Raw genomic sequence first — 253,053 nt, forward strand, 5'->3', positions numbered from 1 at the left:
CTAGGGATCTGATAAAACAAAAAAAGGTCACAATATCTAAGTGATGACAACATATATACTGTACGATAATATATTATAGATTTGGATTTTTACTATTATTCTGTAGTATACATACATGTGTTTATGATTAAGTTACTATAAATATTGATATATTGTATAAAATTTTATATATATATACAATGTATATGTGATAACTGATGGTAAGGTATACGTGACTGTCAATTGTGTGTTTCTATCAACAAAAAGATATAATACATTTTATCATACAATATAAAATCATGTATACAGTATAAAAACAAAAAAAATATTATATATATATATCTCAATAAAATCATATGATACAATGTGTTTTTCTTTTTATTTAATTTTATACAATGTTTTTTAATATTATACAATATATTATATTTAATATTATCTAAAATATTATTTGTTATAATAATCGATAGAAGTTATACATGAGATTCATTGTAAATACTGTATTATAGTGTATATTATTTGAAACATTTTATTTTAATTATTAAATTTTTTTATCATTTATTCAACATTTATTAGCATATTATTATTTGCTAACATCACGCAAAATATAACTCAATTTTCTGTCCGTAATATTGTATAAAATGACAAATATTTAATCATTTTTTATATGTATTAATACATTTAGCTCATCATTTTTGTTGTCATTAAAAACTACTATTTATAATATTGTAATTATTTTGTTAATATGATGAGCATTAGTATTACGTAACAAATAAGAGAGTATTTTTATTATATATATATATATTAAATATATGTTTGAATTTAGTTCATAATAATCACGTAATTTTAGTCACAAAAAACAACTCTTCAATAACTCATTTTATGATATGAATGTTGATTACTAAAAATAAAACTCAATAAACAAATAAATATTTTTATAGTAATATTAAATATATAATCAGTACGTATATACTGTATAATTATATATATAAATATATTATTCAGGAAATAATTTTCATATATTATTTTTGATAATTACAATGTGATGATTTAAAAGATTAGGTGACAAAAAATAAATATAAAATAATATTTTAGTATTAATAATAATAATTGCAATATTAAGCAATGTTGGAAAATTAATTATTGCATATTTTGAGAATAAATTTATTATATTTTTTGTAATAAAATATTTATTATTTACAATACAGTTTAGTCAATAATAAAATGCATCAATTTGTTATACTTAATAAATGAAATTATTTAAACATTTTACAATATTTCTCTTAATTTTATATTAAAACTGAAATAAATTATTTTTACATTATTTGCTCTATAACTAGTATATCATTGTCAAATTAACAAATGTCAATACATTTACTTTTTATATATCTATTATACAATACAGTAGTGTTTACATATGTCTATCTATCTCTCTTTTTTAACATTAAATTATACTGTTATATACAAACAAGCAAAAAATAAATTATAGATAACAGGAACATACATATGTTTTAATATAAAAATATATATATTGTATTGTATATTAAAACGAGAAAAAATGTTAAATCAATAAAATAAAGTTTATATTTTTTATATAGAAATATTCTTATATAATATTAATATAACAATAGTAATAATAGTAGTTATAAAAGTAATAATAATAATATAAATTTTTATCTAGAATTCAAATATTAGTTCAACATATATTAAATATTATACCCCAAAGCGATTAGAAATATTTGAAATTTATTTTTTAAATTTCAAAATTGTTTTATATATAAAATTTTTTGGTAAAATATGTTGAATAATCTATAGTAGAATATCTGATATTTTTTCTAAAAAAATATTTAATTTTTAATAAATTGTAAATGTCCCTGATGTTTATCAAAGTGTATTGTTTTTTAAATTGATCATGTATAATAATTATTTATGGTAATAACTAGATGGAAATAGAAATAAATAGATGGTTATAAAATAAAAATATATTGTTAAAAACTAAAGAAACTATATTGGTACTAAATCATAAATATAACTATTATTATTATTGATTAATTTATATATTATATATATATATTAAAAGTTTATGACTTACAGTATAAAATTTATAAAAATTAATATAAATATACCAACAAAAAAACATATTCATTATAACGGTTTATATATTGCTTTCGTAATAGCAAATATTTGAATTGTAAAAATGTTTATAAAAATAGTCAATATATTTTAATATCGGATATAAAAATAAAATATTTTGAATACTTTCAAATATGTTTTAGTATAAGTTATTTATAACAACAAAAATAATTTTTAATAAATTAATTTCAAAATATTTTTTTTAAAAAAATTATCAAACTATCTATGAATTTTAATAATATTTTATAACAAAAATTTCTTAATATTTAAAAATGTAATAAATTCTTATTTTCAAATTTATTACATGTTATTTGTATAAATATAATAATTTACATTTTTATTTTGTTTTTTTTTGTTTATAGTGTATCTTATATGTAAATACTGTATAACTTATATTATTTAAGACCATTAGTTTGTAGGCATTATTGTTATTATTATTATTATTGAGTTTGTTGTGCGGATTAGTGATAAGTTTGTGATATGAATACATGATATGAATGTCCAAACAAACAGTTTATTGTACACTAAAAAAAACTTTTGTTATTAAATACGTACAGTATATCTAAAACATTTCAGGCATAATAAAAATACTAATATTTAAATGATGAGTGATTTATATATGTCTAATCTTTATAGAGATATTTATTATAATAAAAAAAATCATGCAATATACAGGTATATACAGTATATATTATGATAGTTTTTATTAACAACATAAATAATATATAAATAATTTGTTTTAAAAATATGTTATTTCATATAATATGATTCATATTATAAAACGATAAACAGGTTTTTTTAGACAATTGTATTATTTGTCAATAGGTTTTTTATATGACAACTACAATAACAATATTAGCAATAATAAGACAGATATTAACACAAACAATACAACACTTTTCTCTTGACAGACAAACAAACCAACAAAAAAAACACATTTGCTTTATATTAGCCTTTATATAGTGAGTGACACATTAAATACTCATGACTTGGCATTCATTTATCGACTCATTCACTATATATACTGTATATAATATATATATATATTTATATAATATCTTACAATTTTTTTGTCGATATTTTTCTTTGCACATCAAAGACATTATTTTTCAGAAAATATTGTCTATTATATTGTACTGTATTTTTGTTAAAGAAAAATAACTAAAATATTCTATCTATTTATTAATACCTAAATCAAATCTATATATATATATGATATATACTAAAATTATTAAAACTATAATAGTAATGCAATATTATATAATTATCAATTTAGTTTATAAGAAATAATTTTTTTATAAAAATGCACAATTATTTATGTGAAAATTAGTATTTTTTATTAAAAAATTTAATAATTTTTGTACAATAATTTATCATGTACAAATATAATATAATAATTATAATAATATCAATAAAAATTAAACAGATTTACTTGAAATATACAATTTTATTAGTTTTTTTATTCGTATTAATGTTGTAATAATTTATATAAATGAAAAATGGATTTTATAGTTAATTATTTTGTTATTGTGTTAAAAACAATATATAATGTTTAGTCTCTCGACATCACATTTGTGTAATTTTGGAGACCAAGGATTTTTGGTTTATTTTATTGTAAAATTTTATTTTCCGGATTTTTAACTGTTATAATAACATAAAAATAGATATATAGATATACTGTATATACAATATTTATGATACATATATAAGAATATAACAGATATAATAAATTAAACACTTTATATATATATATATTTCAAGATTTATCTATAATAGACATTTTAGGTTTGAGATCATTTATATAACCGTTATATACCTTAATATATCTTTTATATCGTATATATAGATAGATATTTCAGTAACATATTATAGTAATCAAACGGTTATATATACAGCAATAACTTGCAATTAGTTTTACTCAACTAAATATATATTTTTTGTTTGCCGGTGACACTTATATTATAGTTTCGGGATATTTATCACTGTCTTTATCCAGAACTGTCATCTCTCTATTATTGTGTACTATTATATGTTTGTCAGACATACCGGTGCTACTACCACTGATACCACTGATATTTGTAGTGTTGTTGTTGTTGTTGTTGTTGCTATTGTTGTTGGTATTATAGTATAAGTTTTTATCGACCGGTGTTTTTGACACAACTGTACCCCTGACAAGACCATCATTGGATGAAAATGATGTAAACGACATAAGCCTATGAACTCGACTACTGTTTCCTCTAGTTTTTGATGACTTTCTTCTACGACTTCTATGGCGTCTATTTGTACGAAATCGGTGTGCATTTGATAATAATATAATTAATATGATTCCCGCATAAAATATGGCCACAATCTGTATTGACAATTATTTTTAAAAAATAAAATAATAATAACATATTAAAACTAAAATTATGTATATATATATATATATATACTGTAATGTATTAATAGATTTGTGCTAATATTGTTTATATTGATAAATGTATACAAGTACTGTATATACCGTATATACAGTATATAATTAAAAGTTAATAATTATATCAAAATTGTTTTTAAAAAGTTCAAATAAATTTTAACATCAAATATGTTATATTATATAAATGTTAAAAATAACATTTTTTAATATTTGACATTAATTATAGCTACTTGTCTATTTCATAACTTATATTTTCTTGTAATAATTTAACGTTTCAAATATAATATTATTATTATTTTCCAACATTTAACTCTAACAGTGTATTTATTATCACTTAAAATAGACATCTGAGTTAATGATATTATTTTGTTTACGTAATAATGTATATTTAAAATCAAGAATTTCAACATTTAGTTAATTATGGGTTTTAACTGCAAATTCTTAATATAATTCCTTTTTTCTTTCTTTCTTTCTCTCTCTCTCTCTCTCTCTCTCTCCTCTCTCTTTAACTCTATCTTTAAAAAACACACTCTTTCTTTGAATCACTTATTCATTCAGACTTTAGATAAACTAAAGTACAGTACATTTTACATATAAAATAATGACGTAAACTAAACAACAACAAAAATAACTAAACATTTTTGTTAGTGTTTAAAAAAATATTTTTTTCAATTAAAATAAATTTTTAATTTAACAATTTTAATTGATACAAAGCTACTGAATAAAATACTAAAAAATATATTTATAATAAAATAAATATTGTTTCCAAGCAACACATTTTTATTATAACTATCGATAGTTAATTTAAATATTGATTTTGTAAATTGATTTTTATTTTTACTAAACTTATCATTGTAACATTTACAGTAATATATTTACAATATAACAAACTAAAAAAATTATAAAACTATTAATACTAAAATTACATAACAATTAGTTGCGTAACAAACAATATTTCAAATGTGTTTATTAAAGTGTTATTGAAATACTTACAAATTGTTGGATACTTGTGTAAGATTACTAAATTTATTAGTTGTGTATCAGTATAATGTATTATACTTGTAAAGTACTTATAATATAACAATGTATATAAAAATGTATACTTATTCAATAGCAATGTTATTTAGTAATTATTTTTTTATTGTTAGTTTCTTATTTTTTCAATTAATGTTAAAATAATATTTTGTTCTACAAATAATTAATTATATATAATTATTTCCATAATTATTATATTTTATTAGATCTTAGCTAATTATATTGACTAAATTTTAGCATATAAAATGTTAAATGTACAATACATGATATTAGTATTAATCTAATCTAATGTTAAATGTGTTTATCTAATAACTTACAGTATTTTATTTTGTTGGACACAAGTTATTATTAGATTATCTATAGAAAAGACCACAAAATTACTAATGTTTTTACCGATATTATGCATAACTTAAGGCTATAAATCTCTAACTAAACTGCGTATAAATTAATTTTTTTTCTTTATTTTTATTATTATTTTTCTAAGCGTTTTGCTACGATTTAATGTGCAAAATGTCAACAACAAATTTTTTTTGTCGAACTTAAACAAAAATATTATATATCATAATATACATATAAAAAACTTTATCCTGTAATCTACTTAAAACCTGCTTTAAAAATATCAAATTACTAATTATACATATTTTACAACAAAAAAAATCTTATCTTAATTTACAAAATACAAGCATTTATTAGGCATAAAAAATAAATTTAAAATTAAACGAATAACAGAATCACAGAATATTCTTATTATATATAAAATAAAACAGTTATAATAATGACAACAATAATAATCCAAATAAATATTCAGTCATTAATGTTAAGTCTCTCTCTCTCTCTCTCTCTCTCTCTCTCTTTCTTTCTCTCTAACACACACTCACATTTTTTTGCTTATTTTCTTACTTACCCACTCACTCATTCCTCTAATAATATTATATCTAATAAAACATAACTTTTACCCTTAAAGTAGTTGTAATTTATATTACAGTTTATACTAGAGTTATAGCTACAATACTGTAGATCAACTTATATATAAATACAGTATATGTAAGGTATAGTGCTTTATAAATATATGTTTTCTATTCTTTAAAAAATCGTATTTTTTATATTTTATACATACATTTGTCTTTAATGTTTAGTATATTTATAAAAATACATTATAGAAATATCTATATATTCAATATATATATATCTATAGAAAGTATGTTTTATGTTAAATTCATAAATCAATATTAGATACGATGAATCCCATGTATAGTATAAATATGATAGAAATTTTAAAGTTATAAAATCTAACTAACTCTAGACTCTTAACACAATATTTTCAATCTTTTAGTTTTATATATATTTGGATATAAAATACTAAACAAAAATTTCCTAAAATGACTTTCCCATTGTATTATATTTTGCCGCTATTGTATTACCTCTCATCACTGGTTATAACTTATAACAAAATATTTATTGATTTTTTCATTTTTCATAATTGCTGTCAATATTGTATATAAACTTTTTTTGGATTTTATTTATTTTTTTTTTTGTTGAAAAGCCATGTTTTAAATATACAGTACTCCAATACATCAACTGTGAAATATTATTGATAGTTATTTTTGTCTTAAAATGTTTTGGTGAACAAAAAAAACATATACGAAATAGCTGTTGCTTTGTATTAAAAAAAAAGTATTGCAGTGTATTTTGATAATAAAAAAAACAACAAAACTAATGTCGATAGAGATAGTGTTTGCAGAGTTTTTTTTTGACAAAAATAATAGATTCAAAATAATAACATAAAAAATACTATTTTATAGTTTATGTCTATAATTTTTTCTTCTAGTTTTTATTTGATAATCAAAAAGTAAATTTATTTGAAACTTTCTCTCTCTCTCTCTCTCTCTCTCTCTCTCTCTCTCTCTAAATAATCAAAAATCAGAGCACAAACTTAATTTTTTATACAGTTTTTTTAAAAAATAATCTAAATTCAAATTCATTTTTTTAATATTTAATTTCTTATATAGAGTACAAATTACTGTTTTTATATATGAATATAAATTTATATATTATATGATATTATATTTATTAATATTACACTACAGAAAACTATATGTTATCAAATTCATATAAAATATATTGATACTTAATGTCAATATTTTTTTTAAATAAATAATGAAAAAACAAAAATCATTATTAAATTTTAGATAAAGTTTACTCTACTGTATTGTTTAATATAACGACATATTATCCATTAAACAATTTTTTTATTGCACTTAAGTTTCTAATGATATTTTCCAATATTTCAATATTATTATTAATTTTATATCAGCAAAATATAATGGTTTTTATATAGATATACATTATTGTTTACGAAACATTCATTCCATAATAAAATATTGTCTAATATTAAATATATAGTTTTATTATGGTGTAGTTATTTTCACTAAAATTTATTATCAAGTATGCCATTAAATAATGCATATTAAATTTCATATATATATATATATGTATGTATGTATACCTTATATAATTTATATATAATTTTAACCATCTTGTAATTATTTTTATTAAAATAATGCTAATATTTTTACAATAAATTTTATTATAATATTTTTAATTATTGAATCTATATTTTTTTGTTATTTATATAATTATTTCAATTATGAAATATAATATTTAATTTTTTATACATAACATAAAATAATTTTGATTCAAATATCGTTTGCACAAAATTATATTTAAACGACATTTAATAATAATAAAAAAAATTAAGTCATGGATACGAAAATTTTATCATTATTATTATTATTATCAATGAAAGTATAGTTAGTCTAAATGTGAACACAAATATGAGTTCATATATTTTTGATGAGAGAGAGAGAGAGAGACCAATGAAAATAACAATCATATGATGTAATGAATCGAGAAATGAGATTTTATTTGTTGGGATTTTATATACTCATACAATAAATATTATATATATATATATAAATTTCTTCACATACTTTATATAAATATATATCATATAAGGTGTATATAAAAATCTCATAAATATAATGTACGCTATACTGTGTTATTAGTGTACACATACTGTACTTATGATATGTGTGTGCATTGGCTTAAAGTATGTGTGCATTACGTGAGCCGTAAATTTAAGTGAACGGACAGTGGAGTCGTTTAATCCGTTTGTCTGATAAATACATTGTATTTCTCGTGCCTTCAATCTATATAATAGTATATATTATATAATATACTATAAATACGGTACTAAATATCTATATATATATATATATATATATATATATATATACAATATATTTGTCTATTTATAATATTTGTACATTACATTGACTTTTCATAGATTGAATATTACAATATTGTTATTCTAGTCATAATAGCATTATTATTATCATTTTATATTATTATATCAATATTATTGAACACTGGAATTGTCAATATTTAGCATATATAGTATATATAAAATATTTTGTTATTTCTTTAATATTAATCCAATTTGTTGTGTCACACCGTTAAAGTGACTGTTTGTCTATACTGTATATAATATATGGTATATAATAATATGTGGGTTTTTTTTTGTTGCATTAGATATTCAATACATGAGCTGTTAGTAAAGTAACTGTCAATACATACCATTGAATATATAACAGCATCCATACGCTGTCCGATCCCATTAACATTTACACCACTAGTGCTCACATTGTCGTGTTTGACATCATCGCCGACTAATGAGTTGCAGTAAATTAATGGTAATCTAGAAATACAAATAAGAAAATATTATATTTATATATATATATAATACAATATATTATGTATTAGAAATAGATAATATTGGTAATAATTTTAATTTAATAAATTTACTTTGCATGTGTTAATTTAATCATTATTTATCTTATATTATTAGTAAATGATAATTAGTAAAAATATAATTTAATATATTTGATATTATTTGTCGCTAATAAAACTGTGTTTATGTATGTATATATGTGTTTAAGGTGTAAAACTTAATTGTATTTACTTAATATAATTTACTCCTATTAGTACAGCATTAACTATATTAACTGTGTTTTTATCTATTTTATTATATATTCAAATACATTATAAGTAAGAAAAATATTGAATTAATAATTTGATAAACAATTTATATATAATTTTCTTAGCTATTGATCATTAATCCATTGATTCTATTATTAATGAGAACTAGTTTTTCATATACTCTATACATATTGAAGTCAGTTTAAGTCATATGGCTTTTTGTCATACAATATATGACACATTATTATTATATCAATACTATATTATATAATACAGTATAAATTTTTATTGTATTTGATGTATTGATAAGTATATATTTTTGCACACATTATCATTTAGTAATACCTAATTTATCACAACTCTATATATATATTATATGATTATAAATGCTGTATATATATTCTATATATATTGTACAACATTTATAAAATATATATACATATTGTTCACATTATATATAGATATATATAATATTTCATCGCATAGTTTGAGAGCCACACCTAATCAAAATAAATATTTCAAAAAGATTTTATTTAATAGATAGTTATGTTTTGCTAAATGTATTTTTTTCAAACATTATTTTTCTAACATTTACAGTAATATATTATTTAATACATTATATAATACAATGTATTTAATTTATAACATAATATATTAAATATATTGTACAGTATATGTCTTTTTTCTATTTATTGAAAAACCAGCACAAAAAACATGAGATAGCGTTCATTGAAATAAATGACAAATTATTTTATTATATATTCAATATTAATATTATTGTTATAATAGTTTAGTGTATTGTATAATTAAATAAATTATAAGATTGAATTTATCATATTATACAGTAATATAGTACTTATAAAGTTAGTTTAATAATTTATATTAATATTAATGACATTATAGTCAACTTATGAGTTGTTAATAATCTACTAGTATTTAAATTTATAATAAAAAAATAATTATATATATATATATATATATATATATATATATATACTGTATATATAATTAATTAAAACAAAAATATATTATTATATACAATATTTCAAACATATTAGACAAATGTTAGACAAACATATTGCATAACAATCATATATTTTTACTTTAATATATTTATATAAATATTGATAATTTGCATATTTTGTTTCTATCATACTTTAATTATAATTTTTGCAGACATAAAATAATAACAATATATTAACATTATGTTAATTAAAGACGATTAATAATTTTTTCACTCACACGACATATTGATAAAACAAAGTTAAATAAAAATTATTTTTAGTCTATAAAACAAACACATTTAGAGGCATCAGATAAATGCAAATATAAGCAAATGAACAAATAATAAGTAAATTACTAGACTTTAATTTTTTTGTTGTTGCAAACTATTAATTAGTTAGATAATGATGTTAATAATTTTAATTACAATATAACATTCAATAAAATACAATTATCATTTCATTTATTTTAGTTTTATGTCATAACTATTACTTATTATACAATATTTTTAAAATATTTTATATGTATATCTTTGTATTGATGATTTTAATCGATCAATAAATTACTGTTATTAATGATAAACATTTAGCAATTACCATCACTTAACTTATTATAATTATAAAATATTGCAGAAAACTTTTTAATTAAAATTAAATTATTGATGCGTTAACAAAGCTAAAGATAATAAAAATATTTTTAATATTTATACATAACATTAATATATATCATAATGTAATTTCATATACAGTATATATATGATATTAATAGAATATATATACTGTAAATTAACAATCTGTAATCATAAAAACTGCTACAATATAATGAAATTTACTTAAAATATTTAAGTAAAGATATTATGCAAAAATAATTATAATTAAAAATTGTAGTTGAATTATTTATCTAGATAAAATTTTTTAATTATTTTTTATGTTTTTGATTACATTTTGAATATTTAGAAAAGTTCAATATAAATGATACAGTAAATTAACAAAAAATAGCTATAAATTTTATCTATTTTTGTAAAATTTAATTAAAAAATTTATTGACAATTTCAAGTTTGACGTACTGTATCACTATATATATATATACCGGTATATATATTTGTATTATTACTGTATATAATAATAATAATAATAAATTGCACATTATAAAATTGATTTTCTTTTATTTATTATTAACTGTAAAGTAAATAGAAATTTATATTGATAACTGTTTAAAAAAAATTTATAACAACAATTATTTGTTATGAAAAAATAAATAAATATATATTTATAATAATAATAATTTGTTTGCATTATTATTATTATTATTATTATAGAATGTTATATTAATATCATTTATTATTAAAAATATTTTCTCACAGAAAGTGATAAAACTGTTTTAAGTGTCAGCAATAAAAAACTAAATATATATAAGAATATTCTGTATGTAAGGAATTTATTGCACCTCATATTGATTATAAATAATGCATTAATATTACTAGATGTATATATTATTTATATATAAAAAATATATTTTTATAATACTTTTTTTTGTTCGCTTATAGTATTTATATTATATTTTATTTTGTCAGCATTAATAAGATTAAAATTTTTCTTATAAGTGGATTCTATACAATATATAAAATAAATAGTTTTTATTGAAATTTTTTAATGTGAATGTGTGAGTGATATCTAATATTCAGACCAAGAAAAATCATTTATTTATTATTTGAATGGCTTAGTATGTGTTTTAATGCATAATATATATATATATATATATAGTATATACCATTAAATATTATCTGTATGTATATATCAACAATGAATGGTTTAATGCTATTTATAAAGTATAGTACTACAATATATGTATATAATTTATGTACGTATGTGTGTGTCAAATATTATTTAATATGAACACAAAAATGCTGGACATCATGCAATATCATAATTATTGATAAATATTTATAATACTATATAAAGTATGAGGTTATTTGTAAAAATATTTTCTAATTTTTTCTAATGTCTCTCTAATGTATTGTATTTTATGATGATTTACACTGAGGACAGTTATGTTGTCGTTTTGATAGTGTTTATTGTTTATGTTTTAGTTTTGCAAACAACTTATTAGACTAATATACTGTATAGTAGTTTCGATAAAACTTAAGTAATAAACATTTGAGACTTTTATTTGCCTGTATAATATTGACTGTTTTACAAAAATTCAGTACAATATTACAATATATAGTTAATGCATACATAATAAAAATGTCATGTATTTAATAATTTTTATCCTCAATAAAAATTATTTATTTTTATAAGCAAAATAATATTTTCTCATTGTTTTATATGAGTCTCTAAAGTCATTCACGTCCCACACATATAAACATTATACATATACATACTTATACTGTACATATACGGTACATATCTAAAATTATATAAAATTTATAGTATAAGTTGAGAAATTTTATTTTTCTAATACATACATTAATATTTAACGATTTATTGATAAAATAATTGTTATATAATTTTGGTATATTATAAAAATAAAAATTATAAAATGAGAAAATTGCTAAAAACAAACATAAAATCAAACTATTGAAAACTAATTCTATAATTTAAATTATAGTACAAAACTAAGTTAATTATAAAAATATTTGAATGTAATTGAATGTAATTGAAAATTTAAAAATATATAATTACAGTAATTATTATTATGTAATACACAAATAAATAAAAAAAATTAAATATCGTAAATTTGAATGCAATATTTTAATTATAATCATATGAATATACGGCATATTCATATATCATAGTTTGGTATAAATTATAATTAATATTTTATTTTATACAAAAGTATTTATATGATACTACAAAAACAATAAGTATTATTTTTTTATTTTTCAAATAATATCACTACTTTTTATATTATATATAATATTGTGTTATATAAAATGTGTAATATAAGGTAAAATTTTATAGTTTATTATTATTTATTAAACTTAAAAATTATTGTTATCATTATTTTTATTATCATTTTAAATCTGTTTTTAAGGTTTTCTATTACAACAATTTCACACAAGTTATGTGTCGTTGTCGTGGAGAAGGCATCCTTAATGACCTCTTATATTAATAATAATAATAATAACAATAATAACATCTATGGCTTTGAACATCACTGTCCTCTCAAAAACAGACAAACTCTTAATAATAATAATAATAATAATAATAATAATAATAATAATAATACAGTATATTAATGGACTGTCATTAATGGACAGTAGGTATCAAATATTTGTTAACGATATTTGTTTTACAATATTTGTTTTCTTGGATTTTATGGATTAATATTTTAGTTTCTATGGTTTATATATATATATATAATATGGTTAAACTTTATAGAGTAAGATGATATATATAAGTAAAAATATATTTAATATATATATATATATATACATAATATGAATGAATATAAAATTTTAAAAACAATAAAATTCTTGACACAATTTTATTGAAAAAACAAATTCATGTAATTATTTATATAAATACCATTACTTTGGATGTGTTGCGAAGCAACAGAAAAGCAATAATCTTTTGGTTTAAATTTTTTTCATTTTATGTCCACAACTTTGATTGAACGAACTCTCAAATATACAATAATATATATTGCTATATATATATATATATATAGTATATACATATATATAATTTTAAACACTATTTTTAATGTTATTTTATATTATATACATTACATACACAATATATATAATAACAAATTACAAGAGGTATGAAAATGTTGTGTTCGCTAATAACAATGTGTTTAACAGTTATATATATTTTTTGAAATATCAAAATTGCTTTCATGTTATTTTTTGTTGTTTTCTTAATCTTTTGGCAAAAATGTATTTTACGAGAAATAGTTTGCTATAAAATCAATTGTCACAAATGTGTTGCCCAATGTGTTTAATATAATAAATTTTGAAATGCACTAAAAAAATTTTTAGTAATAACCTTGGATATAAATTTTCCACAAGATTTTTCTAATTTGTGTATTTAAATGATTTATTTAAATACAAATTATTAATATATGCAACTAAATTTCATCAAAATTCATGATATAAAAATATAAACAAAAATAGTTTTTAATTATTTGTATTTATTAAAACAACAAAAGTTTATAATTTTTAATTATAAACTATTATATAATATTTTCATAATAAAGTAACTTTAGTCAAATATTTGTTGTTTATAAAAAAAATGTTTAAACTAAATATAATTATAAAATGCATTAAAATTTTTTAGATAATTTCAAAAGATTTTAATTAAATATTAAAATTAAATTCATTGAAATTATTATGCATTACACATACAGTGTATACAAGTAATAAACTATTGCTTAATTCAATTATAAGCCACTGTTGCGAAATAAAAAAACAATATTTATATAATCAGATAACATATTTAGTCATTAATTATTTGAATAAATATTTGTAAAAAGATTTTTTCCCCATATTTTATTAGTTATATTTATAATCTCCTCATTTAATAAATACAAGTGTCGAGGGTTTTTATAAAATAAATAATATTTTACATTTATTGTAACAAAATAACAATAATTTTGGCATTAGAAGTAAAAATAAAATTAATGCTATAAATTGTTTGATAACAACTTTTATTTTATTTTGTTTAAAATATTTTAAACATAAAGTGTAAAGTTTACATAGATTTAATGCAATAAAAATTTGTTTTAAATTTATAAATATAACAGTATATATATATATATATTATAAATTATATGCTTTTATAACAAAATTTAAAACACTTATATAAAATATAACTGAAAATATTTTTTTTTGAAACAAAAAACTTTATAAATATTTTTATTTAAATTTTTATTTGTATAATTTTTTTTATTCTGTATACATTGTTTTAGGTATACTATATTTTTGTGACAATACTATAAGTAGACCACTTTTACCAATTTTATATCGGTTACATTATTGTTATACATTTTTTATATTTATATAAACAGTTTATTGTATGAATAAATATATTGATACAATATTTTCATAAAAATTCACTTAAAAGAAAAAAATTCTTTTAAAAAAACTATAATTCAATACCTTTTTTAGTCGGCTGTCATCAAGTATTTTGTCTTTTAAAATACATAAATATATTAAATGTCTTTTATATATAAATGTATATATATTATATAGTTTTATGTATTTTACTGGATATTAGTTTTGAATGTCTGCCACTGAGATTTTTGTATAAAAAAATAATATTCAACATAAAAGTGACAGTATTTATAAATGTTTTTTTATTTAAAAAGAATTGTTGAGAAAAAAAATCATAAATAGATTTTAAGGCAATAATATTAATAAAAATAAAAAGCGTAAAATTCAATTTTGAGAAATAAAAAACATTTTTTTTTGTTTTATTTTTTCTTATATAAGTAGAGTCTCAAAAATTTGACTAAAATAACTACTTTAATTTATAGACACAAACTATAGATAAGTATAGTACATAACGTGTTATATATATATATATATATATATATATATATATATATATATATATATATATATATATATATAACATGTTATGTACAGTATATATACTGTATATATATACTGTATATATATATACAGTAATATATATTACATATAAATTGTATACAGTTTATTATAAACAGTATATTATAGAAAGTAATAATGATATTTTGCAGACACAACGATATGGAAAACAGGATAAAAATTCAAAACTTAAAAGTTTTTATTTTTTGTGTGCAAAATAAGAAAAAAACAAATATAATAAGAAAAAATTGTATTTGATATATTAAAAATATTATATATATATATTATTATGTGTGCGAGAAGATCATATATAGTATATAAAAATGTTATATCAAATGGAAAAATAGTTTCATTTTTTTCGTACAGTGTGTGTGTATTGAGTGACTTATTTTCTCACTATATTATTCATAATATATTTTTTTGTTGGATAACTAATACTAAATCTCTCTCTCTCTCTCTCTCTCTCTCTCTCTCTCTCTCTCTCTCTCTCTCTCTCATGTGTTTTGTGTATATATTTGTTTCAACAATCTATACATAAAATATACTGTATCTATATATGAGAAATATATATATATATATGAGATTTAATATAAAAATTGTCTATTTTTATTCAGTCAACTAAAAAACACAATAATATCATTACTTACTTTCCAGAATCGCAAAGTTTTTGTCGATTGAAATGCACATTAATATAAGGCATTGTCATTAAGTGTTGGTCGCTGTGTTACAGTTGAATACATTTTTTATAATATTAATATCATTTATTTGGTTAAAATTAATATTTATATAAATACATAAATATATTTTTTTAGCTTAGGACACGTAAACACAGGTATCAATTAATGTCATCAATTGAATATTACATTACAATAAAAGACAACAATTTTTTTTATCAATAATTGTGTTATAACTTAGTTATATTCAACATATTTAAAATTTAAAAATTATGAGATGCAATAATTTATAAAAAAATATCAACTTATTATTATTATTATTACAATTAATTGCAATATATCATATATAAATTATATGTGTGTATACTCGAAACATCAAAACATAATATGACTTATTTTTTTAATATTTACATCAAATATTTAATTTAATAGTATATACAATATGGTATTGTCAAATTAATAGGACAATTATTAATAAATTATTGTGCGATACAGTAGTAAATGTTTTAAATAAAACACATTATAATGAATTTTAATTAAATATTTTTTGAATGTTTTACAAATAAATTGTTATATACACAGGTATATCGTATACAATATATAATTTATTATATATATATCAATATAGTTTGATCTAATAGTGTAAACACAACAGTTTTACCCAACTTTTCTAGCGCTTAGATATCAAATGTGTGCTGTATTTTCCAGAACTCACAGTTTCGATAGCTTTTTCCAGGGGAACGGTATGTAAAAATAAGTCGACGCCGTTTTCTTATCGGAGTCGACGTACAGTACAAAACTATTATACGGTATACTGTATTGTATATTAAAAGAGTTAACTCTATCGCTGTTTTTTTTGTTAACATTCAACACTTTGTTCATTGAGTTAACTCTCTTTTCTACAGTATATCTAAACTCAATGATATAATTTTTTTATGAATAAAGTGAAACACAAATCTAATAAATAATTGTAAACCTACTTACCATTTATTGATAAATTTGCTATTATTTTGTGTAGAGTAAGCACAAAAAAATACAGTTGGTATCAATTCCTATGATATGGTGTGTGTGTGTGTGTATGTGTGTGTATGTGTGTTTTGTGTGAAATGTATTCAATACAACCAGCAAATTGTATGCCATATAAAAAACATACACACAAAAACTCAATCATACTATTGATAACTGTTTTTTATGTATCGATCAATGGATAACTTTATTTTTGTATTTTCGGGCACTTATTTATTTCTCTTTCTCTATCAATCTCTATGAATACAATTTTGACCGACAAATTTGCTTTGAATTTACACACACACACACACACACACACACACATAGAGAGAGAGAGAGAGAGAGAGAGAGAGAGAGAGATAATGAGAAAATTTTTGACGATATATAGATAAAGATCTATAAATTCAATTCATGTAACAATTTTTTGTGTTAGTTTTTTAATAAAAACTTTAGCAAATTATATAAGAGTTATAATCAATAAACTAAATAATATTATATTTATATACAATTTAAACAATTCTTGTAATATTATTATTTTAATTTTTGAAAAAAATCCATTATACAGTACAAATGTTAACTATTTATTTCAATGAATTTATAAGATAGTAAATAAAAATATCATAATAACTTAATTAATAATTTATTGCTATTATATAATTTATATTTTTAGTTATTAAAATATTTTTCAAAAGAATAAAAGTTAAATAGTTTTTTCCATTAAATTATTTAATATGCTTTTAGTTCTGATGAACATTAATCTAAAAAAACTAAAAGCAATTAATTATAAGATTATTTATCTGACAAAATATTAATTTATATGCACTTATTATATAAAAGTGTTACCATTTATTGAGTCAAAACACATGTATATAGTATACAAACGAAAGCCTTATCTAAAGTATTCATTAACACGAAAATCCCATTAAAATTTGTGATAAATTGGATTCAAATGGAGAGAATGAAAAAACTAAAATAAAATTCAAAAACATTTATTTACAGAATATTCTATTAGTGTTTCTGCTATTAATATTTTTTTGTATTAAATCAAATCAATATTGTTTTTTATGTACTGTATTACCAGTTCATTGATTGATTAATTTATAAAAAAATCTATAAACAGTATTGTACTATTTTTACATTAATAGCTATTTATAAATTATTAAGTAAAGTAAGTTTTTATATCTTAATATGCACTATAAAATAATTGTATTGTATTACACTACCGGTACAATACGATAAAATTTATATCAATGAATTAATTAATAGTGAAATACTTAAATTAAATTGAAATATTTAAATGAACTTTATTGGAAAAAACTAAATACAAGTAAAAATTAAAGTAAATCAAATATTTGTTTAAAAATTAACTAGTGTATATTTATAACCAATTTATTTTATATTAAAGATTACAATATAAGAGATTTTTTTGTATAATAATTACAAATATATTAATCAAATAATCGGTAATGATTGACATTCATGTATTATTTATTTATTAGTTAATTAGAAAAATATTAATTAACAAAATTTTTATTATATTCAAAAAAATATTAATCGATATTATTATATAATTTATGGTAACGAAAGCTATTATTAGTATTATACAATAGCTTATACTGTATTTAGACGATATATTTAAAATTAAGTAAATATTAATTCAAATGTCAAATAACTAGCAAATAATAAATGAAAAACAAACAAAAAATTGAATAATTCAATGGAAATGTTTACACATTACCTGTAATACAAATATTGAGTAATAATTAATAATAATTATAATAAACTTAACATTACATAGAAATCAAATTACAAAAAAAATACTGTTAGTTATCAACGAAAACAAAAATTATTTTTAGTTTAGATAACAATAAATCGATTTGAATTTTTTAAAAAAAGATTGTAAAAAATAATAATAATTAGCATTTTATATCTTCAATTGGATCAATCTTCAGACTTTTTTTAGACAGGAATCCGTTTTCTGAGCACATCATACATCTCTCCTCTGTCAACGAGATTCATCTCAATGATGGCGTCAATGTCCCGAATGGAGCACTTGTCCAGATTGATACACTCGCGGAACAGTTTGATATCCAAATCCGGTTTCAATTTATTCAGTTTTCTCAAACCCATAATTATCTCGTTGTTTGGCATCAGTTTCAATAGTTTGATCATCACTCCAATTGATTCGCTAATGAAGTTGTTTTCCTCTATTATTTGTCGGCCATTCATCTGAATATACTTATCGATGTCTCGTTCAAGTGTTTGCAGAGTATAGTCGAGACATAGTTTGCATATATTGATCACATTATCGTTGGTCAGTTTGGTGGTCAACTCGCGCTGCAATTGAGCTAACAGACGGTCCACTTTATATTCGACACTCAATTTGATTAGTTCGGTAATTACCGAAAAGTCGTTGTCTTTATCGCCAATTTGGAGTTCCAGGTTATCGGTGTAGAAAAATTTCAACAACAATTTGAAGGCTTCGTTGTTTACATTTTCTAATTCAATATTCGTTTTATGTAACCATTTACCATCGATTTCCATTTGGACATCACATTTAGCCTCCGAGTCTGTCTCCATTTGAACCGATTCTCCATTATTTTGTAAAACAGTTTCATCAGCTGTTTTCGTTTCTTCTCTATTGTTCACACAATTGTTGTCAACAATTACCTCACATTTGCTATCGTTTTCCATTTTGATTGCATCTCCACCCGTGGCGTCACACCATTCGACCGAATCAGTTGACTGTTCCTGTTTTGGAACCACAATATTATCATCCAATTTGGTATCGATTGATGACTTTTTTTCGCCGTACAAATACTCGCGAAAAACTTCCGATTTGACGCCTAACACAAACTTATGGGCAAACAATGGCTGACCATCGATGACAAACGTTATGTCGCTTAGCGATTGGTTTAAGTAATAGTTCGGCAATTCGGGAAACAACTCTTTTGACTCAATCTTACCATTAATATTATAATTATCGTCTTTTTTAATGGGCTGTTGTTGTTGTTGTTGTTGATGTTCATCCATCCAAATCGGTTCTTCATTCACCGACTTTGAAGACCGTGAATCTGATAGCAATGGCCACGGATCAGTAGACCACGAGTCGTTATTGTCATTATTCGGATATCGACTATTGTTTCGGGGCTGAAATCTATTGCCACCGTTTTCACGGCCACGAAATTGTTTGTTTGGCTTTTCGGGTAAATGACAGTCGCGCTTTGCGTGTCCAGTTTGGCCACAATTGTAACAAGTAATATGCCGGCTGTTAAATCGCTGCTGTTTCTGCTGCGGTCGCGGGTCTTGTATATACCACTCACTCTTAATGTTTTCCGTATAAAGTGGCCGATCGGTTGAACTAATGGAAGCAGTGGTAGTGGTCGGACTGGCCTGAATCGGTATCAATTCGTCATTGCCATTATTAGTGCTCATTTGTTGGCCGCCGCCGACAATAGCAGTAGTATCGGTACCCGATTGTTGGCCATTGTGGACGATATCCTCAAACACACTGTTTATTCCGAGTTTACCGTCTTTTATGCGGACGTCTATAATCTCGACCATCACTTCCGACTTTTTCTTGATTTTGTTGTTGTTGTCCGCCGTCGATGAATCGTCGCTAATCATCATCAGTGTGTCGGCCATTGAACTACCAAATCGTTGGTCAATCGGTAATCAATAATAATACTAATAATACTAAACCAATAAATTATATAACAATTCAATCAATCAATCAATGGATTCAATGAATAAAACCACTGTTTGTATGAATCGATTGGTTAATGGAATTCAATTCAATTGAAAAATTGTGTTTCGAGTCGAGTGTGCTATCAATACATGTGCCGGAAATATAGGACTAAAAAATATAATATAATAGAGATATTACTAGAGATCACACATATATGACGTAAACATTTATTTTTAGAAATTTTGACTATTAATCAAAAAAAAACATTAAAATTTAAAAAATATTATTTTTTTTAAATTACAGTTTTTATTATGAGTTTTAATTAACGTAAAATAATTTTTTTAAATAAATGCATACCTAATGTTATAATGAATTTTATTCAAAAATATTTTCGTTTGTTTTAATTTCCAAAAATAATTTTTAATTTAGTGTATTTCATTTAAATAATATAACTGCAATTACTGCAAATTAATTTTTTTTAACAAAAAAAATTAACTTTTAAATAATTATTTATTTATTTATTATTATTTATTTTATTTTTTTCTTAACATTTAATGATTAGAAATAATACAATATAATAAACTTATCATTTATTTGATAAACTTTTATAAACGGAAAAACTTTTATATCGTATCTATTACTAACTAATTTACAATACAATACAAACTCTCTCTCTCTCTCTCTCTCTCTCTCTCTCTCTCTCTCTTTCACACACATACTCTCCAATTACTTGAGATTAATATTTACAATATTTTATTAGCTCTTTACTCAAACTAAAACCAAAACTTAATCATTGATAAGAAGTTAGGTTTAGACTTATGATTGGTTGACAACTGGTTTTATCTTAAATTTCAAATTTTACTTTTATTTTCAAACAGACAAATGAGTTAATGTTTTTTTTAAAAGTCTCAGAAATACAAATACCTGTTAGTAGTCGATATACAGTCAATATATGATTCATATAGAGTTAGACTATGAGATAAATTCAAATTATTTTTGTAATTCAATTAATATTATCAGTGAATGTCATTTAGTTTAATTTTTTTTAAATAAATAGTGTTTTTCAATAAAGAAAACCTCAATCAGTGAACACATTTTTTGACTAACAATAAAAAACTTTTTTGAATTGATTAATGCCATCATTATGTCGGGTATGGACAGGAAGACAATACTAAGTGAAGATATTGACATATATGCCGGTTATCACATCCATTCACAGAAGTTGGGCGAAGGTATGGAAATATATAGTTTACTATAATTAAAATAAAATAAAACTATTATCTAATATTTATAATCTTCATTAATGGACAGGCGGTTTCGGAACGGTTAGATTGGGCACACATATAATTACCGGCCAGAAGGTTGCCATCAAACGTATGGATAAGCAAAAGTTAGGGGTCAGTTGTTTTGTTGGTTTTTTAAATTGGTGATGATTTTGTTGTTGTTGGTCAGTCTATTTTTGCTAATACACTTGAAATGGTATGTCTTTTTTTTGTTGTTGTTGTTTAGTCTGACTTACCCCGAGTTAAGACCGAAACACTGGCACTCAAACAATTGGATCACAAAAATATTGCAAAACTATTGCAAATCATTGAAACCAATAAGTATTACTATTTGATTCTTGAGGTAAATGCTAATGATTTTTGATATATATATGTTGTTATTGTTTACCATTTGATTATTTATTGATGATATCTTTGAATAGTATTGCAGCGGTGGTGAACTATTCGACTATTTAGTTTCAAAGACTCATTTGACAGAAAATGAAACCAAAGATATTATGAATGATATGTTTGATGTACTCGACTATATCCATAACACTGGTTTCGCGCACCGGGATATTAAACCGGAAAATATTATGTTTGACAAGAATCATAAAATCAAACTAATCGACTTTGGACTGGCCGCACACTGTCGGGTATCTACTTATTTTCTATTATAAACTTGTATAACAGTCCTAATGATAAATATTACTAAACATTATTATTATAATTAGGCTACAAATAATTCAATGGTTCCATTGATGACAGCCTGCGGTAGTCCAGCTTACGCGGCACCGGAACTATTGCATGGAAGGGGTTATTTGGGTTCGGCAGTGGATATCTGGAGTACTGGTGTCCTCTTATACACATTGCTTACCGGAACTCTGCCTTTTGATGACATCAGTCTACCTGTTCTTTATAGTAAAATACAGGTAAAAATATTTTTTAAATATTAACCATATATTGACATTAAATGGATCGTCGGTTCTGTGTTTTTTATGGACAGTCGGGTTTTTATCCAATTCCTCTAAGTATTTCCAAAGACGCTCAGCATCTGATCTCTCGTATGTTGGATGTGAATCCACAAACTAGAGCTACAATTTATGAACTGAAGACACATCCCTGGCTTTGCCATTACATGAGTCGAGAGTCTATTGTGAACATTGGTTATGAAGTGAGACCATCGCATATGAATGTCTTAAATATCTGTAGACTAAAGTTTCCACAAATCAATGACAACGAATTGGAGCGAAATTGTCTAACAAGTTATGGCTATACAACGGCCACCTATTATCTAATCAAAAGAAATATGGATCTCTTTCAGGTTTGTATTATAATTTGTATTAATAATATATTAAAATTAATTTTATGTGATTATAGAAACTGCAACAGGATTTGGCTCCTTCTTTACCTAAACTTGAAGCCAGAAATCGACGAAGAAGTCGAAGTGTCGATACGTGTTCGTCGTCTTCAGGTTTGTCTATTAGTTTTTTTATATTTATTTATAAATATAACTAACGATAATATAATGTTTTCATTTTATTAAAATTTTATAAAATTTATTTATCAGACGTCAGCCAAACTGACATTAAGAAACAAAAGATGGACTTTAATACTCTTAAGACTTATCGTTTGAGAGCCGATACAGCACTCTATAACAATGGCAGTCCATTCAGGACTCCGGGAAAATTGCCGTTCAATAGAGGCGTCAGTCCAGTGGCCAGAGATTCGCAGCAATTGATTAGAAATATGGCTAATAATACGGCAATTGGTGTGACTTCTCAACGCAAAAATCCGTTAACAATGGCCAACAACAACAATACACCGAACCGATCGACAAATAGTCCAACAAATGGCTATTCAAATACTTCAGGATTAGCTGAGAAGTCGTGCGAAAAGAAGACACTGCTTAAGAGATTTCTTGAATCGGCGACACCGACCAAGAGTCGTAAGCCACGTATACTGAAATTGTCGGACGACCAGCCAAATGTGACCCGAACCAAGTTCACTGACCCGAAACTATTGACCCGACAGATCAGTGAAATACTGAAGGTTCGCGGTGTCAGCTTTACACACAAATCGTTAGTTTTATTTTCATTTTTTTTATTATCGCTAATTATTTTTTTGCTTTATTTTTTAATTGTTATTTACTAATTATTTATTCTTATTTTTTTTTAATTATTAGCAATTTTGTACTAAAATGTCAAATCAAATCAATGAATACAAGTATATTGTCGTTCAATCTGGAGATCTGTCAAACAGATGATCATTGGCTTGTGATTCATAGAAAACGACTTAAAGGCAACTCTTGGGAGTACAAGAAGGTCTGCCAAGTGATCGACAAAATATCTGTAATAAATGAAGGATTGTCTACTTTTTTATAATTATTATCAAAAATACATGTTATATATATATATTCAATATATTATGTTTTTTACTAATACTTTTATTAGATTTTAAAAATGTTGTAAAATATTTCTATATATTTGATTATTTATTTAAAAAATAGTTTTATGTTTAATATCTTTAACACATTAATATTGAAGTTGTAATCAATATTGTATTGTATTTTTTAAATTTTTTTCTATTGAATTAATATAGATTGATAAATAATATCTGTAATATTTGTATTTTTAAATTTTTTTAATGTATAAAAGTTTACAATAAATCGTATTGATTTCTGAAAAATAATTGTTAAGTTTAATAATAATAGTGCGAACTCATGTGTTTGTAAATCAAAATATTTTTGTAAAATAAATCAATAATTTCACTGATATTATGATTGTTTAGTGTCACCACTCGTGCACTTTATTGTATGATAATGTATTAGATGATTGCATTTTTTTATAATTATATTTACTGATTAATTAGCACTATTAGTAATTGAATTATATTTGGAAAAAAAATTAAAACATTTGAATTATTTTCTGAGATATTACAAAAAATAATAATAATAAATTTTATTTAAATTTATAATAATTCTAATTTATATGACTAGTAAAACATGTTTTTATTTTTGATAAATTTTAGTTTTGACTAAATTTATTTTAATTAAAATTATTGAAGTACTATTGAAAGTTTAAAACAAATTAAAAATAACATTATTTTATAAAGTAAAATAAGATAATTAATCACATGATTCATGTGATACTACAATATTTATATATCATATGACTGATTAAAAAAAATAGATTTCAGATAATTTATCCCAATTGTAGACAACAATTTAAAAGATTACTTTTCACTAAAATAGGCTAAAATAGCTAATCACTTGGGAATTATGGGTATAAAACTAATAAAACAAATTAATGTTAAAGTATTGTAAACAAATTGAAAATTAATATTAAACGCTAAACTTAATCACACTTTTGTATTGAAAAAAACAAAATTATAAAAAATTATTCATTTGTTAAAACTTATTTAAATATATAATTAAAAAGACAGTTCAATTTTAAGATATTTTATGATATTCTGTAAATAATTTTATAATTAATACTTGAATTCAATTAGTTAAGTTTGAATTGAATGAAGATTTTATTTAAAAATATAATTTTATTTAGTTAATAGATTATATAATTAGATAAAAAATAAATTTACTAATTAATAAATAGCATTAAAATATAATTGTAATTTACTTAATAGGTCTTATATTGTAATTATAAAAAGTATTAATAGATTGGTTAATTTAATAAAAAAATGCTGAATAATAAGTATTTTAATTTAGTAAAAATATAAAAACAAAATTAATTTTAATGACATTTTTAAAATTAAAAAGCTTTTGTTAAAATTTGTCAAAAAGCTTATTGTTATTACAAGAAATTGAAAAAATTATAATTATTTTGTCTATTATATTATATTTTAAATATTAACTATAAAATATTTGAATGGAAAGCAATTTCAACATTTAATTTTACACAAAAGTTTTATTAAAATAGTTTATTAATATCAGTATTTTTTCAATTTTATGAATTTTGAATATACTTATGAATAGTGGCATTATTGTATAAAGTATGATATTATATAATATAAATACTATATTATATTGTATATACATTATATTCACGATTATTAAAAGATATATTTTCAAATACTATATTTATAGACACATAACTTTTAATCTAATTTTTATAAATAATTATCCATTATTTTAATTGGATTCAACTTTTTTTTGATATCTTAAGTTTAAGTTATATATATAGAGTTGGATAAAAAGGAAATTTTTAAAAACTTTTCTTTAAAATATCTATTTATTAAATTCCCCATGTTAATTAGTTTTTTTTTGTATTTAGTTAATCAGTAGCATAACATTATATGATAATTATTAATAATAACTAAATAAATATAATTATTAAATATATTTTTATTTATATTTAAAGTAACAAATTTATTTATTAGTTAGTTTTTATAATATTTAATCATCAAAAATTATTATGAAATAATTGAATTATGCAAAAAATTTTACAAATACTTTATTTATAATTATATAATTTTTTATATGTATGTATATTGTATGTATGTATGTATCCCATTTGTATATTGTTTCATTAATTCATAACTATAATAAATAAATAGCTACTTACGTTAAAAAGATCCAATAGTTTCAGAGTATTCAAACTTTTATAAATATTTATTACTCAGCAATTTTCTAGAAATATTCTGATAAATTTATTAGAAAGCTCTATTTGTTCATCTCTAATCATATTAGTTTGAAGATTTTGAATGTCAAAGTATTAAAACTACATTTATATTCAAATATAAGTAATTACTAATTAGTTGTCATATAATTTATTTTTTGTTTGTTAATAATAATGTTTTATTATTATATGTATAATAAATAAAAATAATATTATACTTTATAAGCAAAATCTATACTATCATAAATAATAACCTTTTAAAAATTTTAATATTAGATCTAAATTAGATTTGAACTAAAATATTTCAGTTTTTTTTATAAATGACACCACAAATCACTGTACAGTAAATAGCAATTTAAAGACATTGACAATGCAATCAAATTAATATCAATGATCATACACTATATATACAGTATGTACTATATGTATGTGTGTATATATATATGTGTATGTGTGTGTGTGTGTGTGTGTGTGTGTGTGTGTGTGTGTGTGTGTGTGTATGCGCCCGCGCGCGCCCTTAAAATTTCTGTTCAATAGTAATAGTGTGTATAACTTGAATGTGATACCTCTTTTTTTGGGCACTGTTATGTAGTGTACACTTAAAGTTAATAACAGTTATCGGTGCCGGAGTTAAGTCAAACGAAATAGTGAATAGAAAGTGAGATTATGTATAAAACTTATGCGTGAATAACACACTAAATAAGCTTTTAGTAAATCAATTATCAGTCGTGCATTGGATCTACAGAAGCTACCAATACATATGAATGTGAGTTTGATAACTACCTGTTATTTAAGTAGTCATTTGAATTGTAATTTTGAAGTTTTTTTTTCATTAAATATATGCTAAGTAAGTGACAGTTTGATACTATGGTCTGTCAATGCGTTTAAAGATTCTCAATTTTTTATATATAAATTTTGTTTATAAGCTATTCGTTTATAGAATATTCTGTGACTTATTTGTAAACTTAATGTCAATAAAGTTGGCGTTTATTTATTAAGAAATACAGAAAATGACTATAAATGTTGGCTTTTAACCTGATTTGTAACGACACCGTTGAGAATATACAGTTGATTCATATAAAAAAAATTATTTATAAGATTGAGGAATATTTTTGGTAAATCAATTTGTTTTATTTTGATTTTTCTACAAAAACATTATGAGTTTATAATCATTGAATTTTTGTTGTTGCTTTAAATTTATATTTTATTAATAGTTTGAAATTTTTAGCTAATCTTTCTCTCTCTCTCTCTCTCTCTCTCTCTCTCTCTCTCTCTCTTTATTTTTTCTCAAGTAATCATTTATTTAATTTTCCATTTTCTTAAAATTATAAACAGATTTATTTTATTAGCTCATTCGTTATAAGAAAAAATATTTAGAAAATTGATTTTTTATATATATTTCTGAACTAACAAAACATTATATTTATAAATGAAATTATTATTATTTTTCATTCGGTTAAAAGTATATTTTCTGTAATAACTAATAACTTATTGTTAGCTATCTATTGACATAATCGACAAGAACAATGAAATATGACTTTTTTTATATATAAAAAATGCTTTAAAAGCAATATATATATATAGTATGTGAATGAAAACTTGTCTTAAAAAAATAAAGTTAACGTTTAAATAATATATATATATATATATATTTTTAAACCAATATTTTGTGTATCAATCAATAGCCACTGAATCGTTGTGTGACTTGTTGTCGACAACTTGAGTCTGACAGAGATAACCACCATTAGTGAAGATATTTCAGAAAAAAAATAAATAAAAATAATTCATCGATAATAACAACAATAATAATAATTGAGTCAAAAAAAAACTTTGAGCAAAAAAAATATTATTGATTCAAATCTTGTTTGAAAACTCAACTCAAAAAAATAAAATCAGTCAAAGGAGTGAACGCTGGAAGTGATGCCAATCTTCGAGACATTGCCACCGACTGAGAAGATAGACTGCTCCGAGAGTTCGCACCGGTATGTTATAGGCTATTATTATTAAATTAAACGAAAAAATCTTATAAAATAATGCAATATTTCATATAAAGTACATTTTATTTAATATAAAAATCTGTTACAACAACTATCTTAAATTATTTTTATGGAAAAATTTATTTTTATAATCTATTATTAGACAATTGATGTTAACAATAACTACCTGTTTCTTTAACGTTAAAATTTAATTATATTTAAGGCTATTATAAGGTATTAAATTATATTCTATGCGAACTGACTTTTACTGATAATATATTTTTATTATAAAATTATAAATATATATACAGTATATACTATGTGTGTCATTGTTATACTAATATCTTATTTAATTTTAATTGATTTTTATTATCTAACTGAATAGAGATAAACTTTTACAGTATATAACATTAACAGAGTTGATATTTTATATTTGATTAGCCCATAAATATTTATACTCTAATATAAAAAGTTAACATGAAATTAGTTTAATTTCTTTAACATTATTGTTAAGATTAAAAAAAGAAATATTACATAAAAACTAGTGATATATTGCTTAGGATATAACAAAAACCGTATATACAGTATATATATATCATGTAATATAATTGATGAAAAAACATTATCTAATGATATTTAAAATACTATAGTTTTTAAATATACAGAATTTAGTTGCAAAAATAACAAATTACTAGTTATAAATAATATTTTTTTTGTAGAAATAAAACAAAATTTTTATCAAATATAAAATCAGTATCAAATAATAAATTTAAAAATTATTAGCTCAAACGTGGGCTGAATGATGATAATGTAAAAAAATATTATATAACAAATATAATGTTCAATTTGCTATCTTTTTATGATTACAATATTTGATTTGTTTTTCTACAAATAAAATAACCATACAATTTTATTACTAATAAAAATATTATATATAGATTTATTATTAACATAGGTATAATTTAGATTTTTATTATATAATATATTAGTGCACTCATTCTTTATATAATTCAATTTGTTATAATAAAATTGATTGAAATACAAATTGAAAAATAGTTTAGTGAAAAAAAATATTTTTTTATATAAATTATAACATAATTTTTGTCTTTTTATAATATATATGTTAGTCTATTATTATTGTATTATAATTTAAAATTAATTAAGAAAATTTAAATGCATATAACAAGTATTTACATAATCTGCCGTTAAAATAAACAAAATATATTGTAAATACTTTTATGCTATAAAACAATACTAACAAAAAATATTCAAATGTATTAATGTTAACCTATGTTGTGTTTCTTTTCTCTTAATAGTATTAACTAATTTTCTAAATATGTAAATATTTGTACATTAAATTGAGTAAATTACTAGATGTATCGTTATTTGCATTTATATCCAATATATAATGTATTTATATAAAGATATTGTTATATTTTGAGTTATTTATTGGTAACAATTTTGATAATCAATTTATGAGAAAAAACATACACACACTTTGAGAATATTCTGTGTAACAAATATTTTTTGAATTAAACCATTTGGGATCTAAAGCTATATAATACTGCAAATATAGTACAGTATATATTGTATATTAAAAATACAATAATGTTTAATGTATGATACAGTATCTATTATTTTTATTTAAAGACACTCAATTAATTTTGCTGTAAATATTGATATTATTTTTATTTAATAAATATCTGAAAACAACATTTGCTTAATTGCATATACAGTGCAAACTGGAAAACATTTATCTTCTCAAACATAATCTACACAAACATTGTAAATATCAAGAGGAAAGAGAGAGAGAGAGAGAGAAAAAAAATATTGATGTTTATATAGCTTATATAGGATACACATTATGAAATAATTATTGGCTTATATTTTAATGGCAACACCATTAGCCGTTAATGTATCGTACAATTAACAAATAAACATACAATGTCTGCTAATGTAAGCGAAAAAATATATTCAATATATTCAATATTAATAATTTTATTATTGTTAACATAATGTTGTATATACAATATTGGTCATTGTATTAGGAAAAGGGAGTCAATTCAATAATCCTATTATTTAATTGCATCACTATTATTATCTCTCTCTCTTTCTCTCTCTTTCTCTCTCTCTCTCTCTCTCTCTCTCTCTCTCTCTCTCTCTCTCTCTCTCTTTCTCTCTCTCTCTGAATAAATTTGATACAATTGTCAATCTAAATGTCTATCTTTGACTTTTACCAAAAACTCGTATATCAAACTCGTAAGTCATAACTCATTTTATGTCAAACAAAATTTATTTTATTTCCCATATAATCATCAAAAAGTGATGACAGATTCCAACACATTATGTGTATACACACACTATATATCGGTATATATACTGTATATACAAACAGTAATGTACGTGAAAATCATGCAATTATTAAAACATACACACTATGTATATAACATATATAGAAATTTTATGTTTTGTTATCTTCATAACAATTATTTTACTGTCTATTTGACACACGTATATGACTTTAACTAATGGATCGGTTTATTGTGTTACCAGTTTGGTGTCTGTGTGTGTTTGTGTGTGTATGTATATATGTATGTATGTATGTGTGTGTTTCTATGTATGTATGTATGTATGTATCTGTGTGTGTGTTTCTATGTATGTATGTATGTGTGTGTGTGTGTGAGTGTGTGTGTGTGTGTGTGTGTGTGTGTGTGTGTGTGTGTGTGTGTGTGATAGAGAAAATGATACAGAATTTTGAGGATATAGTGGGAAAGGGAGGGAAAGCGGGGAAGGAATTGTGGAAACTGAATGAATAGATATTATATACAGAAACTTATACATCAAAATTCATATACTTTATAGTAAAAGCAAATATTTATTTTATTTGATCGCATCGTTTGTGTGGAAACAAAGTAAAAGATGATCTCAAATGAATTGATAAAAACCTTTGTTTTGTATGATATTATGACTCTATTGTTGAAACACACAGAAAAAATTGATTACAAATACAATTTATTTTTCATCTCTCAACAAATATATATATCTGTTATAATTTATTATTGTTAGTATTACTTACAGTTTTATTTATCAATAACAATGCCTCCAATAGAGTTATAGATAGATTATATGACTAACAAAAAAGCGTTATTTAATTATTTATATATAGTTTTATTAGTATTTTCAAAATTATTTAGCATTTTCTATTATTTTTATTTTACGATTAGTATTTGATAGCTTTATATATATATATATATATATATTTATAGGTTTTTGAATTAACTCATAAAAAATAGACAAACCCTGTCTTTTAAATGCAATGCATTAAAACACAACAATAAAACGGATTAAACTATTATGTTATGTTTTGTAAACTTTTATATGACTTTTAAAGTATTTGTCGTAATTTTATAACAATATAATATAAAACAGTAGTCAAACATTGATTAGTAATTGATTTTTAAAACTTTAAAACCAAAAGCATTATAAAATGCATGTTTGTAATGAATCTTTATTATTATGTACAGTATATTATAGTAAAATTATTAATTTGCATAAATTATATTAAGTAATCTATATTAATTTACTTGATTGTTTATTTTCAAAATTTATTAATCTAACAATTTTTAATTATTATTATATTAAGTATAAAATTCTAATTATATTACATAACAATAGAATAAAAAAAACTAAATTAGTTATACAATTACTAGTTAATTAAGTTATATTGTATATAATTACTTTAAATTACAATAATGTGTAGTGAAAATAATAATAAACAGTAATACAACCGGAATATATATAACATACTGTATAATTAAGACCCAAACTTGAAATACTATTGATATATTAGACCATTACTGACAAAGTGGTAGAAAAAGTATTAATGATTCAAATTCTGTATAATAGCAACAAAAATAGATTTTCAAAGATAAATGAAAATTCATTGAAGTTGTATGTATTGGATAAGCAATTTATACTATATATATATAGACAACAAAAATAACAACAAAAATTGTGAGCAAACATAACATTACTCTTACAGTTGCCATAAAGTACACGAATATTCAGGAATCGTACGATTTTTCTGCCTGTGCTAAAAGCCTTAAGCTTTCTCTCTCTCTCTCTCTTTCTTTCTTTCTTTCTTTCTATCTCTCAATAACTAACTAAACAAGCAATCAATGACACGATTTTGAATGCTAGTGAATGAGCCATACGTTTGGGTCATTGAAATGAATGCTTTAATTAAGAGATCTCCTATTTTTCGTCAAAACATTACTCCACTCTATGTTTGTTATTACTGTTAAAACTAATGCCTCTGTTGTTGTCAATACATATACACTACAGACGTATATATGTTTTCTGCCTTTTTATTTGTCTTAGACTTCAAACTTTATAGCATTTTTTGGACACACATTTGTAGTGTCTATACAGTCATTAATATAAAAAACAATTTTTTTGTGATATTTTTGCTGATTATGTTTTCTTATATATATGAGATTATATAGATATAATAATTATTATTTATTTGAAATACAGTAATTATAGTGCAATAGAAATAATACTTATAGTATATTATTTTAATTAATAATAATTATTAATATGACAATTATACCATTGGATACAGTTATATAATTTATTGCGTAAAGCATTTGTAACCAAAACAACAATTATGATCAAATAAATTATAGTTTTATATTGCAATTATTATAATTTTTTATAATTAAATTTCATTTTTATAACAAACATATATTATTACAATAAATTACAAAATTTTCTTTATATCAAAAACCATCTTTTTCTAATTTTAATTGTAATATAATATTTAAATATATTATAATATATTATATGAAATAGATATTGTAATCAATTGCACGAATATTCTTGATTTATATAACATTTTTATGTACTTAAAGTAATAACATAATATTGCGTGACTATAACATATAAACACATATACTTACACCTTTAGTTATTAAAACTAATAAAAAAATTATAGTAAATATAATTATTTTTGATACAAAAAGCGAATTTGTGTTAATTAATGTGAACGCCATTTATATATTTTTTATAATTTCAATTTTATAAATTATTATCATAACTTTTAATAAAATATTCATTTTAGTAATATAAATGTTTTTTAATGAGTAAATTTTAAAGGTTATTACTGTATAGTATCTAATATAAAAATAATCTATAGATTTTAATTTAAAACTTATGTTAATTATAGATTAAAAAATATAGATATATTTATTTAAGTGCTTTTTATTGTAGAAAATTTTTTGTTGCTGTTAACAAAAATAATTATTTAATTAAAATTTTTAATTATTATTATTACTTTATTAGTACTAGTTTTAAAAGTTCAAAATATTTTTTATTTAGTTTATAAATAAAATATTATATTAAATATTCACAAAATTTCTGTAAAATTTAAAGATAAAAATCATATGAGTTTTTTAAATGAACTACAAAAAGGCAAAAACTTTAATTAAATAAAAATATTTAGATATGAAATATACAATTGTTATGAAAACATGTACAGTAAATGTAATTTCAAAAAATTTAAATTATAATAATATAAAGTATATATATATATATGAAAATACATTTATATATTATTCAAAAATAATGAGTTATAGAAATTTTATGCTTTTTATGACACTTAATATGAATAATATTTTTTTGTTAAAGTTTACAAAATAAACTATAATAATATAAAATATTTTAAATTTCTTTTCTAGAGTTTATTTAAATATTGGTTTCATTTTATTCAAATAGTTTTTAAAAAATATTTTACATAAATAGCAAATATACTAATAACAACTATAAGTATGTGATATTTTATTAAATAAAAAATATAATATAAATTACAGTAAAAATTGTTTAATTTATCGATTCATTCGTGAACAATAATTATGTATATAAATAATGTACAATAAAAATATTAGACAATAAAAAGGGGAAACAAAAAATATTTTTATAGAATTATAAAAAATTAATTTTGATAAAAATTTGATAAAAATATTAATAAAAATAACTATTGATATTTAATTTTCATTTGTTATAACAATTTGTTTTTTTCATGCGAAATAATATAACAGTGGTTAAGCCGTTAGCAATGAGATAACAAAAAAGTTTATTGTCTATATTTACACAGATATTTTGTATACTGGTATATACTAATCTATTTATACTGTATTATATAATATATACTATTATATATTATATCAATGCATAATAGTAAAGTTATATGATTGTATGTGTATGTGTATGTGTATGTGTATGTGTATGTGTATGTGTATGTGTATGTGTATGTGTATGTGTATGTGTATGTGTATGTGTATGTGTATGTGTATGTGTATGTGTATGTGTATGTGTATGTGTATGTGTATGTGTATGTGTATGTGTATGTGTATGTGTATGTGTATGTGTATGTGTATGTGTATGTGTATGTGTATGTGTATGTGTATGTGTATGTGTATGTGTATGTGTATGTGTATGTGTATGTGTATGTGTATGTGTATGTGTATGTGTATGTGTATGTGTATGTGTATGTGTATGTGTATGTGTATGTGTATGTGTATGTGTATGTGTATGTGTATGTGTATGTGTATGTGTATGTGTATGTGTATGTGTATGTGTATGTGTATGTGTATGTGTATGTGTATGTGTATGTGTATGTGTATGTGTATGTGTATGTGTATGTGTATGTGTATGTGTATGTGTATGTGTATGTGTATGTGTATGTGTATGTGTATGTGTATGTGTATGTGTATGTGTATGTGTATGTGTGTTTGTGTGTTTATTTTTTTAAATAACACAAAAAACGTTTGCAATGTTTTTTTTGTGTTCAAAAAGATTTGTTTTCCAGAAAAAAATAAAATAAATTTATAACTAAACAACAAAATACATTGAAATGATTTCTTGGTATTTGTTATGTGTTTGTTTGTAATGCAATATATCTCTCACACATTTATATAAATTTTTATATATATATATCTACTATAATAATAATATAACTGTACTTTTATTTTTGTTATTGTTGTTGAACTTATTGAGAGCTATTCAGGTATAATATAACTATAGTTTGTGATCAACATATCTAAGACATCTGTGTTTTGCTTTTAAGAGATGAAAAATATTTTTGAAAAAATTTTTTCAACATTTGGTCGTTTAGTTTCAAAAATTGCTGTAATTTTTAAAATAATAAATTTTGTTTTGTAATTTAATAAAAAATGAACTAACTTTCATATAATATTATGGTTACTTTTTTTAAAAAAAATAATAAACATAAAAATTAAATGCTATTATTTATTTAATTAAATATAATTTATTGTTTTTTAATATAATATTTTTTCTGTATTAATTGTTATATATTTTAGTTGTAATTACTTTTATATATGTTTTATAAAATAAATAAATAAAATTATTTATAATTTTTTTGTTGATCCTATAACATTGTATAAATATCAATACGTTATAAATAAAAAACTTAGATAATGAATATATGTATAATACATTGTATTTTTGTAAACCATATCAATTGAAATTTTCATGTATTTCTTACATATTTCATGTATTTTTTATAACAAACAAACCTATTCAGTAAAACTATACAATAGATTTTATTATTAATATATTATTTTTTATGTGTTATTATTTTTATTAAACATATTCAATGTTTCAATATAATGCAAATAAATTATAATTATATTTTATGGCTTCTATGAACTGATGATGAAAACGCACAAAAAATACATTTTTATATTAACGAAAGTTTAATTAAATGCAAGAAATAATTAATAAAAAAATCTTTATATGAAAAACAAATATGTATTATAGTTGTTATTATTAATAACGCATTTGCGATATGAGATTACTATTTTAATTTGTATTTTGAGTATAATGTATATAATTGTATGTTTCATATGCTTTATGATTCTTATAATTAATATACAATTATAAATGAAATGTAAACATTTTCTATCTATTGATACACACATATATATAAATACTAATTTTTATGTTTAATTTTATATAATTCTTAATTTATAAATAATTTAATATAATCGTATTTCTATAATCGTCAACAATATAAAAAAATCAATTATAATGATATGTAAGTATTAAATGTCCACATAAATATAGATTTTATAATAATAATATTAATAATAATAATAATAATAATAATAATAATTATTATTATTATTATTATATTATTATTATTATTATTATTATTATTATTATTATTATTATTATTATTATTATTATTATTATTATTATTATTATTATTATTATTATTATTATTATTATTATTATTATTATTATTATTATTACTACTACTACTACTACTACTACTACTACTACTACTACTAAAAATCAGTATATTTATATTTCATTAACATTGATTGATTTGTTAGTAGACTATATTGAATTGTAAAGTATAGAAAAATGCATTGACTGTAAATTTACAGTAAATACCTCACTTTGTACCGTAAATTTTGGGTTTATTTTAACTTTAAATTTAAAAATTCATAAAATGTCAAATTTCTATCCGAATGACTAATATATATATAAAAATAATAATTTAGTTTAATTATAATTTTCATTTAAATAGTCGAATATTTGTTAAGAATTTTTGCTATTTTTAATTTAATTATTAATAAATGAATTTTATTAGATATTCAAATTTCAGGTATTAATATAAATTTAATTAAATTTAATAATTATAATTAGAAGTGTTTTTAATTAGATTATTTAATTAATACAATAAATTAATTTGTTATTATGGTTATTATTTTTAACCGCTAACTTAATGTAGATATTTTTATAAAATAAATGTTTAAAATATTATCTTTATAATATAATTAAATAAAATGTAAATTAATATTTTTAAATATTTATAGCATTATAAAATATTATATACAAATGAGACAAATCAAATTTTTATTTAAAGTTTAAATATAAGTGAATAGATTTCAAAATTACAAATTTAAAAAATATATATTTTTATTTTAGGTATCTATTGATGCGTTAACTATAATAATGGCATCAAAACTGTTTGACTGGTTTTTTAATTACTCTATATATATATATATATATATTGAAATAGCAACGAAATTTGAGACAAACAAAATGATAAAATAAAAAGTAAATATACTTTAAAATAGAGTTATAATAAAATTTTGAATAAAAAAATACTATTTAAGTATTTATTTGATATTAAGTTTGATTTTTTTATCATATATTATATTTTATATAATAAAAAATTTCAAAAAAGAAAAATTAAAGTGTCAGCTATCAATCTGATTAAAAATTTATGAGATAATTTAGTTACTTTTTATTTACTTTATCTATAATATTTTTTTAACTTAACGATTCAATAAAGATCAATCAATTATCAATCAATTTTAACAAACTGTTTTGAAATAATAAGTTTATGTATTATTTATTTGTTAAGCATTTTATAAAAGCATAAATATATATTTAATAATTAATTATTATAAATATTTATTGAATCGGATATTAATTAATATTTTATACACTACACTAATTATAAAAGCTATTGTATGTCAATAATTATAAAAGTTAAAATATTTTTAAATAAAGTTATATTTTAATACAATATAACATTATGAAATATTATGAAAATTAACTTTATATATATAAATTTATATATTTATATTTTATAGTATGTACTCAATTAATTGTTTGTCATAAAATAATAATAATAATATAAATTGGTTTTAAAAAGTTAACAATCATATTATATAAAGCATTAAAAATTACTTTATATAATGAATTAATTTATAAATTGCATAATAACTAAACTATTATAGAAATTATTATAACTATATATACAATATACTGGGTATTATTTAAAATAAATATGATATATTAAACAATCTTTTATATAGAAAAATAATATGTAAATATAAATCATTACTTTATTGTTAATACTAAACAAAAAGAGTTTTTCTGAATAATTAATGTATTTTGTATTGAAGTTTAATATTTTGTGTCAAAATTTGTGTTTAATATTTTTTGAGTGTCATTGCATTTGCATATGTCTTATAATAAATTGCTATAAAGTTTGTCACATTAATAAAAGACTATATTTATTATAACTATTTATATAAAATGGTATAACATTTTAGTATATTTTGAGTAAATAAAAATTAAATTTTAATTAAAATAGATGCTTTAAGATTTTAGTAGAAAATAATTTTGTTATTTAATAATAACAACAAAACATTATATAATTATTGTTTAAAGTACCATTTTTTATTTAAATAAGTAACTTAAATAAATATGATATTATTTTATTATTTTTACTAATTAATAATTTATACAAAAAAAAAATCTGTTAAATATATCTTTATGTTTGTTATAAATATAGAGCTTTATTCACTATCAATACAATTATCACTGATAAAAATTATATATAAAATGATAAAATTTTAAAAATATATAGATAAATATTTTTATATACAATATATTGTTATATAATTTAACAGTATATTAAAGCATTTCATATCATGAATTAGTATTTATTTAACTCTTCTAATAAATACTGTATTACATTGTATACCAAATACTGTATATTTTATAGACATTATTATAAATTAGATTACTGACAAAATATATTGAGTTTTAAAATTAAAAAAATTTATATAATTTTCGATAGCAAATAAATCAAAATTATTTAAATTAAACTGATAATAATATTTTTATTTATTTTGTATAGAATTAAAACTAAAATAAAAAACATGAATATCTAATTATTAACGATATGAGTTAAAATTAATATTTATTTTTGTAATTATTTGTAATCAATAACTTAAAATATTCTAATGACATAAATAATTAAATTAAAATAAATATGCAAAATATATTATAAAATTATATAAAATATTATTAGTTTATGAATAATAGTTTAATTTACTTTCTGTTTACATTTTAATTTAATTAATATTATATATTGACAAATTTATGGTATAATACTGTATAGAAATTGGTAAATATAATATTTATTTTTGCCACTTATACTATATTAAATAACACCGATTATAATTTATTTTGACAACACATTTATTATTAAGATTAACTTATAGCATACATATAACTTATAAGTTATAACATACAGTATATTAATCATATATTGTATATCTATAGACCGTATAATATTTATATAAAATATAAGTTATAGTCTATCAAGTTATAGTAATATACAATACCTTTATAAATGTGTGTTCATCTAATCGATAATTCATGAGTCAATTAATTTACTTTATTGTGATATTTACTTATTATCACAAACATACAGGTAGTGTTAAACCAAAAAAAAAATTCTAAAAGTTGCTAAAAATATGTTTGAGAATAATAACTTTAATAATAAATTTACCAGAAAAATTAGTAAATTTATTTTTACACATAATAAAAATTTTATTATTATTATTCATAAATATTATAGCCAGTAAAAAATAATTATATATTATTAATATTAAGACTTTCAAGTATAATAAATTGTTTTCATAGAAATTTATGTTACAAATTAATTAATTTTATTTGTTTCAAAAACAATCTAGATTATTTTTTTTATAGTTTTACATTTTTACAATACTATATTTAAATTATGAGAAAACTCATTAGTTTTCTGTTTATTTAACATGTTTTAGTTATAATATTTAAATTAATAAACATTTATTTATTGTATTAATCTATATATGATTATACTGTATATTTTTGTATATATAATATTTATATTTACTAAAAATATTGCTTTAAGCATTATACTATAAATATACAATATTACTAAAAACATTTATAAAATTTAATTATATTTTTATAATTAATTAAAAATAAATATTGATAATAAAGTCATAAATTCTATCTATTTGAAAATGTTTTTAAAGTTATTTGTAAATAAAATAAAAACTAAATAGTTTTATAGACTAACTATTTTTATGAAATATTCTTAATTATTGTTATCTATATAAAAATTTAATTAAAACAGTAAATAAAAAATAGGTTTAAAATTTTATTACTATTTCTAATTGTACTATCATTACTAAGATTAAACAGATATAAATTTTTAAAAAATAAACTAAAAATGTATAAATAGATTAAAGTCAATAAAATTATATTTATTCTCAAAATGTTTGTTCGAAATCAATATTATAAAATATTTTTTTATATATACAGTACAGTACTTTTATAGTATTATATTTTGTTATATCATAAGCATTTTTAATAAAAAAAACAATTATGATTAAAAAATTTATATTATATTTTATTATACAGAATAAAATTTATTTATTTATATTAATAGTTATTTTGATATACTTTATTTTTTTTGTATACAATTTTACGTTTGCTTTAAATCATTGATGCAAAATTCAAATATTATTTTGAAATTTAATATTTTTAATATTATTGCAGTAAAAATATTCTAATAAGATTATTGTATTTATTTATTTTTATAAATATATTGAATAAAAATATTATTTATGCCATAATTGATATTTATCTTTATACATTTTAAATGTTACTAAATAAGATTTTTTTTAAATTGGATAATTATTTTTTAAAATATTAATTTATATATAAAATTTATTTAAAAAAAACTAATCAATAATTCTTAAGTTTACAAAATTTGCATGAAAATTGTTATCCAATCTAATAACAGTTAGGTATATACTTAAAAAAAATAATTTTGTGTTTGAACTGAACTTAACTTATCATATTATGACTTAACTATTAATAATATATACTGTATACAAAATTTATATTATAAATTATAGTAGAAAATATTTAACATAAAATATTTATTAAAAAAACAAAATTTAAATTAAATAAATTTAAAAGTACAGTATAACCCTATGTTTATATAAAGTATAGCACTCACACTCATTAAAACAGGAATTTATTAAAACGCGTTTTTTTGTTTAGTAAATTTTCATCAAATAATATGACACAAAAGTTACCGCCACTTAAAAAATTTGTACTCAATTTAATCTTTTGATAAAAACAAAAACATTATGCAAATGTCAAAAATCCTATTTATTTAATGGATGTTTTCATTGTTTGGTTTATTATATCTAATGATTGTTTAGGGCGTCACAGCTATTATGCCGACTATTGCCGTTGGGACTCAAGTATGACATATCACAGGTGGACACCAAAGATGGACACACCGTTAAAGTCTTATTTTCGGCGCAATCTTCGGACGCCATCGTCTATGTAACGGTCAGTTCAATGTTTATTTATCAAACAGTTATTTATTTATTTATTTTTATATCAAACGACAAAATGCAATATAATTTAATATACAATAGTATTGAATAATGTAATAAATACTGTATTTTAAATATACGTATAATTTAAAAACATTTATTCATAAAAATTCCTAACTTTTACTATTCTGTATATATATAGATAGATATACAGTATTTATATAAATTTATGTCAATTAATTTTTATACATCACTAAACATTTTTTGAAACATTATACCCAAGATAAAACTACAGTAAAATAGTCGTATATTTGTCTAGACATATAGGAAAGTCAATGACTACTACTACTGCCCACATATCCGTATAGTATTTACTGGACATCAATTGAAAATTATATAAAAGTGGATTCAAAAAATTTTATTGAATTTTTAAAATTTTTCCTTCAAAAATGTTAAGCATTGAAATTCATTCATTTTAGTTGTTTTTATATATAAAGTATTATCTAAATAATAATAATAATACTATAATTTTAAATGTGAGAGTATAATTTTACGATATACACAATAATTTTATTTCAAAAAAATATCTATGATTTTTATTTTTATTTTTTCGACAATATTTTGATTATTTCGACAATATTTAGATTATTTCTATTTGATTTTTTTATGGTTTATAGTATTTATATTATAATAATTTTATGAAAACTTATAGGTTAATATTTTTTTAACTATAAAGTTTATCGTAAATTTTATTTGAAATACAAGTACATTATTAAATTTTTTCTAAATTAATATTTTTATTTGGAAATGTTTTATTTGGTTTATATGTATTATATATTATTTACGAAATATTGAATTAATGATGACATATGGTGTTTAAGAAATGATTGACATTTAAATAATTTAATACATATATCATGACATAACAGCTTATAATATAATACTGTAAATATAATATACATGTATAATGCAATATATAAAATATTATTTAACATTAGCACCGGTAGACTAACTGAATATATTAATAGTACTATACTATAGACTATAGTATATTTTATATATAAATTTTGATGTAAATCAATGGCATTTAAATATATCTTAGGAAATAAAATGCATAAAAATTTTATCAAATATATCGCAAATGTATAAATATATTATGACAATATATTATATCTCGTATTATTATTATTTTATCTCAATCATATTACAGTGACTGAATGTATATATATATATATGTGAGTAAGTAAAACAATAAAATGATATATAAATTCATAAGATACACAAATATTATACATATTTATTTCATATATATAAGAAATTTAATATTAATAAAAAACAAGAAATTGTTTTTAGTTGTTGCAATGTGTATTATTATTTATAAATGTCATCTCATATAATAATATTATTAATAATAATAATCATATACAATGAAATACAAACACACAATTTTGAAACAAAGAGTAAGAAAGAAAGAGAGATATGATATGATATTATATGACATTTATTTTGTATTTTATGCATAAATCTGTTTTACATTTGTCTATTATATACAATAATTTTACGCTACAATAATGATAAAAGTTTTTTTACCAGTATATATAACATATACTTTACTAAATACAGTATATTTAAATAAAAATAATTTTTTAAGAAATAATTTTTATTTTACATTTTCAGAGGCATAATGTTTCACATAAATAGACATTTATAACACTTTATTTGTCATTTTCAATTTTTTTTTTGTTTGAACACGTTTTAGACTTTTGTTTTATATATTTATGATAGATATCAATATATTTTCATTATGATATAGATATTTATATTATAATTTTTTTTGTATGTATCATTATAATAAGAAAATATATGATATACATAAAATTTTAATTTGAATATATATTATATAACTTTATATTTTTAACGATATAGTGTATGACATTAACTTTTATGTTTATATTATGTTTTATTATGCAACTGGTATTACTGCTTACTGTAACAATAAAAGATTATGTTTTAATATTTATAAATTGCAACATATTTTTTACAAATAAGATACAGTATTTTACTATATCAATGTTAGTATAATGTAATAGTAGTACTTATTATTTATTATAGTGAAAACAATATTACATAATATTATGTGAATTACCTGCAATTAAATAAATTACTATCTAAGGGATAGTTTTATAAACTTAATGTATTATTGTGTAAATTATTAATATTTTTTTTATCAGAGTATACTTATAAATAAATGAATAAATAAAATAATTTACAAATTACTATTTTATTGATTTTTCTACAATTAGAAAAATATATAATTATTACTATTGTTATTATACTTTATATTAAAGATATATTATAATTTAATTTAATTTATCAACAAAATAAACTTGTCTTATAAAAAATGAAGTAATTATATTCACAAAAATAATTAAAATAATAATCACAATATCTATAAATAGATGATAAAATTCAATTTGAAAAACACAAAAGAGGTTTTTATAAAACTAAATTATTTTTTATTTTATTTTATTTTAGAGTCTGACTTAATTTACAAGAAATTCAATAAATTTATACTAAATATAAATCTTTATTATTTTATTATTCACTAACTTTTAGTCGATGTATTGATTTTATGTTTTAATAAAATTAGAGCCAAAATCACATTTCATTAGAAAAATTGAGTTTTATTTTATTAGCTCAAAAACAGCAATGAGTTGTATATGCTTTATATACAGTACAGTATAATATAAAGCAAATATAATAATACAGTACTGTATATAGTATTTACTGAATTTATAGACTCAGTTATAATTGCATTCAAACTCTTATATTTTGGGACAAAACAAATGAATTATATTGATTTGCATTTTTTGCGTTACTTTTACTTTATTTTGTGGATAAAAACCTAGTTATAGCTTAAGTAATGATATATAATATATATAATAAAAAAAGTTAGACATATAAAAAATACAACAAAAACAACAACAACAGCAAAAATATTTTCAGTGGTTATACTCTTTTTAATACATTATATATATGTATAGAAATGTCTGTAGTATTCAGTGGTAATGATTTGCTAATAGACGGACAATCGGAATCTGATTAAGTCATCGGAATATATATTACATAATCAGTGTATGAAAAGAACTTTTATATATTACTTATTTGGGGTAACAATACATTTCAATTGGCATATAAAGTGTATGAATTAGTGAATGTGTGTGTGTGTGTGTATGTATGTGAGTGAGTGAGTGTGTGTGTGTATATGTATGTATGTGTATGTGTATGTGTATGTGTATGTGTATGTGTATGTGTATGTGTATGTGTATGTGTATGTGTATGTGTATGTGTATGTGTATGTGTATGTGTATGTGTATGTGTATGTGTATGTGTATGTGTATGTGTATGTGTATGTGTATGTGTATGTGTATGTGTATGTGTATGTGTATGTGTATGTGTATGTGTATGTGTATGTGTATGTGTATGTGTATGTGTATGTGTATGTGTATGTGTATGTGTATGTGTGTGTATGTGTGTATATGAGTATGTGTGTGTGTGTTAGGAAATTTCTATCTAATACTTTTAAAACTCTTAGTTCAATCTCAACAATCAATATTACATATACTGTATAAGTATATCAACAAAATACTTCATTATACTGTATATACAGTGCAACTGATTATATCCATAAATAATAAGTAAACAGTTTTCATATTTATACTATAATATAAGTTCAGTAATTTTTTTATGGTTGAAATATCTAATTTAAAATTTGAAACACATTTATTTGTTACTGAAAAATGGTTATTAAGATTTTATTTTTACTTATTCACGTTTTTGAATCTAATATGAATTTTGGTTTTTTTAGATAAAATAAACTTATATTTTATATTTTTTTATAATTATCGCAATAAAAATGTCAGATAAATAGTGAATTTGAAATTCAATACAATGCTATAGTAATATATATAAGAAATTATTCGTGAATTGAATTTTTGATTTTACTCTTTAAATTTGATACAAAAGATTTCATATTATCATTTGACAACAAATATTTATAATATATATATATATATATGAAATCACAGTTTTACTTTATTTGCATATAAATAAATTATATTATAATTTAGATAAAATAAATTTAAGATTTCAATTGCAATTTCATACAATTGCAAATCAAAATTAAATTGATTTTTTTTTTTTAAATGATTTACTTTATAAGAAAATAATTTGATTTACTTTATAATTTTATAAAAGCATTCAAACAAACAAAAAATAAAATAATTTTAAAGGTTTTATATTTACTAAATTTAAAAACTATTTTATTATTAAATTCATTTTTTATATAAGTTTTATATATGTAAATTATATTATATTATATATATATATATATATATTAAATTTAAATAATATATGAATTATTAAAATTTAAAAAAATATATTTAATAATCTTTAATAATTTATATTTATTAATAGATGTATTTCATTAATATTTGAAACTATCAAAATTATGATTAATATTATAATGTTTTTAGTACTGTGTATAACATAAAGTATTTAATATTATAAATAAAAGTAAAGTGAGTAAATAAGGTATAAATTTATCAATATTGAAATATATTTTTATCTACCTAACATTAGATACTTGACATAAAAATTATTAACTCCTACTTAAGTATATTATTATTATTTTTGACATTTTTTTAAAAACAAATATTTTTTTATTTTAGTTTTCCCAGAATTCACTGCTTATAATTTTATTTTTTGTGGAAAATTTTCTTTATATTTAGAAATTAGTTTTTTAAACAATATATAATAGTAATAGTTTTTTTATCAATTTATACACAAAACACATTTTACACGATGTTATTGTTTAATAACATTTTATTATGTTTACTAAATTAAACTTAAAATATTTATCTAACAGCATATATAAATTACAATACACTAATTATAATATGCTAAATAAATTTTAACTTAAATATCATTATTTGCTTTACAAATTCAATCACTGGGAGAGCTATTAATATAAGTGCATTGCACTGTCATCTCATTGAGCACTGGCATCTCAGTGCTACCTTACGGTTAACAAATTAAACTAATGAGAGATTATATACGAGTTTTAATCTAAAAAATTATAATAAAATAGAGAATATTATTAATTTGATATCAATTATGAGCTATTGATTTGTTAGATTATAAAAAAAATTAGTATAAATCTCATAAAATTAACAATATATGACTAATAAGAAACTAATAAACATATTGAGAAATAATAAATGATAACAATTAAAGTATTTAATAAGTTTAAAGGTCTTCAATACAAATCGGTAATGATTTAATATTTCTTGATTTGTTTTGTGATATTTTATATTTTTGTTTATCATTTAATGATTTATTTTTAACATAATTAATGCGATTATTTTGTATTACCAATTGATACGATCTATTAAATACATATTTTATACAAACTGATGTCACATTTGATAGCATAACCATTGAAAAGCCAAACCATATGCCGACTAGACTTCCCAAAAACGATATGAATTCTCCGGAACTCATATTAGGCGAGTGTCGCATATAGATTGGCGGTAACATTGGCGGCACAATATTGATAATAAAATGGGCTCCGGGCTGATAATATTTCTGATAGGACAGTGTGTAAAACACTTGACGACATTTGACATCATTACTACACTGGTGTCGACAAACTAAACCGACAAATGTTTCCAATCTTGGATTAGCTTTGATCTCAGCAAACAAATCAACTAAATATTCGTCGGGATTATCATCGGGTGATATGAGATAATTTCCGGGCCATCGTTGAAATGAATCACGAAATTCACGGATCCGACAATTTTCAATACAGAAGGCTCGAGACACTGTTTGCGGACTGTTATTACATCCAGTTTCGTACGGTTTGGGTAATAGTTTGACTCTAGTTTCGGTATATTCAACATAATTTGTTAGGTTATGTCTGGGCCAGAGTTGAACGATATCTCGTTTGACAAGATTTTTGATTATATCATCTCTGGAGTGAATAGTCAGATAAATACGTGGTATTTGTTGTGAAATCTGAATTGTAAACAACGCTGGAATCGAGTCTTCAAGCAATAGGTCGCTGTCGACAATCAATTTGGATGAATCGTTAGCCGAATTGGCAAAGAAGGTAAAGCATACCTGACTCAGGTCTAGTGTGGTCTTTACCGGTGCTATACTATTGCATAAGACATACGATGATAATGTATTGAAATCAATTGGTCTCAATAGATGACAACTATTGTTGAATATATCATCAGCTTTCAACATATACTGCATTTGTTGACCAATTGTCAAGTTTGTCGAAAACTGATAATAGTCTTCATCTATCATATTATAGTTGATATTTCCATAATATTTATTCAAATACTCGCCAGTAATCAGAAACTCTTTGGCCACACATATAGTGATCGCCGGAACCGATATTTTAGTCTTATTTATAAAGCGTACAGAAGTTACAGTTTTGTATGAAAAATAATTTTGACAAATCTCTGACATGTGATAGAAAAACATTACAAAACATATTAAGTAGAAAACAATCTTGGTCATATTATGTACTAAATAATTTATTAACAAATTATAAATTGAATTTAGTTTTATTAACATTTTTGTCCTAATTTTTTGCTATTATTGTTTGCTAACATAATATTATATGTTTTTACTATTGAAAAATAACTTTTCAAACTAAATAAAGACTATAAGATATTGTTAACATTATATACTTATAGATTTATTTCGATCTAATTTGAATAATAAAATAATTATAGTTACCTAACAATTTAATCGATGATGAATTAAATTAAATATTATAAATATCCAAATTAATGGTAGTTTTTATAATAATAGTAATTCAATATTTCTCAATTTTAGTTTAAATATAAATTCAATTATTGAATCATAACTTTTTCCAAACTCATACATGAATACATTAAACTTATTTTCATCATAATTTTGCATTAATCACATAAAAATTTATTGATTTTTTTGTGGTTATATTTACTATTTTTAACTTAGTTTTATAAACATATATAATATTATTGAAATTGTTTCATTATTTATATTTATATATCGTAAAAATGTATAATATTTTACATATTATTTATAGAATGAATATAATTTTTAAATATTTGTCGATATATAATGTGTAATATAGTAACTGTATATACAGTATAAATAATGAAACAATTTCAACAATTTTATATTACATGCTATTTGAGAAACTATAGTAAATGATTGATTTTAGGTGTGAGCTTAATTGATACTGTAATTTACTTAAGCTCTGTTATGTAAGAAATCAATGTCTATACAAGTAAATATCATGTATAATATTTGTATCTGATTTAATTGTCAAACATGTGTTAAAATTAATACAAATGTTTACTGTTGGTAATGAAATGGCATTGACATACCTGACCAGTGTTACTACTGTTTTATTAGATAAATATTTATTATATAGTTAACTGATTGATACAAACACAAAATTAAACAACGAGTATAATAGACAATAATAGTTTATTAATTAAATAAAAAATTTTGAAAACATTTTAAATTGAGAATTATTTTTTAAAAATGATAATATTTAAAATTAATACAAATGACATAAGGAATTGTAAATATAGTATAATAATTAAATTAAACATTTGTTTTAAAAATAAATATGATACTAATCAAAATATTATCAATAATATATGGTTGAATAGTGCAATAAAATATTTATTTAGAAACTAATTATCAAAAAATATTTAACTAATTTAATTTTAAAATAAACAACATTAGTGTAATTAATTTGAATATAAAGTATTATTTATTTAATACATATACTTTTATTGATTTTTTATATTTAATATTACTTAATTTTAGTGATAAACTACTGTCAATATAGTAATTATAAACTTTTTTCATACAACTCGTTAAGAATGTCATCAATTTTGATGACTTGATAATAGAGAAGCCAAACCATAGACTGACCAAACTGGCCACATATGATACAAACTCTATGGGATTTATTTTAGGTGTGTGCCTAATTGTTAGATCAGGTATGCGGGGTATGTCAACCATTAAATAGCTTTCAATATTCATGTGACGATAATAATTTCTATCATATCTGTAATATTCAATATAGCATTCGCTATTATAACGACATTTATTGAGACAATTTTTAACCATTTGTCTCTCAAATGTCATTAAAGTTTTATTATCATTAACATCATCATAGATATCATTGAAATAGTTGTCAATGTGTGGATCATATACCAGATAACTACTCGGCCATTGACCAAAATATCCACGAAATTCATTGATTTTACATTTTTCTAAGCATTCGTATCGCGAGTTTGATCCGACACTCTTGTAATCAAAACAATCGGTTTCATAGGGCGTACGTATTGAATGGACAGTTATCTTATTATATGATATAACTGTCATCTGATCCATTATAGGTTGAAATTGTATTTTATTAGTTTTGTAACGATTTCTAACCATTTCGTGTCTATCGTGTAGTATAACATATATGTTATAGTTTCCAGTAATAGGTTTTACTGCTAACATAAAATCTTGTCCTTCATTTATCAGACTATCTTTACTGACAATATAGTGGTCATCGGATTTGTTGTCCAATTGTGAAAATAATGTAAAACAAAGATTTGAATTGTCTAATGACTGTCTAATTGGTGTCACTTTATTACAATTGATAAGTGATGTCGATTGATAATTATCATCAAAATGTAATGGTCTTAATATTTCACATGTTTGATTGAATATTTCAGTAAAATTTTGAAATGTTTGAAATTGTTTTTCAATTGTTAAGTTAGCGTTAATTGGTTTTATTTTATTAATTACATTATCAAAACTTTTGTTCAACAAATAGTTAAACTCTGGTTTAATGAAAAACAATTTATTCGTACAAATGGTTAGCGCCGGCAATGAAATAGTCGATGCGTTGACATATCTGACTGATGTTACCGTTTCGTAGGACAAGTATCTGATGCATATTTGCCATACTTGATATAGACAGGCTATCAAACATAATAAATAAAATGAAAAATAATATAATTTATTAATTTTAGCCATTATTATCTTTTTTTTAAAAAAAAAATTAATCTAAATTTAACAAAATATTTATCAGTAGATTTCAATTTTAATATCTTAGTAATAACTAACAAATATATTTTATTATTATTTATTAACTAAAAAATTTTAAATAATATTTATTTTATTTATTTATTCCTATTCTAATTAAATATCGATTATTGTATTTACTTAATAAAATTTGTAGCAAAAATATACAGAGAACATTTCGATTTGTGCAGTATAGGAAAGCACTGTTTATACTATGCTTACATGATATCCACTAAAAGTTAATTAAAATAAACAAATAATCAAGTATTAAATAAAATATTATTTTCAAATTAAATCTAAAATTATAATAAACTGAAGCTATAATAATATTAATTAAAAAGATTACTTACTGAAATAACACAAACTTTAAAAATAATAATAAATATAATTACTAATTAATTCATAAGGCTGTGTATGGTTATCAGGAAATAAAAACCCAACTAAATATAACTAACTAAATATAATTAATAATTAATTTATAAGGTTAGTGTATCGTTATCAGGAAATAAAAACAACTATATATAAATAACTAAATATAAATAATTACCAAATTGCTTGAATTCTATCAACTCAATTTTTTAACCGCCCCTTTATTAAAATTAAAATTAAAAAATAAAAAATAATTAGATAAATTATAGTTTAATATTATTTGTTATTAATATATAAAGTAATAATTTTATAGTTTATTAATATTAATAGTTTAGTTAAACTTTAAAAATTAAAAAATACTGTTATTTAAAACTACTCATAAATAATTTATTAACAAAATTGAACTAAAACTAATTAAAAATAAGTTTAAACTATACTAATCAAAACATTTAAATTAATTACAATAAAATTGAATTTATTAACTAAAGCCTTTATACATTACGTTATAAATAAAAATTAAAATGTTTTAAATAATTAGATCACATTTTTCAGTCAAATTTAAATTTAATATTTGTTAGAATTAAAAAATAACATTCAGAAATTTGATTTCTAAACAAATAACATAAAATTAATATTTCCTATATTTTATTTTTTAAATATTTAAATTGTGAATGTATTAAGTATTAATAATATGGCAGAATTATTATAAATTATCAATAATAAAGCTACTTTAAATTTCCTGATAACGTTACACCAACCGTAAATTTTTTGTTAAATTTTAATATAAAATTATTAGAAAATTATATTTTAAAGATACATTAATACTTAATTATTATATGGTATAATAATAACTTAAATTTTTAAAAGAATTAAGTTAATTAATTAATTTATATATTATTGTATTAGTAGTTAGGTTTTATTGTACTCATTCCTATACTGCATAAATCGAAAAGTTCTCTGTATTTAAAATGCAATAACATAATTATATTAATTTTATCAATATTGATATTATTATATCAATTATTTTAATTGTATTTATTTTTTAAGCAATACTTGATATACATGTCTCCTCTGACACAAACACAAAAACATACAAAAATTTAATTTATTAATTGAAAAATTTTAACAGAAAATAAACTTATACATAAAATATATATATATAATTTACATTTTATATTATATGGAAAAAATGAAAACAAAATATTATAATTTATAAACAAAATATTATAATTTATAAAAAAATATATATTAAGTATTTTTCAAATACATAAATTGCAGTCACAAAAAATTTTATAAATTTAATTCAAAAATAAAATAAACAAATAAATTTTTGTATCATTTATTATTTAACACATATATTCTTACTGATTGATTAGTATAATTTGAATTATTAAATTTCAATGTTAATCTATTATCAATATAATAATTGAAGACTTTTTTCATGCAACTCATAAAAATTTTAACTAATTTTGATGAATTAATAATAGAAAAGCCAAACCATAGACTTATCAAACTGGCCACATATAAAACTAATTCAATCGGATCTATTTTAGGTGTGTGCCTAATTGTTAGATCAGGTATACGGGGTATGTCAACCATCAAATAGCTACCTATATTTTTATGGTAATAGTAATTCCTATCATATCTATAATATTCAATATAACATTCGCTATTATAATGACATTCATTGAGACATTGTCTAACCAATTGACTGTCTAATGACATTAAAGTTATATTTACAGTTTTACCATTGATTGCATCAAAGATATTATAGAAATAGTTTTGAATGTGTGGGTCATATACCAGATAACTGCCCGGCCATTGATGTAAATATCTGTAAAATTGTTTTATTTTACATTTTGCTAAACACTCATTTCGCGAGTTTGATCCGACACTCTTGTAGTCAAAACAATTGGTTTCATATGGTTTAGCTATTGAATGGACAACTATTTTACTAAATGAGATAATAGCCATTTGATTTATTTCAGAATGAATTTGAATTTTATTATTTTTATATTGATTGTGTAGTATTTCGTGTCTATCATGTAGTGTCATATAAAAGTTAAAGTTACCCGCAATAGGTTTCATGATTAACAGATAAAAGTTATTTTCATTTAACAGAATATCTTTGCTGATAATGTAGTGGTCATCAGATTTGTTGTCCAATTGTGAAAATAATGTAAAACAAAGATTTAGTGAGTCTATTGACTGTCTAATTGGTGTCACTTTATTACAATTGATAAGTGGTGTCGATTGATAATTATCATCAAAATGTAATGGTCTTAATATACTACATGTTTGATTGAATATTTCAGTAAAGTTTAGAAATGTTTGAAATTGTTTTTCAATCGTCAAATTTATGTTGATTTGTCTCAAATATTCACCGATTTGACCATCACTTTGATTCAGCAAATACTTGAACTCTGGTTTAATAAACCAAAGTTTATTCATACAAATGGTTAGCGCCGGCAATGAAATGGTCGATGCGTTGACATATCTGACTGATGTTACCGTTTCGTAGGACAAGTATCTGATGCATATTTGCCATACTTGATATAGACAGGCTATCAAACATAATAAATAAAATGAAAAATAATATAATTTATTAATATTAGTTTGCATTTTATAGAATATTATAAAATAATTTTTATATTTTTATATTTTTAGTTTACTAACTAGAATATTCTAGATATTTATATTATTATTTTTTAATAAACAAATATATTATAATTAAATATCGATTATTAGATTTACTTTATACTATAATATTGTAGAAGCATTAGATTAGTAATAGCTATCTAAACAATATTAGTTATATCAATATTTATAATAGTATTTTAATTATTTTAATAACTTATATTTTTGTGTTAATATTACAATATATATAATTAATATAAATATTACATGTAATTATTTACTATACAGTAATTATCTAATCATAATATTTATAATAAAACATATCATATTAGTAACTGTTGCTATTTGACTACTATTTTTATACCTTAGACTTTACCTTTTAATTAAAATGACATATCTGTACTGTTATATTATAGATTATTTATATAAGTTATTAATATGTTTCATTGTTTTTGTTTGCTTGTTGACTCTTACAAAATAGATATTATTATTTTTATCAATTGAATTATGAATTTTAATTTGATTTGACATGAAATACATTGAATACTTGTTTGATACAAATTTTACGACTACTGAGACAACATTTGATAGCATGACTACTGAAAAGCCAAACCATAGACTAATTAGACTACCGATGAATGAAACAAATTCAACAAATGATAGTTTCGGTGAATGTCTGACTTCTAGTTCGGGAAATATAGGTTTTTCGACACCAATCCAAAAGTTGGTTACATCGGAAAACTCGTAGTGAAAGTCGATTAAATCAAAGTATTGTTCAGCACATGGATTGTTAGACCGACACGTTTTGTCACACAATTGTCCAATTAGTCGATCGCCTTTCCTAAAAGTTTCGTTGTCTATAGATTTTTGGACATCAAGTATAAGTTCATCGGTGGCCACGTATGCCAAATGACTTGATGGCCATAATTTAAATTTTTCTCGCATTTTCCTTAGTCTACATATTTCAAAACAATCGTTTCGCGACACATAACCATAGTGTGCATAATCCCAGCAATTTGTTTGATAAGGTGCCGGCAATTGATAAACAGTTATCTTCTGATAGTTTATAAATGATAACTTTCTTCTAATGTTATTAACTTCGATATCGTTTGACTTGTAATGGTTTAGAGGCATTAGATTTCTCGGATGAACCAATAGATTAACTCTTGCTATACTGTTATCCAGTTTAAGACTAACAATAGTCCAGTCCAGTACACCATATATTGATGTCAAGTCTATTAAATATTTATCGTCCGGTTCGCCATCGATTTGGGAGAACAGTGTCAGACATGTCTGATAATCGCTCTGTGATTGACGTACAGGTGCTATGAGATCACAACCGATGTACGCTTTGCTAGTATTGGTTGCAAAATATCGGGTTCTCATGACTTGACAGCCATGACTTAAAATATCAGCGCTTTTGTTGATTATATTGAACTGATCTTTTAATGTCATATTTTGGATCAATTCAGATAATTCCAAATTATTAGTTATATTATTGACAGCTTTGAACTGTTGTTTGAAATCAGGTTTCAAAACATCATATTTAAGCAAACATATAGTGATTGCCGGCAACGATACTATTGATTGATTCAAATAAGTTACTGAAGTTATTGTGGTATAAGAAAAATAAATACTACTTAACTCATAAATTTGATATAAAAATGTTAAACAACATAATGTAATAAATAAAATTTTTATACATTTATCTAATTTAAAATTGAACATTTTTTATGATATTATACTACTAATAATACTGTATTTTGACAAATACAGTATACAATATTTATTAATATACTGTATTAATCAACTTTATTGATATTCAATTTATTAAATATACTGTACTCTATTGTACAATATCTACTGTACAATATATAAAATTAATTTTGAAAATAGTTTATTTGCAATTCATTATTTACATAATATGTACATTTAGCACAATAGTTTAGATAATAAATTGTTGATATTTAATTTCAATAATAAATTTATTAATTACATAAATTTATTGTAAATATAAGATGTTTTTTATTAATATGTGTAGGCTATTAATCTAATATAATTATTGAAGTATTATATTTTTTTTATTAATTAAATTTCTACTTTATTGATAAATTCATTATCTATTTTGAGTAAAGTTATAATAAACTTTTTATATGATTTTTAAATGATTTATAATGACTTTATAATATAAATAATTATTTATTTTTTAATATATAAATTTTAAATAATTTAAATATAATAATTAATTAATTAAAACAATAAATAGTAAGAAATATCTACTAAAACTTTCAATAAATTATATTTTTCAAATTTACAATTACATTCATAATTAATAATAGATATATCAATTTCATCAATATTTTTAATTTATTTATTAACTGACCATTTATTAACATAAGTTGAGACATTAATTATATTAATTTTATTATTTTGTTTTACTAACAAATGTTTGACAAAATATAGCGAAAATTTATTACAAATAAAATTAATACCATTTGTAATAACATTTGATAACATGATTATCGAAAAACCAAACCATAGGCCTATGAGACTACCAATATATGAGACAAACTCTTCAAACGACAGTTTCTTTAAATGTTTTATTTGTAGATCAGGTATTACCGGTAATTTAAAAAACATCCTAAAATTGTCCAGGGGTAATTGTGAATATTTTACATCAAACAAATAATACTCATCATAACAGGGGATTAGATGTTGACATAATTGTCCACATTTTTGGCCAATTATTTTATCATTAAACGTTTCGTTGTAATTATTAGCAAATTTCTTATCAATTAAATCATAAGTTAATAATACTAAAGTATATTTGTTTGTCTTATTATCTAAATTATTTAGTCGACATTTATCAATGCAATCGCTCCGGGATATACTAGGATAGGTACCGTACTTTGTATAATCTAGACAATTGGTTTCATAGGGACTGGTCATTGACGAGACACTTATCTTTCTATAGTAGACAACAGATATCCAGTTGTCTTTGCAGTCAATTTCAATGTTATAGCTTTTGAAAAAGTTATGTATGACTTGTTTTCTCGGATGAATCAATAGCTGTATTTTAGAGATAGTTTTATTAAATTTAATTTTAGGTATACTATTATCATAGACACCGTATAATTTGTTTAGATCGACTAAAAATTTATTATCACTTTCACTGTAGTTTTGACCAAACAGTTTATAACATGCTTGAAAATAATCAACTGTTTTAAGTACCGGTGCAATACCATCACAATCATTACTATTATCATCGATAGCCACCAATGGTTTTTTGAGTTTACAGTTGAACAGTTGTGTCGATGGGTACAGACCATTGAGCTGCTGTCCAATAGTCATATGTTTGTTAATTACTTGTATCAGATCCTCATTGGTTATATTGTTGGCCATTACTGATCCATTAATAAATGTGTTAATAATTTCACGATTTACGGCTAAATTTTTATCCATACATATAGTAATGCCCGGAAGTGATAGTTTGTTAACTTTTTCAAATGTAACCGAAGTTATGTTTTGAAATGTAAAATACAAATAACATATTTGTATTATTTGATACAAACATGTTAGCAAACAAATTATACCAAACAATTTGTTTTTAATTTGATTAAACTTTTGTTTAATTAAGTTATACATAATTGGATAAATTTACAAAACAAATGAATAAATCAGAAAATTTAAAAATTTAGTGTATTTTAAAAAATTTACATATAAAACTACTACTGTATTTAGTGATGTATCGATTGCAAAATGCGCAATTGCATTGCTCGGCAATTGCGTGAAATTACCGCTATAGCAAAAAAAACTCGATTGTAACATAACTCTATCTATATTTTTTTTAAAATTAACAAGGTTTAAATGGTAAAACAATATGTATAAAAATATTAATTAATTTTAAAAATTTAATTATTTGAGCAATAAATGTTATCATCTGAAAACCGTGTTAAACATTTTAAAAAATGAGTAAAGAATCTAAATTTATAATCAACTAATTTTTAACGTTATCATAGTTAATTTTTATACAATCCCTCATGCGCGCAATTTCAAGCAATTTTCAGCAATTGCGGCACTCGAAAACTGAATTGCAAAAAATTCCCAACACTAACTGTATTACATAGTCATAATGTAAATTTTCAAACTACTAGAGTAGCAATTTAAATTAATAACATTTACAGTAAATTTATTATTTTGAAAAATAACTTTTTCATGTGTAATAAGATTGCCTTGTTTTTATTGATTACAAAATTAATTTACACATTTTATTATACAGTATTAACAGGTCTATGCATATAAATAGCATTTGTTTACTCATATTACAAGTATACTTCACTGTATTAAATATATGCATATTATATACGGTGTATATATATATATATAACTTGAGTCTTAAACTTATAGATCTTATATAATTTTTCCACAAAATATATATATATATAATGAATTCATTTGAGAAAATAAAAATTTTGAGTTTACACTCAAACAATGAAAAATCTCTGTTAGTAAACCTCTGAATACACACTAATATACTGTATAATAATAATATGTGAAGAAAATAAAATATTAAGTCTAAAATTTCAATAACAATACATAATAGTCTCTCTCTTTCAAGTAAATCATATATAAGAATATTCTTTAATATTCAGAAATTGTTTGGTTGTCAAAGAAAATATTTTCTCAATTTTGTATTTGTTGTGTTGTTATTGTATTGAAATACAGTAATATTTTTTAACAATATATTTTTTTGTATAAAATAACATATCTTAAAATACACTATTATTGTTATTATCATTTCTATTCCAATATTGTATTTGTTCAAGCATGTCATTATAATATTTATATATATTTATATCAATAATATATTGATATAATATAGTACACTGATAATAATAATGTAATGTTATTGACATGTCATCATCATTGATTTATGCGATGACAATAAGCTTGGTACTCAATTTTAATAATGATCAGTTTTATTTTTGTTATTTATTTTACTATTTCTATATAATTTTATATATATCATATATTTACTGTAAATTAAGCTAATTTATCACATAATATAAATATGTAATTAAATAATAAATCTTATGATGCTTTTATATAATATAATCATTATTTTTGCTATAGATTGTCGTATTGGTGTATATCGTATTGTTTGTGGCTTTGGTTATAACAAGCTATCGAAATAATGTCAACCGAGTCAATAACCGTCGGCGCCGTCGAAATCGACACAAACGACCGGCCAATTCAGTGGTCGAATGTGACGTCAATTCGGGTGCCGTCAAGTGTTTGGCCAATCAATCGCTATGTGCGGCAACACATGTGTGAAATCAATGGCATTTTTTATATAACAAATATCAGTCAATAATAACCCATTCAAATCAACCCAACATTTAAACTTTTGTTTAAAACAGTTTTTTTTAATTATAAACAGATAAAATATTGTACAATATTAGCAATTATAATAAATGCACAGTTAATTATAAATTGTTACAAAAAAACTATTTATTAATTTTAAAGAATTGTTATTAAAATAATTATAATATATTACTTAATAGTATTTTTGAATAATATTGTTAATATAATATGAGTTTTTATTATTTTCTATTTATCATATGCTTGTATTGGCAGTGATGAATAATCAAATACTTTAGTTGAATAAAAAAAAATAAAATATTCAATTATTATCATATCATAATTTTTATATATTAAGACACAGTAAACATTATTGTTTAGTCTGAAATCTTTAATATACAATAATTAATATTTTAAATAAAGCTTATTATCATATAGTTATCATTTGTTTGATTTTCTGACATTTATTTATTATTGCTAATTAAATTGTAATATAATAAATGAATGTAGTTTTCATTATGTTTTATTTATTATAAATTATATTAATTCCCATAAATATATAACATTAAACTACTGTATATACTGTTTTCATAAATTTTCACAATAAATATATAATTATATTTTGTTATCGATAATACAGTATAATAATTATTATTTTATTTTGTTAAATAATAAACAATTATTTTTATTTTATTATACATAATAGATAAATAAGCAATTACACTATTAATATAAAATTATTTTATTAAGCAATATGTTTAAATCAAGTAATAATTGTAATATTTTAAATTGTTTTTTGAATTTTAATTATATTTATGTTATTGATTTAATTAATATTTTTTTAATGCAATTCATAATAGTATATAATAAAATATACAGTACAATGTTTTATGTTAATTATAGTTTACAAATTATGTATACTTTAAACTTCAAAACTGATTTGTAAAATAAAAATTATAACACAAAATATCTAAATATTTTTATCAATTATAACTATAGTTAACTAATTTTATATACTATTAAGTTTTATATGTATATCGCGCGCAATTGTTTTTCAAAAAATTTAATTATTGTATAAATAATATAAAACTCAAATTATTTATAATATTGCTATCAAATATCATACAAATAATTGATATATATTTGACAAATAGTTGTGTGTATAGAAATTATGCCAAAATATAACAAGAGTTTTAAAAAAGGCAAACAAAGTGCCAAAAGGGTGCCATCGGATGCACCGACAGCTCTGATAGCACCGTCAGATTTTAAGCATATCTATGCAAAAAACAGTCCAAAACATACTAACAGTCCAAAGCAAACCAATAGTCAAAAACAGACCAATAGTCCAAAACAGACCAATAGTCCAAAGCAGACCACCATTAGTCCAAATGAGACCAAAGATGTGGCCAATATTGCAAAAAGGGGTTCATTGGCCACACCTACAGTCAATCCTTTAGCTTATGAACACTTGACAGACACACTATACAAAGGCAAAGGTGTCACAACCGGACATACAACTGCTAATACCTATTATGATAATATAAGTCCAACACAAAGCACTGTCAAAGGTATGGATACAAGGATTAATACCAGTGCTCAGGAACTGCCATTGAGTGCCAAATCTATGCCAACAAATCTGAGACTAGAGATTGAAGAGTGGATTGCAAGCAGACCTCAAAAATTTGATATCGACTGAAATCAAACAAACAATCCATTAGTTATTATACTATTTATATATATATATATAAATTTATATACTGTATATCATATATTTTTTCAATGTCCTACTGTTTATATAAATTATATATAAGTTATATATAAATTAATACAATTAATTTAGATATTATTTTTTTTTTAAATTTAATTATATCAAATATGTAATTTATCAAATAGACCTAATAATAAATATTTAAAATAATGAGTTTTCATAACCTCTATAAAATGTTACTTATTTTTCAACTTAATAAACATATAAATAATTTATTGATAAAAATTATGACGAAAACATCTTAAAAACCTAACAAAAAAATCAAATCTAATCTCATATAACAAAACTTTTATTAGTTTTCAATATATTATCTATAAATAAGTACAATAAATATGTATTTCTAATATTAATAGTAAACGTATTTTTATTTTTCTAAAGTTTATTGAACGTAATTATTTCAATGCAGCACTTATTTACAAAATATTAGTGCATAATATATACTGTATATATAAACACATGTTTTGCTAATTAAATGTTATTAAAATGTAATACATATTATTTGTGATAAAATTCAATAAATATGAATTTATTAGAAGATAAAGATTATAATATTACTATACTATTATTTTGTTAACAATGATTTTTTTAAAAAAATAATACTAATATAACCACATAAAACAAGTTGAAATTGTAAAAAAAAACTATGATATTGACTATCACACACACACACACACACCCACCCAACCACTTTCTAACCTCACCCGCACACACACACACCCACCCCAAACTAACCCAAATATATTAAATACTATTATATCATAGTAACTGTACCATTGATTTTTTGTTGTTGTTGTTGATATAACGGTGCCTTTTCCGTACAACAATTTATTTTTGTTTTAAAAATCAATATAAATTTATTACTAAAAAATATTACTAAAATTTTTCTAAATAATTGTTTTGAAACAAAAAAAAATATTAACTTTATTAAGTGGTCGTTAAATAGCTATAAATTATGGCCCATAATATACCGGTATATGATTTATACCGTAATGTTATTGAACTTAATGTTTTGACAGATGATATCAGAGGATATAATTATTATTAATTTTTTTCCTCTAATTTTTTATAATAATAATAATACACACAATATGTTTAGTTTAATAATATTGAAATGACATATCGTGTGAATCTTTCAAAACTACAAAACTATTAACAAATAGTAGACAATAATACTGTATTATAATATATCCAATATATATATAAAGCTCTCAATAAAGACATTGGTGTGAAAGTGTCCAAAACAGATAACTGTCCGCTTAAGACCTAGTGTTGTAAATTGATGTCAATTTGGAGGTAAAAACAAATAAAAAATAAATTTAATAATAATCTTATTGAAAAAAATGTATCCTAAAAATCTTGAATTAATTTAATAACACCCCATCTAATAATTAATTATTATTATTTAATTAATTATGATTTACTTTTAATTTATGATATCTGAGGTCAACTTTTATTATTATTATTGATATATAAAGTATTCAATTTTACAATTCAGACAAAATTAATTTTTTAAATAAATATATTTTTTAATTAAATTATGTCCAACGACTATAATTACTGATTATGTCTATTATTATTATTATTATTTAAAGTGACATTTCAATTGTAAATAAAATATAAGATTGAATTTTTCAACAACAAAAATTGATAATGAATTTTAAAATAATTGAGAGTTGCTTTCAAAACCAGTTTTTTGTAGTTTAGTTATCAAAACACTAATGAAAATCAAATATATTTTCCAATTTGCACAATGAATCATACAATAAATAAATTGATATTTTTGTTAATTATGTGTTAAAAGTTTCAAAAAATAATTTTAATTAGTCAATATTAAAAGTAATAACTATTACTGAATGTTAATGATTGTTAATATAAGTATAAGTATACAGAATTATACACTAAATATTTATAATAATAAGAAAATAGTAATAATGAAAATATAAATTTTATATCTAATTATTAATTTGTTGATTAAAAATGCCATTTTATAGTTTAATAAATTTTATGATACTATTTATTTCTATATTTATAAAAAAAACTTTATTGCAAATTATCATATTATAGTTTAATTAATTAATTATTTAATTAATTAATAAATAGAAATATATTTCATTTTTATATACTTATATTATAAGTTATATATGACATATTTAATAACAATTTTGAAAAATATTAGTATATTATTAGAAAATAGATTAAATTCATAAATTAGATTCTAGTTTAGTGTATATTTATATATACAGTAAATATATATATATATTGATATATATTATTAATTGATTAAAACATTTACTAATGTTTTCTGTTTTTATTATCTATATTAATACGGATCTAAAGTATTATCAAAAAGCAAATCCAAAGCCTATTATAACTAATATAACACTAATATTATTATAAAAACATTATTGAATTTATTGAGAGCGCGACTCAATAGCAAACTATTTAGTAGTTTTCATATTTGAATCGTGAGATCAACGAGTTATTGAATGAGAGTAACGACGAGAGAGAAACAGTTACTAACTTTTGGATACACTTATTATATACACGAAAAAGTAAAGTAAAATAAAAAGTTTGTGTCAGTGCTTAAAGCACAGTACGATTTTGCTGGTGGGGTCTCTTCCACACCAAATATTTGTCTTATAGTATAAGTGATCTCATTTAATAAACAGTTCCTGTAATAGTTTTTTTTAATTGAAAAAACTGTGCTAAAAGTGTGTGTTTTTTTTGTTTACCTCAGTCACCGATACTAATGGCACTAATATCCATATCAGACATGACCTCCCGATTGGTATACTACTTAACCGACGACTATTGGGACCAAATGGGTGATCCGCGTACACATGATCTGCCATTTGTTTCGGGCGGCATTTGGCAGATATTAACCGTAATGACTGGCTATCTATTGGTAACACGCAAACTGTTGCCCGTCTTTATGGCCAATCGGTCGGCGTATGACATGAGACGACCGATGTTTATCTACAACATAGTGATGGTTGCGGCCAATGCCTACCTGTTTGTTGAAGCAGTGGGCGCTTGTGAGCTCGGACGGGTATTTTTGAATTTCAAATATCCGGACCAAACGGACCGATCGGTTGGTACGATGCGATTCTTGAGCATTGAATGGCTCTTCTGGATGACCCGTTTTCTCGATCTATTGGATACCGTATTCTTTGTATTGCGCAAAAAGGACAGTCAGATAACATTTCTACATCTCTATCATCACACTGTTGTACCCATACTGTGCTGGCTGTGCCTCAAAGTCAACCCGAAGGCACCGATTGTACTGTTGTTCGGTATTTGCAATACACTGATCCACGTAATTATGTACACTTACTACGGATTGGCCAGCTTTGGACCGGCTATTCAGCGGTACTTGTGGTGGAAAAAGTACATAACCGTCGCACAGATCATCCAGTTTGCCATTTGTGGTACATATGGTGTCGTACTATACTTCATGCAAACGGGTTATCCGATGAGTTGGTTTGTGGTCGCCGTCGGCCAGAATCCGCTCTTCTTTTTCCTATTCTATGACTTCTATCGCCAAACATATCGTCAAAAGAAGCGACAAATTATTATTGAGAAAAAACAACATTCAAAAAGTCATACAAATTAATTAAGTAATGTATTTATTAGTATTTTTTGAAAGAAAAATATTATATTTTTTTCATAAAAAGTTAATTATTATTAATTATCACTTTTTTTCCATAAATTCTATTTAATTTTCTTTATACACTGTTTTTATTAAATTTAATTAATTTTATTTTATTGCCAAAAAAGTTTTTAATTACCAAAATGTATTTAATATTAAGTCATTGTTGTTTTAGTACATATACTCATTTAAATTAATATTTGTATATAAATATCTTTTCAATAAAAAAATTATAAATTGGTAATAAAAATCTAACTTAATATTTAAATATATTGATTTATTAAAACATTTGTAAAAGCATTAATAACAACTTTCTTATATTTTATTATTAATAAATTAAAAAAAAGTATTAAATATATTTATAAAAAGGGAATTAATATTTTTTTAAAAATTACATTTGAATCACAAAACTATGCGGACATGAAATGTAAATAACTAAAAGACATAAATTTATTTGTGAACAAAATTTTTCATAATTAGGTCATTAAATCAGTATATCTTTTAAAAACATATACACAAACACACACATCGATAGAGTAGTCAAAAACGTGTTTTAATATTTGTTTTGTGTCCTAAAAATACAGTATATATCAAAAATGATTTACTTGAATGCGTTTTTGTACAATTGAATTATAAATAATTTTTATTTAGTAATTATCTCATCTAATTAGCTGTTCATTCAAGTATACAATATATTATAATTAAATTATGAAATAGTTTATATAAATATTATTTAACATGTTTTTGACAAATAGTACTGTATATTAATTGTCAATGTATTAGTAAAGATTTATTATTAATTATTTATTATTAAAATTAATTAATATTTAATACACAAAAATTGTTATTATTATTATCATTGACATTCAACAATCATTATTAAGCACAAGTTCATAGTCTTCAAAAAAAATATATTCATTTATTATTAAAATTTTTATCTAATTATTTATATATTAAAAATAGTTTTTAATAAATCTAATTAAATTTAATAATATAATAACAATAAAAGTTATACATATATATACTGTATATATTAAGTTAGTAATGTTAACAATATATTATTTCATTCATATACAGTAAAGTACAGTACAATCAATCATTATATTGTCAATAAATTAACATAAATTCCTAATTAAATATATTGTTTACTCTAATACTTACCCCAAATACTTAGTTTTAATATTTATTTTAATATTTTTATTTCTCTATTTAAGTTAATAGATAATACTGTAGTTTAATATAACAATTAATATGAGTTTTAAGTGTATTTAAAATATTTTTATAATTATCTGCTCTGATATAGACTTTATAAAGTTTAAATAAAATGATAAAAAAAATAATTTTTTATACAAATCATAATACAAACAAATAGATGGCGCTATTGATTTGTATATTATTTTTTGTGTAAAATTTTATTGTTTTAAAATAAATTATTTTCATTTAATATTTTTTTAAATAAATTATAAATTTATCATTACTTGTAAAGTATGATTAAGAGTAAAGTAGCAGGGGCGGTTAAGAAAATTTTGGAAATTGATATTTTAATTGATATAATTTAATATATATTATAATTTTACACATATATATTAAATTTTAGATCAATCGGATCAATAATATTATAGTTATTAAATAAAATAAAAATTCATTATAATGGGAAGTATACAAAAAAAAAATCAAACTTTGACCCCCCAAAAAACACCCGTCCCTGGGATCGATTTACATGAAATTTTTTTGGTAATATTATAATTATCAATAGATGTTTTTAGGAAAGTGTGGATCTGCTCCTCAAACATAATCTAAAAATTATCAATAATTAAATTATATATATTGTGACGGTCGGGGAGCTTAGAATTTATAAAAATTATGTAACATCACGTGACAAATTAATTGACACAAAAATTAGTTTACATTATGTGACTTAACTGTACTCTATCGATAATAATTACAAAAATTTTTATTTTATTTAATAACTATAATATTATTGATCCGATTGATCTAAAATTTAATATATATGTGTAAAATTATAATATATATTAAATTATATCAATTAAAATATCAATTTCCAAAATTTTCTTAACCGCCCCTGCTACTTTTTTGTTATTTATTAAATATAAGCTTATATGTAAGGAATTATTATTTTTATTATTATTATGAATATTATGAAAAATATTTAACTGTATATTAAATTTTCCTGAAATGTTAAATAAAGGAAATTATAATAATTAAGACTATGATTATACAATAATAATGATAATAATAATAATAATAAACACATTTTTTAGAAAAATAATGATAACCATAGCAATCGACTCAATTTATAATTGTTTTCAATAGTTTGATAAATTCCCGGGGATTTAATCCATATAAAAATTAGTTATATTTTTTGTTGTTTTTCTAATATAACTTTAGCTAAACTGGGAATTCAAATTAACTGTAGATTTAAAGTGAAAATTTTTATATAAATAAATAATATAGTTTTTGTTTTTTAAGTAGAGATAAATGATTTTATCTATACTATGTTGAATATTGTTGAAAATGCCAGTTATTTTATCTAATATATAATATTATATATCGTATAATCTAAAGTGATATCATTTAAAATTTAGATATAAATATAAATATAAAATTTTGTATAGAATATAGTTTTTAGTAAATTGTTATTATGCACAATATTATTAATTATAAATATTACAAATTAAAATAAACTATCAATTATTTATTATTTCTTAATTAAATAAATAATATTGTAAATAACATTATTGATACATATTAATAATTTTATGCACTAATAAAATAATTACTATTATATAAAATATATATATATATACATATATATAATTTTTTTTTTAAATTTTCAGTTATAAATTTTAACAAAATAATTATGAAGTTAAACAGTATAATTATCATAAATTAATTTAATCATTAATTTGTATATATATATATATATTTAGACAAATTGTTTATGTATTACTGAAAATTTTATTAGACTAAAATAATAAATAATACATTAGATAATCTATTAACATAAATTATAATAAACACAACTAACTAACATACACACACACAGTGACAATAAAATTTACAATTTATATAAAAATTTAATTATAAAACTACAATGATTTAAATCAATATACTAAAAATTATTGTATTTTTTGAATAAAGACTAAAACTCTTAATTTCTTAATTAAATAATTTATATTAAAATACTAAAACTCTATTGTCTTTAATAAGTTTAGCAATCTTTCAATTGTAAGCCAAAAAAATCCTCTGTGAATTGGATTACTTTAAGAAAACGTCTAATTTTTGAACCGTAATAAAAATTTTAGTCGACTTTATTATAATATTACAAAATCATTACTGAATAAAAATTTTTATTTTATTATTTAAATATAGATTTTTTGACATTTACTTTAAGGCAAAAATTTAATTAGAAAAATCAACACAAGTATTCTTGTATATAAATTCTATACATTTTTAAAATTTATTTTAGTTTTTTATTTTCTCTCTCTCTCTCTCTCTCTCTCTCTCTCTCTCTTTCTCTGTAAGTTAGATAACAAAAAATTCCTTAAACTTTATTAAATAATAAGATAAATTTGTGTTTGTATTTATGCAAAGTACTGTTTAGTACATATATACAGTACATATTATTTTTTTAAATAGTGTAAATATTTTACATTTCTGATAAAGAAAAAAAAACTATAATATATTTATCTAAGTTTTAAAAAATTTAATAATACAGTTGAATTAATTTATTATTATTATTTAATTAATAAATGATTATTTTCACGCATTTACTGAAAATGTTGATAAATATTTCATTAATATTTACTATAAAAGTGATAGAAATTAATGAAAAGAGTTTAATTTGAAATACAAATATTAAGTTTATATCACATAAGATATTTATGTTGAATGATATGGGAATATATATATATAAATATAAATGACATAATAATAATCTCATCAAAAATTCTATTTATGACATAATATATGTAATTCTTAATATTATTTTTGTAGATAAAACCTATTCAAACCTATTGACTAAAAAACACAATTTTGTAATATATTTATAAAATGTATTATTCACATTTTTTACTGTTATAATTAAACTTTAAATTTGTATTATATTGTTTATATAGATATTTAAAAATATAGATATCAATAATAAATTAAATTAATATTCATGAATATTAGAAGATTATCAATTAAATATATATATATTTTTTTAGCTTAACATAAATGACAATTAATGAAATTATTTATATTATAATTTTATTATTAAATGTTATTAATATTTACTTTTTAAATGAAAATAAGATGCCGTTAAAAATATTACTTAATTATAACATACATGTGATATATAGTATAAACATTTATTTTATCACTGGATAACATACTGTATTTAAAAAAAATAATGTTTATTTAAGTCCATAAATATTCAGTATTTAATTGACCAAAACATATTTAATAACCTTTAAATATTAAATCTATAAAAATAACAAAATTATCGTACAAGTAAAGCAAATGATTATTTTAATTATTTTTTAAGATAAATTCTGTAATAACAATAGAAAAATATTTATTTTTCTAGAAAAAATAGCATTTTAATAATTAAATATTATTTTTTAAAAATGTTATTTTAAAATGTGAGTTTCGTAACAAAATATTATTGATAATAACTATAAAATTTCAATGTTGAATATATACTGTGTATATATATAATAAAAGCAACTATAAATTGTAGTGCAAAATACATTTTGATATCTGTTTTAATGTAAATATTAGAAAATGTTTTCATAAAACCAATGAAGTTTATATAAAAACAGAATATTCTGTATATTATATGACAAATAAAATCTTTCATAATATTTACATAACGTTAGAGTTTTATTTGATTGTAGAGAAAAAGCAATCTTTCAATATATGTAATAATAATAATAATAATAATAATACTTGAATAAAATAATATTTAGCTAAATTTAAAATATATAGAAATATGTTAGTCACAAGATATACATAAATATTTTATTTTATATAAAATATTTTGTTATATAAACTTCATTTATTTATTTTTAAATAACATTTTTCATAAAATCAAAATTTTATTTTAAATATTATTCAAAATTGATAGACCATAAAATAATATAATATAACAAAATATAACAAAACTATATTTATAACTTAAATTTTTTTTATTTATATACCTGTATATATTATACATTATATATAATTATATACGTATTAAAATTATTACATTATTAAAATATTATACTTATAAAACTATGTTTATTCAATTCATAAATTTTAATCAAAATTAAATTAACTTATTTGAAAATATTATATTTAAAAAATAACAAATTTAAGCTATTGTTACAAGTTAAATTAAATAATTATTTTAAAATAAGTTTATCAAAAATATTATTTTTGACAGATAAAATATTTTTGGTAAATATTAGTAGGTTTTTTTCATAAATAAGTTGACTAAATTAATTTAATTTAATATAGCATTTAATTAATACTATGTGTTAATTAAATCTTTTTATTAAATACTGTCATAAAATATATTTTTCTAATTATCTATGAAACTAAACTGACACAATAGTGATTTAAATATAGTATTATGTTAGAAAATTATTAGGAATTTTATAATTCAATTAATATATAATAATTTTTCAAATTTACAATATACTGTATACGGGTATATCATATTTGAGTAATAAATTATTTTACTGTAAAAATATGATTGACTGCTTATATATACTATATACTGTATTTAGATAAAGGTTACATACAAACAATCTGTCAAAAATTATTAAAAATAAAAATAGCAAATATTTAAATACTAATAAAGTATATTATAGTATATTACACTTTCATTCTCTCTCTCTCTCTCTCTCTTTCTCTATGATATGCTTTTAAAAATAACTACTTTTATAATATTTTTGATAAACTTTTGACATATTGAGTATATGATTACACAAAATGCTTTTATATATATAAATATATTAATATATACAACAAAACACTTGTCTGTCATTTTAATTATTTCCCAACGGATGCTTGAATTCTAGTATTTTATAGCATTGAATCAAAATTTTCGCAAAAATTTTATTTTATATTTGCATGTCTTATATTATGACAGTTTTGAAAATATTTTAGACCAACATTTTGTGTAGACATATTTGTTAGACAAATAATGTTTTTTAGCTGTCATTTATATATATATATATAATTTTTGTTATTTTGAAAGATGCCATATTTTTTATTTAATATTTTTTGTGTTCATTATTTATATATATTTGTTAAAAGGATTGTTATATTAAAACAGTAAACACATAAATTTATATAATTATTAAACTCTATATAAAAATATATAATTATTTTTTTTTATTAAAAACATAAATTTATTTCATAGTTGTTGTAAAATTTCATTGCTATTGGTCAGTCTAAATATAGCATAAAAATTGCATTTATTATATATATATATTATATACAGTATATACCGGTATTTTATATACAGTATATATGAAATATTGAGTGTGACATTTGAAAATTGTTTGCGCGTATATAAAATATACTAAACATAAAACACATGCAAATTAATTAAATCCTAAAACTATCGATAGTCTACTATAGCGTCAAACATTAGATAATTATTATTTTTTGTCTAATGTCATATACTATTTAAAAATTAATTAATTATCTTTTTGTATTATTATTAATAATAATAATTTATAAATAGTATACTATATTTCCTATTTATTGTATATATAAACTATAACAATAAAATATGAATAGCTAAGAATATTTTTCTTAATTATACTATTTTTGGTAATTGTTATTAATATTATAATTAATAATTTTTATAAAACAAAAGAGTATACCATTTAATCTTAAATATTTACACGAAATTCTGTATAAAACATATAACAAATAAATTAAGTGATTTACTAAACCTATTAGAATTATAAGCAACAATTAGTTTAAGTGTTTTTTGATAATTTATATATAAGTTTATATATTGAAGTATAAATTAAATTTCTCATTAAACTAATTAAAATTATTTTTGCTTTGTCTAAAAATATTATATATAAATTTATATATAATTAATTATGAGTATTTAATAATGTCTATCTATTGTCAAAATTAAACTCTCTAATGATATTAAAGAGAAAAGATATATAGATATAGATAAATAGTGAGTGAGTGAGAGAGAGAGAGAGAGAGAGAGAGAGAGAGAGAAAGAGAGAGAGAAAGAAAGAAAGAAAGAAAGAAAGAGAGAGAGAGAGAGAGAGTACAGGTGTATTGTATTTGAAAAACAATTGTACATTAAATTATTTTTACTGAATACGCCTGCGTTTGGTAACGCGATTGGAAGGTACGGTATTTGCTCAACACATACATACATACTCTCAAAACAGGCATCTCTTACCCGACCATAACGTGCTCTCAAACATATCAGCATTTGATAGAAAGTGAGAGAAAAGTTAGTTAAAGTTGATTACGTTGTGTGTGTCTGTGTGTGTGTGTAGACAAACTGTGCTCACATTTATCTATGGCTTTACAGGTATACTATTGAAAGCTAAGTGTGAAACTAATTTATAAAAGAAATATATTGTATATTATATATATATACTGTTGATATTTGAATTCAATTGAGAGTTGAAAACATAAAAGTTATCAAAAAAAAAAAATAAGTAAATCCAATCACATATCGACAAAAAAATATATTATATAAATAAATATATATATATATATATACAGAATAGCTTTACTTTCATTATTATTATACTATTTTGTATCCGAAAGTCATAAATATCTTTCTAACTTTTTTTGTGTGTATATTAATATAATAATAATAACAATACTTATAAATTATAATAAATCAAATACATCTTTCGTAAAAATAAAAATAAAACTTATTTTATATTATTATATATTTACTGGACTTTTGTACAATTGTTATTTAAATGTAATTAATACATTTTTAATAATTAAATAAATAAATAATAATGAAATACAGTGACAACATTGCGAGAGACTGTAGTACAAGTGTGGCCAGGTATGTTATTATAAATTTTTTATATAAAATTTATATATATAGTAAATATATTTAGTTAAATTTATTTATTTTGTTTGTATTTAATTTTTTAGATTCAGATTGTTTTGAAATTTGTAATTTATGTAATTCATAAAAAATAGTTAGCTAAAAAGTTTGATTTAAAATAAATTTTTCAATATTGATTGAAACCTTTTACCTATACTTTAAGTAAATATTTCAAATCAAACAACAACATGATATATCATAGAAAATAAATAAATAAAACAAGTCTACAAATCTATACATTTGTTTTAAACAATGAAATTGTTTTATTATTATTTTTGTTTTGTTTTTTATTTTATTTTGAATGATTGTTACAATTTTTTTTATCTCTCAATTTATTCCTTACAACGCTTTTAACATAACAAACATCACACAAAATATACGATACATTTGTTGATCACATATGAGATTTGATAAAATACATATAATCTTTTATATATGTATTTTCTTTATCATTATTTCGACACTATATTTGATACTTTATTTTTGCAAATGATGTCTATTCTCAATGCAAAAATGTTTATCATTTATATTGTGTTTTTATTTTACAAAATAGTTTTTACTATTTTTTGTGTATTTGTTTTTCATCTCTTTTTCATAATTGAATATAAATCTTTGTATATACATTACACACATATATATAACAAATTTATATCTTATATATAATTTTTTTTACAAAATTTTATATTAAAATGTATAAAAATAAAATTTAAATATCATAATTTGAATAAATGTTAAAAATTCTTATTTTATATCAATATTTTTTTTGATAATATAAGACACGAGAAAAATATATTTTATTATTTTAATCTAAAATATATTTTAAACAGTAATAATAATAATAATAACGCTTATAATAGTGAATTTAATCGACAAAAATAAATAATGTAGAAAATAGTCGATTTGCACGAATGTATGCTATAGTTAGTGCACATCTATAATATAAAATACAAATTTCTATATTTAGTTTAACAAAATTTAAGTTTACAATAAAGACATATTTATCATAAATTATAATATATATTTAATACATAATTATAAATTATAATTAGCAGTAAATAAAATGAGTAAGTTGATTATTAGGTAAGAGAGAGAGAGAGAGAGAGAGAGAGAGAGAGAGAGAGAGACTAATCAAAATAATAATCTGTGTATAAAAAAAATATTTTACTTTACATGCAAATTAAAACCAAACACACAAATTGTTTTTCAAATTAGATGCTTAAGTGGTGTACTTGTCGGATGAAAAGTTGATTTTAATTAAATCCTAAAACATCATAATATATGATAGTGTATTATACTGTATTATATACTATATTATACTGTACCGTATTATACTGTATTATAAGGAAATAGAGATTTTACATAAAAATTAATTAAGATGAAAATTTCTTTAAAAAACTTTTTAAATATTTTAGAGATTATAATTTTTTTGGATCAACTCTTACTATATTTTGTAAAATTTTAGTTTTTTTTAATAAGATATAAATTCTAAGAATAATTAGAAATAAATTTTACAATAGTCGCTAAAAATAATAATATAAAAAAATAAGATTTATATAAAATATTTATAGATTATCAATATGACATTTACACGAAAATTTTTTATGTTGTTTTTGCTTTTAAAATATTAGTATATTTCCGATAAAATATTGTACATATTTATTTATATTTTATAAACTATATATAGTTTTTTATAAGCTATTTTATAACTCAATAACTATTTATCAATAAAAATATTTTCTAAGAATTTTTTTTATTGTAAAACCATTTTATTTTATATATATTTTTTATAAATCTTGTTATTTTACTTATATTAATAATCTTGTTATTTGTAATTCAAATACTTTTGAATATTTTTTTGTTGTTGAAAATACCTATACATAAAAATTCTTCAAATATTACAAAAAAATAACTACTAAAACAATAAATTGATTGCAAAAAAAACAATGAGAGAGAACTTTGATATTTAGATTTAAAGTACAGTATTAGTAAAAACATTTGTAACTAAATTTTATTTTTTTTATATTTTTATTATTAAAACAATTTATTGTAATATAATACATCTACCGTATGATACAATAAAATACATTGTTATTTACAGTAATTTTATTTAGTTTTTTTTTGTTTATAGATCTCTAGATTTAAAGCAATTGTTATCTTAAATAGACACGATATGTGTATTGTATTATTATTGTTGTTTAATAAGAGTAAATAATAAGGAATTGTTTAGTAATATAATAAAACTAAATTTTTATATATTATATGGGATATTAAATTAGTTTATCTGGTTTTAATTTATTTTATTATTAATATAAATAGTTTTACAACTTTATTATAAACTATTTATTCTTATACTACTTTATTATTTGTCTTTATAAACTACATTATATTATTTTTAAGACATAGGTATAATTATAGTTATACACATTAATATTTTTATTGTTAAACATTTTTTCTATTTATATCAAAATTAAATTAAAATAAAGGTCACAAAAATTATTTATTATGTTTAAGCATCAATTATTTTTTTATAATATATTAATCAAAAATTTGTATATTTGAATTTTATTCATTTATAATTTAGCAATTTATTTATATTATTTATTTTAATGCATTTGATTAAATAAATTAAAACGTTTTGGTTTGTTAAATATAAAGTAAAGTTTTTAATATTAAAATATTAATTATTTAATCATATTTATTACAGCTATTAGACAAATAATATTTTTGAGACTTTTTTGTTATATAAATTGTTATTTATTACAAATGATTATAAGTCTCATACAAAACAATTAATATAAAAAATAGTTATATCAATTCTAGGCCTACCATTTATTTGATTATTTACGACATAGTCATAAATAAATGGTAAAACAGTTAATAACTTTTAAAAAAATAAATAAATAAAATAATTTTAATATTTGAAATGATGTTTCAATATATTAGTAATTGATATTAAGTACATATATAATGAAATGATATATTTATATATAGTATAACTTTATATCATATTTTTTTATAAATCTGATAAATAATATTCCTCTATTTATCTATAATGTTTGAATCAATATAAAAAACATAGATTAACTAGGATCATTTTTATATTGATAACAACTAATTGGTTTCTAACAAATGTGTAGTCCAGCTAAAACTTATAATTTGCTTTCAAATATCAGATATATATATATATATATATATATATATATATATGGATTATATGGAGTAAAATCAGCCAAACATGAAATAGCTATAAATCTTTTTAATAAATAATTGCGCATTTTTTTCGCATAGTTTTTACGGAAAATATTTTCTTAAGAAAAACATTTATATATAAATATATAATTTTCTGCTAAAATTATTTTTTTTTGTATTTTAATATCAAATATATTTATATTAAAAACTCATTTATTAAATTCCTAATGAATTAAATAATCCAATGGTTTTTTTTATATATTTTCTAGTTTAATATTATATAGTATTTAGTTATTATTTCAAATTTGCATGCTAGCATTTTTTTAGATTTATTAAATTTTTTGACATGTTAATTAACATACAACATTTTCCATAGTAAAACAAACATATAACTTACATAAATGTATTTTTAATAATGATTATTTTATATATATATATATATATATTAAAAAAATTACTGTATGTTATGCTCCATGTATTAAACTAATAAATTAAAACTATCGCAAAACATAGTAAAATTTATTATGTTGTCAAATAAAGTTTTATGATTTAATAAAAATGTAAATTTTATATTAAACTTTAAAATAAAATCATAAAAAATGCTTTAAACTATAAAATAATTATTTGTGAATTGAAAATAATAGATCCCAAATATATATTTATAAATTTGATAGGTATACAAATACAAGGTATATACCATATATATATTGTAATACAAATTTAATGGTCTGAATAATACAAATGTTTTTATAGTGTTTTTTGAGGCAATTGAGAAAATTATGATTAGTTTTATAACAGAATTTTATTTCTAGAGAGAAATATATATATCTTTTATTTTATTATTTATATTTTTTTGTACACACAATAAGTCACTTATCTTTGTAATTCACGTTTATATAATATATTTATTACAAATAAATATTACATATTTTATTCATCATTTATTGTTTACTATTATTTTATTGGATATTTTAAAGATAATTGTTATTATATTTTTTCTATTTCATCACATGTTTGTTGTAATAAATATACAGTATAATCTTTATACATTAAAATATATTATTATATTTTTTTGTGTTATAGTCAATAATAATAAATTTATTGTGGGTTACATAAATGCTTGTTTTCATATTTTATTATAATAAAAAATTTAAGTTGGTCATAATTAATAATAAATAAAATTAATAAATATTTATTGGATATAAATAATATAAAATAGTATCTAAATAACAGTATATTATTATTTTTTTAATGTTTATTAATATTTTATTAACGTTATATATAAATAAGTTGTACAGTAAATCTATTGTATATATAGCACATCATATAACATATACATGTAAAGTAAATATGAATACAGTTTATTAAAATTAATTATATTAATTTATTTATAGTATATTAATTTTGCTATTAGCTACTATTAATTTTCTTATAATTTTAGTGGCAATTTGTCGATAAAAATAGACAAATAATTAGTGTCTTAGTTATATATATATATTTATACTATTATATAAAGTATACAGTATTATTTCATACAATAATAACTTTTGGATTACTATAGTATTGGATAATTATTTTGTTTGATAGTAAACCCATTTATTTATTGTAAATGTCTATTTAATCTGTAATAGATATGACAATTAATTGTTTATTATTAAGACAAGTATATATAAAATAGGATTGTAAGTGTCTAAGCGATGAGTTCATAAAATCACTATTTAATTAATTTTATTATATATTAATTAAATATTAATTAAATTTTGTTTAGGTGTTAATGACCAGTATTTTAAATCACAAATAAATGTTTAGTGATTTTATTAGCCTAAATACAAACTAACTATAAATTTACTTTATATTTAACTTAATTTATTCAAAAAGGTTTAATTTTTATTATAACATAATAAGAAATATACAATTAAATTAAAAATATTTATGATATTTACTTCTAATAAATTTTTAATATACTGTAAATCTATAAAGAATATTACATTTATATCTATTATTATTAATATATGCTTTAATTTATATTTTTATTGATATTGATAATTTCAAAATACTTTATTTTATATTATCATTAATGTTTTGTATTATATTATTAAGCCCTATATTATTAGGTAATTTATCGCTAGTTTTGTATAAACACATAAAACTATATTATTATTATTATATATAAAATAAAATTATTTGATGAATATTTTTTGTGTGCTACGAAATATACTATTATTATTATATATTAATATTTAATAAACATGTAAAGCTATAAAAAACCTTTTTTCTAGTATTATATTACTTTCAATATTAATATTAACAAAAAAAACTGTAATAAGAAAATATATAATTTATTATTATATATTATATATTAATATATAAATTTATATTTGTCTAATTTATATTTTATGTTGGGTATATTTTATTATTAAACACTTGCATTTGATATTATATTTTTTTTTATCATATCGTTTATTGTTGATGTTGTTGTTGTTGTGGATAAATTTGATATTTTTCAATTAAAATCTACTTTAATTAAATTCAAATTTATAGTATAATATAGGTATAATATATAATATTTTCCAAATAAATGTATATTTTCAATTTATTTTATTTTTTACATTTATATTAATTAAATTTTGGGTAGTGCTAATAATTATATCGTAATTAAAATAATTGAAATAAAAGGAAAAAATTTATTATTCGAGACATTAAGTAAATGATATAATAATTGTCAGTAATATTTTATAAATGATATTTATATACATTTTGATAATAACTTTTTTATATTATTTTATTATTGTATTATTTAATTATAATTATACTGTACATTATAGTATGTACATTATCTATCTATTATATATATTATTTATGATTAAAAATGTATACATTAAAAAGTATTACCTAGCACAACTTATAATTGTCAAATTATTTTATTAAATATAAATAATATAATATTTTTTTAAACAAACATAGATTATAAGTATTAATGTATAAACTTTATAAAAAATAAAAATAAAATTTATTACATTGTAATCCATTGAAACATGAAATAAAAGTCAAAACAATTGTTTTCATTTTGTGTCAACAAAAGAAAGATTTAGAGTAGAAAGCGATTTGAGTTTTGAAAAATTAAATTTATAATATTTTTAAATATAAACACTATATTAAAATTAAAACTATATTATATAGTGTTCAATAATATTGTATAAATTATTTTTTAACTGCTTATATAATAAAATTATTAGATATGAAAATATCTAATAAATAAGTTATATATATATTAATAATTATCCACATCATCATTAGTTTACGTTTACATATAATCTCTAGAAAAATATTTTTTAAATCAATAATTACTTTATATCTATTAAGTAAATTTAAATGTAAATTTTGACATATATTAACTTTAATATATTCTTAAAATAAATATTTAAATAGATTACTATTGAATATATATTTATTTACACAAATTAATACTATAAAAGAGTAGTCGATAAAATTAAAATTTATTATATATACAGTATATATTACAATATGTTTAGATATATCTAAAATAAACAACATCGTTTATATAAATAAAATATAAATTATGTTACATTGTAAATTGTATAAAAATATAAATTATTTTGTTTATTTATTTAGTTAACTTGAAAATAATCTCTTAATTATAAATAATCTGTTTTTCATCTATAATATACTTTTATTATTAAGCCATTGTTAACATAATTATTAAATGTTAATAACTAACAGTGTAATCCATTAATATTAATGCCATATTGCTATTTCAAGTAAAAAAATATTATAATGAAAAATTATATTTTTTTACTTTAGTGTTAAAAGGTATTATATTGTAAAAACACATAATATTCTTATTTTTCTTAAAAATAACAATTCAAAACTTTATTATAAATATGTTTTTATAATAATAAAAATGACAACTTATTATTTTCATGGATTGTAAAGCAATGAATAATAAAGCTTTCATTTATTTTCAAAACATATCACAAACAATATATATATAGTTAAGTGATGACCAACGGGTCATCTAAATGAATGTTTTTATTTGCATTTAAACTATAACTTTAAAATACTATTATTAAAGATTTGTATATATAAACTAAAATTTAAATGTCGGTTATTAAATTATTTTTTAATTTAAATTGTAATCTATTAATATATAAATAGTTATATATATTTTTAAAAACTCATAATTCAATATTCACTAATAAATACCATGGTCGTATTTCAATAAAAAAAATTTGCAAATAAATTGTTATATTTTGTGATGTAAAGTTTTTAAGCTCTAAACATATTAAAATTTGCTTTAATATTATAAAGAATATTTTCTATGATTATACTTTTTTGATGTATATTTAAATATTTTTAAAATTCAGTAATAATAGATTTAAAAATATATATTTATATTCAAATTTTATGTGCACCTAATTTTCGACATCAAAATATAATATTAAATATTAAACTTTTTACGCTTTTTGTATTTCTATAATCTTGTGAGTGATGTTTAAAAAAAATAATTAAATTTATAAAATATGCTAAATGTTTGCATACGTTTTGTTTTTGTATTATTTATGTTATTCTAGTATATGACACATAATCAACACAATAAACTGTATAAAGTTTTATATTATATGAATTTTCAAACAAACTTTTGTTTTCTGAAATGCATGTCTGTGTCTGTCTGTCTGTCATTTCATTTTGCAAATTTTAAAATTCTAACTAAGATTCGGATAGAAAATTACTAATAATATATAGAAAATAAACGGAATTAGAATATAAAATTAAATCATGAACCGACAAATTTTAGAAATGAATATTTTTGGTATAATATGATGCATAATAACTAATAGTTATCATCAATATATTATAAAATATATTAAAATTTTATTAAAATTAGTCATTAGTATTAATGAATTATTTTGAATCATAATATTCATTACAGGTGTACTCTATTAGTCATACGGACTAATTCATGACATTAAAGTTTGTTTCTGGTAATGCTTTCTAGTATTCTCAACTGATTTTTATTATTTTCAATTTTAAAAATTGTCTAAAACAGTTGACTCAATAATTTAGTACATTTAACAAAATTAAAAAAAACATTATTCATAATCCTATCAAATCCTAAGTTTTTTAAACATGTTTTTACATTCAATTTAATGTATTTTTTAAAAATTGTTTAATTTATTGTACAGTATTAATAATACTGTAACGATTATATTTAAATTTTAATAATGTTTTATATATAGTATATTATTTTACTGTAGTATTAGTTATTGTTAATAATTGCTTTATAATTAACACACAATATTTAAATAAGAAAATTTAGTTAAATTTTAATTGTTTTCTAACAGTAATTAAATTTTAGACAATGATGTGCAGTAAAAATATATTATTGATTATACAGTAATTGTTAATTAAAGACAACAATTATGGAAACAAATCATAACTGTTTAAAACAGATAACATTTTGAATATAAATGTTTTAAATAGTGTCAAATATTTTATATAATATATTGATTATTATGTTTACATATTTAATGTTAAGATTATTTTCCTTTAAATATCAGCATATTTATTGATAAATAATATATGCTAATATTAAATATTTTTTAAATTATAAAAATTTTATTTTTATTTGATATTCATGTTTTTATAATAAATTATTTTCGATAGCAGAGTAATACTCAATTTTTACATTAAATTAAATACTTTATGCATAAATAAATAATATAAGATTAATTAATTTGTTTAGTTGTTTAATGATAAAATATTTAAAATTATAATATTATAATTATTGTAGACAAATGTATAATTATGTTGTATTATAACCAAAAAATTAATTCAAGTAGCATTTAATAATAATAATAATAGTTTATTCCAGTATTTATAGCCAATTAACGAGTAATTGAAAATAAAATACAGTCATAAAAATCGATATACAATTTTTACCTATAATTATGTTATAGTATTTATGAAACTAAATATTTAGATTTTTAATTATAAGATTATAGCATAAACAGAATACAAATCAATATTATCTATTATTTAGTTTTGAACTAAAATATAATTATTATTATTAGATTTATTATTTTTTTACATTTTTTATTTCTATAAATTTAATGATTTACGCAATTTTTGTTACAAAAATATATTTATCATACTTTATTGTAGAATATTCTATATAACAAATTTTGATTGAAAAATTGATAAATCAGAGATAATATTTTTAACAGTATATATTGTACTGATATTTATACTGTATACTGATTACTTATATATACTGATTATTATACATGTTATACACAATTTTTAATTCAATGATAACACAATTATTTTATTATATAATAGTTATAAATTATTCTGTTTTAACAATTCATAATTTTTTTATATAGATATAAAGTATATAATAATTATAATATTGAACATTAATGAATCTAAATATGGAAATCAGATATACTTTAATATATATTTATATTATAATAATTATATATATAAAAGATTCAGGTGTTGCCATAACAGCATTTTTATAATATATAAAATTCTCTCCAATAGTACTTTCAATCAATGTATGAGTGAGTGAGTGAGTGAGTGAGTAGTGAGACAGACAGAGAGAGAGAGAGAGAGAGAGAGAGAGAGAGAGAGAATAGACAACTAGTATCAGAAGTGTTAAAATGTTAATCAGTTTAGTTATCCGACCGAAAATTTAGGAGTAAGAGCTAAAACTGACTGTTCCCATGACATTAACATGTCATCAAAATAATATAATACAATATAAATAAATACACATATGATTGTCCGTTAACTGTACTGTATATACAATATGCCTATTATATGCCCATAAACTCTATCATATGATAAATCTCTCTCTCTCTCTCTCTCTCTCTCTCTCTCTCTCTCTTTCGCGTATCGACCGATAAATTCCATGTAATCCAAGCATTTGTTGACTTCTGAATCAAAATAGTAATAACAACAACAAAAACTACTTAAATGTATTATATATTAAATACTATTATAATAGTAGTGCATATTTGTCATATTATCACAAATGTTTCAACAATAAATATCTGTCAACAAATATGTTATAATTTTAAATCCATATAAATATTTATGTTTGTATGAAAAGTAAGTTATAATTATGTATTTAAACAACAAAAATAAAAAATATCACACATAATAATTATGCTGTACATTGTTAAAGTAATATTTTACATGAATACTAAATACTAAATAACAGTACAATGTTGTTATTGTTGTTGTTAACAGTTTTTGCAATTAATTATATTTATATATATTTCTATTTATTGCGCAAAACATATACAAAATATATAAACTATATATAAGTTTTATATTATAACATTATGTGTGCAATTATTAACAAATACCATAAAAATTTATATATAAGTACACAGAATATTCTGTGTGTGTGTTTGGCTGTGTGTTTATACAGTAATACTTTTGTTGTTGTCATAAGACTTATGTCACACACACACCACTGTATTATAACAATAGCACCAGTAGTTTATGGCACACACATACACACAATGTGTTGTTTGAACGAAATATAAAACAAATAATAAAAATAGTGGGGAAATCAATTAGTGTAACAGTAACTTATTGAGCTATTAGTTTTTATTTTTATTGAGCTATTATAATACTGGTACTGTATATAATTTAGTACCGCAAATAATATATATATATATATATATATAGTTATATATAAACTATACAATTATATGCCATAAGAAACTAATTTTTTCTGTATTACTCAATCACTATTTATCATTGTATAGTATATAATATACAATACAAAATACACTGTAGTATACAGTATATTATTGTATGTAATATCTATTATTAATAATATTAAGTCAATAGCATGGGAGACAACACTCAATATTTGTGTAATTGATTATTATATCATATTTGTTAGTCTATTATGTATTTAAAAATATAGTTAGAGATAATATCAGTATTAACAACCCACGTACTGTATATATATATATATATATATTTTATATTATATATATATATAATATAAAATAGGAAATAGAAATGTCATATCTAAAACTGATATCAATAATATTGTTAAATATATTAATATATAATTAAAATCTATATAACATAATAAACTAAATAAAAATTAGTCATTTCTTTTCATAGGGTTTTCAGTTATTTATGTTATAGTCAGAAATTTTTCCGTTTTTCTGAATTTTTTTGTGGATAAGGTTTTAGTATTATTATCGGATTCATATCAATCTAATATACTTATATTATATAAGTTATATACCAAATATAATTTATATATATATAGATGTTTAATGGGCTTACCCATACTATACAGTTAAGCTAACTGTGCATTATTGCAAACGACAGAAAGAGAGAGAGAGAGAGAGAGAGAGAGCTGACCTTTTTATGGCTATTTGTCACGCAATCAAAAAGTTAGAGATTTTTATATATTATATACCAGTATATAGTTAACGGGATTTTTTTTGAAGATAAAAATAGATATGTAGTCAACGCATACTTATTATTCATTTCCGTAGCACTGAGTAAATCATTATAGGTATCATTAGTTTTTGTTTTGTTTTATATATATACAGTATATTAAATATTTTAATTTTATGGTCACATATGCACACACATTACAATAATAATCAATTTTATTTACATTTAAATCAAATTAGATTATCTAATCATAGATGAAACAAACTATTTTTGTGTGTGTGTTATACAATGCGGTTGTATTAATGTTTGACTTACCTATTGTTGTCATCACTCAGGGCCTCATCAATCTTATGCCGAATCCTACCGATGGGACTCAGGTATGACGTATCGCCAGTGGATAAAAATGATGGCAAAACAGTTGAAGTGGTATTTTCATCACAATCTACCGATGCTATAGTCTATGTGACCGTATGTATAATAAAGTTTAATTTAAAAAATAAATAAATAGATATTAAAGTTTGATTCTATTGAAACGTATTTATTTAGGAATGAAAAACTATTTTAATTTGACATTTATTATATATCATATATAAAAAGCAAATTTAGTAAAAAAATAACCAAAATCTAATCAAATAAAATTATATCTATATTTAGCATTTAATATTTTTTATGTATATACTAAATAAATATAATATATTAATAATAAAATACTATAAGTGTATTAATTTTGATCGATCAGGTAGAATAATATGAACCAACATTATTATTGACTATTTTATATTCAACAATCACGGTTTCTTATATATATATATATATATATATATAGCTCAGGGATATTACTTTTAAAACTATTGTATTAATATATATATATATACAGTATATACCTATTTCTTAAACTATGGACTGTCGTAAAGCTATACCTCACGATTGCCATACAATTCCTTTAAGCGTTTTTCTCGTATATACTGTATATAGAAAAAGCAAAAAAAAGTCATAATAATATGAAATACCATTTTTATATATTATATATAAAGTTTTATATATATATATTTATGTAGACTAAAGGAAAGACATTTGCTTTTTATCAACAACAAAAAAAAGTTAGACAAACCTAATGTTTATGTGGCACTAAAAATAATAAATATATGGATATATCCGTATATTGATGCCAATGATCTGTTTAATATTCTCTTTGTCATCCAATCAAATATATTATATATATATATATATATATATATATATATATATATATATATTAATATAGATTTATATAAAATATATTATATACATATACAGTATATGTATATAATATATACTATATTTTATATAAATCTATATCCAGTACAGTATAACTTTATAAAAAAAAGTCAAAATTCAATCACTGATTGTGTGTCTCAAACATAAAAAGCAACAACAAAAATGAATTGTCAGTTTAGTATTGACTATTGAAGTGTAATATAAATGTAAAATAATATGAAGAAAATCTATATATATATATATATATTTTGTTAACATTTTTTATTTGAACTTATTTTTGTTAGGTTTAAATAGCTCCAAAATAAAATTTATTTTAATTTGAAAATCAATAATATAGTATAATATAGTGCAAAAAAGTTTTTAATACTACTTTTATACTTTCTATAATATAATTTAGTTATACTAAAGAAATGGAAAAAATTAAATCAGTTTTTATTATTATTATTATTATAAAGTTTACATCATTTTAAAATTTTATGGCAATTATTTATAATATGTTATTGATTTGAATCACAACACCATTATTGGCAAACTGTTCTCTCGTAATCAATGGGTTGAAAATGTTATATAAATTATATATGTTTGCGACAGTTTGCATGAAAGCACACAATTAATGAATTTAGTGGACATAGCAATGAGTTTGAGTCAATTTTGGCCACTTTTTTATTTTTTATTCTCTCTCTCTCTCTCTCTCTCTCTCTCTTCTATTCCAAACATTACTTTGTTTGCAAACACATAATCAAAAATACACACAAAAATAAAAAGCAGAGATTTTGTGAGCGCTAAGGAATGGCTGGAATGGCTATGAATTGAATTGAATAAAAAAAATCTATTGATTTGCCCAAAGAATAATAATATCATAATATACTGTACTGTAGTAATGAAATAATAGAAATATATGAGTTAGTGAGTGAGTGAGTGAGTGAGTGAGTGAGTGAGTGAGTGAGTGAGTGAGTGAGTGAATAACAACGAAAAAATAGATAGAAAGAAATGAGTAAATTAGTGAACAAACATATAGTATATAAACTGTATATATATATATTGTATATAATTCTTAGTAATTTTTGTGGTTATCTCTAATGCCTTTAGAAATATAATATTCAATATATGTTTGTGTTATCTATATTATTATCCATTGGTTTTATCGATTTGTTTAAATCAAAATACTGTATAATAATTTGATTAACATTAGTGCTAACATGTGTTATACAATTATAGGTAGTTTTGATCGTCTATATCGTCATATTTTTGATTTTGGTTATCACAAGCTATCGCAAGAGCGCTGCCCTACGAAACAGTCTTAACCGACATTTACGACTCCAGTCGGCCAACACTTATGGGGCAACACTTATCGTGGACTGCGATAGTAAGGGTCGGGTCCGGACCGATACCATAGAGGACAACATACAAGAGGCAACACAACTATGAAAAACACTTCATATCAATCATTTTATTTGGTTTGAAGACAAAAAAATTATCACTAATTGTTTTGTTTATACAATAGCTTCAAACAGAATTATTAAGTGTTTTTTAAAATATAAATTGAAAAATAATATATTTTTAATGAGAATAATCTCCAATTGAAAGAATTTTTTGTTTTTTATATATATAATCCTAGTGTTATTATATTTGTGTACTGTATATAAAATATTTATTTCACAAAAATATCAAACAAAAAAAACACTTCAAACTATATACAAATACACATAAACTCAAACTATTGTATAAATACTTTAAAGGTATGCTTATTGTAATAATATTTTTATTTTACAAAAAAAATATATAACTTATATAATAAATATCATAACATAAGAGTCTATATTTCTAGAAGTGTATATTTATAGTTGGGAGTTTATCTATATATATATTTGTAATAATAATACCATCATTATTTATTATTTGCCCAAAATATTATAGCTATGTTGTAATCTTTGAAAAAAATATTTTATTGAAAAAAATCTAATCAACTATTATTAGTACAATCTATTGTCTAGACTCAAGTTATTTTGAATCACAAGATATTATATATATATATATATTTAAAATAGAAAATATTTAGTCATAATCTGGACATAAATTGCCAGATATATACTGTTCAATGCAACTATGGATATATATAAATGATATGATATATAGTATATTGTTATATAAATTATAGTTTTGGTCACTTATACTGTATTTTTTATTATATGCCACACACTATATGTCATTTACATTTTATTTGTGTCTTTCAAGTCTCGTTTCTTTTGACAAAAAAAATTTATCGACGAAACGTATGGATAGGATCTGACAGACAGAAAGATAAATAGCAATTCAAGAGTGCTCTGAAAGACTAAGTATGTGTACTCCAAACATACACTCAGACACACACACACACACAACACACACACACACACACACACACACACACACATACATACATACATACATACATACATACATACATACATACATATATACATACATACATACATACATACACTTATACACGTTTCAACTTTATCTACTGTAAGCCATATTCTTAAACTGATCAGTTAGTTTGCAGCACTAGTAGTAGTAGTAGCAGTTGGATCACAACAATAAAGATTTATAGGAATGCATTTGTATTGATTGAGTTTATTAGAAAATCTATTTACAATATACTCCACATACAGACAGACAGACAGACATACTGTACGAAATAGATCTATAAAATATATAATATATATATATATATATATTTATTGTGGTTTTATTAACAGGAAATAAAAAATAAAAGTTATCTTATATTAGATGTAAACTCTTTGAACAGTTGTCACATATTTTTTGTTGTTGAGTAAAAATAATATTTTTTTAAACAAAAACAAATATATATAAAACTATAGGAAATGAATCGGTTGTGAAGTTTATATAGTCATTGAAGACATTTGGGAAACTCATTTTTCATGTTGATCTCAACTTTGCACAGGTAGTCGTACCGGTAGTACTGTACTGTATGTTTAGGATATCACCTAAAAAATAAAAATAAATTTTTACACATTTTTCAATAAGTATTTCTCTAATGCCATGGAATTTGTAAAGAATATTCTTTTGAAATGAAAAAAATATTCGCAAACATTTAATACAACAAAACACTTACACAAAAAAACTGTATTTGGATTTAATGTATTAGTAAACTAATCCTATTATACCCTATAAACATATAGAGTGTACTTCAAAATAATAATGACAAATACAGTAATTGGAAAAAAGATTTGATTTTTTTGTTTGATTATATGATAAACTTATGATTGTCACTAAAATCTTATGTTAGATATTATAGTTGTTTTTTAGATTAAATCTTTAAAAAAAATTCAGTTAAACAAAAACATTCATCTTTATATATATATTTTTTAGTTATTATTATTATTATATGAAAACACTCAACAATTCTATAAATAGAAACTTAAATTTGAATTAATATTTGATATCCTTTATGTATGTGGAGTGGATTTAAACGGAAATAATATTTATATATATATATATATATATATTAAAAAATAATCTATTTGTTTAGAGCACTAGAAACATATGTATTATTAATTTAATATTATTATTATTAAATAGAAAAAGCTTTGATATTATCAGTTGTAATATATAATATAAAATATTATAAAACATAGTTTATAGGAAAATATTATTATTATAATTATCTATAATATAATTGTTTGTTTAAAAATATTTTTAATCTGTTAATTGTCAAAAATTTATTATATTATTATATATAGCATTTACATATATTGACAAACAATATATGTGAAAAACAAGTTGGTAATTGGGAACTGAACAATGTAAATAGATGATTACAAATAAAAATATTTAATTATTTAAAATAATTGGTTTATTATTTTTGAAAAGTATATTTTGTTGTTATTATTTTACATACTGTATATTTAATATAGTTGTTTTTATAAACAAAATGTTTTTTAATATTTAATTGTTAGCCATTTCTCATATAAATTAATATCAAATAACAAATAATAATATTGTATAATTATATAACAATTTATTTTGAAAAAATGACTAATATCAAAATATACAGTATTTTATCTAATATCATATCATACCTTATTATTTGTGACTATAAAAAATTATATAATAAGAAACTTTTTTCAACAAAAAACACTTATACTGTTATCTACTTATATATTGATGTTAATCAAATAATGTTGCTTTATAATATAACTGATAAATATCTGAAACAACAAAACATAAATAATTTACGCAAACATTTATCTAAGACCTTAACTAAATTATATAAATACTTCTGTATTTAATTTATACGATTCTTACGATTTAAACTAACATATCATAAGACAAAAATATTCTGTAAAATTAATTTATTTAAAAGGAAAATAAAATTACTGTTAATTTAAAAACTAAATTTTGTTTATATTATTATTAGTAATATTATTATCATAATTATATTAAGAGTGGCTAAAAATATTATAAAAATTATGTTTAATATTTAGTTTTTAAAGTACAACATTTTATATATTTTATGAATTACAATTACATTATATTATAATTTTATTGATTTGTTTGTTTAATTTATTATTTAGATATATAAGGTATTTACAAAAATTTTATTTTTAGGGATTTTTATATTTATTGAAAGTATATATTTACATAATTTAACTAAACATAATATGTTTACTGTATATAAATTGATATATATGTATATATTTTAACAAATATAAACTATATATTATAAGTAATTCTATAATATCTATATATATCATTAAATACACAAAACATTCAAATATCTAAAGCCTATTTGTATTTGCACTTATATTTGTAGATTAACCTAATTAGGCGTTGTTCACATATTACGTTCGCATTTGAGGGGAGGGGGGTCGGCCAAAGCGAACTTTTGCGAACGAGGGGGGGGGGGGTAAAGTCTATAAGAACGTTGGCATTTAAATAATGAATGAATTTAAGGGATTAATTTTGAGTAAACTTAATCCTTTGATAAACGGTTTAATAACTAATTTTGAATAAATATATGACTTTTGAATAATATTAATTTATTTGATTATTTGATTATTTTAAAAGTGAAAATAATTTTATAAAATATTTATTTAAATGGTGGGGGGGGGGGTTAAGGACATGCGAACGTAATTTTTAAATATCATTACATGCGAACAATTGCGAACATAGGGGGAGGGGGTCTAGATTTTTTAAAAACTGCGAACGTAATATGTGAACAACGCCTTACTCAAATAAAATTAATTTTTATCATTACATATTTAGTAAAAAGTTTTTATTTTTTAAATATATTTGTCAATATAATCAAATAAAGTATTATTGAATCAAACAAAATTGCATATAAAAATAATTTATGAATAAATCACACAATTAATATTACAATATTACACAATTTAAATTAATTATTATATAATTTTAATAAATTATATAATAATTTATAGACTTAGGTTTAATTTTAATATAGTTATAATGAGATTGCTGACAATACTTAAGTATAATTGATGATATTTTATAAATATATTTAATAACTAATTAGATATTTATATAATTAATTATAATAAAAGTAAGTAACTTTATATTTATTAGATTAATAAATTAAAATTTCATACAGTATTATATAATATAATATATATATATATATATATCAAATGTTATAGTCTTTCATAAAAAATGTAATTTTATGTAAAAAATTTTGCCATTGAAAATCTAAATCTCTTTCATCATAAAATAAATAATAAATTGCTTTAATATTATTTAGACAGTATAAATAAATAACGATTTTATAATAATCTTGTAATTTTTATATAATTTTTATAATTATGGTTTTATATTATATATGAAATGTATATATCAATTAATGCTAATTATAAATAAATAAATTTAATATTTTAAAAAGTTAATAAATTAAAATTATTATGATATCTATTATGCTGTATAGGTATTTAATTAGAAAACATAATATTTAATACTATTAAATTAAATAATTAAATCTTATCTTTTTTTTAATCTAATCATTTTGTAATAATAATTTTTATTTTGAATGATTTATTAATAACTTACTAATAATTATAAATTTAATATAGTAATTACTAAATTACAAATTGTTTTTTCATCATATAAATTATGCAATTGTTACTCTAATGTAAGAATTTTATTTTTTATTTAACAAAAAAAAAACTATTTTAATTATTTTTATTTAACAAAAAAAACTATTTTAATTTATTAAATGATATGGCTTTTATTTTAATGATATTAAAATATGACATTTCTATATATAGTAAAAATTTTATTATATAATTTCTTTTTTTGTATAATTTCTTATATAGATTTTTATGCAACATTTTTATTGTTTATAAAAAATCATTTTTATATATAATTACTTTAAATATAAGATTGAAAATAAAAAATTATTAAAATAAATAGATATATATTTTTTGTTTAATAGCAGATATAATTATACAAATAAAGTATTATTTATCATACTAAATTGTAATTAAATAATTGTATATTTTTTTAAATAATTTTATCATAAAAATTCTAAAAAGTTATCTAAATACAAAATCCTATAAAATTTTTGTTTACTATAAAACACTACTAAAAATAGTTTCAAACAAACATTTAATGTTTTTACAGATTATAGGCATCAAAGTTAAAATATTTGCAATTTTCCTATTGATTTTGACATTTACGGTAGCATTTTATTCTACAAAAAAGACTTAACTGTCCTCAGGTTATGTTTGACAAAATTAATTAATAATAACAATTAGTATTTTATGAATAATTTTTTAAGTTAAAAAATTCCGAGTAAACTATAAAAAATAAGTAATTTTTTAATCAATGCAAATTATAGTTTATTTATTTTATATAATTTGATTTAAACTTTTAGATTTTGTTGTAATTATTAATATGTAATATTTATTTTATAAATTAGTTTAATAATATTCGTTTATATAAAATAATATCCATAAGTATTGAAGTTTTTCTTAAACTAAATATTTACAAAATTATTATTGTAAATATTTCATGAAAATTACTCAAAGAAAATAAAATATATTTGCTTAACACTTGTTTTAATAGTTAAAATTATGTGTATTACTTGCGTGTAAACTAAATAAGTAAATCTAATGTGAATTTATTGTAAAAAACTGTGTTTTATATTAACTATAGTATATATGTTGATATACTTTATATTATGTTTAATGACAAAAATATAAATTATCAAGATAATTTAAAATATAAATATTTCAAAAAAACAATTTTGATAAATTTTTTCTACAATTGATTAATAGTTTTTATGTAATTTTTTTATATTGAAATCAATTTCAACAGTTTATATACTATAAAATCAATAGAGTTTTTATAATAGTATATAATAATAAATTTAATAATATTTTAATCTTGTTTTATGTAATTGAAAAATTATTAAATACAAAACTATAGTAATTTTTTATTTTATATATTTTACTGCAATTTAAAAAATTTTCAATTTATTTTGAAAAATTGACTCATTGGGAAAAATATTAAGTGTAAATAAAGTACAAGTTTTTTATATAATAAAAAATATTATATCAAATTATATAATTTATTTTTATCAAAAAAATGTATGTGTTTATAATCTTGAAGCATTAATAATATATATATATATCATATTGTATATCATATTTTGTGTATTGTATAAATCTAATTTATCATTATCCATATTTACAGTAAATATGCTGTATATACTGTATATGTGTTATAAATAAGTTATATTATATATTATATCAATAGGTTATGTTGATTAAAAAAATACGGGTGATAAATTAGGTGTATCACAATCAATAACATATTGACACCAATGGTCAACTCATCCCATTAACTAATGGCTCATTTGATTCATTACATGAAAGAGCACTTACAATATGTATATACCTTATCAATAGAGGAGTTATATTACAATATTGTATTGTTGTGAACATCAATGTAAAGGACAACACAATAGTGAAATAAGTTATGCGACCTATCGGAGCATAAATTCAATAAAATGAATGATAAATATTATATATATATATATATATATATAGAATATTCTTGAATTTAATTGGCATTTAAATAATGAATGAATTTAAGGGATTAATTTTGAGTAAACTTAATCCTTTGATAAACGGTTTAATAACTAATTTTGAATAAATATATGACTTTTGAATAATATTAATTTATTTGATTATTTGATTATTTTAAAAGTGAAAATAATTTTATAAAATATTTATTTAAATGGTGGGGGGGGGGTTAAGGACATGCGAACGTAATTTTTAAATATCATTACATGCGAACAATTGCGAACATAGGGGGGAGGGGGTCTAGATTTTTTAAAAACTGCGAACGTAATATGTGAACAACGCCTTACTCAAATAAAATTAATTTTTATCATTACATATTTAGTAAAAAGTTTTTATTTTTTAAATATATTTGTCAATATAATCAAATAAAGTATTATTGAATCAAACAAAATTGCATATAAAAATAATTTATGAATAAATCACACAATTAATATTACAATATTACACAATTTAAATTAATTATTATATAATTTTAATAAATTATATAATAATTTATAGACTTAGGTTTAATTTTAATATAGTTATAATGAGATTGCTGACAATACTTAAGTATAATTGATGATATTTTATAAATATATTTAATAACTAATTAGATATTTATATAATTAATTATAATAAAAGTAAGTAACTTTATATTTATTAGATTAATAAATTAAAATTTCATACAGTATTATATAATATAATATATATATATATATATATCAAATGTTATAGTCTTTCATAAAAAATGTAATTTTATGTAAAAAATTTTGCCATTGAAAATCTAAATCTCTTTCATCATAAAATAAATAATAAATTGCTTTAATATTATTTAGACAGTATAAATAAATAACGATTTTATAATAATCTTGTAATTTTTATATAATTTTTATAATTATGGTTTTATATTATATATGAAATGTATATATCAATTAATGCTAATTATAAATAAATAAATTTAATATTTTAAAAAGTTAATAAATTAAAATTATTATGATATCTATTATGCTGTATAGGTATTTAATTAGAAAACATAATATTTAATACTATTAAATTAAATAATTAAATCTTATCTTTTTTTTAATCTAATCATTTTGTAATAATAATTTTTATTTTGAATGATTTATTAATAACTTACTAATAATTATAAATTTAATATAGTAATTACTAAATTACAAATTGTTTTTTCATCATATAAATTATGCAATTGTTACTCTAATGTAAGAATTTTATTTTTTATTTAACAAAAAAAAAACTATTTTAATTATTTTTATTTAACAAAAAAAACTATTTTAATTTATTAAATGATATGGCTTTTATTTTAATGATATTAAAATATGACATTTCTATATATAGTAAAAATTTTATTATATAATTTCTTTTTTTGTATAATTTCTTATATAGATTTTTATGCAACATTTTTATTGTTTATAAAAAATCATTTTTATATATAATTACTTTAAATATAAGATTGAAAATAAAAAATTATTAAAATAAATAGATATATATTTTTTGTTTAATAGCAGATATAATTATACAAATAAAGTATTATTTATCATACTAAATTGTAATTAAATAATTGTATATTTTTTTAAATAATTTTATCATAAAAATTCTAAAAAGTTATCTAAATACAAAATCCTATAAAATTTTTGTTTACTATAAAACACTACTAAAAATAGTTTCAAACAAACATTTAATGTTTTTACAGATTATAGGCATCAAAGTTAAAATATTTGCAATTTTCCTATTGATTTTGACATTTACGGTAGCATTTTATTCTACAAAAAAGACTTAACTGTCCTCAGGTTATGTTTGACAAAATTAATTAATAATAACAATTAGTATTTTATGAATAATTTTTTAAGTTAAAAAATTCCGAGTAAACTATAAAAAATAAGTAATTTTTTAATCAATGCAAATTATAGTTTATTTATTTTATATAATTTGATTTAAACTTTTAGATTTTGTTGTAATTATTAATATGTAATATTTATTTTATAAATTAGTTTAATAATATTCGTTTATATAAAATAATATCCATAAGTATTGAAGTTTTTCTTAAACTAAATATTTACAAAATTATTATTGTAAATATTTCATGAAAATTACTCAAAGAAAATAAAATATATTTGCTTAACACTTGTTTTAATAGTTAAAATTATGTGTATTACTTGCGTGTAAACTAAATAAGTAAATCTAATGTGAATTTATTGTAAAAAACTGTGTTTTATATTAACTATAGTATATATGTTGATATACTTTATATTATGTTTAATGACAAAAATATAAATTATCAAGATAATTTAAAATATAAATATTTCAAAAAAACAATTTTGATAAATTTTTTCTACAATTGATTAATAGTTTTTATGTAATTTTTTTATATTGAAATCAATTTCAACAGTTTATATACTATAAAATCAATAGAGTTTTTATAATAGTATATAATAATAAATTTAATAATATTTTAATCTTGTTTTATGTAATTGAAAAATTATTAAATACAAAACTATAGTAATTTTTTATTTTATATATTTTACTGCAATTTAAAAAATTTTCAATTTATTTTGAAAAATTGACTCATTGGGAAAAATATTAAGTGTAAATAAAGTACAAGTTTTTTATATAATAAAAAATATTATATCAAATTATATAATTTATTTTTATCAAAAAAATGTATGTGTTTATAATCTTGAAGCATTAATAATATATATATATATCATATTGTATATCATATTTTGTGTATTGTATAAATCTAATTTATCATTATCCATATTTACAGTAAATATGCTGTATATACTGTATATGTGTTATAAATAAGTTATATTATATATTATATCAATAGGTTATGTTGATTAAAAAAATACGGGTGATAAATTAGGTGTATCACAATCAATAACATATTGACACCAATGGTCAACTCATCCCATTAACTAATGGCTCATTTGATTCATTACATGAAAGAGCACTTACAATATGTATATACCTTATCAATAGAGGAGTTATATTACAATATTGTATTGTTGTGAACATCAATGTAAAGGACAACACAATAGTGAAATAAGTTATGCGACCTATCGGAGCATAAATTCAATAAAATGAATGATAAATATTATATATATATATATATATATATAGAATATTCTTGAATTTAATTTGCAATTTATTATATTATATAAAATATTTCCACTTCAGAATTGTTTAATAATACTATTAGTTTAAAGTTAAAATCTTTATTAAATTACATCAAATAAATAAGTTTATTAATTATTAACATTGTATAATTATATTATTTTAAATTTAATTATATTTAAATTTATGTTAATAATGTAAACTTAATTTTATATACATAAATAAAATTATAATAGATCATATTTTATAAATAATCTCACATAACTTATGTATAATGTAATACTGTAAAAAAACTTTTATAATAATTTGCAAATTATAAAATAGAGTAACATTTATCTATTAACAAAAATTTGAAAATTGTTTAGTTATAAATCATAGTAGTTATTAATTATAATAAATTTTGTATTATTTTAAGTGTTAATTGAACATAATTCATGTTATTATCAATCATTTAGTGAAATATGTGTTAAAATAGGTGTTAACTTTAAATATTGTATTTTATTCAATTATAAAACTGTATAAATTATTTTTTTTAAATATTAAAATCACGATTTAAGACATATAATATTTCAATAAATTATTATTATTATTGATATAAAAAACTGAGATTTAATATTTGACTTTTATATATATATATGATATTTATATAATGATTAATGATTTACTCGATTTCATGAAAGTGATGAAAAAACTATTGAAAATTCAATGTCTAAATACTGAGAAAATTGGAGACAAGGACCCGGTGTTAATAACATTAGTATTGCATAACTATTGTAATATTTTTCTTTTATTTACTGTATTTATCATTGAAAAGTTTACGCCAACAGTTAATAATAATAATAATATTAATAAATTTGAAATTAATAAAATTATTATATCATTTACTATATATTACAAAAAATAACGATACAATATTAAATTGTTTTTTTTTGCAAATACTACTAATTTTATCGATAAATTGCAATTAATATTATGATTATAAAAATATTGTTTTAATGTTTTATTAGATAATATTTATTTTATTATAATATATTTAAAAAATGAGAAAACTTTTATGCAATTTTTGTGTTAATATTAAATACATAAAAACTTTTATTTTATCGTCGATTGCCGTTAAGGACGGGCTTCTCTAGGGATGTGTCGAAACGCCAGAACATTGTGTATTACTAACTGAAAGCATAGGTATCTGTGCTTTCCATCGATTAGACGTTCAATGCTTCGGTGTCCTCATAAATGGTGTATTAATAATGAAGTGAAGGATAACTACTGGTATTTTGAATACAGTGTAAACAGCTTTACTCTATAATACAGCTCTAGTAGTCTCAGTAGATATATGTTCCCAAAAATGTGGTGGGAGTTTATTCTTAACTCAAGGTAACGGTGCTCTCACTCTAAGCACACACACACACATACACAACATGTATTTAGTTTGTGTATATGTTATGCAATCCTAATACATAAATACATATATTAATACAATATTTAGTGGAAGTCCTTGAGCGCACACCTCACACACTCACACATATAGCTAACTGTCCTATTTGTTGTATATGTTTGATAACTCTAAAGAGAGAGAGAGAGAGAGAGAGAGAGAGAGAGAGAGAGAGAGAGAGAGAGAGAGAGTACACTAATAATACATAAGCAACAAAAATAATGTTTTTTTTCTCTCTCTTTATCCCCAAATGAAACACTTCTTTAAGGGCAAAGAATTTTTGCAATAATTGTTTCATAATTTCAATTTTATTCAATGAAAAGCAATTGAGTTCCTTATAATAAATATATATATATATTTATACTGTATATATTTAATAATACTATATATGTTGTGTAATATCACATATAATATATATACCGGTATATATTGTATTAGTTTTTGGTTGTAAAAAATTTCAATGTCCTTCCCTAGAGTGCTACACACAAAATAATATATAATATACTATATTAATAACAATAATAATAAATATTAAAATATTAATAGTATAATATTTCAAAGATTTTATTATTTATTTTTTATATAAATTGAAATCATTACATGATTTTTCACTTACTCAGACCATAATTTCACTTTTACTAAACAACATTACCGATAAAAAAATGATTAAACCTTTATTTTTTAGATAATACTATTTAATAAAATACAAATAATATATATAAAATTTATATATAATTCCTAATGTACTGTATACATATATTATATACAGTACATACATATATGTATTATATATTACTGTATCTATAATTGAAATAAATAGCAGATTAATTAGTTGTTGTTTTTTCCAATTGATTTCCCAATAGTAAACAGTATTAAGACAATACATAAATTAAATAGCACATAAATACAGTATTAATGTTTTGATTATTTGTTTAAATTAATTTTAGTTCATGTAATTTATTTTAAGATACTAAAAAAATAATATAATTAGAAACTTTTAAATACTTTTTTTTTGTTAAAAAGAAACTAATAATATTTAATCATTTATTTTTGTTTAATATTTATTTTTGTTTATTTTTGATTACGAAATCAATCAACAAAATTTTAAATCCTTGAAACTTAGTGTTGTCTAATGCAATGAGGTTTGAAATTATTTGTATATTTATTCAAATATAAAATCTAATTTATCAATGTTTAGTAATCTAAACAAAAATAACTTTTATTTTTCTTTCATTTTCTCTCATAAATCTAATATTAATACAATTCAATTAGACTTTAATAGAGACTTTTATACTAATAATCTTTAGATTAAGTATAATAAATGTATATATTTTTTGTGGACTAAATTAAAAAAAAAGAATTATGTGTATTGTTAAACAGTTTTAAACCAAATAAATATAATAAACACTCAATCGATATGAGATTAAATGTAAAAAAGTTGAGTGATATTTGCAGATTGCAATTTGAAAGTAATCAATACAATTGATATTATTGTATTGAAGCGGAAAAGATTTTATTTTTTTCAATCAATTTGTTTCAACATTATATTAATACCATTAGTATTTAAATACAGTATATTTATTTTTTTTGCTAACTTTATCTAATGATTTTATGCAAGTTTTTTTCACAAGAAAACAAATATACGTATATTTTTATTTTAATCAAAATATAGATATAAGACAATTGAAATAAAACATATAAAATTAAAGGTTATATTATTATCTACAGTATTTTATCTTTATTATTATTATTATTTTCTATTAATTGCATAATACTTTTTTATGTTAAAATTCTAATTTATTATTTTGACAAAAAATACTAAATTTCAAATTCAACAAATATGACAAATTTTTGACAAAAATGGCAATTTTATTTGTATACAATTATACTCTAATATTTCTAATGTCAGATTTCAGATTTTAAAAAAATGAAAAAATTGCTATTAATCGATTGCTAAAATTAAATTATCAGTAAATAAAATCTGTTTCAAAAAAAATGTCAATTTCCTGTATGTAATGACAATGAAAACAGTTTTAAATTGCTTTAATTACTGGATATCAATCATATTTACTATAAACAGTATATTAATACAGTAAATAACTTTTATAAAGTAAAAATGTTATCATTGAAATAGATATAACAATTTTTTATACATATACAATGTACAGTATATTTATTTATATGTTTATCTATAGTACAGTTTATATATATATAGTATCTATATTGATATTAACCCTCGGTATTTAATGGAAGGGGAGGGGGTTCTACATTCTTTAACTATAATAATTATAGGGGAAATCCTCAAAGTGTCACTAATAATTTGTTAGTTAAATCAATTATAATTTTGATTAGTTTTTTATAAATTATACTATTTTATTGGCTAATTATTGCAAAATATTTCAATTATAAATGATTTCATTGATTTATCCAAATGATCTGTCATTTTAAAGATCATATGATAGAAGGTTATACCAATAGGCTATAATTTACCCTAACCACTAACCAACAGTTAGCACCCAAACTACTACTTTTTAGTACTGTATTTATCACTATCATTAAAATTATTAAACAATTATTCATAGGGAAAATTAATAAATATGTTTTAGATAATTATTCAGTGTTTTTAATATTTAGTATACAAGTTAATATTATACAGTATAAATTTATATTGTATGTATCACTAAATAAATACTACATTGATTTAAGAGAGAGAGAGAGAGAGAGAGAGCAAATTATCAACACTTTTATAAACTGCATTAAAGTATATTATATTGTGCTTTTGAACTGTTAGTTTGGACTGAAATTAACTTTTGAACCGAAACGTCAATATTATATTTATATATAAATTCATATTAATTTTTATAACTTAATATATTTATATTGTATCTAATACTACATTTCATACAATATAATACAATATAATATTAGACGGATATGATTATCAGTAAATAGATATATTGAATACTGAAATATATAATATAGAATATATTGTAGTATCAAATACAGTAAATTATAATATAGTATATAAGCAATAAATTAATGATATTAAGTGTTTATCTAATCAATGAAAACGTCGCGTACAGTCAGTACGTGAAAAGCACGAGATGTGTCACGACTTGGACTTTGAGCTAATATTTGATCATTACTTTAGGCATCAAACTTACGTACACTTTGGACCCAATTTACCATTCAATTAGTTATTATTATATATCAATAGATATTGACGCTAATTATCAATACTTTATATATATATATATATATATATATATATATAGTATATAAATTGTTGTCCATAATTTAAATATTGAATTTGGTTTGTTTATAACGATTAAATTTTATCTTTACTTAACTATTTTTTAATCAATTTTTGTCGATAATACATAAATAAATCTGATAACTAACCAACAACAACAACTAAATTATCATAAGTCAAAAAATATTATTTATTGACTATTAAACATAGATTTGATTAGAAATTATTGATAGTTCATCAATTATTTTGATAGTATCAAAAATTAAATAAAAATTTCAAATTAATATATAATTTTTACACAGTTATAATATGCAGTGTATTTTCATTATATCCTTATATAAAAAAAATAGTCAAAACTTTTTTGACTAATTCATTCCCTAAAATTTCAAATTAATTTAAAAATATTCAGTATAAAAATAAATAAGAAATAAATAAATAGTTCAACTAATTATTTTAAGCAACTTTTTATATATATATAAATATTATACAGTATTGTATAATAAGTTTTTTATATATTTGTCAGAAACAAAACGGTTGGCCTTTTTATAAATAAATTTGACATTGAATTGACATCTCAACACACTTTCATATCACATATATATTAATGCTTTAAATCACTTACATATAGTAAACTTTTTTATTTAAAAAATTATTACATAATATTGTGTGTGTGTGTGTGTGTGTGTCTGTGTCTGTGTGTATGCATACAGTACTTACATCAGTACATTAAAAATAATCATAAAAATTTATACAATTATAATAGTTTAATACTTATTCATAGAGAGCTGACTGTATACATAAATATTGTTAATAATTAACATTTAAATATTTTATATACAGTATAAAAATTATATATGATATATACAAGTATTACATACTGTATACCTAATATATGAACTGTATTTATATAATATTATATATTCATACGATTTGTACTTAATGTGGGTTAAGAAGTCATTTGGCATTTTTTGATGAAAAACTCAATTATTTATTATAATATAAATATAATTCATATATTAAACGCGTTTTTTTCTCTCTTTTCTGTATTAAATCTTTTTAGCACAATATATATGCGACAATCAAATCATGTGCTCAATGCATGTCGTGTGTGTGTGTGATAAGCAATCGCTGAGAACGGTATTATACGCCAAAAAACTAGAGGTTATTACGATTTCCCTATGATTTCCCTAAAAAAATCTTGAAGCGATCTCATGCTCTCTCTCTCTCTCTCTCTCTCTCTCTCTCTCTCTCTCTCTCTCTCTCTCTCTCTCTCTCTTTTACTATAAATTTAATATTAAAAGTTTTATTGAACTAGCATAAAAAATTGGTACAATTGTAGCCTGGTTAGTATTGTGCACAATCATGACACATGTATGTATGCATAGTATTACATATTATACATAGAAAAATTAATAATTAAAAATATTACTACATAGCTAACATAATTATTATAAATTATAATCTAGTATAAATAAATATATTGGGCACATAATTAAATGATAATTTAATATTATTTATATTTAAATAGTGTATAAATAAAATATTTTCAACAAAAACAAAACAAAGTATAATTTAATTGCATATATAATATACTGTAGTTATTAAATCTTATTAAATCATGTGAATATTATTAATATATACATTTGAATGTTGCGTACACTATACTTGGTGTTCAACTGTATGCAAGTATGAGACAGCAAGTGTTTTTCATTGGAAATACCTGTACATAACACACACACCACACGGCAAGGCTATACCATCCAAAACATAGCACACATGTAATACATTTAATACAGTAATAATATTTTAATGACAGACACTGTTAGACGTAAGACATATAAAATAGATGGCGTTTTTGGTAGGTATGGGCGCCACACACGTCATAGTTGTCTGGTATGTGTGTGTGTGTGTGTGTTGTATGTCAACACAAAATGGCTCACAAACAGGCTCTCTCTCCCCCCTCTCTCTCTCTCTCTCTAATATAACATACATGTATATTGCATTGCAATGATTACTATTAGTTAACCCCATTTACGTTAATCACTAAATACATTGCATTTTCATATAGTTTTTTTTCAATATAGTGACTGTTTTATAATAATAATAATAATAATAAGTTTTTTTTTATTATATATGAAAAACATATTTGGCTGCAAAATCTAAATACACTGTAGTAGTAGTAATACAAGCATACAGTAGTGCACACATATATACATACACACAGTCTTCAAACAGCATTCAATGGTTTCAATTTAGTTGGTGTGTGTGTCTGTCTATTCAAGTGTTTTCCCTTAAAAAAAATACATACATATAACTGGGCTCTCATTTATGATATAGTTTGCAATATATTATTTTAATAAATAATAATACAGTAATAATAATAATAATAATAACCAATTAATGGGCCAACACAATTTTATTTATTAATAATAATAATCATTATTATTATACTATAACTACTACTGTGTATTATTAAATGACCATGTCCACTTTTTATGTGCTGTTTGTTTACATGTACAGTTTGCAATAATAATAATAATTATAATAAATAAAATATTAAATAATTGTTGGTATTATAAACAAGTGTATATATATAATATCATTTTTTTAGTAATATAGTAAATAAACTGTAGTGTTGGTTATACTAATTAATTTTTGTTTCATAAAAAAATTTGGTAAATATTTTTTTTCAGTTAACATTTTTATATGATTATGTTTTACATATATGAAACAAAACAAACAAAAATTATCAATGCTAAATTATTATTATTATTGAAAAATGCTAAATATAACTTATAAAATTATTGGTTTATATAAATATAATTTTAATAGTCTATGATATATCATTGTAAAGAAAAAAAATTATTATTAAGCATTTTCTACAGTTTATGATATGACAAATCAAATCAATGTTTTTTTTTATTATTTATTTGTTTGTATAGTTGTAGTGGTTTTTTTTGGTTGGTGTCTCTCATATATCATATATAAATTAATAATTATTTATAATAATAATAATAATTGTTATGAACCACAAACACTAATAGTATTATTGTTATTACAGTACATATTATTACTGTTTTTACATTTACTTTACTAACTCTATTTGATTGCTGTTATTATTTTATTTATTTTTTTATTATTATAATTTTGTGCCCGAAAAATGTATCTCTTATTTTTGTTTATTTAGTATGATTTTAGTTGAAAAAAACATTATTACAATTATTATAGCATTTATAATATCCATATTATAATATACTTTTGAAAATTAGTTCATTGATAATAGCAATAGCATAGAGACACCACACAAACAAACACTTGTTTTTTAATTTTTTTTTGTTTTGTTTGTTTCATTACACGTATTGATTGTATAAATGAATTAATTGATTGGCTTTTATAATGAGAGTCACATCACATGTTTGACTGCCTGTATATATATATATATATATATATATATATATATCATAGAAATATATTTATTAGTCATATAATAATATATTATCAAAACTTATTAACAGTTATTTGTTTTTTTTATTTGATTTAGACATCATCTGTATTAACCACCGGATTATCTGATCATTGAATGGTCAGTACATACACACACATACACTGCAAGAGTGATGATGAAGAAGAAGTGTCTTAAATTAGGAGCCATTAAAATGCAAGAAGAGTGCAATTGAAGAGAAATGTCTAACCAGTGATGACTATTAATAATATATATATATATATATATAATTGTGGACACAATATAATAATGTTTGGCTAATCCATTATTATTTGCCAATTTGATTGTTTGATTGTGGTGGGGGTGTTATGTGCCAATTGGTGTGTATATTATTATTATTATTAGTGTCGTCACCAAACCGTCGGTTAGTGCAACGGTTAGTCACTACTATTACTATACAATGCCCGTAACGCCGCTAACCATAGACAACATACCGTGCAATAGAGTGATGGCTGACCACCATCTGGCGGTTCCATCTAAATACGTGCCACAGACTGCCGCTGTTATTCCACAGCGAAAGCAATCAGTATTTGTCGCGCCTTCCGGTATAAACTCCATACTAAGGTCGCCATTTCCGCCGCCGCCGCTGCCACCACCACCAGTTCCTCTATCACGGCCGCTATCTATTAATACATCGCTATCGCATTTATCGCCACCGTTGCCACAACATCATCATCAGCAGCAGATATCGACGACAACGGTGCCATCATTGGCACCAATAGTGTCACCAAAAATATTGACATTTTCGCCGCCAGGGCTGTCGTCTTCAGGATTGGCAAACTTGAATCCAAACCTATTGCGGCCAAATGCCCAAAATTTAGAGCATATCAGTCGTATAAATAAAATAATCTCTGAAAACGAGGCCATTGTCGAGACACTGGATCCATTGTGGCACAAGCGATGGCCGGCACGCAACTCGACGTCCTCATTGACCAGTCGTATGGTAAATGGTTTACCGACGACAGCGATCACCACTACATCATCGGTACTGAGTTGTATAACAACCAACGGTTCGGCCAATAATCGCCGTTACTCTGAAGTGCATAGCAATCAACCGCTATCTAAGTTACAGTCGGCACTACTGGGAAAGGCGCCGACACCGGGAGTGACCAATAATTTGTTGCCGACGCGGAAATATTCAGAATTTAGCTCTCATGAGAACCACTCTCAACAGTCTGTGATTATCAATGCAAAAGACACTAATAATAATAATAATGTTTTAAATAATAATAATATAAATAATTTCAATTTAAATAATAATATAATAAAAACAAACAATAATTGTAATAATAATATTAATATTAATAATACAAATAGTAATGATAGTGAACACAACTTTACGAGTGAATCAATTGTACGCAACTTATTGACCACTAAAACACCAATACAACTGTCACCGCCGGGCAAAGTGTCGCCGCCAGCCAACAGCGGTGGACATCCGCAGAATCCCGAAGGATCTATCATTAAAGACTTATTGCTCAAGAGTCGAGACGAGGCGAAAAAGAGTCGCCAACACCAACAGCCGGTGCAATCGGAAATGCAGACAATAACAACAACAACTACATCAGCACCGCAACCGCAGGTGACCACCGAACACGAGTCTACAATGTTGGTCTACGTGTGCACTGTTTGTAATATTGCTTTTCGCAACAAAGAGAACCTGGAGGTACATCAGTATCACTACTGTAAAGGCAATGATGATATGTCCATAACCCGTCCGACGAAGCAAAAGCTCGACAATTTAGTTCAACGAAAGGTATCGGTAATGGCCAGACCCGGGTTCGGTATGTCGCCCGTCAAACACTATACACACCAAAACAGACAGTCAGTACTTCATTCGCAGCAATCATCGCCACAACAGAGGCACTCAACCACTGGAGGGCCGATGCCTCCCATCGGTAATATACTTAAACAACAACTGTTAGCCCCTAATCAGGGACCGCCACTCAAGAAACGCAAAATATCGGAACCTGTATTCAGAAGTAGTAATAATAATCACTTATTGCCTGACATCCAGATTATTGGTCAGTAAACAACTCTTTATTTTTTTAGCAAAAAAAATTTATACGTTTTAATAATTTTGATAATTTAAATTTGATTATATATACAGTATATATCAATTTCTTAAAACTATAATTTATGCGTGTTTATTATATTTTAGCATGGTAATTTATTGTATTTTATGTGTGTGTGTGTATGATTACAACCAGGGTTTCTACTTTTGAAAAATACCACATAAATGGCATAATTTCAAAAAAAGCAAATACTGTATATCTAATGTTGAGGTAGTTTTTTATACAATACGTCAGCACATGATATTTCCAATAGTCTTATGTGAAATAATAAATTTTCTAATAGTAATATCTAATGTTTTTTTTTATAAATAAGACCTTCACTTTATTTAATGCACTATTTTTAAAAAATTTTAATTTTTGAAAATATTGTTTTATTATTTTATTTTATTGAATTATTTTACTATACAAAATTTAAAGAGCCTAAAAATTTTTTGTGTCATGTGTTTTGTGTTGAGAAACCCCTGAAACCATAGTTTTTATTATTTTTTATTATTGAAGTGACTTTCCTCGTAATCACACAATATTGCATCAATATCTTAATATTATAGCAAACAATTATCGAGAGAGAGAGGAGAGTATATAGTTGTATATAGTATTAAAACTGGCAATAATTTTAATAAAATTTAATGTAACTCATTTATTATATTATTATTATTTATTGTATTAATGATATAATAATTTATCGTACATTGGTTGTTACAACTATAACATAAAAGTACCTCAATTAACAGGCAATTGAGATATATGTACTGTATATAATATATATATATATATATATATATATATATATATATATATATATATATATATATATATATATATATATATATATGTGTGTTTGCCTATAGTTTGGCTAAATTGTGTAATGACAATGATATGAGAAAAATTATTTTTGAAATATAGTAACACATACACACATACATTGAATTAATTGTAGATGTAGTTTGAATGATGACTAAGAATTTTTTAAAAAAGTTTTAATTAGGATTTATTAGAAATTAATTGACACAGAAATTTTCAGTACGCAAATATAATGTTGAAAATGTAACCAAAAAATTATTATTAATAATAATAATTTACTATAAGTTATTGTTTGATAATCGTATCATTTTTTAAAATAAAATATTTTCATAACAATCATCTCTGAATCTTTGTACTTTAACCCATAACCCTCTCAAATAACATGTTATCATTATATAACCATTTTATGTGACTTTTTTTAATTGTTGTTGTGGTGCCACATATGAAGCTTTATTTCTCAAATATACTGATTAATTAGTAAAATATTTATGTAATAATTAAAGGGTTTTTGAACAGGTGTTGTCTACTGGCCTATTGAAACCCTTTTTTCACTTTTAAACACTTTAAACGCAGTTTTTATTTCAGTTTCTCCTGTTTTTTAAACTCCAAAAATGGTTTAATGGATTTTTGAATTTAAATTTTAAAAATTCAAATGCTATACTCTATAACACCTGATTTTTTTTTTGATCAATTAAATTGAATCTAATTTTCTCTTTGAATGAATAATATATATATATTTAATATTAAAAATGATGTTATAAATAGTTATAAATATTATTTATATTTGTACGTACTTTTAGTGCTCCAAATTGTCTTCAAGTTTATAAACAATAGGATTTACATTACATACAAATACAGTAATTGTTGTAAACAGAAAAATATTGTAAACATTTTGTCATTGAGAGAGAGTTTTCAAAAATAAATGTCTATTTACTCATATATATGATATATGTTGTAATGATATTATGTGTTTGTATGATATATACTGTATATATATATATATGCAGTAAATATGAGTCATTTAAATGTTAGATTTTGAATTGAGTTCAAATAGAAATAATAACATAATATAAAATAAAAACAAATATATATATTATATTTTTATGAGTAATTTCCAAGAGTTTTGTTGTTGTTGTTTGTCGTCAATTTAGAGGAGAAACTGAGTGCAAGTTTACCAAACAAATTATTTTGTCACACATTTATATATTTATATATATATTTAAACGTTGAACTCTAATACTGTAATATAATTATAGCATAGCTTAAAAAAATACTGATACTGTTTACACATTAGGTTTTTATTTATTTATATGTTTGTTGTTTCGCCAAAAATTTATTCAATTTATTTTTTTTATTCAATGAAACTTTACGAGTATTTTTCTGTAGACACCATTAATTCATTTCTGTGAAACTGATTTATGGTAATATTGGCACTCAATATAAAAGTCATTATTTTTAGTTTGTTTTGTTGTTTATTTGATTTTATTTAGCAATAATAATAATATTCTTATATTTTTAGGATTATTTGTATTATGTTTTTTTGTTAGTTTTTTTCAATAAATATTTTAGTAGCAAATGAGATAAGTTTATTCACTCGTTTAAAAAAAATATTTTATTAAATATAAATAAATTTAGGAAAACTTATTATGGGAGTAATTGATTTATTATTAAATTTGTTTTTAATAGATTAGACAGTATTTGAGTACCCCTTAGGATCTCATTAAATATAAACTTAGTTTTGCTAAATGGTGTGAAAACGTGTGTTATAGTTTTATAGTTATTACTGTTTTTTAGTTATTAACATATTTTTTTATTTGTAATTATTTTTATGCATTTTATACTAATGTAAAAACTATTTTTTTATTAAGTTATACATGTATTCTAACTGTATATATACATAACCGCAAAAAACAAAACAAAAATTATTTAATGTTAGTATAATTTGAAATTATCAATTTTAATAGCAAATACAGTACTTGTTTTTTGTTTGTGACAATTTATTTTTTATTTAAAACTGAGATTAAATATAATTAATGTGTTTGAATAAACACAATATAGTTTAAATCATTTTATTTGAATTGTTTAATTTAGGTAGAGATCACTATTGAAATTAAATGTCTTGAAATTGTTGAATTTAAATTTTTTAAAAATATTATTTATATTCAAATTTGGATGACTTTCTTGGTTTTTGTATCATTTCTTCAATTTATACAAAAATATTTCTTGATATTTCATATAAAATATTGTATCATTAAATGTTGGGAAACACTTACAGTTCAGTAAAAGTTTAGTTGTTTTACAGCTATATTTTTTAGGCAATACCCCCAGTGCTATACAGGCATATGAAAGCTAATACTTTATGATTTTTAAAAATAACATAACGGATGTATAGTATTTGAAAAGATTGATAAAATAAAATTATTATGATTATCGTATGATTTTATTTTTTGCTTATTATTGTTGTGTATTAAAACTATCCGCACAATTACATACAATGTTATAAGTTTTAAGATTAGTTTATCAAGATTAATTATACATATATTAAATAGTGAGGGCAACTATTTTGGTCATAAAATATCCATATTTTGACTGAACCTTAAAAAGCCTTAAGGCGTGTAAACGAAAATTGCATAAAATGTGTATTAATTAATATAAAAGTATTTTTTAAAAAGATTTTGTACACAAAAATTTTAATGTTAAATGTTATATTAATGCATTATATTTTGCCACAATTTTTAATTAAAATTCTCACTTAGGTTATACATGTTAAAAATTATTATTTAATTATTATTATCATTATATTTATTTAGTGTATATAAAATATATACAAACTAATGAATATAAAATTTTATTGAAACAATTTGTGGGGAATAGCTATTTCAAAAAAATTGAACTATTAAAATATATTCATAATATTTACTTTTGAATAGCAATAAAAATAATGCTTAAATTTAAGCTAAATTAAAAAAATAGATTAAAGCCATATATACTGCACTATTGAATCATTTATATAATATTTTAAACGTATATTTAGCGTTAAATTTTATTATTATTATTATTGTGAATTAGACCTCAATATGCAATTAAATTATTAAATATCTATACTTTTACTAATTTAAAATGCTTTTTCATTATAATTTGAATTTTCTATAAATATTTTTCTTTGATTTTGTTTTTCTTTATATTTTCAAAAACTTTTTTAATAGGTTTTCCGAGTATTTTTAGATAAAATAAAATTAATTGTGTCTGTAATGTGAATACACTTTTTTTTGTCTGATACGCTGTTTTGTATACAAATGTCTGCAAATTTCTCGATTTATATTCCGGTTTTTTATTTTTAAAAAACATTTTTAACAATAAAATAATTTTATTTATAATACATATATATATTTATTTTATTATTTCTATTTCAAGTGGTGTCTATACAAAACTATATGGTTGTGTAGATTCAGGCATTTCCTCAAAAGTACTGTCGACCCCCCAAATCTCCGACAGTTAAATGCAAGTGTTTTCCCGAAAAAAACACAACATTTCATATGAAAACTGCTTTTCCTCAACTTTTTTTGCGTTAAAAATAACATAAGTTATAACTCTCGATATATAAATTTATTGAAACCATATGCATGTGTTTAAGCAGAAAATCTATCCTTAATATAAATATTACGCAAAATTGTTTGAAATTTTTTTTTAGAAACGACTGATTGTGTGTTTATATAAATGTAATATAATGTCAGCCAACTCTATGAAGGACTTACACTTAATTTTGTAATCAATTTCTTTTTTGTGGTTATTTTATATGACTTTCATGAAGATCCCACACACCATTCCTCCCTCCCTCCTCCTCCAAATCACTTATGATTTAGATATTTATATAAAAACACATTTCTTGTTATAATAAAAATCACTATTATATAACAAGTGGTGGTTTTCTCACTTTAAACTAAAATTAAATTCAAAAAATAACTGTACGATATTTCTGGAGGATATCCCATATAAATACAGAGAGAAAGAGAGAGAGAGAGAGAGAGAGAGAGAGAGAATCTCTTTGTCATAACTTTTTTTCATAATCTATTTTAAAGTAAATATATGATAATATTTGGGATGTCTATCTCGTGAACATATAGTTTATATATATATATATGGAATTTTCCCTTTAAAAATATCTAAATATAATATGAAAAAATAATATTTGTCGATAAAATCCCAGATAATTCAAGATTTCTCATTAGAGAATTTTCCCAAATGAACTATACGTACAGTTTTAGTAAAATTGCAGAAATACTGTATTGTTTTTAGTTTTTTTAGAATATTTATACATATTGTGTATATTAAGTATATTAATAACTTGAATTTATTTTCAAAAAAAATCTGCTGAACAATAAAATAATTATTTGCCAATTGTGTTACAAAAAAAAAACTTGTTATTTAATCATATATTTATTAGTCATTTAGATTTTTTTTAATATTTTTTTCTGACAGGAAAGGGTATATTCTCTCTCTCTCTCTCACTCACTCACACACTCACTCAAACACATAAATAAATTTACATTCATTGACTTAATGAGCAATAATTATGTTTGACTAGAAATGGGAAATTCCATATCTCTGGTGAAAGACTGTATGGCATAATAAGACTATTAGGTATATGTACTCCATATACATGTATTAGACAAACCAAAAAGGAGGAGACAGAGAGAGAGAGAGAGAGAGAGAGAGAGAGAGAGAGAGAGAGAGAGAGATAGAGACTTAATAATACTGACGTTATTTTATCTCAGAAATTATATAACTATTTAGTATTTTTTAAATATTTAGTAATAACTCGCACTTGAAAACCACGATTTGACCAAATGTCTGATTGATATCTATCTATCTTTGGCAGTGATTTTGATGTTTTATTGGATGTGTGGTTATGATTATATATCTATGTTATGTGTGTGTATATATATATACTGTAGCTATTATTAAATGACACATAATTATATAGACAACAAATTATTATTACATACACACAAACTATTTAGTAGTTATTATTAATATTAATGAATAATAGAGACATACAGACGAAGAGGAGTAAAAAATTTTAGTGAATATTAAAGATTTTTTGTTTTTAAGTGCTTTTAGTAACTGAAGCTTAAATGCACTGAAAAATTAAGTTTTATATTACATAACTGTAAAGTTGATATTCTTTAAAATATTTTATTTTATAATTTAATACATTATTATTTAAATTAGTTTATAATATTTTATTATTAGTAGTAGTTTTGGTATTTATTATATATATTTATTTGCATTATTTTAATAAATTATCAATTTTTAAAACTAATTTAAACTAATCTTTTTATTTTTATTTAATTAGAGGAGCACTCAGTTAGGAGGGTATCAGTGGTACAGCCAACACATCCAGTGACCGGCCAGTCGTCGCCAAACTATACATCTAAGTCAAATCACTTGACGGCACTCGAGCCGGCCAGTGGTGGTCGCATGCCATCCATATCAGCGTCGCATACGGTCATACAGCCTGTTCTGCATTCAGGCGCAACAGTGATTGAAAACTACTTGTCCTCTCAATGCAACAACAAATCCTATCCAATCGGTTTCGATACTATCAGCACATGTCGCACATCGGTTCTCAACAATTGGCCCACAGATCTAGTCAGCGATCCATCGAAGAAAAAGATTCCCATCGAGATATTGCCCGCCTATTTGCCACACTTGTCGCGGCCGACCACCAAAATTACGTTCAAAGAGCCGATTGTATTTCCAGTCCTCAAAAACCAGTTCGCCAACGATCCGAACGTTGAGTTTACCGTTGACTTTAACTTCAATTCGGCAAACTATTCGGCAAATATATCGGAGCGCAAGTCAAGTATGTGTGGCTATAAACAAGTGGCCTCAATGCCCGAACCGACAACTGTTGATGACAAATGTCAAATGAATAGTAAAGAATGCGACGGCAAAGTTGATTCCGACAAAACTGATTCCGAAATTAGTTTTGTAGATAAAGAAAATGATAAATTATTAACAACAGTAGTATCTTCGCTACCAATCAATGGCCTAATTGGCTGCAAATCTACCGGTGCTGTACGGCCGACAACATTGTCGTTGCGGCCAAACAACAGCTCAAATCTGGTCAGTTCCACTCTGGTCTCGCCCGACACTCCCCGACCGGACAAGTCTTGTGTGGAACTATTTATGAACGGACACGCCTACAGTCGCATTGGTCTTAAAGCAAAGCCTAGGCCTGTCTATCTTACAGTATATCAGGCACAGCCCATGTGTGGGCGCCAAGAGTACGATCCAAACCTATCGATGTACTCAAATTGGATACCTCGACCCATTTCTACCGACGATGTCATGAACTTGGCTTCTCCATCAACCATTCTCGGCTTATACGACCTGAAAGGGTCACATTCGCCGATAACAACGAGTGCTATTAAAGGTGATCTGACGATCACTCACTCTAGTTATTGGACGTATCATAAATCCGATGAGGAAAAGGAAAATCTTAAGAGAAATGTAGAAATAATTGCAAAGATGAGGCATGAATTGGGAGAAAATATGGAACAACAGGTTTTCAGAAAGATCAGTGAAGTGAGCGCTTCATCGGCCTATTCAGGGGATACCGATGAAGACTGTGGCGAAGCGGGTACACCACCCAAAAGGGTTCGCATATTTGAAGGTATTGTTTGAATTTTATGACTTTTTCTCCTCAATTGGTTTGTGTGGTTCACGACATTTGGGATATTACTCTTCACAACCATTTATTATATATATATTTATATCTATATCTTATACTATGGGTTATCGACCCCTTCATCTTTCTCTCTCTCTCCTCTCTCTTTAAACTTATATTTTTTATCCGACACTTATAAATATCCCTATCCTCTCATAATTCCTTATAAACATATTAGCCATACTATCCTATTATACATTGAATATACCAGCAGTGAATTACACCCATTTGTTTGGTTTGTCATATCTATTACTCTCTCACATTTAAACACCATTTCCATTCACTCACTCATCTCTCTTATCTCACTCACTCTCTCATCTGAAAGTCCTCTCCCGTTAAATACCAGCACTCCTTAACAACATTAAACGTTATGACATAACTCAATGCTATTTAAATATATAATAGCCGTGTTATATACATATGTGTATATAAATGTGTGTGTTATGCAAATTATATCCTTTAAATATTTTCCTTAAGTTTTTTTCTCTCACTCTCTTACCATTGAAAAATCTGTCCTCAATTTCCGTAAACTCCTTATATAACACATTGGACTGTGATTTTAAAAATTTTACACATATTTTCTCTGTTTCCACACTTTATATGTCGATTAGTTTTGCTATTAAACAGTTTGTCGCCAATATTTTTTGATGTAATAGTTTAGTTGTAACCTGTGATTAAACGTTGTTTGATTACATATCGATATTGCTATTTATTAGTTTTTTTTGTTTATTAAAAGTTATATACCTGTTATATATATATACAGTTTATATATCGACAAATTATGACAAAATTGATATTCGTGTACATTCATCGTAATCGCATAAAACAATGTTTGTCATGTCGTTTATTAGCACATTTATTTATTAAATAATTTATCTATTTATTTATATAAGCACATATTAACATTATTATTATAATTATTGAATTTTATTTTACTAAATAGTTAAATTAATAGACTTTTATTATTTGCACATTTTTTTCTAGTCTTTAAGTAATTATTTTTGAGAAAATATTATTTTAAAAATTTTTCCGGTAATATTTGTTATTTTTCTTATAGTATTTATTTGCAAATATTTTGCTGATATTTTAGTATATATATATATATAATACTTATATTATACTTAAATATTAATAATAATAATACTTTATATTATTATATTTTCAAAAATAAATTATTTCCCTAATGTCTGAACAATTAAGTCTCAGTTATTATATGTTTATAATAATATACCTGTAATACTATACACTATACTGTATATTGAATGGTATATATTCTGTACACAAAAAACAACAACAATTTCCAGACTCTATTGCTTTCAAAAGATTGATTAATGTTTGTTATCGTATTTACACTCTCTATTCAGTCACTTAGTCTGCCAATTGGTTACACATTTATTATTTAAAAAAAATATTATTTTAATTTGTATTTTTCCTTTCACTTGTATTTCAATACAATATTTTTTTAATAATTATAGCTACAATATACTGGTAAATAATATATTTAACACTGTATCGATGATTAATGTAATAATTTTTTGCTCGTATATCATAAATATTTATTATTATTTAGTCTCATATAATTTATATATATATATATATATAATTTATATATATATATATATATAATTTATATAAATATTAAAATACAAATAAGTTAAATATAATGGTATATTTTCTTTATAATTAATAAGTGTATGTTTGACATTTATATTGCATTACTTTTTTAATACTCACCCACTCTTACTCACTCACTCACTCACTCACATACATTTATTATATTGCATGTATATTATATATAGCCATAGACACACAAATCAAATGTAGTGAAATGTCACACATTTTACTGGCAAACACTTTGAATTGATAATATTATAATTTATAAAACACTATGTGTTGTTAACTTTATATATGATTTTTTATAGAAGTAATTTCTAGTTATTACTTGTTTGTATAGCCATATAGTCTCCAAAAAAGTATTATCGTCTTATTTTTTATGTTCTCTCTCTCTCTCTCTCTCTAAATACGAAACCAATCTTTGGATTTTTGCATTCATTACATGTGTAGTACATTGTGTACTATACGAGTGACTAATGAAAAGACTATTATAATTATATTCATTAATATTGTAGACTACTTTATAAAATAAAATATTTCTTTATGTATTGTATTTCAATACTTTATTTGGTGTCGTCTATCACAAGTATACTGAAATTTATGAATTAAATATACAACTTTGTTAACAACAGTCTATATTATCAATGGTTATTAATTTTGATATTTCTTTATTCAGTTACATATACAGTAGTTGTATTTGTTATATATTTAACGTGTATGTACTGTATGTATGTATGTATGTGTAGAGTATGTATGTGTTTATTATCAAAAAATATTGATTCATCAGAATTTATTCATAAGAGTAAATACTTATCATTTATAGGACTGATATAATATTTTCTTTGACATACATTACATATACACTATTCTTTAGGTGCCGTCAGAGAAAAGACATACTCTCTGCTCATGTTTTTCCTACTAAAGTGATGATCGCAGACATCACATGAATGTCACTATTATTGTTAGTCTGTGTGTGTGTTGTATATAAACAATAAATTTTAATATATATTTATATATATTTATATATACACAGTATTATATCATTGACTGAATAAATAATTTGTTTTTCTCAACAACAAAAAATATAGTACAATACACACGATATTGTGATTTTTAAAATATCAATTTAAAAATAAGACATTTCCTATATATTTGTGATTCATTTGTTTTATGTGAAAATAACTGATAAAAAGTATATTATTATTTTTGTTTGAATTTCAAACTCTCTCTCTCTCTCTCTCTCTCTCTCTCTCTCTCACTCACTCATGAAGTGCTTTATATTATCTAAAAAGGTTGTGATAATAATAATAATAATTTTTTATTAGGATATATTTATATAGCATATATTTTTTTATTATATATAAATTGTTGGCAAAACACAAAAATATTTAATGTTTTATTTTAAAGACTGTTTAAAATAAATAATAAAAATTAATTAATTTTTTTTTGCTAATTGTTAGGCGGTTTCAAATCAAACGAAGACTATACATATGTTAGAGGAAGAGGACGTGGAAAGTATGTGTGCGAAGAGTGTGGTATCCGATGCAAGAAGCCATCAATGCTGAAGAAACACATCCGAACGCATACCGATCTCAGACCATACAGTTGTCGTCACTGCGCTTTTGCCTTCAAAACCAAAGGCAATCTCACCAAACATATGAAGTCCAAAGCGCACCACAAAAAGTGTGTTGAATTAGGTATAATACCGGTGCCCATTACCATCGATGACTCTCAGATCGATACGGAAGCGCTGGCCAAACAAGAGATGCTTGAGATAACGTGCGGTAATTTACCAGAAGATGAGGACGAAGACGAAGATGAAGGCGAATGGGATGAGGACGACGATGAAGAGGATGACGAAGGTATGTGTGTTTAGTGTGTCTGTGTTTGTGTTGTTGTTGTTGTCGAGACTGACTATGTGTTTGATGACGTACTACCCAACTGTCCTTGAAGTTGAAAATTATTTATTAGTGTATATCCTATTAATATGTGTTATCTTGTTATCAATAACAGGAGTTCCCATACCATTGATTGAGTTGCAACGGATGGCGCCAGCAGTTCCGGGACAGTTTGATGATGCTGATTTTGATTGTCGACCACATACAATATCGGAATCGGGATCAGCGGCCACTGAAGCCGAGGAACAGGAAGCAGCCCATAGTTTACTGATTCTGTCCGGTTCTGGATCCGAGTCTGATCTGACAAATACAACGCGCAAAATATCTGCGACTGTAGAAGACATTGCCAATTCACCCGACAGACGAAGAGTTTCAGTCATTGATCGAAAAATATCACAGCATATGATGGAAGAAAAACAACGAAGAATTTCTCTTCAAATGATTGAAATGGAGAAACAAAGACGTATTTCTCAGCATATCCTCGATTCGGATCAACAAAGACTTATCTCACAACATATGATACCAGCCTTTAAACCTAACGAAGTCATCGATTATCATTCGGTGCCGACTATAATGAAACCGCCTTCAGATTCTTTGCCACCACCGCCTCAAGTGATGACATCACCGCGAAAATTGTCACCAATACAGCAATTGGAGCAACAGGTCCAACAACAACACCAACAACAGCAACAGCAACAGCAACATATGTTGCAAACTACTTGGACACCAAACTTTGACCAAATGTCGAGACCCCGTTCCTATTCATTCAACGACATGTCACGATTGCCATCCAATCACAATACTTTTGCCTCCAATACTCGAGTACCGGTTGAACCAATCGAAGCTATCAGTGAAGAAGATAGTAATGGTTCTGAAGACTCATTTGCCGCCAGAAGATATTCGACTTCAGTTCTCGGCGATCGATCCTTCCAATCGCCACATAATCCGACCAATAATTTGTCTGCAATTTCCGAACGCGAAGAGCCAATGGATTTGTCGACGAAACCCAACGAACCTATGGATGGTATTGTTTTTCCACAAATACCGCAAACAAATTGTGTTACAACAGGTATGCCTCAGTCAGGATTACCTCTTGGACTCAGACAGGGAGAGTTTATTCCGAAAGCTCCTCAAAGAGTTGTCGTCGACTCAGTGGACGGCAAAAGCATTTGTTCCATTTGTTCCAAACAATTCTCAAAGCCTTCGCAGCTAAGACTCCATGAGAACATACACTACTTTGAACGGCCGTTTCGTTGTGAGTCGTGTGCCGTCAGTTTCCGTACGAAAGGTCATCTCCAGAAACACAAACGATCGGTGTCTCACTTCAACAAAGTCAACATTAATATGACATTCGGTACGCCGACCACTGATAATCCGCGGCCATTTAAATGTGATGACTGTAAGATAGCTTTCCGTATTCACGGCCATCTGGCCAAACATTTGCGGTCGAAGATGCATATAATGAAGTTGGAATGCCTCGGAAAATTGCCATTCGGTATGTACGCCGAAATGGAGCGGTCGATCGTTAACCTCAACGAGATTGACACCACCGACTGCGAGAACTCGCTGCTCAGCCTTCAAGCACTGGCTCAACGACTCTACGATCCGAGACAAATGCGATGGGCATCGGAACCTGTGGCCAACAACAACAATATCGATGGTCCATATGATGACGGGTCTCAAGTCAAAGATGAACCAAATGATGCCTATTATCATGCATTAGATCGCGAAAGAAAATCATTATTACCCGCAAACTGTCATCCATTACCACCAGCACCTGAGTCAACGTCACCAACTCTTGCTAATCAAACAACTCCACGATTGCCATCGCCATCACTATCACCTTTACAATCAATACAACCTCCACCGCCTCAAACAACGCCAAAATCACATTCACCTGCACCTACACCAACACCAACACCACCACAAAGTCAACCACAACCACAGTCTCAAACAGGCTTTACATCTACCCGTTCCAACACATGTCATATCTGTGGACAGACATTCAAAGCCGCAAAGTTTCTTCAGGTGCATCTATACTGCGATCATCAAAACGACAGCTCTTCGCCTCAAGACGACGACGATGATGATCGACACGACTACGAGTGCGATGTTTGTCATAAAGGGTTTACCGATGAATCTGCTTTCAAAAAGGTATGGAATTATAATTTAATTTATTTCTTTATTTTACTGATTGCTAATTAGACTTTTTTGTTGTATAATATTATAGCATATGTTTGGTCATACGGCCGCCCGACCGCATGTATGTGACTTATGTGACGCCGGTTTTACCACAACTTTACTGTTGGACTCGCATATGCAGACACACCATCACAGAGCACAACAAACTGCATGAATTGAATTGAATTGGTGTTCCGCTATCTGTCTATCTATTCATTTGTCATCATTTGATTTAATCAAATTTCAAGAGAGAAAAAATACTATTATTAATGAATTGTCGACTTGTTTTCAAATCAATGACATATTTTGACTAAAATTTTTGGTTTAATTACTATTATATTATTTGGTTATAAGAAATGGCAATAAAAGTCTAGACTTTGATTAATACACACTTTTAAAGTTCATAAACTTTGAACTTTATATTTTTACATAACTTTTTATTTTTTATTTGAATCATAACAATACAGTACTACAATAATTATTTTTATTTAAAAATCTTAAATATATTATAAAATAACTTAATTTGTACTTAAATTTTATATAAATTATATATACCGGTATATATACAGTATATATATATATATATATATATAATAATGACTAACTAAAAAATATGGTTGTAAAACATTTTTCATATTGAAAACAAAATTATCTTTTTTTATAATCTAATAACTAATGAATTTTACATTTTTGAAAAACAAATAATTTTATTACACTAAATATTGAAATTTGATTTGAAAACATTGATGACACACATTATTTTGTCATCTATTTTTAACGCTATTTACAAGTCTTCCCCAAATATATATATATATATATACATTGAAAATAAGTCAAATAATTTGTTGTCTAAACAAAGACGACAAATAAATGTTGTTTAACTTGATTTAATAGCAACAATGTTATACAAATTGTGCGCAAAAAATAACAGAATAATACATACATTAATTAATTAATTAAAGAGACATTTCATTGTTTTTTAAAACAAATGTTTCGCTATAATTCATAAACCCATCGAATATATATATATTTCAAAATGTTTTTATTTCATTAGACATATCATTTTATATATATATATATATATATATATATAATAAGACATTTTTAATATTTGTATTTTTCAATTAGTATATTGAAAATACAAGATAACGCATACATATATATAAAAAAGATGTTTAATATATACATTCATACATAAACATATATTATTTAATATAAAGCAGCAAAATCATCAAAAAAATTATGGTATATCTAATATACCGGTAAAAATATGACAAAATATTATTTCTATTCAAAACAAAAAAGATGCTTGAATTTTAAAATTAAAATAATTGCATTTTGACTATAATATAAAATAATTTGAAGCAAAAAATATATTTGCGGTATTTTTTAAAGGAATTATTGGTTATATATTTGTTTAATTATATATAAATATATATATATATATTATACATAATAATTATAGACATTTATTATTATTATCAACAAAAATGACAGAATTTTTGTTAGACTATTGTACAGTGAATTTTCAAAAAACATGAAAAATATTCAAAACTTTTTTGTGAAAAAAATTTCTATATAATTGTAAATATAGTTATAATAATAATTATTATTATATATGGTTTTCTCATAACAAATAAGTTAAAAAACTAAAAAAATGTGGGAAAATATGTTAATTAAGAAAATGTTATAATATAAATATTGATTATTATTATTTCATTATAAATAAATATATATTATTTTTATTATTATAAATAGCTAATTTGTTCAGTTAATTATAAATTTATTATTATTATCATAATTACTATTATAATTATTGTTTGTTGAGTTAATGTTTATAAAAAACTACTTGTTTTCACTTTCTTATCGATCTTATTATAAATATTTTACATAAATGTGTTAAAAAACATATAAATTTTTAAATATATATATTTGTCACTTAATTGACTTATTGATTGTGCGTTCAATTTGTGTAATGATATATTTTTTTTAATTTAGTAAATAATTTTTTCAAATACAATATGTTACGTAAGCATAATTTTTTTTTACTGAAATTAATATTAGTTGAAAATTTTTATAATTATATCATTCCTTATGTTAAAATATTTCTGTTTCCCATATGATTATTCTGTATAATTATTATTATATTATTATTATATAAATTATTATTATATTTAATTAAATCTACAAATTGATCACAAAAATGAACGAACGGACAGTTTGATTGTTGTCTTCAAATAATTGTGATATTACTTATTATAAATTAAATTTATTATTATTATTGAATTTAAATAATAAAAAATTATGTTCAATATAAAATTTAAAAATTGTATTTTTTTTTGCATATTTATTGGACACACTGTCACAACACACATACACATTTACAGCATATATGGTTTACATTAGGAAAATGTAATTTAAAAAAATAATCGATCTATTTATTAATATATTTTATATAACAATAATTAACATTAATATTTATCTATCGATGGCTTATCTATTTTGATACTATTTTCAAAAAATACTGTACATAATTGAGTATTACTGTATTATAAATGTTATTAAGATATTAATTAGAATTCTATAAAACGTATACTAAATTTAATAAATTATGTTGACTTGGAATTAACATTAAATAAAAATGCAGTGAAAATACAAAAAAAAATTACAAAAAAGATTTAAATAAATTATAAACACACAAAACTTGCGTAAACTGTGACATAAATACGGTATACGCATATACTGTATGTTTAAACCATATTTACAAAACTTTTTATTAATTATAAGAAAAAGTATTTTCATTTGATTCTATGATTATTAATAATTTACAAAATATATATATATATATATGATATTTTTAAACTTAAATTATGATAAAAAAACAAATAAATTATTATTAAAAACAAATGAATTATGAAATTTTTAGGAATCAAATGTGTTATGAAATATGTTATGTAATAAATTCGAATCAATTTATATGTTATAATATAATAATCATTAAAAAATAATTATATAAATAAATAATTAATTAATTATATAAAATCAATTAATTGATGCAATTTTTTAAATAAAAGTGTAACCAATGTGTTGTTGATAACCACCTCTTTTTCTTTTTTTAGAGTTGACTCTTAGAGTCTAAACCATTGATCATTGGATAAGTCTTGGCATTTGTCAGTTGCAAACCGTAACAGAACTCCTGTTGTTGCGGACATATATCCAGATTTTGGCCATCATTTGATTGCTCGCTATAGTAATGATTATTAAAAGATTCGACTCTATTATTATTATTATTATCTCCATTAAACTCATGTGAAGAAGTGGTAGTTGTCGTTTGCATCGCTATCGCTGATGATGTCTTTGATGATAGTGTCTGTACATTGTTCTCATTATCGCTAGTTTGAGGAACTGTTGCATAACTATTTCTGCATGAATTATCACTTAAATTATTAGTAATATTGTTATCAATAATAGTTGTTTGGGAAGCATTGGTGACACCGAAATCAATATTGATTTTGTTGCTAATCTTCAGATTATTCACATTTGTCTTAATTTTATCTTTTGTTTTGTTGACTTTCTTTTTATGATTATTGTTGGCTTTGGTGATCGGCGTCGTCGTTATGATTGCCGTCGTATCCATTGTCGATGGTTTAACAGTCTTGGCTTTTGTCTGGGCTGAAGATGATTGGCGTCGATTGGCTTTTGGAAGTACATGTGGTCTCATTTGGTTCAGTGAAGCATTGGTTTGATTGCTGTACACAAAGACATATCTTTCGACTTTTGGCTGATGTCTAGCAAAATGTTTCTTCAGTTCATGCATTTTATGAAACGCTTTGCCACACTTGCGGTAAAAACACTTAAAATATCTCTTGGACTGTGTTTTGTGACACTTTTGCAGACAAGTATTTGTCATGTGTTTTGTACTCTCATTCATATCGATATCGATTTTGGTGTTTGCATTGCGAATGATGTCCGATATGTCGACGTGTCGGTGATCGCGAAGCATATGTAAGTTAAACTCGAATTTAGTCGAATAGCTTTTGTCACAATCGACACAAACATAGTTTACGTCTTCATTGCAGACACTGTTGGTGTCGGTGTCACTGTCTTCGTCGTCATAGTTGCCGTTGAGTAGCACATCGTTTGGCTGACTATTTGTTGAGATCGGGTCACACATATTCTTCTTGACTGACACGGAATTCGTAGCATTTGTCGCCGACTGTGGCCTATCATCCAACGGGTTTGACAACGATATTCGGCTTTTGTATAGATTTTGATTACGAGTATTGATTTTATAATTGAAAATTTCGTTTTGTTGGTATTTGTCGATCAACTTCTTGGACTCGTCTAACTTTACTTTATAATATCGGGCCTCAGATTTCCATCGATTCGAGTCATTGGCCACTAATTCTAATAGTTTATCGTATCTGTAAAAATAAATAAAACAACAATAGGTTATCAAAAAGTCTTTTATGGCATCAGATGTCAGTCAAAAAAAATGTTGGCCGCAATACAAACCTCGTAAAGTCATTGAGTTGGCGGTCAAACTGAACAAATGAATCGCAATCTTCGAGATACTGTTCAATGTCTTTGAGTGAATGCCTTAACTTAAACAATATATTGATCACAAGTATAGCCACTCGGGCTCTGTCTTCGGCATCAGAAAAGTTGAGATCATCAATAAGACATTTGGCGTTATAGTGACCGACTAACCACTCTCTGATGGCCAGTTCCCGATCGTTTTCGCTGTCCTGTTCCCGATAATTAAGCGATAGACTACTCGTGTCGAATGCATTGGTAATAATAGAGATCAGATTTAGTAGCCGTTCGAGTAGACAGTCGTCGGTAAATGATTTAATGAATGGTATTTCACAGATAATCATATTTAACAATCGGATGCAATCGCTTTTGTTGTGCTCATACATGTCCAACATTTTTGATCAAACAGACCAACCAGTCATCAGTTGGTCAATGACAACGACGGCAATGACCGACAAACCGAAGATCGTTTTCCGGCGCGGATAACCACTTCCCGCGCGGTCGCGACAAACAACACTAATGGCGGATCAAATTCAATAGATATTCACAACCGGTTTGTTTGTGTGTGTCTGTCGGCAATTGTCTTGTATTGTTCACGTAATGTCCAGCGACGACAATGACAAATGGGAACCGTTTCGGTGACACATAAGTATAGTTTAAAGACAGCAGCAGTTGTTGTCGTCGTTTGAAAAAAAGTCATTCAAATGAATCGCTTCTGTTGTCAGCCATCAGTCTGTTGTTTGTCAATATGTTTGTTCACATATAACGTATTCATTCAAATCATTTCAATTGTTTTATGGATGGATTTGACGGTTCGATTGTATTATAAAAACCAATACAAAAAGGTATAACAAATGTTAGGGGAATTAATGTGTAACAGACTATATGTATGACTCTATACACATGTCTTGCGTGACTTGAGTTGTGCGTCGAATCCATTGCTCTGACAATCAGTTTATTAATAATAATAATAATAATATTGGGTTTGACTTCAAAATTATTGTTTGTTTTTATTGTTTGACTTTTGATTTTTAGTTTTAGTTTATTTGAAACAACTTTTTTTTCGATATCTGTTTAAACAGTACTCTATTATTAACTGTTATAAACAATAGTACAGTATTTTATTGCAATAGGAATTAAATCCATTGCTTTCCGTATATTATATGAACTTTGAGTTTAATATATTTTTTAAAATAAAAATATATTTATTAAATTTTAATCATATCTTTAATCTACGTTTTAAAAGTTTTTTTTAAAAATTATTATATATATATATTTAAGTATATAAATTATATGATAATAACATTGCAATGACATTGATCCTATTATCATTTTTTTAAAGTATCAGGAATATAATTTTTTTTATTAATATTAAAAATGTTTTACTTATCAAAAATACAAATGTATAATATTTGTCAGTTAATAATTTTTTATGTTTAATAAAATTGATATTAATAATTTTATATAAATATACACTTTATTTATTTATATAAATATAAACTATAAATATATTAATAGCAAATAAGTAAATTAAAATTATAACTTATGCTTATGTTATAGCAATTATAGCATATGTCGCTTATTAATTATGTATGATTTATGTACAATAAATTGTACTTGATTAACTATTTACTTTTATAATAGATGTTATCGTGTACAATTTTAACCAATTATTTAATAATTTAGATAAATAATTGATTTTAATAATTTATAATTATTAGTATTAAGTTAACTTTAGAAATGTTATAAACATTACTGAAATTTACTATTTAAAGTGATATATTATTGCTAGTGTAAGATAGTTACTGTATTATTATTATTATAAATTTTGCTAAATAATTTTTTTGTGCAATATTTAACTTAGTTTTTTTATTGATAATATAAATTATCTTTTTTCATGTAATTATATTTATTTAGTATCTTATGATTTCTGCAAAATTTTTTTGCAAAATAAATATTTACATTATAAATGCAAATAATGAAAAATTTAAGAGATATTTAAAACAATTATGAAATTTATGAGATTATGTAAAAAAAATTTAAAAATGTTTATTAATTTTTATATACAATAAACTATACTAAATACTGTCTATTATAACGTTAGCTGATATCAATTTGATTGCATTATTTTTTTTACAAATATATATTTTAAATACTATAATACAGTAATAATATATTATAAAGTCATTGTTTAAAATAACTATTTTTATTACAATACTTATAGGACTATTAATAATAAATTTATATTAAAAACTGATAGACTAACTATTTTATTGTATACGATTTAATTTTATAATTAATACGATATAATATTAAAATCATTTTATAAAAATAATTATTAAAAAACAATGAAACATTACAGTAATTATAACTTAGAATTTAATTATTAGTAAACATTATTACAGAATATTTTAATTTTATATAAAATAATTATATAATAATATTAGAAAGTAGTGGATAATGTTATTAACATTATATACATATATTTATAATAAAGATACGAACTTAATTAATTTTACATAATTAATAAAATTAATATTCATCTAATATTTTTATCATACAATTAAATGATATGTACTATAAAATAATCATTATATTGTATAAATATATATATATAGTATTTTTGTTACGTCAATTAAAAATTGTAAATATTTTTAATTAAATTAATGTACAACTAATATACTGTATTAACTTTTAATGTTTATTTTAGGATTTAGTATATTATATAGTATTTATGGATATTTAATAATAATCATTAATAAAATACTTTGTATTTAAATTAGTTATTTAAATAAAACACTATAATATAATTTTTTAAACAAAATTAATTAATTAAATATTGACTAAATAACTAACCAATTAAACAAAAATCTTATTAAACAAAATTAATTACAACTATTATATAAACAAAATTTATTTATTTTTATAAATTTTATATTAATTGATTTAATAAATTGATGTAATTTTGACATAAGATTTTTAAAATTAAAGTGAATTACTTAAAAACAACATTTATATCGTGTCATATATGATATTGTTTACCGATTTATACAAAATATTAAATAAATATTTTGTCATACGATTGCAGATTAAAGTACAAATATATTGGAAAAAATTAGAAACCAGATATAAATTTAATAATTTAAAAATATTATTTTTTAAAGTTGATATCATATGTTAATAATTTTTAAATATTTTAGTAAATGTGTCAAATTATTTCAAAAATCAACAGTTTTTGATTTATGGAATTTTTTAACCTAAGCAAATTATTTTATAAAGTTTAAATTGTTTTAATAATCTTGTTATTTATTATTATTTATAATATAAAATAACTGAAAGTTTTATATCCTCATTTATACCAGCAATTATAATTAATATTTTTTTAATAGTGATATATAAGATACTTTTGAATAATTATATAATAATAAATTAACATAACGTAACTTATTAGTTATAATATAAATAATTAATTAATTTTAAATATTACAAATATCATTGAAATATTTAATTATCTATAGTTAATTTTTTATTTAAAATAGATAATAAAATAATGTATAAAATTCAATATTATTTGAACGTTTTCCTTTAATTGGGAAATTTCCAATAATAATAATATAGTTATATAATAATAATTTACAATAAAATCTGTATATTTATTTTCAACTCAATTTTAATCTTCAAATGATAAATAATGATTATATTTTTTATTAATGTGCTATTGATTACTTGTTCAATGAGTTTGTCGACAAATTATTATATGACGACTAATAGATTATTAAATAAAGTGTCCATTTGTTTGTAAACTATTGATATAATTTATATGACCACCCTGGTGATTGCAAACCAACCATTCAAACGCACGGCACACACACACTGTCATAGTATTGTGCAAAAAATAAGAGACAGTTTATCAATACTGATAGTGTAGCCAATCAATTGAACAACCACTTGAAGTACTGCCTATAACTAGTAGTCAAATAAATGTGTTAAACTTTGTTTAATAAATTATTAGAAATTTTAGAATTAATAATTATAATTTTGTTTGATATTAATAGATAAATATTTTTTTTAATGAATATTTTTTAAAAAATTGTTATCAATTAATGAGTTTTAAATTAAATATAAGAAATTTGTGGCAAATATGGAGAATACAGAAAAGGATTTGGACACTATTACCGAAAGCAGTGTCGATACCATTAAACCTGTAAAACAGACACTATTTAATGACACAAATATTACCGTCTATGAAGTCAAACGACATCACCGAAGTCGGGGACGTAATCGAAATCCAAAGTCACATCACCATAGAGTACATCCGAAAAGGTCACTATCACAGGGCGCGACTCCGCGCAGTCGACACCCGTTGAGTATACGGCAACCGCTGGCACCGCAACGGCGACTATCAGTATCTAAATTAGATCTCAGCGGTATTACCGGTAAAGCCAAGTATAGTGGTTACCAAAAGTCAACACTGATTTGTCTGTCTATCATATCGTTCACATCCATGCTATCGATGTCACTGATCGCACCATTCTTTCCATTGGAGGCTTCGAAGAAGGGGATGAGGGAAACCACTTATGGATTTGTGTTCAGTGTCTATGCATTGGTAGATATGATATTTTGTCCAATTTGTGGTCTATTGATACCCAAAATTGGACCTAATTTTATGCTTATATCCGGTGTGTTTGTATGCGGTGCGTCCAACATATTATTTGGTGTATTGGACAGAATCAACGATTTGACTATTTTTACGGTTTATTGTTTTGTTGTCCGTATTTTCGAGGCCATCGGTGCCGCAGCTTTTTCGACGGCTTCCTATACCATCATTATGCAGGTCTTCCCCAATAATATTGGAACCGCTTTTGTAAGTTGTTTTTTTTAAAATAAAATATACACTACATATACATATCATATAAATTTATTTAGTATTTTTTTATTAATCAACATTTATTTGTTAATTTTGTACTCTAATTACTAAAAGTTAATATTTATTTTTATATCTATTTTATATTTATAAATATTTATAATTAGATTAATGCTTTATTAAATAAATTACATATACACATTTAGTTAACTAACATGTAGTTTATATTATTTTTTCAATGTTTTTGTTCAATTAACCCTTTAGTTAAATTTTTAGTTAATATACAGATACATGTTATTAACCTATTTTTTGTATCTTATTTACTGTTTAATTTTTTTTTGTTGATATTAATATACTATATTATATTTTTTAAAATAGGGATTAATAGAAACATTCATAGGCTTGGGTATGGCTATTGGGCCAGCAATAGGAGGCGGACTATACAGTTTGGGTGGTTATAGTTTACCATTTTTTGTATTGGGAGGCCTAATGTTAGTCACTATACCGTTATGTCTCTACATCATTAAACCAATTGATTGTAAACCTTAATTTTATAATACAATAAGCGAAACAATTATAATTTTTTCTATTGTAATCAAATATAGATGTAATGCCCATAAAAAAGGATTCAGAATCTGACACATATTTAAGGCTATTATCAATACCACAAATATTAGTCGTCGGCCTAATAGTGATGTTAGTGTCTCAGACCATTAGTTTTCTGGATCCGACTATTGAACCACACTTTCGTGAAATGAATATTAGTCCGGAATATGTTTCAATCGTTTTCCTGTTATTATCGGCAACATATACAGTGTGTTCGCCACTAGTCGGTTGGTTTTCCGGCTATTTTGACAACAAATTCCCAATTATGGCACTGGGAATGCTTGTAACTGGTATCGGATTATTACTTATAGCACCGTCCTTTCTATTACCAATACAGCCATCGCTGTTATTGAGTGTGGCATCCATGGGACTGGTAGGAGTTGCCTATGCCGTGGCATTTATACCAACATTTGAATCATTGTTAGATCTTGCACTGTAAGGATAAAACTGTAACCAAATAATTTTTATAAAAAAATTGTATACTAAAAACTTTATTAATATTATAGAGATCGTGGCTTTTCAGACAACATTGCAACCTATAGTTTGGTATCGGGTTTTTGGAGTGCTTTCTATTCATTGGGGTATCAAAAATAAAACATTTTAAATATTAATTTTTAAAAACTTGACTGAAAAATCTTAACAAAAAAATACTACAGTGAGGTAACGGGTCCATCACTGGGCGGTTGGCTGTCTGAGCATTTTGACTTTTCAATTGCCTCGACAATTGTGGCCGCATTTATGTTGATTGGAGTAAATTATTAATAATTTTTATTTACATATTTAAAACAAAAACCCCAATTAACCAGAATATTCCTTATCAGGCAGTGATGGCCGGAATCACTTCGTTCTTCATAAACTGGGAAGAGTCTGACTCATCGTCCTCTTCGTCGTCTTCATCATCCTCTGGTTATACTGAATATGAGAAATCATTGGCGAATAAAAGTGCCAAAAGCTCTCGTAGGGCCTCACAATGGGAAGAGGATGACGAGTCAATGGAAAAGGAGGCACTACTAAGCAATTCAATAACTGAAGAACCAAATCATTATTATCTAAATAATAACGGAATCGATAGAAATAGAGAAAAGAAAATATTGTTTTCTGTGCAAAGTATTTAAAACAACAACAAACAAAATGATGTTATTTATCATATATAATGTGATTTTAATTTTTAGTTTTTTTTAATTTTCACTCAATGACATTATATTTAACATTAAATTTATAACAAAAAATATTTTAATAATATAAATAAGACAAATTAATTTTAAAAATGCAAGACAATTCTCAAAAAAAAAATATTATTTAAAATAATTTTTGGGTATACAAAAGTATTCATTGACGTGAAAATAACTTTTTATCAAATTGACACTATTATTGTGTGATAACAATACAACAATAAGTTATATTTTATATATATATATATAAATGTTTAGAATATTTTAGTACATTATATAAAACAATAATCTTATATTTCATTATTAAATGATTCATTAGTATTTAGTAAATGCATTTATATTATTTATCAAAAATTATAATATCTTATTTCATAAAATTACAGTATATTTACCATAATTAAGTACACATCATTAATTATATATTATCTAAATTTAACCTCATTTAACATTTATAATAATTTATAAACTCGCAAATAATTGTCAACAATACCAGTGATATTATATTTATTACACAATAATATTTATGAATAAAAAAATGTTTATGTTTGACATAAATTGCAGAATAAAATGCTGTATAACTTCCTCACATATGCTTTAATGTTAATTATTAAATAATAATAATTAATTGTCAAAACATAAATAATTAAATTATTTTATTATATGAGTAGAGATATATATATATATTTCTATTATAATTACAAATCAAAAATTTATAACTTTTTAGTTTTATTAGTTGATTCATCATCAGATGTCCACTCACTAGAGGATGACTCGTCTTCATCGTTGTCTAAATCGTTTCCCTCTCCAGAGCTCTCATATCCCGAATCTTTGTCATTATTATTATTATTATCATCTTTGATGATATTATCTTCAGATTCTTCAGTTAAATCAATTAAATTTTTATCGATTGTTTGTTTAGTCTCTTTTAAGAGTTCAATTAGATTTGATTTATGATAAATATTTTTAGCCGTAAAAAATGTGAGCGCTTTTCCCGTTTCTTTATACCTACCAGTTCTACCTATTCTATGTATATAATCTTCCATTTGTGATGGAAAGTCATAATTGATAACAAATTTTACATTTATAAAATCTATATAAAAAAATAATTTCAATATTATGTCAATATTACCGGTAATACATAATTTGCTTTCAGGACATACCCAATCCTCTTGAGGCAACATCAGTGGCTACTAGTATAGGAATGACTCCCTTTCTAAACTCTATACAAATAATAATAATTATAAAAAATAACATTAAAATTATTAAAAATCAAACCTCTGATTATATAATCTCTTTCTTCTTGATGTTTACTTGAATGGAAAGCACGGGCCGGAAATGACTCTTTCTTTAGAAATTTCACCAATCGATTGGCTGTTCTCTTAGATCTGACAAATATAATAGTCTTTATAAAACCAGTTACCGATGGCACCAATTCGTTCATCACTTCTAGCAATTTATCTTCTTTTTCACTCTCTTTGACAACTTTAACAATTTGTTCAATATTTTTGTTAACAGTTAACGAAGACAGTGATTGTGTTTGTGAAACATTAACCCGAATATAATTGTCCAGATATTGTTCGGCTAACTTTTGGACTGATGGCGGCCAAGTGGCCGAAAACATTAGCGTTTGACGTTTTTTGGGCAAATTATTCATTATGTGGGCAAACGATGACTGTTGGCCTGACTTCAACATAAGGTCGGCCTCATCGACCACAACGTAGTCTACGTTATCCAGTTTTGTAATACCTTTCTGGAAGATGGTTTCGAGTCGAGATGGAGTAGAGATCACTATATGAGGATTAGCTTTGTTTAAGAGCATCTCCTGTACTTCATATGAGACGCCACCGTACAGACAAATAGATCGTACAAATCGGAAACTTTTTATCACTTTTTCGATCTGATGGGTCAACTCTCGCGACGGCGTCAGTATTAGACAACGCGGCCATAGATCCTGTTTCGATGTCATACATCGCATCTGAATTTTTTAGTAGACATCATATAATTCGTTAACATTACTAGACATAAATAGTTTTTTAAGTTATGTAAGAGACAAACATACGAGAGCTGGCAATACAAAGCTCAGTGTCTTCCCGGAGCCCGAACTGGCGATACCGACTATATCTCTCTTATCAAACACAATGGGCAGTGACTGGGCCTGAATGGGTGTCGTTGTTTGATAACCAATTTCTTTGATACGGCGATACAAATTCGGATGCCATCGATAGGTATCAAACGTCTTGATCGGATCGGCCACTGAATTACCGAAACACTCGATGCCATTCATTCTTCGGTATTCTTCAACATCCATTATCTCTACCGGTAAATTGGGATCAGTTGGTCGGACAACTTCGGCAACTGTCGACATGTCTATCAATATTAAATAAATATCGGAAAAATATTTTACAATATAATTAATTTCTCATATTTTTTGACAATCGGTTTGATAGGTATTGACCACAACAACGACAAAAATCACTTACTTCTGTAAAAACCATTGAAATCGATGATAAAATTGTTGGCCAATAACTTATTGCTGCGGCAGCTCTTCATTGTTGTCGACGACAACAACCGAAAATAGTGTCTCAATTGTACAGACATTTGTTTCTTAAGAATTCTATTCTTCTTCTTCGACACAAAAAACACTATTTCATCTGTTTTTTTGGTGACAAACCTCTTCAAGACATAACACTTACAAAAAACATAACCAAAACTATTGGTCACATAATATGTATTATTAATATATGATATCAATAGTCAATGCATTGATTTGATTGAACACATGAGACACTTATACAATATGTAAACAAATACACTCTCAGAGACATCTATTAACACAAACATTGATTACAATTATTGATTGATTCCACTACTACTCATCATTCATATATAGTATAACTATATATAAAAAACAAGACCCCCTTTTAGTGTGACCTCTAAAATATTTATATTATTCAATACACAGAATATATAGCTGAGTGATACCAACCCCTATAGGCTATAGTCTAATAAACAGTGTCTGTATATATATATATGACTGGCTCATCAAAAATGATTGGCTAATCAGTGAAAACGTATCACTCATTGCACAACACATAACATTGAATGCAATGTTTTATTATTATTATTATTATTAGTGTTATTATTATGTATGCATTGGAGTCACTGCTTGTGCTGTAGTAGTGGTAGTAAATCAAGTGTTTATTATTATTATTATTATTAGTTATATATATTTAATACATTTATATAATTATATTGCAGTTTACTGTGTATACTATAGAGGCATTCATATAACAACTAACTGTGCTTTTAATTAGTTGTGTTTTAGTAGTAGTAGTACAGTATTAGTCGTCCTAATGATCACACCATAAGTATACAGTACAACACCTGACAGTCCCCAACACACACACACACAGACAGTCAGATTGCAAGCGCCCAGTGCTGAGCCCACCACCGGTGCTCATTAACATCACTGTCCACAACACACACTCACACACCCATAGACACGATGTCGGCCACCAAACATCGTAACAAATATGTGACCAATGGTGAGGTGATGACCGATAATCCAGACATCAGGTTTGTGTGACCATTGATTACAATCTAATATATGATATCATAAAAAATATTTTTTGATTATTCATTGCATTTACTTATCAATCAATGAATATTTTTTTCGCAAACATTTGCATTTAGTTTTAAACATTAATTAATTTTTTATGATTTTATTTTATTTTTCAAAAAAGACAAATATTTAATATACGATATGTTTTTTGTCATTACTTTTACTTTTATTTGTTTTTTAATAATAATAATAATAATATCTTAAATATTTGCAATTGTTTTTCATTTATTCAATAATTAAGTTATTTATCTATTATTGTTTTTATAAAAATATAATTTATATTTTAATAATAATATAAATTTTACTGTTATATCATATGTGCATATATTCCTATATTATAATTATTGTATAAATGTAAATACAATAAATTTGTATAAATATATGATATGATATTATAATGATATAAACAATAATAATAATAGTATTATTATTAATAATAATGCTAAAACCATTTGAAACAATTAGTCTTATTTTTTTTTAATAAATATTTATATATAAATTGTGTATTTGTTTTTTAAGATAAATAGTAATAGTATTATAAAATTATTTTATTTGTCTCCGAAACTGTTCATAAAATTATTTTTATACGTTTATTAACGCCTTATTTTTATCAGAAATTACATAATTAGTATACTTTACCATAAATTTTATTGTAATAAAACAGTTAGTTTTTTGTTGTAAATGATATAAAACAGTGTATCTATTTTTATAAAAATATATATATTATTTATAAATATGTCTATCAATGCAATCAATGATATAATATTAAGCAATGTATCGATAATAATGTCTAATCCATCGCTAACTAAACGCAGACATCGATTACATCATCTTTTCGGTCAAATTGAGAAAGAGTTTGACGGATTGATCACCGAAAACGTTGCCCGTAAGTGACCATTGATTTTATGATTTAATTTATTTAGTTTTTATTATTATAATTTTAATCTCGTTTTTGTTGCTATTTTTTTGTTGTTGTTGTATATCTTATACTAAGTTAGGAAATTTTTTTTTTGAATAGTTTTTATTGCAGTAAATAATTTATCATAATTTTTGTTTTTCGTTATTATTTTGTTTGTAAATCTTTTTTTTTTATATTTTGTTTGTGAGATCAGACGATTTCAACGAAATAAATTTTTTAGTTGTTTTTTTTAATAATAATAATAAATCCAGTATTTTATTAACTCTTAAACCGGTTTATTTGGATAACTATTTAGTTGTAAAAAACAATTATATAGTAGTAGTAGTATTGACTAACATTTTAGATTTTCATTTATATAATCACTTTCTCTAATCACTTAGATTTTGACATTTTTCATGACTTTCTTTATATAATTATTTTTTTCTGTTTGAAATTTTTCCTATGATTTAGTTTTATATAAAAATATAACGATAAATAATATCATATTTTTTATCTTTCAAATACTAAAAAAAAATATTAACTATTAATAAACAAAATTTTAAAAAAGTTAAAGAAAGAGTCGAGACATTGGAAGAGCTAATTCTGTCTTCAGGAACACCACAAACTGATGTCCAGAACAGGGCATTACAACAGAAATTGTCAGTAAATTCCGTCAAACGGGACTCAATGGTAACCGGTATGTGTTGACTGACACTCAATATATTGATATATAGGCTATAAATATCAAATGTGAGTTTTTTTATCGATAATCAATTATTTCAATCAAAAAGCTTCCCAATTATCGGCAAAAATCAAGTCAACCTATAAATTAAAGGCAACGGGACGTAACCTTTTTAAAGGTCAGAATGTGACGGCACATCAGGTCGGCAAATATGAGTGGCATAAGGATGGACTTTGGTATATCACGTCAGCCGTTAAACAACAAAAACATTTTATAGCCACCGCTTCTGCAGGTTTATACAACTCATCTATTGTTATAAAAAAAAATTATTATTCAAATAAATCGTACATTTTATTAAAGATGGAACAGCTGTCGTGTCAGACGTTACCAAAATGGACGCAAATCTGACACCCCTTTTGACATATGTTGGACACACCGGTTGTTCAGTGAATTGTGTTAAATTTCATCCGAATTATGATCTTATAATGACTGCCGCCGGTGATGGTACTTCACATATATGGAGACCCAACTTAGAACTGGTATGTGCTAACTAACCGCCGATTTTTTTTGTTGTTAACGATTGTTTCTGATCTTGATTTGAATGGCCAGCATTTACAGAGAAATTTAGAGCCCGACGAAGCCATGCAAGACGGGACAAATGATCACCAATTGGTTAATCAAAAATCTGAAGATTCCATACAAATTAAGACACCGCTGTGTGAACTGACTGGCCATCAAAGTGTTGTAATTTCATGTGATTGGATATCCGGTGTTGACCAGTGTGTTACCGCCTCATGGGATCGTACGGCCAATATTTATGATATTCAAACGGGTGAACTAGTAGTACAACTTGCCGGACACGATCAAGAGCTGACTGATGTATGCGCTCACGGCTCGACCCGACTAATAGTGACCTCATCGCACGACACTACTTTCCGTTTGTGGGACTTTCGGGATGCCATACATTCCGTCTCCGTATTTCAGGGACACACAGAGTATGTCAATTATAATCTGTTTTTTTATTATTATTGTTGTTGATGTCAATAAACTATATTTTTTAATTTGTTTGCAATTTTATTTTTTATTGACAAATGAAAAGTTAATGTAAATTGTAATTATTATTATTATTGTTACTTCACTCTATTAAAGGTCAGTCATGTCGGCCTCATTTTTGGGTACCGATAAAGTCATCTCTGGTTCTGATGATAGGACACTAAAAGTGTGGGACGTAAGTGAAATGATTTTTTAAAAAAAATTATTATAAAATAACACTACATTTTTCGTTACCGTAATATAAATATATAACATAATTATAAATTTATTCATACGGTAAGCGCTATGACTATATGGGTATATACAGTATATGTGCGCCCACTTACACAACCAACACATCCGTTAACCTATAAATGTTATATTTGAACTATTTTTTAAAACTAATGGATTATAATAATATTTTGTTATTATTTAACAAAATTGTTTTTTGTTGTTGAATACATTTTAACATTACCTATAAATTTATTTATTTGTTTAATAGTTGCGAAATATGCGATCAGCGTTGACATCGATATACGTTGAGTCACCGCTAAACAAGTTTTCCGTATCCGAAGAGGACAACCTAATAGCCATTCCACTGGACAACCGACACGTCCGAGTATATGATTTATCTGGCAATCGGGTGTGCCGTCTGTCCCGATCACAACACGACCGAATGGTTACCTGTTGTTCATTCGCTGCTCTTAATCAACCAAATAGTATCCATCTGTTCACCTGTTCTTTCGATAGGAGAGTCTGTCTCTGGGATATTATTACAGAAGTTAAGTCTTAAAATTTAATTTAATTTTTATATTTATTATTAGTAGTAGTATTTTATGTCCAATAAAACATTCAACAAAAGCTATAACTATATAAATTAATTATTAAAATATTTTATTTAACATTATTGTAATTAACTGTATTTATTAAATTATATTTTTATTTGTTTATATATATACTATATATTATTTAAAATTCTATATATAATATTTGATGTTAATATATATATTATTAAATATTATATGAATATTAATACAATTTTAATTGTATTTATATTCATCTAACAAAAAAAATGCAATCACTTATAAACTGAATTATATTATTCAGTGAGAGATCGACATTAAATCAAAGTGACTTTCAAATTGTCTTTAGACGACATATAAAAACTAAAGATTATGACTTTTATTATATATTATATTATAATTTAAGTTAATATATATATATATAGGTTTGATCAGAGTTTGATTAATAGTCACACACACTAACATACATACACACAAACACACCACATATAAAATGATATATTTTTAAAAAATATATTATTGAAAAAATAAAGAATTATAAATTATTTTATTTATTTAAATAATAGAATTGTATATTTATTTATACTGTATATATGAATATATATATTTTGGAAATTAATGATTGAATAAAAACTGAAAAATATTAATAAAATAAAAATAAATAAATATTAAATTGACTTTTATGCAATAATCTATTGTTTGATGAGAAAAATTATGTATAAATACTAATACTACTAATTACAGTATATTGTATTTAAAATTGATTTTTTCAAATAAATTTTTCTCTTAAATTTGCTAAATAGATGTATTTATTTATTTAATTATAGATTTTTAGTTTAAATGAACTAACTATAAAAGTTATGAAACAAATGTTGCATTAATTTAAATCGAAATTTAAGTGATAGTGATAGTGATAGTCATACATAGTGTGTATTAAAATTAAAAAAAAAAATACATGACAGCAACTATAACCTTGTTTTCATTCGTGTAAATTTTAACATTAAATTTTCAAAAAAATAAAAAAATCTATTGATTTGTCTTTCAAACTATATAATTCACATGCATTGACCCAATTTTTAATTAGAAAAATATTATTAATACTATATTATTATTAATAATATTATTATTATTATCATAAGTGATGTTATGATTAGAACTATGATATTCGGTATATATATATACTGTATTTAAAAAAACTACTAATTAATATACAGTATATAATATTATTTATATATAAAAACTTTTATAAATTACATTTATATTATAATATATTACTAGATTTATGATTTAAAATACATGGTATTTAGTTAAAAAGTGAAACCTTAAAGTCTAGATAGAGATTTTATTTTAATAGCTTTTAATTAATTGACTGGCATATGTAATATATTATTATTTTTAAACAGCCTAATTAAAATAGATACATTTAATTATTTACTATTTTTAAAAAAAAATACAGCACAGATATAACTTAAATGGAAATCCTTGTAATAAAATTATTATTAGTAGTAGTACTGTAGTAATAATAATAATAAGTAATTTAATCATTTATAAAAAGCTACTAAAAATATAATATAAATCAAAAACAATAAAAAATAATCATGATGAATTAAGTGGTAAAAAATTTTAAGTGAATTTTTATGATTTTATATTTGCATCTAATTTCCTGTTGATGTCACGTTTAAAAAGTTTTAATTATTTTGATGGGTTGACGTATTTTGTTAATTTCTATAATTATTTATTAATTATTTATAACTTATATTCAATTATTTTTCGGAAACTTTTGGGATTTTCCCAAATATCCTGATTTAATCCTGAAAAGTACTTATTTAAAATAATTATAATATAATATAATTATTTATAGATTTATAATTTCCGAAAATAACTTAACTTTAATTATTTGGAGAGAAAATAAAATAAAAAATTCCAATAAAAACCAATATTCAGTTTTATAATTAATAATTTATTTTATTAAATCAATATTTCTCTTTAAATATTGTCATAAAAATAGTGCCAACTTTTATATATAATATATATATTACTTATATAAAAATTAAACGTTAAGTGTGTGTATATTTCAGAATTATTATTAAAAAACAGACAAAAAACAGATCTATTAATTAAAAAACATTTGTAAAAGTGGTTTCAAATATATATATATTTCTATTTTCTGTAAAAAAATTGTCGTTTCTTTCTTTCTATCCTTTCGTTCAAATGAAGTACTCTTTCTTTTTGGTCACATCGGGACCTGTGGTTCCTTTAACGACAGCGGTGTCGGGATCTATGGCATGTTCGGCACCCTTGTCCTCGTGGGTTACATAATCACCTTTTTGTCGGGCAGCAAACCGTCCACTGGCGAACAGTCCGATAATTATGATCACAACAATAGCAGCGATAACACCACCAACAATGGCACCAGTGTTTATTGCTTGTGGAATGTCTGGTAATTTTTCGCCCGGAGCCAGAGTAGGTGGGGGTCGTGTTTCGGTCATTTCTGGTAGTAGTAGTAGTGGTAAAAATTTAAGTTAGTTTTTTTTCAATAAATTCAAGTCAATTTGTACGCACCGGGTGAATGAGTGGCCGGTTCAATACCACACGTGTCCTCATAGACTTCGACACCCTTTGGAAATGACTGGACATTTCCTCTTCGGTTTTCTTGATAGAGACGTCTGAGTGGAAAGTGATCGTCAAACGTAACCCTTGATATACAGCCACTAAATCCCTCTCCCGTATCCATTGTTTCATTGCGTCCAATGTATATACTTTTGAGACGATTGAATTGTGCGTCGGCTTTACCACTAATCTTAAACGTATAGATTTTCGGTTCATAATTGTCCACCTAATCAATGGGTCATATATTTTTCAATTTAGTAACAGATTTTATTTTATATATAAAAATACTTTAATAAAATATTTTAATTTCAACACAAAAAAGATTACCCAAATGGTAATACGTGAGCCTCTATTTGATCTCCTAATAGTAATGTCGTGGTGTTGTCCTAATGCAAAGTTTTCCTCTACAATGATTATCTCATGCCTTTCAAAGCCAAAGTCAAGTACAAGTCTTAGATGACCTGAAAAAACAACAACAAAAACAATGATTTATTAATTAAATATGAAATAATAGTTTTTTAAGCATTATATTAAATAAATACAAACCACTATTAGACATCATTAGATTTAGATATTCATCAGTGAACGATGATATGCCAAGTATGAGACCCCTGTGCACTGTTGTCGTAAATCCAACTCTTATATATTCTTCGAGTGTGGAAATGGATGTCTCAAAATCGTATCGAATATATATGTCTGATCGCAGATTGACGCCAATCTCATCGGCACAAATCGGACCCTTGAATGCTGTCCATTGACAGTCGCAGGCATAACCATTGTAGTGATCAATACATGTGCCGTTGTTAAGGCAAGGATTGGATTCACATTTGCCAACACATCCTTTGCTTATACCATACATTCCTTCCAATGCATATCGGCCTAAATTAATGGCCATTCCATTGATTAATAGAGATCGCAAACAACCGACATAGCCTTCCCGATACTCAGTAGTGGCGCCGATCACAAAATGGGACGTTAAATGTAATGGACGGACGAGTGCGCCGGTGCTGAGTCTTTGTTCATTAGTTAATTGGCCATCAATGACAAGTCGGGCTTCTTTTTTGTTCTTCTCGACCAATATTGAGTGCCAATTGTTATCATTGAGTCGATAGGAGGCCTCAACTGACACTTGTTGTAAACCATTTCCCGATGAATATGAAAACTGAAGTGTCTTTCCATTAACTATCGACAACTTTATGAAATCTTCGGGTCCTCTCTGATGAAAAATGACACCAAATTCGGCAGTAGTTTTGAATTGCAAATATATATCAACAGCTGGTCCCAAATCAAACGGCGATAATTCAATAGTGGCGTCTTCGTAACGGAAGGTAACGATATCCTCAAACAGGGTATCGCCTTCACAAATAAGTGGACCCAATGTGTATTTACCCATTCGTCGCGACTGTGAGTTACCTCCTGTGTCGCCAAATCTTAACTGTCGCACCGGTAGGTATTCTCTTTGGGTCAGATCGCCCTCATCCACATAAAATTCATTTTGATTCAATAATTCCTATAAAAGTTTAAACAATTATTAAGTTTTTTCCAGTGTTGTGGTGGTGTCGATGATAGCATTTATACATACAGTAGCGGCGTCACAATTACACCATTTTCGGGGATCTTTGCACGTGCCGTATAGACCGCACAGGCATTTCCGGGAACCTGGCAGAGAGCCGCCCCAATAGTCCATCTTTTGGTTGTTTCGCGAGACCCACCACGAAAACGGTTGTAATTCTGCGCCCATCGGTGCTATAATTATACAAACAAAAAAAATATGTTATTGTATATGACAATCATGTTGTGGGTAGTCATCATAAATACCGGGTGTATTAAGTAGCCGTGCATTAAGACACTCGTATTTCAATTTTTGCTGACAAGCAATGGATCGGTTGACAATTTCGACAATTTGTTCAAATGGTGCGTCATATTTGATGTCTTGTATGTAAGATCCGGGTAAGTTATAGCCGCGAACCTCAGTCGCCTCTTCGTTTCGGTGATGTATTATAATCTGCGATTTATCATCGCTCGGAAAGAGACAAGTGGCCCAAAATGGCTCTAACGGTCCGCTGCCGTCAACATCGAGCTGGACATCGGCTTTCCTTGATTTCGGGTTATCAATTTTATAAGCCGCACATGATAACGGATGTCTGGCCACATGACAAACTGCACCCATATAACCAGTTCCACCGCAATCGCAATAGAAGTCAAGATTATCCTGTTTACAGGCACCTCCGTGTTCACAGGGGTTCGGGTGACACCTGTCTACCATTTGACACGCTTTAATCGTTATGTCGGTGTCCTGGGATTTGATTATCCTTTCAGGCGGTAATGTCTCCACATTGACATATCGGCCCTCAATGTATATCCAACGCATACAACCAACAAAACCTGACATTCCGTGGTAACCTCCGCCCACTTGATATATCTGACCGGTAAACATATCAAATGATCGGGTAGTCATACTGGGAATTCCGTCCAATGATAGGACAATATTATCTTTTCTAAGTATCAAAACAATGGTATGCCATAAGCCATCATTTAGCTTCTGGTCGAACGGATCCAACTGAACTACCGGTGTGTTTGAACCTTGAAATTTGATCACAATTTTGCCTTTTTCTAAAAATAGCTGTTCAATAAAATTCAAAAATTTTGATTAGTAACCTAGATCAATCTGATTATTTATTTGATCTAATGATATAATTTATATACCATAACAAAGCCAGAACTGGAAAACTTATGGTACAATAGTAGGCCGTCCTCATTGAATGTGCGAAAATCAAAACTAGTGTTCATAAATGGTACCATAAAACCCTCAACTTTTATATACGATTCTCCCGTATTGAATGTTATGGGAACCACTTGAGGAAACTGTTCATTAAATTTTGTTAATTATTTCAAACTTAGACTATGTTTAAGTTGTTAGAGAGTCATACCAAACATGAGTACTGTATTTGACCCAACTTTCCGTAGACAAAGTTTCTTTCATCCATTTGTATTTCATATGCAATGTTTGTTGAATTAAATGTCAGATTTTCAATACAACCGCTAAAATTTTCTCTAGTATTCATTGGATTATCAATTTTGATGGGAATACCACCGATGAACAGATCGTGATTGAGATTCAGGCGCATGTAATCACTTTTGAGATAATGGCGAACCAATACCCGGTCGACACTAAACAGTACGTCACGACCGCGGCGTGAAATAAGGACATCGTGCCAGAGATTGTCATCGAGTAGACTGCCGGCCGATATCTCTTCAATAAGACCACCGCCGCCCAAATCAATTGAAAAGACCATTTTGTTTTGAAACAACTGGAGTGCCATAAAGTCTCCCTGAGTTCCCCGACTGTACAATATGTTGCCGTTGGCCGCATTGGTTCGGAAACGAAACCGAAACACATCATCGTATGAACCATCGATGGGTCGCTTCTTAAGGTCCATCAGTATCAATGATTGGCCGTCAAAATGCAGTGGAATGGCATCTAATGATAATATTGATAATTGAAATTAAAATATAACACTTTAATACAGTAATAATAATAATATAAAATTATTTACGATAATCGCATCCATATAATTGGATTCTCATTGAGATCCTATCCCTCCAACGGGTCGGATTGATTCGTATATATTGAGCAATAATCGGTGGATCAAACCGATTGATGACTACATTGTTACCATCATTGTTGCCTTTGAATAGCTATTTTTAAATTAAATATTTGATTAAAAATTAACATTTATTAATCATTAAGAAAATATATCGAATAAAATTATAAAACATAATACTCTATAAAATTTAAAACAAACTTAAATTAAAAAAAAAATTAAATAAAATTTAGAAAATATGGATAAATTAAAAGTATAAGTTATATCGTAAAAGGATAATAAAAAAAGAGATGCATTGAAAGTGTTAGTAATTAAGTAGTAATTGAATGCCTGGTCATAGCCTTCAGAGTCAGAGTAGGCCATTCTCCAGAAGTCTCCGCCATCACTGACTAGAAGATAATAAGCGCTAATATATTCATTAGTGAAAGACCGGCCCTGAGTTGCTATTGCTGTCAAGTTATAGATATTTCCCAAATCAATAGTCAAGTGCTGCAAATAGTCACCACTTACTGCTGTCCAACAGGAAGGACCTAATTGTAGTAGTGATCAGTTTGTTAATAATTGTTAAGTTTTAAGTTAACAGCAATTTGTTTTAATTTTTTTATATTAAAAAATTTAAATATTAATTAAAAAAATATTGTGCATTAAGTGTTACGGTAAGTTAATAAGTGATTTGTTAATAATGTTAAATAAATATATTAAGTTTTGCCATTAGTTTTGGTCACATTAATCATGTATTAGTTAGTTAGTATCCATCACCCAAACAATATATAAGAGTAATTTTTAGCCACAAATTAGTGGTCAAACAAAAGACACGGAAACTAGACTGTTATCAATTGGTGGTAACCTTAATGTTGCCGTTTCTGTCCCTATAGACTGAAAAATCGTGTCCATCGATGCCGGTCTCTAACTTGAATTCCTGGACAAACTCTTGTGTGTGTTGTCTGCCTTGGGATCCGATGGCAGATATATTGTATTGTTTTCCCAAATCGATTTGCAAGTACTGGGAAAAGTCGTTTTGTCCGGCCGTCCAAACTGATCCCTCTGTTTGGTCAGTAATATATTTATATATGACAACCAACCCGTCGGGTATTGTTAGTAAAAAATTTACAATTTTTTTTTTAAATTATCAGTTAATAAAATTAATTGCTATATAATTTATCTCAAATATTTACCACATGTATTATTATCATTGCACTTGAAATTATTTGATAGCAAAATAATAGTATATTAAATACTTATTATATAATACAAATGATAAAATATGTGGATCACATAATGTGGTATTATTGATAAACAAATATTGAAATTCAATAAACTATTATTTATATCATATTTCTAATCAATAAAATATATTGTAATTGTAATAATTTATCAAATTCAGTTTATAAGTTAATAAATTAAGTGTCAAATAAAATTATTTGAAATAAGAGATATTAATACAAATATTTTGTTTTTGATATATTGTATATTATATAAGTAATATTATATTGTTTATTATTTTCAAGTGATTTTATTGTATAAACTTTATGCTAATTAAATAAATTTGTTGAAATGGATATACTTTATGACAAACATATCATTAACATTACAATTATATAATACAGTAATATTTGTCAATTATTATAATTTTGGGTATTTATAATAATAATTATAAATAAATTGATGCCTACCGTGAAGTACAGCATATTTGGGTGCCTTATCGGCACTAATTTGTGATGAGGCACTCAATTGGGCGGACGTCCGGCCTATTAGCTCATAGTTGCAATAATTGTCACCTATTTATGTAATAGATATGTAATATAAGATTAATATTATTATTACAATCAATTGGTATTTTAATTTACTTACATTTAACGCTAACAATGGATAACAATATTAATAACAATAATAATAATAATAATAAAAGAGATGATGACTTGATTTGCAAATAATTTAATGACATTTTTTTTGGTTTCAAAAACAGGACATTTAGGTTGCAATCAATATAATCACATTTAAATTGAATTTGATTTTAATTACTTATTTAAAAAATTAACCTTTCACACAATTTAACACATATGAAATATGTTACAACATATAAAAATGATAAAAAAAATTAGTTGTATTGCTAAATACAATTTTGTGTAAAAATTTTCAATATAAAAAAAGATAATGCTGTTTTTAACTATAGCTAACAAAATTTATTAACCAAATATTGATGATGATATCAAATGTAAAAAATATTTATGAAATTGTATATTTGATATATAAAAAAATTGAGAGTTAATTAATTAACATTTACAAAATTATTATTATTTTATTTGGTTTACATCATTATGATAACTGTTACAAAATTTATTTATTTTTATTTTAAAAAATAAAATGTAGCACACTGATAATTTATGAATTTATCATCATCATAATTTATATATTATTGTAGAAATGATTTTTTCATTAATTTTGGATATATTTTTAGTCAAAATATTATTATTTTTTGTGTTTTATTATTAATTCAATGGTCATACATAACAACACAAATAAATAGGTGTGTCTCATGTGTTTCAAAGAAATTATTATTATTATTACTATTATATACACAGAATACGTCTCTATTGCTATAATATTATATGTAAAGAGAGAACTGGGATGTTGTGTTTGGTGCACAGGTATGTTATGACAACACACACACACACATACAATCACTATTCAGGTATTTATACAAACAGGTATGTAATGCATTGCCACTTAGGGCGCTGTATTAACGGTTACCGCTTAGGGAGTATGCTATAGAATAGGCCTAAACACATGCACTGACAGTACTGTTTATGCAATAAATTTGAATAATTATAAAATGCATATAATATATCAAATATACATTATCTTAATATCTATTATATAACTATAATTTGTAAGTTTATTATACCTAATAATAATATTTTTAATGTTTTATGATTTAAATATCTTACAATCTTAAATATCTTATTAGTTTAATAATAATAATAAATATGTTTAATATATTTTTATTATACGAATGTCTTAAAGTTATTTGCATATTAAAATAATTGAATTTTTTTATTAATATTATGTTTTTTAAAGAATATAATATCAATATTAACATTGATTATATTTTGTAGTGGTAAATCATCATGGTCAATTACACAATGGCTTGGTCATGTTTGCTATGCAAATATTTACAGTACTAATGATTTAAGATAACTAAACATTTAACAACAAAATCTAATTGCATTTTCATGTTAAATCTAATAATTTAACAATTTATTTTGTTTGTAAATAATTTATTGGTACTTTATTATAGTCTAATTTTACTATTTATACATTATATTTTTTAAACCATAACAACACAATAATATAAAATATAATTTTTATAGTTTTTTGCATTTGCAAAATAATAGTTAATATTATATAATAGTAATATTACTTTCATATAATCCTGTATATAACATTATATATTATTGTCAACTATTTTTATATCCTTGAAAGTATCCCAATCCCAGTCAAATACATTTGAGTGCATAGCACTATAAATTATATACATTAATACAGTATTTACTTTAGTATACATTAGTTATACTTGTATTTAGACTTTTGATATGATAGTTGCCTTGAATTTATGTTATTTTGTTAGTATTAATGAGAGAGGTACATTGCCAACATTGATGCACTCAAATAAAATTTTAGTAATAATTTTTTTCCATAACTGTGTCTGAGTTTTTTTATTGTGGAAAAAATCATTATTTTCTTAAAATTAGTTAAATATACTTAAATACTAATTAAAACTAACATAATTAAAGTTTAATATACTACTAATAATTATTATTATTTTAATAGTGTTGTTACTGTGCATTATTAGACAAATTATTAATAATATTGAATTTTTTTATTATAATCTCAATTATTAGGAAAAAAGATTGTGTATTACAAAATTTTGTTAACAATAACAATAATAAATTATTATTATGTACTGTCAGTCTATGAGTTAATTTATGTTTCAAAAGTTGTTATTCAAATACATATAATATATATATATATATTATAAATTATATGATATATAATTTCTAATTATTGATTTCCAGTATTAACTTAATATATTAATAATAATTGTAAAAAACATCACAACAATGGATATGACATATTTTATTCATCGTTTATTGCGTATAATATTAGACTTAATTATTAAATTATTGGCACTATTTATGCCATCACATCAACGATATTTACCGGCGATTACCGATCGACTATTGTTGGAACCGGCGGTCAATTTAGTTAAACGGATAAAATCTGGACATGTAATTGCAAACATCAAACCATATAAATAAATATATCAATAATTTGTTTTTTTTACAAAATATTTGTTTTTTTTATTTTAATACTATTAAAACAGTTAAAAAGCGAAGATCTAATCAATGCTTATATTAATCGCATCAAATTAATTCAGGTATTAATTATTAATTAAAATATTATATAAAATTTGCTATAAAATTATACATTATTTATTTATTTATAAAGTTATATAATTAATTTGAAAAATATTTAATTTATTGAAAAAAACATTAAATTATACCATTAAACCTAAAAATTATACTTTAGTGTTGTGTCTAAAATGTTTTATCTAACTTAACTACATTAACACAAATTTGTTGCTGATCATCTAATTTATTACCCACTCTTATCTACCCACACCCACTTAATACTAACTCATTTTCACATTCATTTATTCACTAAAATATTTTATCTAAAAAAATTTTTTTGTCAGCCATTGATACCAATTTAGCTGAAAAATAAGATATTTTTGAAAAATTAAATCATATTCTACTTTTTATTTTGAATTTGAAGTCAAAAATTAAAAATTAGTAAAAAAACTGTGACATTCAGTCTGTATAATAGAGATAAACACACATTAAATCTATTGAAAATATTTAAAAAAAATATTTTTCAAATATTTGATTAGTGATGTCTAAAGTTTATAATATACTGTATATAATATCTGATATATGATATTAATTAAGTATATACTATATAGTTTATAATATCTATGGATAATTTTTTGATTATTATTTTAGTATTAATTTATATTTTAATGTATAATGTAGACTTAGAAACAAACATAAAATCCATAATAATTAGTAATTAACTTAAACACAAATTACTTAATAAAGTAAAATACATAAATTATTATCATATTATTATTATATTATAAAATTTTATTGGCAATAAAAAAATATAGTTGTGTATAGTTTGATAAATTATTAAGTATGCAATAAAGTAAAAATAGAAAACAATTTCAAAATTAAATCTATTAATGTAATTATAAACGAATTTTTTATTAATTATTTAATTAGCCGCACGTCAATGCAGTGGCCGATCAATGCTATGAAAATGCTATTAAAGCGGCCATCGAAGTGGACAAACGGGTCAGACATGAATTGGACGGCAATTCACCGCTTACTGGTGTCTCCATTCATACGCAACCACTGTTGGGAATCCCGTTTTCGGGTAAAGACGGCATATCTATTAAAGGAATGAAATCGGTGTGCGGTTTGGTTGCCCGCAAGGATATTGTGGCCGACGAAGATGCGACAGTAGTGACAAATTTAAAAGCTGCCGGTGCTATACCCATATGTACTACAAATGTACCCGAATTGATGATGTGGTGGCACACCAGGAATAAAGTTTTTGGACAATCATACAATCCGTACGACAAATCTATAGTCACTGGTATTAAAAATTTTTTTTTTGTATTTTAGATATAGAAAAAATTAAATATTGATAATCAATGAATAGGTGGGAGCACTGGCGGTAACGGTGTGCTAATATCGTCGGTCGGTTCGGTATTAGGCATAGCCTCAGACATAGGCGGCTCAACTCGAATTCCCGCATTTTTTAACGGTGTTTTCGGACACTTTACAACACCCGAAGTGGGAGTAATGGACGGTCATTGGCCACCATTTGTTGCCGATCGACTTAAAATGCTTTCATACGGACCAATGGTTCGCTACGCCAGTGATATTAAACCCGCACTCAAAGTGTTCATTGGGAATGATGTGTCTAAACTAAAATTAGATGAAACTGTAGATCTGAGTAAACTTAAAGTATATTACATGTATGAAATACCTGATCCCGATATGACTCCGGTTAGCAACGAGACTCGTCGTACATTAGACGACTGTTTAAGACATTTGAAAAGTTTAGGTGCCGTTACTGAAGAACTAAAATTAGACAAATTTAAACATTCATTTAACATATGGTTTGCTTGTATGAAGACTAAAGGAGTGCCACTTTTCAGTGAAGAGCTAACCAATCGAAACGGTCGCATAAACCCTTACATTGAAATTATTAAATCAATTTTCGGTGGATCTAATCACACCATTGAATCATTAGTTGTGGCCGCTATTGAAGGTAACACACCATCAGATGAAGAGCTACAGAAATATCAGAAGATGGCCGTCGAGTTGACCACAGAATTGCACCAAAGCTTAGGTATTATATTTGAAATTAATCAAATGACTGATATATATATATATATTATTATTAAAATATATTAACATAGGTGACAATGGTGTCTTATTATGCCCAACCCATCCGGACAGTTATGTTAAAACCAATTCAACATTACTATGCTTTAAAAACGTGATGTATACCGGAATATTCAACTGTTTGCGTGTCTGTGCCACACAAATACCGTTAGGACTGGGCTCTAATGGTGTACCACTTGGTATACAAGTGATTGCCAAAGGACTCAACGATCACTTGACTATCTCTGTCGCCGAAGAATTTGAACGACGTTTTGGTGGTTGGGTTCCTCCGACTTCTGTTCATATAATGTAAACTTATGTTAAAAGTTATTAACCATTAGGTGAACAATTTGTTTATTACACATTTGATTATTGACTAATCAAATGCTTAAAATGCAATAACTATAATATAATATAAAAAATACTAAATTTTTTTCAATTTTTTTTCAAAAATAAATGCATTATTTTTTTATTACCACAATTTTTTAATTAATTTTATTAATAGTAAAATCTAAACTTAATCTAAACACTCCATATTTTAGTTTTAAATGTACCGCAATCTACTTTTATTAATAAAATATTAATAGCATTTACAATATTTTTATTATTTTTCTTGAATTTTTAAAATCAATTTTATACAACATTTTCTACTTGTAATGAGTTGTTATTGCAATACATTATCAATGCATTGACAGCGTTGTCCACATCATTGGTTTCATTCAATTTTTCGCATATATTCACAAAAACATTAAGTTTTTGCATTACATAGTTATTCTGTAATAAAAATAGCATTTAATAAATAGTAATAATACTATATATTAATAACTAAATACCTTATTTATTTTAAGACATTTATCGTCAAATGTGTCGACCAGTTGTCTATAACACTGTCTATTATTGAGCTCTTGTCTTGTAATCAAAACATTGTTGATATCATTAAATGATTGAATGCCTAATAAATGTTGAATTGAATGAACGTATTGCTCGAAGTGTTTGTCAACAAGTTTTCTGTTATTTAATAGTTGTATTAATTTGTCAACATATCTGTAATTTAAAAAATAATAAAATATATATTTTTATATTTATAATAAATGTAAAGTAAATTACATTTGCTTTTCATTTAAATCATTAGTTTCTTCAATACGTTTCTGAAGCAAATTTATGGCAACTTCTCTTGTATTAACTAAATCTTCAACTTTTGGATTAGCAATCATTGGTCTTTTAATTGGATATTTTGGATTAGTTTTTCCTTTAAATTAAAAATTAAATTAATAAAAAAAGTTGTATTAATACTATTATGTCTATGACTGACCCAAAAACATAGAGACGGGTAGTTTGCCAATAGATAGGTCACCGTATTGTTGCGCGTGTTGTCCATTGGAAGCATTAATAGCCGGGTCTTTATTAACCGTATGGTCTCTAATATATACAAACTGTTGTTCCAGTGTTTCAGTTGTTAAGTCGCTTTGTTCACTGTTTGTCAACCAATGATAATTGAAATATCCGGCTATAATATTCATACAATTAATAATAATAATAATAATAATAATAAATAATATAATAATATTAATTAAATGCAATTTAAAATTAAAATTTTTATAAAATAAACTGACCCAGGTAGTCTCTTCTTTTATTATCATACCAACAGGCATAACTGGACTCTACTGGTGAGGATGAGGTCACTGCATATACATTGATATCTTTTGGCAACAATTTTGAAAACATTGAACCTATTATACAGTATATCAATATAATGAAAATGTTTAATTATTTAAATTTAAAATAATTTTATTTTCAATAAATATAATCAAATCAAATATAATATTATTAATAATAATATATAATATATAAAAACCTGATTCACACGCCTCGATATAAAATACAAGTTTTGCAAATTTTTTCTGTTTATACATTTCAATCAATTGATTATTTAGTTCTTCGCCATACAATCGTTGATCTTTTGGAAAATATATTATATCTAAATTTAAAAAACAAATAATTTTCAATTAAATACAATTTTTAAAATACTGTTTAAACAAAAATTTAAATAATAATTAAAATACCAGGTGAACCATGGTCCATAAAATATACAAATATGTGATCATTGGGTCCCGATTTGACCACTTTCTTGCCATTTCGTGCCAATACTGGATCACCACGAAGTATGGCTAAGAAATTCTGTCGGAAAAAAATATATTAAATTATAAATTTAAAAAAAATTAAAACACAACAAAAAAGTGATGAAAAATAACATACCAATGGTGTGACATCATTATGAATATAGTCTTTAGGTACTCCATGATAAACATCGGGTCCATCCGGTCTACTGACTACAACACCAGGTGTTGGGTTATATTTACTATTAGCCACTTCATCCAAATTCATTACTATTATATTTTTTTCGGGTATTCCACGCGAGCGGACAACTTGGTAGGCGTGATATATATCCGCCTAATTAATATGATTTAAATTTATTCAATAATTATTTACTATATTATCATTATATATTCAAAAATATTTATATGAATTTAGTGTAAATATTACTGACTTCAATGGCATACTCCAAACTCATACCCCCTCCCGCTGCCAATACCACCCAATTGGTACCATTAAAGTCATATTCTTCTATTGGGACAGCATTTGCCGTACAATAAAGTAAAGATAAAATTAATATTAATTTCATTTTATTATTATTTTTTTGTAAAGTTATAACTTATTTTAAAATTAAAAATTTAATAATAAGATTTTTAATTTATATATTCTATTTATATATACTGTATATATTGTTTCATATTTTTTAAGAAATCGATTTTATTTTAGATAACTTTCTTAATATTTTATATAATACAAATTTTAATAATACTAATAATCTATATATTTAAAAAATTATAGACCAAAGCGAGGATTTAAAGATTGGTAGTGTTAAAGTATTTTAATGAAATATATTTTTATTTATCTAAATTAAATCATATGTTATTATTTTATTGATACAGTACTTGTATAAGTTAATAAATATTATTGATTAGGCAAGGTCATTGGTATTATACATTGGTTTAATCTAAAAGTTGTATTATTATTATAAAATAGTATTACTAACTTTAATTACAATATGTGTCTATTCCATGCAATTGTTAGATAAATTGTTTAATCAGCAATTTTTTTTATATTTATTAATTTATAATACAGAATATTTAATACTGAAAACAAAATTTGTTAAATTTTAAAAGTTATTTGGCAATTTACAAGTAATTACGTAGATAAATGTTATTAAATATATATAAAATAAATATTAATTAAAGTCAATAATTTAAATCATATAAGTATTAGTTTAGTTATATAAATATAAGTCAAAAGTTTTATTATAATTTATCGGTCTCTCAAAATTATCTACTAATTGTTTGCATGTGACAAAATATGATAATAATTTTAGTGATAATTTTAGTGCAAACGACATAAAAGTACTAACTTTTAATTATGTAATTTAGTTTGTAATATAATTTTTATATATAATTACAATATTCATCATGATACTATTTAAAATTTAGAAAATAACTTTTAGTATTTAAGACAATTATTATTTTTGTACAGCAATAAGTTTTTATAATATATTATATTTAATAAATTAATTATTATACAAATAAATTTCATTTGATTTTTATAGCTAAAAATTATTTTCTAATAGAAATAATTATTGAAAATAATATATTTTTTATTAAAACAAATTTACACAATATTTTCTACTTGTAATGACATAGAGTTGTTATTGCAATACATTATCAATGCATTGACAGCGTTGTCCACATCATTGGTTTCATTTAATTTCTCGCATATATTCACAAAAACATTAAGTTTTTGCATTACATAGTTATTCTGTAATGAAAATGGTTTTAATAAATAGTAATAATATATTAATAACTAAATACCTTATTTATTTTAAGACATTTATCGTCAAATGTGTCGACAAGTTGTCTATAACACTGTCTATTATTGAGCTCTTGTCTTGTAATCAAAACATTGTTTATATCATTAAATGATTGAATGCCTAATAAATGTTGAATTGAATGAACGTATTGCTCGAAGTGTTTGTCTACAAGTTTTCTGTTATTTAATAGTTGTATTAATTTGTCAACATATCTGTAATTTAAAAAATAATAATAAATATATTTTTTAAAATTTATAATTATTTTAAAGTAAATTACATTTGCTTTTCATTTAAATCATCAGTTTCTTCAATACGTTTCTGAAGCAAATTTATGGCAACTTCTCTTGTATTAACTAAATCTTCAGCTTTTGGATTAGCAATCATTGGTCTTTTAATTGGATATTTTGGATTAGTTTTCCCTTTAAATTAAAGATAAAAATTAAATTAATAAAAAGTTATATAATACTACTATGACTAAGACACTGACCCAAAAACATAGAGACGGGTAGTTTGCCAATAGATAGGTCACCGTATTGTTGCGCGTGTTGTCCTCCTTTGGTAACATTAATAGCCGGGTCTTTATTAACCGTATGGTCTCTAATATATACAAACTGTTGTTCCAATGTTTCAGTAGTATAATGATAATTTCCTTAGTACTGTATTTTATATAATATCAATAATAACAATAATAACTTTAATTACAATATATATGTTTATTCCATTATTGTTAGATAAATTGTTTAATCAGTAAATAATAATCTCATATACTTATTAATAAATATATTTTTTTATAATAATTATCTCCGTAATTATTTTTAAATTGCCAAATAATTTATAAAAAAAATAAATCTAACAAATGTTTTGAGTACATTTTAATTATATGATTAAAAGTTTTATCATCTAAATTAACTCATAACTTATCTAATTATAATAATTTTAGTAGCAATTGTACTACAAGTATTAAGTTTGTTATAATTTTTAAAAAAATTATGTATTCATCATAATACTAAATTATTTAAAATTTAATCAATAACATTTAGCATTTATGATATTTATTGTTTTTGTGCAACATTTAAGTGTTTAAAATAAGTTGGCTTTTTAAAAAAAAAATGATAATCTTGATTTTTTTATAAATATTAAATCATTTAAAAATATTTATTATTTTTTAGTTTGTTTATCAGAGATATTTTTTTTCATTAGTAAATTTTACGATTATAATTGATGAAAATATTAATTTTTAGTCTAGAGTCTAGACACTAGACATCTAAATATTTAAAAAAAAAATCTAATTTTTTAATTAAAAAAATGTTTCCATACTTTTAAATTTAAAGTGTAAATGTGAAAAAAATTGTTTATATTATAATAAAAGTTATTACATACGGAAAATTTGAACATTCCATACACACACACACATATAAACTGCAAAATGCTGGGAAATTACCGGTACTTACAATTTGTAAGTTACAAAACTTGTTATTTTATTAATGTTTATATTTGTTAACATTTGAGTTGTTAGTCAATGCAATACAGTATTAGACTGTAGTATACATTGAATACAAACTTTCTATTTCTATATCGCAGTCAATAACATCACACATACTGTACATAAAAACTACAATAATTTTAAATAAAATTATATTAATTAATATTCACTAACAATGGTTTGTGTAATATATCATCTCAAACAATGTATACGTTTAGTATTTGATTTGATGGCCAAAATAATTGGTCTCATATATCCATCAAAACAACAGTATTTACCGCCGATTACCGATAGATTACTGTTGGAGCCGGTCGTCAATTTGACTAAACAAATAAAATCGGGACAAGTATTGGCACACTATTTATTTCATATATATTTGATATAATTGTAAATTTTATTTTATTTTTTAAAAATTTAGTTAAAAAGTGAAGATCTGGTCAAAGCATACATCAATCGCATCAAAATTGTTGAGGTATTCAATGGTTTATTATCTTAAGGTTGAAAACATCCGTCAAATTTGAGAAAAAACCCATATATTAGTGGTTTTTTAGTAATACTTTTATGTAATATTTACTGGTATTTAATTAGTTATATAATTTTTTTTATTAACAATCAATTACCGGTAATTAGCCGCATATCAATGCTGTAATAGACGAACGCTACGAACTGGCCATTGAAGAGGCCATCGAAGTGGACAAACGAGTCAAACATGAATTAGCCGGTAATCCACCTCTCAATGGATTGTCAATTGATTCGCAACCACTGTTGGGAATCCCATTTTCAGGCAAAGACAGTGTTGCCATTAAGGGTATGAGATATACTTCTGGATGTCCGACACGTAAAGATATTAAAGCCACTGATGACGCCGGATCTGTGAGACACATGCGATCTGCCGGTGCCATACCTGTGTGCTTGACTAATGTACCCGAACTGTTGATGTGGTGGAATGCACACAATAAGACATTTGGACAGACATACAATCCATACGACAAGTCTATTATACCAGGTATGGACAGTAATTATTATGGACACTACACCACCTGTTAATTGTTAATAACAATTTAAACTTCTTGTTGTTGTTTAGGTGGTAGTACTGGTGGTAATGCATCGTTGATTGCCGCCGCCGGCTCTATAGTAGGTATCGCATCGGATATCGGCGGCTCCACACGTATACCGTGTTTCTATTGCGGTGTATTCGGACACTGTACTACACCCGAATTAGTTCCAACTGATAATCACTGGCCACCATATCCCGAAAAGCGACTCAAAATGTTATCCTATGGACCAATGGTTAGATACGCGGTTGACATTAAGCCAGTCCTTAAAGTATTTCTCGGCGATAACGTAACGAAACTTAAATTGGATGAAACAGTCGACTTAAGTAAACTTAAGATTTACTATATGTATGAAATCAATGATCCTCTGGTCTCACGTGTCAGTCCTCAGATACACAAAGCGATCGACGATTGTGTCAATCACTTAAAAAGTTTGGGCGCAACCATTCAAGAGATTAATTTAAAACAATTTGAACACTCATTCCTCATATGGCAGAGCTCTATGAGAGTGGACGGCATAACACCGTTTGCTGAAGAATTAACTAACAGAACGGGAAAAATAAATCCAATGATGGAGTTATTGAAATCTATTTATGGCGGATCTGAACACAGTCTCGAAGCTATTTGTGTTTCAGTTTTTGACGCCAATCCACCAAAAGATGACGTTTTAGTTAAATATAAGCAATTGGGCGAAGAATTAAAGTCAGAACTTCACAAACTATTGGGTAACAAAAAAATTGACAAATTATCTAATTTTATAAATGTTATAATGTGTGATCACTTGTCAGGTGATGACGGTGTCCTACTATTTCCACCGCAACCGGATCCCGAAGTCAAACTGAATACTACTCTTTTGAATTTCCGAAGCTGTGTCTATACAGCAGTTTTCAATTGCCTTCAAGTGGCCATTACTTCAGTACCTTTAGGTCTCAACACTCAAGGTTTACCCCTCGGTGTTCAAGTTATCGCTAAAGCATTCAACGACCACTTGACTATTGCAGTGGCCGAGGAATTAGAGAAAAGATTCGGCGGTTGGGTTGCGCCCACTAAAATCAATTGTTAACCCAAGTGTATATAAACAGTACGGTAATCATAATTTTAACGTTTTATTTAATCAATTTTTTAAATAATGATTTCTATATATTTTTAATAAAATTGTATATAAAGTTATGATTATATGATGTGATTTGAGTAAAAATTATTATCACTAACAAAATGTCAATAATTATTAAATAACAATAAGATCTCAATAGACAACTAATTCAAAATCTTTATACTTCCAATTGGTACAGACATCCACTTTATAGCTCATACCGGCCGCACTGATCACTTGATCAATGCCTGTATCGGCTGACTGTTTATACTGATGAGTAGCGATACTGAATACATTGTCAGTGGCCGTCGGTAACACTGACTTGAGTTCGCCATTTATTTCCCAAATGTTTAGACCAGTAGTATTGCCGCCCGTTATAATGTAATCGTTGTGAACGACAGCAACATTGGTCGAGCTATCGGTAACGAATCGGGTCGAATAGGACAACATATTCAGATGCCACAGACTAAGGTGCGGTCCGCCGCCGCACAGAAGCCAATCGTTTGAGACCAACTCGACAGTACCGATCCAATTGCCATATTTTTGCCGTTGAAGATCACTATATTTGTACGGCTCAAAAGTGGACACCGATTTTCGTGGACATCTAAGATCCCAAATACGAACCGAACCGTCTTCGGCACCCGAGTACAGCCGTTGGCCATCTTTTGCTAGTAATATACAGTTAATATATCCGTTGTGTTCACATAATCGATGGATTTGCTTATGTGTCTCGACATCAAAGCCGTAGACATTATTATCGCCACAACCCGTATATATCATGTCATCAGTGGTGGCAACAGTGTTGGCCATACAGTCATTGGCCGGCAAATGAATGGTCCACTCATTGGTCAATTCGTTGTCTTCTCTAACCCATCCTTGAAGTTGACCTAAAAAATACAATTACTATAAAAACCCATTTCTCTAACATATCTGTTAATCCAAACCTTTGCCGCCGACGACAAACTGTGAGTTGTGGCCAATTGTTGTCACCGAATAGACCGGCGTTTCGATGTCCACTAAATGTTGAGGTCTTCGCAATGGTTTAACATCAACCAAGTTTTCGTCGTCTTCGGCTTTGGCGTCCAATTCGTGATTTTGTTTAACAATTGATTGGATGTCAAACACCGCTAACTTTCCCCTCTTGAGACCGCAGGCCAAGTGTCGGCCGTCGGCTGACATTACATGCGATAAGATTGTCGTATAGAAGATGTCTCTTTTGTCTGACATTGTTATTGTCCGTTCAGTTTCAGTGTCTTTGGTTGAGATGTTGTTATTGTCTTTCATTGTCAACAACGACAACAATAATCAGTTGACAAACAATTATTGTTAACAAAACAAATCGATTAATGATTTGAAATAAAAATAAATAATTCAAAACTGAGTTCACATGTGATTGCAATACAGTATTGTCTATAATAACTATAACATACATACAAACAATAGAGACATCTATTATTGTTTAATGCATTTAATATTCAATTCTTATAAAATATAATAAAATTATGATAAACTTTACAAAACTATTAAAATCTGATAAAATTTAACAAAAAAAAATATATTTAAAAATTGATTGATAAATTTTTAATTTTTAAAATGTTGATATAATTATAAATTTTTTATTTATGACACTAATTTGTTAGAGTATAATTTGTTAAATATAATATTGATATAATAATCATTAGGTAATTATTTAGTGGTAACTAATACTGTATTAATAAATCTACAGTTTGTAAATCTTTATGAAATATTGTGTTTAAATTTAATTTTTATAATAAACATATCATTTTTTCTAAAAATTACTTATTTTACTAACATTTTAATAATTCAATTATTTAAATTTTTTATGTTTAAGTTTTCAAATAATCTTTAAATATTTAAATTTTAACAAGGTTTAAAATATTTTTTTGAATAATCTAATCAAGTTAAATTATACGATAAACAATATTCTCAATATTTACAATAATTTACTAATACTAAGTTGTTTTGTTGATTAATTACCGTTAATTAAATGCATTTAATATTTTATATAGATTTTATATATTGCTATTTATATTACTTTTTAAAAAGATATATATAATAAAGCCTATGTAATATATTAAATGCATTTTAACCATTTTATTATAAATGCTGTTGTATTATTAAAAATTAATTTTCAAAATATCAACGACACTAAACATTAATGTCATAAAATTATTAATGATTACAGATAATTAACTATTTTATTATTATAATGTTGAATGGTTTGTTTATTAGCCTTTTAAATATTAATGTACATAATTAACATAAATTTATATAATTAAATTTTTTATTTTTTATAAAACAACAAAATGTACTGTATAAAATACGTTTTATTTTACGCTTATTATCTTTTATGCTGTACTTTCATAATATAAAATTATTAGCATTATTATATTTATCATTATCATATAAATTATCATTTCTAGCATATATATATATATATATATATATAAATTTATATATAGACTATGAATGTACTGTTTATGATAATGAGATTTATTTTCAATAAAAAATAAAACCGATTAATTAAAAAGCTTAAATCTAATGTTAATACTAATTAAAAACGTGGCAATTATACAATCTAAATTAGCCTCAATAATTTTATTGTTATTGTATTATTATTATTATTATTATTTATAGATTTAAAGATACTTAAAAAACATTTGCATAAAATTTTCTTTTTATTGTATTTGTATAAAATTTGAAATCATTGTGCAAACTATAATTTATTTTTAAATAATATCATATATTAGTAATTGAAAAATAAGTTATTTAATACAGTATATCACTTAATCATTATTAAATAATTGAATATATAATTATATGACAATGATTAATTGATATTCACTCAAATTATAAAATTTATCATTAAATGTTGACCTTGATTATGTGACATTTAATTTATATAATATTGTTTTTATAATAGTATAAATATATTGATCTTTTTGGTGGGCTCTCCTAATAATTGTAAATTAAGTTGACATTTAAGCTAAACTTTTATTAAATAGTCAATAATCTACACAATGTAAGTGATGATGCATTTGATAAGTCGTTTATAACTTTTATATAAAGTTTTATATATTCAATATAGTAGTAGTACAATAAAAATAAGTTGATAATTTTTTGCCAGTGATTAATTAAATCTAAATTATAAAATAATTTCAATAACAAAGAAAAATCATGAGTCAATTAAAATAAATTGTAATTCTAATATTTTATTATTATTATAAAATTAAATAAAATTATTGTCTGTATATGTTATTATAGATATGTTTATATAAAATATATAAAAATTCTATAAATTATTATCACTGTCTATAATATATTTAGTATATTGATCTTTAAACACTTACTCTGTAGTACAATATAAATCCATTATATACTGTATATACAGTATATACCGGTATAGTATATAATATATATATATAATATATATATATATATATATATATATATACTATATATTGTATATTTATAAACCAATATTGATGCGATTAAACATTTTTTCTATTAGATTATATAATTTCAGACAAACTTTTAATGAAACATAACTGAAAGGCAAATATTTGCAGTCATAACAAATATATACAGCACTATAAATAATATTTTTGATTGATATACAGTATATGTTTATAAGTAATATATTTAACTAACCAAAATTCTAGAGTTAAAAGTTTTATTATAAATATTAGTATTATAATCAATATTTTGTACAGTAAAAATGTTAGGAGTATTATATAATATTTTATTTTTATACTATACTTATATAACTATAATCATAATGATAAATTGACAAGTCAAATATAAGTAGATCAAAATTTATAAATATGTAACCTTGATTTTTAAATATAATCTGGGTCACAGTCAAAATGTCAAACTAGAAAAATAAATATATAAATTTATATATAAAATAAATGATGATTTGTGTAATTATTATTATTTTTTCGATAATTTGATGTTTGAAAATAAATTAAATTAAAAAATTTTGTGAATTATGTAAATATAATATATTAAATAAAATATATATTATTTTATATGTTAATTAAAATTAATGTTCGATGTATTTTGAAATTGTAAAAACATTTAAAAAAAATGATTTTGATTATGTGAAAAATTCAAAAATTTTACAAAATTAAAAAAATAATGGTAACCATAGTTGAAGACAACATTACTATTTTTTTGTGATTTATTTAGACAGTATATCTTTAGACATTATGTATGTAATATACACATACCTGACCTTCAACTTTAACAATGAATATCTCCATATAGTAAGAAAAGGCTATATATTTAATATCAAATACTATATACGCTAATACATCACAGAGAAAGAAAGAAAGARAGAGAGAGAGAGAGAGAGAGAGAGAGAGAGAGAGAGAGAGAGAGAGCATTTCAATCAATAAGATTTGAGCCAAAAATTCAATGAATTTCTATATAACATACTGTACTAACATAAGATATCTCAACAACATTTATATACATTATATATTATACTATACAGTATATATAGTATACTATTGATTGTATGTGTGTACTATTGTATAAACTATTAGATTATATCAATTAGGATTAAAGTATTGGTATCTCTAATGCCATTAAAACAATTTACTGATTTTTGTTGTGTAATATATATATATATATATATATATATAAATGAAAAGTCATTAAAAATAATAATAAACTTAAAAAATACTCTAAAATGTTATTTCCCAATACATCAATTGTATACATCATAGTATAGAGTTAATGTTTGTGTCACTAATAAATCTTTTAAAAAAGATTTCATAAAAATTATTACAAAACAAATAATAAAGTAAAACTAAAATAAAAGTATATGACAAAAGTGATAGATATTATATCGATTATCGATTATTATATCAATTCATTATATAAATATATTTATATAAATAAAATATTGATTGCCTAGTAATTTGACATTGAATTTGACTATACAATGAATTTTTCTTTTATATTGTATATTAAATTTTCATTCATTCAAACATTCAACGAGTCATTCAATTCATGGGTTAATTCAATGATATATTTCTTTTCTTTTTTAAATTTCAAATATTCTTTATAAGAATTCTTTAATCAAATAATAAAATAAATGAAGTCTTCAAATATATAGTCTTTTGAAACTAAAAGTTTAATTTAATTATATTTTTAAAAAGCAACAGAAAAAACAAAAATAACATTTAACTTATAAAATTAAATTATGAAATTAATAATTAAGTTTAGTATATAAATACATTTTACTTTTTTTTAGCATACTGTAATATTTAATTATTTATATCTACAATAAAATTATTAATTTATTCTAATATTAGACATTATTACCTATATTTATGTTAAATTAAAAAAAATATTTATTAAATAATAATATAATTATAATAATTAAATATATAAAATAATATTTTATTAACTAATAATTATTATTATCAAAAGTCACATCAAATAATAGATTAAATAAATATATGGTATTATTATTAATAATAATAACAATATTAATATAAAATAACATAATAGAGAATTATTTAAGATAAATGTAATAAATATATGACATTTAATAAACCAAATATTTTGGACATAAAACTATCATTTCATATATTTAGAGTCCATTAGTAAGAGACAACCATTTGCTTAAACTTCAAATACTGTATATAAAATATTTTTATTGTTTTCATTTTCATGCTATTGTATTATATAATATTTACATTATATTATACTATGTATAATATTTAGTATTAATAATATAGCATTCAATACTTAATATTTATATATATATATATATATATATATATTTCCGTTAATAATAATATTTATTCATATATCAAAATTATGATAAATTTTGCAAACAATAATTTTAATAATATATAAAACATTAGTTGTATTATCAAAATATAATGCATTTTGGATTTTTTTTAAATACGCAAACTCTTAACAGATAGAAATGGATAAGAATAAGAAATATATATATATAATAAAAAATTAATATAATGTGAATAGATTTAAAGAAATAATAAAAAATATTTTAACTTTTAAAAAATCAATATATCATCGAAAACAATAATAACAACAACAATAACCACAACTATGACAAAACAAAACAAAAAAAAAATGATTTCTAAAAGATATAATATATTTAAAAATTTTTAAAATAAAAAATATTTCCATTAAATGTTAGAGAATTTAATAAAATCATTTTTATTATATTTTCTTAACATGATTTTTTATTCATGAAGATTATCACACACACACACACACACACACACACACACACACTATTTGTCTAAATTTCTATTAAACAATGTTTTAAAAAATAAAATCATACTTTATATTGAAAAAGTCTTAAACAGCGGCGGCGGCGATGCTATTAATTATAATTATATGGTCAACAATATGTTGGATTTAAAAGTGACAAATGGCTATATTGTAGATAATTTTAAACTAAACAATATTGTAATTAATTGAATTTTTAAAAATTAATTTTGTGATTTGCCAGATAATTGCAGTTGACTTTTATTTATTTTTTAATTTTCAACAGTCCACTATAAATTATGTGGCCAATCATACAAATAATTTTAAAATTATCAATTACAATCTTATTTAGTTTAAAATTATCTACAACATTGTCCTTGGTCACTTTTAAATCCAACGTACTGTTGACCAGATATTTGTAATTAATAGCATCGCCGCCGCTATTTAAGACTCTCTGCTTTATATTATGTTTTACACTAAAATATTTATCAAAAATTTTAATAAATACATACATTAACAGAGTCTACTTACCATAAAATAAATATATAGTATAATAATTTTTAATAAATAATAATATAGTATATTATAAATAAAATTTATTGAATAATTAAATTATATTATTAAATAAATAATAATAAATTTTATTTATGAATGTTTTTATTATTAATACATTAAAATATATTTAATATTTCTATGTTTAAAACATGTTTTTTATTATCATTATTACTCATAAATTACAAATGTTTTTTAAAAAAAAGTAAAATAACAGTAAGAAAAAATTCATTACACTTTTAAACATTTTAAATAATATGGTATAATTAAAAAATACTCATTAATTATAATAATGTTTTAAATTCAATAAAATTTTAAAGATTTTATTTGTTGTTAATAAATATAAAATTTATTACTAAAACCCAGTTAAAAATTTATAGAAATTATTTATAAAAAAACTAAATTACAGACAATTTTGTGAATGAAAGCATTAGTATCCCATTATATTAATTCATTATCTAATTATATTGTTTTTATTTGTTATCTTTAATTTAATTTAATTTTATCATTTATAAAACATTTAATTAATTAATTGTTCTTTTTTAAAAAAGGAGTAATAAATTAGAGTATATTAAATGAATAATAAAATAAATTACTTTTCTTAAAAAGTAAAAGTGAGAAAAAATTATATATATAATGACTTAACAAAAATGATTAATGAATTGAGTCGATAAACAAAATAAGAGATCGTTTAGTTTAACAATTTTTTTAGACAACAAATTTAAATAAAATAATAATAATAATCACAATTAAAATAAATAACAAATCAATGAATATAAATATAGCACATTTTTTAGTAAAATGATAATCACATAAATAAATGATAACTTAATCATTTGGTTTATCAATGAGTACATAAAACTTAATTTTTTGGCAATTAAAAAAACATTAATTTATAAAACACTTTGTAGGCATTGATATTGATTTTTTGGTATCAATTATTGGTATCATATAATAAAAATAATGTTTCATTAGATAATTCTTTAAAATATAATTAATTTCTAAATGTTGGCATCTATTTTAAACAAAAAATATACTCAAAATAAAAATTTATTTAATTAAACGTTAAGTATATTGAATTCAAACATAAAAAAGTTTTTCTGTATAAAAATAATACAAAATTTATATTTAAAGAATCATAGTTTAAACATTTTCATTATATAAACATTTTTTATTTTATTTTAATAACTAATTATTTTTATAATTAATGAAAATATATAGACAAAGTACTAATCACTGGTTTACAGTTATATGAAAAACAAATTATTTGATAATTTGTTTATTAAATAATTTTATTTTTGCGAAAATCGTATTATTATTTTCATCATATCTCCAATTTATTAATATGTAAATTTGCAACAAACTTATAATAAATTAAATTTGTTACAGAAAAATAAGATAAACTTTTACAAAAACAAGTACTAATCAAAAAAACATTATAATTTATAACTTTCTTATATTTTTATATAAACTAATTAATGAAAATAAAATAACGCATAATATTTATATATAATATATACATTATATTAAGGGTTTTATCATCCCATTAATGATTATAAGTCATATAAAGTACACATTATATTATATCATAAGAATATAATAGATAACTAATTAGGTTAAGAGGTATTATATTAATGAAAAAATAAGATAATTTGTTCTGATATACTGTATATTTATATATATTTGTATTGGATTTCAATGATAATTGGTTTAATCGATACTAAATATAAGTAAAATAAGTATCTATTATTAATTGCAGAGACCTAATGGCAAAGACTCAAACTTGTAAAGTACTGATTCTTTGGAGCACATTATCCATATCACAACTCGAAGAGGTGGCCATCGATGGGCTCGGCTTTGGCGGCAATAACTGAGAGGATGTGGCGGTCAACTGTTGACAACCACCAAAAAATGGCTGATTTAGACTACCGTTCGTTGAACAGAGACTGAGATCGTCCAAAGATTTTGAGCGTATAAGCAGTACACCCGATGAGGTCATGGCTTGAGAACTGGTGGCCAACAGAGCTGGTGAACAGTGAGCAGTCATTTGGTTTGACATAAATCTATCGCTAATTGCATTGTATTGTAAAAACGTGTTGTCCAACAGTACTGACGAGAGGTCACACTTGGAGGGAGACGTGGGGTTTGACTTAACTTTAATGGGAGAGTCGGCTGAAGAAAAGTTCTCCTTTTCGCACATTAGCCGCGAATACTTAGGCGATGGTTGACTTCGGACAGACTGCCAGACTGTAAAGTGTGGACTGACTGATGAGGTGTTGCCAACAGAGAGATCATCGCTGGTCTCCGGAGACTCCGGATGTGATACCAATTGTAAGGAAAATCGTCTCGGCTTACAATACGGCCGAAACATATTCACCTTTGGCTTCGATAAACGTCTGGTCACACGTGGAAAGTCAAGCGATGAGATCGGTGTCATCGAAATATCCGATGCCGTGTCACTAAACGAATCCCAAGACTCGGATGACGACATTGTGGCCGATACTGACGATGAAAATGATGAGCACATCGATGACGATGAGGTGGCCGAAGAAGACGACGACGTCGAGCATAAAGAGCCCGAAGGCCTATATTTGACACTTCGGTTGTTTTTTCGGGCAAATAATTGTTGCCGAAGTACAGCGTGTCGTTGGTTCAGATGAGACAACTCGTTGAGCGCGTCGTCCAGAATGTCCTCCGAGCACGTGCTCACACAACGTACCAACTTTCGGGACGACATAATCGCAGTTATAGTCGTCTATTTTATTAATCGGTTAATTGGGTGATTCAATCAATTGTTGTGGTGGTCATCATCGGTCCCATCGATCAATTGACTGTCCTATCGATATCATTACCAATTATTATTATTATTATTATTATCTTCTAAATCCAAACAATTTGATGGATCAATCAGGTGTTGTCATTAATAACCGATCAAAAAACAAGTTGAAAGATATATTACAATCACTTTTTTTAGTCAATAAAATAATTTAGTTAGTTATTCACAATTTTTTTAAAATGGAAATTATTGTCATTATTGAAATTTAATACTAAATTTAATTATTATAATACAAATAAAAACACAACAAAAGTTAGACAAATTGAGTTCAATTGTATTTATAGTTTATAACATGAAATTAAAACAAATAATACTAAAAAGTAAAATCACTGATAAGTAATATCATATTAAACTCAATATTGAAACTATCGAGAGATATGATAACAGTATTTATAGTCCACTAATAAATTATAAACAAATAAAAAGTGATTACAAAAAAAACAGAGATATTACTTATTATTCATGTAATTAAATAGTATATAAACTTAAATATCATATCATTATCATAATTGTTATTATTCAATAATATCGCTAATATAATGATAATGCTAAAAATTATTACATATGTAATTGTTTCACATAAATAATATCATTATTAATATATATATTTTAAAAAACAAGATAACGTTTTGTTTGTTGTTTATTATTATTATTATTATTATTATTATTATTATTATTATTATTATTATTATTATTATAATATTATTATTATTATTCACTAACAAAAAAAAAGATAACATAAAACAAAACTAATAATAATAAAAAACAATTCACACAAAAAACAAACAAAACATAAATGTTATTATTATTATTATTGTTGTTGTTTTGAATACATTTTCAAATAGCAATTATCAGTTTTGTTTGTATTAATAAATACTATGAAAGCTATAATAATAATAATAATAATAACAATAGATATATGTATTGATGAGACACTACTATCCAAAGTGGACTAACAATCTCATAGTGTGTTTGTCTTTATATGTTTATGGGATCAGTTGTAGTGATGATCTTTGGACCTATCGATGAGCGCAACACTACTGTTGTGCTGACTGACTCATACTGTCTGTAAAAGCAATTGACTGACACCAGCACTGGTAGTCTCATACAGTGGTGGTGTGAGTGACACACATATACTATGTTATGATTGTTTGACATTTAAAGCACAACAACAACAACAATAACATTGATGTCTGTAATAACTCACTGTTAATACTATATATATATATATATACATATATATACATATAATATATTCATTCACTCACTATTGTATTCAATTAGTATTAGACTCACTGACTCACTCACACACACACACATTGACTACAGTATTAATAGTAGTCATCCCACGTGTGTTCAAGTGATACGATGTTTGCGGATGCGATCCATACATACTGTAGTGTATAATAACTGTTAGGACACACATTGTTGTAGATGTAGTGCTACTAAAAACACTGTCAGACATTTAGGAGACGACAAACACATACAGTATAGTAGTATTAGTCAATGGATTGGCATTATTATAGTGTGTGTCTGTGTTTGTGATGTCAAATCACGGAACCGGTATTTATAGGGGTCTAAGTTTTTTATGGGTACGGTTTTGACAATTAGATTACTATGATTAGTACCGGGGTTTTCGGGTATTGAGTTTTTTATATTAAATATAAAAATATATTGAAATTAACTTTTTTGTTGTTTTTTTTCTTTCGGCCAACGATTCCGGGTGTTTAGCAAAATTTTTATTGTTTCGGTTTAGTTTGTTGTTATAAATCTAAATCTCTAGTGTGTGACTGTAGTACTACTGTGAGTATAGTCACTACAATATATTTGTATATCAAACACACATCAAATTACAATATATTCAAACAATTATTTATACGAGAAATTCAAAAATAAGTTATTTTCCGAGAGATTTGACTTAAAATGTTAATCACTTTTATAATTCAACTATTTTTATACAGTATATTGTATGACACACTAATCTCATGTAACTCTAAACATTGAATGTCTGTCTAATATAAATTAATTGACTTTATTTTGTTTAAAAGTATATACATTTGATTGCCAATACATTCATTCATAATATATATATAGTATATTAAATCACTGAGTTATTGCATAACACTAAGAATATTCTGTTAAGTGGTATTCGATGCTATCATATATTATATATAGAATACAATTATTTATATAACATTTTATTTTCAAAAACACTACACTTTTACGACAAACATTTTATTTATTTATTGTAATTGAATTAATAATATATGAATTATAGAATAAAACTATTATTTAAAAATTAATATTTTATTATGTACTGTACTTTTTATATAATTAGTATACAGTATGTAAGCTATAAAATACAGATTTTCCAAACATAATTTACTAAATTATAAATATTAATTTTAAATAAGTTATATTACTCTATAATTAATAGGCTTTTAAATAATTAAGATATAATTAATATTTAGTGTTGATTTAGTGATGATAGCAAACTAGTGTCAAAAAATTTTGTGTATAAGTAAATTGATATTAAGTTTAATGTATTGAATTAATAAATATATATCAATACATAAGAAAAGTTAGATTTTTAAGTACTGGTAATTCAATGTCACATTACATAATAGTGCTCTCTCTCTCTCTCTCTCTCTCTCTCTCTCTCTCTCTCTCTCTCTCTCTTTCACTCACTCACTCAGTTTCACACATTCATTATGTGTACATTTAAACAGATTCTGCTCCTTAAATGTGTGCACAGAATAACATAAATAAAAAAATTCAATATCTTTACTGACGTCAATGCTTTTGGCATTATATATATATATGACATTATAAGCAATAATATTCTGGTAATAATAATAATAATAATAATAATACAATACAATACAATTACAGTAATGATACAATAGTGGCAAAATATTGCCGACAAACTTATCAAACATATTGCTGTATAATATTAATATTCAATTTTTGAAGTGTTTTTCTAATAAGAGACACACTTTTGGTACAATCGATGTTTGTTTTTGAAAGATTTATGTGAAAAATGTTGAAATGTTAGCAATTTTTTCTTGTTTATGATATTTATTAATAATATAATATTAACAAATAACCTTGACCTTAACATTATAAATATATTTATTGTATATACTGTACAAATAGATCATTAGTCAAACACACACTTATACATACAAACATAGTAAAGAAAATATATCTATTGTATGATATTATTTCATTTATGATAACATGTTTTCATAAGAATGAGTGAACAGTTTCCTAAACCTATAATAGTGATGAAGACATTATGATAAATACAAGAATATTTTTTATGCTTAACTTAATTATTTTTGTTCAAATGTTATTTCTTTTATATGTTTTGTTATCATTTTTTTGTTGATATAATTATTATCAAAAAGCAAATGTCAATATTTATTTATGACATAAATATTTATCACAAATACTAATGTAATTTAATGTATAGAAACTATATATTAAAATAATTTATTTAATTTGTTTTTACATATATTGATTATATTTTTTATTTAAATTTCTAAAAAATTATAAACAGTAAATTAATATGTTTTTTCTATATCGTATATTAAACTTTCAATTCAATTACTATCAACTTTATGACAAAACAATTGTTAATACAATTTTTAGATATAATAGACAAAAAAAAGTTAATTGATTTTCGATAAGCAATTACATTATATATATTACTAATACCGTATATCATACATCATATTTATTATATAAATATACGCATTTGATGTATTATATATTGTTTGACATTATATTATGCGATAAACTACTATCATGAGAGCTATTATATATAAAGTACATATATATATATTTAATTTAATATTGGACAATATATTATTATTATTATTAATATTATGATCATTATTATAAATGATGTAAAAATAATTATTAACTATCTTAGTAGTAAATATTTTTATCTGCAAAAATTAAACAATATCAAAGGTTAATTATATATTGTATATAAATATTATATAATAAAAAGAAAGTGATATGAATAATAATTTTTTAATTGTGTAAATATTATTTTCAATTATCCTATAAATATTGTAATTTTTGTAATTATTAAAATTATTTTTATTTTAAAGTTTTCATTTATTTTGATATAAGTTACATATTAAATAGTTTTATTTCTACAGCAAAATAATTTATATATGTATTTTTGTTATTAAACTTTTGACATTTTGGGTGACAAGTGGGTGAATTAGAGGTCAATAGGCATATCAGTCACTTACACGCAAATTGATGTGATTTACTGCTATATTGGGAATCAAGATATTATTTTGATTATATAACTATATTTTATAATATATAGTATATATATAATATTTATTATATAGTTTGAGAAACCATCCATCAGTTTGCTGTAGAAGTTGACGATCAATATTTTGATATATTTCTACAATAAATTAGATTATGAAAGAGAGAGAGAGAGAGAGAGAGAGAGAGAGAAAGAGAGCTTAAAATCCTTATAAAAATATTGGACTTAAAATTGGTTTGAAAACACAAAAATATTTATCAAAAACAACATTAAAATTTAAAAAGATTTTATTTGTATTAAATAAAAAATGATTTATAATGTTGCTGTTATTTATTTATTAATTTAAAATTTTTATCTAATATACTCAAGATATTGATTTTAAAAAATAGTTTATTTACAATTAGTTATCTTTAAATGCAAATAAATGTTTGCTATGTATTTAATTTAATTAAAAAAAGATTTTTATAAATAACTTTAATAATATTTATTTGTTTTTAATGGTACTTAATTAAAATAAAAATGATAAATTGATACTGTACAAAATAATAAATTTATAAATTAATTATTAATCTTTGCGTCAAAACAAATTACAAATTAATTATGTTGTCTAAAATTTTCTTAATATAAATAAGTTTTTTTATAAAGTTATATAAGGGTTTATTAATATAATTATATAAATAATTAAGTAAAAACAATTAAACTACAATTAGTATGAATATTTTATAATATTATTTTTTCTATTTATGTTTAATTGGGAAATTACATGAAAATAATATATAAAATATTATATATTCTTTTGGGTATCAATTATTAATAATATAAATCTAATATTTTTTTTAAATAAATAAATAAAATTATTTCAAAAAAACTAATTAAAATAATCAGAAATTTTTTTCAAACAAATATAATTTACAGAATATACAGAATTTTATACACAGAATATTTTATTGTAATAAAAATCTATTTACTGCTGACATCTATTGTCACTATTAATATTCATACGTAAAGTGTCGGCCATTACACTAATATATGCGATATAAACACAACACTAATGTATTCATCAATTAATACATTAATAATTAAATTATTAAATAAAACGTTTGTTTCAAACAATATATGATTTAAATAATTCAAACAAACAATTGATTTGATTTTCGTGTGATATTTGATTGAATGCAGTGATTGATTGGATATTAAAAAAAAATTCAGTGAAAAACACAGAGACATGTGATTACAGTAATTGCAATCAAAATTGATTACATATTAATTAATTAATTAGTATTTTAAGACCCAATTGATTGAACTAATCATTTCTTGTCTTCTCTTGTCGATCGCCGACAACATCCACAACACAATCACTTTGTCTGTCATGTCGTTAACAGACGTCACCCAAACCATAGACATCCCGTTGCCCGACGAGACGTCGTCGTCGCCCGCAATCACTGACCACAATGTGACGAACGCATTGAACAATACAAGCGCTGTTACGATGACCGCCGCAAATGGTGGTCAGATGGCCGTCAATAATGCGGCGATGGCTCACCAACATCAAACTGCGGCCAATGCGGCGATGGCCGCAATGAATTACTATCAAAACTATTATTCGGGTTATTATTCACCCGCATATCAACAACAAATGCAGCCACAAATGCCACCCCACGGCTATCCATACGCCTATATGCGGCCACCTGTCGGCCAACCAATGGTTCCAATAGTACCACAGATGCATAACCTAACGCCCAATATGGCAGCCATTGTCAACAGTACTAACAATTTGGTTAACAATAAGGCCAACAACAAAACAGGTGACTTTAAGCCGACTACTACTCCCGCAGCCAATAATTCCAACGCCAATAACAACTACAACAACAATCATAATAATGTTGACGACTCGGATTCGGACTCTGACCCGACTGTGGCCAAACACGGCTCATCGACTAAAGCATCCAATGTTTTGCCAATTCATTGTAATGAGAAAATGGGTTTAAATCCATTGATCTTTCAAAACATACAGCAGAGTCCATACTTTAAAAATAATTTATTTCAGTTAAAGACTTATCACGAGGTGATCGACGAAATCTTTTACAGTGTCCAACATCTGGAGCCGTGGGAGAAGGGATCGCGAAAGGTTAGTCTTTGTCATTAATATTTTGAATTATCATCTCTTTGTTTTCGTAGCTAATATTATCATTCATATCATACATATAATTGTTATTTAATAAAAACAATACCAAAAATGTCTAACACCAGCAAATTTTTTCAATACACAGTTGTTGTGAACCATTGATATAATCATTTAATTGATATATATTTTTCATCAGTAATATCATAAAAGATTTTATTTTTAAAAAAATAATTACTATTTTTAAAAATATTAATATAGTTTTTTCTCTTTTATATTAATATCCGATTTCATCAATGAAAACTCATGTGTTTTTGCAGAGATTAATTAATTGTATTTTACAATTGATTGATACCTTTTAACCAGCAATGAGTCCCTGAGGTTTTCTGATACCGGCGCCGATTGGATCGGTAGTGTTTTTTGTGATAATGTTTATACATTTATATATATATATATTTATATTTGTAATGTTTTATTTGTAAACTCAAATTAGATATTTGTAACAAATTTTCTGGTGATTTGACTAATTCTTTGTAGTTTATTGCTATTAATTTAAATCTAATTAATTGATTGAATTAACGGTAATTAGTATTTATGAACAGAATTACTAAAATAATTATTGTATTATATATGTATAGGTCGGCGGACAGACCGGAATGTGTGGTTCGGTGCGCGGCGTTGGTGCCGGTGGTATAATATCGACACCTTTTTGTATATTATATAAATTATATACTTTAAAACTTACCCGAAAGCAAGTGAACGGACTTATAAGGCATAAGGACTCGCCATACATACGGGCGCTCGGCTTTATGTACATACGCTTTACACAACCGCCGCCACATCTATTCAATTGGTTCGAACCGTTTCTCGATGACGAAGAAGAGGTGGATCCGAAAGCAGGCGGCGGACAGCCAATGACTATGGGACAGATGACTCGGCATATGTTATCAAAATTAGATTGGTTTTCCACACTATTTCCCCGAATACCTGTTCCCGTACAAAAAGAAATCCAAAGCAAACTTAGACAACACGACGAAGAATATGAACAACAGTTACGCGATGAGAGAGGAATAGAAGATGGAGAAGTAGAAGATGAAGAAGAAGGTGGCGGTGGTGAAGATGGCGGCGATTATGACCGAAGAGATCGACGAAGACGCGATCGCAAACAGCGTTCACCTGAACAACAACGCGAAAGACGTCATTCAACTGATAGACGCCGTTCCCGTTCACGCGATAGAGATCGTCGGTCGAGATCTCGTGATGACAAACGATCGTCAAATGATAATAAACACAGACATCGACGCTCAAAGTCTCCGCAATCGCCTCACTCTCGCCGTCACAGAGATGATCATCGATCCGACAGAAGTGGTGATCACAAACGAAAACATCGATAAAAACAGAAAAGAAAAAAAATGTTTTTTAAATCTTATTTTTTAGTAACTTTTAAAAATAATTTCATCCTATTTTATAATAAAAAACATATGTATCATATGTTTATCTATTTCACACAAAATTTAAGCCAATTTTCAAATGTTAATTTAATAAGTAACTCACAAAATACTTTTATGATATCGTTATAAAAATATGACATTAATGTATATAATGAATAAATTACTGATGATTTGTAAAAATATTTTTTGTTTTTTTTTTAATTATATTTATGAATTATTACTATTGCCTGTTAAAAGTGAACTCAAACTGGTAATTGGTTTAATAATAGGCTTAATCTTAAGTTTATTTAATAACATATTTAGTTTTGACTCCTGTGGTGGTTGTGTTGTATGTGATTCTTGTTGTGGTTGTTCTTGTATTGGTTGTTGTTGTTGTTGCTGAATGTGTTGTTGTTGTTGGTCTTGCAATGGATATCCTGATAGGGGTAGCACTGAATTGTATTGATAATCAGCCGGCGCTGATTCTTCATTCAAAAGTTGATGATTGAAATCATTTTGATTGTATTCAACGTTTTGTAAGCCATCATCTACTTGTTGTGGTTGTGTCTGCGGTATTGGAAGTGCTGACTGTGGCTGAGTTTGATGTTCGTATTGGTGCTGCTGCTGCTGTTGGTCAGGTATTTCCATTTGTTGTGGTACTACAGGTGTCGTCTCTTTTTGATAGACCGGTATTTTCTGGTAAACAGTTACCTGTTGTGTTGGCGGAGGTGTTGGTTGTATTGGTTGAAAAACTGGTACATGTTTGACAATGGGAACTTGTTTCATAATAGGTATGGGCAAAAATTTAGGCACTGGAATACTGGCCGCCACAGGAACTCTATGTGACGCTATTGGCATCGAGTGCGATGCCATAGACATGGGATGATGATGATGATGGACAGGCATACTATAGTAATTAGCATTTTATTTGTTTAAATATATTATTTTTTATTATTTGAGAAAAAAATGTATTAAATTACTTACGGATATTTCATAATCATTGATGCCTTATGCATTGGACAGGGTTGGTGTATGGGATAGGGCACCGGTACATGAACTATTTTTTCTTCTACTGTTTTGCCGCCACCACCCGACCCGCCAATAATAATGATATGTCCCCTGGATTTACGTGGTTGTGCTAACACTGTCGATAAGATTATCAAATAGATTAAACCAATTATATAATACAATAAGTTTTTCATTTTTATTATTATAACTTTTTAACACTTTTTTAAAAAACAAATTTAGATTAGATAATCAATTTAGTTAACAACTGTTATAATAATACTGTTATTTGAATATAATAGAAATATATAGCACTTGAACAGTCTATGAGTAACATTTGGTGTAATCATAGAGAAAAAAGTGAGATTAAATTTTTTTATCGATATTTAATATTAGTATAAACTTTATTATAATTTCATATATCTATATATATAAGGTATCAATCAATGTTAACAACAAAAATGATAATAAAAGTTTTTCTGTCCCCAACTCATATAATATGTATTATTTGATGTGTTTTTAAGGGTTGGGCAACAATTGACTGTTCAACTAATAAATGGTTTCAAATCGTGTCTCGAGTGACTTATTTATAACAAATAATTGTTTTTTGGAAAATTTATTTTTTGTTCACAATAATAATAATAATAATAATCATAATCAAGTGTTTGTGAAATTTTTTGTTTTATTTTGTTTTGTTGAACTAACACCTAATGTGTCTTATATTAATAGACGAATACTATTTATAAACATAATATTCAAATTAGAGTACAATTTTTGAAATTACATTTTAAAAGAAAATATGGGCCAACAGTTATTTAACATTAATCAATATACTGTATATATAAAAGTATTATGAAAACCCCATTCATTTAAATGGGCGTTAAATGTCATGTAAATTACTTTAAGCGTTAACATTAACACCAGTGAGAGTTAACTCATGAGGAGAGAGAGAGAGAGAGAGAGAGAGAGAGAGAGAGAGAGAGAGAGAGAGAGAGAGAGAGAGACTTATTTTCATCTTCAATACACAGAGAGATTTAGCTTTATTTTTAATTGCAGTGAAACACACGATACAAGTGTTTAAAGCTATATTGAATAATATTTTCAAAAACCTGTATTGCTTTTTGAAAGTTTGTTAATATTGTTAATATTGTTAATAATGTTAATCAAGTGAAACAAAAAATGCTAAATAAGAGTAAAAAATAGAGAAAGACTTCTATTGACATTCACTAATGAAATTTGAAAAATATTGTTTAAAAGTAATATATTTTATATACACTATTGTAAGTACTGTACTAATACAGTATATTTGTATATAAAGTAATAAAATTAAATAATATTTATTGTCGCAAAATATGTTGCGATAATTTTCTTAATGTTTGACTACTGGAGCGGAATATTTATGCAATTATTTAGAGCCGTCTATAAAAATAAATTGGTTTATTACTTAATATACAATACTATATATAGATTATTGTTAAATAATTATAGATAATTATAAGTTTATTGTATATTTTAAATATTTTTTTGAGTTTTATGATTTTGCAAAATTATCAGTATTATACATTTTAAAAAAATGATACAATGCTTGTAATAATTAATACAGTATAAAATTATTAAAAAAAACATATTAAATGAATATTATCATTTGCATAAAAATATAGTTAGTTTATTTTTTAGTGTATGTGTGGGTTAAAAAAACTAATGATAATAATGACTATTAATGAATGTTGAAATTAAATTTTCGCAAATTAGTCTATCATTTGACACTATAATTAACAGAAATTTATGACTATTTGTCACAAATAAATTGCTAGCAATTTTGGGGTATTAATTGGCTAATCGCTTCATTGAGCAATTGTATCGCTAAATAAATTAAATGCCACAAACATCTTACATAATTTTTTTTATATTTATATATACAATATATATTTTAGTTATCTAATAACAAATAATTTTGAAATATTTGTTAATAATTGATGTTTTTTATTTTTAACCATAGTTAAAATGTAATTATGTTTTTTTTATTAATAAATATTTCAAAATTAAATTTTTAAAAATTCAAAAATAAAAAAAATATTTTTTTGCTAATTAAACTAATATTTGTTTTTAAAGAAAAAATTTCCATTCATTCAATTTATATTACTTAAAATGCAATTTATTTAAATACAGTACAGTATAACATCATATTATTTATCATTTGATATATAAAAATAATAATAGTTTTAATTTTATTATATTAGATAATAATTACTGATTAGTACAAAATTATTTTTATGTGTTAAAATACTAGAATATACTGCAATATATTATTATAATAAAAAACATTATAATTGACAATATTTAAAATTAGAAAAAATTATTTCAATAAAAATCCTAAAATATTTATCATTGAAATGCTAATTACTATTAAATTTATAGATGAATGTCTAGTATTTGCATAGTTTCCTTCATTATGATTGTCAGTGTCTATAATAATCCTATCCTCGATACCGGTTATTATGGGTGAATGTGTTTCGATATAATCACTGAGCATTTGGTTGTCTATCATCTCATAAGCTGTAAACTCAGTTTCATTAATCATTGTATAGTTATCACCTCCATGTGCTAAATACTCGGTCAATGCAATCGAGTATTTAGCATTCAAATCAATATCTTCGTAGACAGGGGTCATACAGGAGCCGCATCTTACTCTAACGGTTAGCAAACGTTTTCCTGTGGGTAGTGTAGGGTTTAAGGTATATCTAATGCCTGACACTTGTAGAAAACCGCCTAATTTATAACTGGATGCCGAGTGCTCCAAAATTTTCCACAAATTAGCACCACTTGTGTTGAGTACACCGAGTTTGTTGCCAAACGGAGCCGTAGACATAATGTCTTTCATTGTAATATTTCCATCGCTGATGGTGTTTCTGACTGCTCCACCGTTTACAATAGCAATGGGAACTGTTGTCCAACCATTACGTCTTTCCTCTTGCGATATGTCCATAAAATAGTCGACAAATGCATCGGCAAAAAGATTACCACAATTACACTCTTTTTCTCTACACTGAGTACTGTCTAACAATACACGACTATAGCCTACAGTTTCATTAAATTTTGCATTTATCTCAGAGGCTACCGATTCCACCAGTGATCGAGTTTTCGCATCTAATTAGATAAATAATATATTTTTAAAACATTAATTTTTTGATTAATAAAAACTATTTATAAAAAAATTACACACCTTCTGGTACTTTACTATCTAATAAAATAGGATTTCCTGAATATCCGGTAATAATACCGTTTTCATCAAACTGGACGTCAAGTTTTCCCAGATATTTGCCGTAAGCAAATGCTTGCACCACAAGTGTCTTACCATTGCTCTGATGATCAAAAACAACCGGATACTCGCCCTCAGGCTTCTCGATGGATGGTATAGGGGTTCCTGTATATAAAAATGTATTACTGTGTCCGCCAACTACTATATCCAGCTCCGGGATCTGAGCAGCAATTTCTTTATCCTTTTCAAACCCGGAATGACCGACAGCTATAAAAATGTTGATATCTTTTGTGTTGTCGTTTTGCTTTAGTCTAGTAATCTCTTGTCTAATACTTTGAATTTCATCAGTAAAAGTGACATCACTGCCCGGTCGGGCCAAAAACTTAGTGTCAGGTGTTATATAACCAATTATAGCTATCTTTTTGCCCACTCTTTCCACAACAATCGACGGCTTTACCAGTTGTCTCAGTTCGCCTGAGGTCACAATATTGGCGCAAACAATAGGTAACGGTTTGTCATTTTCATCATTAGTGACATTCTTGACAAAAGGCAACAGACCAGCGACTCCATCGTCAAACTCATGATTGCCTAAAGCCATGGCGTCGTGTTTGAATAGTTTGACAAACTGTGCCACGACTTGCCATTTCTTGATTGTATACCAAACGGTTCCCTGAAAGTGGTCGCCGCCGTTCAGGAACAACACATTATTATTTGCACCGGTATTCTGTTGTTGATTAAGTATTTCGTTGACCTTTGAAAAGGAAAATATATTTTTTAAAATTTTCGTTTATTATTAGTTTTTTTATTAAATAAAAAAAAGTCAATATAACTACTACAGTATATTAATTTTTTTTGGTGCAAAAAACATGTTTGACTTTTGTGTTTTTTGTTGTTGTTATTCGTGTTTTCATTAAAAATAAAAAATAAAATTAATGTATTTTTTTTGAGTCAAAATTTTTTATTAAAACGTAAACAAATAAGTATAAATTATACTGTATTATAAATTATATATATACAGTATATATATATAAATGTTTGCTCTAAATATTTTTATAACACACATGTTTGTGTTGTATATATTTTTCAATTATTTAATATATATATATTTATAGAAATATTTGTGTAAATTAAATAGTATTTGATAATAAAAAAAGAGAGAAAGTGTATGTAATAAATAAATAGTATAATTATAGTTACAATAAAAATAAAGTCATACTTTGGTAACTGTGCGGGCGATACCACCGAAACATTTTTGATTGGACTTACATTCAGAGCTTAATTCATTAATTGGCTCATAATGTGTGTGAAAGTCGTTATTGTGTAAAATTGTTAAATTCAATGAATTACATATTAATAATAAATTTAAACTTAAAATTAATACTAATATATAAACAATATTAGTAATTATAGACATATTAATATAGTTAATTTTTGTTGTTGAATTTAACACTAATTAGCACACTTTCAGATGGTGATTTACAAATAAATAAAAAAATAAAATAATTAACCCTGTATAAATATAAAGTATATATAAATTTATATATATATTTTATATGTGTGTATAATATGTATCACAATATATATTAATACAGATTTACAGATTACATAATGATAGCAAATGTTGTATTAAATTTAATTATTACTATAATAAAATAATACTATATAAAAAATTTGATTTAATGAAAAAAGTAAATAAAATTTACAACTTTACTTTTTTTAATAGTTTACGAAAGATAATAGAAAATTTAATGATAACTTTTACAATACAAAAAAAAATATTAAAAAAGTATTAAAAAATAGTCACTTGACTTCTGTAATAATATTTGTTTAGCGATAAGTATTGTTCACCTGTTTATAATCAGTGGTGACTATAAAACACTTGTATTATTGAAAAATTATGATATATTATAATGTTATATATAAATTATATATCATAATAAATATATACGACAATTACAGTAGTGTCAGACAAAGTGTATTAAAAGTTAATTATAGCGATATTTTTGTTAAATAAAAATTTAATAACTTTCATATTGGTTTTTTAGTCAAATAACAATGACATGTATTTTTTTGTTTTGTTTGAAATCAAAATACAGTATTATATTACATTAAAAAATTATTTGTAGGCAATATATTATATAAAAAGTGTTGTTTTGTTTATTTAATTTTAATTATTATTGTAAGGATATATTGCATATATCATATATTGTATTTTTAAATAACCCATTATTTTGTAATTTTATATTTTAAATAAGCTATAGAATAATATTTGTAAATAATGTAAATAAATGTAATAATAATTATATATAATAGTATGACTTTAATATAAGTTATTATAGTGTAATAAATATTTTTACAATAGTGGTGTAAAATGATATTATGATTTTGCAAGATCACTGTAGAAATGTTGAAAAAATGATAAAATTGAAATATCATTTAGTATACATAAAAAGTAATCATCAAATAATATATATTGATTGCACTTTCAAATTTAAATATAATTTCTATGCATTTAATATTTTATCTAATTATCAAGATAAAAATATTAAAATTTCTAAAAATATGACCAATTTTAATGCGGTTTGTTTTATTTTATAAATTGAATCCTCCCCCCCCCCGATTTATCAATTAAAAATAAAATTTTTATATTTATCTAAAATTATTTGTAAAAATTAGCCTTACTTAAAAATTAAAATTTTTAACATTCATTATTTAAATAAAAAAATTTTTTTGTTATAATATTTTAAATTAAATGTAAACTGTTTATTTACAGGGTTACGATAAGGGGTAAGGCCTCATACCCCCTAAGATCAAGATTTTTAGGTTTTACCCCTTGGCCTAACAAAAAAAAAGTTAGGGGCCCCTACCTATTTTCGGTACTTTTATTTTTAATTTATATAAAAGCTAATATTAAAAAAAAAATAAATGTAAAGTTAATATAAATAGCTTATTTATACAAAATAAGTAAATAAAAATTAGTTAAATGCTGAAAAACTAATTACATTACTATAACATTATTTATACTATTAATAGATATAAAATCACTTTCAAAATATGTGAGAAAGAAATTTTTGGGAATAACTTTATAGTGGAAAGAAATTGAGTAAATATCTCAATAATTATAGTAGATATTAAAATTCTGTAAATGTTATAATATTATATTTAAATGACCAACATCGTTTTTATAAATAGTTTAGCTATACAGTAATATACAATATATAAATATTATTTAAACATTTACAGCTAATTGAAAATGATAGATAGATTAGCCAAAACTATTTTATAGAAACTATGTATAATTGTTTTGTGTATTTAAACTAATTATCTCACTCACCCACTCACCCACTCACTCACCATTTATCTATTCACACACTTATTAACAAATGTTTTGCATGAACTGACAAAATGTGATTTTATAAATAAAAAATTACATGAATATAAAATATTGCAATTTTATTTGATTGTATTAAAAAAATATATGATAAATCAAATACATTTTAAATCATATCATTTTTCTATAAAAACAATTAAGTATTTATATAATTACTATTCTTAATATAATACACATTTTTAAAAATCAATTTTTAGAAACTAATTTAATTATTAAATACCGTAAAATATATTTTAAAATAATACTAAAATTGCGACAAAACATTGCATAAAATAATAATTGCTTTCATTATTTATAAGATATATAATTGTCATTTAAATTGACCAAATAAATTGTAGAGTACTGTACCGTATTTGCTCAATTAATACATAGTTATAGTTAGGGTGTGGGTGCCAGCAATGTCATACCGGCACAAGTGGTCATACAGACGCCAATACACTAAACCAATGCTAATACTACATAATATAACTATTTGTTTCTACTGTATTATAGCAGTAACTTAACTATTATACAAACAAATAATAAATCACAAATTATGCTAAATTATACTAAATAAAACTAAACTAAATTAAAATTATACTAAACAATTTTCATAATACATTTATCAATTTAATACTTACCGGTAAATAAATAATTGATTGTTTTTAAAACTTATGATACGTGTCATATGCATTAGTTATTATACTGTATTTTATAATACATCAGTCATCCACACTATCATCCAATTAGTCTCATACCGACTCTTTGGGTTAACTGATTGTTTGATTTGTTGGTTAGTGGTCTCATACCGACTCACGCAACCTAACTGACCGATCAATTAGGACTTCCTAAGTCCCGTTGATCGATCAACTGATATATATTATAACCACAACAACATAATTAAAATTTTTATAATATAAGAAAAATTATTTTAGAATTTAATTGAATACTGAATTTAATATATACTTTTAACAAAATATAATTAATTAAATAAAAATAAGTATATGTTATATTGATTATATAATAATTAGATTTCAAAAATTAATTATTAAAGGAATAAAACAAAAAACAATTTTTCATTCAAAATCTAATATACTTATTTGAAAACTAATTTAATATTTAGAATACATGTAATATGAAAAAGCATTGAATAAAAAGATTTATTGATATACAATAGATATACATATATAGATATATATATATAATTTTGATAATTAATAGTCATTTATATAGATTAAAATTTATTTGAATATTATATCTATAGTTATATTTAGGGTGTGGGTGCCAGCAATGTCATAGTAGCACATGCGGCCATACAGGCACCTTGAGCTGCACTACAGGCCAATACAGCAGCCGGTATAGCGGCACCGGCCGTTAACGTGCCGGCAGTCACACCAGCGGCAGTACAACACGCGACATAAGCGGCATTACAGCCGGTCTGACACAAACCATACGATGCGAGGAACCCGAGGACACCACAGGAAGAGTAGTGGACACATGAGATGACCAACAAAACGATTAGTAACTTATTAACCATTATTTTTGTCACAATCTTTCTGTACTTTTAATATCTACAACAATAAGAACGCAATAATTTTAGTTAATTAATATATTTTTTAAAATACAGTGAAATAATTAATTAAAATATAAATTATAATTTGATACCAATGTTATAAATCAGTATTTTTAATATTCAATTATTAATCAATTTACTATTAAACTATTATTTATAATTACAATTTTTAATATATATATATCATATAATCAAATTAATTATAGAAATAACAAAATTATTATAATTTTAGTAAATAACTATTCCTTTGTTTCAGTTTATTAATATTAAATAATAGTTTAATTATCTGATAGTATCTTAACAATTGTAATCTGAAACTTAGGTAAATATCAATATATTATATAAATTATGTTAAATATTAGAATATATTGAAATTTTTGATAATTAATAACAAAAGTTAAACTTTACAACAGTAATCAATAAACATAAATAATTATTAACGTTAATCAACTATAAGTAATTAAAAACTATACTCATATAGAATTAGAGTAAATTACATTTAATTTTAATGTTAAAATAAATTTATAAATACCGTAAGTAAAGATTTAAATGTTAAAGTGTATATTGTACATAGTTTATTAAATAAATGTACAGTATATGAGTTATACTTATTATACATGTTTACATATTATACATACATACATATTAAAATATACCATATTGGTTATTTATAACAGTTTGATTATTATTATTAAATTATTACTCATGTTCTTTAAATGTTTCTAAATTTAAATTCACATAATATACATAGTTTACATATTATACTTAATGTGAATTTAAATTTAGAAACATTTCACTAAAATGAGTAATAATTATCATAAATAGCACTTTCACTACATTTATTACCCTTCAAATACCTGTCGACATATTTAAAGGTCACCCCTATTTAAAACCATTATATAAGTCATAGAATTGATCATTCAATTACATTGAATATATTTGATATTATTGTGTTTACGACTTTTACTGTTAAACTATAATAAATTTGTAATTAAATTTAATATTTCAATAAATTAAGTTTTAATTGATTTGTGCGCCAAAAAAGTAAATAACGTAAAACTTTTGGCAAATGTTTTACATATTTTTTTAGGTATTTTAAAATTGTTATGATAATGTCATTGTTACTAATTTACAATTTAATAATATATTTTTGATAATTATAAAAACACTTTTTATTAATTTGTAAAATGTAAAAATTGATTGTACAGTACATTAAAATATAGTTATTTAATAAAATAGCAATAGATGGCCACCATGCTATTACATTTTTAACCTAGCTCATTAATAAAAAAAGTATAAAAATATAAAGGTCAGAGTTTGTCTCATAGTTTGTTACCATTAATTATATCACAAAAATATATATTGTTCCTAATTAATTGTATAATTAAAAAAAATATTTAGTTAAAAGTATTAAATTTTATATAAAAAAATATTTTTATATCATATATATATATATTCTATATTTATTAATATTTATTACTATTATTGTTTATCTAATTTTACTATAAATACTTAAGAAGTTTTTAAATTAAATAAAAAAATAGATAAATATCAGATTTTTAAAAAATCAATGGTTTTATAATAACAAGAGATATATTGTTTAATGATTTTATTAATTTTTTACTGTAAATACTTTAATTGACATAAAAATAAGAAAATAATTAGATTTAATGCAAATATACATAAATTACTGTATGATATGAAACAAAAGACTAACTGTTTATTCATTAAAAATTTTGTATTCAGTCATCCATTTGTCACATCCTTTATATTTATGAATATTAATGAACTTTTATTTTAATATATTTTTTAGATTTATAAAATGTGTACTTTATATACTAATATTAAATGTATAACTGTATAAAACTTTTTTTTGTCAAATTTAAATATTTGATTTTATCTTTATTTAAATAAACATAAATGTAAAAAAGTATTATACTCTTGTAATTATCGTTAAGTTTATATATCATTAAATAATTAAATTTCAAAAAATATTATTGATTCATCTAACGTTAATTATTATATCTTTTATAAACTAAAATGATATAAAAATAACTTTCTAATTGGATATATAATAATAATATTTAGATTAATTTACATAATTTTTAGTAAATACATTTAAGTAATATTTAATTCATTGATATTAATTATATTTTTATTATAGCTGAAAGCGATATACAAAAGCAAAAAAAAAATATATGGTTTCATATAACTTATTTGTTTTACCTTATATTGTATATATGTATATTCATGTTGTAATATACTGTATAACTTATATTACACAAAAAATCAATTGTTAATCCAGAAAAAGTCACTTAATTTTATATAATAAAATTGATATAAATATGTGTCGTAAATGTTTTGTCTGCTAATGTAATAATGTTTGTCTTTTTTTGTCTAATGTTAGTAATTTTATTGAAGAAAAAATAATAAAATAAATATTAAATTTTATTTTGTTATTATACTATCACTAATTTTATGTATCTATGTTTTAGTGCAGTCCCTATGTGTGTACACACTGTGTATATATGTGTGTTTTGATGAAATAATTACTTTTCATAATAACTTAATAAAAAAATAATATTGTGATAATTAATTTATTGATTGATTCAATAGATTTATTAATAAAATAATAGTAAACAATATATATATATATATATATATATACTATACTGAATTGGTGACAATATTTTGATTGACAAAAATGAGAAATTTCTAAAAATTAAAGGAATTATCTAATAATAATTTTTATACATGAGATTACCATAATAGTTTTTTTTTGATTAATATAAAATTGAATTTATATTATAACTTTACAATTACTTATTGTAAACATGATGTTCAAGTACTGAGTTTCTAAGATATATTATAATAAAAATAAGATAATATAAATAGTAAGTGATTATAATGAAGATTATGAATTTTCTATTATATAATAATCTAAAGTACTGTATTATAAATTATTTAATATTTTAAAAAATCAACATAAACTGTTAAGTTTTACATACAGTACATTGTATAGAGATTTTTGTATTGAGAAAATATTATTGCTGTCAATGTTTAAGATAAAAACGGACACAAAATATGATAAGCCATTAATAATATAATAAGTCAACGATAACAATGAGATAAATGTCAAAATATTTTTAAGTCATATAAATTTATGAAAACCGGGAGGTTTTTGGGGAAACAACACAATGAATTGGGTAATGTTGGCGGTCTGTCAGTGCTTTGTATGTCTCAAATAGGAACCCCTTTTCCTCACAATATTTTTTGGGGATATTCTCTCTCTCTCTCTCTCTCTCTCTCTCTATATATATATATATATATATATATATATATGTGTGTGTGTGTGTGTTTTGTTGTTAAGCATTTAAGCATATCATAAGAGAGAGAGAAAGAGAGAAAGAGAGAGAGAGAGAGATGAATATAATGAGCCGTAAATTTTATTGAAATATTGTGTCAAAAACTCATTTAAATATATTCAAAAACTAAAATATTATATATATTTAAATATGTGATGCATTATTTTGCAGATCCGACTTAACGTTTTATACATTTTTTTTATTTATAATAATAAATAATAGTTATATACAGTATTTTTGATATCATACTGTTTTATGAAACTAAAAATGTTTTTAAAAAATTAATTACAATTCACTAAATATTAACAATACATATGTTATATTGTTTACAATTTAATTTTATTTAATTACAATTAAATTAAAGTGATTTGAAGACTCTCTCTCTCTCTCTCTCTCTCTCTCTCTCTCTCTTTCTTTCTTTCTTTCTTTCATTCATTCAGTCACTTTCTGCTTACAGTAATATATGAATGAATAATAATAATATATAACAACAATACATAAAATTTTATAAAAGCTTTGCATTTATTCAGAGAAAATCAGAGATCAATCTCACGACAAATGATGCGTTAAAAATAAAATGTATTACAAAAGCATAAAAACTGTGATTTAAAAAGATAGAGAAATAGTGGTAAAAATAATTTATTTAAAAAAAAATATTTATAACATTTACTGTAGATTATGAAATTAAAATATATGTTGAAACAAAATTTACAATTTTAAATATTTAATAATTATTATTTAATTGTAGTGTCAATGACATAATTTTAATTTCAATTATTGGATTTAAAAGAAAACAAATAACATTTTGTTTTGTTTTTTTTTCTCTAATGATTAGTAGAAAACCTATTGTTTGCTATAAAAAGCCACTAATAAAAAATTATATGTAAATAAAAAAAATAAAACAGTATATTGTTTGTTAACCATTATCATTGTTACATTTAATATCATTTAAATTATTGTATATATGATATCCCGTTACCCACACTATAATATCTCTATGTTTCTATGCTTGACTGCCATTCCTATTATTATCAATACTTTATATACAATTTATTTCGTGCTATTCAGAGACCTATCGGCGCTTTTACCTAAACTGTTAGCAAAACGCAAAAAAAAAGTTTACACACAAAATGACAACAAAATTAAAAATTATTTACATTAAAATAAATATAATTAATACATTAGTTTTAAATTTAGTTATTTAATTATTTACGTATTTTGTTTTTAAACAATAATAATAATAAAAAATAAGTAATAAATAACTATAATTGCAATCTAATGAGAATAATATATGCAAAAAATATTATAATATCCAAAAATAAAATAAATAAGTTTAAATAATTTAGAGTAATTTAAATTAACTATCAATAACAACGTAATGTTTTAATTATCAAATGTCTAATAAAAAAATATTTGAATTTTAAAATTGATAATAATATGTTAATTATAATTTGTAAATTATTTTCAGAAAATAATGTATTTAACCATCATTTACGATAATAGTATTAAAACTTATTTGTTAAATATAATTATAATAACATTAAAATTAATTTTAAGATTTTCATTTAAGAGGATTTAAATAAATATTTTTAGTCAAATACAAAATCAAAGTTTATCTTATTTTTATTAATTTTATTCTAATTTCAAACAAATAATAGTTTATATTTAGATTACAATTTGACTGATAAATTAAGCCAATAAAGTACAGTAAACTAACTACTGATTACATAATAAATTGATTTGTCGTACAATATAATCATATTTACTATCATTTTATATACTGACTATTGTATTAATATATTACAGTATATACTGAAACAAAAGTAAACATTTAAATCAAAATGAGAAACAAATTAAATCCCTGTTTATAATCCCAAAAATCCTTTTTATATTTCAAAATAACATTTATTTTGCCGTATTTTAAAACATTTATATTAAAAGATTCCGTATTTAAAAATAAATTTGTGTCACTGTTGAGACATTAGATTAACTTTTATTTGTTATTTAAAAATAATTAAATGCTTGGATTAATAGTTGCAAAAGTTTTATTTCTGTACTATGTTTTCTTTTTTTTAATAAAAAATCTCAATTAATATTAAAATACAAGCAAACAGTAAAATATAATACATATAATTTATTATATTTTTTTATAAAATATTTTAATTTTTATATTTTATTATTTTTTCTATAAACAAGTCTATTTTTCTTTTATCAATTTTTTAAAGTTGAATGATCAATTCAGTACATTATGAAAATAGATAAATATTTATCAAAGATGCCATAATTTATTTTACAATACAATAAAATTATCATATTTATAAATAGCAAATATTGTATCAACAAAATAAAAAAGAAAAGAAAAAACATATTTTCAAAATTCAAATTAATATATTTTTATATAAAATTTTATTTTATTATTTTGTTGATAAAAATATATTATCATTTAAATGTAATAATAGCTTAATATAAGTCGGAATACATATTGTAATCCATTTATATTATTGAATTTATGGAAATTTTTGCATTAAATTATATTGAAAATAAAATAGTAAAGATGTGACTTAAAAAAAATTGTAATTTATTTTACATTTAGAGAGAAAGAGAGAGAGAGAGAGAGCATGTATTATATAATGTGTAAATTGTATGCCAATAGAGAATAGGTGACTCCAGAGACCAGGTGTCAGACATATACAGATAATATTATGTATATTAATAAATAAATGTACTGTAGATTCACTATATATTATAGGTATATATCGATAAATTTACAAAAAATACAGTACATTATAATAATGAAGTAAATTTTTCAATGCTCTTATGGGATGAGAAATATGATACATATATTTTTTTTAGTCACCAAAAATAGTTTCTCCTCTCTCTCTCTCTCTCTCTCTCTCTCTCTCTCTCTCGTAATGTCTGAGTTATTGTATTACATAATGAATGCCGTAATTGACAATTGAAGACACACTTGACTCGGGGTTTGGGCTTTCATTCAAAATTATCATTAATTTGCATACATTTCTCAGTCTCGCTGTTTGGCGTCAAACATCCAGTGCTGTTATGTTAGTGACTAACATAATTGCAGACCTCTTGAGTCCATACGACCAGAAACCCTCCCCACCCACTACTCACACACACACACACACACACACACACACACACACACACACACACACACACACACACACACTCATACATACACACACTTATTGAATATCAATTCCCAATCAACTGTCCATCACTGCCCTTTCCCAACCATTTCCCTTAACCCAATCCATCACATAATAATAATGTACATCACAATAATGATAATTTTATAGCTAATTTTCATTGACAAAATCATATAATAGACAACAACAAAAAAGCATAACATAAAACCAGTATTAGTTAGCCATAAATACAGTATATATATATATATATAGATGTTATGTCTGATAAACCTTTTGGGTCCCAACCATACACTTGCATTCATTTATACATTCATTGATTCATTTATTTAGTATACGATTGAGAGCTCAAAAAACTAATTTAGCAAAAATAATGTACACTTTAGTTAATGAAGTCATATAAATGCAGAGACAGTCAGTCAGAAAGACACTTCTCTCTCTCTCTCTCTCTCTCTCTCTCTCTCTCTCTCTATTTATCATTGTGTATTGGATATCCAAAATGAGAGTACAATTATGTATACATATATTTGTTGGAAACCCATAGTTCAGATGTATATAACCTTATCTATCACTTCATTAATTTAGCAGAAAATTCATTAGAAATTATATATAGATGTGAATAAATAGATTTGAATTTTATTGTAAATTACATTTTAAAAAATAATTCGATAGTAATATAGAAAATTAAACAAAACTATATAACAATTTATAATATTAGCATATGCTGTATATATATATAACAATATTAACAATTTATTCATTAGACTAAATTTTTAGTAATAAACTTTTATGTTTATTAATTATAATAAATATGATATGCTTTATATATTCAATTAACGCTTTTATAGCTTATCATAAAAGTGGAGACTCTTATATATATTATATACAATATATATATATATATATAATAGTTATATGAAGTGACTATTAATTGGAGAGACAGACAATTAATGGATCAAAAATAGTTATATTTAATGATTATATTTATATAATAATAATTTTTATCTATATTATTTATTGCCGTGATATAACTTTGATATTTAATGAAAACTTAATTTTTAGTTCAATTAATTTAGATCATGAGTTATACTCCACTTATAGACTAATGATTTTTAATAATAGTTATCTAATTATTAATAAAAATAACGATTATTTTTATGTTATTAAAAATATGTAGTATAGCGCTAAAGTTATTAACAAAATTCATTTATTAATTTAAATTAAAAATAATAAATTTATAAAAATTATTAATTATTAATTATAAAAATTTATTATATACTATTAAATACTAATTACTATCTGTAGTATACATGACAAATAATAAATGCTTGTTATAAATGATTAAAGGGTATTATTTATTAATATAAAACTAATATTTTAATATATAAAAAACTATAATATTATTTTTTATAATTGATTAGCTAGTTTTTTGTAGTTGCTTATATACTGTATATCTATCTATATATTTACATTTGACTTAACAAAAATCGCTAACAATGTATTAGCAATAAACATGTCTATAACTAATGCTAAAGATTGACATTAAAAAAAGTTGATGACATGAAAGGCAGGGTTAAGTATAAGATGAGAGAGAGAGAGAGAGAGAGAGAGATGAGGGTTGAGAGTGGGATATGTCGACATAAGTCGATGATATGCTTGTTATATATGTTAACTAATAGACAGTTTGGCTGCTCTTATAGTTGACTGACTATAAGTACGGCTAATGAGAAAGGGATTCATGAGAGAAGACGTCGTCGTCGACTAATAACATGTTTTTTCACTGCAAACTATATTATAGACATTATATTTAAGACATACCATAAAAAAAAGTAATTCACAAGAAAACAAAACAAAATAATAATAACAGTCAAACCATTGGCATAACAAATATATATTATATACTTTTGTGTGAGGAATGAGTTGTTTATTTGTAATGTTAATCAAACAAATAAAAACACATTATTAATGTATTTAAATTGCAATTGAATAGTGTGTTTGTTATACAATAAGTTTTATTATATAAGTTATATATTTATTTATATATATAAATATATTGGTAGAAAATACACACATAATAATAAAGTGAGATAACATAAACGTATAGCCATTATATGTTTACTCTAAAATTTGTGTGTATGTGTGTGTTAAATGTTTACCCATTGAAAGTATACAACAAATAAAAAAAACTTAATCATTGAGTTTGAAAACGAGTTTATATTTGATTTGATGTTTTCATGTGCTTTAATTTGATTTGATATTTGTTTATAAAGAGAAAAAATAGATTTTCTTAGACGACTTAGTACTACAATACAGTAGTATACGGGTATCACATTAAAAACTAACTGTATATTCAATTATTGCATTGCAATTGAATTGATGTTTGCAATCAAACACAACAATAATAATATCCACACAAAAAAAGTCATATGAATTAATACCATTAATGAAAAGTAGATCTCAATTGAAACCATTAGACTGAAAGTCGACTTAAAAAGTAGTAGTAGTAGTAGTTTCACATTTAAATGGGAAACCGTACATAAAATAAAAGTTTTTTTTTGCGACTATTAAATGTAATATTTTATTTGGTGTTTAGACCCTTATAATTCACAAACTAGTAATATAACCGAAAATTTTGTTGTTATTATAACACGACTAAATACTAACTCACTTATAGTTTAAAAAAAAAAGTTATTTCAAAGCACTTATACTACTAATGCTTTTGTGTAGACTCTATATATACAATATATTATATATATTATATATAGTTATTTCTTCGGTATTTTAACTCCATTTAAAAGGTCGTGCCTTTGATTCACTACATTATTAACGCTTCAAAAGTATTATTAGACTGACTTTAGGAGACCAAACATCTCTCTCTCTCTCTCTCTCTCTCTCTCTCTCTCTCTATCGTATGTGTCTAATGATTATATATTGTATTGAAAGTGAATCAAGAAGTGAACCAAAAAATATTTCTTGACTCAAATGGTGAACAAATTCTTGAGTTTTTGAGTTTTTTTTCTTCAAAAATCATAAAAACTTGATATTCTGGGCATAACTTCAAATAACATCCAAAATATCGATAGATATACGACTTAAACAAAATGTGTCACAAACAGTGTGTCACATAATGATAGTTTTCAAACATATATATACTGTAATATATCCTAATATCATATACTTTTATATACAGTTTATCTAAATATATATTTATATAAATAATATACTTAAATATAAATATTATACAGTTTATTTTATTTTTTTGAAAAATATGCTTTTAAATTATTTATACGTTTTTGAGCAAAATAAACAAATTATTATATGTATTACATATGGGAAAATAAATTATAATTTTATAAAACATACTAATATTCAGAAAACAGTATTATTTTTTTCTGTTTTTAATAATATAACAAAATATAAAATTACATTCATATAATTATAATTATGTTTCATAATATGTATAAATTTACAGAATTATATGTAAACTATATTCAGATTATTTTGAAATTATGAAATGAAAACTTATTAAATTATTGAATGAAAATGTATATATATATAAGTAAAGTACAAATGTTTAATGATTTTTAAAAAGTAAGTAATATTATATATTATCGTAATTCAGTAAACAATTTTTAAAAAGTAATTATCTTAATGAAAGCACTTTTCTAGAAAAGTATTGTAGATTTTTATACTCTATTTTATAATAAATTTATATATACAGCAGTAAACTGTAATAAAAGTAAAAATTTTTAACTTTTGCCACAAAAATTATAATTTATCGAATGGCACAGTCATTATAATGGATATTCATATTTAGCTTAAATAATGAGAGTTTGAAACAAAATTTTTATTTATCGCTACATTAAGCATAAACGAGAAGAGAGAGAGAGAGAGAGAGAGAGAGAGAGAGAGAGAGAGAGAGAGAGAGAGAGAGAGAGAGAGAGAGTACATAATCTTTAATAGTTAGTACAAAATCTTTAACAGCATATTGAATAACATACTGAAAAAAATTTCACCTAAAGTCTACACAATATTGTATATCACAAAGTTATATAGTGTACATAAAAAAATATATACATTATAATAATATACTATATAAATTATATGCAGTTCATATATCTGAATCATATCTTATATCAGCAAAAAATTTTGCATACATATATATATAGAGTATATAGTCTTACGTTTAAATAATAAAAAAATAATATAAAAACAGAGACAAAAAGATCGATAAAAGATGAAATAATATATATATATATATATATATATATATATATATATAATATTATAGATGCTATCAAAAAGTTAGCTAAATATAATAATATGACACAAATATTACAATAATAAAACAACAAAAATATTTTTATAAAATGTGGGGAATTGCAGACCTCTGAGTAAAGATTGATATAATTATAAAAAACACATAATATGTTTAAAAATATAGATGAGATAACGCTTGAAGTTAATATTATCAGTATATATATACATACATTTTTATCAGGCATTATATAAAAAAATTATTAAAAATAGGGCTCATTTAATATCAACAAAAAAAAAGAATGTAAAAAACATTTTTGATTTTTAACTTTTATATATATTTATATTTCACACCAAAGATTACAATATTTGAATTGAAAGACATGAGAGATAAGAAATTTAATTTAAATCTAATATATAATATAATAATAATAATGTCGACAATGTTTCAGATGACAGCTATTTTTTGAATAAACGACTTTTGAAATTACATCGAAATATATTAAAAACTATTGTTAAATTGCATATAGAGTAGTGATTTTGCATTTTTCAGTTATGCAACACATACTGTACAGTATATATATATATACTGTATACATATACTTAAATAAAATAAATTTTAATTTTAAATTTAAATTATTATAATGTAACAGTCAGTCTGTTTTGTTGTGTGTGTATCTACTTAGATGACACTTACTCTCCAATAGATAGAAGAGAGAGAGAGAGAGAGAGAGAGAGAGAGAGAGAGAGAGAGAGAGAGAGAGAGGTCTTAACTGTGTTTTCTTTAGGGATGACATATCAAAGCGATAAAAGACATGTCTCTCAGAGTTTGAAAGACATTTACTGTTTAGAGAAATTCATTGAAATAAAAGAATTTGTTAATAAAACAGTTGACAATCAATTGAATTTGTGTTTGTAATCGACAGTTGTGTTTATATATAAGATCTTACAAAAAAAGTCGGGATTTATTGAAACATTCATGTGTTTGAATAAAAAACATACAAATCTATAGTTTATATGGATTTAAGATTCAATGACACAAAACTTGAATTAAGTGTTTTTAAAATAAATTTGTATATATATATATATATATTTGTGTATTTATTCTATTAATATTAAGATAAATATTATTAGAATTATTATACAATTAAATATTATTTTAATAAATAATCTAGATATTTAATTTATTAAAATATAATAATTTATGTTGAATTAAATATCTAGAAACTGTTAATATTTTTAATACTAACTTAAAATTTTATTGTAAACTAAAATTATTATATAGTAAAGTATTTCTAATAGTTTTAAATAAGTATAATATTATACTAATTTATAATTTAAAGATTTTACTAATATAATATTAAAATTATTTTATTATTTATTTTTTACCAGGCAAACATCAATACTTAAATGTTAAATGAGAATATTAAAATTTTCAAATTATGTCCAATAAATAAAAGGTTTTTTTTTATAAGTATAGGCGATATAAAAGACAGTTTAAAATAAAGTTACTTTAATTAAGTTTTTATAAGTAACTAATATATGATTAATATTAATAAAATCAATAAATTAAACTATTTTGCTATAAAATACTGTAATTTATAAAAAATAATTTCATGTATAATATAACATTTTGAAATATTTTTCAAAAAAGATATAAAATCGTTAAATATTTATCGTTTGCTATTATACTATAAGATTTCTTAAATAGAACTTTTTAACAAAAAATATTAATAAAAAAGTAAAATTTTCAATATATTATAGTATGGGTTTTTATATATATAAAAAAATTAATTTTCACATAACATTACTTAATAACATGTAAAATTAAATTTATTGAATATATTTCAATATTCATATATAGTATATATTTTATATAAAGATATAATTTTGTTGAATCGTTATCCCCAGTCGTGCACATCATAAATAAAGTGATGTGAAAATCATTTTTATAGATAAAAAATTTCAATGTGTGATTTATAGGTATTTTTCACATTGATATACACCAGGGTTGCTAAAGGGGGGGGGGGGGGGTAAGACGTCTTACCCCCCCTGAGATGGAGAAATTTTGGCTTTTACCCCCCCCTGGCATGAAGCCAAAAAGTTAGGGGGCCCCCTACCAATTTTCGGCGCCGAAGGCGCCGAAAATTTTTTTCAACTATGTAAAATTTTATATTAAACAAAAAAATAAATATTAAATTAGTTTTAATATAAATTAATAGCTTATGTATAGAAAATAAATAGATAAAAATTCTTAATTACGTCAATTTAACATTATTTACACTAGTTGGGGCACTCCACAAGGGAAAAAATAAATTCCCACCAATTTTCAAGAAAATTAATGTTAATATTTTAAACATTATATTAAAATGTGTTAGTTATGTGCTTTAAAAATAATAATTATGATATTAAATAAATATTACATAAATAAAGTAGGGGCACTCCACAAGGGAAAAAGTTCCCTAATAAATTCCCACCAATTTTCAAAAAAATAATTAAATATATTTTATTTTTTAGCTCTTTATAAATGAATATATATATATATATTATTTCATATTAAAAGTCGAAAACAAATTTTTAGCATAAATTTTAAAATAATTATATTTTAATATTTTTAAACTTTTTATTAAAGTGTGTTAGTTATGGTTCAATATGAAGTACTTCAAAATATTCTTAAATTAATTATTTAGTTATTTAATAATTATTTTTCACATTATTATTAAGACGTTATAATAAACACTATATCACTAAGTACTATAATACTATAATACTAAGATAAAGTACTATATCATTAATTTTTTAATCAATTTTATAACTAAATAATTGTATTTTTAATTAATTATCATAATTATAGTTATATAATTATGCATTTCTTTATTTTTTATATTTTTTAAAAAATGAATATTTTAGATAACATTTTGAGTATTGAGAATTAAGTTAGGAATATTTTTATTAGTTAATTTATAGATAATTTAGTGGAAATTTATTAAGAATTTTTAAGGAATTAATGAGAATATAGTGGGAATTTATATGAAATTAGTGGGAATTTAGAATCTTTATATTAAAATTTGTTAGTTATGGTTCAATTTAAATACTATAAAAAGATATATTCTTAAATTAAATTAATTATTTAGAACTAATTAATAATTATTTCTGCCAATTTTATTTTTATTATTATTATTAAAACGTTATAATAAATACAGTACTATATCATTAATTTTTTAATTAATAACTATTTTTTAAAAACAATAATATTTTTATTTAATAATTATAATTATAATAGTTATATATATATTTATGCAATTCTTAATATTTAGAAAACATTTTGAGTATTGAGAAATTAAGCTGAGAATATTTTTATTAATTAATTTATTGGGAATTTATTGAGAATTTATTGGGAATTTATTGAGAATTTATTGGGTATTTATAGGGAATTTAGTGGAAATTTAATGGGAATTTAATGGGAATTTAGTGGGAATTTAGTGGGAATTTAGTGGGAATTTAGTGGGAATTTAGTGGGAATTTAGTGGGAATTTAGTGGGAAATTAATGGGAATTTACTCAAAATTGGCAAAAATTGTCGTTTAAAAATGCAATAAAAAATGTTCACCCCCCCCCCTATACCCCCCCCCCCCCCCCCAAGCTTTTTCGAAAATTTTGCCATTTTACCTCCCCCTATACCCCCCCCCTGAAATCGAAAACCTTTAGCAACCCTGATATACACGTTTAACACTTTACAGTATACTGTATTGTGTGAACTCATATTGAATATTTTCTACAGTCATCTCATTAGAGAAATACTATAGTTATATATCATACTATAATATATATATATATTTGAATACACTATACATCTCAATGACATAAAGTGTGATAAAAAAATGTTTGTAACTCTCTCTCTCTCTCTCTCTCTCTCTCTCTCTCTCTCTCTCTCTGTGTGTGTGTGTGTGTGTTTGAAAATTTTATAATCAAAAAATTTTTTCACCACTTTAGTGACACACAAAACAGCCAACACTTTGATTACACGGTTGGTCTGACATTTGAAATTCACAGCCATTACTCTATGGCCAACCAATTGAATAGCAAATGCATTGTATTCAGTAGTTTTACTTATATATAATATCTATGCCGTATACATATACTGTATATATATAATATATATACTTATATTGGTTGCCAATTGACTTTATTATATCTTATAAGCGATTCACACACAACACACAAAAAGTCCACAAAATTTTCTCTCATATTATATATTACATGAATATTCAGTTCACATATGAGTTGTATATCTCATTCAACATTTCAATATTTAGTGAATGATCGTAATATACATATATATACATTATATACCACATATCAATAGATATTTCTACATATCAGGCATTGCTTTAGTTTAATAATATCCATAAGCAATATATTGAAGCTCTTCTATTGATGCTATCGATACTAACTCATTGTATATCTATAAGTACAGCATATAATAAATGTGAATAAATAAGTGTCTCATTTGCATATTATTTTCGAGAGGCACTATCTATCCGTCTCTATAAATATATTTCTCTCTCTCTCTCTCTCTCTCTCTCTCTCTCTCTCTCTCTCTCTCTCTCTCATCCTTAATGTCTCGGTCTTACACTAAACCAATACATCAATTGCATTGTTGTATAAGATTTTGTTTGGCACTCCAGAGCTTATAGTTTTTTTTCTCCTCAAATGTTATTAAGAAAATTGTTTTTTAAAGTTTTTTCTTTTTCTCTCTACTGAACACATAAAAAGGCATCCCTTTCCTGGCGCTAATGAAACACCATTTTCTTATATAATAATAATTTAAAGCAATATATTTTATTTGTATTATACATTATACATAAACATCTACTTTAATAGTAGTAGTAGTAGTAGTAGTAGTAGTAGTAAACGTTTTAAACTCGTAAACATTTATTACATATTTTGTTCACACAAGTTTACATATAGTTTTTTTCTGGAAAAATAAATTTTTATTATGGTTTGTTATTTTATATTATATTAAGCGCACAAAAAAAATTCAGAGACCAAAAATATTTTAAATGACATGTAAAATATATAAGACTAAGAAAAATGGTTTTTTTTGTTTAGCTTGAATGATATACGGTATATATTGTATATATTCAATATATATTATAGAAACTTTATCTACGAAACTAGTATTTTATAAAAAAATAAACATTTGAACAAAACAATTGAAAGTTTTTTCATTATTGTTGCAAAAATATTATATAAATTTAGATAATGTATGGTTTATGCATATATTCATCAATAGATACAGTACATAAAGTTCAAGTATTGTATTTATACTATATATAATTTTGTTATTTATTATAATTCAATTTGAATAATGATAGCCAAACAGTTCATTGAATCAATAGATCTTAAATTGATATAATGGTAATATACTGTATAATATAGCAAATAAGTGTGTATATGTAAGTATGTGTGTGTGTTTGGAAAGAGAGAGAGAGAGAGAGAGAGAGAGAGAGAGAGAGAGAGAATAGGGTTTGTCCTAAAACTATGTTTATAAAGTCATCTGAAACTTAAACATTGAGACTAAAAAGCAAATCATAAGCTAACAAATGATATAAAAGATGAAATCAGATGGAAATAAAATGAGAAAAACGAGAAATAATGTATGTTTTGTGAGACTTATGTTAATAAATAGGATTTTATAGGGAATTATAATACAGTCGTCTCTTTATTCGACAAAAAATAGTTATTGACTGATATTGTATTGAATTGAATGACAAAATAGGATTCAATTTGTTGTTTCAATTTTTTTCCTAATACTGTTTTGCAGTGACACACGTTTGCTGCTATCAAATGCTTTTAACACACAATACTGTCTGTTTGGTAATATATAAATAAGTATTGATATAAAGTATACAAGTTTACAGTAGCTATGCTTTTACTGATAATATTCAATTGAAAAAATATATACAGTATATCTCAAACAACTGACTGTAAATTGCATTCAACTTTTAATGAAAATAAACGTTAAGTTAAGCTTGTATTTCATGCCATCACTTCTCATCCCAATCTCCTCACTGTCCGTTAAGTCAGCTTTAGTGGGCTATCTATCCATTCAATAAGGGAGAGGAGGAAAACCTCTCCAAAAAAAGGTTATGATCCCTTACTCACCACTTACTCTCTCTCTCTCTCTCTCTCTCTCTCTCTCTCAATCTCTCACTCACTCACTCACTCACTCACTCACTCACTCACTCACTCACTCACTCACTCACTCACTCACTCACTCACTCACTCACTCACTCACTCACTCACTCACTCACTCATTTAGTCAGTTACTCACTAACTCAGTCAGTGATGTCAGTGTTGATAACTCATTAAATGAATACATCGCTTACCAGTCCAATGAATTTAAGTACTGAAGTCCAGTGTATAGTCGACATACAGAATGTTTGTATAAAAGGTCTGATACGAGAGCACTGGTACAGCAAATTATAATTTGATTATCAATACTACTATTACTATACTGTTCATTGAATTTTGTTGGGTTCTGGAGTTCAGCAAAAATATTAATGACTACTATTTGGGGAATTTTAATCCCTCCGGACATCGCGAGAGAAAGAGAGAGAGAGAGAGAGAGAGAGAGAGAGAGAGAGAGAGAAAGGGAGGGAGAAAGAGACTGGTGTTATGGGAGCACCTCTTGGATCCCAATTCAGGTACTGGTACTACCATTACAATCACCACCACTACCACTGACATCGTGTCGATACACTTATCTCTTAACCAACAAACCTACGATGACTTCATTTTTATTTTTAACATTATATAAAGTTATACACTTTTTTTTGTTGTTAAACAATACTTATGTTAACATTTATTTCTGTATATAAACACTGATATTGTTTGATATTTTATTATTAATTGAACTTTATTTTTTGATAAATATTTTTTCACTCAATTAATTCTATTACATAAATAAATAAAATGTATTGTATTATATAAATTTATAGAGATTTTTAATTTTTATTGTTCAATCTTTTCAAAAAAAAAATAATGAAAACAATTAATAAATTAAAAATTTGATAAAAATAATTTTAATTTATAATATTTTACAGAATATATATCTTATAAATATAATGTATTATAATTTAATTAATAATAAATAGTTACATTCAATTAAGTAATAATTAATTAATACTTAAGTTAAGTAATAAATATTTGTTGTATAAACAATTATTGTTAGTAATTTTTTACCAAAATAATTAAATATACATTTTAATTAAAAAATTGTTAATGTTTACTTTATTACTTTAAATATTATATATAATTTTATAAATTATTAATTAAAGTTTTAATTTAATACATGATTTATATTAATTTTTTTCTTTTTAAAATAAAAATTATATTTAAAATACTATTGGTATCATTTTGAATATTATTAACGATCAATATTGTAGACAATAGATGTGTTAAAAAAATGATATTAAGGGTGGGATCATAAACCTGGACTATCAATGATTTGGTCATTAAATATAATACAATATTATATATATATATATATATATCTACTGTATATAATATATATAAATTATATTGTATGCCATAAAAAATCAATTTAAAGGATTTTTTATATTTAATAATACTGCATTATATCATATTATATTTATATTATATAAATAATATCTTAACCTAGATTTATTGTAGGTGTCATAAATTGTTGACTTATATGATAATTATAATATAGAGCTTTATATATATGTATAAAAATTATATTTAAAATATTAATATATATAATAAATGTACAATTTTATGCAATAGAAAAAATAGTTATTAAATTCTTTTCAAACCAAAAATAAATATAAAAAACTATTCAAAAATGTCAAAATCCTTTTGTAAATAAATATTAAACTGTATTTTAACTATTTTCAATGTACTACTGTTACATAAATACATGTTTTTTATAATAAATTTTTGATGATTTTTTAAATATATTATTCGCACTTTAAAGTTGAATATTAAATGCCATTCTATGAGATGAATATCAGTGTACTTGAAATGCAATAATAAATATATAAATATTTGTATACAAAGCGATAAATTTATTTTTTTCCTTTAAAAAAGTATTGCTCTCAGCAAAAGTTAAGCTCTTTCTAGAAGACTCTCTCTCTCTCTCTCTTAATGTTTCCCCAGAAAAACCTCTTATCTTCAAAACAAAAATAGACGATTCAATTGACTAAACAATGTTTGCAAAGCGTGAATACAATAACTTAGAGCTCACGGATCGTACAACCGGTTAGAGGATAAACCATATATTCTCTTACTATACTTTCTATGCTAAACCAGTAATGTTTGATATTATTTTCATATATATATATATATATATATACTAAAGTATCATATTTTATAAGGTATATATGCTGTATATATATATATATGATGTGTATGTGTCAAGAATTGGTATAGTTGACTTATTGAGAAATGGGTGTCCTCAATTTAGAAAGAGAGAGAGAGAGAGAGAGAGAGAGAGAGCACTGGTAGTAATCTCAATGGTATCTTCAATTGTACATTAACTTTATAAGTCAATTATCAACAATTCAGTTAACATGGAGTAAGTTAGATATAAATTTAAATTATACTGTATATTGATGACAAAATTTAAATTTAATTATTAATAAATATCATATAATATAATTTAATGTTACACTATTTACAAAAATCAATTTACATGAAATGATATTTTTAGACTTTTATTAAATTATTTTTGTATTTTAGATACGAAAATAAAAACATATCATTATTTGCATATTAATCTCAACTTTTAAAAAAATATAAATACAAAAATACTTTATTCTTGGTCTGTTATTTTGATTTTTTATTTACTAAAATATTTGCTTATTTTTTAGCTGAATTTTTGTAGCAATTTTTTATATAATCTATGTTTGTATGTAAACATCTGAAATCATATATGTAAACCATTGTGTACTGTATAGAAATCAACGATAAAATCAACTTCATTTGAAAACACAATTTTTTTTATAATATAGTTTGTTGTGTTTGTAATATATAGATAAATATTTTTATACAGTATATGACATTAGTAGACATGAATTTATAAGCAAAATACATGTGTTTATCAAATGAAATATTGCTTACGATTTAAATCAAAACTTTAAACACATGACTAATGTAATAAAAAAAACTAAATATAAATTATTAAAAATTATATTATTGTATATTATTGTAAATTTGTAACTTATAAATAAAATAATTACCATCTATATTATTAAATTTTTTATTTTTAAATAAATAAAAATAATCTCTTATTAATATATTTATATTTATTAATAGAATCAAATCTATTGATTTATATATAATTTTAAATGAAATACTCTTCAATATTTATATAACATTTATGTTATAAAAAAAGTTAATACAATTTGATATTTACTTTATTTTGTTTTTGTTTTGATGGATCTCTAGACGTGATTACTATTCATATTTTTTGTTTGTATTTTTACAATTTTGTTGTTACACTCTTTTGAATTTCAAATTTTTTGCTTTAAATGCAAAATTTATTTTCAAATAAAAAACCCCGTTGTTATAAACATTAGAAAATTTTTGTTTACAAAATATTTTGATAAAATATCGTATTATTAAATTCATAAAAATGCATTTAGTATATTTAATATATATATATATATAATTTATATATTAAATCAACTTTATAATAGTATTATCGCTTTAAGTAAAATTAAATTAAATTTACATTTATAAACAATTTCATAATATTGATTCAATTAGATCGAGAAAAAAACTAAATACTAAGTTATAAAAATTTTATTGAATTTTATTACTGCTTTTAAAACAAAAGCTTTAATCTTTGAACAGTATATTTTGTTTAATAAATATTGTTTGCAGATATTATAAATAAATTTATATTTAATAATTTTTATTTTAATAGAATAATTTAATTTATCTTAAAATATATATTAACTTTTTTCAATTATACATTTTATAAATAAATATATCGTTAAGTTAGTTATATTTTCTTATATATAAAAATATTAATACAATTATTCTATTAGTCTATAAATATAAATAATATTGTATTAAACAATAAAAATGTAAATAAACTCTCAAAAGTGCACATAGAAAGAGAAAGATAAAACATTAAATAATTTTTTTAATAATATTTTATTTATATTATATTATTTTATTATACTCTACATTAAAACAGTTATATATATATAATATTATACAATATTTGCAAAACACTTTAGCAATAATGATGTGGATATATTCCCATAACTATTATGACTATTTACCAGAATATAAATGATAATTGATTTATCTTTTATCCATTTTGCTCTCTCTCTCTCTCTTTATTTTCTACTGAAAAACTCAATGAGAGTTAAATACAAATCAAATTAAAAGCATATAATTTGTGCAAACAATCCAATTGTTTGTCTTTTCATTTTCATTTCTCTTTTTCTTTCAATGTTTGTACTGATATTTGTATATATATTTAGTAAATTTAGGTTTTTATTCATTTACTAATACTTTATTTCATAAGATATGGACTGAACAGACACGCAGACAAATACAGTACAATAACACAAATAGTAAAACCAATAAAATTGTTTAAAAATAATGTTTTTGTTTTACTGAACCAGCTTTTTGTTGGTATATATTTATTTATTATATATAATAATAATACTTACTATTATTATAACATATAAATTCTATTAGATTATAGTCAAAGTGTTTTGACAAATATAATTTTAGGACAAAAAAATTTGGCCACAAATGGGCTGAGAGAGAGAGAGAGAGAGAGAGAGAGAGCACTGTTAGGTTATTATGATGTATGTATGTGTACAGAATGTATTGGGTCAGTGATGGGGTGTTATTCAAGGAAATAGTGGTACAAATTTCCTCTCACTTTATCATTTTATTTCACTCTTATACATGATTTAGAGCACACTTTTTCCACAAAAGAGTGCTACCAGTGCTTTGCTATAATGACTGACATTCCCTTTTTTCCTAACCGCACCATAACTTTGAATAGTTAAAGATTGATAGATAGAAAGATAGAGTGAGTGAGTGAGTGAGTGAGTGAGAGAGAGAGAGAGAGAGAGAGAGCCCTCAATAGTTTATGAGTTCAATGGCAGAAGAGTTAGCCTCTTCTTCTCAAAACAATATTATTTTGTGGCCAACGATAGCTTGAATTAAATTTTGATCCCTCTCTTACTCTCTCTCTCTCTTACTCTCTCTCTTACTCTCTCTCTCTCTCTCTCTCTCTCTCTCTCTCTCTCTCTGACACACACACACACACACACACACACTTACACTCACTCACTCACCCATTCACTCACTCTCTTTATTTTTTCTCTCAAACAAAATCCGTACACAATTGAGATAAATGAGTGCAGGATTTGTTATCAAAGCATACAAACACACATTTTCATTGGATGATAACATTTAAAATAAAATAACTTTTTTGTGATCACAATATATATAAAAAACAAACACAACACAAAAGTGCTCAAAATAAATAGCATTTCATAACTAGTTATACATTATATACTTTATTAGTTTGTGTTTTTTGTGTGTATGTAATTGTGGCCAAAAATAACTAAAGCAGCAATAGGTTTGAAGGCACCGGCAATCATGATATTAAAAAAAACTAAAGACTGAAAGGCTTTTATTATAAATGAAATAAATATTTCACATTTTGTGTTATGCTTTTAGTTTTTCTCTTTCATCCCATTTCCAAACACACATATATATATATAGATATATATAGTTATAGTTATAGTTATAATAAAACTGTCAGATACTGTCAAATGAGAAAATAGGAAAATAAGAGAAAGAGAGGAAATGGTTGCTGAAAGAGCACACAATTGTCACGGGTGTGTGTAGTGATGTGATTGAGAGGAAAGTTAGGCCCAGACTTGTGTGTCATGACCACCACCACCACCACTACTACCATCAACACAGAGCTATGACAATCAGTGAAACCCACCCACAAAAGCAATCACATAACCCCACAAAATCATAGCCAAAACTCAGTGAATCATAGATTTTGGAGTTAAACTTTTTGTTCATAATTGGAGTTCACTATCCATTCAACCAAAAAGCTCACTATTTGAGTCTCATTTAATTCAATTAAAAGGTCAAACAATATTATTATTAGTATATATATTATATATATGATATAATATTGGTATTTATATAATTTAGTATATAATATCTCTATTGAAGTCTAAATCATTGCAATATTGAGCAAAAATATTTTAGATGTAAATTCTCACGAGTAATATAACTGACAAAAACTAATTTCAGTTGAACTAAACACTAGAAAAATAATGAATTAAACTTTTAGGCAAATGTTTTTTAAACAAAACAGTCTATAAAAAATAATAGTGAATTTTATAGATATAATTTTGATGCAAAAATCACTTAGCATTGATTGAATTTTTATAAAGTTTTTATTATATAATTAAATTAATATGTAAATTATGAGTGGTTCTGATATTTATGATGCTATTTAGAAAACAAACACAATTTTTTAATTTATAAAATTAAAATCTACAATATATTAGTCTGTTTAACATTAGATAATCTGATATAATGTTATATATAGTCTATATATATAAATCAGTGTGTGTGTGTGTGTTTAATGTATTTCCCACTATTGATTGCTATCACTAACGGTATTATATTGAATAACATTAAGACACACACATTGGATATAAAACCTAAAAATTCATCGCTCATCTATTGATTTCAAATATACTTTATGACATACCAATACCATATAAAATACAGTATATATAAATATATACAGTACATGTATGCCATATACATATCTATTAACTGATTTATTTATGTATTTTACTGTGTGTTTGACAACAACAACAACAACACAACCAAATTATCATACATTTCACACAACAAAACTGTATTCAAATAATAGTGAGTTATTTTTTTATATATCAAATCTGTTGGTAATTCACTGAGAATTTTCGTTTTTAAAAAGTCTTCACAGAAATTGATTTTTATCTTTCACTCTATCTTTTTTTGCGACTAATATGCTATAGATTTGTATCGATCGGTCGGCACCGGGAGTTGTCGGCCGAGTTTGTCAAATACTACACATACATATACAATATATATATATATATATATATATATTATACAAAGAAAACAACAACAGTATGTCATTTTGATCATCAAATCTTAGTATATATAATGTTATTTTATATATATATATCTGTCTATATATATAATATACAATATATATATATAGTATATGACATGCATTAGTGAACAGACAATAGGTTTTGTCTAATCGAGTGCTCGTTATTTGCCTTTAAATTAATTGCATTTTTTCGGCTAATTTTGTGTCACAAAAGAATAAGATTAATGTCTCTGTTATATAACTATAGACTATACTATACTTTCAATACTGAAAGATAACAACTACTAAACTAATACTGAATTCATAAAATATTATATAACACTACATATATTTATAATACTTTATGATTAGAAACACAGTATAGTATATACTGTACAGTATTTTTATTTATTTTTTATATATTATTATATCAGTTGAGTTCAAAATTTATTTGATGTCACATTTGAAATCAATTAAATTCATTAAAAAGACATATATTATATGCAAAGTAAGTGAAATAAAAAAAATCGTTCAATTTTAGTGACATTAGCCAAACATAATAATAAATTGCAAAATAAATGACAATTTTTACTGAAACCAAATAACGTTTTTTTACTATATATTTGTCACCAAAATTTTTCGTTATTCATTTATTTGATAAGAAAAACTGATTGATAAATAATTTTTATTTTATAATAAGATATAAGGATAATATATCATCTACTGTACAGTATAATAGTTATTTAACAATAAATAAAAAAACAATATTAAAAATTAATGATAAAATATAAAATTGTTTGTTCAACTGATACTATAACTAAAATAATAAAATATCATATAATTTATATATACAAATGCAAATAGTTAAGCATATTTCATTATAATAAATTTATGTTAGTTTATTATTGACTTTTGACATTTTAGTAAAATTTGTTTAATAGATTTAACAACAATCTATAATTTTAAAATATAAATTAGATTAATGTTAATCAAAGTAAATTTTTAAATATTTTTATTGTATTGTAAATAATATAATTACTTTTTCAACCAAAATTTTAATGTATTTTCTAAAATAAATTTAATGGATAGTAATTAAAATTTTAAGTTACGTAAACTTAAATAATATAATTAATTTTTATTTTCATACTTATAATAGTAGTACCACTTAAGTTTTCCCAATAAAAATAATATTTATTTATTATAAAAAAATAATAGAAAATATACAATTTTATTAAAACTAAACTTTTGTCTAATACTTTATACATTAAAGTGAAAAAAGCTAAAGAAATTGTTAGCAAAAAATTGAATTAAGAGAGAGATAGGAAATCTAGTCGTCTATTATAATGACATCAATTTAAATCAGTTGTCTATATTGTCTGTCGTTGGCATTAATGAATTCAAATACATTTGCATAGTATTTACAAAAACATCTCCCTTTCCCTCTACTAGTGTTGTATTGGCCGCCCGATCACTGATTTACAGCAAAAAAATAAATAATAAAATCACAACTTATTGAATAAGTCATATCTATTCCCAAAATTTAATCATAATTTTTATTAAAATAATAATGTATTAATAGTACTGGACAATGGGCTTAACTAAATAATAAAATGCACATGTTAATTTATGAATTTATTATTTTTTTGACATATTATAAATTATTTCAGTGAAACTTGATTTAAACATTTAGTTTGTAAATGAGAAAAAATAATATACAATTTATGGTTAAAATTAAATATAGTAATATTCAAAATGTAATAATTAAGAGTTTAATTTATTAATTGAGTAAATTATAATAATAATAATAATAAATATTATTTATAAGTTTTACTTATTTTTGTATTCTATTATCAAAATTTATTTTTAATTAGCAATAAATTAATTTCAAAATACTTTTGTTTTACTAATTGTTAACATTTATTTTTTAGATATACTGTATATAAATGTTAGAAAGTCATCCAAAGTACTGAAACATAAATTTATTTGAAAATAACAGCAAATAATTACTTAAAGACATTGAAAACAAGTTATATTATATATGTTATATCATTGCCTAAAGAATTCAATTACAAAACACTATTTGTTTGATTGTGTAATTGTGTTCAGCAAATGGACAAAATTAATAGGTGCGTAAAAATGGCACAAAATTATTAGTTAAGTAATATTATTATTATTATTACTATTAAAGTATTACTACTATTATTACAGACTATTGATGGCATTTATCTTCATAAGTCTCTCTTTCTCTTTTATTTTTGTCTCTCTTTGTGAATCTTCATTTCGTTTCAAGTGATTCAATGGTCTCTTCACTTAAATTCAATCCAAAAACTGCAAATAATAGCCACAACTGATTGCTTCACAATTTTGATGTCGGAATTTAAGACCTAAACAATAGTATTGACCGTATGTTTTGGCTCATTGTCTATAAGGAGAAGATCGACAAAAACGGAGAGGGATTTCGAGTCCTGAATCACAATAAGTTATCTTAAAACTAGTGAAACAGTAGTTTATAGTTAGGACTGCAAACACATACATATCCATCACTACTACTACCAGTGGATGTTATATACTATCAGTACAATTGGGGTTCAAAACAAATATAATTTGATTGATTTCCGATTGACTTTGTTTTGTAATCCACTCTCTCTCTCTCTCTCTCTCTCTCTCTCTCTCTCTCTCTCTCTCTCTCTCTCTCTCTCTCTCTCTCTCTCTCTCTCTCTCTCTCTCTCTCTCTTCAGATCCTTCTTCTAAGTCACTGATATTAAACGACTTTAAGCTAACGGGAAGTCATGCGTTTGATATAAAACATCATATATTTATATGTAATACAAATGAATTTATTTTAAAACATGTATTTATATTATATATTAGACAAAAGTTGTAACAAAATAAATTTTTGTTAATAATTATTTAAATTGTTTTAATTAAATTATATTAATTAACTAAATTCAATGGATGTTTTTAATTATAAATATATTACAATATTAGTAATAAATTAATTGTATAATAAAATTTACAAATACTATAAACAGTATGTCTTTATTAAGATGTCATTCATTTGTTTACTTGAGATATACTGTTATATTGTATTATATATACAGTACTGGATATTGCTCTCAAACACCACTAATCAATTGTACAAATAAACTAAAACATCAAATAAAACTCTTATCCTTTATATTATTAGTCAATCTGTGTGTATGTCTATGGAATAGTCACTATACATACCACACATACTCTTTCCTATTTCCTGACCTAACTGTCCTTTATACACATGTACTCAATGACATTATTGATTATAACTATATTTATTATATTAATTATATTTATGTTTGGAGTGTACAGATGCACAAATATACAGTACATATCATACATATAGAAAACTATGGCAAATAAAGCATACAAAATATATAGCATTTTTATTATTATTAAAGATATTTATTTATTTGTTGGACATTGTCTACAACTTATATGATATATAATACTAAATATACTTTATATATATTGATATTTTGTTCAACAAAATATCGTTAACAAAAAAATCATAAAACTCTCTCAATGTAATGGTTTGATGAGTAAAATGTTAAGAGACAAAGTGTCGACAATTTTAAGGTCTATTGTTTGTTATACATAAGTATTATTTTGACAATTGGTATCCATTTATCATAAAATATATTTTTTAAACATTCAAACGATTTTTACTTTTATTTTAGAGAAAAGTGCCGATAAATGGACGCTCAGTGGTGTTGTATAAAAACAAAGTTTTAAATATTATTATTATTATTATTTCGTTACTTAGATTTTTATCTTAAAATACATTATCTTCCGTTTCATTCATTTTTCGATCAAAAAATATTTCCTAAAAAACAATGTTTTTAAAATTTAAAAGATTTTTGTTTTTATTTTATGTAATATCAATACAACAGTAAACTAAAAGTTTTTATGTTTTTTTTGTGTTGTTGTTGTTGTAAAAGTGAGATATAATTTGTTTCTGTCTCTGATAAAAAACCCAACAAAATTTTAAATCAAATATATTTATTTATTTTCACATTTTCTAATATCTAAACAAATACACTTTAAAAATATATTTATTTTTAAAAAATTATTTTATTTATATAATTTATAGATTTACTGATATCTCAGTCTAAAACATTATATAAATATTGCTTAATATTTTATTAATAAAACAATAAAAATATGTAATAAATATTTTAGTTAATTATCTATTAATATTATAATTATTTGTTTAAAATTATAAAAATATAAATTAATTATAAAAAATCTTAATAAATTATAATAATATTTATAAATTAAAACAAACTTTTTTAGTTTGTACAGTAAACATCTTTAACTATGTAAACAATTATTAATTATTTTAATGATTTATTATAAAAACTTGTATATTTTGGTTATTACTATTATTTTATGTTTACATATAATTTGTTGTTTATATATATATTTATATGACAAAATATTTCATTTATTATTACATAATAAAATAAGGTATTACATGATATAATAAATAAATATATTAAAATTGTCAACCAATATTAAAAATATTAGAAAAATTGATGATAGATTAAAATCAATTGCATAACATTAATCACAAAACTATGTTATAAACTAAATATAATACAAATAATATTTATTATGATATATTAATTTTATAATATTACAAATTATCTGTTCAATTTCTAAATAAAAATGTCAGAAATTTAATGTTGTTTACTAAATTATAAAAATGTTTTATATATTAAATATATTATATATGACAACTATACACTCTTAAATTAATTATGATATATTATATTATATTAATTTTGTTTTAATATACTGTACCCCAAAAAACACATTTTAATAACAAAATAAATATTAACTTTTTTTAAAAAAACATGTTAATAATGAAAACTGTGTTTAGATTATATAAGATTAATATTAATCAAACGTATTCAACAAATAGTGCGTAAATTGTTTTTACACTTAAGTTAAGTACACTATATCTATATACAGTATATATATATATAAATACAAGATATCATTTATATAAAATTTTTATACACTACTACTACAACATAGAGATAGAGACCTATTTTTGAAAGGATAAGTGCATTTACAATATTAGTCGCGGGCTGTAGTGTTATATAAGATTAGTAAAGCTTTTAAAAATTGTGTTTAAGTGTCCCCCGAGTGTTGTTTTCAATTGGTTCACAACTATTGTAAAAATCAAACGACTCATACATTTCTAAGAAGACAAAGAGATCGCTCCGTGTTTTTTAGTGTCTCAACAATTGTATTATTATATAGTTTTTTCTCCTTTTTTAGACATAGATATACTATTGAAAATATAATGTATTCTTTGCCATTCAATTGTAATCTCTCTCTCTCTCTCTTCTCTCTCTCTCTCTCTCTCTCTCTCTCTCTCTCTCTCTCTTTACGACCACTTTTTGTATTAATGTCTTATCGTATTAAACAATAATATATTATCTGATCATATGTTATTATACGACATAAGCTATGACTATAGTGACCATAACGGAAATAGTATGCAATGGTTAAGCTAAATGTTTGGTTGTATTTTATATATATTGTATTAATATAATAAACATTAATTACTAATTCTTATTATTATTACAGTATTATATTTAACATATATATATATATATGTATTAAAGTTTTATTGTTATTTCTTGGGATTTGAAACTAATTATAAATTATCATTTATAACATATATTATCTTTATTAAAGAAATTAAATCTCTGATATTTTTAATATTAATAAAAATACAAATGAAATATTCTGCTAATAAAAAATATCAATATTATTCTAAGTGATTAAATCTAATATAAACCGCATTACATTATACAGCAAAAAATACATTACTATTTTAAATAAATATAAATTTAATATTAATTGTATTTACAAAATATAATTATTTAAAATAAAATTAACACATATTTTGTTAACTCAATAAAACTCTATTTACAACATTTAACTTATTTTAAATAAATATAAAATGTCTAAAAAATAATAATATAAAAACTTAAAAATAAATATTTTCTTTTATTGTTATTTTATATGTTATATATTTGTCTATTTTATATTTTGCATATTTGTTTACAGAAGTTTTAGTAAATCTTTGAAACATAATTTAAAAACCAAATTTTTCAAAATTCAAACATAAAATATATTTGAATTTTATATACAAACAAATAAATTATGATTAAATATAACTATATATATATATATATCTAGTGATTAAATAAAAATATTAGATAATGTAAAACAAAGACAAAAATAAAATAAAAGAGAAATTCAAATTTATTCATAACTTTTATTGTAAAGTATGAAAAACAACGATTTGAAAAAATTTGTTTTTGTCCTTTAATACTATTTTCACTGCAATAAAAAACGAAAATAAATAGTACTTTATATTGTATTCAAATATCTATTTACTATTTATACAATTTTTTTACTTAAAAACAATTTAAAAATATATCGACACAAATAAAACTAAAAATAATAATTTTTATGTCAAATATATAAAGCCAATGATTTAGATATTTATAATAAATACATAAATATTATTATATTATAACATTAAATATAAATAACTAATGGCAAAATATTTTAAATAATGTTTATCTTGATTAAACTTAAATTAAAAGTTATTTATTACTGTTAATAATTACCTGACTATAATATGGTCAACAAAATAGTATTTTAATTAAACAAATATATTTTCCGCACTACTGTTTTATATTTGTAGTATTACTGATCAAATAGACTTTTTGCCAACTAATTAGCTAAAAATAATTGTCTTATTTTTGTTATTTTTTTCTCAACTATTTTTGTACTATTAAAAGTAATTTACTTTTTTATTATTGCTAAACATTTGTTGAATAGTACATAAAACATTGAAAGTGCGAAAAGTTAATTAATGTTTTTTGGTTGTTGTATACATACATACTATATACTATAACACTGTACATAGATATACTGTATTTTAATATACTGTATTAATATGTTAAACCTATGATGTAGACATAAATAATATACATATATACCTATACTTATAATTTATATAGTGCATGCATGTATGTATGGGTCTGTGTGTGTGTGTGTGTGTGTGTGTGTGTGTGTGTGTGTGTGTGTGTGTGTGTGTGTGTGTGTGTATGTATGTGTAACTAAATATATTAAGAAACGCAATAAATTGAATAATTTAAATGCAAATTAGATAAAAATAAGTATTAAACTTAAATAGATGTCGAGTTAAATATTTAACACTATTTTCGCTATTTTTTGTTGTTGTTTAATACATTACTCTTTTTTGTAATAAACTGTAAGTAATAAAAAGCATAGTTATATCTATTAAGTAAATTAAGTGTTTAATCTGAATTATTTTGAATTTTTAATAAAATGTTTTGCTATTAAATTAATGTCGATATGATATTACATATTATTTCTAGCAAACCTTCATTTTATATATTAAATAATAATAATAATAATAGTGTTAGTCTACAGTTGTTTTATATCAAATTTTTATCTGAAGTTGTTGTGTGCAAAATATTTGATAATTATTTATAATATATAGCCTATAATAGTAAATATATTTATATAACTGAAAAGTGTTGGTTTAAGCACAAAAAAATGCTTTACAAAAAAATATAGTATATTATTATTAATCATATTTCGTGTGCGGTTTATAATATATAGCCCAATACTTAAACCACTATTTTTATAACACATTAAATTATAAGTATTTATATATTTAATATATATTATACTGTACTTCATAAGATATTTTTCATAGATTTTGTGTTTTGGCAACACTAACCTATTATAGTAAATCTATTTTATATTTTATTTAATATTATATATATATTTCAAGTACTTTTTTCTATGTGTTTAAAGTACATCATAATATTACTTTCATTAAAGTTATTGTGTAAATTCATACAATAAATAAATAAATTTTATAACATCTTTAAAATTTATATACTTTATTTTATGCTTTATTATTATTATTATTATTATTATTATTATTAGCGCATATACTGTAGTTTGAGTTGGATTTACATAAATTAAAACTTTCAGTTTGATTAAGCTTTTATAAGATTTTATTTATAATTTTTTCTTTACATAAAATTTGAAAATATTTAATTAATTTATTAAATATTAATGCTAAGAATATTTATAGTATATTTGATATTTTTTGAATTTATTAAAATAAATGAAATTATAGATTTAATTTTATTGTTTATATTAAGATTGTTATATGATTAATATTTTATGTAATTTTCATATTAGTAATTATGACAATAATTAATAATAATTATTATATATTTTTTCATCAAATAAATTTACATTAATTTAACTATCAATTTAACTATTGCTATAATATATTGAATATAAATTTTTAGTCAAGTATAATAAAACTAATTACGTTATTATTTAATTATACATTATATTGTTTAAAAACTTTTACATTACTGATATTACTATTATTTAATACATATATAATTTTTAATTCAATCAATAAGTTAATATTTTACATTTATTGTACAATTCAATTATTATTGATTAATAATATCACATAAAATTTAGTATTTTTTGTTATGTTTATGTTAATTATTTAATCAAAAAATAGTCTATAAAATTGATATTATGTAAAGTCGACAAAAAATATTAAATTAATACTATATATGAATTATAAAACCCTATAAATAACAAAAAATTATTCAATGACAGAATTTGTTTCACACCATTTCATATCATTCATAAATATACTATTTTTTACTATTATATATAAATATATATTTATATAATAACAAAATGTGATTTAAATCTCTTTTATTTTCAGTGTATTTCAATGGATGTCGACAACAAAAAATATATGTCAAATGTATTTCTAATAATATAAATAGAGAAAAGAAACAAAAAATGTTAAAATAATAATATTATGAATAAAAGCTATAACAATACAAGTTTAACAAATAATAAATATTAGAATATATTGTAAGAAAACGAAAATTTAAATTTTATCATTTTTTTTTGGTTAGAAATATACTGTACTGTAAACTAGTTTGTATTATATAAAAGTTAAATATTTTTCTAACTATAGTATACATGTGTTGTAAGTCAGTGTCATTGCGGGAAAAATTATAATTTTTACAGTAAGATATACTGTACATAGTATGTATTACATACTGTTCATGGATTTTATAAATTATGAAATAATTTTTATTAATAATAAATTGTAATAATCAATTAGCTTTTATTTAATAAGTTATTGTTTATATGAATTATTGTAATTGTAATTTGATAGTCTTATACTTAATGCAAGATTTGTTTTAAACATTGCGTGCAAAATCGTATTTTATTATATATATATAAATATTATTTTTGTTATCTTAACATTTATTATTATTACAATATACAGTAAAAATATATGTTTTTCAAAAAATAACTATACTGTTATATAAATACATTAATATTTAAATAATAGTTAAAAAAATATTTTTTTAGTTCCCCACACATGTAAGTAATATTTATGGAAAATATGATACGATTATATAATACATAAATTTATATTGCTTGACAAACGCTTATATTATTAAAGTAAGTGCCGCTGACTTTAATGCAAATTGATTGGCAAAACGGGAATTGTTTTACGTGTTTTGTAATATCACACACAAACATTCATATATATATAAATTATATACATATGTGAATAATGAAAATAATAGTATAAATTTAGATTTTCGTTTACATTTTTATTTAAATCTTAAATATATTTTGATTTAATGTATTTGTTAATAACACACCAATTTTTAAAGTTAAAACATTGTGTAATACTTAATATACAGTATAATAAAACTTAACAAAATTTTGATTAGGATAAAACTTTATGCTTACAGTATAATATTAACTGCTTAGCTATTTATTTTTTGAACCGAAATTAATATAACATTTTATTTGATTAATAATTGTTAATATTTTCTATTTATATAACTTAAATTGATTTATATATGCAAAATAAAGTCAAAGACTCTGAAAAAACCTAAATATAGAAATAAAACCATTATATATATATATAGCTTTATATATATATTGTATATTTATATATATGTATATATGTTTGGGTTTGTTTTTGTTTTATTATTATTATTATTTTGCCAATTCATTTGATTTATTGTTTTTGGTTTTATTGTGTTATAGATTTCCCTTCTTTTGCCATGACTTTCAAAGAAATTATTTTCTTATAGTTTTTTTGTTACTCCTTTAGACTACACTTTCAGATATTGAAAATTATTTTTTTCTCCCAAAAAAAATAAAATCTTAAAATAAATGGTTTTGCATTATATCAATATTACACAATATCAGTATTTTTACTAACGTTTATATTAAAAAACATTGATTTTTAATAATAACATATACATTAAAATATAATTTATATCTATATATAAATTAAATAAATGTGTAATAATTTAAAAATATAATTATAATTGAGTTGTACAGTATATCGATATATTAAGAAACCTATTATTTATTGTGCAAAATAAAAACTAACAAAACAAATAATAACAACAATCATAATAATCATAATATAACGATAAAAATCTGTTGTCATGTTATTAGATATATATAAAACACACCATTTTTATGATAACATTTGTTATATTTGAAAGGAAAATATATAAGTTATAACAATATTATTAATAAGACATAACATGGCCTATGGGCTATATGTTAGTACAATAGATTATATAATAGGTTTAATTCATATAAGGTAGTATCAATATAAGTTATACAGTATATATACCGTATAAATATATTTTATAGTATTTTAAATATACTGTATATTTGAGAAATACTACCGGTTTATCTTTTAAAAAAAAATATTATTCATTCATAACAATCGAAGTAATAGTAGACAACTAGAAAAAAATCAACTCATTTATCTAGTGATTGCATAAGTTTTTATATATTTTATACTTCATAGAAAAGTCTATACATTATATATATATATATAAGAGAGAGAGAGAGAGAGAGAGAGAGAGAGAGAGAGAGAGACGCATTAAAAACACATTATTTTAGTAATACGACAGCGATATGTGTTGTTGATGTGTGCAGTTGTTTGGCACTTAAAGGCAAACTTGAGTTAGATATATGTTTTAAAAATAAACTCAAGTATACTACTCTATATATAATATATATCAGTACTGTATGATATTTGATATATATTAATATATTTAAAAATGTAGAAAACTAATAAACTTAAATACAAACTTAGAGATATAAACATATAGTATATCTATTACTAAGTTTAATGTTGTTTTTATTGTTAATATTTAGTATAATTTTTATCATATTAATGTATTTTGTTAATAAAATAATTAGAAAAATATCAGTATTTATTTATTTATTTAAAAGCATTTGAATATTAAAAATTTATTTTTCTTATACACTCTTCCATCACATTTGCAATCCTAACCTATCATTATAGTAGACCTCACACTCTAAGAGATGACTGTCTGTCTGTGCTCTCAATTTCAAAGCACCGATAGATCGGTTGACGCCCTTTGAAAGACAATTACTTTGCACTCAAATATTTTTCACATGTCTTTTCATAAAAACGTCTTCTCTCTCTCTCTCACTCTCTCTTTCTCTCTGTATTTTTCTGTACTTTCTTTAGTATTAACTGATATGTGTAACATATCTTTATATATATATATATATACTGTATATATCTTTGTGTAACGATTTGTCGACCATTGCCTGCTTTGTTGATGTCATACATATTGTTCGTAAAATATTTTTCCTTTTTTTGACTTTTAAAATCTTTTCTTACAATAACATAACATAAAGTAAATCACAATATATTTTATAGACTTTTAAAGAAACATATATACAGTTATAACAAAAAAAATATTTTAAATTTATATATATATACAGTATATATACAATATATAGTATATATGATTTCACAGTACTATCCGAACAAAATAGTGATCAATAATTTATGATTCACTGAATGGCATATCATTTCCAAACTTTCTTTTTTTATATAGATATATAACATATCTATTCTAAGCCAATACTGCTTTTTCATTGCAAAATAAAATGACAAAAATACTGTATTTTATAGAAAACATAATATTTATATTATATTTATTTTATATTAAAAAAATATATTGTCAATTCTTGCCAAATATTGTTTAGTTGTTTAAAATTATTGATATATATATTTATTATATAAAAATATCTTTTTAAATTTAATAATATCTTAAAATTATTCTGCATTTTAGATAAATTATATCTAATTTATTTATTTTTTATCAATTATTTTGTTGTTTTTGTTATATTTGATAAATGTCTACAATTTTTTAATTAACCTATTAACATGATGAAACTTTAAAATTGAAAAAAATTATTTAAATTTTAAACATAAATTTTTATTTAAAAAATTGAAGTTTTGGATTATATAAACTACTGGATATTATGTGTAATGCTAGTCATAATCATCATAAACGAAATAATAGTAATAGTAATAATAATAATAACAAAAACAATATTCATACAAGTTATTTATAGTTAATAACATTGATTTAAATATTTAATATTACACATATTTATAGAAATGCTTTATCTACTCTAGTAATATATTATACATATTATACATATAACTCATATGATATAAAGTATAACTATACATATCATTATAACTATTGGTTATGTTTTTTGTGGTTGATTTGATTTAAATGTATTCACGTTTGTCATAATAAATGATAACATTTGTCATATGAGTCAAAACACTACATAAATAATCAATTATAATATACGGTATATATATAATATGGTACTGTATATGATAACACATTTGTCAATCAAAACAGATAATTTTCACTGTCATTGCATGTATAGTACTGTACTATTGCATAACAAATTAAATAGTTCATTACATAAACTAAATATACAGCATAGATTTTATACAGTTATTTATTATATGATATGATACCAAAAACAAACAGATATATAAATTAATTAAAAAAATTTAATACTTTTTTCTGTTTTGGATAATATATAATGGCTATTAAAATATAATAAATATGCTTAATGTTTCATAGCAAAACTAAAAACGTTATCCAAACAATAATAATAATACTAAAAAACAATATAAAACATTAAAACTTATAACATATGTACTAAATCGTATGTTATATAAATATATGTATATTTTAGTAATGATATTTATATTTAAAACTTTATTTAAATTAGAAAATTATTCTTATGATAATAATATACAATGTTTTTTGAATATAATAGATATATTTATTGATTTAACTTTTTGTTGTTGTTGTTGATTGCATCTCATGAAATTTTGCTTTTACTTAAACACCGGTTTATATATATTTATATATAGTTTACATTACTTTTAACATAAAACTTTTGTGTAAAAGTCATTATAGAAATTATTGCTAAAAAAATAATACTAGGATTTATATATAACTTTATATTTTATATATTTATAGCTATATGTGCTATAATATAACAAAATATAGCATATCATATACAGTATATCATATTCATATATATATATATATATATATTATAAATACGAAGATAACTTTTATATGTTAAAAGATGTTTGTGATGAGCATCACTAACATCATCATAGTATTGGGATTTTTTTGTAGATTAAATCTACTATTTCTACTACTAGTGCTCTTTAACCTACATCTCCTGTACCAACACTTTCATATTAAGTGCAGAAAATAAATATAACAAAAATAAAATATTGTTTTTCCACAACTATTTTTTCGGTTTGTATCTCTCTTATCATTATTACAACCAAACATAATGATAGAAATATATAATAATCTGTCAGATAATAATTGTTATATTTTTAGTAGTGAACATATAGTGAGTTAAAATGCAAAATATTTATATAAATTATAATAATAATCATACTCATTACATATATTACAATATATTAAATTATATTTTCTATATTATATATAAATATTAAATGCAATTAACATTAAAAGTTAAAATTTTTTTATACAATTTTAAATACCTTATAGCTTCAAGTTATTAATTTTTTTACAGATTCTGTATCATTAAATACAAAAACAACTTTAAACTTAAATAAATATATTTATATAATCAATAAAAGATTATATAGATATATTATACAATGTTATAAAAATTTTAAAAACCAAAAGCATAATATAATCATTAGATTTATATTGTGATTTGATTTTCATGGTTTATATTTGAATATAAAATCAAAGTGCAATCAAAGACATTGCATCTCATCTTAACTAAACATAAACTTAGTAATAATGGATGCCTTCCTTAATGAAGCAATACTTTTGTATTTCAATAATAATATATGCGTTCATTGAATCCATTGTTTGATATAATTTCTATTGTATCTCATTTAGAGTATGACTTCATTTAAAGGAGGAGAGAGAAAGGGAGAGAGAGAGAGAGAGAGAGAGAGAGAGAGAGCGAAAGATTATTACTTAGCTATAGCTATATCATAGTCAGCTCTCCATCCTCTCAAATATTGCTTACTCTCACATAACAACTAGATTTTAGCGAAAGTATAACTAACAGTTAAATAACAACAGTTTTATTTAGTCGATTACAGTCGAAAAACTGGTCGAAAAATAATGAAAAAGAGTGAAAACACAAATACATTGATTTCTATTATAACAATAATGTACAATATGTCTACAATATACAGATATACTGTATATATACTGTATATACAATATATATACAGTGGTACTGATCTCGTGAATCAAATATTACTTAACTTACAAACTGCTGATATGTTTTTGTCTGTTCATCATTACTAACAACAAATCATTTCTATTTCTCTCTCTCTCTCTCTCTTTCTTTCTTTCTTTCTCTCTTTCAGTGTAAACATAACACAACTATATATATATGATATAAATTGATATCAAGACTTCATTTACAATAAAACAAAAGCCGAAAACTAATAAAAATCTCTTTTGTTTTTATACTCATTTTTCTCTCATAATCTTATTATGCGTTTCCACGGAGAGAGAGAGAGTGAGAGAGAGAGAGAGATTAAAAGTTTTATATTTAGTACCAGTTTTATATGTCATACAAATTGTATGATACAATAATAAATAAACATTAATTTACTTGTTATTAGTTTAGTATTTTTGTGGTAAACAAAAATATAATTACTATTTATTTTAAATATAATACACAATAGCAATATTGCATGCTTAACACACATATATCACTAAATAATTTATATATAAGAGTTATAATCTAACTAAAAAACATACCAAAAATGTTTTTTTTTTCATTATTTTAAACTAAAATCTAATTTAAAGATTATTTGCAGAATTATTATTATTTTAATTGTGTGTTTTAAAAGTTTAATTATAATTTTTATCAAAACTATTCACAAATGATTTAGTACTGGATTTTAGGTATTTAATGCAAAAAATTTACTATTTATTATTATTTATTGTAATTATATAAAGAATTAGTAGCGGTTTAAACAAACAAATTTTCTTCAAATGAAATGTTTGTATTTGTCTGCAATAAGTTTTTCGTTGTTGTTGTTTATCTTATTGAAGACATTAGGCTTTAGATTGTTAGATGATGTCATTATATATATATATTGTTAACACCTCTCTCTCTCTCTCTCTCTCTCTCTCTCTCTCTTGATGTCGGCTTATAATTAATGTATTACTGAATTGCATCAAAATGTGTTGACACCACTCGGGAATAGCCACCTGACAGACAGTTTAGGTCTGTCGGGCTATTATTGCTTAAAACTTATAAGGAAAGCAAAAAAAGCTACTGTTTTATTGGATGGTCTGTCACACATTGCAATGCAAAAAAGCACATGTATTTTATATGAGACAAAAATGTCTTAAAAAACTTTTTTTTAGGAAAAATCTCTTAAAAAGTTAATTTCTTTTCAAATAAATATTTCTTTTAACTGTACTCTTAATCTTTTGATCTCTAATATAAAACATGTAGTAAATTGTCTTTTTATATATAAATAATTTAAATAACATTTTGATGTAACTTTTTTTTATATTTTGCTATACACTAATATTGCCTGAAATCTTATTTTTTATTTATTTAACAAATTGTAATATACAGTAATATAATTTATTAAATAATATCTCAATTATAGAAATAGTTCGTAAATATTATTAAGATTTTTAATGATAAATTTATTGTAATAAATATAAAAAATTAAATATTGTATAGATTTAATTACTTAATATATAATTGAATTTAATTCTAATATAATAAATATGAATTTAATTAGTATTAGTATAATTTATAATTAACATCTATATCTTGATTATCAATATTTATTAATTATGAATTTTGTATTTTATTAATTTTTGTTAACATTATATAAATTGTTAAATATGATAATTTGAAAAATTACTTGATCAGTTTAAATATTGTAAACAATTAAGTAATAAATATAATCAAAATAATATTAATAATAAAACATACGATTAAAATATTGTGTTATTCAAAGAAAACTGAAAGAATCAAAAATCTTAATTTTTATATATAAATTTAATTAATATTTAGATAGTGTTTGCAAAAAATTAAAAACAATTATTGTTTAGTTACTTAATATAAATATAATAGTTTATATTACAATAATTTATATAACCCAAAACACCTAACTAATAAATAAAATTATACTACTGATAATATCTAATAAGTATAATGCATTTTTAAATTAATTAAAATAAAATCTACTCTGGTTATCATATCAAACGATAAATATCAAATATATAGTTTAATCATATACTATATGTTAATAATGCAATCATATTTATGTACATTAAATAAAAAATTTTGATTAAATTTCTTTATATAAAACATAAAACTATCGATAAGATCTCTTAGTAAGTAAACTTAGTTCAACTAAAATATAACTATAAAATAAAGTTTAATATTATTAAAAAAGCCTTTAAGTGAAATATATATTTTATTAAATGTATTTTTATATATTAAATATATTGTATCACATTTAATAGATAAACTGATTTACATAAAGTTTGAGTAGATTATTTACAGTAACATAAATAAATTATTTTTGATTTTTTGTAATAAGTGAAAAAAATATAAATATCAAAATCATATATAATTTAAATGATAAAAAATAAATAGCATTTATTAAAGCAGACATTTATTTGATATGTAAGCTATGACTTGTTAGTAATCGATGTTTTTAATGTTGAGATTCACTTTAGATATGTTTGTCATAAAATACAATATAAGCAGAAATTAGTAACAAAGATAATATCTTTAAATATAATACGATATGAATATTAACAATATTTATAAATATATTTGCCATTAGTTTACAACTAAAATATATGTAATCTATAGTTTTCTAAATTTTTGAAACTTTCAAATATTATTTTGATTTTACATTATCTTTATCTATGTTTGACATCCCCTTACTATTTGTAATACACACACACATCCATAGGCATTAAAGTTTAAACGTAAAGAAAAAAACTAGGTCTTAAAAGCATAAAACATATAAAAAAAATAAATGTAATATATATTTAACAAATAGTATATAACGATACAATGGTTGCCAAAATATCATAATATGAGTTTAAAAATCATATAATATCTCAATTTTTCTGCCGGCATTATTATCTGTCATTTTATAAATATATACTGTATATTATGCACAATATTTTAGTGTTTCAAATATAATAATAAGTATTGAAATTTTAATATAAGTATAGATTTATTGATAGCAAAAAAATGCTCATTAGTAATTAAATTATTTCAACAAATAAATTATATGATAAATATTATTATAATTCTCTTACAGTACCATTAAATTCAAATTCATGTTTCAATTTTATTGTACATAATTTTTTATATTCAAATTTATATAATGCAATTTAAATACTAACTTAATAAAGTTATTCAATGATAAAGTTTCTAGCAATACAAAATAAAGTATATTTAGTAGCTAATATTGTATATATATTTTTTGTATTAATCTACCGTACTAGTCAATGTAATACAAAATAACTATTATTGTATGTATATATTAGAAACAAATAATGCAAATAATACAATAAATGAAATATACTGAGTATTGCTATATCAATAACTATAAAATAGTGGACAAATTTTTCTAACACTAGATATTATCTAAGCTAACGTTCAGTAGATTTATATTGAAAGTGATAGAGAAATAGTAACAATAGATATGTAACAAAAAAATATATAGTCATCTCTTTCTCTCTCTCTCTCTCTCTCTCTCTCTCTCTCTCTCACTCACTCACTCACTCACTTACCCTCACTCTCTGTTTTTGTATATAAGATGTAATATAAGACACTACACACACACAGCAAACTACAAGTACTTAAATGTGTTATCAGTGGCTCTTCAGGAAAAAATAATACACTATTTTTCATATGAGAAGCCAACCGACCTTTAGATAGCATTGATTTTCTTAGCCGTGTGTGTGTAGTGTATGATTGCATTTGGTATTGTATTTAATGCCATATTTTATTTGACACTTATATCGCTTATATATCTTATATATATTATATAATATAAATATATACTGATACTATATATGTCTAATATTATTGAATTAGATGACTAAATATTAAATTAATATAACAATTATAATGTAAATTAACAATTTTATTTATTAAAATTCAAAAATTATTTTAATTTATATATTTATAAATTATTTATAATTAACGAAGTAATATATAATTTAATAAAATGCTTATCTTCGATACTTTTTTGTTAGAAATTATTTGAATTTTGTCAATAATTATATAAGTTATATAAATTTCAAAAAATAACTTTGAAATTACACTATGTATTCAAATTTATTAAATTTTTAAAAAAAACAATAACACTAAATTTAAATCTATTTTATAATAAACAATAATTGATATTATTTCAAAAATAGTAAATGGATTTACTAGAAAAGCAATGTTATTGTATATAATATACAGTATATTACAACATATTGCTATTAATAGCTCACACAATATGTTGGAGTTATATAATAAAATCATATTAATTTAGCTTTTTTTTATATTATTGAGTGTATAGTTATTTTCTATATACAATGTGTCATAAGAGATATTAAGTTTTTTGGGCCATAATTTTGGATTTTATTTGTTGAGAGCAAAAACAAAAACACATACACACACACACACACACACACCTAAATTTGGTGGATATAAATAAAAAGTGTGTATCATATGTGTATCACAGATATATAAAAAAAAACTAGAGTGAAATTTATACAACTTATATATAATATTTACTATTATTAACACTAATTTCATAACAGCAATGAAACATTAGTTACAAAATAATCTTTTTATACCCCATAATAAAAACAATACAATTTTTGAAAAGTAACTTTTAATAATATTACAATACAATAATACTAACATTTATTGTATATTTTTAGTTATTTAATATATTTGTTATACAGTATAAATTATTACATGCAGTGTTTAACTAACAGAAATTATTTATTATAGATTTCTATAGTTTTTACAAAATGATAATCTAAAATTAAGTTGTTATATATAATATTAGATATTAAATAAATAATAAAATTTTATAAATATAATATAATAACAATAAACAAATAATATGCTATTGTAATAACTTATAAAACAATTGTTTAATTTTAAATTAATTTTACTTAAATAAATAAAAAATATAGTTATGTATTTCAATACATTTTAATTATTAAATATTTATTTTATTTGGCTTAATTTGTATTTTTAACCACAGTATTTTTATAATCCGTATTAATAAATAAAAATATTAGTTAATATACATTTATAAATAATAGCAACAATGTACTATAACTAATATAAATTAGAAAAATATAATTGCATTTAAATTAATTAATTAACAATAAATAAAAATTTATTTATTTAATTAAAATTGCTATATTTGCCACATTTATTTTATAACAATACTCTATTTATATATTCATTATATTTTATATACAGTGTGTATGTGTGTGTGTGTGCTATTCAAGTGAAGCAAATAAATTAAATTTATGATTTTATTTTTTTAATACTAAAACCCAATAAATTACTGCATTAACACTCTCATAGTATGTATTCATTTAGGGGACACACTGTTTATAACATAAGTTATTTAAGAGTGCATTCATTAAACAAGTTATTATGTGTTTAATCCGCTTTTAGTTTTATAATATAAATTATTTTCATATTTGTTTTTTTTCATATAGTTATAATATACTATACATATTTATGAATTATGTAATATAAGTACATACTCTAATACAGTATAAATTATTATATTAATGTATAATTTTCTAACTTACAACTGTATGTTACTAAAAATAAATATATTAATATTATTTGTTATTATAAATCAATGATTTTTAAATAATATATATTAAATTTAAAATTATTGCACGAAACTAAAAAAACAATCTTTATTAACAAGAAAAATAATTTGTAAATTATATTATTCTAAATATATTTTTAAATATAATATTTAAATATGTTATAATGATATCTGTAATATATTTTTTTAGTGCCGATAATATATTATCTAATTATTATTGCTTTCAGTAATTCTTGAAAATTAATGTCCAATAATGACTCAAAAAAAAAGATTATTCAAATCATTAGATATGAAATTACTATTTTTTGCCACTCTTTGCATAAAACTATATGAATATTCTGTATATATATGTTTTTATTACATTAAGTATTTTTTAATATAATATTCTGGAGTATAATTTGGTCATAAGTTACACGAAATAATTCAATTATTACTGTCTATAATAATTATCCAGTTTTTCTGGTTTCTCATTATTAGTTTTAAACGCTAATAACATGTAAACCATATGCTTATATTAAACATATCTTACTATATATATACTAGTATATAGCATATATAACAAATATAACATAACATTTAACATGTAATGTTTATAAAAATATTTTATTTCCTCGTACTGTTTGAATATAAATTTATATATTGGTTAAAAACTTTTTCAAAGTGTAATGTCAATGTTTCCGGCATTGAAATTAATGTCTAAATTTAAAAATAACTTTTTGAAATTTTAATTCTCACTATATTTAAATACCTAATACTAAATAAGTATGTAATTAAAGAAAAATCCAATTAAAGAAAAATTAAAATAAATATATTTTAATTAAATTTTATTTTATTATAAAATCGCCAGAATTTCACAAATGATGTATTAATACTTTCTATTAGATTGTAATATTGTTTTTACACAACTACTTGTTTGTTGTGATTTATTTGCTAAAATTTTTAATTAACCTAATTTACTTTAAAAATAATATAGTTGTTTATTTTGAAACAATAAAACATTAGCTATATATATAAAAGCAATAAATTAAATTATAGATTTTTATCATTAATTATAAAAATAAAATCATTATTGAAAAATATTATATTAAAATTTATTATAGATATAAAACAATAAATTTTATTGTATATAACATAATATTTCATTTGAACAATAAATCTATTTTTTTATAAATATGTTTTATTTGTTTATTATTTTTTTTAAAAAAGCAATTTATTTGATACAGAAATTGTTTTTAATATCTAGTTATATCTGAGAATATTAAATTAATTTATTAAATACACATACTATTACATCTAATATTGTATCAAATAATATTGAATGTAATCATTAATAATAGACTATACAAAAATTGATGATCATTTTTGGTGGTAATTGAGCTTAAGGTTGATTGTGTTGCGATATGATTGACATCAATCTTATCAAATCCAATGACTGTCACAAAAATTATTATTAATGACTGATACACACAAAAAAACTCATTGATAACATATAGCGAGTCACTCGCATAAAGTGGGGACTATATGTCCGTCATATTATATTATAGTTTGCCCTTAAAATAACTTTAAAAAACAGTCTGGACTTAATAAACAATAAATTTTAAATAACATTTTTAATAGTAAAATATAATAAATATAAACAAATAATAATAATAATTTATGTTTTAATGGTCTGTATTGTGTGGGATGGCGTATATGAAATAGCACACACACTTAGTATATATATATATATATTTTGAACAAAAGTGAAATATACGGACCATTTTATAACTTATATAATAGTATATATACTTTATGTGTGTGTGTGTGTATGGTCTATAGTATGACCTATTGTATGACAACTTGAATCGGTTGATCATTAGTTGGCTTTTGATACATTGAAATACATTTTTATATACAAAATACAAATATCATACAAAAAAACTGTACAATACATTTCAAAGCAAAGTGTAGAGACTTTTTTAGATGAAGAGAGAGAGAGAGAGAGAGAGAGAGAGAGAGAGAGAGCTGAAAGAGAGTTGCATTGCGCAGTTGTTACTGATCGCCCATTCCTTATCCAACAGTTCCTATCAAACGATGTCAAGAGACAGACACACATGAGTTGTCAGTACTGGGACTTCATGTGTTGGTGCGGTCGACTGTTTGACACAAACTTCATGTGTTGTTTGCATCCTTCAGGAGTGTAATACATGGGATACTCTTTCTCTCTCTAAATAATATGTTTGTGTGACTGACTAAATGTGTGTCGTCTTTGACATTCAAGACTCATCACTGAATTAAAGATTTTTTATTTCAGATATTAATTTTTGTCGACAATTTTATATATAAATATTTATTAATGTTTGTGTGTTAGGCTTTAATTGACTACAATTTCAGTTGTAAAGTAAACAAATCATAAAATTAATATATTAATAAAGTGATTGATAATAATTTTAATAATTTTTTTAGTGAACTATATCTAATTATATCTAATAGTGATTGATATTATTTGTCATTTAGTTATTATTAATAAATATATCAAAGTTATGATAAACAAATTATTTAATTTGAATTTAAATATTTTAAATATAATACTAAATAATAATATCAATAATAATACATAGAATATATTAATATAATAAAGCTATTGGATTTAATTTATGTTTATCTAGTATAAAAATATTTTTAAAATATATATTAATTGCAAACTAATTCTTTAAAAATAATTGGTTTTTATAAGTTAAAAGATTAATGTTTATAAAAGTGATTGTGTAATTTTATTAATAATACAAATTTTCAAAAACAAGTATTTTGTTTTTTATAAATAATTTATATGTATTTACATTATATTATAGTAAATTTGCAAAAATAGTTACAATAATAATAATAATACTAAAAATCAAATGAAAGTTACGGCAATTTTATATAGATATATATGAAATGAATAATGACATGAATTGTGAATATTTGACTCAAATGATTATTATCTCAATTATAATAGCCATACATTTTGGTAAGTATTTTACAAATTTTTCTAATAACTTATAGTTGTTTTATTTTAAGCAATTGATGTAATAATATTTAAGCATAAATTTCTTTGTTATACTGTATAACTTAAAATTTTCTATTATTATCATTATTATAATTTTTATTACTTTAGTTACTTGTGTTTCTCAGTTGTATTTAATGACTCAATCATTTGTAGTAAAAAAAATACTTTAGTTTTTTTTCGTTTAATTTTCTATTTTATTGAATTTCCGACTTCACTATTGAAACTAATTTTCGTGACAGTTATAAAAAAACGTATGTATAATAATATATTGGTATTAATAGTTGCAATCTTCTCTCTCTCTCTCTCTCTCTCTCTCTCTCTCTCTCTCTCTCTCTCTCTCTCTCTCTCTCTCTATTTTTCAGATTAAAACTTGAAATTTAAATCTCTCAGACATTCAATAAATATCTGAATCGTTTCAGAAAATAATATATATATATAATTCTTACTCTTTTCTTAGTATTTGATTTGAATCCTTAAGAAATAATGTATTTTCTAAACTTATTCGTGAGATTTATTCATTCAATTGTGAAATTGATTTTCAAAAAATACTTGTATTATGTGTATAAATATTTCCTCTCTTATACTATGGATAAATATAAGTCAGACGAAACTTAAAATAATTTTTTTTATGAATTATAACTATTTTTGTTACATTTAAAAAAAATGTTATTTAATATTAATTCTTTTATCAATTGTGTACAGATCTGCTAAATCAAAAATTGTAAATATTAATGTATTATTTAAACTACCTAGTTAATTGTTTTAAATATTATCTTATTTTTATTTAAATTATATACTGTATATTTGAATAATGCTTTTTGTATTAGTTTTTACAATCTAATATTGCATAAACAATCTAAATAAAATAATTATAATATCGTAAACTAATAACAATTGTATAAATATAATCATTAATAATAATAATGTTATATTAAATTTATATAACTGTTATAATTACAATAATTGATTTTTCTTTGCAAAATTTATTTTTATTTTGTTTATTTAATATTTTACATTTAATATATTAGATATACGTTGAATATTGATTTTGCATAAATACAGTTAATTATTTATGTATATTAAAGCTATACATATATAAAAATTTATTTTTATTATTATTTATTCTATTATATAAACATAAATTAAAAGTAGACTACTTTATTAAAATCAATAGAAAAAATCAATATTATATATAAAGTATTACTACTTTCATGTATATATATATATATATATATATATATATATATATATATATATAATTATATGTCTAATATACATAGGTTAGGATATTTAATTTGAAAAAATCTGACGCCATTATCATTAAAAATCATTTTACTATAACAGCTGTTTAGTCATTAATACAGCAAAAAAATGCAGAAAAAAGACTTATGTCTAATATGAGAGTTAGTCGTCGATAACTAGATTAATGACAAACAATTTATTTGATAAGAAAATCCCTAAAAATTTTTAGCCCAAATAATATAATCGGATTTAAAGTCAGACATTTGAAAATTATTACAGTTTTTTTCTAAAAATGTATATTTAAATATTGCAATGATATTTATGACCTAACTGTTTGAACACGTGTGTCTTATAAGTTATAATATATCTCAATAAATTATTGAATAAAAAGATATATAATTTTATATAAACTGCAAGAGAAAATATACTAATAAATTACAACAGTTTTATATCACTCAATATAAGAGAGAGGAAAAAAAGAAAGAGAGAGAGAGAGAGAGAGAGAGAGAGAGAGAGAGAGAGAGAGAGAGAGAGAGAGAGAGAGAGAGAGAGATCTAATGGTTTGCATTTGCCATTTCTTAAGGCTGTAATTAATCACTTGTTTTTCGGAGCTTTTCATTGTTTTTACTATTTCACGATTACATAATACATAACATACACACAAAACACTCACAATTTACAATACAAGCCATGTTTGGTTTGGTCTCATATGTTATGCTTATACTGTATATACTGACATTACAATTATATATATAAAAGTACAGAACAGTATATATTTGTATAAATAGCTTAAACTGAACTAATGGATAAAATAAATTTATATTGAATTTAAAAAAGAGGCAACAAAAATGTGTGTCTCATATATCGTGACATAAGTTTATTTTTGCATTTTTTTAAATGTTGAAAGTCTAACAAAACATACAATATTTGCCTAATTATGACTATTATTGTTGCCATTAGTTTTAACATTCAAATGACTACAGTCTCTCTCTCTCTCTCTCTCTCTCTCTCTCTCTCTCTATATATATATATATATATATATATATATATATATATATATTCATCCCATCCTATCCTCCCATTTGCGGCTAAACGCTCATCACATAAATATAATATACAATTAGTTTGTTTATTTCAAATATCAATCATTATATATGTAACATTGAATTTAAATGTTAAACATATAGTTGACAGATAAATAGCAAATGAGTTAGAAATTTATATAAACACAAAATGGTTATAAATATTAAGTAAAAATTATGTATAAATTTTTTGAACAAATAATTAGAGAGTTTATGTATGTTTATAGCAATTAATTTAATTAAACAAAACTATATTTTTCTCGTTTATGGGAATTACATAATATGGTATTTTTAAAATGTAAACAAACTATTATAATAAATGATATTAAAATTAAATAATATATTAAATAATAATATAAAATTTTTATATAAATATGATAATTTTTCTATTTGTTTAACTACCAAAATAATATGCATAAAACATTTGTCTATTAAAAAATGAAAACTATAGTATCTAATAAAATAAATTATATAAATAGGATTTTATTGTTGAATAAATTAAACAACAAAGAGAAAAGAGAGAGAAAAAAATTAAAAATAATATTTTTTAAAATTGTATAAATTTTTGTTTCAAAATTTTCATACTAATAGTCATATAGTCTTGTAGTTTAAGTAATAATAATAATAATAATAATAATAATAATAATAATAAGTGAGAAAATACAGTGTTTTGAAAACATTAGCGTTTTATGGCCTAAACTATTCAACACATCATCATCTGTACGGCCAAACACTCACTCACTCAATGAGTAGTGTATGGTATGACTGGTCGTAGGCAACGGTCCAGCGAACAAACCTAAAGGATGGGTCGCTCATCGCATAGTAGAGCAATATATGCTTATTTCGGTCATTTGCTCACTCATGCGAGCCCTCCCTGAGCTCTCATCACCAAAAAGATGATGCATTGTATTGTGTATACACTAGTTTAGATAGCTATTTGCTCTCTCTCTCTCTCTCTCTCTCTCTCTCTCTCTCTCTCTCTCTCTCTCTCTCTCTCTCTCTCTCTCTCTCTCTCTCTCATAGATCCCTGTGCTTTGCTTGCATTTGACTTTTGATGTTGACTACCATATCATCAGAAAAGCCACTCTCTATCTTCTTCTTCTTCTCTCTCTTTAATATAATGTATTTGATGTTAAAGTTTTAGAGAGACTGACATTTCCTAACAATTAATTCATTTTATCCACAGCTATGCATACAATCTATGATAGGAATGTCACTCAAATTAATGCACTTTTCCAGACAACAGTGCCATTAATTGTAAACATACAATAAATAACTTTCTATTAATTATATGTATTAAAAAAACATTGTAAATAATGTATATGTTTATCTTATTAATATAATTTTCTATATAAATAATTTTATTATCGTAAATATATTTTTCAATACTATTTACTGATTTATTGTCTACCATCAGTCACATATGAAATTGCATTATATTATTGATATAAATAGCTATCAATATTACCCATTAATTGATGCATGAAATGGATTATTTAGTTCTCACTGGTGTTTAACAATTAGATGGCCATTAAAAACATTTTCAACATTACAGTTCATTGTATGCCATTGTCTAAACATTTTACTTAAAAAGCTTAGCTTACAGTCTATACGAAAGTTAAAAGGTTTAACTAATCTCTGGAAATGGTTGGGTCTCTCTCTCTCTCTCTCTCTCTTTCTTTCTTTCTCTCTCTCTCTCTCTTTGCTATTGAGTGACAGAAAAAGGAGATCCACTATAATGGGTATTATATATATATACTATGATAGTGATAGTCAATGGGATGGACGAGTCGGTTGTTGATGTGGTGGTGGCTCTCCATCATTGTGCTAATGCCCTTCTAAACATATCCATATAAAGCACTAACTATGCTCTCAATATATATAGCCTACGAGTGCACACATATCCACACTAGAAACTACTGTACTGATGGGTCGATCACTTCTTTATTTAGTCGCTTGTCTTTCCTCTTTCAGTCACTTATTCTTCAATGTTATCAATTCTTTTAGGGCAATGGATGCCTACCATTAGTATAACAGATCTCTCTCTCTCTCTCTCTCTCTCTCTCTCTCTCTCTCTCTCTCTCTCTCTCTTTATATTTTTTCTTGAAATGTATAACCACTCAAATGAATGTGCAGTAAAGTTTGTTGTTTTTGTTGTTGTTTTAGTCCTTATTGTAGTTGTTTTCTAACTGTTCAGTTTGGTATCCATTTGGAGCTCATATACTTATTTTATTTATTTTTTGGATGAATTTAATGAATTGTTTGTCGCAACCATTAGTAATACTCTATTTATATATGATTTATATATACAGTCATCACATCATACAACATATACTATACATTATAATATACAGCGCATACATGTAATTCCTTAACATAGCCTTTCCTTCCTATTATATATAATGTATGTATGTTTTTCACCGATTGTTCTCCACAAGCATTTCCATCAAAAAAGTTATTGTCAGTCCCTTTACTGTCTGGGCTCATATACAATACATAATGTTTGCCTACTGTTCCCAATCTTTTTTGCACAACAATACAGCCCATCATCTCATTGTCTCATTGATGAGAGAAAATGCGATTTTAGTAAATGAATAAATATACAGTAAAAGTACTGTATAAATACATTATACATATATATTACATATATTCAGCAAAAATAAAAACACACAAAACAAATACATACTACATACGAAAGAGAGAGAGAGAGAGAGAGAGAGAGAGAGAGAGAGAGAGAGAGAATGGGAAATAAAACTGAAAAGAAAAGACTTTTTATTTTATTTGAAACTAAAAATTCAGTTAAAATAGTAAAACAATTTTCGTGGCCTTTATTTATGCTGTAATTTATATGCTTTTATCACAGCATTGCTTTACAACAAATATATATTAAATTATCTCATGTTTTATATTGTTGTTTTTGTTGTTGAATATCATATTAATAGTCTATTCAAAACTAATGCTATCAAACAATATGACAAATAATTTGTTTAATGTTATCAAATGTCTTTTAACGGATATCTGTATTTATTTATCTAATTATTTTTTAGGTCAAAACTGTGATGTATTGGCGGCCGAAAACACAAGAAGTGGACCGGAGTTTACATTTGAACCGCCAAATGCCGTATCCTTTGCCAACTCGACGGGTGTGGTCATCCCGTGCGCTGCACGTGGCGTACCGTCGCCTGTAATCAAATGGGAATCAGTAGATAACGGCCAAACCATTACTGATGTCGCAGGACTCAGAATGGTTAGAGTGGACGGCAGTCTTGTCTTTCCTCCCTTTAGACCAGAGGATTATCGACCAGACATACACTCGACGCGATACAGGTCTCTATTATATGGCTTATGTTATTATTAGCTATACTACTACTATAACTACCACTACTCATACAACCCGATGATTGTTGAGATGATAAACTAGATTCACTCACATGTGTATTGTGTGTATGTGTGTATCTGTGTGTGTGTGTGTGTGTGTGTGTGTGTGTGTGTGTGTGTGTGTGTGTGTGTGTGTGTGTGTGTGTGTGTGTGTGTGTGTGTGTGTGTGTGTGTGTGTGTGTGTGTGTGTGTCTAAGTATAAATCTATATAAATACATGGATACAAATCCGATAACATTTGCACTCCTGTCTCTTTCATGTCTTTATTATATAAATTTATATACAATAATATATAGCTATAGTTAAGCCTACAATTTATGCCGACATGTATTAAATGCATGTAAATCTGATGTTAAAATTTTGTGTATTTGAATTATTCATAATATTTGATCCGTAAAACTAATTAGTTATTTTGTGTGTGAATAATATATTTAATATATATATATATATATATATATATATATATATATATATATAGTTTACACTGATTATATTTTTGGTTACTTTTTTATAGCATCTAATAATAATAATATGCAAAACGTTTATTATGCTTAAACTTAGCAAAATTTACATTAGAAATAATAGCAGTAAATTTAATATACCTTCTCATACAATATAAGATATTAGTCTATTGTTTGTTATAAATATAAAAAACTGTATGTGTTTTTTATTTCTCATATAATTTTTGTTACATTATATTTAGACATATAATGCTATATCATATCTAAGAGATATGATTACAAATCACACAATAGTTTGTTGTGTCGCGTGTTTACAAAAAAAAGAAGAATCTCAAGTAATGTTTGCATTGAAGAAAAATATCATATATTATATACTCATATAGAGTACAGTGACATGTGATGTGATATAACATTATATTTTTAGTCGGATCTTTATCTCTCTCTCTCTCTCTCTCTCTCTCTTTCTTTTTTTTTTCTCTCTCTCTCTCTCTCTTTCTCTCTTTCTCTCTCTCTCTCTCTCTCTCTCTCTCTTTCTTTCTTTCTTTCTCTCTCTCTCTCTCTCTTTCTCTCTTTCTTTCTCTCTTTTTCTCTTTCTCTCTCTCTCTCTCTCTCTCTCTCTCTCTCTCTCTCTCTCTCGTAGATGACATACAACTGGTATTATTAACACTAAAAATACAGTACAAACTCATTTGCAAATTAGATATTATATCACATTACATGTTGTTTAATATACAATTGCAATTTATGAAATCAGCAACTTAAATATAAGCTTAGAAAAAATAAATATTATATGTATTTGTACAGTATGTATACAGTATAATATGATATTATTTAATTTTCGTGACACTCATGTAATAATTTATTTTATATAAGCTAATACTGTAGTAAATAGTTTATTTAGCAATGTACTGTATAAATATAATATATGTTATAAAAGTATATGAAAATAATGTTTTTAATTTATTAAATTACAGTAATAATATTTACAGTATATGCTGTAGAAATATATAGTACAATAAAGAAGTTTACAAATTTAGATAAAATTATTTAACATTAAACAAATTAACACTATTTTAACATTATTAGGGATTTATTTAAGCACAATTGAAACATTGAGAGACTTATTGTTAAGGTTTCTAATAATATTTTTAGGATTTTTATTGTTCACATACATACACATACACATTACAATACACATAGCAATGCAAAATAAAGTGCAATGCAATAGAGATTTAAGCAAATTAACCAAAAAACACAGTGACAATGATTATCATTTTTGTGAAAGCAATTGCTGGTAATTAAACAATAAAAGATTAACTGTTGGTGTCTTTCACTTCATTATTCTTGATTATAGTACCTCTCTTTTGAGGCCAACAACATTCCTCTATAACATATGATGACAACAGCACAGGGAGATAGAGTTGAGAGAAAGAGAGAGAAAGAAAGAGAGAAAGAGAGAGAGAGAGAGGTTGTAAAAGAGATTTAAGAGAAAGAGAGAAGAACAGGAATATTCCTGATAAACATAACAATAGTGAATGAATTGTATGAATAGTATGATATTGTCTGAACAAAAATTCACTGTCTTATTGCTGGTGTATACTGTCTCTCAAATCCGATATGATTTGCATGAATGCACTTTTTTAAGTACTTCCACTACTATTTTTTAAGTATTAGTACAACTATGGTATAAGACAAGAGTGTCATATATTATGATATAGTCGATAGTCATTCTCATACATACATTCATTTCAATCATAATTTTGTCAGTTTTAATACATTGATTAAAATTCTTGGCCATTAATGCGATAGTATTAGTGATATATTCATTTAAAATATATTGTAATAATATCTATATATATTAAATGAATATATTATACTGTTTCTATAATATATAAAAAACCACATATGCTTTATAAATCAAATTGTTTGATACAATAAAACTAATTGTTAATCACTGTACGGTCAGGTGCATCGCATCCAATTCCATCGGCACAATAGCATCGAGGAGTGTTCACTTGAGGGGAGGTAAGCTATTATGACTTTCCATTATTACATATGTTTTTTTATTATTATAAATACCGGCGCGTCTATAATATGATTTATATCTAATATGACTTAATATGTGTGCAATCTATGATTTAATGTCAATTATTACTAATGCTTTATATATGGTACTGAATATTAGGAGTTAATCAGTAAAATAGTACTGTATATGAAATACAGTACTTTTTGGATACATAACAATATGAGTGACTAACTATTTGCTAAGTTTTTGTGTCAAAATGTTTAGCCATTGCATTGAATCGGTTGGTAATCAAGTTTGGCTTAAGTCGTGCCGCATTAGTATTGATGGTATAGATCCTTATATATACAGTATATATCTATTATTATACTGTATATCAACCATTGTTTGTCTACTCATAGTATTCTGGTGTATTGTACACTGAAATCACATTATAGTTGGCAAACATTTATATTAATTAAATCCATTAGCAATTACAAGATTACCAGTTATGCTATTAATGTCCGACTAATTGAAAGGATTTATTAATTTTTTATATTTTATTTTCATTTTCTGAGTATAATATGTATTTGTGTATTATAAAAATTTTATGACCAAACATTATTTTGTGTTATATTTTGTCTATTTAATAAATTAGTTTTAATAATTAATTGTTAAATGTTTAGTTTTGGTATTTGAAAAAAATAAATGAGTTATCAAACATACTGTACATACATAATAATAATGCCGACCCAATGACATAAGGTTTAAAATAAACATTTATTTTGTGAATTTAATGCAAACAATTGGCAAACAGTCTGGTTTATATCAGTATTACTGATTCAGTAATATAGGAAATATTTTTTAATAAGGATTAACGTTGAGTGGATAGGGGGGAACTCATGCTAATGGATAGGCCAGTTGTATTTTTGGAGAGAGAGAGAGAGTCAGCTAAACAATTACTTTGATTGAGTACTAACGATAAGACTTTACTTACATTAATAAAACACTAAACTAAATGAGAGAAAATGCAGTGATTATATGATGATTGGGGGCACACAGATACTAATAAGTCACGGGCTATTTGCAACAATTGATGTCCCATTGATGGGCCACTAAAATGCCATTTACCAAATGGGATTCGGATCTCAGTGCCCCTAAACAGAGCTCATCCCTAATATCAGACAAATCATATATATTTTTTTTCTCTCTCTCTCCACTCTCATCTACTCTTTTTTATTTGTATATACAATGATATTCACTAAAAAAAATATTTCGGATATGTCAGCACTGGGTGTATGGAAATTGCAGTGCAATTGCCATTACTATAACTATTATATGCTATCATCATTTGGTCGCCTTTTTATTATTATTATTTACAATCCATTTGTATATATATATTGTTAGACATAAATATATAACGAAAAAAAACATAGACAACACAAATGGTATATATATTTTTGGGTCTAAAACAAGTCATTGGACTGTTTATATAATGCCATTTCATAATACAGTAATAGCCGTTTAATATATTAATATTATCATTTAAACTTTCCAATACTATGAATCTTAGATGTATTGCATTCAATTTTGTATACTATTAATAGTAGTGTAATTTACATGTATATAATGCATAATTGTTGGAATAATTAAATGAAATTTTTAATTTATTTTAAATTATAATCAGTTAATTATTTAGGCTAAATTTATGTTTAATAATAAAAGTTTATATTACAAAAAAATATTTATAAACAGTAATATTTTGTATTATACAAAATGGCATTATAGTAAAAGTCATACATATTTCCGAAAAATTATTGTAATCATTTGTTTTGTTTTTTGTTTTTGAAATGATTTGCTTTAACATAATCACAACACAGAGGAGAGCCCAGTGATGCCAATCATCTATTGTGTGGAGTGATTGTGAATACAATCAGACATAAAATTATATATTTATTTTGCCATTTATACAGCGCTCAGGCCTTTAGTTTTGTTTACGTACACCCGACCCAACTACAGTACCCTTCATTAGGTGTATCAACTATACAATTGTCTGTTTATTGATTAAATATACGGTATATATATATATTGATAGTTAGTTACAAATGATATATATTATATTTATTGAATAAAATATATAGTAAAATATAGACACAGCATATCAATAATGACAGATTGGCTAAAAGAAAACATATTTTTTCTTAAGGTTTATCTCTCATATATTAAACTTACAGTACGGTAACCAACAAAAATATAAATAAAATGTAACTAAATTTTTTGTTATATACATAATTTTATATTATTTTTAAAAAAATTATCTAAAAAATTTTGTTTAGTTTGAAACAAAATTTTCTTATCATTTATTTTTTGTTTGTTTCATTGCCCTCCCATTGATTGAGAGAATTATCAACAACAAAATGAGTGCAATGTTTCAATATATATATAAATATTGTATTATAAATACAATATATCTTTATATTATATAATACTAACTGCATATTGTATTTGAATGAATAACTAAAAAAAAATTCTTAACAAAGTTCTTATTTTATGCACTTTTTTTTGTTATATTCAATATTTCTAGTGTACATAAATTTCTATATACATAAAATAGAAAAATAATAATAATAACAGCAAAAAAAATTGAATTGAAATGAAAATGTTTTCAAACATAAATATAAAATATAATAAAAAATATATATACAGTATATATATATATACATATACATATAATGCACACACAATATATAGCACCACCAAAAAAACTATATAAAAAAGAAATTGTTTGTCTATATATTTATCTACAATATTGCTATTCCTAGCCTATCATTAATGTAGTTTTTAGCTATTCATCAAAATATATTGAATCAATTGATAGAAATAAAATGTGAATGTAATACATAATATAAAAATATTGAATGTATGTATGTGTTTATAATATAAACTTTATATTTAACTGCAAACTAATTTACTTAAAACATTTATGTCTAAAAATTATGTGTCGAAACGGTTTTTATTATTGTAAATATTTTACTTTTTTATAAAATTAAAATTAAGTGTTAAATTCGTTGTGTAATAATAATAATCATAGTTTTTACTTATTTTTGTTGCTTAAAATAGTTTATTCACACAAAGTTTATTCATTATTAACGAATTGTAAATGAATTGAATGTTTATTTATCTATACTTTTTCTGATTCATTTGCCTTTTAGTTCACTTCTATAATAACTTATGTAAACATAAGTATGACTTATAGATAGATAAATAGATGTATATATATATATATATATAAATTCATATACAAGACTTATAATCTATGTTATAATACTTTTACTTTCTATCTGTTTATCTATCTATCAATCTTTTATACATTTTCCTAAATTTTTATCCAATTCTCTACCAAAGAGTTTAATACATTGCTTTCAGTTGAAGAGCAAAAAAAACTGTCGATTCAGCCCTTCATTGCATTTAATATAGCAATGAATTGTTGTTTTTTCACTCTCAAAGAGATAGTGAAATGAATAATACAGAGACACACGAATGACTGAGTGGACAAACATTTAAACAGAGAGAAAGAAAGAAAGAAAGAAAGAAAGAAAGAGAGAGAGAGAGAGAGAGAGAGAGAGAGAGAGAGAGAGAGAGAGAGAGAGAGAGAGAGAGAGTACAGTTGCCTACTGGCACTACCATCCAAAATGACCACACCATCGGTTTATTAAATTATTATCCAAATAAATACATACAACTGTTTTATATTATAATTCAGTTATAATGTCAATAATATAATATTAAATATATAAAAAAAATTAATACAACAATTTTATTAATAATAAAATTCAAGTAAATATTATTAGTATTCAAAGTCTCAACTATATATTACCATTTATTAGTAATTTATTTTTAATAACACAACAATTTTTGTAAATATAAAATTTGTTTGTTATATATATCGGATAATTGTATGTACACTAACGGTACACACAAAATCGCTGTACTATCAGTCCATTATAAATATGAATGTTGTAATTTACAGTAGACTACAACTACTTGGCAATCCCAGTGTTGTTGTTGTTGTTATGATCAATAATGTGTAATACCGATGACCGATACCAACCCATGACTGACTCTCTCTCTCGCTTTCTCTCTCTCTCTCTCTCTCTCTCTCTAATGGCATATAAAGGCGATACCGGAAGCCGTGTATTCCATTTCCTATAGGAATCGCTATTTTCAGTGTTAAAAGTATTTATTTGATCGATTCTTCCGGAAGTTATCTCTAGATTTGTGGCATATTTTCACTCAATTGCCATCTCTTTGACCAATCGATACTAGAGAACCAATTTTCTTTTATATACTATTTATATATTAATATTATATTTCATAATATACAGTATATATATATATATATATTTATATTTCTGAAAATATTCTGACTTTTATTAATCCATTACCTTTAAAAAATATTTTTTATATAACTAATGACTGAAGTATATACAGTATTTTGATGATAGAAAATATCATTATTATTATTATTATCAAAATACACAGTAGTATTATAATAGTAATACTATATAGTATTATGTTTATTATATAAATTATATGTTGTAAGGTTATATATTTTAGTAAAACATATACAGTATACAAAAAAGTCAAATATATTTAATGATAGTGTTTTAGTCTCTCTCTCTCTCTCTCTCTCTCTCTCTCTCTCTCTCTCTCTCTCTCTTTACTTACTGTGATATATATAAGATTGTATGTAATGGCGTTTCGTAGAGTCAGAGATGGACTTCTTTACTGACAATCAGTACTTGAGTTGCATTAGTGATGAAGTCGTCTCTCATCTCAATACATATGAATTGTCTGAAAAAATAATGACAATAAGGGATGAGAGGCATAGTATTTGTTGTTTGACTTCAGCTATCATCAACTCTTAACTTTTGTGTAGTGAAGTGAGACATTGTAAGGATGTGCTGATCAAACAATTTGCAAACGTTATGTATTTTTATGTATTTTTTGTGTTTTGTTTGATATAATATTTTTATTTTGATGTTAAGGTTAACGACAATAAACCGTTTTGATATCAATTCAGTAGAGAAAATCCCCAAAAGAAATAGTGAACAAAAAAATATCACATAAAAACAATATATGATTGCAATGTAGATCTGAATATGTATTGATATATATATAAATGTTTATAACTGTGTCAGATCAGGGATGTTTTAGGGGGGTAGTTAGTTATTAATTTTGTACTGTAAATATACTATATATAAATTATACTGTATGTATGTCCAAAATAATGAGACTATTAATATGATTTCTTGCATTAAATCTTTGATGAATCAAAATATATCGAAGATTAGTGTTGTCTCCAAATATATATTTTTATACATTTTTGTGTCTATATATATATATACATATATAAAGTATTTGACACACATGTATATCCCATCTACTTAAGTACATTGTAGTACATAAGTAGCACTTTTAGTATTAGACCCCATCTACTATGGGTATGCCCTCACTCGCTTACAACTGAAATATTTACTATTATTATTACAACAGTATTCATATAAATTTATGTATGATATCGCAATAGTGATAGTTTATGGTATTATACACATTACTGTATATGTTTATTATGTTATATAGACGGGCAGATGAAAATTATGATGAGATATCCATAGCAAGCACTGGTATACACTGTAAACTGTATGTCAGTGCTAACAAAATATATGAGTAGTGCAGCTGCCATACTATGCCATACTATTTGGACCGAAACATAACTTATATAAACTAAAGATTGCAATGAATGTCAAACAAACAAAAAAGTTTTACCATTCATTGTCACTTACAAGTAATGATAGCATACATAACACGAGTTTTAGTTAAATCTCTTACCGACTCAAAGCACACTCACTCACTCACTCACTTACTCACTCACTCACTCACTCACTCACTCACTCAAACAACCAAAATATTGAAAGCAATATATATTTTTTGAAACAAAATAATAGATAGACATTGCATGCAATGGTCCGTTCATTTTGGGTGATTGTCTGTCAAATGTTTGTCAAAACATATATCAATGTTTGTCATACTTTCTCTGATTTTATGAGTATTTATTAAATGTTACTCTTTTTTCTTTTTTTTTGGTAATAAAATTTATTTTTCATATCTTCACGTCAAACAAACAAATGGATATAAAATATTTGATTGATAATATTTACTACGATATATAATATGTTATTGAAGTTTTTATTTATTATAAAAAAGATATTACAAAAATAAAATACTGTATATATATATATATATATATAGTTTTTTATTATAAGGATATGGTTTTGTCACTTATTTTTAGACAGTATTTATTGGCCACCGATAGCACCGATATTTACTGTTTATACAATTGTTATTTTTAGTATACGCATATATATACATATATATAATATATACCGGTATTATATACTGTATATATATACAAATATTATATATCATATTTACTTATATTTATTTAGGAAAGCAAATCGTTTCTAATGGCTAACAAAAATATACAAATTTTCTAAATAAATATATCTTTGCGTTTCAATATTTTGTGTAAATATTTGCATTTTTTTGTGTTTTACTCACTTTTTTACGATGTATCAAATTTATTGTAAGAAAAAATATTGCATTTAAAAATTTATTTAACAATAATATTGTGATGTATTCACGATATTTAAATTGTAATAAATTTTTGTCGTTCCCAGTATTAAATTATTACAAATAAAAATTACTTGTTTTCTCAAAAAAATAAAATAAATAAAAAATCTTTTCCCAATCATTATTTGATATTATAATATATAATGGATATGAATATAGTTATTATAAATAATATAACAATTTAAAAATGATATTCTAAGATATATATATATAACTTATAAATTATAAACCATTTTTGTTGAAAGCAAAAATGTCACTTTTTTAACAATAAAAAATGTCAAATAATTTCTTAAAGTTTTTATATTTTTTGAAGTCATTATTGTTGTCTCTCTTTCTTATATTCTCTACTGTAAAAAATCCACAATTTTTATACCCATTTTAGACACAAAAAACACAATATAATATATATATATATATATATATATATAACTATATGATTCATATAATAGATAGAAAAGGAAAAAAATCAAATCTTATTTTCTTAAAACTTTAAAGGAAAGAGAGAGAGAGAGAGAAAGAAAGAGAGAGAGAGAGAGAGACTGAGAAAATAAATATAATTGTCATTTCTTTTTTCATCGTTTCTATCGCTATGGGATTCTTGTAGAGAGAGAGAGAGAGAGAGAGAGAGAGAGAGAGAGAGAGAGAGAGAGAGAGAGAGAGAGAGAGAGAGAGATTTTGATTTGATTTGTTATAAGCGACCCAACAGTTGATGTCGTAAATAGTTTTGGTAGCGATTTCTGGCAACAAAAGATTGAAATCACTATCAAAACTATAATTTTGGAAATAAAATGTAGTGACAGTCGTGGGACACATACACTAGACATTACACATTTCATTCATACTATTGATAACAACTACAACAATACTAACAATTTATGTATAATAAATATAAACTTTTATACTTAACTATAAATAAAGTTTAAATTTTTTTATGAAACAAAAATCTAAGTAAATATAAATAATGTTAAAATTATAAATAGTTTTAATTAAATTTAGTTATGTTTAAACAAAATATCTACAGTAGATATTATCAAAAAATATATATACATACAGTATATAACCAGTCCATATGGTCACCATACAATTTGCTATTTGATACAATACTATACCAAAAAAAATTTTAGTTTACGACTATTGGGAGGACAGAGCACTAGTATTTCTTTAGATATTTTATATAATATTAAACCAAAAGTGTCGTAAATATATATATCAAATGTTATCATCCATTTTTTCGTTAAACACACTTTTATTTTAATAAAATGTTTTTATTTTTTTCACTATAATTTTTGTAGTGTTTTTCAACACATCATATATAAAGTATATATAAAATTTATATATATATATATATATATATTACTTTTTTCTGAATCATTAAACTTATAATATTTTGAATATTTGTTTTTTTTTGTTAAACAAGAAATTCCTATTTGGAAACATTCCCTTACATATGACTGACTATACATTACTTATAGGTCATCAAAAAATTTTATTGTAATTTTATTTTTGTCACTAATATTTTGTTGTTATAATAATAATTATTTTTATACTGTACTTACATTATTGTGTATTTAGAGTGAAAAAAAATTCAAAATTTTTTACTCTCTAACTTTACATTAAATTTATTTTATATATTTTTTTTATCATTTAATAAAAATTATGGTTTTATATTATATTTTAGCTTAAAATGAGTGATAGATAAGTGATATATACCATTTTGATCATTCATTAATTTACATATACTATATATATACCGTACTATAAGTTATATATATATATATATATATATATATAGCTTATATACAGTATATAAGTGACAATTGTTAGAGAAAGCTAACAATAAATGTCATTTTTCTTTGGTTAAAATGATTTAATAGTTATCTATATTTTTCACTCTTTCATCGATTCTCTTATTATATAAGTATTATAAATATCAATAAATATATTTTTTTAAAATAAAATGAGTCGAGTCTTTGGGCAATAATATTATGAAATAAAAACTTTTTTTATACTAATCTTTTAATACTTTGGAAGCGATCCTTCAATTTTGTCTGTCACGCGATGGGGAAGAAAAATATCAATACTTAAAACATTAAATGCCCTTAAAATTGGTATCATTTTATATAATATTATATATAAAGACAATATTGATAAAATTTATACTGCATTTTCTCAAACTTTAATGTAATTGCTATACAATTTCATAGTTTCTTTTCAATATAAATATACAACAAAGTAGAGTATATATCGGTTTAATACTGTATAATATGTTATGGTATTAATGATGTTTTTGTTAATGAATTAAAACATTATATAGTAACTATATTAAAGTATATAAACTTAATACTTATTAAAATTTACTTAATTTTATATCTGTCAATGAAAATCTATATATATTGATAATAATGTAATCAATTGGCAATTCATTGGTTGTCCAATGAATTTACTAAATGGTATAATATTTTTATTACTTTTTTTCTTATTTTGATGGCATTTTAGACAGAAAAAGATGATTTAAAAAAGTGAAACTCACAAATGTTGGATAAAACTTTAACTTTTTTTTTGTTATATGAGACATTACTTAAATATAAATACCGTTCCCCTGGAACTGGTGGTGAGGCTCTAATCTATTCTTGATATCCCTTCAAATGAAAGCCATTTATCAAATGGCAAAATATTATATTAATAAATGGAGAGGAAGTCTCAATATATATATTATATAAATGTAATATCAAATAATATTAGTGTAATATTATTGTATGCTTTTCTCTTAAACGCATTTTTATAATACATTTATTTACAATACTGAACATAAATGCACACGTTTTGTGGATTAGTGTATAATTAAATGAAAACATTATTTAAATATTGATTTATAAATTACAAATAATTTTCTACTTATATATATATATATATATATAGTAATATAGTAATTGCAATACTAAATATAATATATATTTTTTGTTATTTTGCATTAATTATCAAAAGTCACATTTATTTTTGGCTTTCAATACTATGTAAAATCAATAAATGTTTAGTTAAATTGAATGCTATTTGAACTAAGTTTCATACAAATGGGTGGACAATACATACACACATACAGTATATTAAATAAAATGTACTGAACTTTCACTGCTTATGTAGTTTATTATTCAGATGGCAAGGGATGGCCACCCAGAAAGTTGGGTAGACTTTTATTTTAAAGTGCATAAAATTACTAATTTTTTTATTTAAATAACTTTATAAATAAATTATAAAAAACTAATTATATTTTTAATGTTTAGTTTATTTTATTGATATAAATTTTAAAAATTAAGATTTAGTATTCACTGTTTAAAACAAACTTAAGCCCCACCGCTGGTCAGACATATAGTTTATAATACACTTTACAAAAACACATTTCTTTATACTTACTATAATAATACTATATATATAAAAATTCAGTGTACTGTATATAAAGCATATATATATATATTTGTATATAACTTATATACCGTATATATACTAAAAGTCTTATCGCTTCAATCATTCATTGCAGTTATTCATTGGGTGTTTTGGTTATGAATAGATATACAGTATATACAATATATATATATATATATATATATTGCTTCACAAAAGTTAGTAACAGCTATAATGTATTGCATTTTGAATATTAGTGCCAAACAATCACCAGAATTGCCAGAATTTATATCCATTGACCTCAACCTGTGTTAGAGACAGTCACTTATTGGAAGGGAGTGTTTGATTATTGGTTGGGGTTTAGGGGGGAAATAATATAGAGATCACATGGCGATGGCATTTATGCGATGCCAACCGTCGTGACGATAGTGTCGTTCACTCACTAAATGATAGTTTTCATCAGAAAAATTGAAGGAAAAATAGTTATGTTTCTCTATATATATTTATATATATAATATAAAAGAGAATTACATATAACTCATAATTTTTAATAGAGAGGCAAAACCTGTGAAAGAGATAAAAAAAAGTAATACAAGAATTGAAGGGAACTGTAGCTGAAGTGATGTGATGTGTGGTACTGATGATGAGTGCGTCTCAAATGTCTTTTAAATGATACAACACATACACACACATAATCGCTAGTGTATTGACTTAAAAATAGAGCCTAAAAATGACTAAATATTTTTGCTGTATTTACACGAAAAGTAAACCTTATTTTATGAGTTTCTTCTCTGGTTTTATAAACACAAAACTCGAGTTGTCTTTCATTAGTGAATACAATATATAATACTATTCTGTGTTTTCCTATTTAAGTATTTTT

General features: G+C 22.9%; 18 protein-coding genes across 19 annotated transcripts in view; 11 read left to right on the top strand and 7 right to left on the bottom strand.

Annotated features, from left to right (window-relative positions):
* Nucleotides 1–22,390: 22,390 nt before the first annotated feature.
* Nucleotides 22,391–25,185, top strand: LOC128955343 (maternal embryonic leucine zipper kinase-like). The gene is made up of 9 exons (XM_054301007.1): nt 22,391–22,756; nt 22,836–22,921; nt 23,034–23,150; nt 23,230–23,442; nt 23,521–23,718; nt 23,793–24,110; nt 24,167–24,260; nt 24,357–24,867; nt 24,972–25,185. Exons 1-9 carry the CDS (start codon nt 22,669–22,671, stop codon nt 25,168–25,170), a joined length of 1,824 nt encoding a protein of 607 aa, XP_054156982.1. The 5' UTR covers nt 22,391–22,668; the 3' UTR covers nt 25,171–25,185.
* Nucleotides 25,186–29,328: 4,143 nt separating this feature from the next.
* Nucleotides 29,329–60,179, top strand: LOC128955350 (uncharacterized). The gene is made up of 3 exons (XM_054301015.1): nt 29,329–29,402; nt 42,509–42,641; nt 59,924–60,179. Exons 1-3 carry the CDS (start codon nt 29,341–29,343, stop codon nt 60,122–60,124), a joined length of 396 nt encoding a protein of 131 aa, XP_054156990.1. The 5' UTR covers nt 29,329–29,340; the 3' UTR covers nt 60,125–60,179.
* Nucleotides 60,180–63,177: 2,998 nt separating this feature from the next.
* Nucleotides 63,178–65,532, top strand: LOC128955969 (elongation of very long chain fatty acids protein AAEL008004-like). The gene is made up of 2 exons (XM_054301649.1): nt 63,178–63,212; nt 64,657–65,532. Exon 2 carries the CDS (start codon nt 64,669–64,671, stop codon nt 65,530–65,532), a length of 864 nt encoding a protein of 287 aa, XP_054157624.1. The 5' UTR covers nt 63,178–63,212; nt 64,657–64,668.
* An 8,048-nt stretch (nt 65,533–73,580) lies between these two features.
* LOC128955970 (uncharacterized) lies at nt 73,581–88,029 on the top strand. Its single transcript, XM_054301650.1, has 3 exons — nt 73,581–73,630; nt 85,657–85,789; nt 87,797–88,029. Exons 1-3 carry the CDS (start codon nt 73,581–73,583, stop codon nt 88,004–88,006), a joined length of 393 nt encoding a protein of 130 aa, XP_054157625.1. The 3' UTR covers nt 88,007–88,029.
* Nucleotides 88,030–106,384: 18,355 nt separating this feature from the next.
* Nucleotides 106,385–121,801, top strand: LOC128955971 (uncharacterized). Its single transcript, XM_054301651.1, has 6 exons — nt 106,385–107,157; nt 107,302–108,008; nt 114,217–115,539; nt 118,668–119,069; nt 119,221–121,259; nt 121,336–121,801. Exons 1-6 carry the CDS (start codon nt 106,385–106,387, stop codon nt 121,459–121,461), a joined length of 5,370 nt encoding a protein of 1,789 aa, XP_054157626.1. The 3' UTR covers nt 121,462–121,801.
* A 2,517-nt stretch (nt 121,802–124,318) lies between these two features.
* LOC128955236 (probable serine/threonine-protein kinase DDB_G0282963) lies at nt 124,319–126,583 on the bottom strand. The gene is made up of 2 exons (XM_054300884.1): nt 125,802–126,583; nt 124,319–125,710 (listed from the first exon to the last, which is right to left on the bottom strand). The coding sequence occupies exons 1-2, from the start codon at nt 126,215–126,217 to the stop codon at nt 124,402–124,404; spliced, it is 1,725 nt and encodes a 574-aa protein (XP_054156859.1). The 5' UTR covers nt 126,218–126,583; the 3' UTR covers nt 124,319–124,401.
* A 2,979-nt stretch (nt 126,584–129,562) lies between these two features.
* Nucleotides 129,563–132,442, top strand: LOC128955080 (MFS-type transporter SLC18B1-like). Its single transcript, XM_054300716.1, has 6 exons — nt 129,563–130,686; nt 131,065–131,224; nt 131,292–131,727; nt 131,799–131,873; nt 131,949–132,042; nt 132,114–132,442. Exons 1-6 carry the CDS (start codon nt 129,964–129,966, stop codon nt 132,405–132,407), a joined length of 1,782 nt encoding a protein of 593 aa, XP_054156691.1. The 5' UTR covers nt 129,563–129,963; the 3' UTR covers nt 132,408–132,442.
* A 732-nt stretch (nt 132,443–133,174) lies between these two features.
* Nucleotides 133,175–135,250, bottom strand: LOC128955973 (uncharacterized). The gene is made up of 5 exons (XM_054301652.1): nt 134,945–135,250; nt 134,524–134,831; nt 133,740–134,439; nt 133,625–133,684; nt 133,175–133,554 (listed from the first exon to the last, which is right to left on the bottom strand). Exons 1-5 carry the CDS (start codon nt 135,060–135,062, stop codon nt 133,175–133,177), a joined length of 1,566 nt encoding a protein of 521 aa, XP_054157627.1. The 5' UTR covers nt 135,063–135,250.
* Nucleotides 135,251–135,726: 476 nt separating this feature from the next.
* Nucleotides 135,727–139,549, top strand: LOC128955146 (WD repeat-containing protein 37-like). The gene is made up of 8 exons (XM_054300787.1): nt 135,727–136,040; nt 136,902–136,972; nt 137,553–137,681; nt 137,776–137,958; nt 138,027–138,205; nt 138,276–138,661; nt 138,816–138,894; nt 139,201–139,549. The coding sequence occupies exons 1-8, from the start codon at nt 135,970–135,972 to the stop codon at nt 139,489–139,491; spliced, it is 1,389 nt and encodes a 462-aa protein (XP_054156762.1). The 5' UTR covers nt 135,727–135,969; the 3' UTR covers nt 139,492–139,549.
* Nucleotides 139,550–141,569: 2,020 nt separating this feature from the next.
* LOC128955974 (neurexin-4-like) lies at nt 141,570–147,661 on the bottom strand. The gene is made up of 12 exons (XM_054301653.1): nt 147,568–147,661; nt 147,390–147,494; nt 146,564–146,760; nt 145,669–145,810; nt 145,042–145,592; nt 144,818–144,976; nt 143,930–144,734; nt 143,694–143,857; nt 142,658–143,621; nt 142,439–142,572; nt 142,064–142,337; nt 141,570–141,992 (listed from the first exon to the last, which is right to left on the bottom strand). Exons 1-12 carry the CDS (start codon nt 147,659–147,661, stop codon nt 141,709–141,711), a joined length of 3,873 nt encoding a protein of 1,290 aa, XP_054157628.1. The 3' UTR covers nt 141,570–141,708.
* A 2,134-nt stretch (nt 147,662–149,795) lies between these two features.
* On the top strand, nt 149,796–152,666 carry LOC128955046 (fatty-acid amide hydrolase 2-like). Its single transcript, XM_054300678.1, has 5 exons — nt 149,796–150,005; nt 150,101–150,154; nt 151,059–151,434; nt 151,501–152,196; nt 152,267–152,666. Exons 1-5 carry the CDS (start codon nt 149,838–149,840, stop codon nt 152,542–152,544), a joined length of 1,572 nt encoding a protein of 523 aa, XP_054156653.1. The 5' UTR covers nt 149,796–149,837; the 3' UTR covers nt 152,545–152,666.
* A 198-nt stretch (nt 152,667–152,864) lies between these two features.
* On the bottom strand, nt 152,865–154,914 carry LOC128955975 (legumain-like). Its single transcript, XM_054301654.1, has 9 exons — nt 154,780–154,914; nt 154,488–154,682; nt 154,295–154,409; nt 154,087–154,209; nt 153,845–153,961; nt 153,544–153,738; nt 153,339–153,480; nt 153,065–153,275; nt 152,865–153,005 (listed from the first exon to the last, which is right to left on the bottom strand). Exons 1-9 carry the CDS (start codon nt 154,912–154,914, stop codon nt 152,865–152,867), a joined length of 1,374 nt encoding a protein of 457 aa, XP_054157629.1.
* A 1,301-nt stretch (nt 154,915–156,215) lies between these two features.
* On the bottom strand, nt 156,216–157,751 carry LOC128955976 (uncharacterized). The gene is made up of 5 exons (XM_054301656.1): nt 157,715–157,751; nt 156,641–156,802; nt 156,431–156,572; nt 156,274–156,365; nt 156,216–156,223 (listed from the first exon to the last, which is right to left on the bottom strand). Exons 1-5 carry the CDS (start codon nt 157,749–157,751, stop codon nt 156,216–156,218), a joined length of 441 nt encoding a protein of 146 aa, XP_054157631.1.
* On the top strand, nt 157,668–159,863 carry LOC128955265 (fatty-acid amide hydrolase 2-A-like). Its single transcript, XM_054300916.1, has 5 exons — nt 157,668–157,982; nt 158,055–158,108; nt 158,267–158,642; nt 158,721–159,416; nt 159,480–159,863. The coding sequence occupies exons 1-5, from the start codon at nt 157,812–157,814 to the stop codon at nt 159,752–159,754; spliced, it is 1,572 nt and encodes a 523-aa protein (XP_054156891.1). The 5' UTR covers nt 157,668–157,811; the 3' UTR covers nt 159,755–159,863.
* A 74-nt stretch (nt 159,864–159,937) lies between these two features.
* On the bottom strand, nt 159,938–161,195 carry LOC128955317 (THO complex subunit 6 homolog). Its single transcript, XM_054300978.1, has 2 exons — nt 160,729–161,195; nt 159,938–160,671 (listed from the first exon to the last, which is right to left on the bottom strand). The coding sequence occupies exons 1-2, from the start codon at nt 161,066–161,068 to the stop codon at nt 159,938–159,940; spliced, it is 1,074 nt and encodes a 357-aa protein (XP_054156953.1). The 5' UTR covers nt 161,069–161,195.
* Nucleotides 161,196–174,794: 13,599 nt separating this feature from the next.
* LOC128954870 (pre-mRNA-splicing factor 38B-like) lies at nt 174,795–177,381 on the top strand. Of its 2 annotated transcripts, XM_054300472.1 has the most exons (3): nt 174,796–174,978; nt 175,125–175,870; nt 176,503–177,381. In XM_054300472.1, exons 2-3 carry the CDS (start codon nt 175,232–175,234, stop codon nt 177,256–177,258), a joined length of 1,395 nt encoding a protein of 464 aa, XP_054156447.1. In that variant the 5' UTR covers nt 174,796–174,978; nt 175,125–175,231; the 3' UTR covers nt 177,259–177,381. The 2 variants fall into 2 exon arrangements, with proteins under 2 accessions (XP_054156446.1, XP_054156447.1); XM_054300471.1 differs by having other exon boundaries at nt 174,795–175,870.
* Nucleotides 177,382–177,522: 141 nt separating this feature from the next.
* On the bottom strand, nt 177,523–184,735 carry LOC128955977 (5'-nucleotidase-like). Its single transcript, XM_054301657.1, has 7 exons — nt 184,730–184,735; nt 182,775–182,849; nt 181,523–182,309; nt 180,704–181,446; nt 179,005–179,035; nt 178,279–178,438; nt 177,523–178,201 (listed from the first exon to the last, which is right to left on the bottom strand). The coding sequence occupies exons 1-7, from the start codon at nt 184,733–184,735 to the stop codon at nt 177,523–177,525; spliced, it is 2,481 nt and encodes an 826-aa protein (XP_054157632.1).
* A 49,069-nt stretch (nt 184,736–233,804) lies between these two features.
* LOC128955978 (cell adhesion molecule Dscam2-like) overlaps nt 233,805–253,053 on the top strand; it is a 49,019-nt gene continuing 29,770 nt past the window's right edge. Inside the window, exons 1-3 of the mRNA XM_054301658.1 lie at nt 233,805–233,877; nt 239,288–239,567; nt 242,046–242,104. Of these exons, the coding sequence (XP_054157633.1) occupies nt 233,805–233,877; nt 239,288–239,567; nt 242,046–242,104 (412 nt within the window). The remainder of the gene's footprint in view (nt 233,878–239,287; nt 239,568–242,045; nt 242,105–253,053) is intronic.

This window comes from Oppia nitens, unplaced genomic scaffold, assembly GCF_028296485.1.
Source record: "Oppia nitens isolate AA-2021 unplaced genomic scaffold, nextdenovo-longstitch-racon4-pilon3 scaffold2_pilon_pilon_pilon, whole genome shotgun sequence".
Classification (NCBI taxonomy): Eukaryota; Metazoa; Arthropoda; class Arachnida; order Sarcoptiformes; family Oppiidae; genus Oppia; species Oppia nitens.

Excerpts from the sequence above, each read along its gene's own strand:
- LOC128955976 (XM_054301656.1), bottom strand. The coding sequence starts at position 157,751 with ATGTGTGATGTTATTGACTGCGATATAGAAATAGAAA. Across the intron at positions 156,803-157,714 it reads CTGCGATATAGAAATAGAAA|GAAATTATCATTATACTACT; the intron begins GTTTGTATTCAA and ends TACAGTACTAAG. Across the intron at positions 156,366-156,430 it reads GATTTAAATGAAAAGCAAAT|ATATGTTGACAAATTAATAC; the intron begins GTAATTTACTTT and ends TTTAAATTACAG.
- LOC128955350 (XM_054301015.1), top strand. The coding sequence starts at position 29,341 with ATGCCAATCTTCGAGACATTGCCACCGACTGAGAAGATAGACTGCTCC. Across the intron at positions 29,403-42,508 it reads TGCTCCGAGAGTTCGCACCG|GGCGTCACAGCTATTATGCC; the intron begins GTATGTTATAGG and ends ATGATTGTTTAG. Across the intron at positions 42,642-59,923 it reads ACGCCATCGTCTATGTAACG|ATTGTCGTATTGGTGTATAT; the intron begins GTCAGTTCAATG and ends TTTTTGCTATAG.
- LOC128955977 (XM_054301657.1), bottom strand. Across the intron at positions 182,310-182,774 it reads TCGCCCGCACAGTTACCAAA|GTCAACGAAATACTTAATCA; the intron begins GTATGACTTTAT and ends TCCTTTTCAAAG. Across the intron at positions 181,447-181,522 it reads AGATAGTAAAGTACCAGAAG|ATGCGAAAACTCGATCACTG; the intron begins GTGTGTAATTTT and ends TTATCTAATTAG.
- LOC128955973 (XM_054301652.1), bottom strand. The coding sequence starts at position 135,062 with ATGTCTGTACAATTGAGACACTATTTTCGGTTGTTGTCGTCGACAACA. Across the intron at positions 133,685-133,739 it reads AAGAGATTATATAATCAGAG|AGTTTAGAAAGGGAGTCATT; the intron begins GTTTGATTTTTA and ends TTATTTGTATAG. Across the intron at positions 133,555-133,624 it reads TGTTGCCTCAAGAGGATTGG|ATTTTATAAATGTAAAATTT; the intron begins GTATGTCCTGAA and ends TTTTTTATATAG.
- LOC128955080 (XM_054300716.1), top strand. The coding sequence starts at position 129,964 with ATGGAGAATACAGAAAAGGATTTGGACACTATTACCGAAAGCAGTGTC. Across the intron at positions 131,728-131,798 it reads TCATTGTTAGATCTTGCACT|AGATCGTGGCTTTTCAGACA; the intron begins GTAAGGATAAAA and ends TTAATATTATAG. Across the intron at positions 132,043-132,113 it reads CCGCATTTATGTTGATTGGA|GCAGTGATGGCCGGAATCAC; the intron begins GTAAATTATTAA and ends ATTCCTTATCAG.
- LOC128954870 (XM_054300471.1), top strand. The coding sequence starts at position 175,112 with ATGTCGTTAACAGACGTCACCCAAACCATAGACATCCCGTTGCCCGAC. Across the intron at positions 175,871-176,502 it reads GGGAGAAGGGATCGCGAAAG|GTCGGCGGACAGACCGGAAT; the intron begins GTTAGTCTTTGT and ends ATATATGTATAG.
- LOC128955974 (XM_054301653.1), bottom strand. The coding sequence starts at position 147,661 with ATGTCATTAAATTATTTGCAAATCAAGTCATCATCTCTTTTATTATTA. Across the intron at positions 145,593-145,668 it reads ATTATATGGATGCGATTATC|ATGCCATTCCACTGCATTTT; the intron begins GTAAATAATTTT and ends TATTATCATTAG. Across the intron at positions 142,573-142,657 it reads TCTAATGATGTCTAATAGTG|GTCATCTAAGACTTGTACTT; the intron begins GTTTGTATTTAT and ends TTGTTTTTTCAG.
- LOC128955969 (XM_054301649.1), top strand. The coding sequence starts at position 64,669 with ATGGCACTAATATCCATATCAGACATGACCTCCCGATTGGTATACTAC.
- LOC128955265 (XM_054300916.1), top strand. The coding sequence starts at position 157,812 with ATGGTTTGTGTAATATATCATCTCAAACAATGTATACGTTTAGTATTT. Across the intron at positions 157,983-158,054 it reads AACAAATAAAATCGGGACAA|TTAAAAAGTGAAGATCTGGT; the intron begins GTATTGGCACAC and ends TTAAAAATTTAG. Across the intron at positions 158,643-158,720 it reads CGACAAGTCTATTATACCAG|GTGGTAGTACTGGTGGTAAT; the intron begins GTATGGACAGTA and ends GTTGTTGTTTAG.
- LOC128955343 (XM_054301007.1), top strand. The coding sequence starts at position 22,669 with ATGTCGGGTATGGACAGGAAGACAATACTAAGTGAAGATATTGACATA. Across the intron at positions 23,719-23,792 it reads TTCTTTATAGTAAAATACAG|TCGGGTTTTTATCCAATTCC; the intron begins GTAAAAATATTT and ends TTTTATGGACAG. Across the intron at positions 24,111-24,166 it reads GAAATATGGATCTCTTTCAG|AAACTGCAACAGGATTTGGC; the intron begins GTTTGTATTATA and ends ATGTGATTATAG.
- LOC128955975 (XM_054301654.1), bottom strand. The coding sequence starts at position 154,914 with ATGAAATTAATATTAATTTTATCTTTACTTTATTGTACGGCAAATGCT. Across the intron at positions 153,739-153,844 it reads TAAAAGAAGAGACTACCTGG|CCGGATATTTCAATTATCAT; the intron begins GTCAGTTTATTT and ends TGAATATTATAG. Across the intron at positions 153,481-153,543 it reads ACCCGTCTCTATGTTTTTGG|GAAAAACTAATCCAAAATAT; the intron begins GTCAGTCATAGA and ends TTTAATTTAAAG.
- LOC128955970 (XM_054301650.1), top strand. The coding sequence starts at position 73,581 with ATGAAATACAGTGACAACATTGCGAGAGACTGTAGTACAAGTGTGGCC. Across the intron at positions 73,631-85,656 it reads TGTAGTACAAGTGTGGCCAG|GGCCTCATCAATCTTATGCC; the intron begins GTATGTTATTAT and ends GTCATCACTCAG. Across the intron at positions 85,790-87,796 it reads ATGCTATAGTCTATGTGACC|GTAGTTTTGATCGTCTATAT; the intron begins GTATGTATAATA and ends ATACAATTATAG.
- LOC128955146 (XM_054300787.1), top strand. The coding sequence starts at position 135,970 with ATGTCGGCCACCAAACATCGTAACAAATATGTGACCAATGGTGAGGTG. Across the intron at positions 136,973-137,552 it reads GATCACCGAAAACGTTGCCC|TTAAAGAAAGAGTCGAGACA; the intron begins GTAAGTGACCAT and ends ATTTTAAAAAAG. Across the intron at positions 138,662-138,815 it reads GTATTTCAGGGACACACAGA|GTCAGTCATGTCGGCCTCAT; the intron begins GTATGTCAATTA and ends ACTCTATTAAAG.
- LOC128955046 (XM_054300678.1), top strand. The coding sequence starts at position 149,838 with ATGGATATGACATATTTTATTCATCGTTTATTGCGTATAATATTAGAC. Across the intron at positions 150,006-150,100 it reads AACGGATAAAATCTGGACAT|TTAAAAAGCGAAGATCTAAT; the intron begins GTAATTGCAAAC and ends CTATTAAAACAG. Across the intron at positions 150,155-151,058 it reads ATCGCATCAAATTAATTCAG|CCGCACGTCAATGCAGTGGC; the intron begins GTATTAATTATT and ends TTATTTAATTAG.
- LOC128955971 (XM_054301651.1), top strand. The coding sequence starts at position 106,385 with ATGCCCGTAACGCCGCTAACCATAGACAACATACCGTGCAATAGAGTG. Across the intron at positions 108,009-114,216 it reads GCCTGACATCCAGATTATTG|AGGAGCACTCAGTTAGGAGG; the intron begins GTCAGTAAACAA and ends TTATTTAATTAG. Across the intron at positions 121,260-121,335 it reads ATGAATCTGCTTTCAAAAAG|CATATGTTTGGTCATACGGC; the intron begins GTATGGAATTAT and ends ATAATATTATAG.
- LOC128955236 (XM_054300884.1), bottom strand. The coding sequence starts at position 126,217 with ATGTTGGACATGTATGAGCACAACAAAAGCGATTGCATCCGATTGTTA. Across the intron at positions 125,711-125,801 it reads CAACTCAATGACTTTACGAG|ATACGATAAACTATTAGAAT; the intron begins GTTTGTATTGCG and ends TTATTTTTACAG.
- LOC128955317 (XM_054300978.1), bottom strand. The coding sequence starts at position 161,068 with ATGAAAGACAATAACAACATCTCAACCAAAGACACTGAAACTGAACGG. Across the intron at positions 160,672-160,728 it reads GTTTGTCGTCGGCGGCAAAG|GTCAACTTCAAGGATGGGTT; the intron begins GTTTGGATTAAC and ends TGTATTTTTTAG.